Raw genomic sequence first — 253,940 nt, 5'->3', positions numbered from 1 at the left:
ATTCGGAAGTTCTTGGTCCTGGCTCCATTCTGGAGTTCCACAGGAGAATGGACAGCAGCCTATGGAAGGCCTCCCCTGGACCACAGGTAGAAAACAGATGGTGCCGTAGAGACAGGGAGACTCGGGAGGCAGGTGGACCCAGGCAGAAATGGAAACTGAGATGGAGAAATTAAATTACTTGCCCAGATCACACAACTCAGTCAGGGCAGAATGACAGCTCAGGCAGAACACAAGAGAATTATGCCTGGGGAGAAAGCAGTGAGTCTCAAAAGGCTGCACATCTCCTCATTCTATTTATGTGACCCTCCCCCTTGTTTGTTTTGAGGCCAGAGAGATAGTTCAGTGGTTAAGAACACTTAGCAGAGGACCCAGGTTTGATTCCCAGCACCTATATGGCAGCTGGAAGCCACTGGAAACCTTCTGTAACTTCAGTTCTAGCAAATCTAAAACTCCCTTCCGACCTCCTCAGGCAAAACACCTACATAAATAATACATTTTTTAAAAATTAAAGGTACACAGACAACAAAGGGAAGAACCTTAGTAGACATACTTTGATCTGAGTGCTATGATTTGGAAGTGTCTCCTAAAAATCTTGGGTTACACACTTAACATCTAGGTAGGGGCTTTTATGAAATAGTTAGGATTAGATGAGACCATGAGGTTAAGGCTCTTTGGCTTTCCTAAAAATAAAGAGTTTGCCTTCCTCTTACCATGGAAGCCCTTCTACTGTGTTACCATGTAGCGGGAAGCTCCCCATAAAGATATTGGCCACCAGGTGGATCTCTGTCTGGTCTACAGAGCGAGTTCCAGGACAACCTCCAAAATAATACAGAGAAACCCTGTCTCGAAAAAAAAATAAAAGAAAAAATATGTTGGCCACCATGTTGGATTTCCCAGCCTGTAGAATGCGAAAATGTGTTTTTGCTCATAAATTACTTTGTCCCAAGTATTCTGTTATAGCAACAGAAGACAAACTAAGAAACCAAGGGACAGTCCTCAGGAGGGTGGTACATGGGGGCCCTGGGATATCTGCAGTAGGAATTTCAGATATAAGTTCTCCCACTGGTCATATTCAGACTCATTTTCAATATCTATATCTCTTAACAAGACATTTCAAATGACTGGTTAAACTAGCTTGGGATGGAGTTTACAGTCAACCCACTAAGTCAGGGAAGAAAATGTCACCAAGAATAAGTGTTTGTATCTATGTGTAGGGTACCAGTGTTCTCATGAGAACTGCTCCTATACCAACATGCCCTGAGGTTGCCTGGACAAGTATTTCTATTAGGAACAGGCATGCAGAAGCTTGACTAAAAGGTGGCAGGCTTGGAAATCTGTGTGGAAGACTTACCATCTTCCAGGCAGGAAGAACAACCGTGCTAAGGCATCATGTCACATCTTAGGTTGCACTTATACTTCTGAATACCATGTAGGCACCATAAGTGACTTATACATACTGTGTTATGGCACAAAGAAACTTGGGAATCCTGCCAGGGTCACAGGATAAGTAGAGGAGCTGGTGCAGAGCTGGACCTAGGCCATATGAGCTACATGAGCAATCTTGCCCTGAGAAGGCTCCAGTCTCTTTGTTGGTGCTGCCAGGTTGGGTGAAAGCTGCTGGCTTCAAATGTTTGGCAAGTGCAGAAATTCCTTGGGTGAGCATTTCCCAGGGTTTGATGAGCTTTTAGGTTGGTCCCAGAGGTACCAAGAGTAGACCTTAAAAGGTCCCTTGTTATTCATCTGTAGACAAAGCAAACCTGAGGAAGATGGGGGTAAGGCAGCTGAGGGTATAATGTGGTATCTGTGTGTGTGTAATTCATACTTCATTATGGAAAATTCCATCATATCTAAAAATAGTGACACTAGCCTAAGGAGCAAACCTCTTTGCGCTGATTTCCCAGCTTTGATAATTGACTCACAGCCAATCTTTGGTCATCTGTAACCCTACTCACTATTTCTACTCTATGGATTATTTTAAAATTAATCTCATTACATCATTTCATTCATAACTATTGCAGTATGCATTTCTGAAAGGAACAGTCTCTTTTTAAATACCCATGGTGTTTAAAAAGCTAGCCATGGTGATGCATCTTATTATCGCAGAACTTCAAAAGCAGAGACAGTAGGATTGAGTTTGAGGCCAACCTGGGCTACAGAGTGAGTCCAGACTAACCTACTCTACATAATTAGATCTTGTCTCAAAAACAAGGGAACAAGTTCAGTCAGGGTAAGCAAGTATGGTGGGTGTGCTTGTAACCTTAGGATTCAGAAGGTAAGGAAGGAAGACTGTGAGTTCAAGACTGGACTGAGCACATAACAAGAACCCATCTTTTTAAGAAAGATTTCATTCAATATTCAAATATTCTTTTATTGCTTTTATTAAGGTGTAAACTCAAAAATTAAAAACTGACTTCTCTGCAACTCTTCTAAAAGCATTTCCAGAAGTTGGAGAGATGGCTCAGTGATTAGGAGCATGCACTCCTCTTGCAGAGGGCCCTCATTTGGCTCTTAGCACCCATGTCAGACAGCTCACAACTACTTGTAACTACCAGCTTGTAACTACCAGCTCCAAGGGATACAACACCCTTTTCTGGTGCATGTGTACATAACCCTCAACACATATCATTGAAAATGAAAGAAACCTTTTTATTTATTTTATTTTTTTTGAGACAGGGTTTCTCTGTATTGTTTTGGAGCCTGTCCTGGAACTCGCTCTGTAGACCAGGCTTGGTCTCAAACTCACAGAGATCTACCTGCCTCTGCCTCCCGAGTACTGGAATTAAAGGCATGCGCCACCACCACCACCCGGCAAAAGAAATCTTTTTTTTAAAGCATTCATAATAAAGTGTATCAAAGCATTAAATAATAAAATTGAAAGTTTATCCTTTACAATTCAGGGACTCCTGGAAAATAAAAAGTTTTCATTCCCCCATCCCTCCTTTAGACTGTCATTTCATTTCTTATTCCATACAGCCACTTTCCTCCCAAGAAAAGAAGTCAACACCTGTAACAGTCATTAGGACTATGTTCAAATAGTTCTCATCTTCTTTTTCCAATTGTGTGAGAGAACTGGATTTCACCAGTGTCTTGAGGTTAACTCTGATCATGTGACTTGTTCTGGAGGTTGAGTGAAAGTGGAATTAACGAGCTGTCAGTTCTTGTCAGAAATCTCAGCTGATGGCAGCACACTCCAGAACCCGTTCTTCTCTCTGTTGTGGTGATCTAGGCTATTCCACCAGTCAGGGGCCTGGATGAATATATTAGGAGAGGGAAACATTGAAATTGATAGCAGCAATACCCCACTCCTGGTACCAATTTCTGCCCTCGTGTGCTTTCTACTGCTGTGATAAAACACCAACTAAAAACAACTTGGGGGCCGGGCGGTGGTGGCGCACGCCTTTAATCCCAGCACTCGGGAGGCAGAGGCAAGCGGATCTCTGTGAGTTCGAGGCCAGGCTGGACCAACAGCCTCAAAAACAATACAGAGAAACCCTGTCTCGTAAAAACCAAAAAAAAACAAAAACAAAAATTTGGAGGCAAGAACTGAAGCAGAGACCATGGAGAATGATATTTACTGGTTTGCTCCCCATGGCTTCCTTCTTTTATATAACCTAGCACGGTTTGCCCAGGGGAGGCACCTCCCACAGTAGGCTGGGCTCTATTGTATCAATTATTAATCAAGAAAATGCCCTACAGACTTTCCTGCTGGCCAATCCATTGCAGGCAATTCTTCAACTGATGCTTCCTCTTCCAGGTAACTCTAGTTTATGTCATACTGACAAAAACTACTGAGTAGCTGGGCAGTAGTGGTGCACACCTTTAAACCCAGCACTTGGGAAGCAGAGGCAGGAGGATCCCTGTTAGTTCAAGACCAGCCTGGTCTACAAGAGCTAGTTCCAGGACAGGCTCAAAAGCTGTCTCGAAAAACCAACCAACCAAACACTAATGAGCAAAATCAGCCTCCCTTGACTCAAGCAAAGTACTTAGGCTGTAGTTGGTGATTTCAGAGACATCCAAGCTATAGCCAGGTGCATTTTAGTGAAAACCGTATTTATAGTCACCTAATTTTGTTGTTTTTAATGGTATTTTTATTTCATGTGCATTGGTGTTTTGCCTGCATGTAAGAGGGTGTCGGATCCCCTGGTACTGGAGTTATAGACAGTTGTGAACTGTCATATGGGGACTGGGAATTGAATCCTGGGTCCTGTGGAAGAGCGGCCAGTGCTCTTAACTGCTGAGACACCACTCTCCCCTTTCATTCACCTCTTGTGATATTCCTTAATTGATCTTTGCTGTCATTTCTGTAAAGCAGGAGAATTTTAATTCTTTCACCCTTAGTGATTATAAAAGTGCTTTGCCAAATGAAACCCCAAAGACACACAAAGCTTTCAATTAAACTGCCCTGACAATGGAACAAAAGACAAAACCCTGGCCCTGGAGTCATGTCTCTGCTCTGCCATTATCTTGAATGAATCCTAGAATTTCTGGGCCTGATTTCCCATTTTGGCAATAATCATTAACATTGACATTAATGAGCAACTATTTGCACCAGGTATGTCCTTGGAACTCAGTCCATCCGATCTTTACAACTCACCTAATCTATTCAGTGTGTTTTGTTTGCTTGTTTTGTTTCGTTTTACCAATGTTAAAAGTAGAAAAGTGTGGAGGCTGAATGTTGGTCATACCATGGCCACAAGTGAAAGGGATGCTTCCAAAGCCAGCCTCAAATACCATGGAAAGCGAGTTCATGACATTTTCTTTTTTCCAGTGCCGGAGATGGAACTCGGTGTGTAAGATATATTTCTTATACTAGAATCCCATGGGGCTTTGGGTTAATCATGGTATTGATGGTTACTCACAAGTAAAATTATATTGTCCAAACTGGTATTTTCTCCCAAAGACAAAGCAGTTCCTTTATGTGCAATAATATTTTCCACAGAGTGTCAGAACATATTTTATGGAGATCAGAGGCTGTCATAGTTCCCTACCTGTATTCTATTAAAGGTATTCAAATCTGTATAATATTAGATGGGAACTAGAGTTAATAATAAGTTACATGCTGAAACCTATAAAGGGAACAGTTTCAAGTGTTACTATCCCCCCTCCCCCTGCCAAAAAAAGATAAGCCTGTGAAGTAATGCAGGTGTCCCTTAGCTTTGTGAAGCCATTCCACAATGTATACAGTTACAATTTATCTTGCTATACAGAATAATGTATATGCATTTTATTTATTAATTTTAAATTATTAATTGTGATACCCCTTGTCACCTTCTATGTAAAATATAAATGAAAAAAATTAAAACATTCCCCTTAAGGACTCGCACATATCATTTGCTGATATTTTACCTTTTAAGATTATTTGTTTGTTTTTGGATTTTTGAAACAGAGTATTGCTATGTAGCCCTAATATAGAACTCACTAAGTAGACTACGATTGGTCTTGAATTTATGGCAATCCTCCTGCCTCTGCTTCCCCAGTGCCCTGCAACTCCACCTGGCTTTAAACTCTCTGGTCACTGATGAGACCTTAGTTCATGTCGATTTGTAAACTGGAAAGGAATTAGGCTTCAATGAGGAATATATAAATAAAGATCTTCAGCTAGGAGCCCAGCACGGTGGCTCCTGCCTATAATCCCAGAATTGGGAGGCTGAAGCAGAAAGATTGTCATGATTTTGAGGCCAACCTGGGCTTCTAAGCAAGACTCTGTCTCAAACAACAACAAAAACATTAACCAACATAGTTCAGATAGAAGGGCTCACCATTAACAAGATAGTAGGATGAAGTTCAGCCTACCACTGCAGAGGCTTCTACCTATTTGCCCTATTATGGCACTCCTAGGGTAATTTGCATAGTTGAATAGGCTCAAAATTTAGGCTTTATGAATTGGGATTTCTCTTGTTGAAAAGTGACACCAATGGAAGCCTTTGTGCCTTATTCTTTAGAAGGTGTCCTGTGTGCTGCTGTTACTCCCAGAAACCAACCAGCTCACCAAGTCTCAGTCTGAGTAGATGGCTCTGAAGACAGAATTAGAGACAACATGCTGCGTGTCTTCTTGTCCACTCAGTTGCCATGGGCTTTGTTCATACTATAGCACACATGAATGAGACAACTGAAAACAAGGGGAAAGTCAGTCTCGTGTTGGTGAGGAGGTGGAGGTGCTTCAGGTAGAGGGGAAACCTAGTGTAAGGACTCAGGCATTATGCTGGTCTGCCCCTGTGGCCCGGCAGAATGCACTCAGGCAGTACTCTGGTCAGCCCAAGGTTCCATGAGTACAGCTGCACACAGGTGTAAAAGACCCCTTTAAAAGAAAGATCCCGCTCTCTTACTGTTCTTTCTGCCTCTGTTTTTTTTTTTCTGCTCTCCTCTCTTTCTGCTCCTGTCTCCCTCTTCTCTTCTGTCCTCTCTCTGTCTCTTCGCCTCTTTGCTTTTCCCTCCCTCCCCTTTCTAATAAAACTTCTCATTCAAGCTCTGTCTGCCTGGCCTGTTTGGCCCCTGCCTCAGTCACCATCGCCTGCCATGGAATCTGCCATGGTTCCCCCACACAGGACCCCCTTCCAGCTTTATCTTAACATTGGTGCAAAAGAACAACACCTAGGAAGTAGGACCTGGAGCAACCAGCATGGCCAGAGACACTGAGATACACCGAGCCCGGAGGAGCACAATGGGAAAAGCCATCAAAGACCATGGTGAGTCAGAATGTGCAAAGTGATGGAAGCCATCACTTTTGAGTGCTTCGACCCTGATCTCTGCAGGAGTGTCAAGTATCAAACAAAGGCTAGCTGGGTGGTGGTGGCCCACGCCTTTAATTCCAGCAGAGACAGAGGCAGGCCGATCTCATCGGCTACAGAGTTCCAGGATAGCTTGAGTGAGCTATGACAAAGAGAAGAAACCCCATCTCAAATAAATAAATAAATAAATACATAAGTACATAAATAAAAATTTTTTAAAAAGAAAGAAAACAAAGACCATTAAAACCGAATGTATACATAAAAATCTAGGCTGAGTTTAACACACTTACTAGGGAAAACAGTTTGTGAATTGGGAAAAGTCAAGGTTTCCTTCAGCTCTAGAAAGAGGGAAGGTTGGGGGCGGGGTGGCGTTGGTCCCCAGTGGTTATGCTAATTGAGGACCAAAAAACTGCTTTCTGGGTAGGGCTGAATAACACTGGTAAACCCCATCATTCACAGCCCAGGAGGAAGTCTGCAGTTAGGTCACAAAAGGACCTACAGTGGGGTCGCTCAAAGTTCTCAGTCCTTCATCAGCTCCAGCTGGTCAGAAGCAGGAATTATAGCACCACATCCCATTTTGATGTCTTACACGCTGAGGCCATGAGTGGAAAGTCTCCTTTTCCGGGTGAAGTGGAGGTCTACCGGGAAGCAGAAATCCAGGGACATAACAGAAGCCACATCAGAACATGGCCGCAGAGGTCACGAGCAGTTTGGTTCAGGACACATCCGAGGATGAACCCAGAACAATGCCTAGGTTTTTTAAAACTGTACACCTTGGTAGCTGGAGTTATCCTGGAGAGAAGCACAGCTGTGGGTGGGGCAGGCTTGGGCAGGGGAAGGTTAGAGGTTCCCCCAGTTTAAGATGACTGTGAGACAGGTGAGTGGAAACTGCACAGTCAGAGTAAAGCTGGTGGTATAGAGTTGCACTTGGAGAAGATGTGGATAGTGATGAGTGGCAGGGAACCAGCTACATCTCTTGGGGAGACAGAGACACAGGACTCCAGGAACCTCAACAGTATCTTTCTTCCTGCTCCCATTCTAATTCATGTATGTGTGTGTACAAGAATATTCTCATTCATATGTATACAGACTCTATACACACACACACACACACACACACACACACACACATATATATACATATATGGCCATATACTATAGACAATATGAGTGAGACAACTGAAAACAAGGGGAAAAACAGTGACTGTTGGTTAGGAGGTGAAGGTGTTCCAGGTAGAGGGAGAGGAGAGCCTAGGAAGTAGGCCCTGGAACAACCAGCATGGCAGTGGCCAGAGACACTGAGACAGATACACCAAGCCTGGAGGAGCACAGTGGGAAAAGCCATCAAAGACCATGGTGAGCCAGAATGTGTGGAATGATAGGAGCCATCACGATGGCTGTGGCTTTAACCCTGATGTGGGGATTCTCCTTGTAGTGTCCTCAAATATTTTATGTAATGATATTGGGATATAAATTGATCAGTGATTTTTTTGGGTGTCTCATTCTTTAATATGTTTTTGAAAATTAGATATGCATTAATAATTAGTTTTGAGAGTCTTCCAGGAGCCAGACATTATTCTCTAAGTTTTAATATACCTTTTATTCTTGTTTAAAATACAAAAAAAAAACCTACCAAAACCTATGACCTGAGTTCAACCCCAGGACCCAAACTTTCCCAAGTTGTCCTCTCACACACACGTATGCTGTAGCCTGTGCATTTGAGTACATGCGCTCGCACGCGCGCGCACACACACACAGACACAAACAGATAGACAAAATAAAAAAATGCAATTAAAAAACCTTTAAAAAAACTGTAACTACTGACCTGTACAAACTGTACACATTAGTGTAATTTCTTGTAATATTTTCAGAGACATGCATTGGTTATGTTCACCCACTTTTCGGTCCTTCTTCCTACCTCTTCTGAAATCTAGTGGTCCTTTTTACAATATATCCTGTTTAATGTTTTTAAACTTATTAGGCAATTCATGATACCCAGTTTACAAATAAGTGAACAGAAGCCAGAAAAAATGAGTAACTTGCCCAGCAACAATACAGCTAATAGTGAATAAAGTTACACTAGGATGTAAACCAATGAATTGGATTCCCTTAGTACACTGGCAATTCACTAATTCTGGGTAGAGAGCAAAAAATGAACAACAGCAAAAAATTCGGAGTCTCCATAGCCATTAGTGGCTAGTGCTATGAAATCAAGAACAGTTTTCAGCTTGGAGCATGAATCAAAAGTCACCCAGAGAGTTAAAATGCAGATGACAGACCTCAGCCTCTGTTTAAAATGTCACAGACCTGAGGTGTAGTCAGATAATTTGTATTTGCAACAAGTTCCCAGCTGTGACTGAAGTTGGGGACGAGACCCAGAGGCTCAAAGGAGTTTCCCTGATTTTTACCAGTTAATAGTTAATAGCCTCCACCTGCCAAGTGTCTCGATCTTGCTAATGTTCAAAAGGTTACCAAGCTGTCCAGCAAGACATCTATGATGACTACTGCAATACCCTCCTAGTGATCTCATCATGAGCTCACCAGTGTTCATTGGGCACAGGGGAGGGTTTGAGTATGGTGAGTCCTAATAGAACCATCTTGGCAAAGATAATCTTAAGGAGAGATTCTGGTGCCCCACCCTTTGGCAATCAGGCTATTCAAACAATGGACCCCAAGGAATTGGAGTTTCCCCAGGAATCTCCCACTGGGGGAAAGTGAAAGGCTGAAGCCCTGGTGCCAGCCTCAGGAGGAACCTGTCTCCCAGGAAGAGATTTCCCACAATACCGACAGCTTCATGGACCACATTGCAAGGAGACTGTAGACAATAACACGAAGAGCCACCCCTTGATCAAGACGGCTTAGGTGGTATACACACCTTTAGCCCTCTATTTAAAGGTAAGCCTGTGTCACTCCGCTAAAATGGGCTTGGGGGAGACTGAACTTATTTTCCCTCTTCCCAGTGTGTCCACATTGAATAAATCTCCTTTCTCTGTTTTTCACCGACTTGTCTATTGGTGTTATTGAGGCCTGGAGGGCCTGAGACTACTTTGCCTTGTTAGGCCCCAAACACTGACTCTAGAGTCAGGTAAAAGCCTATTCAAGTATTGCAAAGACCCATTTAAAAATAAGAACACAGGCAGAAATGCAGTTACATATAGGAACTTGTGTAAGAAAGAGGGCCTTCTGTAGAGGCAGTAAGTTCATGAGAAACCGACTTCCATTGAACAAGCCCATGTATGTTCAAGCTTCAATGACAGACAGTTGTTTCCCATGGGGCTTTTGAGCCTGGGGCTATATGGGGATGTGGTTGATACCTGCTTTAGAGAACCTGAGCTTTTCACGGTTGGAGGGACTTGTTTGCCTTGAATCTGGCAGTGGAGGAAGGGCTATTGCCAGCAAGCACCCTGGAAGCTAAACTGGGACCCAGGGAAACACTTACTATCCTTGGGCTTAATTTCTTCCGGTGTTAAAAACCTTCCATAAATCTCTTGCCTTAGGCACATACCAAAAGGCAATCTAGAGATAATTATTACTATTTCATTACATCATGAGCAAAATTTAGGCCCTGGGTTGGACACTTAAATTTAGTACTAATATTCAAAAAAATTGTTTTGTTTTGTTTTAAATCATTATCACAGTCAGGGATGCCTCTAATCCCAGTATTCTGTGAACTTTTATGGGGATGCGATGAGTTCCAGTTCAGCCTGGGCTATATAGTGAGTTCTAGGCCAGTCTAGGCTACAAAATGAGACTCTGCCTTGGGAGGGTGGAGGTGGGCGAACACCAACAACAAAAACATCGGGTGAGGTCGCCTTCAAGATATATTGTTACACACTTACATGCTTGCTTCACAAACAGCGACTGCAGAGGAGAGCACTTTGAGTTCTGTTTTGAAATCCTATTTTTTTTTCATAGTTTGTTCTAAGACACTCACTAGGCAAATGTGGCCTTTTAAATAGATTGACTAACTCAACCAAAAGCTGAGAGAAGCAAAGACTCTGGGAGGATCTGGAGAAAGTGACAAGACTAGCAAACTGTGACAATAACTTTCCCCTTCCCAAAAGGGCTTACACACACACACACACACACACACACACACACACACACACACACACACACACACACAAGAGCTTTAGCCTGGGAGACAGGTGATGGCTTCTTACAGAAGACTATGTGGGCCATTGAAAGGAGTATGTGCACAGAAACATCTTAATCATTCCAAGGCTGAGAAAGTCCAGTCTGGCTTCTAAAGAGTCACTCCCCACCTTATGCCTCCCCCAAAACTGATGGTTTTTTTTTTTTGAGTAAACGGTATGTTTCAGAAAATAAACAAACAAATAACATAACATAAAATGAGCTTCCTGTGGCCAAGAGGTACCAGGCACCCTTTGGGTACGATGCTTCGGAAGACACAGACATAAACACAGCGGGTCCCCATTCTCAAGGAAGCACGGCCAGGAACTGAATCAGACCCTGAACACACCACGTCAAAGGCACCGAGGAGCAGAGGTGCGACCCGGAGGAGTCACCGGCAGGGATTGTCAGCTCTGGACTCCGGATGCGCATTCAGACCTCCGACTTTGCAGTACCGACCGGGTTTGTCCCAGCGTCGGAGGCGCGGCCGGCCCCGCCCACACGCCAATACAGCTGCGTAGCGTGGCCACCCCGTCACCCACGTGACTATCGTCACTGCCTCCGTGAAGCTGGGGCCGCCATCTTAACTCCTGGCCAGCCCGGGCCTGCCTCCCTCCTCCTCCCGGGCCGGGCAGCGGTGACAGGGTGCGGTTGGCCGCCCCGGCCCGACCCGTCAGTAAAACCCGTGGGATTCTGAGGGCAGGACGAGGAGTCGGAGTTCACGGACTCCGCGGCGAACACAAACCAGCGGGCCGCCCAGGTGTTGGCACGGAGGGGGCGGGACCCTGCGCCCCGCCCCGCCCCTTAGAGGCCAGCGCCGGGGCCCGCGGCCCTTGCCCGTTTCCAGTATGGCCGCCCGCCGTGCCTGACCCGCGGCCTCTCCGTTCCGGCTCTTCGTAGGCGATGCCGATGCCTAGGCTGTGACTGACACTCGCGCTCCCACGCACGCACCGACCCAGACCCACGCCGGGAGCCTGAGCCCTGGGCCCACAACCGCTCACTCATCCGCCACCTCGACCACAGCCCGGACCACGGCTCCCGCGCCGCTGCCGTCGCCTCGCGGAGAAGGGTCGCGCCGGACCTCGAGCTCGGCGGCCCCCGGCCGGCCAGGATGGGGAAGCGGGCGGGAGGAGGAGCAGCCGCCACCGCCACCGCCTCCGCGTCCTCCGGGGCCGGGCTGGAGCCCGCGGCCGGCCGCGGCGGGGGTCCTTGGAGCGCGGTCGCCGGCCTCCTGGGAGCGCTGCACCTGGTGATGACCCTCGTGGTGGCCGCGGCGCGGGCCGAGAAGGAAGGTGGGTGGCCGACGGCGGGCTGCGGGCGGGCGGGAGAGGGAGGCCCGCGGCGGGCGCCGGCGCGAAGTTGCTGGGTCGAGCCCTGTCCCGAGCCGGCGACTCGGTGTTCGGCAGCCAACTCGCCGCGTCGGCCGCGCGCCGCGGCTGTGTTGCTCCGTGATTCCGTCCCCTTGTCTCCTGTCAATGCCGTTTCAAAACTTCCTGAGTTCTCGTATGTTCTTGCCGCTTGCCCCGCTATGTGAAAAGGCACCCCGCTTTTTAGGCTTCTCGGTGATTTCTGCTGGCTAAATCGCGGGACACTTTTTCCTGTTTCCCCTTTGTTGGGTTTTAATTTGGGCATGCAGACGGCGTTCACTTTAAAATGCTGTGATTAAAAAAAAAAAAAGCGAGACTGGTGGCAAGGCTTCAATGCACAGCTTCTAAAATTTAAATTTGCTGGGACATTCCTCAAGAGTGGCTCTTGTTTCTTTAGTTTTCTTCTTCGCTATCCCTTTGCGGTATTGAGGACTGTTTGCTTCATTATTAGCCCTAAATGGGATCTTCTTTACTTAAACCGGTTTACATTTCTTGTTTAAGATTCTCACATAATTCAGTGACTTTCTCTTTGATGCGGGGGCCCATAGAAACAAACGGCAGGTTCCCAGTTTGCAAACCTTTCACCTGTAATTCATAGTTAAAGGATCACGCCTATTTAAAAAAACTTCGCTGATATTGTAAGGCTGTAAAACTGGTACTTTGACAGGGTCAGAAATTACTTTGCAATCTTGAAAACCAAAACTGTGATTTTTGTCTGGATTACCTGTTTCTGAACATGAGCCGGAGGGAATGTGAGCGGTCACAAAGCCTTCATGAATTAATTCGCAACAAATACTGCTTTTTAAAAAAAAAATTTAAGAGTAAGGAAACTAGTTAGATATCTTTCATTACACACTAGAGGAACTCTACCCAGAAAATAATTTCTTGCTGTGTAACTTGGAAGTTGTTTTCCTGTATGGCTATGAAATCACTTGGCTTTTACTGTTACCGACTGGCAGCTGCAAAGAGAGGTAAGCCAAATTGGCTTTAAAGTGCAACTATGTGTCAGTTTACTATCTATTTCCTTTTTTAAAAAAATGCATTCCCTCGTTAACTCTAAGCAGCCTCAGTCTGGTTAATTTACGAGCATTAATCAGAGTAACAAGGATTTGATAGAGGCAATAGTATTTTAAGCGTAAAAAATGCTGTTTTAAGATGGTCAGACCTGAGATTGTCATAATTCATATTATTTATGATCCCTGTTAGTTTAGTGTTATTATGACTGACCATGGCAGCCATCATTTGGACATGTGTGTTGAGCAAACCCTTTATAGTTATAATTTAATGGGCATGTCTTGTGTTTCTCGGAGACCTGGGGGACTCTTATTCTGCTTTTCCGTTGGTTGCCCTGCATAGTGCACACACAAAGAAGGCACCTAGCCTTTGAGTAAATGACTATCCTCATGGCCCGGTAGCACAAGGGACCGAAGCAGTGATTGAGTCTTAAGTTTGTGTTATCCTTCTAAAGCTGCTTATTTTTCCAATTGCTGTTCTATATGCTAATTTTGGGGGTACAGTTTACTAAATAACTGTTTACTTTATGGGGCCATGAACCTAAAATATATTTGCTCATTCTCCATTTGCATAGAAGTGTCCTTGCTGCCACGGTGTTAAGTATGAAAAGTGATCAAGCCACTGGGCTGGCTGAATCAGGCACCCTTTGTAGCTGTATCTGGGGGGAATAATTTGTATGGACAAAATAGTTATTTAAGATATTAAGACTAATTCGGATGATACCTTTAATCCCAGCACTCGGGAGGTAGAGGGAAGTGATTGATCTAATTTTGAGGCCAGACTGGTCTACAGTAGTTCTAGAACAGCCAGAGCTGCACAGAGAAACCCTGTCTTGAAAAACAAACAAACAAACAAACAAACAAGAGTAATTATATTAATATAGATCATAAGACATTGGTCCCTTATAAATAAATGGGTCTGGTTTTAATTAAGTGTTCCCAAAGGTTCTCCCAATAAATGTTGTACTCTCTAAATGTACTTCTAGATCAAATTCCAGGCTTTTTTTTTAAAGTAGGGGAAATGGAATCGATTTTCCCCCAGGGTTGTGACACAGTGTCTTTGGCCTCTAATGTGGCGCTAATATAACATTTGCCCCAGAAGAGCATTGTTGAGTTGTTGTTGTTGTTTTCCTCCAGCAAGTTTGGGCAAACTTGTAAAGATAACTTTCAGTTTATCTGTTTACACCCCAAGTCTCTTTGTGGTAAGTAGTGTAGTTTGAATCCCAAGAAGGGATTTACCAGCAATTTTAGTGGTGGTTCTCTGGGTATTTTGTATGTTTGTATATTTTTCCTGCATTGCAGTAGAATTTCACTAGAAAACCAAGACAAAGTAAAAGTCACTGTCTCCTAAAGAAAAGCTGCAGGCAAAACTGGATTGCCTAATGCAGTTCTTCATGTTTGAACTAGATGATCATTTTCTCGACAGAACATGAGCCATTCCTTGTCTTAACATCCTTACGTCTTAGGACTCATATCTTCACACTCATCTTAACTGATCTGTGAAGTGTGTTATCGCTGGTTCAGAGGAAAGGAACCTTTGACAGCATTTTGATTGTGCTTGAATGTTTGTAAAAACTGAGATAGTTGTCAGACATAAAGTTACTATAATTACTGCAGATAACCAGCTTATTCTGGTTAGTGTCAAGATTTTTCTTGAGAGTAAGATTTAGATACTGAAAACAGAACATCTCTTTTTGTCTCTTTCCGTCTGCCTCTCTGTAACAAAATAAATTACTAAACTACAAATAGTTAAAGTGTGTGTGTGTATGTGTATGTGTGTGGTATACTTAGACTTTTATGGAATCTTGAGTTGTACATCAGCATGGCAAGCAAAGAAGCCTTTTAAAATTTTATTTTTTGTATATAAGTGTTTTGCCTGCATTTAAGTGTGTTTGCAGCATGGCATGCCTGGTACATGCCAGAAGAAGGGCTCAGATTCCCTGGAGCAGGAGTTACAGATGGTGGTGAGCTGTCTGATAGGGGGGTTTGGACCTGAACTTGGGTCTTCTGCAAGAGCAGGAAGTGCTCTTTAACTGCTGAGCCACCTCTCCACCCCACTCACGCCAATATCTTTGTAGAACATCTTATGTATTCATTTCATTGTGAAGGGGCTTCTGGGAGGTGTGGTGCCTTTTAACTTAATCTAAATGAGTGCGAACCATTTACTTGTCTAGTAAATAAAACTTTGGGCTATTTCATTTCAGCCTGAAGGCCACCTGTATTTTCATTAATTGTCAATTAAAGTCATGATTATGTTTGTAGTGTTAATTAAGGCTTTTAATTTTTCTGCCCATATATAATGGTTTCATGCATAAGGTTTTTTTTTTTTTTTTTCAAGACAGGGTTTCTCTGTATTGTTTTGGAGTCTGTCCTGGAACTCACTCAGTAGACCAGGCTGGCCTCAAATTCACAGAGATCCGCCTGCCTCTGCCTCCCCAGTGCTGGGATTAAAGGCGTGCGCCACAAACACCCAGCCATGCGTAAGTTTTTATTTTAAGCTATATTTGTGTCATAAGTACAGAAAATGGTATTTCCTATACAAAGCATAAGAACCAAGTGCTTAGGACTAAAGGCCAGAGACAGGAGTAAAAGCCTGTTAGTGATTTGTCTTAGGGTCATAAATCTATTAGGAGTGATATATATTGTCTAATGTAAAGTTATATTTTTAAGTGAGTTTTGGTAGTGAGATGTTTTACCCTTTGGGTAGACTGGCTGCATTTTAATTTGAGAACACTTCACTGATGAGCTCAAGTGGCTTTTTCTAAAAGCTGTGTGCTAGTCAGAAACATTGGGCCTATAGTGGGAGGAAGTACCCCTTTGTTTTGCTGATAACCAGTTTCCTCCTTTTTCCAATATTTCCCCCTCTCTATAAATTCTTACTGTGAGTCTTGATAGGCACCACTGAAGAGATGAGCATTGGAGACCGATGTAAAACCATCTAATTTGTTATCTAGAGTCTTGATAAAACATGCTCCTTGTGGGGGCACAGTAATAAAAGCCTTTATTGGGTGCTCAATATCTTAGAAACACTCCTTGAGGCTTGATTTCCTTTGGTTTGCCAATTCAAGGGGGCTGAATTCTCCTTTTTGTCTGTTGAGAACAGCTTGGGCCTTATGTCACGAATGGACTTTGTGCTTCTTGGTCGTCATTGTGTCCTAGCCAGCTGTCACTACCCTGCATGTGCCAATTGAATGTCTGTTTTCATCTATGTGTCTGGCCAGCAGCATACACTAAAGCCCTGGGCAGGATTAGTTTATGCCACTTCCAATTTCCAAGTTGTTATTAGTGCTATGTTATTTCCCGGTCACACTGAACTCATTTTTGACCCTTTACCCCGTGGTGCCAATGCCTGTGACCACCTCCTTTGGCTAGCTCTTCCTACAACATTTGTCCAGCTTAGGGCACCCCAGTAAGCAGGTTCTTGCCTCCCAAGTTTCACTATGTCTGTGCAGTCCTGCTCCCTTTGAGCGTGAGGTGTCTTTGTGCATTACCCATTTTATTTCAAGTCATTGTATACTAATGCTTCGATAAGTTACTTAGCCATTCCATGGTCTCCTGCATCCAAACTCAAATGCGGATTTGCCTGGATGATATCACCCTCCCGTTTAGTAGATAAAAAAAGCTCAACCTAGGTGTTCTTGTCCTTAGGAAATCTGTTACAATAGGACATTGGGTTGACACCATCTTTCTCTTCCCACATAAAGCTTCAGCTTATAGCTAAAATGACTTGTGTATACTTATCTAAACCTTCACCCCTGGGGCTGGAGAGAGAGCTCAGCATTAATATACTGCTCTTTTAGACTCATTAGGTTTCTAACACTCGCAAGAGAGTCTTACAACTGCCTGTAACTCCTCCTCCTGGAGATCTGATGCCCTCTTCTGGACTCGTGAAGGTGCCTGCACTCACACGCACATCATCCCCTACAGATGCACAGCAAACACATAATTACAAGTAAATAAATCTAGCTGGGAGGTTGTGGCACACGTCTTTAGTCCCAGCACTTGTGAGGCAGGCAGGCGGATCTCTGTGAGTTCAAGGCCATCCTGTTCCAACACAGCCAAGGCTACAACAAAGAGACCTTGTCTCGAAAAACAAAACAAGAAAATTAATATTTTGTCGACTTGGTGATTATTAAAATGCTCATAGTCCATTCTGAATATTCAGAATTCTTATAAGGAAACTTTCTGATTGGTAGATAGTCAAGGGTATTGAATATTTGCTATTGATAGCTACTGATTGTTGTATTTGATGAGTTAGGAGCCTAGTTTTGTTGTTTAGGTTAAGCAGTATTGTAGTCTGTAAAGATTCCTTCGCTCTTGATTAGTGTGGCAGGTTGGTCTGGACCTGGGCAATATTCTCAAAAGTTGGTACTAAAGAGAATCCAGAGGGTGGGAGTAGAATTTGCTTTGTCTTTCATTGTTTTAGTTTGAGATACAGTCTTAACTATATTGCCCAAACTAGCCTCTAACTCCTTATTCTTCTGCTTCAGCCTCCTGAGTGCTGGGATTGCAGGCAGGCACCATCATGCCCAGGAAGATTTTGAATTCAAGGGTTTCAGAAGCAGCATGCTTTAGTTTTTCTTCCAAAGGCATTTGAGAAGCTTTGATTTGCTTCATTCTGCCTCATACGACACATAGGGCAAAGGTCTGAAAATGCCTGAGGTCTAAGAGGATCCTTGATATGTCTGTCATGATAAGAGTGTAAAACCTGCATTGTGTTTTTTTAAAACTGTGATAAAACCCACAAGTTTTACTATAGTAATTATTTTAGGTGTACAGTTAAGTCACATTAAGTGCATTCATGCTATGCAGTAGGTCTACAGAATGCTTTCATCATGCAGAATTGGAACCCCTGTGCCTATAAACAATTCCCATTTCTCTCCACTCCTCCCCGCCCCCAGCCATGGCATCTGAATTTGATGGTTGATGCTTAATACATAAATGGACTGCCCCAGCATTGTCTTTTGTTTGTTTGTTTCTTTTTTGTTGTTTTTTCCAGACTGTTTCTCTGTGTAGCTCTAGCTGTCCTGGAACTCTACTCTGTAGACCAGGCTGGCCTCAAACTCACAGAGATCTACCTCCTTCTGCCTCCCAAGTGCTGGAATTAAAGGTGTGCAACACTACCACCCAACTCAGCATTGCCTTTTTTGACCTGTTTTATTTTACTTGGCCTAACTTGGTAAAGCTTATGTTGCAGCATGTGTTAGAATTTCCATTTTCTCCTGGTATGGGCCAGGCTGGCCTCAAACTCAATTGCCTCCTTTATTCAGTTCTACAATGCTGGGCCCATAGACAGGCACTATCATAGTTTCTCCTTTCTTTCAATACTAGGGATTGAACCCAGGGCTGTGTGTATGCTGGTTAAGTGCTCTGTCACTGAGCTATATCCCTGGTTCTTTTTAACTTTTATTTTGACTATGGCATGGTCTTCCTGAGTTGCCTATGTTGATCTTGTGTTTGCTAGGTAGGTTAGATAAGCCTTGAACTTGGAACCTTACTGTCTCAGCATCCCAAATAGAGTAGCTAAGATTCTTAGCATGTGGCTTTTTTTTTTTCTTCTTACATTTAGAGACAGGATCTTTATAGCTCAGACTAGACTTGAACCCAACAATTGCCTTGCGTTATATTTGTGTTTGGCTGTGTTCAGCCTGGTTTCTTATTAGTCTTTAGTGTGCAGACTAATGGTTTTCATTATGACATTTCCACGCACAGATGCCATGGTACTTTGTTAATATTTGCTCCACAGCCTCCCTGATTCTCCTCCCATACTCCGTTTCCCTCTACTTCTGTGGCACATGCACACATTCAGTTCAGACTCCACAGATGCGAGAAAATACAGTATTTTCCCTTTCCGACCCTAACTATTACCCTCGCCAGCCTCTCTGTCTTTCTTTCTGTCTGTCTGCCTTCCTGCCTGCCTTTCTCTGTCTGTCTGTCTGTCTGTCTGTCTGTCTCTCTTTCTGTCTTTCCTTTTTCAAGACAGGGTTTCTCTGTCTAACATCTGTGGGTATCCTGGAACTAGCTCTGTAGACCAGGTAGGCCTCAAACTCAGAGAGATCCCCCTGCCTCTGCCTCCCAAGTGCTGGGATTAAAGTCGTGCCTCACCACTGCCCAGCCTATCAGCCTGTTTTTTAAACTATGTGTGTATGTGGGTGTAGGTGCATATGTATGTGTGCATTTGAAGTTAGGTGACAGTCTCACTATGGGCCTCTGGCTGTCCTGGAACTCAGTATGTACACCAGGTTGGCCTTATCTCACAGACATCTACCTGCTTCTGCCTCCTGAGTGCTGGGATCAAAGGTGTGCACTACTATGCTCAGTTCCCTAAACTTCATCATGTGGTAGTTTTATTTTAAATGTTTTCAGTGGAACACACTTTTTTTCCTTTCTGTAGTGGCCACACTACCAATGGTACACAAAGGTTCTAATTTCAACACAGTCATGCTAACACCTTCATTCACTTAGTCCATTCATTTTCGGTTAGTGGCCATCCTAGAAAGTGTGAGATATAGGCCATTGTAGTTTTGGTTTTCATTTCTCTGAAGATTAGAGATGTTGTGCATCTTTTTATGTGCCTGTTGGCCATTTATACATATTCTCTGGAGAAATGGCTAGTTTAGTCATTTGCCTGGGCTTTGACCAAGTTTTTTGTTGTTGTTGAGGTACAGTTTTTTATTATGAATATTAACTTTTTAATCTGACCAATGGCTTGCAAATATGGCTACCTTTTCATTCTGTTATTATTTTCTTTGATGAGCAACGATTTTGAGTTGGACATGGTGGTGTATACTATGTAAGCAGGAAGATTACCACAAGTCAAGCCCAGCCTGGTCTACATAGAGAGTTCTGGACCAACCAAGGCTACATAGTGAGACATTATCTAGCTGTCTCAAAAAAAACAAAACAAAACAGAAACAAAAACTGGGGAGAGACTATGGGAGTGAGAAAGAGATGAGGGTGAGGTGGGCAGGGGATGGGGGGCCCGGCAGGCAAGAGTGCCTGCTTGAGTTTTTGTGCACCAGGCGCATACAGATTCCTGAGATCAAAGGGTGTCCAATCCCCTGGGACTGGGATTACAGCTGTGAGCCACCTGATGTAGGAGCTAGGAACTAAACCTGGGTCATTTTGCAAAGCAGTAAGCACTCTTAACTGCTGAGTCATCTCTACAGGTATGTTCTTAAAAACTAATGTTTCTATATAGCTATAGTACTACATTTGTGTCAAAGAATGTTCTTGCTAAAATCTGTCTCTGCAGTAAAGTTTGGGAAGTTGTATAAGGTAACTACTGATTGGATAGTGTGAGCAGTTTGTCTGGAAGACCTAATAAGAGTCTGACCTGAGTTTTCCTTTTTGAAGAACGATTAAATAGGAAGCAGAAGTTTTTAGGGGGCAGTAAACCTTACCTGCATTGGTAGATAGTTTAGACATGTAGTTTGTCACTCCAGAAGTGATTTGGTACTGTGGAGTACTTCCAAGTAGCACTTGTAAAGCTGGACTGCTTTTTTAAATGCTGCTATGGATTAGATCATCCATGTTTCTCTGAAGTGCTGCCTTTTGGTTAGTAAGTGGGGAGTGAAGTAATGGTCAGCACCCCAGCAGGCCAGGACATGAGTGGTTATGTCCTAGATGTGGGAAGTTAGTTCTGTGAGTGGAATAGTGGTCATGGTTATGTTCTAGATGTGGGGAGTTAGTTCTGTGAGTTGGAATAGTGGTCATGGTTGCATTCTAGATGTGGGGAGTTACTTTGTATGAGTGGAGTTGTGGTCATGGTTACTGTCTAGATGTGGGGAGTTACTTTGTGTGAGTGGAGTTATGGTTAGTACTCCCAGCAGGCACTGGTGCTTATGTTCTAAATGTAGGGAGTTACTTCGTGTTTAGTAGTTCAGGGGCTTTGCCTGGGCTGTTGACTGGGCCTATGAGTAGGTTATTGAGAAAATCATGCCAGAGGAGATATAAGAAGGGAGATACAGGCTGGGAATCCAATCCAGTGTTGTTGGAATCCTAGAGATTCTTATATGGAACATTTTAAAAAAAAATATTGTTACTTCCTTTCTGACTGCATCTGGGTGAATTTATAGTTATAGAGTATCATGAGGTTAGGTCATGTTATCACTAGTCCTAGTAATTTAACAGGGTTCAACACAGCCAGATACGGTGGTGCATGTCTGTAATCCAAGCACTGAGGAAGCTGAGGGCTGAGGTTAGGAGGCTGACTAATTGGAAGCCAGCCTGAGTTGACATGGCAGGACAGTCGACTTGTGTCTGTGTGTAGGTGTTGAATTCTTCGTTGATGGATGTAAATTAGTGTAACAAATACTTTAGATAACCAGATTATAGAGAGGGAAGGTTTATTCTGGCTCACACTGGAGATGTTGGTCTGTTGCCGCTTAGACTCATTGCTTTTAGGTTTGTGGCAAAGCTTGTTGGGAGGCTGCGGCAAAGCAAAGTTGTTCAGGATGTGCAGGATGTAACAGGAATCTAGGTCCTGCCTCTTAGTTCTCTCCACCCCCCAGGAACACCACTTTGAGACCTGGGTACATCTGAATCTGAGCTAGCCATAGAAGTCACAAAACAGTGACATGTAATGGTGAACCAGAATGAAGAGAAAGTACTTCTGAAGTGATAACATTTGATTTTCAGTATTTAGGGGCTGTGTGTCAGTTGAACTTGCTCGTAATTGAAGACGATGCTGGTTGCCTGATACCCCTGCGTGGTAACTGCTCGTGTTTATTGAGTCCTTTCTTCCTGTCAGTCCGGCTGCTGGTTACATTGCAGGTCTCATCACATTTAATCCTCACATGAAGACAGTCTTCCATCTCTGTTCCATATTTGTTTAGCCTTGGCTGCCGTCTACCTGTGTCCTAAGTACTGCTGGAGTTTACTACTCAAGATTCTAGCCTCAGAAGGGCATTGATGGCACATGCCTTTAATCCCAGCACTCGGGAAGCAGAGGGGGAAGCAGAGGCAGGCAAATTTCTGTGAGTTTGAGGCTCCAAAGCTACACAGGGAAACCGTGTCTCCGAAAAAAACCAAACCAAACCAACCAACCAACCAAACAAACAAACAAAAAAACCCCCAACAACAACAAAGATTCTAGCCTCCCACAAGGAGAGGCAGTGGAGTATGTATGAGTGCTTACTATGCATACAACTTGTAGGTTGACTTTGAGGGTTTTTATTTTTTTTTTTAATTTTTGGTTTTTTGAGACAGGATTTCTCTGTGGCTTTGGAGGCTGCCCTGGAACTAGCTCTTGTAGACCATGCTGGTCTCGAACTCACAGAGATCCGCCCGCCTCTGCCTCCCAAGTGCTGGGATTAAAGGTGTGCTCCACCCCGCCCGTGAGGTTTTTTTTCTTTTAAAGATTCATTTATTTATTACATATACAGTGTTCTGCCTACATGCCAGAAGAGAGCACCGAATTGTAGATGGTTGTGAGCCACCATGTGGTTGCTGGGAATTGAACTCAGGACCCCTGGAAGAGCAGTTAGTGCTCTTAACCTCTGAGCCATCTCTCCAGCCCCCGTGAGGTTTTTTTTTTTTTTAACTAAACAAAAATTCATATTGCTGGAAGACTAAAAAACAAATCATCAAGTAAAATTTAATAGGTGATAAAAAACTGGTTTGTTTCCTTTTCATGAGCACCACACCCTACTCTCCCTTCCTCCCTCCCTCCTTTTTTTTTCCTTTTTTGATATATATATATATATATATATATATATATTTTTTTTTTTTTTTTTTTGGAGATAAGGTTTCTCTGTGTAACCACCCTGGCTGTCCATCAACTCACTTGGTAGATCAGACTAGTCTTGAACTCATAAAGATCCTCCTGTCTCTTCTTCCCGAGTACTGGCATTAAAGACATGTGCCACCACTGACTGGCTCTCCCTTTTTAACAATTTATTTTATGCGTGTGTTTTACCCAAATGTGTGTCTGTGTATCACTTGTGTGCCTGGTGTCCATGGCAGCTAGACTAGAGAGAGCATCAGATTGCCAGGAACTGACGATATAGATGGTTGTGAGCCATGGGTTCTGGAAATCAATTCAGGACTCTGGAAGAGCAAGCAGTGCTCTTAACCTCTGAGCTGTCTCTCCAGCCCCTCTGCTTCCCACTTTAAAAGTAGATATTGCCAGATTACCTATGAAGGAAACTATTGTTTCAACACACAGTGTGAGGACAGCCACTTCCACATATTGGCTGCTGCTGCTGCTGTTGTTGTTGTTTTTATAAGTTGCATTGTGAAACAGCCTTACTGTGGTAGGCTGGGTACTCGATACATTTGCTGACTATTTCTGTTTGATTGTGTCTTTTGTTATCTTCTCCATTGATGTTTGAGGCTTTCACTTTAACTTAATGCATAAGGACTGTTTTTTCAAACTTCTCTTTGTATTGTATTTTTTATTTTTCTGGTATTTTTAGTTTATCTGTCAAGTCTGTAACTCTTTGTTTTTCTAACCTTGTTATTCTTCAAAAGCCCTGTGTATAACAATTGTATATTCACTAATATTTCGTCTTTATGTTTCTGTATGTAGATAATATAAATGTATACGTGTATTAAGTTGTATTAAATAAAAGTGGCACTATTTCTGAGTACAACATGATTAAATAGCATTGTAGTTTCTCAGCTTGTATTTTTGTATGAATTACTGCATTGGCTAGAGTTGGAGAACAATGTTAGACATAAGCAATTGAAAAAGGCGTCTTATCGTGGTCATTAAGGTAGAGACACCTTAGATGTTTCACTGTGGGATATGTTAGAAGTATTTGATTGGCGTAGATGTTGTAGATGGGAGGAAAGGGAAGCGTTATCAGGAGTCGAGGTTGCATCTTATCTGTAAAATTGCTCGGGTATTTCGATAGTAGTCTGAAGGACAACAGCAGTCTCCCGACTCAGTGTCAGTTCCACCAGACTGTTTCCTCTAGAAAACCCTTCCTTTTTGTTTTCAGTTTGTGTGTTTTGTTTTGAGACAGTCACCCAGTATGCGTCTCAGGTCTGTGTCCCAGACTCATCTAGAGCATTTGTCACTTCTGCCCTGCCGTCTGGACTGCTCGGCCTGTATCTCATACTTTCCCAATGTTTTCCTCTGGTTGATGTACATCTTTGTATACTGTAGCTTTTTGAAAACTGCAACTTTTAAAAAAAAGTGTTTTAAAATAGTCCAAACACTGCAAAGAGCTATCTTTAGTAATAGCAACAACAACAAAAATGCTTGAAGAACAAACTTTTAAGAACTATGTAGACTCCCAGGAAAAGCGTTCTTGAGGTGACTCAAAGTGAAAGACACTTGTGCTTGGTAGGTAACACAGCTTAAAAATACCAGTTCTCTCTTACTTATCTTGATAAAAACAAAAATGGAAGCAGAACTTTTCATGGCATTAGGAAAGTTGATTAAAGTTACCATAGAAAACCAAATGTGGAAATGCTGGGGGATTCTGAGAAAAAGAAGTTGCAGAGGAGTGGTGCGGACATGCGGCTTCTAAGACAAGCTGTTAGGCTTCCACGGATACAGATATGGAAGATGATGAGTGGAGTGCGGTAGCATAGAGTAATGAGCCGAACTCCATGGGGTACATGCTAAGACTGCAGGGGATCTGGCTGAGGGCATCTATGTGATCAGCTCTAAATAAATACTTGAGTCTGCATAGGTGTCCAGTTGAAGCTTTACTAAGTTTCTTACAGAGCTGGAGTGGGTTAAAACAACACAAATTCTTTCTTTTGTAGTTCTGAAGGGCAGATGTTAAAGCATGGTGTTAGGCTGTCTATGTCTAGTGGCTGAGGCTGTGCCTCTGTCTTCTGGGTTGTAAAGGCTTCCCATAATCCATGGCTCATGGACCCCCTTTTTACATTACTCCCTCTTCATTCTGGCTTCTTGCTTCTGTTCTTTTCCTTTTAGTTATCTGTGGGATCATTACCCCTTTTCAGATTGAGGAAGTTCTTTTTTTGTGTTTGGCTTAGTGAGAGTTTTTCACTTTTGTGTGTTTTGAGATTTTGTCAGGGGCAGTTGATATGAATTATCAGTCTTGCAATTCTTGCTTGGTCATCATATATTAGCCTTTAAATGTATTGTTGGAATTGTTTGGCTGAAACTTGTTTAGAAGTTTGTATCTTTGGTCAGGAGGGTTACTACTGTTCTGTTTTTCCTCCAATGGTTTCGCTTTTGCCTCTGGAGACAGACTGGCCTCAGTAGTCCATATTGATAGTTGTTTTTCATTGTCAGTTCTAGAACAGTTTGTACGGAATTGTTACCATTGCAGTTATCTGGGCCAGGAGTTTTCTTTTCTTTTTGTAGAGGTTTTAAGATACAATGTAAACTTCTAGGGGGCCCTCTCTGATGAGCTTTGATTACTGCACCTTTAAAAGAATTTGGCTATTTCATTTAAGTTATCAAATTTATTCCTAATATCCTTACTGTCTTTTGAATACTTATAGTATCTGTGTTGGTGAGGCTTCTCTCCCTCTTGGTATTTATAACTTCTCTCGAGTTTTGTTGCCTAAGCTGTCCTTAAAGACCCACTGCCTCAACCTCCTAAGTGCTAGGCGTATTTCTGCTTGCGTTTTTATTATTACTTTTGCTTCTTTAGTGTAATTTGCTATTTGTGTTTTTGTCTTGTTTTTTAAAGGTGAAAAATGATTTGAGGCCCTTAGTTGACTATGGAGGATTTTCTTGGCTAATAGTTTTCATTCAGCTTAACACAAGTTTATGCCTTTACAGGCGCTTCTTATCCTGCCTTTCTCCATCCCATGCTAGAAGCTGAGAATAGTCATGTAGAAGACAGGATGAAGTTGACCTCTAATCTAGCTAATCTTTAGGATTTGGGGGGTTTATGTGTTGTATTTAAATAGGTTGTACTGGCATATTTTCTACTTGGTTGATCTTTGTTTTGTAGTGTCTAATCTGTTGTTACATCTGATATATTTCTCATCTCACATACTGGTTTTCACCTATAAAAACACAATTTTATTTTATTTTTCTGTATTTTATTTCTCTTTTCTGTGCTTCTTTTTGTGGTGCTGGGGCTCAAACTCAGGATCTTGGGCATGCTAGGCAAGCACTGCACCACTGAGCTATACTCTCAACCTCAGTTTTCTACTTAGGAAATTAGGTTTTTGGTACTAAAGACTGAGTCCAGGGTCTTTCATGTGCCTTTTTAGCTTTCCATTTTGAGATGGTATTTCAGTGAACTCCCAGGCTGATCTTGAACTCACTCTTGAGCTTAGGCAGTACTTGAACTTGTCATCTTCCTGCCTCAGCTTCTGGAGGAGCAGGTGCTGCAGACCTGTACCACTAAGCCGGTGGTCTCACTTTTCTTCTTGTTGAACACATAGAACACACTTACATCTGTCATATGTGTTGCATACCTGGGCCAGGTCTAGATGAGCTTTGGTTGACTGCCCTTCTTGTGTGTTTTTGTGTGCTTAGTAAGTAGCCTTGGTGAATGCTGAAAGTGGGGAATTTTACATTGGTAGATGACGTTATATATCTGTATTTCTGCAAATATTCTTGAGCTGTGTTGGAAGATGCAGTTCAGTGACTTGGAAAACTTTACGTTTCACAGAGGTCTTGCTCGTTCTTGTTCATCTGTGTTTGCTTGTCTTTGGTGATGCTGGAGATCAAAACCTTGGATAAGCAGGCTCTGTCCCTTGAGGTCTGGAGCAGGGCTCAGGCTTGGATTGTTCTCCAGAGCTGAGGCATAATCCTCCTGAGTGCACCCTCCAGTATTCTTTGAGCCATGTTTTGTTTTCTTCCAGTTTCATTGGTTGGAATAGGTGGTGTTCCTGATGCATGTGAATGCCAGATACCCATGCCACCAGTCCTTTTAATTAATTACTTCCCAAGCCCTAGTCACCTTGAGTACAAGTGTGATCAGCAGTTTTTTGTCTTGTTTGTTTTTTAAAAATAATTGTTACTTTTCCACGTTTGTTTTTTATTATTTTTAAGTGTGCTTACATACATATGAGTTCCCTTAGATATTAGAGGTGTCAATCCCCCCTGTAGCGGAGTTACAGATGGTTGTGAGCTATCATGTAGATGCTGGTCTTCTGGAAGAGCAGCCAGTGCTCTTAGCCACTGAACCATTTCTTTATTCCATAACAGTTCTCTTTCCTGGTTCTTTCTCAGGAACCCTCACTGCCTGGGTGTCCTTGCAGTATCAGCTTAGTCTCAGTGACTTGGAGAATTCACTGGGCCTACCAGTTTTCCCTTCCCACACTGGCCTAGGAGCTCTCGGAAGGCAGTAAGCTGGACTGTCATAGGACTTGCCTTCTTTTTTTCCCATCAGGAAGGTTTTATCCTTTGCGGATTGGTGCTTAGGGTTTGAAAATCAAATCATTATTTAACATATTTTGTCTGTTTAGGATTTTTTTGTTGTTGTTGCAGCTGATTGAGACTCCCCAAGCCTTACACTTCTTTTTCTAATAACCTATAAGAATTTATTTTCGTAAATAGAAGTTAGATGTTTTTTATTTGTCTTATTTTTCTTTCTAGATAGGATTTCTCTTCCACTCTGTAGACTAGGCTGGCCTCAGACTCAGAGATCTGCCTGCATCTGCCTCCCAAGCGCTGGGATTAATTTTTATGTGGAGATTTTCCTCAGGCTTTTGTGTTTGTTAATTTCCACAAACTTTTCAAGCTTATGAAGAGACTGCCACAAGTACAATTATAGGAAGTGTGTCAGTGGGTTTTTTCCTCTTAAAAATCACATAACGGTAATCACATCATTCCTCTTCTGTTTTTCACAGCTAACGTGTGTATTTGTTGCTGTTTGTCTCATAGAACAACCACTTCCTTGCCTGTGCTCCTTCCCTCTCAGGCCTTCAGTAGGACGCCACATGCCACTCTTTTCAGAGCTCTAGCAGATCTGGCATCGTAGGCCAGGATGGCATTCCTGGCCGCACATAGGCTCCTTAGTGCAGGTCTCTGCACACTTACTACTGACAGGATGGCTTATGTCTGCTGTGGTCTTTAATTCCACTTGTCACTCCACAGTCATTGCTACAGCTATCTTTGTGGACAGAATTTGACTTCTACGGTCATATGTTTAAATAACTGCCGATGAAACTCTTAAAGCAGAGGTCACTGTGCAAGGTGAGTCTTTAATACCAGTCACTCTCTGTATTCTTCTTTCTGCCAATTGGTCAGCTGCATTATACATGGAACAAGTCAAAGAGGGATTGTGGCTGAGTGGGTGGAGGGCCAGTTGAGAGCACACAGGTCAGTATGTGTTGATGTCACCTACTGTGACTTTTCTTTCTTCTGCTTTGCTGCTATTGGCATATCCCTGGGTGAAAATGAGCTAGATAGGTCCACTAGGGCAGACTATTGGAAGTTGGTCAAAATACTTGATGCTTTGTCTTTGTGGTAGCAGAAGTCAGTTTGAGTTGTCACTGTTTTTCTGCTGGTTAGTCAGTTAAGCATTTATCCTCTTACCTGCCTAGTGTCTGCCTAAAACTGATGGCCTGCTGAATAGGTCACATCAAGGCTTTGCAAATGAATGGCTCTTATATATTAGTTTGTTAATTACTGGCCATGTATTTCCTTGGGTGCAAATCCGTAATTGTGGACTTTTCCTTGACTCTAAAAATGGGCATGATGCTTCTTGCCCATTCATTCTCAGGTACTTTGGATAGGTTGAGTAATGTTTGTTTCTGGTAGCTTTTTATATAGGAGACAGTCTGCCTTTTGTTTTGTTTCTCTCTACTATTAAATTTGGCCTATATTTCTGTTTATATCTCTTCACCTTTTTATTCAGTAAAGCTGCATGAAGTTACTGTATCATTTATTAATACCTTTATTTTTCTTATTTAACAGTTGACAGGTTGATTGGAGCCTAAGGGCAGACCCCAGAGAAGTGATCGACACCGCTTTAAGGTGTTTTATTTTAACAGTGTATGGCAGCTCCCTTATATAATGCTCATTCCGCTCCCTTATATAATGTTCCAGAAGAAAAGCAAATTGTCCTAGTGTATACCCCTGGAGGATGAGTCTCTTGCTTTGTACTTCTAGCTCACAGCTGGAAACATTTCAATATTGGCCACAGCTGCACTAGTACAGTAACTCTCAGTCTGTAGGAGAAGAAATGAACCATTGCCAGGATCTTGGGTTGCAGAGGTAGACTGGCCTGGAGGCAGATGCCCAGGTCACTGCACAGTTCCACTCCAGGCAGGTTGCTTTGAGAGGTGATGAGTAGAATTTAGAGCAGTGAATAATTTACATCATATGATAACGTCATGTAGCTCCAGGGATGAATGAAGGGAAAATACATGATGGATTCCAGCTGCAGCTTGGGGCTTTCACTTTCTTCTGTTCCTGAAGAATCTTAAAGACTTACACAGCTTGTCTTCTGTGAACAGATCATCTGTAGAGCTGTGTGGAACAGCCTTCAGCAGATGGGTGTGGAGATAGGTTCTGACTCACTGCAGGAGTGCACTGAGACCTTGGAATAGCAGCCTAGCGAAAAGGCGTGTCAGCCCAGAGATGTGCATTGGAAGGTCGCAGAGAAGGCTTGAGAGGGTTAGTAGTGAGTGAGGATCTGTAAAGGAAGGGTTTGTAAGATAGGCATTGGAATGTCTGCCTTAAGAGAAGGGAGAGGTAACAGGCTAGCAGAAAGAAGTGTACGACAAAGGAAGTAGGTAGGTAGCAGGGCAGCCTGGCGGAGCCTGGAAGAGACTGGTGATAAAACAGCAGTGTTTATCTAAGCACACATACTCTGCCACTCCTGTCTTCAAGGGGCTGGCTCTGAGACACAGTCCATGTTCTTGCTTATATAGTTGAAGATAAAGGGGTTAACTTAGATATACTCAGTAGTTACAAACTGTTCTTTAGTGAGTGAGTTTATCAGCTAATTAACGTCAGTGTTGCCATATCCTGTTTATTGTTAATGGAAGGGATGTTCCTTAGAAAACTGGCTCGAGTGGTGATGGCATGTAATCCTCTGATAACAGTAGCCAGGAAGCTTACTATGGTCAGTATCTGTCTGCACCATATGGGGCAGGTAGAGGCTTGTTGAGAGTCACCCCTGCTTCCTGCACTTTCCTGCAAGCCAGCACTGCTCAGCACTTCCAAAGATTTCTGTTTCTGTCTAAGCAACTCCTCCGTAAGGGTGGAACTTACACTTGAGGCCTTATTGCAGGGAGAGATGAGGCCTGCTATTTTATCTGTGGTACACATAACCATGGCAAAGGCTCAGCAATCTTGACTTAACCAAAAGTGGGACTGTACTTAGGGTCTGGCTCATGTCTCTTTCATGTTCACCTAAGAAATTAACTCCAGTGTCTTAAAGTCTTAATACTTAAAATGCCACCTGAATTTTTAATTAATTGTGTGTGTGTGTGTGTGTGTGCCTGCGTGCGCACGTACACAAGCCATGGCACATGTGTGAAGGGAGGACAACTTGTGGGAGTTGGTTGTCTCCACCAGGTGAGTTCTGGGCTTAGAAATGGGGTAGTTAGGTTTGGCAGCAAGATCCTTTACCCGATATTTCATCCCACTGGAACCTTAAAATTTTTTTGTTTTGTTTTTATTAAACACAAATTCTCTGAGCCCCTATTTAGTAGTAACATACAATTTTTTGTTTGTTTTGATTTCTGCTATTTTTGTTTTTTAAGACAGGATTTCTCTGTGTAGCTTTGGCGTCCTGGAACTCACTCTGTAAGTCAGGCTGGCCTTGAACTCACAATGATCTGCATGCCTCTGCCTCCAGAGTTCTGGGACTAAAGGCACACACAACCACAGCCCAGCTTGTTTCAGTTTTTTAAGACAAGTCTCAGATAGCTCAGACTGGCCTCTGAAGACCCTATGTATTCAGAGATGACCTTGAACTCCCGACCCCCTAAATGCTGGGATTACAGGTGTATATCACCACACTGTTTATTTGGTGCTGATGTGGACTGGAGGGCAACACTGTACCAACTGATGTACGTCTCTACCTCCTCCCACCCCTCTTTTTATCTGGCACCAGGTTAGACTGGACAGTGGTGAGTTTAGTCATTAATTTTTTTTCAGTAGGTACCATGCCCTAGGCTGAACCTAGGAACAGTCTTCTGTATGGTGGGGTGAACAGCCTCTAGTCAGACATTTGACTTACCGGCAGTTGCTATGATGGAGGCAGGGCTGTCCAAGTGTTTTGGGAATGTTGGGAAGGTTCCACCTCAACAGGGAAACCTGTGCAGATACACTCAGTGTGCTTCAGTTTGTGTAACTCCTATCAGGGTTGTTTTCTCATAAGCCAAATGTTTAGCTTTCAGTAAAGCTTTTGGAATCCCTGAGTAAGCAAATGACTTTTAAACTGTCGCTCAGAATGAGTGACCCATTTGGGATCCTAGGCAATAAGATACTGTATCCTTGTTATAGTGCCTCTTTGTCTCTGCAGAGTCTTGGATTTCTTTTTCTGCTTTCTGCCTCCTACCTAAAAAGAACAAAAACAAGCAAGAAAAGATAAGCAACTGAAACAATGGTGTAGGGCAGTACTGCAGGATGTGTGAGACAACAGGTTAGGATTACAGAGATCATCATTGAGTGAGACCCCAGTACTGACTCTGACCTTGGACAAGTCACGATCCTCCATCTGTTTTTCCAAATGGGAAATAAATAACCTTTAGTTTAAAGATTTCATTGTCTATCCACCTTCACCTTGGTCTGAAGTATTTCATGTATTCAGTTCAGCAAACATTCATTGAAGGCCAGTATGCCAGACATTGGGTTGGTCATCAACACCTCAGCAATGAAAAGATCCTTGACCCTGAGGAGCATATATTTTATTTGTGTTGTCTTGTGTTTTCTGTTCTCCCTACTATCAACACTCTTGAAAAAGTTTCCCAATGCAAATTTTAATTAGTGAATGTACATTTGTACTGTGAGTCATTTACTTATTTAAATATCTCCCATTTAATCTTGTTACTTCCAAGTGTGCATGCGTGTGTCTCTGTGTGCCTCCACAGAGGCCAGAAAAGAGCATTGGATCCCTGGAAGAGGAGTTAGAAGCAGTTGTGAACTGCTCCACATGAGTGTTGGGAACCAAATTTAGCTCTTCCTGATGAGCAGCAAGTACTCTTAATGCTGAGCCATCTTAATACTTGTTTTTTGTTTGTTTGTTTGTTTGTTTTTGTTTTAATTCCCTCTTTTTTTCCTGGACTGGTATTGAAATAACTGAAACCTTCTCAGATAATTGATTTCATGGTCACATATGAATAGGTTTACCTACCATATTGTATAATGATCTTCATCAGTAAGCATCTTTCATACATTAGTGTTTTTTGAATGTGCTGTGTTGCTCTTAGGGAGAATGTAAGACATAGTCATTAGCTTCCAAGAATTTCTTGTTAGAGTCATGTTGACAAACAGATAATTATAGTGTAAGGTTAAAGATACCTGTCAAGGTGTGGGTATCATAGGAGGGATCCAAATTGACTATGTACATAAACCTACATATTGATCAACTTCAGATGGAGAGAGCAGTTCTGGCAAGGGCTAAATCAAGGTAATTCAGCTCCATAGCTCGCATCTGACTTACCCCCTTGCCATTATCTCTTAAGTGTGCTTTGTGTTCATTGCTGTTGGAGACTGTATCTCACTGTATAGGCCAGAATGATCTGGAACTCACCATCCTCCTACCTCAGTTTCCCTAATGCTGGGATTTCAGGTGTGTGCCACCATTTCCATCTGTAAGTGTGCCTTTTTGTTTGTTTGCTTGCTTTAGGTAGAGGGCTGTGAACAGGCTGAGAAAAGCTGTGTGAAAGCAAGCATACATCTTCCTGATGTGATCACCTTACCCTTGTATAGGAGGAGGCAGGCTGCCTATCTCTTGTAGAGACTGAGCATCCTTGAAAGATGGGCTTGCCTGTGACCTTGAGCAAGTGATGTAGCCCTCATGTCTCAGCTGCCTGCTCTGCTTGGATGGGTGTTAGAGGAGTGCTCACCCTCTGAGGTTTGTGTGAGTACTGAAAGAGAGCATGACTAGGACTTGGCATCAGTAGGAAGTACTGGACTAGCTCTTGTTGTTGTTACATATTCATAGCATGTTTCAGGATGGGGTACTTATGCAATACCAGGCAAGCCACATTGCAGTTTTTTTCAGCTGGACTAGACTAGTTCCTTGGTCTGAAGTATTTCATGTATTCAGTTCAGCAAACATTCATTGAAAGGCCAGTATGCCAGACATTGGGTTGGTCATCAACACCTCAGCAATGAAAAGATCCTTGACCCTGAGGAGCATATATTTTATTTGTGTTGTCTTTTGTCTTCCCAGAGTACTTTTCAAGATCAGGATAAAAGACTTCTATTTGAAAAGCAGGAGAAATTAAAAAAAAAAAAAAGACAGGGTGTTACGAGAAGCTTTTTCTTTGCTAGCCGCTTTGGTTTATCCCCTGCCAGTCACCTGGGCTCTGCAGCTTTGTAGTCCCCAAATAAACACACAAGACGCTGTATTAATTATGAAGCTGTTGGCCTTGCTTGTTTCTTACTGGCTAGCTCTGACTTAAATAATTACCCCATAATTGTTATTCTAAGTAGGTTTCTTACCGGAGAATAGTTCCAGGCTTCCTACCCCCATGGCGTTACATGTTGACTCTCTGTGTTTCTCCTTCCCAGAATCCTCCTAGACTCCTAGCCCCACCTATCTAGATTCCTATTGGCCAGCAGTAATTTATTGACATATACACAGGACTTCCCCAACAACAGGGAGATTTATTTATTTATTTATACTTTATGTACATTGGTGTTTTGCCTGCATGTATGTCTGTGTGACAGTGTTGGATCCCCTGGATTTATAGCTGTCGACTCCCTTGTGGGTATTGTGAGTAGAACCTGGGTCCTCTGGAACAGCAGCCAGAGCTCATACCCACTGAGCCATAGCTCCCTCCCCCCTTAAAAGATGACATATAAGTTAGATTAAGGTAAATTGTCCTTTCTCAGACCTTGTTATTACGACTCTGGGAAGGTTCAGTCTGAGTTGGATTCAAGACTCCTTGCTTGTTAATTACTGCTGAGTTGTGCTGCAGTGAGAATAGCCAACTTACTTTATAAGGTTAACATGTTAGTGGACATGTTGTCAGCTTCATTACTATGAAAAAATATTAAACTGTATCAAATCAATGTTAGCAAAAAAAAATAAGTCTGGTAACTTTACATTTAAACTTTTTCATTTTCAGATCAGGGTGTGGTAGTATGCCTATATTTCCAGAGTTCCAGAGATGGAAGGAGGAGGATTGTGCTTTCCTTTGGATGTTGGGCTACACAGTGAAGTTTATTTTTCCTTCTCTACAGGGTCTGGCAACAGCAGCCAGGCTGACCTTGATCTTGTTTTCCTCCGTCTTTCAGGTGTTGGGATCACAGGTGTGGTCCTACATGAGCAGTCTCTCTCTCTTAATTAAAAAGTGTGACTATGTATGCATGTGTGGGGCTTGTGCATGTGTCAGCGTAGGTGCTCTTGGAAGCCAGGTGAGGTGATGGATCCTCTGGAGCTGGAGTTACAGGTTGATGTGGGTGTTGGGAACTGAACTCAGGTCTTCTGTAAGAGCTCTTAACTGCCAGGCTGTCTCTCCAACCCCTGCTCATTCTTCCTAAACTGCGCTTGCATTGTCATTGCTTGTGTACTCATTAAAGTGTTTCTTTTTTAATTTTTTTCATTTTACATACCAACCCCAGTTCCCCCTCATCCTACTCCTCAGAGTGGTAAGTCCTCCCTTGGGGAGTTGAGGCAGGACCAAGCCCCTCCCTGCTGTATCCAGGTTGAGCAAGGTATCCCACCGTAGGAAATGGGCTCCAAAAAGTCAGTTCATGCACCTGGGATAGGTCCTGGTCCCACTGCTAGGTCCCCCCCCAACAGATCAAGCCACATAGCTGTCACCCACATTCAGAGGGTCTAGTTTAGTCCCATGCAAGTTCCCCAGCTGCCAGTCCAGAATCCAAGAGCTCCCACTAGCTCGGGCCAACTGTCTCTGATTTTTCCAATCATGATCTTAACCCCCCTCCCTTGTTCATATGATCTCTCCTCCTTGTTTTCAGCTGAGCTCCTGGAGCTCATCCCAGTGCTTGGTTCTTTAAGGTTTTAAGATCTGGCTAAAAGAGCCATACTAAGATCCTAGGATACTGCTATTTCTACCTCATCTAAATCCAGAATTATACTTAGATCATTTATTCATGGGCAGGTAGAAGAAAGAAAATATGACAGCATTTAGCCTACAAGTAAGCTATTTTACACACTGGAGAATTATTTCAGATATTTTAGAAGCCATTCTTAAACAATTTGAACAATCTGCTGTTTATGAGATTAATTTGTTGTTGTTGTTTAGACATGAACTCACTATATTAGTTGATCTGAACTATGTAGACTGGGTGGCGTCAAACTCACAGAGATCTTACTGCTTTTACTACCTGAGTGCTGGGATTAAAGGCATGTGCCACCATGCCTACCATAATTTGTACTGGTCTTGTCACAGTCATCAAGATTCATTATTCCTAGTATCCACTAAGTGCTTAGCAGAGGAATCCATGAGCATCCCCGATAGTAAGCACTTTGTAGGTTGTGGCTCTTCTGTCCAGATTCCTCATGCTGTGTCATGCAGCAGTTACCATAGCTTATGGATGTGGAATTAGGTCCGATCAAGAGTCAATGTTTTCCCTAGCTGTCTTTGGTAATAACTAATAGTAAAGTGTAAATTAATTATCAGTTAAGCACTCCAAACCAAAATTCTGAAATTCATAATGCTTCGAAGTTTCAGTCTTTTTGAGGGTTGATACGTTGTCTGCCACAAATGGAAATTTCTGTACCTGACTTCATCTGTGAGGTCACAGGCAAAGTATGGACACATGGCTAGAGTATGGCTCTGATAGAAAGCTTTGTAACTCATGAAGGAGAACTTGGGTTTGCTCCTCAGCACCATGACTTCCCTCATCAAATGCACTCACACTCAGAATATTGTCTAAAGTTTCCTTCAGGCCATGTGTTTATGTAAAACACAAATGGTTTTTTTTGTTTGTTTGTTTAGAGTTGGGTCTCATCCCTAAAAACATTCCAGAATCTGAAAAAAAAATCTGAAATCTAAAACATTTCTGTTTCTAAATGTTTCCAGTATGGAACACTCAATCTGTACTTGGTAGTTTATTCCTATTTTAGGAATTTCTACCCTTCTCTCTAGTAGATGAAGCTAATGCACACAGATTATCCAGAAGTACTCAGTTGCATGGAAAGAACATAGTAGGTACTGCTACACACTCTTGTTTTCATTTTAATGACTCCAGTTCTGAAGTGAGGGGGAATATAAGGAAAAGAATTGCAGTGAAGGACATGGTTCTAATGTGTATTTAAAAGCTTCATAGTATAAAAATAGATCTATTCTTAGCTGCGTGGAAGTTTTGTTTCCTTCAGTAACATTTATTTGACTATTTTAAGGAAATTATGGAAAATATTGACTTCCTTCCTAATGATATTCCCTTGAGGCTTGCGTACATTGCAACTGAGTTTACTCCAAATGAGAGGTATGTGACTTGGGACTAGCTTCAGTAATAGGAAATGACTTGAGCAAGGAAGTAGAGGTCAGAGATCAGCCTTGAGTAAATTCAGCAGAAGAGTAGAATGCCATAGCGATTTCCCACGTTCCACAGCTATTTTTTGAGCATTGAAGCTCTTCTCTTTGAGAAAGGAAAAGAGGCCTTTGACTGGCAGCAGGGATGATGGGTCTGTGTAGTAGAGGTATGGGAATCCTGCCATTCTACAGTGAAACACAGGGTTTGCAAGTTTTCTTGGAAGTAGATTAGACTACCAGAGCATTCATATACTCAGATTTCTTTCCCTGAGCCTATGGAGAAATGAATATGGTGAAACATTCTAATTAAAAAATTTTATTCTTTTAGATGCTAATCCACCCCATATGCAATTAGTTTGAACTTTTAAGGGAAATGTACCATATACACTTGTAGAGAGCTAGAGTTTGTAAGAATGTGTGACATAGCATCAGCATTACTTGTTATTTGTTTTTACTGTGTAGTCCCTGCTGGCCTTGAACATTAACTGCCTCAGTCTCACAGGTTCTGGGATTAGAGGCATGTACTGCCACTTCTACTTCATTTTCTGATTCCAAACTAATGCTCTAGTAATCACAGATTCTTTGTGTTTTCCTTCCTTTCTTCCTGGTGTGTGTGTGTGTGTGTGTGTGTGTGTGTGTGTGTGTGTGTGTGTGTGTGTGTGTTGGAAACTGAACCCTGGTTTTCATACATTCAACACATGTTCTACCACCGACCTATACCTATAGCCCCTCAGAAAACTAAAGCTGACTAGTTACTGGGATCTTAGGGAGGTAAAGCTATTGAAATACAGCACATAACAGATTGCAAACAGACAGAAGTAAGGGGACAACTGTGTCTGACTGGAGAGTATGAAGACTGTGGTGGGGTATTGAAAGCTCTCTTCTGAGGGACCTTAACACCATTTTATGCATGAGGCTAGAGAAAAATAACCCAGTATGGTGACAGAATTTTATAGATTGTGTCCCTCCCTCTCTCCTCTTTTTCTTTCTTTGCTTCATAGGTATAATTAATATGCAACAAGATTTGCATATTTAAGCATTCTTGGATTATCCTCATAAACATGCAGTCATGGAAACATCATTAGATGATGTCTCATCCATCATCTTGAAAGTTCCCTGGGCTCCTTCACAGCCAGTGTTGTCCCCTGTGGTTCAGGCAGCTGTTTTTCTGGTTCTGCCACTGCACTTGTTGCCTCGGCTAGACGTTCTGATTAGCAGAATCATTTAGTACAGCATCTGTGAGGTTTGACTTGGTTTACACCGGGTAGGCTTTTGAAACATTTGTGCTGCATCCTCGGGTTCCCCTGGTTTGTTGCTGAGTAGAGAAACACCCGCTGTGTGATAGATCGTATTTATTTACCTGCTAGTGAACTTTGGTTTGGTTGCGTTTCTCTCCCACTTTTGAGTCGTTATAAATACATTTTTTATGAATGTTCAAAATCCATTTTTAAAAAAGTATTTACCTTTCTTGTAAGCACCTAAAAAGATTGATATATTGTCTTATAAGATGATGTTTAATTTTAGTAAATCGGCAAACCATCCTCAGCAGTGTGAGAGTTACAGCTACTTTTAGCAGGATGTCTCTATACACATTTGGCAGTAGTCATTTAGTGTGTCTTTGTATTGGTGAAATGGCTAATGGTAGGCATGGGACATCTTTCCATGTGCTCTTTGGCCATTTATAGAACTTTTGTTTTCAGTCAAATCTCCTTCCCAAGTTTTATTGATTTGTTTTATTAATTTTTGAAAGTTCTTTATATCCCAGATGTGAATCATTAGATATATAGTTTATACTTCTCTAATATATGGTTAGTGTTTTCACTTTTTTCTTTATTTAAAAAAAATTGCAGCTGGATGGTGGTGGCGCACTCCTTTAATCCCAGCACTCAAGAGGCTAAGGCAGGTGAATCTCTTTGAGTTTGAGGCCAGTCTGGTCTACAGAGTGAGTTCCAGGACAGTCTCCAAAACAAAACAGAGAAACCCTGCCTCCAAAACAAACATTAGATCAGGAAGTGAGGCTAGAGTGATGACTCTGTGGTTAATAACACTGGCTGCTTTTCCAGAGGACCTGGGCTCAAATTTCAGCACCAATGTGGAGGCTTATAACTGTCTATAACTCCGGTTCCAGAGGACCTAATGCCCTCTTCTGGCCTCTGCAGGCAACACACACACACGGTACACAGACATACATGTGAGCAGAACACCCATACACATAAAAAAGTAATTAATTAAAAATATTAATTTTTGGTTGGTTGTTAAAGTGTCACTCTGGTCCTCACACTCTCAATTCCCTTGTCTCTATGACTACAGTCATATACCACATGCCTTGTGATAAACAATACCTTTTGAGAAAAAATGTTTTAAATTTTAATAAAGTCCAAATAATTTCCTTTTCAATTCTATGCTTTTGTGTCCTCTAAGTTTTTTCCCCAACTACAAGGTTACAAAGATTTACAAAGATTTGGGTGTTTTCTAGACTATTATAGGAGTAGATTGCTTCTATTGAGATCTGAAATGTATTCTACTCCAGTGTTCAGTAGACATCAGTATTAATTATTTATTTGCATATGGCTTCATCTGTTCTAGCACAATTAATGGAGACTTTTGCCCATCAAATTGCGGTGGCATCCTTTTTGAAGATACATAAACCATATATGTGTATGTCAGTGTTTTAGATTCTCAGCTCTACTCTTTTTGGGATGGAAGTCAAATACTATGCAAGTATTCTACTACTAAGTTACATCCTTAGCCTCCTTTAGTTCAGTTTTGTTGATTAGTAAATTTGTCATTTGATTATTGTAGCTTTTTTCTTTTCTTGTTTTTTTTTTTTTTTTTTTGCTTTGTTTATTGCATTGGGATCTTCTTGTGTCGCCAGAGGTGGCCTTGAACTCTTGATTCTTCCTGCTGTCTCAGCTTCCTGAGAGCTGCCTAGAATTGCAGGTGTAAATCATTTACCTTGCTGCAGCCTCTTCTGATTTCCCCAAATGTCCCTGAATTTTAAACCTATGAAGTTTAAGTTTATAATTGACTCACACATCAGTGAGATCATAAAATAGTCTTGTCCCTCCCTATCATTTGAGTTAGTTGATGCTTTCAGTTTATAGCTAGTACTAGACACCAAAATTGATATCACCAAGGTTTTAAAGCAGAATAGGGCAGACTAGAGGTCAGTTAGGATTTGTGGCTGGCTAGTAGAGGGTTAGACTACAATGATGCTTTTCTATACTCACAAAATCCAAAGTAAAGGATGATGAGATTTATAGAAACCCTAAAACTTATTTTTCAAAGAAACATTAAGTACTTGAGCATAATAATGGAACTTTTGGTTTGGGGTTTTAGATTTTATTTGAAACTACTAGGTTTGGAACCTACCAAACTTGGGTTTTTTTTTTTTTTTTTTACTTTTTTTGTCTTTGTAAAATCTCTCATATTTAACAATCCAGTTTTATTTTAAGATTCTGTTGAACAATTCTTCTACCTTAAAATTTGTCAGAGATGAGCTATTAAAAGACTTAACAGTGAATAAAATGATTTGGCCATGTATTTAACAAATATGTCTAATAGTATTAAAAGTTTATACTGTGTACTAAAAAATTATTCTGTAAATCATTTTCTAATTATAGCACTTTCTTGATTTAATATTAAACTTACATGATAAACCTAAATACAGCCCATGTTTTTTAAATTGCTTGCTTGGGGTCACTAGTTTCACTTAAAGCAGTTTTTTCTTTTTAAATGTCTGGTCATGCTTAATGCAAGTCTCTACTGTCAGTAGAATTATGCCATCTTTTTCTATCCTTTGCTTCTGTACATCCGGGTTTTCTTTTGAACTTTAAAGAGTGCAAGTCTGATAACTTTTAAACACATGATTAATGAGTTCTGAAGGAAACGAGTGTGCTTATTGGGTATATAGTTTCATTTGTTCCCCATCATGCTACTTTGGGCCATGAGCACATTTGTACATCAAAACTAAGCTTCACCTCCTTGATGCTAATTTCTTTAGTTTTTGATTGATTGTAGTAGGTTGATTGCTGAGCAGTTTTTATCCCATACTGGTAAGAAGCTTACTCGAATCTGAGCCTTTAAATTCATCTTGTATTTATGAGGTGCTCTTGATCTTAAACAAAAAAATCAAAACAATATTCCTTCTGAGTTGTGACAATAACTACTTTTGCAGTCTGTTTCTACCTGAAGGAAATCGCTCCAAAATAGCCCTCATTCTGATGCTTTTTACTGCAGTGGAATAGTGTTGGGGAAATGAAGGGGCATGCAGATGGTGCAGAAACTCCAGTTTGTGAAATACAGTATTACTACTCTCAAGTTTGACTAACATTTTATTTATTTGTTTATTTGTTTGTTTGTTTGTTTAATTTTTTTGAGACAAGGTTTCTCTGTGTGTTCCCTGGCTGTCCTGGAGTTTGCTCTGTAGACTTCTCTGATCTTGAACTCACAGAGATCCACCTGCCTCTACCTCCAAAGTGCTGGAATTAAAGGCCTGCAGACCATGCCCATCTTTGACTAACAATTAATGGAAGCACGAAGCATATTTGGTGCACATTTTAAACATATGGCTTTTGAACTTTATATGTGAAAATATTTTAATTTTTGAGATGTATTTTTAATGAGGATGGATGTTCCATTGATTGATGTTTTGCTTGCACATTTGTCTTTGTTACACATGCATATAGAGCCTGCAAAGGCCTGAAGAAGGTGTCTGATTCTCTGGAACTGGTGTTATAGTTTTGTGACACCATGTGAGTGCTGGGATTATGAACCTGGGACCTCTGGAAAAGCAGCCAGTGCTCTTAACCAGGAGCCATCTCCAGCCTTCCAAGTACAAATTTATAGACTATCCAGCTTTGCAATAGTTTTTCATTGGGAAATACTTTAGTCCTTTTACCACTTTTATCCGTGGTGTAAGTATTGACTTGGAAGTATGTGGGTATACACACACACACACACACACACACACACACACACACGTACGTACATACATATTTATTTTTCTGTTGCATCCTTCTACTGAAGTTTGAATATTCCACAAGGAAGATACTGCTTAACTTAGTGACTGGGGATGGATGCCATCATTATCAAATATGGCATAGTTATGGATTTCTGAAATGGAGAGTACTTCCAAATAATAAACCAGTCGGGTATGTGGACATTTGTGTATTTTGAGAAAAGTCTTCCTGTAGTTGGTTTGAGACAGTTATTTGGAATCTTCTATTGCATAAAACTAACTAAAGAAATCCTCTGAGGGAAGGGATATTGCCTTCATAAAAATAGATATATCAAAATACAATTAATGAGTGACAAATGAGGGACATTTAAAGTGTGCAGTTTTGAGCTGGCACATGTGAATACCCATGGAAACTCTTGCTACAATGAGATTAAGGAAATAAGCATTATCTCCAGGTTCTTTGTGATCTTTTGTTAGCAAGTCTTGACTTTCTCACATTATAGGTTACTTAGTATATTCCAAAATGTTTTAATCAGCATAGTAATTATTTTGTGGTTCATCTGTTAAATTATTTTGATCATTGGTTCTCTTACTGCTGCACAGTATTCTGATGTGGGATAGTTACCACATAGTTGTCAACCATTCACCCATGGACTAAAGCTGTTGCCTGTAAAGAAGCCACTCTACCTTGCAGAGATCATAGGAGTGGCATGTCAGCAAATAGACATACACTTAAGCTTTTCAAAAACTATAACTTGTTTTCCAGAGTGACTACACTCACTGGTTTGCATTTATTTACATACATTTACCCCTCAGACAGGTGTTAACATGCCAACACCCAGCCTGGCAGATTTGTACGCTCAGTCACCGTATTGTGTATGTAGTTTGCCTTCCCGTGTTTTACTAGTATGTAGTATCTCTAGTGACTGGGGATCTTCGTTTGTTTTTTGGGACAAAGTTTCACATAGTCCAACCCTGGACTGTCCTGCCTGGGCCCCAAGTACTGGGATAACAAGTGTGCCACTAATCCCAGCCTGGCTAGCAAAACATGAGCATCTTCTTATGTGGTTATTCCTGTGTGCCGTTCTGCATTTTAAATTGAGTTTTCTTAGTTGAAAGCTTTATTTACATATTATAGATCTTAGTTCTTGGTCAAATGAATGTTTTCTAAGTACAGTTTCTAGTCTGAGGTTTGCATTTTTACTATAGTTTTTAGAAGAGTGAAGTTTTTTGTTTTTGTTTTTTTTTTTTGGTTTTTCGAGACAGGGTTTCTCTGTGGCTTTGGAGGCTGTCCTGGAACTCGCTTGGTAGTCCAGGCTGGTCTCGAACTCACAGAGATTCGCCTGCCTCTGCCTCCCGAGTGCTGGGATTAAAGGCGTTTTTTTTATTTAATTATATTTGACTTTTTTCTTTCAGTTTATGGTTGTTTGTGCATTAAAACTTTAAAACTCAGGATCACTAACATTTCCTCTATGCTGATTTCTAGTTTTAGAATTTTAGCTCTCATTAAGTTTTAGTGTTTAAGTAGATGTTTATAAATGTTAAATTCTGTGAATTTTCTTGTCTATATGCTATCCATTTTTATCATTATGGTTTAGAAAAGATTATTTTGTTCTATTGAATTGCTACAACATCTTTGTCAAAAATCACTTGACCATGTGAGACAGGATTTTTTTTGTTTCCTGAAGTCTGTTAATTTTGTCTTTATGTCAGTATGAGACTTCTCATAATTACTATGGCTTTAAGTAGCAAGGTCAAGGTCAGACAATTAAGACATCCTCCCTTTTTTGTTTTTTTTCCAAATTCTTTTTACTGCTTTTAGGTCCTTTACTTTCCTACATGATAGAATCATCTTTTAAATTTCTACCAAAAAAAGATTTTGAATGTTTTTAAATTGTTTATGTATTATATATGTGCATATGTGGTGGAGGAATGCATGTGGTTTGTATGTGGAGGTCAGAGGAAACTTTGTGGACAGGTCGTCAGGCCTGCACCAGGCGCCCTTAACTACTGAAAAGGCTCATTGGTCCCTGAACCATTTTAAGTCAGCGCTGCATTTCTAGGTAAACATTTGATCATGATGTACTTACATATTGGTGGATCATATTTGATGATATTTTGATGAAAAGTTTTGTGTATATGATTGCACAGATATGGTTATGATCTCAGCTTTTCTTAATGTCTGGTTGTTTAAAGATCACTGATTCATGAAATCAGTTTAGAATTTTATTTTCTTATATAGTACATGTAGGGTTTTTTTGTTGTTGTTGTTTTCTTTGCCTTAAATATTTGAGAAAGAAGCTAGAGAGACAGTTTAACAGTACTTGTTGCTCTTGCAGAGGACCCTGGTTTGGTTCTAAGCATCCCCATGGTGGCTCTTAACCATTTGTAACTTAAGTTCCAGGGATCTGATTCCCTATTTTGACCTCCAAAGGTACCAGACATGTACCTAGTACACTTGAACACTAGAACTCGAACACACACACACACACACACACACACAGAGAGAGAGAGAGAGAGAGAGAGAGAGAGAGAGAGAGAGAGAGAGAGAGAGAGAGAGAGAGAGAGAGGCAAAACACTTAGACACATAAAATAAAAAATTGAAATCTTTAAAAAATCATATTTGGGAAAATTCTTCATGAGTCAGTAGTTAATGTAGGTCTGGAGGTATTTTGTTTGTTTTGTTTTTTAGGATGTAAATGGAGTTCTTAATTGGTTTAAATAATAAAAACCTGGAGTCAGATACAGAGGGAAATGCTGAGAGATCAGAGAGAAGGAGCAATCCACCACCACACCTTACCTCCTTTACATCTCAGCAGACAAGAGAGCGAGTTCCTGTTTCTCCCTGCTTATATCCTATTTCCACCCAGATATCTCACTTCCTGTCTCTCTGTACAGACCTCCAGACCTCTATGGTTAGCTGGTGGCAAGCTCCATTCTCTGACCTTCAGACAGGCTTTTTTTGTACAAACAAGATATCACCACATTGTGAGATGGCTTTTAACTACAAAATAAATGTCTTTGATATATATGGGGCTGTTCAAATTAACCTCAATGCCTTTGACATTTTATTTCTTTTAAGGAATTTGTCCATATGCTAATCTTAGCTATTGACTGTATTACTAGAATCATTGACACCGCTGACTGAACAGCCTTGTCAAGATTGTGGGAAGTATAGTTGATCCTGACTTTCCTTCTGAGGTTTAGACCACAAGTCTTCTCTTATTTTACTATCCAGTCAAGAAAGTTTTATCACTTTCTTGAAACAAAGAAACCATTTGTAATATTTGTTTTTTCTGCTGTTCTGCTGATTTTCTTTCTGTGGTGCTGAACACTGATCAGAGTCTTAGTTATGTTGGGTACGTGCTGTACAGCTGGCCTGTACCTCAACCCAATTTTTTATTATTATTTCTTCTACTTTAGCTGTAAGCTACTCTTCATTTCCAGTTCTTTAGTCTTTTCGGGGGGGAGGGGTTGAGGAGAAAATTATGAAAGATATAGGTAATTACTTACATTTAGAATGTAATCTTATATATTATATAGTGTAATATTATGTATTATATTATACACATGCCATACTATTTATTATTAGATGTTACATAGCACAATAAAAATCTCTCTTTAAAAGCTGAATTGACACAAGTGGACCATTTAACTGACACTTTCTGTTTTTTTGTTTTCTGAGACATGGTCTCTCTATGTAATCTTGACTGTCCTGAAGCTCACTGTGTAGTTCAGGCTAGCCTCAAACTCACAGAGATCCTCCTGCCTCTGCCTCCCCAAGTGCTAGGGTTAAAGGTATGTGCTTTAACTGACCTTTTAAAGGCAATTGTAACACCACTATTACAGATAAGTCAAAAGCTTATTATTATTGTCACAGTTAATTTGTAGTAGCAATAAGGACACCAGTCACCTTTGTTACCAGCATTGGTTACAAGTATCCCTCTTGGCATACTTAAATGAATTTACTGCATCTTGATATGCCTTGAAAAAATGCATCTCCCCATCCAGTGTTAGATTTTTTTTTTAATGTATGCATAAGTGCCCTTTCTCTTTTTTCTTCTCCTTCCTTCTCCTGTACCCCCTTTCTGTAGCACAGGCTGACCTTGAATTTGTAATCTTCTCCCTCAGCCTCCCAAGTTAGGAATTTTAGATGTATATATCACACCTGGTATAACCTTATTTGGAGTAATTTCAAACTTAAAAAAAAAACAAACTCTGTAAAGGTGAAGATGAAGTGTGAGGAAGAACATACCTTACAGGTAGATTGACCAGTTGTTGACAGTTTCCTGTAATTGCCGCCATCACTTGCTGTGTATTCCCTACCACACTTAGGCGAAGAACTAAAGAAGTTTCATGGTCGTGGAGTTGGTAAACTGCATGCCTTGCAAGCATGATGATTGAAGTCATTCTCTCCCCAGAACTCACATAAAAAAGCCAGGCACAATGGTACATGTTCACAGTCCCAGCCCCAGGGAAGCAGACAGGCTCACTATGCTGCCAGCCTGGCCTATTTGTTAGGCTCCAGGCCAGTGAGAGAACCTGTCTCAGAAACCCAGGTGGAAGCCGGGCGTTGGTGGCGCACGCCTTTAATCCCAGCACTTGGGAGGCAGAGGCAGGCAGATCACTGTGAGTTCGAGACCAGCCTGGTCTACCGAGCGAGTTCCAGGACAGCCTCCAAAGCCACAGGGAAACCCTGTCTCGAAAAACCAAAAAAAAAAAAAAAAAAAAAAAAAAAAAGAAACCCAGGTGGATAGCTCCTGAGAATGACAGGTGTCTCAGGTTATCTCTGGCCTGCATGAACATACATACTTGCTCATACGAAAAAGAATTTTCATACATAAAAGAACTGTTAAGTGTCAAGTTTTTCTGGGGCATAGATTATTTTCCCCCACGATCATATAGTATTTAAAGTGCAATTAAGGTGAATTTTATAAAAAGATTTAGGAAACAGCATAAAACTTTTGTGTATTGTCTTTTTGTTGTTGACTTAAAATCTTGAGAGGCTTGGTTCACAGCTCACTAGTAAAAAACTTGTCTAACACAAGCTTTTTGATCCCAACCACCATCCTCTCTCCACCTACTTCCCTTCAAAATACAGAAGCAAACAAAACACCAACTAAATATTGAGCAGAGCCTCCTGACACACACTTGTAATCCCAGCACTTGAGCAGTTGAGGCAGGAGGATCATAGTTTCAAATCCACTTTGGGCTGTAGAGTGTATTCAAGGTCAGCCTGATTTGCAAGATGAGATTTTTAAGAAAGCAAGACAACAAAACAAACAAACAAAAGAAGTGCCTGTGATGTACTTAAAAGCCGAAACGGAGCTGAACTGGTGCTGCCTGCTGGGTTCCAGTCACCCTTGTTCCCAGAAACCTCTTCCCTGACGAACAGTAGCCTGCCTCCGTGTCTTGGCCTGAGTGTAGGCTGTGCTTATGGGGGTTTGCTTCCTGCTCCTGGCCTCTTGCATGATCCTTACTGCCCTCTTTTCATACAGTTTTGGGATTTTTTGTGTTTTGATTTTGAGACATGGTCTGTAGACCTGGGTAATCCAGAACTCACCTTGTAGAGCAAGCTGGCCTCCAACTTGCAGCAACCTTCCTACCTCTTCCTCTGTCAGGGTGGAAGGTGTCTGCCACTATGTCCCACGACAGTGTGTTGTTAAGACTCCTATTTGTTCCAGAGGGAGGGTTCTAGTCCAGGCCTCGGTTGCATTGTTTCCACTCTAGTTTCCCACCCTTTGCCTCCTTTAGTACTTCTGTTGCTTTCCACTCCAGCTTTGGTCCTCTTGTCATTATAGTGGTTTCCAGAGGTTCTCTTTGCATAGCCAAATGTGAGCAAATTGGAAAGCTAAACTTGATTTCCTTAAAAGACAATGTTTATTCATGGCTTTTTGTTTTGTTTTGTTTTTAAAGTTCTAGAAGGCTTATGATGTCATGTTCAGAGTAGAATTACAACTAGGTGATGAGCATCAGCAAAGGCTCTGCTGTCTGAGGGACTCCTACACATCATTCCTGCTTCAAGCCTTGCTTCATAGTGTTCTACAGGGTCTGATTCGTTACTAACTAAATCAGAATATGCTAGTAGCTGTCATTGACATTCCAGCAGAGAAACTGATGGTCAGGGAGTTGTGTGCCGTGAGAATTAGTCCCAGGGCCAGTTAGTTGCTTTTGCAGGTAACAAGGATGAATGTGCAGATGAGCAGCATCCAGGCTCCCTCTGCTTCCTTTTTAGGGTTGTTTATTTAGGCTTATTGCTGCATTGAAATGCTTTACAATAGCAGAACAAGGGTCAGTACTTTAGTAAACATGTCAAAATAGTTTCCCCTAATAGCTAGATGCCCTTCAAGATGCAATGACTTTTAGATTAAAAACAGAACTGAAACATGTGAGTCTCTCTGACCAGTGTTCCTAAGGTTCAAACTTTTCTGCAGAGACAGCTCTGTGTCAGATCAAAGACAGCTGTCCAGGCGCATTGGGACTCAGCGTACAGGTCACATAGACAGTTCTCTGGAAATGAGCTTTTGAAGGCTTGCCAGTTCTGCTGTCTCCCGAGTGACTACTGCCAGACTGCTTCCTACCGTGCAGGTGACTGGTTAGAGTTGCCATACAGCCAGAAAGAAGAGAATGGGAGCAGGACCATGTAAATGCCACATATTTCACTGGGTCTTTTTGGTCTCTTAAAATCAGCACTCTCTAAATTGTTTGTCTTTTTTTTTTTTTTTGGAAGAAAGGATTTTCAAAGCCCTTCAGTTTTGCTATTTTCATAAATGTCATAAAATCTTTTGAAAGTCAAGATACTATCTCAGGTAGTTTGTGTTTACAAAAAGCTGTCTTGAGATTTTCATAGGATTTGTTTTAAACCCATGAGTCCTTTTGTCAAGATTTGACATGTTTACATTTCTCAGCCCATGGATATGGTATGTTTGCCCATTTAGACTTTAAGTATTTTCCATCTGAAAATGTTTTTTTTTAATTGTTTGATGATTTTGTACATGTAGATAACGCATTTGGGTTTTTTCAGCGCCCGTCGCTCTCTTTCAACACCTCCAGCTTCCGCTGAACTCTTCCCAACAAGTTCATATGCCGCCCTGCCCCCTCCCACAGCCCCATCACACCTTGTTGCTTTGTGACCTGATGAGTATAATTAGGCTGCTTTCAAGATGAATGGTCGGTGTTTACTGGAGTAGGGGGAAGCTTGCCAGTAGTTGCATCATTAATTATCTAGGCATTGTCATAATTTTGTAGATTTTAGTGTATATACACTATACAGCACCTAAGTATGTAATTTTATTTTGATAATTCCCAACATATTCATGCTGATATGTAGAAGTGTGATTCATTTTGGGGTTTTGAGTTTGTATTTGCAACTTTGCTAAATTTACTTATTCTAAGTAATTCTGTCCCTTTTTCTTCCCTTTGTTCTCCTTGGCATTATATATATACAGTTATCTAGTCTGCAAATGGAGATAGTTTTATTTCTTTGAAAAAAATGTTTTAACCTTCTTACTTAGGGTTTCTGTAGTATGTTGAATAGAAATGGTGTCTAGAGCCTTGACTGCCCCAAGCCCCAGGGAGTACACTTCAGCTTTGCTCAGTGAGAAGGGTGCTTGCCTGCAGCTGAGGTTGGGGCAGTCTGTTCTCCTTGCCTTGTAGACAGCTCCATCGTGAATGAGCATAGGGCTTGCAGACCGTGTCAGTTCTTCTAGCCCTTGAGGGTTACATATTACCATGGATGAGTTTGAAGTTTTGAGTCAGCTTGTATACCTTGAACAAAAACCTTGGTTATAGCATGGAATTTTTTTGCTTTGCTAGGTTCAGTTTGTTAAAAAAAAAAAAGTATGTTGAATACATTAAAATTAATTTGTTCCATGGATTTTTTTTTTTTTTGGTTTTTCGAGACAGGGTTTCTCTGTATTGTTTTGGAGGCTGTCCTGGAACTCACTCTGTAGACCAGGCTGGCTTTGAACTCATAGAGATCCTCATGCCTCTGCTGGGATTAAAGGCGTATGCCACCACCGCCCGGCTGTTCTATGGATTTTAAGCAACATGTAATCTAAATATTTTTAGTCATATAATCTGGTAACATTAGTTACATAGACAGTTGCTGAGCAACCATCATTTTCTACTAAAGGTTTCATCATCCCGAGACTAAATATCTGCTAAGCAATTAACCCCTCACCACTCGGTTTCCAATACTTTCTATGTCCATTAATTTGTCTACTTTACATACTTCATGTAAGTAAAATTAGAATATTTGAATTTCTGTGCCTAGCTTATGTCCCCTACATAACGTTTGTAGGGTTCATCCATGTTTTATGACTAAGTATATTTCATGATTATGTGTTGTGCTTTTGGTCCATCTGTTTGTGGTGGGCACTGATTGTTTCTGCTTGTTTGGAGACTTTGGGTATTACATTAGTCTTTTCTTTAGCAGGGGGTTAGCTTGCTTATCTCACAGGTCTGAATAAACTGCTGTTTGTGGGATCAATAAAATCATAGTTTTCAGAGCCATTGCAGTGTCCTTTGGTCTGCCTGGGAATTGAATCCAAAGCTTTGTACAGGCTAGCAAAGTGTCCTACTACTGAGCAACAGTCCCAGGTCTAAATGTCCTTTTTATTTACTGAGTGAAATAGAAAAACAAACACACTTGCTTCTTAGTTTCGTTTTGGGAAGTGAGTCATTAACAACTGGCACATGAGACTGCTACTCTTGGAAATGAAAGTGATGTGGGTGAATTTAAGGAGTTCAGAATAGAGCTCAGAGAGCACACCTCGTGCCTCACAGGTCTTTCCCTCACGTGTCAGAATGTCAGGCCTAGTTTTAAAAATTAGATTGCTCACAGGTGCTGTTTGCCATGAGGATTAATGTCACACTTACTTGAAAGTAGTAATGGATTCAGAAGTAGAGAGTATATGTATTCTGGAAGATGAGGCAGGATTGTGAGTTTGAGGCCAGCCTGTACAATATAACATAGCTAGTAACTGTCAGTACTTGAAAGGATTAAGTGTATGGCTAATGTCTTCCTGTCCTAGGTGTATAATTTAAAGTTGTTATTGGTCACCTAGAGCCAAATATCCTAATTTGTTTCATTAAATAATAAATTTTGTTTATTTCTGTATCTTTAAAGAAAGCTGATGATGTGTAATACCATGTTTTATGACTATCCTAGGGACTGCTATTAATTTTCCCAGTTGATAAAATTCATGCTATTCTTTTAAGTCTCCTAATTAAGAGTAGAGTGCACTCAGATTACTTACTGTTGCTGTGTTCAGCAGTTAGATGAAAGTATGACCCTGTTGAACAGCTAGCAACAGTTTCAGACAAAGACCCACCTCTTACTGGTTTCCTCTAAGGTAGGTGCAGAGCTTTTAAGTAAGCTCCTTTTGTACTTCGCACTGTGACCCTCTCCCTGCCCAAGCCATTCTTTCTAGCACAGAGTTCTTGTCAGTAAGCGTGTCTTCAGGGATGCAACAGAAATGTTTTCTGAATGGTCTGGAATTTAAGATTGTGTTAAAAGTTGAGAGACGTGAAGAATGGAGTGGGTAAGCTCGTCAGAGCCTGTTGGGTTTTTCTGAATGGTCTGTCACTTTATTCAAAGAGGTTCTTGTACAGAATGTATAGGTAGCAGCTTTGAGATCACATTATAAGCTAGAACTAGAGGGAACATAACCAGGAAAGGTCACCTGCTCTGGGACAAACTCTGGCACTGTCACGCAAGCAAAAAGATAAGTTTCATCTACATGTTCAGTGTTTACTGGATGTCATACATGTGCTAAAGACTGGAAGAGGTGAGCAGAAATGGAGCAGTTTGGCTCTGTGGTTGGAAAAAAAATGCAGATAATGAATGGAGTTTCCCAAAATAACATTGTTGAGATTACTGCATGAAGGGGTCTGGAATGCTCAGCGAGAAGGAAAACATCATCCAGTTAGGCAGTCTGACTAGTTCATTTCTTTCCACTGCTGGCTTCCTTTTTGTCCTATTATAAAAGCCAGGTATGTAAAATTGCATAGTGAGCTTCATCCCTGAATTCCACCACACTAGCAGATAGGAGCCAGTGAACTCCATATTCAGCCAAAAGATACATTATTGATTCACTTTCTTTTAAGCTTTTATGTTTTAGGACAATTTTAGATAGACTTGCAAAGATAGAATACCCATCTACCGTCTGGGAAACAGGAAAGAACCTGAGAGAGATATGCATGGTACCCCAGAGAAGAGGAATGAGGCAAGATCTTCTGAACAGATTAGGAACACGGCAAGGGGTCGGGGGTGGGGTGGGAGTGGGAGCTGGGAAGAAGAGAGGGGGAGAAGAAGAAGAGAGAGTAGGTCATGGGAGAACAGGAAGGTTGAGTGCGGGATAGAATAGGGGGGAGCGGGAATCATAGGTTAGAAGACAGATCAGGCACCATTGTGACCTCTAGTGATCTAAAGGGATGACACCAACTGGCAAGCTAAGCAATAGTAGAGAGACCACCTCGAATGCCCATTCCTGATAATGAACTTGATGTCTATAACCATCCTGGAGCCTTCATCCAGTGACTGATGGAAGCAGAGGCAAACACCCACAGTTAAATACTGAACTGAACCCATGGAACCCAGTGACAGAGAGAGAGGAGTGAAGAGCAAATTGGCAAAGAATGGGCTGGCAAAACCAGCAGAGACAGCTGATCTGAACAGGGAAGAGCTCTTGGACCCCAGACCGACAGCAGGGAGGCCAGCATGGGACTGATCCATACCCCCTGAATGTGAGAGTCAGTGAGGAAGCCTGGGCAACCTATGGGGCCCTGGGCAGTGGATCAGTGTTTATCCCTGGCATACAAACGGATTTCGTGTGCCTATAACACAAAGAGGGATGCTCTCTCAGCCTGGACTCTGAGGGGAGTGCCTGGACCCTGCCCTGAGCCAAATGACAGACTCTAGATATCCCCTTTGTGGAAGGAAGTGGCAATAGGGTAGGAGGCTGGAGGGGGGTGATGGGAGGGTGCCGGAGGAGGGGAGGGAGAGGCAACTGGGATTGACATGTGAAGCAAGCTATTTAAAATTAAAATAATTTAAAAAAGACAAAGAATACCCATCTACCCTACCCCTAGATTCCCGTTACTAACATTTTGCATTAGTGTTTTGCTTTTTAAAACAATTAGCAAACCAGTATCAAATCATTCTTACTAATGATATTCCATATTTTACTCAGATTTCTTTATTTCTAGTGCACTGCTTCCATTATGTTCTGGAATCCATTTAGGACTCCTTAGGCTTTCCTTGTCTGTTTTTGATGACCTTGGCAGTTTTGAAAATCACTGACTAATCAGATATTTTGTAGGTAACATCCCTTGGGATCTATCTAGGATTTTTCTTACGATTTAGACTGAAATAGTGTGTTTAGGGGAGGATTTTTCTTACATCAGATCAAGGGTCATATTATCAACACAGTTAGTGTCCATCTTGATCTAGCTGAGGTCTCTTCACCATAAAGTTACTCTCCCTTCCCAAACTGTATTCTTTAGAAGGAAGCCATATTGTGTTTAAACAGTAAGGGCAACACCGCTCCTCCTTTTCAGTCTTGTGTAGTGCAGGTTGGTCGTGAACTCACCATGTAACTGAGCTGGCCTTCGACTACTGACAGTCTGTCTCCACCTCCCCAGTGTGGAATCATACGTGTGTGCCACCATGTCTGTCTAGTAGAAGTTACCTTCTTGATAGCAGTTTCTATCTAAATTGTTTCTGTTTCTGCATGGAGGTTTGTCTTTTCTTCCCAAATTCAATAATTTGCTTATTTCAGTATGGACTCATACGTGTTCATTTTGTACTTTACGAAGAGTCATTTGGTTGCTCAGATTGTTCTAGCTTTGCTCATTGGGGAGCTCTTTCTGTTAACTTTCTTCTCTCATTAGTATGTTTTAAAATGCTTGGATTGTTTTCCTTTTAGTGCTGTCTGCTTTCTGATACTCTCTAAGGTCCTCTTGTCATTGTGTTTCTCTAGAGTAGAGTTTAGAGTAGACTTAGAACTCAGGCTCTGAGTGGTAGCTGTGGTCATTACTGCTGGAGTATCACTGACTGAGTAAGGAATTGTATGTCTGTATTCTAACATTTATATACACATCTGGCTTTATTGTTGTTGTTTTGAAGTTTGTTCATTTTTATCTTACATGTGAGTGTTTGACTACATGTTTGTCTGTGAACTATGTGCGTTCAGAGACCAGAAGAGGGCGTAGAACTGGAGTTACAGCTTCCACATTGGTGCTGGAAATCAAACCTTTGTTCTCTGGAAGAGCAGTCAGTGCTCTTAATGCTGATCTATTTCTTCAGCCCCCATACCTGCCTTTCTATATGTAGCAATCTGTATCTTCCAAACATGAGTTCGTGCTGAGATCACCAGATCTATTGTGTTTGCTACATAAATAATTCTAGCCTCTCCCACCCCTTGCTTCTGTGTAAACTCTTAGTCCAGCTACGAGGAACCATGTCTGTATTCAGTTCATTGGCATCCGAATTGCTAACTCTGTGAAAACAGCCTTTCTGGCTGCCATACAGTTCATGTTTAGTTTCTTTCGACTTTCGTCTTTTAGATTCTATTCATTTCCAGGTCCACTTGTCTCCCCCTACCCTGCATGCACACACCATCCTATTTCATGGAGGTTGATTCATACATTTGTAAATACAGTGTAGATGTTATGAATATAATACTGTAAGGAATCTCACACAGATTTACATGTGGACGCTTTCAGATGATTTGGGTACATGTTAAGCTCATCGTTGCCATATTGTACAAAACAGCTGCACTGGCTTTTACATATTTCGTCTTTGCCTTGTTTATTGTGCACTGTTTCTTGCAATGGATAAGGGTTTTTTTGTTTGTTTGTTTTGTTTTGCTATTTTTCCTATCCACTTACTCACCAAGTCCCCTCTAACTGCCCACCCCAAGGCATATTGTCATTGCAGTAGAGCAGATGGTACAGAATTCCATCCAGCTGATCAGTTTAGGTGAAATAAATGACTACATGCTTATGGTCTTCTGCAGCCAGTTGAGTCTGACGACTCTGCCTTTTCTTAAGCAGCAGGGCTAGATACTTTCAAGGCAGCTTGCACAGCTAGATTATTAAAACTGTCTTGCTACTAGTATTAATCACAATTACATGGTAAAACATTTAAAGTTGCTAAAGTTCTGAGGAGTTAATTGTATTTTCTTCATAACCATTGCTGTCAAACCAGCAGTTTGTTTGGATGCCACCATTGACCCTACGGCCCTTACACACACTAAGCAAATGCTCTACCATTGGCTACATTCCCTAGTAAGCAATATATTAAAATGTGCAATTGTATTTACTTTAAGGTAAACGTTTTGAAATTGGATTTCTGTACCTGTCAGTGATGTTTGTTTTTGTTTCCTTCACAGCATTCATTCAGTCAGAGAGCATAATAGAAGTACTGCGCTTTGACGATGGAGGGCTACTACAGGTAATTTTTTGGTTAAGTTTGGTAACTTTTTCTTTAAAAAAATGCAACTGGTACATTTTATGATCTCTAGACGGTCAATAGAGGCATTACATAAATCTCTTACTAGAACTGCCATTTAGAGTAAACATTTCTCTGAAAAGTGATTTCCTTGTAGTATGGAAGCTATAGGTAAGTAAACTATGACTAGTTTAGCCATTGAATGGAACACTGCATCCGTGTGGGACCTCAGCACTTACCCAGAAGAGAACGTCCACTGTTCAGAGTGAATGGTTTTTGTCTTTTGTCTGGATATTCCCCACTATATCTTTAACTATATTATGCATGGAATTAGAATGTGGAGCCTTCCTTCAAACCTAGCTCAGATACTATCTGAAAACCCATTCAGTCCTCTCAGCTGGAGGACAAGAACTGCAGAGCTGAAAAGGCGCCTTCATTAGCAGTCTGATTTGTTTTCTGTTTTGTTGAGAAGGCCCTCAAGCTTGAGATCCTCCTGCTTCAGCCTCCTGAGTGGTAGGATTACAGGCATATGTCACTATGTCCATTCCAACTCTCTGATTTTTTTTTGACATTTTCATACACGTAAACAATACATTCTTGTTACTCTCACCCCTACCATCTGTGTGCTTCCTTCTCAATACCACCCCTTCTCCTTATAGGTCCTTTTAAAAATATTCATGTGTTGTAAGACCCAGTGTGTTTAACCAGGGCCATATATGAGACTGTGGGTGTGGAAGTCTTCAGGGGAGCCGTATAGGGTTATACATTAGTGCTCTGGCGTTTATGGCTGCTTCCTCCCATTTCCTAAGATTTAACACACAAGATGTTTGTTATCACTTCCCTACCATAATGATGATAGGCACCACGTTGTCAGGTAGCATGCCTGGTAACATTTCACTCACTTTGTATTCAAGGGAAACCAAGATTTAAGTTAAGTGCTCATGATCCTTAATTTTGTGTTAACTTTGTAGACTGAGACTGACCTAGAACTCCTCCTGTCTTCTTACTCTCTGTTCAGTGTGAGCATCTGTCTGTATTGCATTATGGGTTTGTTTTCAGATAGGTCTCACTCACTGTAGAGCTCAGCCTGCACGTGCATTGTTACAGTGGCACATGTTACATTTTTACTTGTGTCTAACTAAATGACTTAAATCTTCAGAAACAGGACCGCACACTGTAGCCCGTGGTTGGCCTAGAACTTGCTTAAAGACTAGGCATGATGGTCAGATAGTAGTGGCGCATGCCTTTAATCCCTCACTTGGGAGGCAGAGGCAGGTAATCTCTCTGAGTTTGAAGCCAGCCTGGTTTACAGAGTGAGTTCCAGGACAGCTAAGACTGTTACACAGAGAAACCTTGTCTTCAAAAAGAAAAAAAAAAAAAAAGACTAAGCATGATGTGCTGATATTACAAGTGTGAACTATTATACCTGATTAATAATTCTGAAAAGGCATTCCTGTCGCTTACAATAAAAGCAAGAAAGTAAAAATTTAAATTAGGTCAAGACAATTTGGGGAAATAGGTCTACTAAAGTGGCATGTGTTGTTATCTCAGCCACAATAAAACCTTACCATGATTTGTGCTGAAAGCCTAATGTTGAATGCTGTGTACAGCAAGTTACACCTTCATGTTACCTTTGCATGACTTGGCTCATAGTAATTGTTAGTTTGGTAGTAAAATTTACCAAACTCAAAAACTGGTCAAAATCTTGCTTCCTTACTTTATAAAGCTAAGGAAGGCCAGGCATTGGTGGTGCACGCCTTCATTCCAGTACTTGGGAGGCAGAGGCAGGTGGATCTCTGTGAGTTCCAGACCAGCCTGATCTACAAGAGCTAGTGTCTCGAAAACAAAACAGACAAGCTAAGGAAAACAAAGTGCGAAAAAGGTAACTTGTTTAATATTCAGTTGCTAGAACAGGAACCCAGCCAGCCCACCTCCCCACCATACCTTTTCAGAATCTTTCCGTAGCACAAGACACGTGCAGTTTCTCAAGTGCATTCCTTGGAGTACCACTTACTGTAGTAGGACTAGAAATCATAATCCCCTTAGCCTGTGATTTCTGTAGTTGGCACTTTAGCCCTTGTCCCTCCCGTCTCTCCTGTTTAGCAAGGCTATTTGGATTTACTACACAGAGAACTTGAAGACCAAAGGATTCCTAAAATGGGCAGAAACCCAGAGGCATTTGCATCACAACAGGAAGTTTACATTAAGATTTAGCATGATAGGATGCAGTGGCTGCCATCTTATACAGCATTCCCTCCTAACTGATTAGAATGTCTCCTCACATCTCTGACAGATAAGATGAAGTAATAAAACATTGCCCATTTGTGATTATTAATCTCCTTTCCAACCTTATTCTCATGTAAGCAAATGAAGATAAAGCAAGGAAAAAGACACAGAAAGATGAATTAGCTCTGTATGTTTGTCACTACTCTATCAAATAATAAACAGAATTTTAAAATGTTAGAGTGTAAACCTGGTGTTGGTGATGCACACCTTTAATCCCAGCTCTTGAACTTTGAACTTTGAGTTCAAAGCCAGCCTGGTCCCCCAGAAACAGCTGACCTGACAAAGGTTAACTCTTGAATCCCAAGCATCAGCCTGGGAATCCAGCATGGGACTGATCAAGACCCCCTGAATGTGGGTGTCAGTGAGGAGGCCTAGGTAATCTATTGAGCCTTGGGCAGCAGATCAGTACCCATCCCGAGTATACACACGGACTTTGGACTCCCATAGAACAATGTGAGGTGCACTCTCACCCTGAACTCTTGGGGAAGGGTCTAGGCTCTGCCCTATATGAAATGACAGACTATGGACACCCCCATGGACGGCCTCACCCTCCCTGGGGAAGTGAGGGGATAATGGGGGGGGGGTTGGGGGGAGGGGAGAGGGACCTGGAACTGACTTGTGAAGCAACCTTGTTTCTTATCTAAATTTAAACTGAAAAATAAAAAACAAAACAAACAAACAAAAAACAAAGCCAGCCTGGTCTACAGAGTGAGTTCCAGGACAGCCAGGGCTACACAAAGAAACACTGTCTTGAAAAACCAAAAAAAAAAAAAGTTGGGAGTATGGTTCATGGGTGGCGCATATACAATTATACAATTTAATATTTTTTTAACTAGCCACTTAAGTTATTTTTGAAGGATCAGTTGTGAGCTATAATTCATAAATAGGTGCATAAAATGGCATAAAATGTCGTAGGGAGTTGTACAGCAAGTCAGCATGTCTGTACCGGCCAGCTTAAATGTTAAGAGCAGAAACTAGCCAGCACTGGTAGAAGTGCCCCTCAAGTTCTCTTGGAACCAGTGGTCTCAGAAGTCGGCAGTAATTTCATGGCAGTTCCCTTTTCCTACAGTTTTAACTATTTGAACCTTAAGCTGTAAGTACTGTAGTTTCACTTGTGGTTTCAGGTTCATGTTATTTGTTTTGTTTTTTTTCTCAGAATTATGTTTCTAAGGCTTTCTGTGTGAATAAAAATCTTGTTTTAATTGCAACTTCCACAATGTATGGATGTGCTTAATTTGAGTATCCTCTGTGATTATAGATATTTTACTTTTAGTTTTCAGCTACTAATTATGAATAATGCTTTCTCTTAGTAAATATGCTTCTCATAGAGTAAGGTACAGTTACTAGGTCATAGGTTATGTGTGTCCAGCGGGAGTTGTTTTTTCACGTTTTATTTTGTACATTTGTATGTGTGTGGGTGTCTATGAAATTCACAGGACAGCTAATGCTCTTTCTGCCATGTGGTTTCAGGCTGTCTGTCTTGATTGACAGTTGATGCCTTTACCTGCCAACCCATCTTGTGTCTTTGGTTTTAGTAACAGTGCCAATAGTTTTCTAAAGTTGTGGTTGCAGTCTACAATCCCATCATCAGGAATTCCTTGATTTACATTAAGTGAGTACATTTGTTTATTTTCATTCTCATGAATGCTTTGTCTTTCTTGTTACATTTCTGTGTTTTTCTATTGTTTAGTAGGAACTCCTTATAGATTTTTAGATACAAACTCTTTATTGGGCCCCTGATCCGTCGATTTCATTATCTAAACCTTTAGTGGTTATATGTATTAGAACTATCTACTCCTACTTGATGGTTGTTCTTTTGACTTATGTAATAGTGTCTTCAAAAAAACAGAAATTCTCTATTCATGAAGTTTAGTCTGCCAGTTTTGGTTACATTTAGTAAGTTTTGTGTCTTGCTGAAGAACTGGATTATGAATTTGGGAAGATAGCTCAGTTAGTAAAGTACGCCGTAGCAAGCAATAGAGCCTATTTTAGGTTCCCAGCACCCACATAAGAACTGGGCATGGCACCATGAACTTGTAATCCTAGCGCTAGAGGGTAGAGAAGAAGGATCCCTGGGGCTCATTGGCCAGCCAGCCTAGTCTAATCAGTGAGCGTCCCAGTAAGAGACTTTGTCTCATAAAACAAGGTGAATGACTTACTAGAGATAACACCCAAGGTTAACTCTTGGCCTCAGCATGCATGTGTGAGCTTGCACATGTATGTGCCTTGGTTGTCATAAAGTCCCTTGCCTTCCATGTGCACTTTTAAAGTTTGTGTACACTCTTAGGATTTTATTGTGATTACATTGGATTTGGAGATCAGTTTGGAGAGAATTAAAAATTGTGGTAGGAAACTAAATATGTTGTGCAGAACAGTAATAGTATCCTGACAAATGCAGTGTGGCAGAGTGCTCTGCTACTGCTAAGGGATCACAGGAGTCTCACATCTTCTTCCTTAGCTCTCCTTGAGTCCTACAGTGAATCATTCTCAGGGCAGTCAGTTACCATGATATGGTAAATCCTGTGCATAGAGAGGCCATCTGTAGACCTCCTGTCAGCAATCCCAGCTGAGCTAACAGCTCGCAGCCAGCATCAGCCATGTGAATGAACTTCTTGGACTAACACACATCTGCACCTTCCTATGAATGTGACTTGAATTTACAATTGACTGCAAGCACAGAGAAGACCTGAGTGAGAACCAGTGACTGACTCCATCAACCCCCAAATGGGGCAGATAATAATAAATGGCTTTAAGCACTAAACTCTAGAGAGGCTTATTTTGCAGCAGTAGGTCACCAGAACATTGGTGTGATCTGAAGCTAGGCTGTTTGCACTCATTTTTCTTCCATTGTTTCAGAAACTCCCTTTTGTGTATCTGTATAATGAGACCCCAATCAAAGCACTGCATACCAGAGCTTGGTGGAGAGCTTCATTCTTGGTAAACATACCCATGTGGCTGGAAAGTCAGGTGTCAGTGATGACAGGTCTGTTCAGGACACTTATCCTTGTAGAATGGAACTGAAACTGTTAAAGTGGAGAGGTGTTCTGAGTTCCATGAGCTGTCCCCGTGAATAGTCAACCGGAAGATCATGGACGACCTTGTATTTATAGCTGGTTTGTCAGAGGTACACCATCTTAGATTCTCATCTGACTCTGGCTACTTAGAATCAGGGTTGTATTTGAGTCCACGAGGAGTAGTATTTTCCATTGTTTCTCATGTAAAGATATGATACATCATGCTATCTATGAAGGATTTTCAAAAACAGGGATTTAGTGGTTTTGGAAAAGAGGTACTGTGATACTGCTTCTATTTACCTTCTAAGCAAGAGGTTGGCAGTCTTTCTGTAAGGATCAGACATTAACTGTCTGAGGGTTCAGGTGCTAGCTGTCTCCATTATAATGATTCAGCTTTTGTTACTGTGTACAAAAGAACCCATCTCCAGTACCTGGAAAGCAGATTTAAAACCAGTGGCAAAGTGCTTGACCTGTGGGTCGTAGATGAAGGAGTGGGGTCGACTTGTACACAGACTTAGAATACTTACCTTTTATTTTAATAAGCCCTGAGCCTTGAATTACAAGAGACATTTGTGAAAGTTTACAGAAAAGTAATACTTGCTGGGTATTGCCAAGTCCTAGGCATGCTCTATGTTGTTGTCATTCTGGGGGAGCCTTGAATTACAAGAGACATTTGTGAAAGTTTACAGAAAAGTAATACTTGCTGGGTATTGCCAAGTCCTAGGCATGCTCTATGTTGTTGTCATTCTGGGGGTTAGTTTTAGGGTCTGTATGTGCTAGAGAGCACTTTGTCACTGAGCTAAAGCCCTGATCTCTAAATCCTTTTTATTTTGTTTTACTTAATTATTTTAGGTATGTGCACACTGTCTTAATGTATGCCTGCATGCCAGAAGAGGGCATCAGATCCCAGTATAGATATTGTGAGCCACTATGTGGTTGCTGGGAACTGAACTCAGGACCTCTGGAAGAGCAGCCAGTGTTCCTGACTGTTGAGCCATCTCTCTAGTCCTCTGAATTCTTTTTTTTTTTTTTTTTTTTTTTTTTTGGTATTTCGAGACAGGGTTTCTCTGTATTGTTTTGGAGGCTGTCCTGGAACTCGCTCTGTAGACCAGGCTGGCCTCAAACTCACAGAGACCTGCCTCTGTCTCCCGAGTGCCGGGATTAAAGGCGTGTGCCACCACTGCCTGGCCAGCCTTCTGAATTCTTAAGTACATGTTAATTTTATGATAATTTTTAGGTGAGCAAATAAGTGACTAGTAAGTGATATCTAGGATTTAAAACCACACGGTTCCCTTGAAAGCCTACGTTCTTAGCCCACTGTCCTGTATGGCCGAACCAGGGAGAATTACTCTGTATCTCACTACCCAAATGTAATACAGATTAATGCTTGGGTTAATTTCCTATTGGTGCTTGTTCTCTGCAAGCATAGTTTGTTTCCTCACACTATATAGGTACTTTTCTAACCTAGCAACTAATTTTGTATCACAAATAGCCATTTTTCATTAAGCCAGAGACCACTGGAAATATCCACAATTGGTATGACAGTCATACACTTTGGTTATAATGCAAGCAGATGTTACTACAAATAAGAATAAAGAGAGCTGGAAGCTGGCTCTGTCAGTAAAGTGCTTGCTCCATCTTGAGGGCCTGAATTAGGATTCCAAAAGAAACTCAGGCATTGTGCGTGTTGGTAACCTGAGCCCTGGGGGTAGGTAGAAAATTATATTAGAATCCTTGGAGCTCTTTGGTCAGCTAGTCTAGCTAAATCCTTGACCTCCAGATTCATTGAGAAGAGACCCTTGTCTGTAGAAATAAGGTGCAGAACAATAGAGAAAAATTGACCTGTGCCATGCACACAGTTACACACCCAAATACAAATGAAAATTTTAATTAGTAACATATCATAAAGTTTAGGTTGTAGCATGGTTTTCAGGCTTGGTAACATTTACATTTTCAGCTAAGTAGTTGATTGTTTGGGAAGTTGAGGGGAGACTGCCCTGTGCATCTTAGAGTGGTTATTAAACCTCTGGTCTTCTCCCACTTGATGGAATTGCACATTATTTCTGACAATTAAAATGCTTCATCTTGGGCTGGAGAAATGGCATAGTGGTTAAGAGCACTGGCTGCTCTTCCAGAGGGCCTGGGTTCAATTCCCAACACCTATATGGCAGCTCACAACTATAACCCCCGTTGCAGTGAATCCAACACCCTCACACAGACATACATCCAGGCAAAACAGCAATGCATGTAAGATAAAAGTAAATACATTTTAAAGAATGTTTCTTCTTAAGGACTGGGAAAGTAGTTTAGTGGTGGTGATTGCCCAGCACGTTCAGGACCCTGAACTAATGGAGTCCATCTCTGCACTAACAACGTGAAAGCCCCTAGATCTTATTCTTAGCTCACGGATCCATCCCTATGACCTACCTAGCTATGGAAATAAGGTTATTGTATGTGTTGCTTTTATGATGAGAACTTGACAGTACTAAGAGCATGTTACATAAGTATGTGTGCAGAGGCCAAGTGTGTTTGATTGAAATAGTCTGGGTCCCAACCCCTCCCGCATGAATCCTATTTAGAGATGGGTAGCCAGCCATCTGAGAGGTTGTGTTGAAATTGGTCGGGAATTAGCAGCCCAGTGGTGAGCACTGCATGCATGCAGTATGATTTGCAGGTGGGAAGGAGTCTCTAATGGGCTCTTCTGGATAGGCAGGGTAGAAGAATAATTTGGATTAACTCTGAGATTAACATGTCGGGTTTCTCTGGTTCAGGGAACTTCCTGTTGAAACACTAGTCATTTATGATATATGACCATACATGATTCAGATGTTTTCTTGAGCCCAGGAGACTCTGTTAAACTCTGTCTTGGGGTGTGATAGGTCAAAGGTCCCTTCCCTTGGCTGGTAAAATCTGATTATCCTCGTAACCTTTTACTCTTTAGTAAAGCAATCATCTTTTTCAGATGGTCATGGATCATTTTTTTTCCTAGAACTTTTCCTCCACAAATGTGTATGTGCATCATTTGTGTGCCTAGTGCCACAGAGGTCACAGAGGACATCGGAACTCCTGGAACTGGAATTGAGGATGGTTGTGAACCATCATGTGGGTTCTGGGACTTGAACCTAAGTCCTCAGAAAAAACAACAGGGGTGTAACCAGCCTTTCTCCTTACTGCCAGCTCCCAAATAACAGCACAGAGGCTTATTATTAATTATGAAAGCTTGGACTTCGCTTAGATTTGTCCCATTATCTCTTGTGACTTAAATTAAGCCATTTATTTTTAATCTACATTAATACTGCCCATGCTGCTTCCTCTGTGTTTCTTCCCAGAGTTCTTCCTCTGCCCTGAAGTCCCACCTGTCTGTCCCCTGACCAGCTGCTGGCCTTCAGCTTTTTAATACACCAGTCACAACAATACGTTTTCCCCCAGAATACAAATATCCCACAACACAGAGCCTCTTAATCTCTGAGCTATTTCTCTAGCCTCTACTTTTCTGGAGTGAATTAAGATACACCTTAGCCGGGTGGTGGTGGCCTTTAATCCTAGCACTCAGGAGGCAGAGGCAAGTGGATCTCTGTGAGTTCAAGGCCAGGCTGAACCGACAGACTCCAAAATAATACAGAGAAACCCTGTCTCGTAAAACCAAAAAAAAAAAAAAAAAAAAAAAAAAAAGATACACCTTAAAGACAAGTTCAAGTTTTTATTTCTCAAATTACCTCAGATTAAAATGTCATTTTCTCCTTTCAACACAAGGCACGATGTTTACCTGTTGTGAGATTTTAATTATTGTAAGTAAATTATTGTTTTCCTGTTGTGTCTTTGGTTTATACTTCAGTAAGAAGCATTTAGTTTGTTTTTCTAATTTTATTTCTTATTGAATATCAGCTAATTTTTCATATGATTTCTTGGTTTGTAATTCCTTACCATGAGCAGTTTTGCTTTTTTGTTTCTTACCTTTTGCTTGATTGTCTTTGTGATGTTTTATTCCTCAAAGTACATAGGGCAATAGATTTCCTGAGTTTTGTTTCTGTTTACTCATGCTCAAATTCTTTGATCATCCCTTATTAATGTATGAACAGCATACATTTTGTACGTGTTTAAATTACACAAAGTGAAAGGTTGACATGCTATTTTACACCTAGGAAATGTAAACCTTGCCCAACAATTTACTGTACTCTTATTCTCTGTCTCTTGGCAAACTTTGTTCAGCTTTCTGTCACTGGATTCCAACACTCACCATAATAATTTCGATATTTGCTTATTGTATATATCAATAATTTGTCTTTTTATTGCTGAAAAATACTCAGTTGCCTGTTAGCAGAACTTTGAGTTGTTCTAGTATTGTTATCACAAGCTGTTGGGAACATTCATATAAAAGTCCTTGTATAGCTAAGTGCTTTTGTTTCTCTTAGACAGATAGATATCTAGGAGTTGAAGTGACTTGGTCAGATAGAAGGCACACATCTGTTATGTGAGAAGTTGTCATGTCTTTCTATAGTGTTCACTCTTCTCATTCCTATCAGCGCTGCATGTGCATTCCAGTCACCTATGTTCTTGCTAACCCGTGGCATTTCAATGTAAGTGTAGTATCTCCTTGTGGCTTTGACTTATGCCATATAATGGCTTCTGTGAAATACTCTATTATTTCTCAATATTTGTTCCTTGTATAGTTAGGGTAAAAGCCCTCTCCATAAAATACCTGCAAATATCTTCTCTTAATTTGTTGTTTCCTTTTTGTTTTCATTACAGCGTCTTTTGGGGAATGTATGTTTTGACATCTACTCTCTTTGTTTGGTTGGGTTTTTTTGGTTTTGATTTTGGTTTTTCGAGACAGGGTTTCTCTGTATAGCTTTGAAGCCTGTTCTGGAACTCGCTCTGTAGACCAGACTGGCTTTGAACTCACATAGATCTGTGTGTCTCTGCCTCCCGAGTGCTGGGATTAAAGGCATGGGTCACCAATGCCTGGCTGTGTGTGTGTGTGTGTGTGTGTGTGTGTGTGTGTGTGTGTGTGTGTGTGTGTGTGTAGTGGGTTTTGTTGTTGAAGTTTTTGTCTATTCCAGAATTGCAAAGATAGTTTGTTGTGTTTTGTTGCTGAAACTTTAGAATTCATTTTTTCCGTAGAGCTGTGATTTTTTTTAATGTTTTTTTTTTCTGAGATTCCTGAAGAGGTTCAGATCCAAAAGAGAATGTGTGGAGTCGGTGAGGGTGGGTGGATGAGTAACAGGGGAGATGGACACCATCTAAGGGGCTCCCAGCAGAGTTAATTGAAAAAAGAAGACTCTAGTTGCACATAGAATTAAATGGGAGAAAAGGGGGCATGTGAGCTGGGGTGTGGCTTGAGATCAGGGGTGGAGGAATCTAGCCTTGACCTTGACAATAGGCACCAGTACTATGTTAATCAAAGGACCCTAAGCCCCCAGGGAATAGAGACCCTTACCTAATTGCCTGACCTTGGAAGAAGGACTTCTGGGGATCAGACACTATACCAGTTTCTTAGTCTTACTGTATCTTACTATTTGGGTCTGTTCCCCTCACAACACTCCCAAAAAGGAAAGTCCTGATGTCTCACTCTTTTCTTATTATAGCGTGCCTTTCTGATTTCTCTGTATTTATTAGCTCAAGTCTTGCCCTTAATGGCCTCAGGTTCTGGATCTGAATTTTATCCTTGGGATCAGGTGTGTACCTGCCCCCCCCCCCCTTTGAGCCACCAAGCAGCTCCCAAATCATGACACAGAGACTTTTTATTAGTTTTGAATGCTCAGACTAGCTTAGGTTCATTTCTGGCTAGCTCTTTGAAATTAAATTGTTTCTCTTTGTCTATCTTTTGCCTCAGGGCTTATTACCTTTCTTACTTTCACTGCTTCTCCTGTTTGCTGCCTGGTGACTAACCTGACTGGTCTCTGGTGCTTTTCTCGTTCTTTCCCTCTTCTTATCTCATTCTCTCTTGAGCCTAGATTTCTCCTCTTGCCTATCCTTTCTCTACCTAGGTGCCTTAGGCAGGCAAGGCAAAATAGATATAACAAATGTTTACATAACTAAACACACACACCTTTACACAGCTAAAGTAATATTCCACAGCATAAACAAATGTAACACATCTTTGCCTAGTTAAAATAATATTCCACAACACAGGTATATCTAGTAAATCTCTAACTTTCCCATTCTTGGTATAATTAAGAGGGCACAATGGGAATCCTGGTTCCAAAGTGTCGGGATTCTTTTCTGAAGAACTGTTTTGTTTAGAGAGGCTACCATAGTACATACTTTCATTCTTTACTAAAGTGTGTTATGCAGGTGTACTCATACAGAATGTGTCTTTGTGAGTGGCTTATGTCACTTAGAGCATCATAGTTAGTTCTCAGGGTCTGTATGTTGTACTGTGCATCTTTCCCCTTCCTTCATAGAGCTGACTAGATGCAGTGTATGTTCAAATCTCCTTTGGTTGACCCATTCAGAGCACTTTCGTCGTTCTACCTTTTTGTTCTCAAAATGACTGCCTTGAACATGGGTTCATACACGGTCTGCTGAGTTTCATTTTCAGGATTGGTGGTTTATGGGATTTTTGTTTGTTTATTTTTTAGTATTGGTTTGGGAGTTTGGGGTATATATCCATAAGTGAGATTGTTGTACTGTGTAATAATTCTGTGTTTAGCTTTTTGGAGAATCAATATGTTAATTTTCATAGTAGCTTTGCTATTTTATATATCCCCAGTACCAGTTTTCCACATTCTCTCTCTCTCTCTCTCTCTCTCTCTCTCTCTCTCTCTCTCTCTCTCTCTCTCTCTCTCTCTCTCTCTCTCTCTCTCTCTCTGGGGGGGTAGTGGGTGGGAGTGGTGGTTTTGGTGTTTTTGTTTTTTGAGGTAGAAGTCTCGCTCTGTAGCCCAGGATGGCCTTGAACCTATGATAATCTTCCTTCAGTCTGGAAGTATAGATTGGAACTACGAGGCCTGCATTGTATATGTGCTCTCCTGCCCCCCCTTAAAAAAACAGAAAGAAATTACCATTTAACATGTAGGAAGTAGTGTTATGTATTCACTTTGCGTTTCTATAACGAATTACTGTTGTTGAGTATCTTTCCCTGTGTCTGCTGCCAGTGTGTGTGGCTCCTTTGGGGAGATGTCTTATCCGCTTCTTTGCCCCATCCTACATTTTTTTGTTTTGATGGGCATTGATCCCAGGGTCTTGTGTATGCTAGGCATACATTCTACCAACTGATCTATATCCAGAGCATAAACGTTAGATGTCCTTTATATGTTCTACATAATAATCTCTCAACAGTTACATGACTTAGAAATGTTTTCTTCCATTCTTGAGAGGGAGTGTGTGACTATAATAATTAAAACCAAAGAAAATTTTCTTTAAATATAGGAAGTTGAAGATTTTTCATATACGACTCAGATAGACCCAACAAATATTAACATTTTTCACTGTTTCTCTTATCTATACACACATATTCATACAAACTGTGTTATTAAAAAATATTAAAGAAAGTTACAACTCCTTTATACGTTACTTAGCACATTCAAAACTAAAAACATTTAATCACATCTGCCTTATCTTCCCCATACACATTTACCAGAATACCGTTTGAAAACAGTATTACTAATGGAGGAAGTATTGGCAGTTTTGCTTCCTAATTATTATAGTTCAGCACCTTGCCTTAGGGTGCATTCATCAGTGGTGCTCCTTGAAGTATTGGCATTTTTTTTCTTCATCATTGAGGTCATTATGTCCTTCATCATGAACTATAGTAACTGCTCCCAACTTCTTTCTTTCTTTCTGGGCCTCTAATTCATCCTACACACTCAACAGTATCTTAATACTAAGTCAGACCATGTCTATTGGTCTCTCACTGCATCCTATGCCTTGAATTGCCATGGCTTCTTAACAGGGTGGACATCTCTGACTCACCCCTTGCCTTGCAGCCTCGTTTTCTGATGCTTTACTCCTTCAAGTGCAGCCAAATAAACCTGCAGTCTGTTTTTAGAGGTCCCATGTTCTTTCCTCTTTTACTACATGTATGGCTTCCCTGTTCCTATCAGAGTTTACTGTAAACATCAGCTCTTCAGATGCACTTTCCTCATGTACATCACTTGTTTAGTCCCTTCCACAGCACCTTCCCAATACTTCTTTAGTCATTTCTCATAGTTTAGATATGTATTTATTACTTATGGTTTGCCCTTAGATTCTTCTGTGTCTTCAACTCCATAGTGGCAGCAGCCATTAGATACCAGCACCTCACTGGCAGTTGGGAGGAAGTGAACACTCTAGGTCTCATGACCTTACACGAGTGACTGTGAAGGAGACTTCCCTACGTGATTTGTACTGTTTGCCTAACATAAGGCTGTCAATAACATTAGTTTGTGGTATTCCATATATGCTTAAAATTGAACCAAATTAGTCTCATTTTAATTACATAGTGTGACCTATTATTTTGTGAGATTTGGGGGAAAAGGTTTAACCTGAAAATCAATTGGAATGGGATGAAAGTAAAAGATACAAAAAAATTTTTTTTGATATTTCTTCCATCTATAATATAAAACATTGGTTTTAGCATTTTCACCTTATTTTCTTCCTTTTACAGACTGAGACAACACTTGGCCTCAGTTCATATCAACAGAAAAGGTAAGTAGGACTTACATATGGCAACATGAAAACATGTTTCCTTTCCTCTATGGTTCCTGCACACTTCTCCCGCTCACTTTCCTGGGTCATTCTTTAGTAAACAGACAATACTATACTATAAAAATATTATGTTGTGTTGTGAGAGCCAAAGTTACATTTTCAGTTTTAATTACTGTGCCTGAGAGATCCATTAAGCAAAAATATCTCTGATCTGCAAGCCCCTTGCTCAAGGACAGATGGTTCCTGAAATGCTGGAGGCTATTGTTTAATGGGTGTTAACCAACCACATGTTTTCACTCCCCTAAACAAGTCTGTTTGACCCATCTGAACTGGATGTGCTTGATCACATGGGGGCAGGAGGTTCACAGGCAGGAAATACGTCAGGATATGCGTTTGCCCCCAACTGGACCTGATGGGAAATGCAATGAATTATGGATTTTCCTCCTTAAGCTGCAGCAAACTCTGATTCAGGGCCATTTCCTAGGAACCTGGCTATGAACCAGGCCAGACCCCATCCACCTGGCCAGTATTTAATTAAAGCTTGCTTCAAATTTGGCATTAAAATGTGGTGATGGTCTTATTCTCAGTAGGTAGGATTAGCAGTGTTTTTCTTTTCTGTTGTTTTGTTTGGGGCAGGATTTTACTATGTATTCCTAGCTTGCCTGGAACTGTTTGTTGACCAGGTTGGGCTCAGACTTGCAGAGATCTTGCCTCTGCCTCCCAAGTGCTGCATAAGGTGCGACCATGGCTTTAAAATTTCTAAATATTTTGTTTGGAAAACCCAGTTTAAATCTGAATTCTCACATGGCAGTTATATAGCATGCTATTCTGGAATGGTTTCCTTTGACTGTAACAAAGACCTGGAATAATCAACTGACAAAAAGAAAAGGTACTTTTTGACTCACAGTTTTGGAAATTTAAATCCCAGTACAGCATGGCAAAACCCAACTGCTCACCTCAAGACAGTCAAGAAATGGAGAAAGGGCTGAGGTCTCACAAGCTCCATGAAGGACATGCTCCCAATGACCTAACGACCTCCCATCAAGTCTAACCTATTACAGTGTCTGTCTGGGGACCAAGCCCCCAAACATGGGAACTTTTAGGAACATGTAGGGTTCAAGCTGTAGTTCAGCACTTGTCATATATAAAGCAAAAGTACCCTTGTCTTGTAAGAGTATCAGGTTTGTAAGACCTTAGTTAACTTTTCATGAGTTCTATGAACTCTAGAATTGACGCATCTATAACCAACATAGTAGAAAGGAAGGCACATCTTGATTCTGGGAGATTGAAAATTAGCCATGGGCCAGGCGGTAGTGGCGCACGCCTTTAATCCCAGCACTCGTGAGGCAGAGGCAGGCGGATCTCTGTGAGTTTGAGGCCAGCCTGGTCTACAGAGTGATTTCCAGGACAGCCAGGGCTATACAGAGAAACCCTATGTGGAAAAACAAAACCAAAAAAATGCTTTGTTTTAAAGTTATGCTTAATACTTTAGCTTTTACCAATTTTATTAATTCTTTAAGAATTTCGATGTATTTTGAACCTACTCACCTCCTCTCTACCCTCCCATTCCTTGCCACCCAACTTTGAGATGATTATTTCTTTCCTCTCTCCACTGAACCCAGTTTGTGTTGCTCAATTGGTCTTGGAAATGGCTCCTACCCTGGTGCATAGTAGACTGAATAGGGACCCCCCCCCCTCTCTCTCTCCCTCTCTCCCTCTCTCCCTCTCTCTCTCTCCCTCCCTCCCTCCCTCCCTCCCTCCCTCCCTCCCTCCCTCCCTCCCTCTCTCCCTCCCTCCCTCCCTCCCTCCCTCCTTCCCCTAGCAAATGTCAATAGCTTGTCGGGCAGTGGTAGCACACACCTTTAATCCCAGCACTTGGGTGGATCTCTGTGAGTTTGAGACCAGCCTGCTCTACAAGAGCTAGTACCAGGACAGCCTCCAAAGCTATATAGAAACCCTGTCTCAAAAGACAAAACAACAGGCCCCCTCTCGGATCCCCTGGCTTGGGGACCACAGCCAGGTCGACTCGCCCCCGGTCAGACAACCAAGCGACCAGGAGCCTGCAGAGAGAGCTGGTCCACTCCTGCCCGCACTCAGGGCAGAGGGCAGAAAGCAAAAAGCAAAGGCCAGATAGTATTGGATTTGCTTGCACCACCGAAAGTGAACCCTGGTTGCCTACTCACCAGGAGAGGAAGAGGCTCTTTCTACACCCACTGGAAGAAATGATGGGAAACAGGCAATATAAAAACACACTCAGCTATCGACAAGCAAATATGACACCACCAGAGTCTAGAGATTCTACACCAGCAAGACAACACCCCAATGCAGATGAAGCAGAAGGGAATAACCTTAAAAACACCTTCATGAAAATGATAGAGGCCCTCAAAGAGGATATGAGAAAATCCCTTAAAGAAATGGAAGAAAAAAAAACACCCAAAATCCAACAAATGCAAGAAATGGAGGAAAACCCAAAGAAAAAATTATAAGAGACAATTCAAACAATGCAAGGGTTGAAAGCTGACATGGAGACAGTAAAAAAACCACAGTTGGAAGGAATGGTGGAAATAGAAAAACTGGGGAAACGGTCAGGTACTACAGATGCAAGCATAACCAACAGAATGCAAGAGATGGAAGAGAGAATCTCAGGTGTTGAAAACACACTAGGAGAAATAGATTCATAGACCAAAGAAAATCTTATGTCCATCAAATCCTTAACACAAAATATCCAGGAAATGTGGGACACCGTGAAAAGACCAAACCTAAGAATAATAGGTATAGAAGAAGGTGAAGAAACCCTACTCAAGGAGGCAGAAAACATATTCAACAGAATCATAGAAGAAAACTTTCCCAACCTAATGAAAGATGTGCTAATTAAGGTACAAGAAGCTTACAGAACACCAAATAGAGTGAACCACAAAAAAAAAAGGCCCCTAGCCACATAATAATCAAGACCCCAAGCATACAGAATAAAGAAAGAATACTTAGAGCAGTTAAGGGAAAAGGTCAAATAACATATAAAGGCAAACCTATCAGAATTACACTTGGCTTCTCCATGGAAACTCTGAAAGACAGAAGGTCCTGGATAGATATTCTATCAAAACTAAGAGACCACGGATGCCAGCCCAGACTACTATACCCAGCAAAGCTTTCAATCAATATAGATGGAAAAAACAAGATATTCCATGACAAAACCAGATTTAAACAACATATACACTAATCCAGCCCTACAGAAAGTTCTAGAAGGAAAACTCCAATCCAAGGATGTTAACTACAACCAGACAAACACAGGTAATATATAATCCCACTTTACCAACAGCCAAAAGAGGAAAGGGGTGGAAATCCACATATGATTCCACCACCATTAACCATTCCAAAACAAACAAGAATGAGCAATCAAAGGTCATTAATATCCCTCAGTATTAATGGCCTTAACTCACCCATAAAAAGGCACAGGCTAACAGAATGGATTCAAAGACAGAATCCATCCTGCTGCTGCATACAAGAAACACACCTCAGCTTCAAAGACAGAGTTAAGGGTTGGGAAAAGATTTTCCAATCAAATTGACCCAAGAAACAAGCAGGGGTAGTAATCCTAATATCTAAAAAACTAGACTTTAAATTGAAATCAATCAAAAGAGATGAAGAAAGTCATTTCATATTCATCACAGGAGAAATCCACCAAGATGAACATCTATGCCCCAAACACAAAGGCATCCACATTTGTAAAAGAGACATTACTAAAATTCAAGCCATACATAAAACCTCACACACTTACAGTGGGAGACTTCAACACCCCACTCTCACCACTAGACAGGACTACCAGATAGAAACTTAACAAAGAAACAAAGGAACTAGTAGAAGTTATGACCCAATTGGGCTTAACAGACATCTATAGAACATTCCATCCAAACACAAAAGAATATACCTTCTTCTCAGCGCCACATACTTGGCAACATATAAAACCTCAACAGGTACAAAAAAAATTGGAATAACTCCATGTATCTTATCAGACCACCATGCTTTAAAGTTAGAATTCAACAACACAAATTGCAGAAACCCTGCAAACTCATGGAAATTGAATAATGTGCAATTGCACCACTCCTGGGTCACAGAAGAAATAAAAAAAGAGTCTAAGAGAGGAAACAATTAGAAGAGGTAAGTAGTTTGATAAGTAGTTGATAAGTGCTATGGATTTTTAAATCCATAGCAAAACTAAAATGTGTTTGATATGTATCTACTATACAGGGGAAGTCATGTTCATTTATCTTAAGTTTCTGCTCATCTGTCTCCAGTAAAAATCATGGGAAACTACTAAAGCAATGACTGTAATATTCTACTTACCCCTCCCCCATCTTTTTCTGTAATGATCCTTTGTGAATCAAATAGCAGTTGCCAAATGTTTGAGATTATGCTTTAAAATTCAGGCTTCTGATCTTTGTACTACATGTAATGAGTCAGATTCTGAAGATGGCCCTTGTAATTTGCCTTTCCAAGGAATGCTAGGTGTTTAGGTTCAGTTGGTTCACAGTTTTGTTTTTAAAGAAATACTGTGTACGGATATGATGGCCCTCCTCTTACCAGCTGTAATCTCAGCATACAGGAGATTGAGGCAGAAGAGCAGTGAATTCAGGGTCAGCCTGACTACAGAATAAGACCCTGTCATAAACCCTTCCCTATACTGGGTCTCAGAGTGTCTTTTGTTTAGTGAGTAATTGATCCTAGGTAGACATCTGTAGACTTCCTAACTTAACACCTCCTTCAACACCAAGAAAGTTCTGTAGGTTTCATTTGGAAGTCACCTGCAGTTAACTTTCACCCAGCAGTTAACCAAATAGTAGAGTTCATTTCCCCAGGATTCCATCCCTAGCTTGACATCAGAAAAAGTCTTCATCTCTGTATCTCCAAGTAATCTGGAGGGAGGGGTGTGTGTGTGTGTGTGTGTGTGTGTGTGTGTGTGTGTCTGTCTGTCTGTCTGTCTGTCTGTCTGTCTGTCTGTCTGTCTGTCTGTCAGAAGATAGCATCAAATGTTGCTCCTCAGGCACCGTCCACCTTTTATTTGTGTGACAGGGTCATTCATTGCCCTGCTATTAGCCAAGCAGCCTAGGCTGATGGAACAGCAAGCCCCAGGGATCTGTCCTCTCTCCATCTCTCCTGGGGTTGCGGTTACAAGTGCACTCACCATGCCTTACTTTTCATATGGGTTCTGGAGATCAAACTGAAGTCCTCATGTTTGCAAGGCAAGCATTTTACTAAGACAATTCCCCAGCCCTGAAAATAATTTTCATAAACCTTTAGAAAACAATTTTATTCATAATTCAGGACAAATAATTGCTAAAGAAAGCGTAAAAGCCATGATAACATCCCAGATTGGCTTGCATTGAAATTAACCAAGGGATATGTATCATTTTTCATATTCCCTATCTCAATTTATTTTTCAGCGTCACTTCCAAACATTTGTACTCTGTTAATAAGAGTATTAAATGGTGTCCTGCCATAGGGAAATAAACATGTTAGAATCATTTCATCAGCTCTAGATACACGACAGCTGTGGCACTTCATTTTTAGTTTTTAAAAGCAAGGGAGTATTTGTGCCTGTTTCTGTTGACCCATTTAAAATTATTCCTTAGATGTGGCTCTGACTGTTGTCTTTAAATACACATCTATGAAGGACTCAACTTTCACATTGTTTCCTCTTTACTCATGTAGTAAACATTCCGTGAATCTCACTAGCAGTTGCTGGTGCTGCTTCTGCAGAGTTTACAATAGACTTCAGCACAGCGTATAAAAAAACATACTCCTAAGGATGTCACAGGAAAGGAAGTAGAAGTGTTGCTTAAGAGACTCTAGACAAGGTACTAGGATTAATTCACCCAAAGCCACTGCAATAGGACCAAAACTTGGCAGCAAGTTTCTTTATATAAGCAGTCACCACATGTATTCAGCTACTACTTACTTTTAACTCCATCTAGATAAGGCACCTTATCAACACTCTGGAACATTTTCTCACACAGTCCTTCACAAATCACAAGTGTCATAAGTCATCCTCGATCGGCCTGTCTTACAGTCCCAAGTCAATATAACTGTTGTCTAAGTTCCAAACAGGCTCAGGAAGCAGCTGCTGCCTTGTCTGCGGGGCTGCTATAGCGCCAACCTGCTTCCTTCCACAGTGCCAAATCATAAGACTTCTTTATTTAAAACACTTTGTATTAGCTAACTTTTTTCACTGTTGCACAAAATGTCTGAAAAGTTTACAGTTGAGAAGGTACAGTCCTGTCATAGCAGGGAAACCATGGTAGGACTAACAGGCACCTGGTCACATTGCGTCAGTAGTCAGAGTGGAGAGTGAACAGGAAGTGGAGCCGGTTACAAAGCCTCAAGCGGCCCATTTCCTCCAGCATAGCTCTACTTCCTGAAAGTTCCACAACTGTGCCACTAACTGGGGATCAGGTGTTCAAACACATGAGCCTACAGGGGACATATCACATTCAAACCACCATAGCTGTCCAGGGTTTTCTTACTCTTAGAATAATATCCACATTTCTAATTTGACCTCCCACCATTTCCCTCTCTTCTCCTTCTCCTCACTCTGGTCGTTTATGCCTCTTGTTCTCCAGCTTGCCAAATGCATTCCTACCTTCTACTCTAGGTCCCCACCATCCAAGCTTTGGTGCATGTGTCTTTCCTCAGTCTCTCTGTTTTCACCAACTGTGCTGGATTTGTGTTCCTGTCACCTTTATGTTGAATGAATGGAATCGATCCTTTTTAGTCATACTACCACTTTAGAAGTATTCATTTGCATTCTTGGCCCCATGAGAGGGAAAACTGTATCTTTAGTCTCTTTTGTAACTCTAGCATTGAGCACAAATGTATGTATGTATGTGTATGTATGTATGTATGTATGTATGTATGTATGTATGTATGTGTGTATGTATGTATGTAAATTACTGACTCAGAATTTTCCTTAACTTGATGAGGTTTTAGACTAGCTTGAGTTAAACACTTAGAACACATGAACAAGGACAGGCCAAGTTCAGTTCCCAGCACCCACATGGAGTCTCACCACCAGGAATGCATGTGGTGCACAGACATACATGCAGGCAAAACACTCATAAAATCTTAAAAAGTTATTTTAAAAAACACATGATTTGAACATCTCTTATTTTAAAGGTGGCAAAGAATGGTGTTAATCTGTTATGTCTAAGAAGGACAGAAAGTAAGGTCTGAGTGTCTGCAGCTGTCTCTGGCTGCTGTCTTACAGAGAACTGTGCCTTCTCATCTGAGTATCTGTAGTTTTGTCTCTTAGCACAATATGGTCTTGAGATTCACTGCTTTCTTTCTTTTACGTTTTTGCCATTTGTGTTCAACATTCATATGCATAAAAAAAGGGATAATCAAACAGCACAAAGGGACACTCCAAATTGGCAGAGCGCAGACCTTCGAGTTGATTACTCAGCTCAGTAGCCCCCATTCCATTTTTATGTACTACTGTATTTCTGTATCTTCTGGATGAAATGACATCGTTTGGAAACTTGTACTCTTGTGAATTATGCACAGGATGGAAATACAGTAGTCGCTGATTGAGTGTGTCTTATTTCTTCAAACAAAAATATTAAAATCCATTTTGAAAGTTATTTTAGTAGCTGACTGCATTCTTTGTTTTGTTTTGTTTTTTAAGACATGGTTTCTCTATGTAGCTTTGGAGCCTGGCACTCACTCTGTAGACCAGGCTGGCCTTGAACTCATGGAGATCTTCCTGCTTCTGCCTCCTAAGTGCTGGTATTAAAGGTGTCTGCCACCACTGCCTGGCTGATGACTGAATTTCTAACTTCATGGTACATAAATATATGACTTTAGATATGTAAGCACCATATTTTCCCAAAGATCCTTGGTATCTAACATCAACTCAGAAATGGTACTTATATATTTAGACCAGAGCATCAAAGATCAGTGTGTTCCAAAGTCTTGATTCGGTGTTCGAATTCTTTGAAAGTTCTAGATCCAAATTCATTTTTGTTTAGTCTTTGCCACTCAGTTGGAATGTGATTGTAATTTTTATTACTGTATTGTATCAAGTTTGTAATTATACTAACAACTTATTTATCATTTTGTATCAAAAATCTAAGGAAACATGTTAAAGTATAATTTTACCAATTATATCAATCAAGTAAGTTCCATTATTCTGTCTACTGAGAAACTTTTATTTCCATATACCTTTCTGTAAAAAAAAAAAAGTATTCCATTTTTTCCTTTTCTTTCTTTCATGGTTTGTTTTGCTTCATTTTGTTTTGTTTGAAATAGGATTTTGCTAGATAACTAAGGCTGTATTTGAAGTCATAATCATTCTATCTCAAAATTCTAAATCTGAAATTACAGGCACTTACAATTATAGGCACCACTACATCCGGCTCAATTGTTACAGCTCATTCACTGCTTTTTTCTAGTGTAAAATAATGGTCTGCCCGTTCCCAGTAGAACATTATATTCCACTAATTTTTCTGTGTGTGTGCGTGTTTGTGTGTGCAGGTTACACTTGTACATTGAGGCCAGAGGACAACCTTAGCTCTCATTGGTCTGACACTCATCAAGTAGACTAGACTGTCTGCTAGAGAGCCTTGGGGATCTGCTGGCATCACTACCTCTGTGATTGCAACCATACTGAGATATTTTACATGGGTTTTACATCCATCTCATAGCCTCATGCTTGCAAGGAAGGCACTTTACCAACTGAGCTATCACCCATCCCAGATTCCAGTTCTCTTAAAATGCTTTCTTGTGATGGAAGTTAAGCATCTGACTATGATTTGCAAAGTGAAAGAGCTGCTTCTTACACTTTTTCTTTTTCTTTCCAGCATTTCTCTGTACCGGGGTAATTGCAGGCCCATACGATTCGAACCACCAATGCTGGATTTCCATGAACAGTAAGTAATTTGGAGTTATAAGACTACTTTATTTGCATTTCTCTTGTCCATTGCTTGTTGCTTGTGTTAGCTGTGTGAGAAGGTTACACGTTCAAGTCTTAAGAAAGCAAATGATGTTAAAGCCTTTGAAACTAGGAAGCAGTTCTGTTAGGAATCTGATACAACATAAACTTTGAAAGTGAAAAATGCTCACACACTCCAGTCTCTGGTTCAGAGGGTCTTAGCATGAACCTCTAAGCCTTTTCTGACAAGCACTTCATTTCTGGTGTTTACACTTTTTTGCTGACATTTTGAATGATAAGAATGCTTTTAAAGTACATGTGTCAGTACATCAACAAATACTATGATCTCCAACCCCAAATGGAAGATTAAAGCAAGTGCCCCAAGTATGTCTGAGCCCAGAACTGACTTGTTTTCTTAAACCACACGCTGGGTCACCTCCTTCATTAAGGACTCTTGTTTCACACAGCTCAGATACTCGAGGAGAAAAACGTGTGCCCCCAGTTTCAGGTGGCTGGGAGAGGGCCTCTTGCATTGTTACCTGTTATAGAAGAATTTTCTGAGAAGGGCAAGCTGTACATGTAGCACTGTGGATCAGAGTCTACAGTAGGAGAGCATGTAGTCTAGTGTCATGAACTTGAGGCAGCTGATGGGAATAGTAAAATCATTGTCAACTGGAAAAGAAGCAGATGGACTTTTTTATTGAGACTGATGCTGGTCATAGAGAAACTGAAAACTCATGGGCTAAGAGAAACTTTGTAAGCTTTCTGAAGAGCCGTGGGAAGACAGATGAACTTCAGCAAAGGGTGAACAAGACAAGTGACACCATTAGGAAGATCAGGAAAGAAAATGATCCCTACCAGCCATCTCTGGTGCTGCTCCAAAAGCAGAGAAGTGTTCACCACTACATGCTGAAATCTTATTGAGAATATGATGGCATGTGTGGTGATATATTGTTTATGATCTAATAAAGCTTGCCTGGATATCAGAATGCAAAGCTAGCCACCGCCATAGAGGCCATAGAGGCTCATGCCTTTAATCTCAGCACTAGAGAGAATATAAGGAGCTCAGTGCAGTCTCAGAGCAGTCTGGGTTTTGGTGGAGAGCACTGCAGTCAGTGAGTCTGAAGAGCAGTGCCGTCTGGAGATGCAGTCTGAGGACAGGATCGCCCATTTGATCTGAGCTCTGGTAGAGGTGAGAACAACTCATAGTGGCTGGCTGCTTTGCTTTTCTGATCTTCAGCTTGAACCACAATATCTGTCTCTGGGTTTTTATTATCCATACTGCAGGTATGGGAAAATAGACTCTTTGTAAAAGATGTAGCTGTTGGGGGGGAGGGGACAGAATCCTCACGAGCAGGATATTCTTATAGCTGCCCTGCCCTGTGTACCAGGTGAGTGTATAGCAAGGAGGCATCATCTGTGAACCACAGAGAAACCACCAGAACCAGAATGTGCTGGTGTTCTATGTTCAGATTTCCTGGCACTGAAACTCAGAGAGACATTCCCGGTGGTTACAATCCACCAAGTGAGTGTATGGCATTTTGTTACATTTTCTTAAATTAACTAAGACATTGTTTTACCATTATTTTAAACATTTCTGTGTGTAATCCAAGAACATTAAAGAAATGTGTTTTATTACACAAAGATAGAACTGGGGTTACATAAGGTATTTTGTGGACAGATGGGGAAACATACATAGTGGAGTTTGTTTGGAGAGTTAGAACCTGCTGGGGATCTTAAATGTGTGTGCTGAAGTGTATGTTTAGCAATGCCTGTGTGGGCATGTGGTAGGCTTGGCTCATATGGTTGTGGGAACTGGGTAAGCATTCATTGAAGAAATGGTGAGTAGCTGGAACTGTGAGGAACACTGCTGATCTTTTCCAGGCAGGCAGCAGGAAATCCTGAGCTAGAGAGAGCAATTGAAAGTCCAGTTGGTAGAGAAAAAGGCCTAAACTGTCCGTGTGATTAGCACACCCACCTAGGATGAACTCCCTTTGGACCTAAGTCAGTTGATCTGCAGAATGGCTCCCAGAAGCACCTGCATTGGTGTTTCAGTAGCTTGAGGAAGGCATGAATACTACAGAATAGTTGCTGGCTGTCTTGCTGTCTCCAGCTCACAGGAGAGATTCTCGGAGTGTCTGTAGTCTTCAGCTCTCAAATGAGAGATACACTGGAAAGGAGTTCCGGGGACTGTAATTTAGTCCAGCCTGGGTATTAGCACCCAGCCACTAGGGGTATAGACATCAAGATCCCTGAATTTAGCACTCTTGTATCTGAAAATGGATGGTCTCATGGTTGAAAAACTGTGTTTGGCAGTTTTAGAGACCAGGCTCTTTGAGACTCAAACATAGCTTCATGACAAGAAACTGAGGGTATGTTTTCACTACAGAAACTTACTACTAAGTGACTTCAGGAAGTAACCAGTTGCTAAAGGAAATCAAATGTGTGAGTTCACATCCTCTTTCAGAGTTACATGTTTTCCCCCACTTTTAGAAACATAAATCTTGTTAGTTAATGGAAATTCTTCCTGCATTAATCTATTTTCTTTCTGCCTCCAGACATTCCTGCTTTTCTTAATTGGGTACTAAGTGAGAAGTTTGAAATCAGAACACACTGTAGAATATCTCCCAGAACTTGGTCCTGTTGTCTGTAGACAGCTCCCCCAGCCCTCCCTCCCTTACTCTTCTGGTTTTATTAATATATGTCCAGTTTTTTTGTTTTTTCCAGTTGTTAAACCTTTGGAAAGTGACTGTGTCCTTGCCTCAGGAGCAAAGTCTATTCAAATTAGTTATAACATTCCCATTTTTTTTTGAGGGGCCTGTAATTGTCTCCCAAGCCCTGGGCTGGTCCTTGGGATCTCCCAGAGCCCACAGCCTATGCTATGAGCTGAAAGGGATTTGTGAGGAAGCAAAGCCTGAGTTGTTGTTACTTCACAGTTGTATGTTGTTGTGCTCATCTGAAGCACTTGGCTTGAGAAGCGCTTGTGTAGGCTACTCTGAAAAGCTGTACATCTTGCAAAACAGGCAGTTATAGGTGTAGCTGGCTACTTACATCGAGTCCTCTGAGTTCCCTTTTTAATTCTAACTTCTTGGGGACTAAAGGATAAAATTAATTAATCTCTATGGCCCCCCAGGACACTGGGAAAAACCCCTGTACATAGGGTGTTCTGAATCAATCCTTCTTGTAACATTCCGATTGTTGTTTGGGGTCAGTTCACAGGTAGACGTGACCCAGTGTAGCTAGGAGTGTGAGGACAGGTCTAAGGGAGTTCTGGGGAAGGAATTTCCCCCACTGTTAGACACAGGAAAGAAGCCCCCCTCTTTCATGCTAGATTCCATATTGGCACCACTCCACCCTGTCATTAGTGGGGAGTGCTAGTCAGAGGGTAAAGCCAGGGCACTTTGTCTAACAGCAGGAAAATGGCAAGGACCCATGCCCCTGGCAGCTCACTTGCGCCAACACTGCTCTGTTGGCCTTCAGTTAGCAGCACTAGTTTTGTCTTCTTGGAACATATGGCGCTTGTCCTCCTGCGCCTTCCTTTTCTGCCTGCAGGCTTTTGAGCACACAGCCTACACATTTATCGTATCTGAAACTGCTTGTAGCTCCCTTCCCTTCCCTTTCGTGCTGCAGGCACCAGCCTAGCCTGTGATTCCCTCTCTGGTGTCCCCACCTCCTCACTCACTGAGGCTTCTGGGTTGCACTCACATCCCTCCCATCATTACTAGAAGGGTTCTACCATAGCTGTGTGTGCTCTCGTAGAAGCCTCACTGCTTAGCTACCTGCTCTTGGCTCAGGCTATTGCTACCTGTGTAGCATTTTCTGATTCTTGATCCATGGTGTTATAACGTTAAATTTGATCATGAGGCCAGGGAGATGGCTCAGTGGGCAAAGGCACTTATTACCAAGCCTGATATTCTTGGAATTGGAATAGGCCCCTAAAAGTTGCCCCCCCACACACATAAGTGTAATTTTTTTTTTTTTTTTTTTGGTTTTTCAGGGTTTCTCTATGGTTTTGGAGGCTGTCCTGGAACTAGCTCTTATAGACCAGGCTGGTCTCGAACTCACAGAGATCCTCCTGCCTCTGCCTCCCGAGTGCTGGGATTAAAGGTGTGCGCCACCACCGCCTGGCGTATTTAAAATTTTTAAATTTGATCCTATTACCCCCCCCCCATGTCCTGGTGCTTTATATGCCTTACACCGTGTGTGTAGAAAGCTATGGACAATTTCCTGAAGTCAGTGTGGTCTTTCTAACTCTGGTCATGTTATACATGCCTTGAAACTCTTCCCCCTTTTGTGTTTTTAAGCATTTTTACTTTTAAGTGTGTGTGTGTCTGTCTATATGCACATGAGTGCAGGTGCCACGGAATTCAGAGACCTCAGATCCCTGGAGCTGGAGTTAACAGGTGGTTGTGAGCTGTCTGGCATTGGTTGCTAGAAACCAAACTCCAGTCCTCTGAAAGAAATAAATGTTCTTAACCATTGAGCCATCTCTCCAGCCATCCTAAAAACAGTTTCTCACAATCTATCAAAAGGTAGAACAAATGATAATTAGGTGCTAAACAGGGTTAGCAGTATTTAGGTCAGAGGACAACTTGTGAGGATTTGATTCTCTCCTTCCACAATGTGAGTGTGAGAGTTCTCTCTAGCTGCCATTTCCATGTATAAGGACACTACAAAACCAGCTTATCATTATTGATAGAAAAAGAAAATTAGTAGTAAGTACAGAATGCCTGTGTTTCAGTCGGTGCCATAATTGTTTGAGAAAACGCTAGTTGAAACTCCTTAAGGGAAAACTGAGACTGATTCAGTTGCCACCACAGACAGGCAGGTCCATATTAACTAATGGCTGCCAGGACTCCCGTGTCTCTCAGCTTTGCTCACTCTCTCATTCTCTCATTACCAAGACCTTTTCCCTGCAAGGATGAGATAAGTCCTGATGGCTGCTACCATCCTGTCTTCTGTAGCCTTCTTCCACTGGGAGACATTGGCTTCTGTTTCTCTCACCTAAACTATCTCAGGATAGAGTAGTGGTCACCCCAGCTAGATTCATTGTCCAGTCCCTGAAGCAGCCGTACAAGAGGCGTGTATCAATGTACATAATGCTAGGAGCCATTCTTAAGTTTGTCAGGGTTTCATCAAGAGAGGGAAGTCATACATTGGGCAGCTGTTCCTATTGAAGACCACCATAGATGCCTTGACTTCTTAGATCCCTGATGACCTGTTTAGTAGAGTTCAGCTCCACTGTGTAAAACAAGCCTTCACAGCTGCCATATACGGGAGAAACTGCCTTCTCTGTTTCCATGGTATCTTCCTGGACACACAGAAGTGGAATGGATTACCACCAAAAATTGGTTTGAATATCAAGACTGATGTTTTCACACGCATACATACCCCAAGAGGGTATGAAAAGTTCATCATGCAGATACTTGTTTGATTTAGGATGCGGTTTTTGGCTTTTTGGCTAAATGGAAAAAATAATTTATTTTTATATATTAAAAAGCAACATCATACAACTTTTTAGCCTTTAAAAGAGTTCTTTAAAATGGATATGGGCAACTAAGAAGGTGGTATTTAAATCATAAGAATTAGTTTTACTCAAAAAAAACCCCTCAAGAATACTGTTTAGTCTCAAAAAAAAATGGAAGCACTTGCATAAAAAGTGATAGTAATCAATTGTATTTAATCATAATGTAACCAAACTAGCATTTCACAATGAAATGGGAATGAGCTAAACATGCTAGTGAACAATTGATACATAATTACATGATTTTTTTTATTTTTTTTTACCTGTCCCAACAATTATGTATATAATGACTACTTTCATGACATTCAACTACGTGCTCAGACAGGAATGTACACCAACCTGTTAAAGTGGTCACAGGAAATATATCACAAGGAACGTTCACTTCTGTAAGCTGAAACTTTTCATGAGTGAGCACTGCATTTGGTATTTTTTTTCCACACAACATTCACCAAATTGTGGTTTATGTTGTAATCTTTTATGTATGGTTCTCTCTTAACCTAGTACAAGTTTTAAGCGTCATTGATTTGGAAATGTAATTGGTACTCTATGCTGGATAGTTTTATGTCAACTTAATCCAAGCTAACGTCATCTGAGAGAAGGGAACCTCAATAAAGAAAAGGCCTCCATGAGATCAGGCTACTGTAGGCAAGCCTATAAGGCATTCTCCTAATTAATAATTGATGGAGGAGGTCCAGTTCACTGTGGGTGGTGTCACTCCTAGGCTGGTGGTCCTGGCTTCTGTAAGAAAGCAGGCTGAACAAGCCATGAGGAACAAGCCTTACAGTAAGCAGCACCTCTCCATGGCCTCTGCATCAGCTCCTGCCTCCAGGTTCCTGCCCTGCTTGAGTTCCCGTCCTGACTTATTTTGATGAACTGTGATGGGGAAGTGTGAGCTGAATAATCTTTCCCTCCGCAGGTTGCTTTGGTCATAGTGTTTCATCACAGCAAAAGAAACCCAAAGTAAGACACATACTCAGAGTAACATATCCTCCCTTTGTCTTTTTCTGTATTCTGTGTATTGCTTTTTAGTCCCTTTGGGATTTGGGTTTGAAGCTGGAATTTTGCATACACTAAGCACATTCTCTACCACTGAATCATACCCTTGAACCAGCACTTCCTTAAATGTGCGTAGAACATTTAGATTGATTCACACTTAAGCAAAATTATCCAGCACAAAGTCTGTTTTGCAGTGTGCTGAATATCTGATGGAATCTGTTCCACTCCTCTATCCAGAAACACTGGCCACACAGCCCCCAGCATTCTGTGTTCAGCATTTTGACATTTGATGCAGCATTGCCACGTACAGAGTTCATGCTTAAGAACTGAATGAGCAGTTGAATTACCAAAAAAAAAAAAAAAAAAAAAAAAGCCTCAGAGAACCTCAGTGCTCTGAAGTAAGTTTATGTGCAGGGCACATTGATAGCTGTCCTCTCATGACTGGCTGACCACCATCCCGACAGGCTAAGCCTGCATAGCTGTAGCCCAGAAAGAGATCCAGGATCAGATTACAGTTTCTAGTGAATGCACATAACCTCTGCATCACTGTAAAGTTTAAAAGGGGAAAACATAATTCCAGCCATCACAAGTTAAGGGCCATCTATCTGTCTAACGTAATGAAGTTTCTGGAGAGTCCACAGCAGGCCCTCAAGCAACTCTAAGAAACCTTTGTTAGAGAGAGAAAAGATGGGAGAGCGGCTTGACTTTTATCGTATTGCAGTTTAGGTGGTAGAGGCAGCCATGGTGGTGTAGTGTGGATTCTTGATCTTCTCATTAACATGAGAGCGTGTAGGCTCATTTTTTGCCCCCTTGCTCAGATGTGATGCAGGAAGGAGGGGAGTGGGGGATCAGTGGGGCTTGAAAACAGCCAGCAATCTAATATTAGAAGTGGAGTTCCATTCGTGACTGCCCATGACATCTAGTGTCAGGCCCTTCATGAGGCTGTAGTGAGACCTTACCTTGCTGCTTCCTAGGAAACCTGGTACTAATGACTGGGATCATCTCTCCTATCCTCTAATATTCATTTCACAGAACATACATCAAATCGATGGTCTTAAAAAAAGGCAATGGTCCTTTTTTTAAGATTTACATTTATTAGTATTTTGCCTGCCTTTACATATATGAACCACATGTGTGTCCGGTACCTGAAGAAGTCAGAAGAAGGCACTGGATTCCCTGAAACTGGAGTCACAGACAGTTATGAGCCATGATTTAAGTGTTTAGGTGCTGAGAACTGAACCCAAGTCCTCTGAAAGACCAACAAGTACTCCTAACCATGCTTCCAGATCCCAATTAGCTTTTCTTGGCTTTCTTTTTTTTTAAATTAAATTTATCTTTGATGTTTAATTATACTCCTTCCTCTCTCCCTCTCCTTTCCAGTTTCCAAGTAATGCTCTACAGCAATCTGGGTACTGCTGACCTCACTGTCTCCCTCCTCACCCAAATTATTTATGCCAGTGTTTAAATATTTTCTGTTTCAATAATGACACCTTTCTTTTAAACATTTATTGCAAACACTAAAAGATATTTGGGGTACAAATTTGGTTCACTGAATTCTTTGGTTTATATAATTATTGGTACAGAAAAAAATGGCTTCAAATCTCCAGTTTAAAATTATTACTAACTGGCTTTAATGTGTACATTGAATACATTGTTGCCAGAAATAAATGTCTTGTCAAAATAAGTTTAATGTATGAAAGGTATTTCTCTCCATTACTTTTGGTATTTCAGGAAAATCAAGGAGCCTCCTTTTTCCAAGGGTTGTTTAGTGCCTTGTAGTTGTTTTTCTCTTCTAATTCGCACAAGGGTTTATGACATGTGTTTGTGAGAACTGTAGGATTTTGTGGTGATTGAGTATATGGAGTGCTGAGCTGATTTGGACCAGCTTCCTGCCTGTGGCTGTTGAACAGCATGCTGTATTATTACCATTCATCAGGCTTGTTGAGGGCGTTTGGGAAACCATCACTGCAGCTGTTTCCTGCCATTGAAGTGTCATCTTACTGTGACATAGGAAGTGTGCCACTGACCACAGAATTGCAGCTTACTTTCCAAGCTCCTTTCTGTTTCCTAGATGTTTCCTCCCAATTCTTTGGAGCCTTAGACTCCTCTAGACTTGACAATATAGAGTCTGGACAGTCGTTTGTTCTGGTCTTGAAGCACAGAGAACAAATGTCTGATGCCTCAGCTGTGTTCATCTATAAATATCTCCCAGTGTTCCCTTTGACTTCTCTGGAGCAGCCAATAATGGAAGCAAATAGGACCAGCATTGGCAAGGGGCTGGGCATCTGTTTAGTTTTATTTTTAAATTCAACTTGTCTAGCCAAGATCACACATGCTGCTTGTGGTAGACAGAACTGTAAAATGATAGGCAGAATTTCAGGCTTCTAATATACCTATATGCACCTCTTAACTTTACAGTCAAACACTCATCCAAGTATTGCTATAACTAAGGTTCTAAATCACATGGCCTTTAAAATGGAGAGATGTCTGGGTGGGCCAGACTTAGACCCAGAGCCTTCCAAGTCTAGCTTGAGAATCAGGAGCTGCTGGTTGAACATTTAAAGGAGGGGAACTTAGTACAAAGTTTCTTTTTGCTAGTTTTCAAGTAGAGGAGCTGGAAGGGGTGGTAGGAGCAGCATGAGCTGTGGACTTTGCATTCTGCCTGAGAACCCAGCCTGCTAATAATTTGCAGAAGTCTTGTGAAACCCTGAGTAGATAAACCAGCCCATCTTAGAAAGTAGTACAGTGGCTGTTGTCTTTAACCACTGAGCTTGGGGTAGTGATGTAGTATTCTGAAGGACTGTGCTGCCTGTTGACAAGCATTCACTTTTCATGGTCCAGAGTTCTCAGGACAGACTGGACAGGGAAGGCTCTTCCTGCATTGGTACCCTCTTTCTGCTTGTGGTGCGGGACTGCCTAGAGCTTGAGAAAGTCTGTCTTATGTGAACAAGCACAACCTACAGTAGCCAGCTGGTGCCCCTACCGCCATCTTCTCTCTGTCTTCATTACTCCTGATGCTCATAACCCTGCTCTCAGCAAGGGTTTATCTCTACTCATTGGCCCAGGACCTTTCCTCCTTGGTGCCTCAAGAAGAGGACAAAGCCAGGCGCAGCAAAGTTGTAAATCAAACCTTCTGATCTACCCCCTGCTCCCAGGCTCCTGGAACTGCCACACTTGTCTCCTTGAACCCTGCCATATAGCATGCTATCACAACCTTTAAGAAAGAGATCTTGCCGGAGGTGGTGGCACACACCTTTAATCCCAGCACTCGGGAGGCAGAGGCAGGCGGATCTCTGAGTTCGAGGCCGGGCTGGACCGACAGCCTCCAAAACAATACAGAGAAACCCTGTCTCGTAAAACCAAAAAAAAAAAAAAAAAAAAAAAAAAAAGAAAAGAAAAGAGAGATCTTGAAGTACTTGTCCATCTTTCACCCTGTCTTTTTATCTTAGATGAGATTGTTGTACTAAAGTTGGACAAGAACAAATTCAGGAGAAAATGACTAACAGCCTCTTAGCCTGCAGTCTGCTTGAATTGTAGAGTAACAACTGTTTTTTTTTAAGAAAAAGTACACATGGTGGTCTTTCAGGAGAATGTGTTTATTTCTCCACACTGTTCTACTAGCATGCCTGTAACACTGAGGAAAGACTTTTATACTGTACCACACTGCTCAGCTTCTCCTTGCTGTGTTATGACCATAGTTGGAAGTCTCGGGTGGGTCTGTTCCTGCTTTCTAATTGTTCACAATCCTGTGTCCCCATCGGGAGTCCATGACCCAGTTAATATAGAGTTCCAGTCTCTACCACAGGTGAGACGATTTCAGTGGGAAGGACACTCCTTGATTTGAGGAGTAAGGGCATCATATTTGGCTGTTCCAAACCATGTTGACGCAGTTAAGCCACTTCCTCCTGATGGCTGGGCTATAAGCTGTGAGATGATTTTACTTCCCTGTGTAAAGCAGAAGCACTTCATTTTTGTGGGTGTCTAGCTGCAAGGTATCAAACAGGGTCATCAGCCCTCAGTGAGAAACTTGGAGGGACTTTGTCTCTCATACATATGATACTGCTTTTACAAGGTGGTAGCTTCTGTCACTCTCAGAAAGCAGGGTTTGGGTTAGGCCTCAGGGTACCAGACTAGATCTGACCTCATCCACAGTAAAGCTCCACACCAGTGCCCTGAAGAAACTCTCAGATGCCAGCCAAACCATTGTCAGAACCTAAAAAGGCAACTGACTAAATGTTTATGAAAGCCAGTTAAGAGTTATTATTTATGTAAGAGAAAGTGTGTGCCTGTGTGCGTGCTTGTTTGGTAATATGCAAAGAACATGCTCTTACTCCATTCCAGAAATGACAGAAAATATTGAATTCAAAATTCAACTATAGATGAAGCTTCAAAAGGAACAAGTAAGAAGTCTTAAATTGGATTTTCATTTAGATAATATAGAATATGATTAATTGGAAATGATGAAATAAGTTGAGCACATGAAATTCTTACCACCAACTACTAAATTTGAAGGATGTTGCTTTAAAAAAAAAAAGAGTGATAGAGGAAGAAAAATCAGCAAGCCCTAATGAAAAAGTTAGCAAATAAGGAAACATTGTAGTTTCTACTTGGGCGATTAACTGTACTTTATCATAATGGTTAGCTAATGACGTCTCTGGTATTTTATTGTTAAATAACATTTATTAGCACACTTTTAAAATCAGATTAGTTATGGGGGCATTGCATCATAGTACAAAGGGATGGTTAGACAAGATTCAGTCAGAATGCCTTCATTACTTTAACACTATTTTACTTTTTGAATGAAGAGTATATATAGAAGGTACATGATATACACATATTTTGTATGTGTTACGCCACACAGCTTGCAACATAGGGTGCTAGTGGGCACTATATACCCTTTGTTCAATTCCATTGTCTCCCAGAAATAGCCACTCTCCTGAATTTGTATGATCAGTTCTAAATCTCTTTTTGGGGGGGGGGGATTTCGAGACAGGGTTTTTCTGAATTGTTTTGGAGGTTGTCCTCAAACTCCCTCTGTAGACCAGGCTGGCCTCGAACTCACAGAGATCTGCCTGCCTCTGCCTCCCAAGTGCTGGGATTAAAGGCCAGTTCTAAATCTCTTAATAAATAGTTACACTGTCCATGTATAGACCATTAAATAGGATCTTAGTTTCTCTGCTTCTGAACTTAATTGTTCAGGTTTTTTTTTTTTTAGAATTCAGGATACTTCAAATGTGTAAAAGAAAGTTGAAATAATATTCTAATATTCTTGTATGATTTGTTAGCTTTGTATACCAGTGTACTACATGCCACACAATATCTTTATCTGTATAGTTAGTCTAAGCCACATTTTTATCATCTGTTGTCTCCTAGATTCAGGCAAGATAGAAATGTGTCTCCAGTAGCCCCCTGGACAGTGGAAACTTTGTCCCTGAAGTCCAGTCTTCTCACTTCCTTCCTCATTTCTGGTTTCTACCAGAATCCGCTCATTGTGCTGCCCTGGCCAGAGGATAGTTAGTGGTCACAAATTTTCCTGCCAGCTTCAGTACGACTACTTTATGTTTTCCTAGGAAAGCCATATTAACTAGTTTCTGGATTTCTGTGTTCTGATGATGTGGTGCCCCCATGGACTACGGAGGCCTGAGTCTTTAGGGATTGCCATCTTGCTATGTGTCTCCCTGCTCCCACTGTTAGTTGTTTCTGTAGCCTCCCAAAAGCTGTTGAAACACAGCCGTATACCCATTCACTTATATTTAGCATATAGAAATAAGTAGAAAAAATGAATAGAATCAAAAGACAAAAAATTTGAATACATGTATGAAAAAAACAAGCAACTTGAGTCAGTCCAACAAAAACTTCCTAGAAAGCAAGCTGTGGCCCAGATGATAGAAGGCTGGAGCCTTTTTAATGTGGTCTGTTTCATTTATTGCCCAGATTCCAAACCAGATAGATACTGTTAGAAAACAAACACATAGTGTAAACAACCCATCCTTCTGAATATGGTTTCAGAAGTCCTCCATAAAGTGGTGACAAACAGAGCTCATTAATACGTAAGGACAATCATTCACTACCAGCAGTATATTCTAAGAGACTAGAGGAATACATTAGATCATATCAGTAATGTAGCTAAAGAAATACTCCCATAGTAGTCATTCCCAACAAGCCAAGAACAAAAGGAATGTTCCAACCCAACAAAGATGATCTGTGCAAGGTTGATGTCATGCAGAATGCTGAAAGTATGAAACTGTCCCCTGCTTCAAGAGCAAGACTAGATTCTTGTCACCTTTCTTCAACATGATACTCACTCTTATTAGGAGGGGATCAAATGGCACCCAGATGGGAAAAGAAACAAATACCTCTACTTGCAGGTATTCTGTATTCTATAGACTAGACATCCACTCCAAATATAATATATAAAAATAAACACTACAGAAGTAGTAAGTTTAATAGGTAATGAATGCAAGACTAAAATGCAAGAATGAACCATATTTTTGTTCAGTGACAGTGGAAAATTTTTGAAAAGAGAGAAAAACAAACTGGGCCAGATATAGTAGCATGTGCCTGTAATTGAGCACTCAGGTAGGGGAAGTATGAGTTCAAAGGCAGGTCAGATTAATAGAGACCCTGCATCAAAAGCTGGGGTGGGGGGGGTAGAGATTCCATTTATAACAGCACTGAAGGGAACAAAACTCTTAAATATAAATTTAACAGAAGCAGTAAGACTTTACAGAAAGCTAAAAATCATGATTAAGAGAAACAAGAGAACTAAATAAATAGTAAACCATCTCAGAGATGTCCATGGATTAGAATACACAAATTAAGACCATAGACCTCTAATTTAGTCTATAGATTTAATACAAACTTTATCAGAATTTCAACTGCCCCCCTTTTTTGTAGAAATTGATGATCTTGTCTTAAAATTCACAGACATATAAGGATCCAGAGCATTCTGATCCCAAATACCCTTAAAAGAAAACTGAAGTGGAAGGAAGGAAGGAAGGAAGGAAGGAAGGAAGAAGGAAAGAAGGAAGGAAGGAAGCACATTTTCCAATATCAAAAACTTGCTTTTAAATTCTATTTGTGTGGGGACACACATATGAAGATCAGAGGACCACTTGAATGTCTGGCTCTCCCATTCTACCATGTGGGTCCTGGGGATTGAAATCAAGGTGTCAGGCTTGGCCCCAGGTCCCATCACCAAATCTACATGTAAAATGTTGATGAAAGGGAAGTCTGTGTGTGTGTGTTGGGCTTTCCACCTTGGGATCATCTCCCTTCTTAATTGACAAAAAAGAAACATGGAGCAGGGCTTGCCATTCTGTCCCTAATACAGACTGTAAGACAGCAGCCATAAGCCTTTCTGCACTTGGTTAAGGCATTGCTCTTTGCTTCAGTCCAGACAACCTCCAGTGCCACATACTCTCTGATTGTCAGTTCTGGCTGCACTTTGTCCTTCACCCTTCCTATCTGCCAGTTCAGGCAGCCTTCTGTCCTCCCCAACCCCCCCACAAAGATTTCTTACCGGAATTTGTTTGTTTTTCAGTATTTCTTAGAATATTTTTAATTTTTAAAAATTTCATACATGAGTGCTGTATTTACATTATTTCCATCTTTCCATCTCTCCTTCCAACTCTTGCTGCTCCTCCTCTATGCCCTCTCAAATTCATGATGTCTTTCATGTTTATTGAGATACATATATCACATATGTGTAAATACAACCTGCAGAGTTCATTTAGTGTTGTGCATATGTGTATGTGCTTAGAATTGACCATTTGAAATTGGATAGTGATTCAAAGGGTTCAACCATGGAGAAGACTGATCTCCCTCTTGGCACCCATTAATTGCTGTAGCTCTTCTTCCAGGGGGTGGGATTTCCCCATCTATGTTGGCATGCCAATTAATACAGTCATTATGCTGGTTTTGTTTGGGCAGCCATATTATTGAGATTTCATCAGTGTAACATCCTTGTCATATGTATATAGAAGACAGTATCTCACAGCAGGTGTCCTGGACCTCTGGTCCTTATAATTTTCCCACCCACTCTTTTGCTAAATTCCTTGAACCTTTTTTGTAGGGGTTGTGTTTTCTAAATGTGTCCATTAGGGTTGGGCACTCCAAGGTCAGTTGTTCTCTACATTTTGACCCATTGTGGAATTACCTCTCTCTAGCTTATAAATTTTAACATTGTTTGGGGAGTATGAGTTGGGAGGAACAAGACTAGCCTGTGTGTTCTAATATAATTATCACCTTTAAAGGAACATAAAGCCCCTAATTCATTTTCTTGAACTAGTGAAAATTAGCAAACTATTCTTTGGTTTATAAATTTTCCCAAATAATAAATTAGAATTAGAGAACTGAATTGAAGAAAGGGTAGGGATAAATCTTCTATGATATACACTTGATGTAAGTGCAAAGCACATTTCTGCCTGTGTTTCAACTGCTTACGATTTGAGGTTTATACACAGACATTGAATTTGAATTGTAAAACAAGATTTCAAGAAGTGTGGCCTGGAAGAGAGTTACAGGGGAAAAGCATCTTGTAGATGAAAGTTAGGTCTGAATCAGAAAATGAGTTTGGCCTAGAGGACAGGGAAGCCTTCAAAAGAACTGTGGTCCTTCACAGCCTGACTCAAGTGGAAGTCTGGATTGTGGAAACCCTGTTAGTTTTTTCCTTGGGTTGAAACCATCAGATTTGAAGGGCATTTTAATACTGAAAGAAGGCGAGGAAACAAAGCCAGCAAGCATGTTCATGTGTGTGCCTATGCATGCCAACTACAGTACTGAAGGATATCGGCCATGTAGAGTAAGTACATGGAGTGTCTTCCATATTTGAAATGCTAATAATCTTGTCAGGGAAATAGGACCAGTGCCAATGAGATTATTAGAGAGTCCTGAAGAAAAGATTTCTGTGATGCTTTAGAAGCTAGGAGAATACACAGTGAGATTAGCTGAGAAGTACCAGTTAAACTCATAATAAGAGTTTGATTTTAAGGAACGTCAAGGGGAACATTAAAATGAGCCGTTGAGTATGTATTTCCTATTGTTCCCTTGAGAGGAGGCAGTTTGCTAGGGTTAGTTCATGGGCTAGATGCAAATTCAGGTTCAAAGAATGAATTTGAACAAATTACTGAAGCTGCCCCCCCCCCCATTCCAGTGTCCTCTGTTGAACAAGAATAGCAGAAGTCCCTGATTCATAAGATCTCTTCATAGAATCTTGCCACTAAGTTTGTTTGTGTCTCTGGAACTTGAGGAAAGTTCACAGTTAACAGAGAGGCAGGATGGTGTTGTAGAGAGGAAAGGGTCAGATCACATTCCCAGGCTGGCTTCCTCACCAGATTGTAGTCATCATTTGGCTCAAACTTGTTTCATTGAATTGTAGCACTGGACTCAGTGTGTAACACAGAATGACACTCAGATATTTTGTTGAGCGACTAAATGTATTTTACTATTTTACTGTATTTGCATATGAATTTACCTAATAATTTTTGTTTGACTTTTAAACAACTTCTGATTATCCTAAAAGCTATAGGTATATTTGAATTATTTCTGACATTTACTTTTTACTTTTGCAGGCCAGTTGGAATGCCAAAAATGGAAAAAGTCTATTTACATAATCCTAGTTCTGAAGAAACTATTACTTTAGTATCAATATCTGCGACAACATCACATTTCCATGCATCATTTTTTCAAAATAGGGTAAGTTTCTCCACAAAAATTATCTCTCATTTGAAATTGAAGTTCTGCATTTTATTAACTTTATTTTGCTATAGATAAAATCTGTTTCTAGTGTTTCCCTGCTTTCTCAGATGCCAGTTTGTCCCGTTTCATTAGAATTATAATCTCTATCTTTAAATGGGCATTGTTTTTCCTCAGCAAGTAACAGTAACTGCACTCTGAAAGCCCTAAGCACTCTGAAACTCAGCCTTCTCGTGGCCAGTTGTTAACAACAGCAGGTCCTCAGCCCTGAGTGAAGGTTCTGTTGCTGTTGGTGAGTCAGCCAAAGCTTGATGGCTTAAGCTAGTGCTCACTGAGGAGCAGTTTGATTGCTCAGTGTATTCTAAGAATTAAGCTGACCTGGACTCAGTCCTTCCTTGCCTGGAGCCTCTGCAAGGAAATGCACCTCTCTGTACTTATTCAAGTCTTCAGTGGAATTAACTCATTTTTGGTTGCAGAATGGAAGCCCCCATTTTCTTGTTGACCAGGCCCTCACCTAGCTTGCTGCCCTCATGGGTTCCTCTATTTTTGTAAGCCAGCAACAGTAATGTCATTCCCTCCTCGTGCTTCTTATTTCCCTGGCTGCTGCATCTGCCACTAGAGAAGTAAACTCATGACATTGGGTCAGGACCACCAAGATGGTCAGCTGACCTGAGTACACCGGCAAAGTCCCTTTTATAATAGACAGCCATGGTCACCATAGTCACCATCGTCTCAGTCGTGGTTGAGTTCTGTGTACCACTGCATCCTCCAAGTTTTTACTGATGATGTCAGTAGAAAGATGTGAAACTGTTATTCAAGGAAGACCCTTTCTGATCAAAATCACAGAAAATGGAACTGAAGTAAGTTTTGGTTTTTTTTTTCTTTAGTTAGAAGATACATTAAGTTTTAATGTGTAGGCTTCCAAAATAATGAATGGGAAATCCATGAAAATAAGGAGAAAGTAAATGAATAGATTCTAATTTCATCTTCACAGGGTTTTGTTAACTATTGAAGGGCTGTGACTAAGAAAATGAGCAACATGTTTTCTAACACATAAGATATATATAAACTACTGGTTAACTTCATATTAGTTGTTCAGGGTTTTACATTTCTCCTAAAATTCTGTTTCATTGTGTGTTTTTGTTAGCAGCTTCTAGGATTAAAAAATGGCTATGGTGTAGGTTTTTTTTTTCTTCCCCCCCATGTTTTGGAAGTATTTTCAAAATAAAGGTTTGAAAGTCAGCATATTGCTCTTGATAATAAAAGTTTAATTTCTTTGTAATACTCATGGAAAATATCCCCATTCTTAAAGTATTTCTTAAATTTCCCTTGAGTTATTCTTTGTTTATACCTAAAAGATATTTCACATTTTTTATTAATGTATCAGTGGTCTCAAGACAAATAACAAAATTCTAATACTGACGAAGATCCCTGTATATAAAGAGGTGTGTCTCAGAGGTTTTTGCCTTGGTTATGAGTAACTTACCAGAGCCTTCTATGACTCTGCCTAGTGATTTGCCTTACACTTGCCATAGCAAATGTTATACACATTACAACACCTCTCTCTCTCTCTCTCTCTCTCTCTCTCTCTCTCTCTCTCTCTCTCTCTCTCTCTCTCTCTCTCTCTCTCTCTCTCTCTCTCTCTCTCTCTCTTTTTCTCTCTCTCCTCTCCCCCCCCCAGTGTGCAGATTGGAAGGCAAGGAAAAATGGAAACAGCCCCAAACTAGTGGCTTGATTGTGCTATATATAAATAAATGAATAGTTTATAATTTGTTGACTCACTTTGCTAATTGATTCTTTGCTGTTTCTAAGTGTTTCAAGCTCACCTGGGCTGAGGGCACAGTTTTCATCCCTTTACATCATCCAATAGAGTCTAGACCAAGAGTTGTAACTGTTGTTGGATGAAGTAAACAGCCCAGCGGCAGGGGTGTTGGGAGCATGAAATCCATCTAACGAGAGCAGCTCCAGCATGGCTTTACTTGGCCAACTTGTGGGAGTTGGAGGCGCTGTGCAGTTCTGATTTTCAAGGCAAGTCAGAAATAGGAATCTTTATGTGTGTCCCAATTTTCCCACATTGGAAATGAGTTGAATTTTAGAAAGACAGGGTAGACTACACAGCATAAGCTTTACACTGCCAGTTTGACACTTCTGACCTAGACTCCCTCCCAGAGGATATTTCTGCTGAACTTTATGTAAAGAGAATATATTTTCTGTAAATTCTTGAAAAGATATTATGTATGCAGTCACAATCAATTCCAGGAAGTGGAACTGAGCAATGACTGTCATGGCATCTGTCACAGTCTAGCTGTAGACACCTTAGGTTTGGCTTTAAGAAAGTGGTCAAAATTGATGCGGTCTTTTCTTTCCTCTTGTCCTTTGAGCTTTTCCTTTTCTTCCCATTGTAAGACAAACTGCAGAGACTCAGGAGTGACGGGCGGGGAGAGACAGGTGGAGTGACCTCATTTCCCCACCTCCTCAGTTTTATACCTATAGTAAAGGCCACTGAGGGGAAATGAAACGTGTTTCATATACCCAGGAGAGCACACCCTTCTGGTATGGACACTGTCAGAATCCCCTAGCACATCTTATTTCTTTGGGTGGGAAAATGTTTCTTATAACTCATGAAGTTTTTTATTATGACCCACTACCATCTCTATATTAACCAACCAATAGGAACTAGAGAAAAAGAACAATTATTTAAAAGATTAAGTTCTATAGTTATATTTCAGTTAAATTTTCAGGCAAACAGAATTAATAAAAATAATGTTTCAGTCTATAGATAAAATATAAATATTTAAGCCAATTATTCTTTACAATAGCCTCATGTGTTCAAGTCTATTGTGAGCATTAATAATGATTTTTAATTAGGTATAGAAGCCTAAATATTTATTCCATTTTAGGTTATACTCTGATATCCACTCATACTGTTGGGAATTGGGCACATATGCTAGTGTGGGGTATTGTACAAATGAAGAATGAAGCCTGTGTCTGTTGCTAGGAAACAGTATACATAGTATGTTCCTCTGTAAGAAAAGCAGAGGATGCACCATTTTATGAAAAACAAAGGCCTCTGGGTTTTGGTATGTAAGTAAGAGCCAAAGTAAATTGTAGGTAGCTGTACTAGTGAAGAATGAGAGGGTGAGAACAGAGGAACTTTGACAGCACCAACCCTCTCTTCACACATCTTTGCTCTGTGTTTGTAAGCCCTTATTACTTTTGTAATTTACAACATGTAAAAAATATAAATTTAAAAACCAGCTTTGCCACCTATGTAGAAGTGACAAATTTATTAATTTAACAGATATTGTCAGGATTTATCACTGAACAAATGAGATCTCTGCTCATGGTGCTTAGCCCTAAAGGGGTTTGATGACTTCAGCAAATATAATAAATACATTTTATGAGGCCTTAGAAGACAGCATGTTCTAAGAAAAAGAAAAGCAGTGGAACAAGGGGTTTAGTGTTAAGGGTGATTGTGTTTTAAAAAGCAGGCAGTGTTTGACCAGAGGGTGGAAAATACTGAAGAGCAGTCCTGAAGGAGCAGGTAACGCAGAGACTCTGGTGTGAAAGCTAACCTGGGGGTATAGGGTTCTCAGGTTGTGTGAGGCCTTGACCTCTATCCTTTCTGGAATAGGAAAGCATTGGAAGAGCTTTTGCATAAGAAAATGGAATGTTAAATTTTATTTTAAAACAGTCACTGTTGATCAAAAATGGATGAGTAAGGGGAGAAATCAGATGTAGAGCTGAGCTGGTTATCTATGGTGTCTTAAGTGAGCTTTGCTGAATTTACCAGACTGTGAGTCTTTCCAGTTCTTCTAGGTGTCAAAAGTATTGGCATGGAGATTACTATAATGCCCCCTTTTGCAAGGGAGGAGTGGACATGATCATTTCTTTGTGACAATCTTACACATTTATAATTGACTTTATTCACATACAAGCAAAGATGTGATACTAGTCTGAGTCTGAGTTATTTCATTTGCCACAATGCTTCCCAGTTACATCCATTTTCCTGCAAATGTCATTAATTCATTTTCCTTTATTGTGTATATATACCACCTTTTCTTCATTCACTTCCTCCTTGGTGGACAGCCTTGCTGCTTTTCCAGAAGACCTGGTTTCAATTCCCAGCACACAAATGGCAGATTACAACTGTCTGTAACTCCAGTTCCAAAGGAGTTTCAGGCCTCCATGGGCTCTGCCCACACATAGTGCACAGACATATATGCAGGCGAAACACCTATTCACATTAAATAAATATATAAATAAGAAAGTGAGATTTGAAAGTTACCCCCTCTTTGTCTCAGGATATGATTGATCTTTTATGCCCACCGGTGTTTGTTTTATGAAACTGAGAGTCCCAAAGTATGGTATGTGGGTATTTATAATTATTATATCTTCTTGATTAATTATATCTTGTTTCTTTGTTTGGTTTTGGTTTTTTCAAGACAGGGTTACTCTGTACCCCAGCTGTCCTGGAACGCACTTTGTAGACCAGTTGGCTTTGAACTCTAAGAGATTTGCCTACCTCTGCCTCCCCAAGTTCTGGGGTTAAGAATTACACCTTTTATTAGTATATAATAGCTTTCTTTATCACTTTAGATTTTATTTTGAACTCTATCACATATCAAACTAGCTATACCACCTTCTGTTTGGTTAATAAATTTGCTTGTGAGTGTCTTTTCCAGTGAGGTATATTTCCTGTAGACAACATACAGTTGAATTTTTTCAATCCCGTTAACCCATCTGAGTCTTTTTACTGACGCATTGAGGCCATTAACATTTAAGGTTGTTATTAAGAGATACTTGGGGAGGGGGGCATTATTTGACTTTTCTGTTTCCTATTAGTATTAAGAGTTTCCTGGCTCAGTTAGGCTGGACATGATGGCGTCCTTCCTAGCTCTCTGGTTGGTGTTCATCTGTTCCTCTCATGGAGTTACAATGCTTTAGACTTTCTTTCCTCCCTCTCTCCATAGAGCTCTACCAGAGTAGTGCTAGCCTAGTGGTCATGAACTGCCTCAGTTTGTGCTTGTCTTGAAATGTCCTAATTTCTTTATCAGTTTTAAAAGAGAGCTCTGCTAAACATAGTCACAGGCTTGAAGTATTTGTCCCATGCTTTTTCCACTATAGGGCTGCTGAAGTTCTGAAACTTACTATGATGAGTTTCACTTTGTAAACGCACTGGGTTTTTTTTCCCCTGAAGCTCTACTGTGTCTTCTCTGCTTTATGCTTTTGACATCATGACTGTATGTTATGGAGCACTTTTTCTCTGATTGTGTCCACTTAGACCTTTAAGTGTCTCTTACATTTGGTTGTCCACTTCCTTTTCTAGACTTAAGAAGTTTTCTGGTATAATTTTATTAGGTAGCTTCTCTCTCAGTCTCCATAGTCTTTCAGCGTCATAGTGGTATTTTTGAGTTCATGGTCATTGCAGTCAAGCTTGTTTATTTCCTCAGGGATGTTTGAATGCGGCACTTCCTCATCCTTGTGTTCCACCCTGATACTCTAACTTCCGTTTGGACAAGTCTGTCAGGAACACTTTTTACTGTTTATTTGATTGATTCAGCTTTTCTTTTCCAATAACTGTATTTGGTTTTCAAAATCCCACTTTCCCTGCTGATTTTCACTTCCCTTTGCTAATTTTCTCTTTTCTGTTGCTGTTTTTCTCTCTGGGTCGAGAATTAACTTCCTTACTTCAGTCATCTGTATGATTGATCCTCTGGTGGGGGGGCTGCTTTTAAGATATCTATCAAATGTTTTAGCTTCTTCAGATCTGATTCTGACTGTTGAGAAATTGTGATCATTTGGAGGAGTTGTGTTTCTCTTTCTTGGTTCTGGTTCCACTGTGTTGCAGTTTGCACATCTGTTTGTGTTGCTGTCTTTTCCTATTTTGTTTGGTTATCGTTTTAGTGAACATCTTATCCCCGAGAGTTCAGTCTCAGTACCACTTAGAAAGGAAAAGGTGAGCTACTGTAGCAGCTCTAACACTAAATCGTGCAAGTTAAGAAGTAGAACTAAAGTAAAATAAAACCTACCGTGTATCACTATTTACCACTAAATTAAACTTGGCAAAACTAATGGAGAGTTAGCTTTGAAGTTAAAAATTAGTTCGAGTTGGGCTGGACAGATGGGCCAGTGATTTAGAGCATTTATTGCACTTTTGGAAGACCAGGGTTCAGTTCCCAGCACTCAAATGACAGCTCACAGCCATCTATAACTCCGGTTCCAGGGGCTTTGACACTTCTTCTGTCCTCGTTGGGCACCAGACACATGCAGGCAAAACACTCAATCACATCACATAAGAAGTCTTTAATTTTTTTAATTATTTAGGATAAATGTGAAAATAATAAATGGATGAGGTAAAGGAAGAGGCAGGGAAGGGGGAAATTGGAGCTAAGTTAGATAAACGAAAGAGAAAGGAATGGAGAAATGTGATGAAGGGAAGAGAAAGAAAAAAAAAACTCAGTAGGTAAAGCACTTGCTTATGAGGACCTGAGTTCAGTCCCCAGAACCCAAATAAAAACTAGTCACATAGTATGAGTCTAATTCTCGCACTCCTGCAAGGAGATGAGATAGAGAGATACAGGAATTCCTGGAAGTTCATAGGCCAGCTAGCCTGTGTGTGCATTGGGAAGTCAACAAAGAAACCCTGTCCTACAGAAGGAGGCAAGGGGTCATGTTTCCTTGCTTTTTCATTGTTCTTGTACCTCTCTGTTATACTGATATCTGTACATGCTTTGACACACATGCTCCACATTTACACGTACAAATGCATACATATTCACACATGTCATAAGCATCACCAAACTTAGATAAATAAAAGCAACAGAAAGTAAAATGTAAAAGCTCTTTAAAGAACAAATTAAGTAAAAAAAAAAAAAACTTAAAAAATACAGGCAGATGAGAGGGAGAAGCCAGAGCAAGCACAGAAAGGGGAAACATAAACAGCATTAGATGAGTGTATGGAGGGAACAAAAGATTAAAACCAAGAAGTGTTTATATGATAAGATAAGAATGCTCCTGACCATATGGAAAAGAGAAACTGGGTTAAGGGTGGGGGGCATGAGACCACACAGGACACAACAGGGACTTGAGGATTCTTGCATTTCCTGTGTCCTGTACAAGTGTCCAATGTCTCCAGGACTGTCTTCACTGTGGTAGCTTCTCTTTGCCTGCCTGGGGCCTCTGTTAGCCATCCTTGGTCTCCCATTCTCTTGAGCCCCACCCCATCCCCAGTTCCTACTTTGGCTAATAGTCTATCTGGGGCAGAAGGGCTGCCTCCTGAGTGTGTTGACAATGGGGGAAGCAACAGCAGCACTTTCCTCCTATTTCATCTATTGCCCAGCTGGAGGAGTGCGGCTGTGAGTGTTGGATAGTGTCCTGGTTGGACTCTACAGCAGTGAACCTCGCGGCAGATAGTTGGCTCTAGACTTCTGTCCACCTACTGCCCTGACAAGCATGTTGCCTGCACTTTTCAGTCTCCGGTGGCTGTCTCTCATGATGGATTCTGGCTGTCCAGGCCTCCAGGGAAGCTTGATTTTAAATAGTAGATTACTTCTACAGGTAGCTGCTGTGCCCAGCCCTGTGACCCAGGAGAACTCCTCACTGCTGACCCATCTTGTTAGAGAAGCCATTGTCTCAGGGAGACCCGTAATTAGATTGAGACTTGAGAGAGCTGTGGTCTTGTTCTGTGGGAGGACTGACAGTCCTTTTTCACCAAGGCCTCCTCGTTTACCTACCTTTCCATTGAGGCTTCTGTTACACTCCCCAACGAGAGAGAGCTGCCGCTGTGTCTACTGTGGCCTGCTTTTCCATGGTAATACTTCTATTCTCTGTACTTTCACCGTCTTGTCACTCCTTTGTGGGTGTCAGAAGGACTGTCCTTTCCATCTCTCTTTGGAACAGTCTACTTTTTAAAATAGTACTTTTATTAATTTTACACACACACACACATACACCCCTCCTCTTAGATCCACCCTCACCTCCTGACCCACCTAAGCGTGGTTGGTTGTTTTGTTTTCTGACTCTTCAAATCCAGTTTCTATTGCCCAACTATTTTTAGGAGTAAGGACTCCCTTAGAGGGTGGCTGACCTGCCAGGGGTCACACCATTAGAGGAAACTGACTCTTCCTCCCCCAGTAGCTATGAATTGCAGCAGCTCCTCAGCTCAGGGTAGGATTTTATGCCCTCTCCCCTCCCCTCCCTGCTCTCCGTCTTGGAATTTTGTCTGGCTCAAGTTTACATAGGCTTTGTGTTTGCTGTTAAAATCTCTTGAATTGCTATTTGTAGCTGTCTGGTTATGTCCAGAAAATGGTTTTCTTGAAATTATCTACCCCTTATCTCTTAAAATTTTTTCATCCCCTCTTCTAGAAGATCCCTGAGCCTTGGGATTTGTACAGCCCTAGTCTTATTAGCTGAAGCTTGACCAGGTGAAGGTCTGTGTTAATTGTCATCTACTGCAAGGAGACACTTGTCTGAAGAGGGTTGAGAGATGCAATTTACGTTCATACTGTGTCCACTTAATAGAGTAGGTTTTCCACCAGGGCCTATGACCTATCTAACCACAGGTTCTTGACTCCATTGAAATTGCCAGGTGTAGGTTCCATCTCATGGAGCAGGCCATAGATCCAAGCGTAAAGTAGTTAGCTATTCCCATAACATTCATGCCACTGGTGCACCGGTGAGCATATCTTGTCACACCTGTTGTTATTGTGGCTTGTAGGGTTCACAGCTGGATGGCATTAATGGTTACTTTTCTTCTCTGGTAGCATGCATAGCACCTTCCAACACTGTGAAAGCTAGCCAGTAGGCATGCAGCTTCCAGGTGAGTACCAGCTAGATTTTTCCATGTTCTATAACTCAAGTATGGGGTATCTTTAGCAATAGAGTCTTACCATCAAGCTCTGGTAATAGCTTGTAATGTTTGGGGCTTTATGGAACCCTGATGGCCAATAACTCAAAGAGGTAGCCCATATTTTTTGGTGCTAGGGTTTTTCATTTGCAGGCATTGGTGTCTAGTTAGAGTGCTGTCCCCATTATAGTGTAAACTCTTTTTATATGCATATATGTATTATCTTAAGAAGCGTCTACAGTAGTAGGTTTCCACATGGCTTTTTCAAAAGGCTTTCAGTGTTAGTTATCCCTCCCCATTTCTCCTCCTCTACCCTGCCCTCCTGCCTCCACTCCATTTAATCCTTGCTGCTCCATTTTTCCTGTCCCCTGTTTCTTTCCCTGATGTGTTCTATCCTCACAGGGTCCTTTGAAAGCTTCTCTCCTTCTGTGGCCTTTACTGGTTTCCTAACCTCTGTGGTATGGAATAGTCTTATTTTTTGTAGCCAGGTGTTTCTCCTTCCCCAGACTACACGGAGGTGGATACTACTTTACCATCTTTCTCAGAGGAGCCCTATGTTCCTTCAGCCCTTCATAGTTCCATAGTGTAGAGATGTGTGTATAGTGCATAGCATAGAACTAAGACATGTCGAATGCCATGCATGTTTTAGTTTCTCATGCATTCTCCTTCTCTCTTCACACATTCTGTATAGGAATTTCTAAAATCAGTTTTGTAACTCTGAAGTACCAGCTTTCATTTTACTTATTTTAGTGATGTTTTCTGCTTTCTAGTTCATTACATTTCACCTAGCTTTATTCTTTTTACTTGCCTTGGATTTCATTTACTCCATTTCTCAAAGCAGAAATAAAAGTTGTTGGTTTGAGACCTGTATGTTCAAAATAAATGTGTAATGTTTTAAATTTCCTCCTAAATATTACTTTTAACTGCTGCTTTTTATGTGTTAAAATGTTGTTTTTCCACTTCAAATCAATTCAAAGTATTTATATTATTGTGTGACTGTTTAAGTAGTCGGTGGGTTATTCAGAATTGTGTTATGGTAAATTCACCAGACCTAAGCTCATTCTTAAATTCAGGATCAGGTGGAATTCCTCTTCTGTTTATGCTTCTGGGTGTGCTGTACTACGCTTGAGCCCACATTCAGCCTTTAACAATGTGTGAAGATTTAAATAAACTCTTTTTGTCCTCTTGTATGAGAGCCCTGGTGTCTTCCCATTCTTTACTGTAGTGAGCCAAGGTTCACATTCCAACTCTATTTGGACATGTTCATCCTCCATACATTTTGTGTAACAGGTTAAAGAAAAGTGGGTTTTTTTGTTTTGTTTTGTTTTCTGGGTTTTGTTGCTGGTAATGCCAAAGGAGTCTTTTTAGCTTGTCCATCCTAGGATCCAGCCAGAGTCTCAGTGCCATATGCTTTGAGCTATAATTTAGGTAGCATTTTAGAGTTCTCACAGTAGAAGTGGAATAAGAGAGAATGATAGCTTTATATATCAAATGCTCCTTAAGGCTGCATTGCAAGCAAAACTGTACCTTCCGTCTTGAATTTCATGGAATATCCTCTATTAGCTTGTTGTAATAAAATTTTAGTTTACTGATTATGATGACATTCTTGGTTTGCAGGAAACAATAGGAATGAGTTCCTTCTTTCCTAATTTAAGTTCAGGGACATTTCATACCTCATATGGAGAAATGGCAGAGGTGGGGGATTGGGACCCAACCTTATTGTTTGTAGTAGTACAACAGTGCATCTATATAGCAAGCTCAGCTTCAGCCTGAGGCCTGTTTGATTATCTGATCTTAGAGCTAACAGTGTATAATTAGGTGCTTTATCCCAGTCTAGTGACCTTTGAATGAACAGAGCCCAAAGGAGTTATCTGTTGAACAGGGCTTTAGTCTGGTAAAGGATGAAGGTAGGTAATGAAGACATATTATTTTTCAGTATGTCTAACTTGATGGTGAAACATTTAAAGGAAACAGCCAATTTATGGAAGTGATTTGTTTGTTTTGTAGAACTTTAGCTGTCTGATATTGGTCAGTATACACTGATATTTTTCGATAATGAATTTAACTTGCTTTTCTTTTTCAGAAAATTCTTCCAGGAGGAAATACATCATTTGATGTAGTTTTTCTTGCAAGAGTAGTGGGAAATGTAGAAAATACTTTATTTATTAACACATCTAATCATGGGGTGTTCACTTACCAGGTAAGAACCAAAACTTATATTTCCTTTTCAGTACAGATAATAGCCAGCAAATTTAATAACCTTTAAGAGCTCACTTTATAAACTCAAGGAGAAGAGAAAAAACAGGATGTTAGACTTTGGGTACTTAGACTTACTGTGGATTATGGGGATTGCATTTTATTTATTTATTTTACATTTATTTGTTGCTTTTTGTTGTGGTTTGTTTGCTTGTAGTGCCAGGAAATGAACTGAGGCCCTGCTTATTTTAGGTATACACTCTGCCACCTAGCTATGTTTATTTTAGGTATACACTCTGCCACCTAGCTATGCCCCTGGCCATACCTGTTGACTTAGTGAGTAGACTATTGCAAGAACAAAGGGCATGACTCTCCAAGGGCATTAGCCGCAGACCCAGCTGGTCAGTCTGTGTTTTCTGTGGGTTATAGTCAGGTTGTTCTTGAAATGAGCCTCAGTGGCCTGCATATTCTAGTCCACCATCTATGCTTTCTCTGCCTGGTTTTACTCTTTGTCCTAAATATACTCAGGTCTGCCTGCTCCCCTCGCACTGCCCCTGCTCTTTCTCAAGCTAGTGTTATGTCTCTGGCTTACAGGGTACCTAACTACCTTTCTCTCTTCTCTAACTCCTTGTACAGTCTCTGACTTACTCTATAATCACAGCAAAATCTAAAAGAATCCATGTCTTTACATCTGCTCAGTACTAGAGTAAGAGCTATGAGCACAGCTGTGCTATTTAATATGTTCACTATTAAACTATATGTGCCTGTGCCTAGTTCATCGTCGACAATAACCATTTGTTATTTGAATAGCTCCCTCTCCCTGTTAGTCTACCTAGGTAAGGTGTTTTCGTGTGGCACTAACCTGAGCCTGGGCTGTATCTAAGCATTGTCTGCGTCACAGCACCATCTCTTAACAGAGTGGGGAATTTTCAGCTCCCTGTTTGCTTCTCTGTGTGTGCCTCATGGTCTAGTGAAGGGCTGTTTACATTTTAGTTTCCAGTGTATTACAGAAGTCATTCTAGATGGACATACAGAGTATAGCAGGAAGTCTGTGCCATCATCTCAAGAAGTTACAAGTATTTCTCATGTCAAAATTAGATTGACTGTTTTCCATAGATCAAGTAGAACTGTAGCTATGAAAATAATGGTTAAAAAGCAACTCAGAAACTTCTTATTTCCCTTTGAAACAGGTATTTGGTGTTGGGGTTCCAAATCCATATCGGTTGAGGCCATTTCTTGGGGCCAGAGTCCCTGTAAACAGCAGTTTTTCACCCATAATAAACATACACAACCCTCACAGTGAGCCATTACAGGTGAGTTTCTGGGGGGTAATTTTAGTTAATCCTCATTTTGGTGGGAATTAACACATGAGATCTCAGTCTATCACAGTCGCCAAAATGATGTAAAATAGTAAGATTTTTACAGATAGGCTGAAGATATTGGTCAGTCTATAGCTATTTAAATATTGCCTTTTTTTCAGTCTTTGTTGTTACCTAGTTATTCTCTGTTTAATTTAATTTCTCTACTCTTTTCCCAGTTAGTCCTTGTTTGTTGAAGGTAGGCGTTGATGCAGGCCTTGTACTTGCTAGGCAAACATTCTGCTCCTCAACTATGTCCAGTTATGCCAAATGCTAGGTCACAGTACGGAGGAAGACCTTAGTTCATGAGCCTGCAGAGTGTTTGACCTTCACAGCACACACAAAGAAAAGCAAGTAGAAAACCTTTTCAGCATATAATAGAATTTTCTAGTTTTATTGCTTTGTTCTTTTTATTCCTTTCTGGAAGACTTTTTGTGATAAAACAAGTAAAAGTTTTCTACTACTTTGCCCCAGATTTATTTAAGTTAATGAAATGTATTTGCTATAAGAGCAAGAGTTATCTCCCATTAAAGGAAAGTCTCCTACCGTCTTACCCATTCTTCCTTAATGTTTACCCCAAAGAAGGAAGGCAAGTGTTCATACCAAGTGTCTTCAGTCAGTAGCTATGGCAACTTTATGTCACCCAGCACTGTGGCCAGACACTGGTGATAACCTAGATGTCCATCAGTGTGTGAATTTGTAAGATGTTGGAAGACCAGGCACATTGGCATACACCTCCATTCTCAGTACTTAGAAAGGAGAAGCAGGATTGTGAGTTCACTCCACCTATAAGAACACCATCTCAAAATGAAAAAACAGAAAGCAAACTGATTCAACCATAAAGATAGAAAAGAAATGATCTATTGATATATCATGGTGAATCTCAAGTAGTTACATTGAAAGGGAAGAAAAAAAAACTAGGCCAGACATAAAAGTACGTACTATTATTCATTTATAGAAGAGGGGCTGGGGAGGTGACTCTGTGGATAACATGCTTGTTCTTTCAGCATGAGGACCTGAATTCTAATTCCAAGTACCCATTTAAAGACTTTAGCATGGCAGTACTTGCTTGTAACCCCAACACTGTGCTAAAGAACAGATTTGCCTGGGAAAAGGAAGCCACAAAGAGATAGAAATAAGTTCCAAAAGGCACAAGGAAATTTTTAGAGCAGTGACTGTATTTAATATCTAAATTGCAATGATGACCTCATACTTGTACACAAAGGTCAGTAACTCTCAAGATATACAGTATAAATATGTGTCATTTATTGGACACTAGTTAGTGGTATTTCAATAAAGCCATCTTTAAATCACTTTAGGCACAAGCCTTAGGATTCTGCTTGCCTTTACCATGATTGTACTGCCAATAGAAACCCAATTATTTTTGTATTTTTTGTTTTAATTGAAGCATAGTAGCTGCACATATTTATGGAACACATTGACATTTCACTACATGTAAACAATAGATAATGAAGATTCTGAGAAATATTCAGCATCCTCTGTATGATCTTTGAAATATGCATCTGTTGTCAACTGTAGTTATCCTGTATTCTGTAGACCATGAGAAGTTCCTCCTTTCCAGCTGTGCACAGTTGGTTATGCCCTCCTCAGAAACCTTTTTGTGTGTGTGGTACTGGGGTTCAAACTCAGGGCTTTGCACATGCTAGGTGTGTCTACTCTCAGCTCAGAACCCAAGTGTTTTGATCTTTATTAGAATTATTACACATATCTTAGCATGCTTATCTTTTCTTTATTTCACAGCTCTAGTGATTATTGGATCTACCACTAGATCTAGTTATATATAAAATTTACATGTATATATAAATTTTTTTGTTACTTTAGAGATGGTCTCATGTGCCCCAAGCTGGCCTTAGATTATACCTGAAGATCACCTTGAATTCAAGATTACCTCAATTTCCCAAGAGCTGAGATAATAAGCATGTGCCACCACACCTGGCCTTAAATTTTTATTTCCAACACTTCATAATTTACATGTATTTTTATTTGGAAATAAAAAGTGTTCTGTTGCTTCCTAAAATCTAATTTCTGAAGCTACATGACTTCCAAGTGTTCAAAGTTACCTTGATTTAATTTTAAAATGCTGTTGTTTATGCAGATGAGTGTTGGTAATGTGGTACTTGCTTACATTTTTCTACTTTTGTATCCTTCCAATAAGCAGTGAGGATGCTAACTTCTCCATTTCAGCAAACCACTTGTGATAAGAGTGATTGTAACCACGGTGTATGCTTTGTCCCAGGTTGTAGAAATGTACTCTAGTGGAGGAGACCTTCACCTAGAACTTCCAACAGGTCAGCAAGGAGGTACCAGAAAGCTGTGGGTGAGTGGAAGCCCAGCTTGCTCTTGTGTGTGCTCATGGGAAGTTGGTCCTTTTCTTTCTTTTTTAAATGGTTCATAGAAGGTTTATTCCTACTATTCATTACATACCATATGACAAAAGTTCTGGTGGTCTATGGCAAGAGGGCATTCAAACCAACACAATTGGTCTTTTGATATATAACATGAAGAATGGATTATGTACATAATAAAGTGAAAGAGTTTACAAAATGAAAAGAAACAAATTATTTATAGGTATATGGTATAATGATTCAACATAAAAGAAAAAATTGGCAAAATTATAAACTTGGTCTAATTTACAATTACTTTTCAGATATTCTTTCATATAGTATGTAAAAAAGATGGTATTTTTACATCAACGTTAATCTTGTTAATCTATGTCTTGTTTAAAATAAGACACTTTCAGGTAATGTGTCCAGAATTTTTGTTTAAAGAAAATATACATCAAAAAGATTTTCAGCCTGCAGGGCAGGAGGGAGGGGTGACTATAGGAATGACTCAGTAGTTAAGAACACTGACTCTCTAACCAGGATTCAGTTCCTACCACCTACATGGAGGCACTCAGCCATCCTTAACTCTAGTTCCAGGGGTTCCAGTGCCCTCCTCTGGCCTCCACATATACCAGGGAAGCATGCATGCAAGCAAAATGCCCATGCATATAAAATAAATAAATCTTTTTTCCTAAGTTAAAAAAAATTCAACCTGAAAAAAATACTGGTTTTAAAGAACACACATACACACAGCATAAAAATCTATCACATGATCCCAACAATAAGCAAGTCATTTCGAAATGACTTGCTAGCCACAATTACTTAAAGCTTATTATTAGTGTATTAGAAGATTTTGGTTTGCCTGTAGATTTAACAGGGCTTAAAATACAAGGAGAAAAGGTGTATTATATGATTTTAAAAGAGATAAAACACATTCTGTATACCTTTTCTAAAACAATCCTTTGAGAATCTTTCCATCTAGTATTTACTTTCAAGAGTGGAATTAGAAATATATAGCTCAGAAATCTAATCTAAGAGTGAACTACCGGGGCTAGAGAGATGGTTGGTCATTAAGAACATGTACTGCTCTTTCAGGGTACCCCAGTTCAGTTCTCAACACCCACATCTGGTGGCTCATAACCACCCACAACTTCAGCTCTAGGTAATCTGACCGTGCTGGCCTCAGTGGGTACCTGCACTTGTATGCATATACACACAAAACAGAATGAGGCAGTGATAAGCACAATATACTTTAGAACAGTCTCCATAACTACTGGTAGACTCTAAACAAGTCACTTTTTTATCAGGTATTTGATGTTTCTTACATTTATAGAATTCTACTACATGAGAAGTTTACACCCAACTTTGAAACTTTGACAGAACTACAGTTTTTTTTGTTCAATTTTCTATTTTACAGAGTATGGACCCACTCTATTTACACCTAGGGATGTGTGAATTTATATGTCTTGAATTAGTATTCCCCATCATAGTCTGTTTTTTCATACTTGTGAAGCTGATATGTGATGACTAGAAAATTTCTAAATGAATATAAAAGAATTTAGACTTCTGAGTAGCTAAGAACTATAATGAACCTGGCGGAAATTAGCATAACCTTTTAATGCCCCAAGTGACTGCAAAAACTAGTAACCAGTAATGATTCCTGTAAGTGAAAACAATCAATCTATGGTCCTTGTCCTGTCGTAGAAGAAGGTCTGAGACACTGGGAAGTTTACACAGAGGTTTGCTTAGCAAAGACAGATTGGAATGGGCTGTCCCCAAGTGGAGGTAGCAACCCAATTGATTCTGTGTTGTAGGTTCTAAGTAAGTTTTATGAATATTTATGATGTAATAGCATATTCATAAAATAAGACGATCTTTTCCCTCCCAAATCATAGCAGATTAGATTTCCCTGTACCATGGATATATAGAAAGGCCCTGAAAGGGGATGGGAGTCAAAACCACAAGGAAAATGATATTTTTGAGGATTTTTTTGTTTGTTTTTTGAGACAGGGTTTCTCTGTGTAGCTTTGTAGCCCAGGCTGGCCTTGAACTCACAGAGATCCGCCTGCCTCTGCCTCCCAAATGCTGGGATTAAAGATGTGCACCACCACATGCATCCAGATTTATTTATATAGCAAGGGCAGTCTATCTTCGCCTCAAAGAGGTTTAGTCACCAAGACTCATTCCAACCATTAGGAGATGGTTCACATAAAGGTTTTACCATGAATTAGGACTTTATGATAGGTTGCAGGCTGTATAAACGGGCAGAACTTAGGCTGTCTGTAAGTATCCTTTTGCCTGCCAGCTCCATCATTCCTGTCTGTCTTCTGCCTGATGTCACCCTTTCCCACTTCGCTATACATTAGAATGTCCCAGGGTTGAGTCAGCTTCCAAGAGTTGGAAAGCACATCTGAAGTCCATCCATCCCCGTCCCCAACCCCCAACCCCCCCAACTAACCAGAGGCTTCTAGTCACCTGTTTTCTAAATTGAGACTACAGAGTTAAGGAAGTAGGGGTAGGTGAGGACCAATAACTTCTTAAACACAAGGTTATCCTAGAATAAGCTAGAAGTGGTTTGCAGAAAAATTGAGCAATTTTCAGGCAGCCAAATAGTTCTAAAATCTGGAAAATAATTTATATGCCCCACCCCCCATTGTGTTCCAATGAGTCGTCCTTCTAATGTAGCACCTGTATGGGTGGGGTCATTTAGAAGACTGAAAGTTAATGCTGTGTGTATTCATGTGACTACGTCTGTGTGCATACATGCACACCAAGAGCTTTATTTGAGTGCACTTGGTGATGTGTTAGGTTTTAAATAAAAAGAAAGCAGAATCCAAGTCCTGGTTACCATCTGGAAAAATACTGCCCTCTCATGGGAGACATTTCCATTGGATAATTTCAGGACTGTATATACAACTGTGACATGTTAAAAAAAATAGCTGGTTTTCTAGACTGGTTATGCTTTTAAGAGGTTTTTGCAGCTTTTAGTTGTTTTCAGACCATTGGCTTGATTAACTTGTATTGACACAACATACATCACTGATTCTAGAAAACTCATTTTTTTATTGTAGCACTCTATAAAATTGGAGCTTTTATGTGTTACAACCAGTGAAGCATATGTTTTATTGGTAATGCACTATTTTTTCTCAGTAGATATATAAAATAATAGTGCACCTCCGGTCTGTGTTATCTAATTGAGTAAACACTGTAGTTGGGCAGCATTCCATATGCTATGCTGCATCATGTCTTGTAAATGGAGTTCTTAATTTGTCTAAGTAATAAAAACCCAGAGTCAGATATAGAGGAAAATGCTGAGAGATCAGAGAGATGGAGCATGCCACTGCCACCTTACCTTCTTAGCGTCTCAGCAGACCAGAGAGCAAGTTCCTGTCTCTCCCTGTTTATGTCCTGTTTCCACCCAGCTACCTCACTTCCTGTCTGTCTGTACAGACCTCCAGACCTCTATGGTTAACTAGTGGCTAGCTCCATTCTCTGACCTTCAGACAGGCTTTATTTGTACAAGCAAGATCTCACTGTAATGTCTGTTTACTCACAGGAAATCCCTCCCTATGAAACTAAGGGAGTGATGAGAGCCAGCTTTTCCTCCAGAGAAGCAGATAATCATACAGCCTTCATAAGAATAAAGACAAATGCATCAGACAGCACAGAGTTCATCATTCTCCCTGTTGAGGTTGAAGTTACGACAGGTCAGTGGAAAACTGAAGAAATGGAAGTTTGTTCTGTTCTCAGTGACTGAGTGAAACCTAATTGTTCACTGTTCTGTTTTCCCAGCTCCTGGAATTTATTCCTCAACTGAAATGTTAGATTTTGGAACACTTCGAACACAAGGTAAAATAGCAGAAGTCTTCATGGGTCTCTCTCAGTTAATTTTCTGTTGCTGTGAAGAGACACCATGTCAAAGGCAACTTATAAAAGGAAGCATTTACTGGAGTGCGGGTGTTGCTTAGAATTCCAGGGGGTTAATACTTGAACATCATGGAGGGGAGCGTGGCAGCAGGCAGACAGGCGTGGTGCTGGAGCAGGAGCTGAGAGCTCACATCTTATCTGCAAGTTGGAGACAGAGAGAAACTGGGCCTGGTGTGCGCTTTTGAAACCCCAAAGCCATCCCCTAGTGACATACCTCTCCCAACAAGGCCACACCTCCTAGTCCTTCTCAGAATAGTCTGCCTCTAGAGACCAAGCACCTATGGGTACTGTCCTCACTATCCTCATTCAAACCACAAAGTCTAAAAAAATCCAATTGGGATTCAGTTCTGATGGCTCTTCTCTGTAATTCATCTTTGAAAGTTATTCCTCAGTGGGTCATGTGACCTTTTAGAAATCTAAGGAACCTGCTTCCCAGGTGATAGAATAAGTAACTTGAAACTTCCAGGTAGAAAATAGTTTCTTAAACCAGTTCCTCACACATTCAATTGTGATGAATATTTTTTTTTCAGTAGTAAAATAAGGGAAGTCAAAGATTTACCTCTGGATTTTTTTAAAGACATGAATTATTCAGTTGCATTATAATTAATGATATTGTTTATCCTGAGTAGTCAAAGAAAGAATTCCAATTCTAAAGTCATAAACAACCAAGCTTAAGATTTTCTGTTAAAGAAAAAGCACAAATACTTGATTTGAGCCATTTATAAATAAGACTTGCCCAGGATTAAAGACCCTATTTGCTTTTTTCCCCCTTTAGTTTTTCGAGACAGAGTTTCTCTGTGTAGTCTTGGCTGTCTTAGAACTCACTCTGTAGACCAGGCTGACCATGAATTTACAGAGATCCACCTGCCTCTGCCTCCCAAGTGCTGGGATTAAAGATGTGCACCACCGCCAGTTTGCTTTGATTTGAATATGGTAATTTTGCATTGTAATTGCCTTGTTGGAAAACTAAGCAATGTGTGAGTTCACTAAGAGTTATTCTCTACATTTTTGTTTTATTTTGGTCTGATTATTTAAGCTGGGTGTGATTAGGGCAACTCTTGTACAACAAAGGAATATACTGATGATTAGTGACTCCTTAATGTTTCTTTTATTAACATGATTGTCATTATAGTTAACATTCTAGAATAATTTCAACTTAATATCTAATAAGGAAGGTAAAGATTCTACTATTCTATGAAGCACATCTTTTAAAGAAACACTTCTTTTCCTTCATTTTAACAGATCTACCAAAAGTTTTAAATCTTCATTTATTAAATTCAGGAACAAAGGATGTACCAATAACAGTAAGTTTTTTCTGCACTCTCCCCCTTCCCCCCCCCCGTGTGTGTGTGAGAGAGGGAGAGGGAGGGAGAGAGGGGGAAGAGAGAGACCTGGTCTTCATTCATCCCTTTACTCATTCTTCATTTAATAATTATTTAAACTATGTATTATACTATGTCTTAAAAGTGGAGCTATGAGTCAGACCGTCACAATCCCCTCCACAACTGAGAGCTCACTTTGAAACCAAGCTTCTTTGGGTTCAGGAAAGTGCAATAAGAAAAGAATGGGATCTTAATCAAGAGAGCAACTTGAGGAGACTTACATGCTGTAGGAGAACACTAGTGTAGATGATAAAAGAGACCAGCCAAAGTTGTCATGGTATTCAGTTGGGGAGGTCACAGTAGCTTAGATTTCTCTCCTACATGCGCTGCAAACTGAGTTTTCAGAGAACTTAAGTTTGTTTTATTGTCTGTTTACTTCAGCATTTCTTGCATATTATAATAAGATTAGAGGCTGGTATGTTTTTAGAAAAATTGTTATCCTCTACCATTTCCTATACATGTGCAATTTTAAGGCCGGACTAGACAGTGCTCGTTATTGAAGTTTTGTTTTGTTAATCCCTCTTCCTAGAACTGATCCTCTTTTTAAACACTATAGTCCTCCTCAATGCAAGATAACAATACTGGTAACTCTAAATGCGGCTCCTCACCTGGTAGGGACAGAACACCCACATTCATGCCCTCCTATCTTTCATGTAGCTTTGAGAAAATAGCCTTCCACATAAACACTAATGTGACTTAGATGTCTTCAAAGGAAGATCTGCATGAGGTTTTCATGCTAGCTGATGAATAGGAATCATTTAGTAACTTTACCAGTATCAGTTTGGTGTTTACTTTAGTGAATTTCTACACAAAATATCAAGGATCCAGTTGCTATGTACTAATGGGTTTCCCCTTGCTTGCTGACATGCTTCTTCTGTGGTTTCAATGTTAGGCCTTGAACTCAGGGATCCACCTGCCTCAGCCTCCCAAGTGGACTCTTGTTCTCACTTGAATTACTGAGTAATAGTAGTTTGATTTGAATATCACAAGAAAGGGCTAAAATTATATTATGAATGTATGCAAGCTGCCTTTCCTGGGAATCTTGCCATATTTCCCCACTTCTTAATTATCTTTGAATAAGCAATAGTTAGTAACTAATACTAAAATAATATAAATAAGTTTATTATAAGGTAATGATTTTATATTTTTCAGAGTGTCACCAGAATGAACTTTTTTTTTTATATTTTATTTTCCAGTTTAAATTTAGATAAGAAACGAGGTTGCTTCACAAGTCAGTTCCAGGTCCCTCTCCCATTCCCTCCCCTCCTCCCGTGCCTTCCCCCCACCCCCCCGTTATCCCCTCATTCCCCCAGGGAGGGTGACGCCCTCCATGGGGGTGTCCATAGTCTGTCATTTCATATAGGGCAGGGCCTAGACCCTTCCCCAAGAGTTCAGGGTGAGAGTGCACCTCACATTATTCTATGGGAGTCCAAAGTCTGTGTGTATACTTGGGATGGGTACTGATCTGCTGCCCAAGGCTCAATAGATTCCCTAGGCCTCCTCACTGACACCCAGATTCAGGGGGTCTTGATCAGTCCCATGCTGGATTACCAGGCTGATGCCTGGGATTCAAGAGTTAACCTTTGTCTGGTCAGCTGTTTCTGGGGGTTAAACCAGCCCAGTCTTAATCCCTTTGATCATCAGTCCTCCCTCTCTGTTACTGGCTTTCTTGAGTTCAGCTCAGTACTTAACCAAGGGAGTCTGCCTCTTCTTCGATCAGCCACTAAATGAAGTTTCTGTTTCCCAGACTCTCTGGCCATAGGATTGTAGGCTGGCACTCCCCAGATCTATGTCTAAAATCCATATATGAGAGAGTACATGCCATGTTTCTCTTTTTGTGACTGGATTACCTCACTCAGGATGGTTTCTTCTAGTGTCATCCATTTGCCTGCGAATCTCATGATTCCATTATTTTTTTCTGCTGAATAGTACTCCATTGTGTAGATGTACCACATTTTCTCTATCCACTCTTCAGGTGAGGGACATCTAGGTTGCTTCCAAGTTCTGGCTATTACAAATAAAGCTGCTATGAACATAGTGGAACAGACATCTTTGTTGTATGAATGGGCATCTTTTGGATATATGCCTAAGAGTGGAGTTGCTGGGTCTTGTGGTAGGTTTATTCCCATTTTTCTGAGGAATCTCCATACTGATTTCCAAAGTGGCTGAACCAGTTGGCACTGCCACCAGCAATGGAGGAGTGTCCCCCTTTCACCACATCCTCTCCAGCATAAATTGTCATTGGTGTTTTTGATTTTAGCCATTCTGACAGGAGTGAGATGGTATCTCCGAGTTGTTTTGATTTGCATATCCCGGATGGCTAAGGATGTTGAGCACTTTCTCAAGTGCCTCTCAGAATGAACTTTTAAGTATTTTGCTCTTTTTTTTTTTTTTGCTTTTCTTTGTTTTTATTTCCTTAGACAAATGGATTTTACCTGATAATTAAGGTTTATTTAAATGAGTGAACAGTTCAGATTGTTTCTATAAAGTGAGTCACAAATTGTATATGTGTTTACTGTTAGTGTAGTATAGTTTGAGGTAATAATTCTGAATGTAAATTTTTCCTCTGATTTGGAACAATCTTAAAGTATTGCATTTGAAGTAAGAGAATCATAGTATAGTTTGAGGTAATAATTCTGAATGTAAATTTTTCCTCTGATTTGGAACAGTCTTAAAGTATTGCATTTGAAGTAAGAGAATCATTTTTTTTTACCTCTATTTTAAGTTCTTTCTGCTTCCAGTAACTCTGTCTTAGCAAAAGCCATGACTTGTTCTTTCCTGAACGGCTTTGTACAAGCTGCTGCCACTCGGAGCACGCTGCAGAGGTCCCTGATGAACACCTAAGCATGTGAGCGTGCTGGGACGAGGCTGTGCTTCCATTGTTGCTGTCTCACACACAGTAGCCAGGAAAGGCGGTAGTTATGCCATGGGAGCCCTCTGAGACCTCAGCTTACAAGGCCAGCTCTCTAGCAAGCCCCAAGCTCAAGATCAAAGTAACAAGTAAATGGAATCACAGAACTTTGTAGGCAGATTAATACCGTAGAAAGTATCTACTCCAGTTTCCCGGGATGCTTTTACAGGTGGGAAAAATGAACCTGAGTACATGGCAGCTTGTTTAGGCTCCAACTGTATCACTACTAGGTTGGCATGTATGTATGCATGCATGTATATAAGTATATATTCTACTGCTTTCCCTGTCTTGGAACAATTGTTAGTGTGGTAAAATAGTATAATGAAAGCAAGTGAAACTATCTTCCATTTGTAGCTTAGCTAACAGTTCAAACAATTCTTTGTTTAGTCTCAAAAATACATGCATACTGTTTAGGGGATGTAGAGATATGTATTTCAGGTAAGCTTTATTGAAAAGTAAAATATTAAACAAATCATCCAGTTCCCAACCCCAGTCTGAGGTTGAAATGAGAAAACATTCTTCAAGAAAAAGTGAGTTAATTGAAAAAAATAAAATGCTGAGAGAGCGGGAAGCCAGAAGCCAAGGCTATTAAGAATTCCAGTACAAGCAACTGCAAGAGTCATGCTTAGGCCATCATCTAGGACCTGTAAGGACTTGCTAGCTGCCCAGGGCTAATGGCAGTACACGGGAAAGTGAGCTGCCCTGGCAGGCCCTAGAGTTATTATAATCGTCTTAGTTCCCTGGCATAGCAAACACCAAGCCACAGGCCAGTGTCTTTCTTCACATCCTCTCACACGCTGTTGTGCCTTCAGGGCATTCCGACTTGCTGTTCAGTCGGGATACAATTCCCCTTTGTCAGTGGACAGGAGTCCCTGAGAATGGGGAAGAACCCTAGTGACGTGCCCGCCCTGGGCGCAAGAGTACCTGAGCTTCACACGTGGAAGATTCTTTCCTATGGGAAGTAACAGGCTTTGCATCAAGTTCACACAGTCCTGATCATTTGATAAAGACTTTTGAATCAGGATTAGTGAAGACACTTTTGTGCAATGGACATCAGACAGTGACCCTATACCAAGTCAGGAAACCTAGCTTCAGTCCTCTTGGTGCCTGACTATGGAAACATCACTGTATAATGTGAGACTCTCTTTATCAGAACAATGGGGAAGGGGTTGGAATCTTTGAAGTCTCTTTTGGTTTAACTGATTTGTATCATTAAGGACAATAAGAAAATAACTAGACCTTAAAATGTGTTTATTTTTAAAATGTACACCAAACATACACCATTCACTGGGTTTTGTTGTTTTTGTTCTTTGGGTTTTGATTTTTTTAATTTTAGGTTTAGTTGTGTGAATAGACCTGATTTCCTAAATTGAAAGCATTCTAGCCTGTCTTTCAAGTACCTCTGTAGCTGGCCTCACTGCCCAGTGCACAGCTGGTGGTGTAGCTGCCCTTTGACAGAGGGCCTTGCTTACACTGGAGGACAGCTCCATAGCACCTTTGTATATGGATTTCTTCAAGACAGATGGGTCTCACGTTGTCTTCATGTCCCCTTTGCTCACACCAAGTATGCATTCATGTAGAAATTAAGACCTTTAAGTTTTCCCTTGTGTGACTTTGTCCTTAGATTCATCCTCACCAATCTTATACCTGGTTTCTTTGTCATCACTGTTTCATAAGGTATTCTAATGAAAGTAAGGTTTTGCACTTGTCCTATTTCATTTACGGCTACGACAGACATTAAGCCTTAATTTTGAGTGTGCTTTACTTTCTAGCTAAACTACTAGACTAAGATTTCGCTTTTTCTTTGCAGAGTGTTCGACCTACACCACAAAATGACGCTATAACGGTACATTTTAAACCAGTTACATTAAAAGCTTCTGAAAGTAAATATACCAAGGTTGCAAGTATTAGTTTTGATGGTAAATATTCTTTTTTTTTCTATCATAGAGTGGTATTATTTTGATAAACAAGAAAGCATCTGTGTTGATGGATTAATATAGAAATCCAAATTTAAAAGTACTGCCTCAATTGATTTTTTCCCCTATAAAAATCATAACTAACTTTTTTGTTGTTGTTCATTTTGTTTTGTCTTTAGAGACAAGGTTTCTCTATGTAACAGCCCTAACTGCCCTGGAACTCACTTTGTAGACTAGGCTGGCCTTGAACTCACAGATATCTACCTGCCTCTGCCTCCTAAGTGCTAGGATTAAAGGCATGAGTCACCATACCCAGCTTAACTTATTTCATTCATAAAGTATAACTTCATAAACCTAAATCAGTATTCACAATCTAAAAACATTAGCAAATACATTAGGGTTGGAATATTTCTGTAATCTGGGATAACCAGTCAAAAGTGTCATAATTTATCTTAATTATGAAGTCATTGGTTGCTTTAATTAATGTATTTAAAGTTCAGAAGCACATTTAGGTTTGTAGGCAAAAATATTCTTTGTAACATTTTTATATGTTGACTTTTTAAGCAGACAGTCCTGCCTAAGCATAAATAATAGCCTTTATGTTATAATTGTCCAATTAGCTATTATTTCAGATATGTATAATATGTGTCATTTGAAATGTTATCCCACATCTATAGCCATAGTGCCCTGAATGTACCCAGTCTCACCTGAAACATTAACTCAGACTTAAGCATTTTTATAGTCGGTCTTTATTCCATTTTCATTTGTTTTCAGACAAATTCTTTGAATTTGCTGTTGCACATTTTAAATAATGACTTAACAGTTGCTTAACTAGATATATGATAAAATAAGAGCTGAAACTCAGAATAGAGCTGGTGTCTTCTGCAGCCTCTAACCCTGAACATGCCTCTTTCATCTAATCTACCTGTCTCATCTAAGCAAGGAGTCATAAAGCTGAAACTGGCGTTCTGACCACCCCATCTGCCCAGAGTCCACATTTCACAGATGAGGGTAGTCAGTGGGCGTGGCAGCACCCTGCTAAGCTCTGTGTCTGTGAAGGAGTCTGTGTATTCCTTAGTTCTGGAGCACTGACACAGGCTGCTGGTGCCCCTGCGAGAACTCCCAGGGAGTGGAAATGAAATATGTGACTATTTGATGGCACGTATGTAGACTTAGAATTACAGGGGTCTTGCTATCACAGCTCCATACATACCTGAGGTTGTCAGTGTCTTCTGTGCTGCTGAGAGACCACATTGATGACCATCTAAGAAGAGAGTAGCCACCAGTCATTCTGAGCCCTCAAAACACTTAAGCTACCTTAGTTGTCAACCTGAGAGATGGGCAAGTCCACCTCAGCCATGGTCCTGTGACATACCACCCCTTTATCCCTGAGGATACAAGGCTCCTCCCCTCCAGCCCCCTAATCCCAGCAAAAGTCTCCTCAGTGCCATCTGTGTGGTTCTTCTGAGGTTACAGGCTATAAATTATCTATTTATTTAATTTTTTCTGGTGCCAAGTATCAAACCTTAGACCTCACATGAACATGCTAGGCAAACACTCTACAGCTGATCTGTATCCCCCACCCTATAATGGTGGTCCTTTAAAAAAAAAAAAAAGGTTTTTGGTTTTGGTTTTTTTCCAAACAACTGCTAAATTTCCTTAAAGTACTTTTTAATGCCATGAAGAAATACTTTGACCTTTCACCTACTCATAGTACTACTGATCTTCCAACAGAACATACGTCTCAAAGGTTGCTGTGAGGGATGGCTCAGCAGTTAAGAGCACTTGTTACCCTTCCAGAGGACCCTGGTTCAGTTCCTAGCACCCAGCATGGGTGGCTCACAGCAGCCTGTAACTCTAGCTCCAGGCAGGCACGCGAGACACACACACACACACACACACACACACACACACACACACACACACACACACACACACACAATTTTTCAAATAATAAATTATTTTAAAGGGGTCGCTGTGAAATCACTCGGGAAATTGTGTTTAACTTGGGTATTTTCAGCGTTCACTATACGTTAGTGCTGTGGGGTTCATGTTTCAGACATCCTTCTCCCCAAAAAGTACTCCATGTATTTAACTGAATATTCTTGAGATTTTTAAGTTACTAAGTTAATAATACTGTGAAATGCCTGAATTACAGCCCTGTAATCAGCCTGACATCAGAACACTGAGAAATTTAAAGTATCCAGAAATAGCTCAGTTGAGAAAAGATGATAAGAAGAAATTTAAATCTGGAGTGCCTAAGAGTACATGGTGGGACGCTAGTCATCCTACCATTTCCTTGTCCTCTGCTTGTCCTGAAGTTGGGTGTCATACATTCCCAAGTAGAGGTGTGCCTGCAGGACATCAAAGGCGAGAACACTGAACTGCTTCTCCGTTTTCTCTGGAAGCAGCATCTGTCTAATGCGCACCCAGACTAGATGCGTCAAATCAGTCTCTTTGACTCCAGGAATCTAGAGCTTGACTTCCTCGGGGAGAGCATGAAAAGACGGATAGGATATGACAGCAGGAGAAGTCTGCCTCAGCTCGTATGCACAGCTCTCGCTGGCGAGTGGCAGAAGTAGGAGCTCATTAGTCTTGCCTTTCCTCTGTGCCACACTGCCTTATTGATACTTGCAGCAAGACTGGGGCCATACCAGGAGGGTTGCTTCTTTCTCATACAGCCTTGAGCCACCAGTGCTCAGTAGGTGGCAGCAGTTTTGCCTCCCAGGGGACACTTGGCAGTTTTCTGGAGACATTTTTAGTTGTCACAGTTGGAGGGAAGCTCCTGACATTTAGCAAGAGGAACCCTTGGGTACCGTTGGGTATCCTACACAGTGCCTGCTGTGGGAGTTAACCTGGCCTCAAATGCTTACCATGCTGAGATTAAGGTTAAAGAACCTGCTGTCCTAAATGTGACACCAGTGCCTCAAGTGACTTGTGTTCACTTACTAATGACTAGTCTGTCTCACCACTGGATTTTTATATAAAATATGTACTGTGTATGCAAGTGTTCTGTTTGCCAGTATGGAACCTTTTATTTATTTATTTATTTATTAATTTATTTATTTATTTATTTATTTATTTTTAGATCCTCTCAGTTTACATAAAATCACTCAGACTCCTAAGCAGTGAAAAGTAACAGAGGGTGAACTGCATGGCTCAGCAGCGCAGGTCCTGGCTCACGACCAAGCCTGACAACCTGTGTGTAGTCCCTGAAAATGCACATGGTGGGAAGAGACGAGACTCCCAAAGTTGTCCTCAGACCTCCGTGTTACAGGCTCACCTGCACTCACACGCATCACACAGACACACAAAATGAATAAATGCAATTTTTTAAGTTTGAAAAATACCTTCCCCCACACACACACACATAAATAAACCTTTAAAAATTACTTTTTTTTTTTAATGCTTCCTTTCAGCTTCAAGAGCAAAAAAGCCATCTCAGTTTTCTGGGAAAATAACTGTTAAAGCAAAGGAAAAGAGTTATTCTAAACTCGAAATACCCTACCAAGCAGAAGTTCTAGATGGGTGAGTTCCACCTTCAAAGCAGCTTTTAATGTTATAACTTTTGCTGATAGAGTTCATCTAACCAAATGGGATCATTGTGAGCTGTAACAGAAATCTTTCTGTATCTTGTTTATTTCTGACTTTCTAAGATGAAAAGAGAAAGCCAGGTGGTGGCGGTATACGCCTTTAATCCCAGCACTCGGGAAGCAGAGGCAGGCGGATCTCTGTGAGTTCGAGACCAGCCTGGTTTACAGAGCAAGTTCCAGGACAGCCTCCAAAGCCACAGAGAAACCCTGTCTCGAAAAACCAAAAAAAAGGGGGGGGAGATAAAATGGAATAATATGATTTATGTTAGAAGATTTAATGATTCAGAAATTAATCTGTGTTTTTTTAAATATTCAAATCATTTGAACCATTTTCATTCTGTTACTCTTTTTGTCACGTGTCAGACTCTTGTCACTCCTCTGTGACTTGACTCTAAGTCCCTCAGTTGACCCTTGGCCTCTGAGATGTAACTTTCTCATTGTACTTTTAGCAGTGTTTTATCAACACAACCTGATAGGTCCTCACCATAACCATGCTTGTCATGTTAGCCGTCCTAGTGGTGCATTCTTCATTCCAGCAATTTGATTTTGTGTTGTGAGTAGGGAACCATCTTTCTATTGCATTTCGGTATTTTGTAAGCTAAATTTTTTTGTTTGTTTGTTTGTTTTTTGTTTTTCTAGACAGGGTTTCTCTGTATTGTTTTGGAGACTGTCCTGGAACTTGCTCTGTAGATCAGGCTGACCTCAAACTCATAGAGGTCCGCCTGCCTCTGTCTCCCGAGTGCTAAAATTAAAGGCGTGTGCCACCACCAATGTCTGGCATGTAAGCTAAATTTTAAGTCGTGTGATCAGTCATATAGTTGTAAAGATAAATACCAATTCTATTCTGCGGTCCTTTATGTTATGTACACTACTTCTCATAACAAAAGAGCTTGGGCCTTAAGTTAACACATGACAATAAGGAGGATTTTTCTTGTTTTGTTTTCTTCCAATAGTTATTTGGGTTTTGATCACGCCGCAACGCTGTTTCACATCCAGGACAGTCCTGCTGACCCAGTGGAGAGGCCAATTTACCTGACTAACACTTTCAGTTTTGCAATCCTCATTCATGATGTGTTGTTACCAGAAGAAGCCAGAGCCATGTTTCAGGTACGGTTGAGCCCCTCTTGCTTTCATCTGCTGCTATACCACTAGATGGCGCTAACCTTTACTTTCTTCTCCTTTCCCCAGGTTCACAACTTCAGCAAACCAGTTTTAATTCTTCCTAATGAGTCAGGGTACATTTTTACCCTGTTTTTTATGCCATCCACATCATCCATGCACATAGACAGCAACATTTTACTTGTTACCAATGCCTCTAAGTTTCATTTACCTGTGCGGGTATACACAGGGTTTTTAGATGTAAGTATGTTGTCATGGTCCCTGATCTGTGCTTCTGGGTATTGCCAGGCAATTGGGCTGCACTCCTGTGTTTTATCCTTCCCAGTCAGTGTTTTCAGGATACAGTAGTATACCACCACCACCTACAAAGGACTCCTCCCAGGATCCTCAGAGAATTCTAAACCTAGGGGTTGTTATTCTTCAGTGTCCAATGGGAATTGGTCTTAGAATCCAGTACAGTATAATGGGTATTCCAGTCCATTATAGAAAATGGTGTAGTATTTGTAGGCAAGCAATGAAGTCCATGGATGTGGAACCCACTGATATAGAAGGCTGACTGTCCATACTGTGTTTTCCTCTAATGTATACAACTGAGTTTAACTTAGAGGAAGTAGTAGTAAAATGGAACCCTTAGGATAATATGTGATACGGTGCTGTAATTAAACTATTACTTTCACTTCGCCTTAAGGAAAGCACTTTATGGCTTTTCTTTGGCATATATGAATCCCTGGAATCACTGCCCTTGCTTCGTAGGGCATTTATAAAGCCAAATAAGGGTTGCTTGAACACAGGTGCTGTGCTACCTTCTGAAACCTACATGGTTAATGAGTGGGTAGCATATGCAGCATGGATATACAGGAGGAAGGGATGATTCATGTCCCCGATGGGACACCAGGCTTCCTTGACTACTCGAAGTAACATTTGAAAACTTAAGAATTACTTATTCTCTGGGATTTTTCCCATAATCTATTTGACTCCTTTAATTCCAGTCTCTACCTAGAGCTTTTCTACAGTGTTTTCTCTTGGTTTACTTTTAAATTATAATGACAGAAAATCTAAGACAAAGATAAATGGAAGGAGAATAATAGGCAGGAACAACATTAGGAAGTAAAGTGCCAACCTTGATTGTTAAAGCTGGAAATACCAGGACAGAGCAAAGCGCTAGAGAGCGAAGAAGAAAACTGGGTAGTGAAGATACACGTGTGGGCAAGTAAGATAAATGTAACACAGCAGTAAGGCATAGAGGTCTTCACGGGGCAGAAAACAGGTCAGCAGGAAAATTCCAGACAAAGCTGTGGGGAATATGGCCACTGAAGGAAATTTGGATAAGTAATGAAACTGTCGGGAAAGAAAAAGGTGGGGCGTCAACTAGACTTGTAGAGCTAGGGGGCTCAGTATTACCCCACCCTGTCAGATGACTTATTTGTAATCATGCAGGGCCTGTTGAGACCACAAACTTTCTGCCTAATTGCCGAGGGCTCCCTAGCTTCTCCTTGTTCTTCTGGGAAGTGACTGCTCAAGAAATGGTCTCTTTCCATCCCTCCTTCCTCTGATTGTCTTGTTCAAAGTTCTCGCTCTATCATGTATCTGTATACACAGACGTAAGGTACAGAAACTGTAGTGTCTCCTAGAGGTCGCTTTCTTTGGTAACATTCTATTACCACATGTGATTTGGTGTTTAATACAGTCCTTTTCTTTCCCTCCAGTACTTTGTATTGCCCCCCAGAATAGAAGAACGCTTCATAGATTTTGGAGTACTGAGTGCTACAGAAGCAAGTAATATTTTGTTTGCAATTATAAACAGCAATCCAATTGAGGTAAAGAAATTATTTTTATTTTCAATCACACTGAGGATTTCATGTTTGTGTTGCAAGATTACTTTTGTGTTTTCTTTTTGAAGCTGGCTATAAAAAGTTGGCATATCATAGGAGATGGCTTATCAATAGAACTTGTAGCTACAGAGAGAGGCAACAGAACTACAGTGATTGCAAGCCTTCCAGAGCTGGAGAAGTCCTCATTGCCTGACCAATCCCCAGTAAGTGAACTGATACTGCTTCTTTGGGTTAGAGTGGGTGTTTAAGCCACAAGGAAAAGAGTACTGTTGTGTGTATCACTCAACTAGTATTTTGATGTGCTTCCTAATGATAATGACTGGTAGGCATTGGAAGGGCCTCATGGAGATCTTCTACTCCCCTAAATCCCTTTTATGATGAGGGAGGGCACTGAAGCCCAAAGACATTAAGCCTACCTTATTGTGAGTGGCAGAGCAAGAAAAATTGGAATGATCCAAGTGTCTTCAGTGAGTCTATAATCTACAGTACTCTGTGCATGAGATTTGGCAACTTGATAACCATACTGGTCTGTGTGGGTACAGCTTACCGCTAGGATGCTTCTTCCCACTTCAGTAGGAGACTTCATCTTGCATGGCTAGTGAATGATGCCATTTTTACTGTTTCAGGTAACACTGGCTTCAGGACACTTTGCAGTGTTCAGAGTCAAACTTACTGCCAAGAAACTAGAAGGGATTCATGATGGAGCCATACAGATCACAACAGACTATGAAGTAAGCAGAGTACTGGAGAATTCATGCCAATGAATTTTTCTGAAACTTTTGTTGTTATTAATCGTGCGTATTTATAGGGCTTTTTAGTTTTTGTAGAAGCAGAGACCTACATTTATTTAAAGTTAGTGTACCAGTTTCATGCCTTTAAAACTGACCTTTTAAGAACCACTTCAGAAGACTGGTTCATTGCCTCTAGTTTTCTGCTAACGCTCATACTTTCTAACTAAAACATGACTTTAGAAAAGCACGCTTAGCACATTTAAAATTACCCTATTAAAAAACCTGCCTACAAAAGTTGCCACATAACACAGGTCTGGCTGGATTTCTGAGCTGCATGTCTGACTCCGCAATCATTAGTGTCCTTTTTGCAAAATGTTATGTTCGTGTAGAGTTTATGTTGTATTCATTCAGTAAGATCCTGAATGCATGTATTTCTCAGTCTTATTTTATACTTTTGATTTTTTGATGAAGATACTAGAACTTACTGGGTAGCCTAAACCAACCTTGAACTAGCAGCCTTCCTACTTCCTCTTCTCAAGGACTGGGGTTATAGGTGTAGGATTGTTTGCCTGCCTCACACCTAAATATTTTTAACTGAATACTTAAAAGATCTTTGAATAGTTAAGTACTGCTGAATTCAGCAAGGTGATAGCTTTGTCCTCCTGAGTGTTTTTAGCACACACAAATCCACTGGCAAAATAAACAGAACTGGCTGTTCAATAATAAATGATTAGTATATCAAATTACCTCCAAACGTGAGGGATTCATGCTTAATGTTCATATAGAAGTGCCTTTCAGATCGAGACAAGTTTTGTTAAGTGGATGGAAATAACAATTAAACCCAAGGGGCCGGGAAGATGGCTCGGCAGTTAATAGCACTGGCTGCTCTTCTAGAGGACTCAGGTCCATTCCCAGCAGTACAGGGTAGCTCCTGTAGCTCCAATTCCAGGGGTTTCAGTGCCCTCTTCTGGTCTCTGCAGGCACCAGGCATACATGTGGTAGTTATGCAGGCAAAATACTTATACACATAAAAATTAATTACAAAAAATAAGATTGTAAAAGTTAAATACTCTCATACAGTGCATTCATAGCTCATTTGTGGTGCTAATTAGAAGTAAGCTGAAATTCTAACTCCAGAGTATTCAATTTGTCTTTGAAACTTGGGTTGAAATCTATTTTTGTCTACCATAAAAATACTGAGTTATTTAGCTGTAGAAATCCTGGATTTTTAGAGATGCTGTTTTAGGAGTACAGCTTTCCTTTTTAATCTCTAAAAGGACTTGCATTTTGAAAAATCTGTCTTTATTCCTTCCCTATGACTTGGTCTTAACTGTTTCAGCAGGTAAGTGAGTAGTCACTAGAAATGTATTGTTGTCATTTTATAGAGAACCTTGAGCACATTAAAAAGCTTCCAGGGTGGTTCAAAACTGATTTTGAGTTATTGCCAGCATATGACACAAAATGCTTTGTTTTTAACCCCTAAAACAAGGAAGTAATTGTCAGTACCAAACACCCCAGATTTCTCCCCTGACTTCATGATGGTCTGTCTTTTTCACTCCACAGATCCTAACCATTCCTGTGAAAGCTGTGATTGCAGTGGGCTCACTGACCTGCTTCCCAAAACACATGGTCCTTCCCCCTTCCTTCCCAGTAAGACAATTTGTACTTCTTCTTGCTGTTTTCCACTGCCTTTATCTCTGTGTTTATAGCTCAAACGGAGAAGTCATTTACTGTTTTCATCATTTACTGTAAGATGAAGCATTGTGCCAGATTCTTTAGAGGATACAAAGTAGGATAAGAAATAGACCCCTCCCTCAAAAAGACTTTCTATGAAGAATAGGCACTGGAGCCTCGCTTTATATAGAGAGTAGAGATTGCTCTAGGAAGAATAAAATAAAGGGGCTTAGGGAACAAGCACCCTGCAACCTAACTTAGGGCTTCTTCTGGCAGGGATAAAAAAGGGGGGAGATAATGACATCCAGGGCTAGGGGAGAACATCATCAGGAGGGGGGGGGTAAAGTCACAAGTGGTCCAGGTAGTGCTGAGTGATCCACCCTGGTCATCATTGAGTGCCCTGATGGGGTCAACAAATTGAGGCACCTGGGGGTAGGAGTAGACAGAGGACTCAACCATGCTTTAGAGTATGAGCCGTGAGAAAGGTGCTAGTTTTTTTGAGGAAGAGCCAGGATGCATTGGGCAAATGTAGAAATGTTTCTTCCTGGGATAGAGGTCTAGGGACAGGAGATATGAGTGCTATACTTAACAAAGCCTAAATTCGAGATTGTACCCTTTTTGATATAAAATTGATATAAAGTTGAACATATTTAAATTTTGGCTATAATTAAGCCCCCACCTTCCTGTGATTGTACTCTGTCTGGCTGTATATTAAATCCATGCCTTTATTATTAATCCATAAGAACCTTAGTTTTCTTTAGTCACCTTTTGGACCTTGATCTCCTTACCCTCTGCTGAGTCCTGAAAGGGACTTAGAGCTCTTGGAGGGAAACAATATGACAGAAAACATTTCAAAGAACTCAAGGATGAATATTTGAGTAGAGTTGTAAAAGGAATTGTATTTCTCTTTTGATCTCCACAAGGCCTAAGAGCTGAGGCTGGGAAGAAGTTATGATAGGTACAGAAACCTAGATGACTGCCAGGAAGGCCCCGCTACTCTCTTCCCTCCCAGCCGCATATCCCCCTAGGGGCTTGCCAGGGTGTTTCTTTTCACCAGGCTGTAAATAAGGACAGCATTTAACGCTTCTGGGCATCCTCTTCTTCTGTGTCTTTTAGTACCAAATATTAGAAAAGCAAGTTTGTCAAAATGTTCTAACTAGGTAGGAATCACATGTACAAAAAGTGTAATTCTGTATTCAACCAAAAGAAAGTGTAAGCTCATAGTATGCTTCTTGGGGATGATTCTAATCTTTTTCAAATTCATCTAGAAAAATGAAGTTAGCACCTGATAAGAACGGTCACTGATTAAGACTAATCTGTGGGGCTGGAGAGATGGCTCAACAGTTAAGAGGAGCTATGGCTCTTTTAGAGGGGATGGTTCAGTTCCCGGCACCCACATGGCCACTCGCTGTCATCTGTAACTCCAATTCCTGGGAATCTGACCTCTTCTGGCCTCTGAGGGTTTCACACATGCACATAGTGCATTTTACACATGTGCAGCCAAATCATTCATACATATGAAATAAAAATAAATAAATCTTTTTTAATTTATATACTGTTTTCCTAAGATTCTTACTAGTGTATGTTTTTACTTCTAATTACTGTTTTCTGAGACAAGGACTGTATGTAACTCAGTCCTCTGGCCTTAGTCACTCAAGTGCTGAAATCACAGGTGTGCCAGTTGATAGCTTATACTTTTTAAAGAGATCTAATTTTCTCTTTGGTGGTAAAAATTATGTTGTTTTTATAAAGAAAACCTTTTCTTTTGAAAAATATGTTTTATTGCTATTTGGTTAGGTCTTAGAATTAATTCATTTATTTCAGGGCCACCTTACCGTGGCATAAGCAGACTTGGTCTTACAAACCAGAAATGACCCTCTTTATTTGAAGCTCCCTTCTGTGTCTTCTTGGTGTACTCGATGTATCAACATAAAACCGAATTTTCCCTTAATTCATTACAATACTTCTGTAATATACCATAGCAGCAATAGCTGCTATGGATTCTGTTCTTCTGATTTGGTGTTTTTCTTTTGAATGAGGGGATGGATTTAGGGGTCAATTACAGATTTAAAGATTATCAACTGATGAAAATTTCAAATTTCAGAATGCTGTCACATTGACAGTGTTGCTAAGAAATTCATACACTCTTATTTCCTCTTTTCTCCAGTGCATGGTCATCTATAACTGAAGTTTTTGTTTTTCTTCCTTCAGGGGAAAATAGTTCATCAGAGCTTAAATATTATGAATTCCTTCTCACAGAAGGTGAAGATACAGCACATACGGTCTTTGTCAGAAGATGTACGGTTCTACTACAAACGATTACGGGGCAATAGGGAAGACTTGGAGCCAGGGAAAAAGTCAAAGGTTTGTTATGTTTGGGAAGTTCCAGCTGTCAGTACTTTGTGAATGGAACCGTTCGTGGATTCGGCATTCATGATTATTCTGTGCTTCTTTATAGATTGCAAACATTTATTTTGATCCTGGGCTGCAATGTGGGGATCACTGTTATATTGGCTTGCCTTTTCTATCCAAATGTAAGTCTTCTTGTTCCCTCTCATGCCTTTGCTCTCTCCACCAAAAAGTGATGCCAACTTTGAGAACTGTAGAATTCACTAGAAGGGGAATTGGCAAGTGAGTTAGATTGAGTTCTGACGTGTGCTTCCTCTTTTAGCTGAACCCAAGGTGCAGCCCGGGGTGGCCATGCAGGAGGACTTGTGGGATGCCGACTGGGACTCACATCAGAGTTTGTTCAAAGCTTGGATGGGAATAAAGGAGAACGCAGGTCATAGGTAGGAGTCTCTGCTTCATTGAAGGATTTATGTCACTGGGATTTCATATCATTTACTTTGCTTTACAGCTAAGATAATGGGCCTAGTTCAGAGTGTTGTGACATTGACAGTGTTGCTAGGAAATCCATACACTCCTATTTCCTCTTTTCTCCAGTGCATGAGGTCTGTCCTTAAAATCAAAGAAATTTGACATTGTCCTTATTTAGTGACCGCCACGTTCACCTTAGACACAGTGTTATGCGTGAGAAAAAAAGATTTGTTTGCCACTGACCTTCCCGAAAGGCAAGTTAGGCTCACTCCCTATAGGAGACCAAATTTATGTGCCCCTAGTAAACAAAGCTACCTCCTTCTTCAAGTGCTTCTCTGTCCAAATTGCAGATAGAAAATATGCTCATGGGAAACCATTATTACGCCTGGATTCAAATATTTCAGATGCAGTTTTTGTATTATAAAAGCCTGGCCCTTTCATACACGCAAGAAAGAATTTTTCCAGAAACATTGACAAGTAGACTAGATATATATTTGTCAGAATTAAAATAGTCTACCATAAGAGTGTGATGAAATTCTTAAATCATTAACTACTTTTTTTTATTAACTTTTTAGTTAGCACATAAAGAATGGTTATCACTGACATTTTCATGCATACATGACTATACTTACTATTCTTACTAGTACCCTTCTATCCCTTAGCTGGTTCCCTTCTTCCCCTTAGAGGGACCCCCCTACTTCTGTTCCATGACATATTTTCCATTACCTCCTCTTAGTGCTACTTTTTCCTTCCTTGAGGCCTTCCCTTCTCCTGGTTCCCTTTCTACTTGTGGCTATTTTAAATAGTGCAGTGAAAAATATGGCTTTTTGCAGGTATCTCTACAGTATGCTGACTTAGCAACCTTAGGGAATGTCCCCTGGAGAGTAGAGATATAATAGTTTTCAAGGAACCTCCGTACTAATTTTTATAATGGCTGTGCAAGTTTACATTCTCACCTGCAGCAAGCACACGATCACCCCACCCATCCTCACCAATGTTTGTTGTTGGCGGTTGGTTGGTGAGGGTGTGGGTGTGTGTGGGGGTGTGGGTGTGTGGGTGTGTGGGTGTGTGTGTGGGTGTGTGGGTGTGTGTATTTTTCAGTAATAGCTAGCCACCACTCTGAATCTCAAAGCAGATTCAGATGTGGGCTAAGGATTTGAGCACTTTTTCAAATGTTTTGGACATTTTTATTTCTTCCCTTGAGAACTGTCTGCTCAGCTCAGCTCATGAGTTCTTCTGTCCACTGGATGGTTCAAACCATTAACTGTTGAAACTGAGAGATTCTATATTGTAGAAAGGTTCTGTAAAGAAAGTTAATTTTTTTTTCATTAAAAATGGTTCCACTGAGTATGCAAAGACTTGTAATAAACTTGCAAAGACCTTAGTGATTAAAACTCTCCTTTGTTCCCAGTGTCTCCACAGTAGACCTTGTAAAGTATAGTCTCCAAGTGATAAAGTCCAAGTCTGAATGAATAACTCATTAGTGCTGCCTGGGTTCAGCAGCCGGGTAGCCTCTTCACCACCACATGTCTTCCTTCCAGTATACCTATCTAAGACCCTGGAATCCCATCTGCCTTCTGCCTCCCTTTCCTGCACAATGAGTAAAGCATTCTCCATGCATCTACATTTGTATTACCCTGTTGTTATACGTGTTTCAAGATATTTATGCCTCTTGTTTTATAATGCCTATATGTGTATGTTTTCCAATATCCCAGGTCATAATTCAGTTGTACAGGAATTGAGTATGCTTCAGGGGTTGTCCCAGTCCCTTAGCCCCATTTATAAATACATTCTGAGTCCTGAACTCGTGACTCTTAACAGTCATTAGTAGGGTCTATTGGCATGAGGTTCTGAGTTAAGACTGAAAACGCTCTATACTCTTGGTTTATTACCTCTTGTGACATCCTCATCATGTGCTGATCTTATCTTGTTTTATATCTAGAGGGAAAACAGTGTATCAAGCAGCACCACTTGTCATTAGTCCTATTGGAAATCTCCCAGCACCCTGATGGGTATCCACACCTTGCCATACATGCCATGGAAGAATCTTACAACCCTTGAATAATAGATACATATGTCCTAAATGGTGAATTTGTACTTTTAAAGTTTTTTGAGGACGAGGCTGCCGATGAAGTTCATTGGTCAGTGTTTGTCTAGCACACAGAAAGTGCTGGATTCTATCATCAGTACCACAAAGGAAAAAAATTTATTTGAAGACATATGTCCATTTCACCAATGCTACTAGAATTAAAACGTGTCGCCCTTCACATACTCAGTACAGAACTATAGCAGGAATTGTTATATTGACAGCCCTTTGTGCCAAAATAGAGACACATCATACATCATTGAAAGAGTAATAAAGTTGCATGCCCAGTAATAAAGGGGGCATCTCTATCACATCCTGTAAGACCCTGGAAATATCACCAAAGAGGAGAAGGAGCATACAGGCCAGGGGAAATGGAGGTGGTAGTGAGGAATGCCGACTTCTCGACATGACATAACTATTGCACCCTTGAACTCACAGCTGTGATCACCTGTGCAAGATCTCCACAAGACCAGACCTTTCAGCGCCCTAATGGGAAATGGGGTGAGGTTCCATGATAATTTAGGCAGATAGTGGTTGATGTGGGAGGGAAAGACATGTTTTCCAGTGGTATAACTGCTGGTAAGGTAAACAGACTCCCACTCCCACACTCCTGTAAACTACCCTAATGAAACTCATTGGGTCACCACCACCACCCCTGAAAAACTGAAAATGGCAGGGGCGACAAGACAGGGTAATGAGTATTGAAAGAAATATATCATGTATATGTGCAAAAGTAAAACTAATCTCATCGTACAATATTTAACATTTTAAAGCTTAAAAACTCTTTTTAAAATAGAATAAGCTTTTTTAAGAACCAGAATTAAAATCTTAAGTACAATTTCTTACATTCAGAAAACTCAAATGTTTTGCTTTTGTACACTGACGTAGAAATTGTCTTTCTAGGTTGAATGCTATGTTTGAAGTAAATACAGACCTTCAAAAAAATATAGTATCAAAAATCACTGCTGAGCTCTCCTGGCCTTCCATCCTTAGCTCTCCCCGACATGTGAAGTTCCCACTCACTAATACTAACTGCTCTTCAGTAAGTACTCAGTTGATGCGGATGTTCAGACATGGCTCCAGTTAGGAAGTAGCTCCTCTAGCTCTGTAGGATCTCCACTAACATATCTTGGCTTTGCTTTAAGGAAGAAGAGATTACCTTAGAGAATCCTGCAGACGTTCCTGTCTATGTCCAGTTCATTCCTCTGGCTTTGTATTCCAACCCTTCCATTTTTGTAGATAAGTTAATCTCAAGGTAAGCATTGCTTTAGATAGCCAAACCACAAACTTAGAGTCGGGCTCTGTAGTTGAAGTTCCCAGAAGTTTCCTGGGATTGGGTTGATCTTGAGCATCAAGAAAAGCTCAAAGGAACGTAAATATGGAGCTACCATTTATGATTTGTAAAGAGACAGTAGACAAAGCAATTCCAGTATTTTCCTTCTTAAAAAGTGAACAAGATATTAAACCTTTTAAATGTTCTTAATATGATATAATAATACTGGTCCTAAGGCCTGCCACAAGATAAATTTTTGAGTAAAGCTCGAGTTCGATAATCCTCCACAATCCCTAGTTGTGATGTTTATTAAGATGAATGCCCATTTTTTATTTTAGGTTTAACTTGAGTAAGGTGGCCAAGCTAGATCTGAGGACACTTGAATTCCAAGTCTTCAGAAACAGTGTAAGTACAAACTCCACACCACTTACATCTGCTGGGACCAGGGCCAATGGGAAGGGTACCTACAGCCCTTAAGCTGGGCGGAAGGCAGTTACTGCAGAAGTCAAAGCAGTTCAGGAATTGATTTAGGGGCAGAAGAAACCAGGAAGAGTGGGTAGATACATGGGCAGCATACTGAGAAGGCTCCTCTTTGTGGATGTTAATTTTACAGTCAGCCCACAACAACCTGTCATAATATAGACTAGAAATTCTGAGACCATACACGAGGTATACTAATGTGACATTTTATTTTTATTAAGCATTAAAAGATTCAGCTGAATCACTTAAACTTTCTTCCCATGTGCTTCCTAATACAATTGTAAAAACCCATGAATTTGAAACCTATAACTGACTGTGTTCATACCTGGCACAGCTGTGTGCGTTCAACTGAATAGATGATACTGATTTTAAAAACGAACAAGTAAGTTGATTTGTTCTGGGAATGAAAGTGTCCTCTATTATTCAAGTAAGTGGCCACTCATCATTGCATCAGACTTTGAAGGAAGGCAGCACTGAGAGTCAAATGCCTGCAGCCTGCCTGGGCTCTCTTGCTTCACTGCCTTTCTGCCCAGAGCCAGACTCAAGCCTCATTCAGATCCAGGACGTTTGTCCTTTCTGTAGGATCACCTAGTGCTGTGTAGAAAGTGTTCCCCTGCCATGCCCAACCAGCTGCCTTGTAGTAACTCAGCTCTGCCACTGCTCCAGTCAGAAGGCCTAGAACAGGAGATAGCGGTTTAGACGGTCCTGGGATTCAGTGTCTTTCTCATGGGATCTTGCTTTGCTTCTCCCATCCATTAAATGTCATTATAGCAAGCAGCACATTGGAAGTAAGTGAGAATGCTCATTGACTAGAACCTGGTGTCTTCTGCCTTTGTAGGGAAAATAAACAGAAGAAGGAGATGAGCTAACACTGTGTTCTTAAAAGTTGGTCTCATACAGCATTACCTGCAAGGCATGATGCACTAAACTAGACTCTAGATAATAATAATGAGTATTCTGGACCTTGGGAATGTTCTAAGGAAGAAATTCTAAGGGTGAAAGCATAATTGCTTCTCTTTCTGTCATGTACAGTGCCAGAGAGACATGAATAGCACATTGAAATTTAATAAACCATGTTTGTTTTTGTTTAAAGACTTTTTCATTACAAGTACAGACAGTAGCTACAAGGGAGATTTAACATCACTGTCTGAGTTCACACCTCAGAGTTGGCAGTGTTAGCCACCACTACTCTTCTGATCAATAGTACAAATGGCATCCTAAGAAAAGCAAGTAACATCTGTCTATATTGTTATGAGAAAGATTTCTGAGATACTTAGGGATCCCTTGGTCAGTCTGAGAGCCCACCACTCTACAACTATGGTGTCCTTAAGTACTGTTTCGGGGCATCATACCATCCTGAAGAGCTTTCCAGGCCATCAGAGTTTAGATAAGCTAGTATTTATTGGAATATATACAGTCTACCATTGTGTCAAAACACACATTCAATCCCAGCACTCAGGAGACAGAGGCAGATGGGTTTCTGAGCATGTGAAGCCATTCAAGGCTACATAGGGAGCCCTTGTCTCAAAAGGCAGCATGGCAAGGTCCATGTTACCAAGAATAGCTTATTTTAAAAGGAAGTTATTCACCAATCACTTTGGAACAGTCAGAGTATTCCATTATCCTAGATATTAATAGAGAACAGTGTTGGCTGTAAAAGAAAACATTTTACCTCATAAGCAAGAGCTGGTGATGTACTTTGTCAAGTACATTATGGTACATTATGTTTCACAAGTAGATGGATCTGTGTGTATTAACCCTAGCCGTACAAAGGAAAGTAGAGAATGCCACAGAACTCAATCTTTCTAGTATGTCATCAGAACCATGCCAACCCATTCCCAGAGTGTTTAGTCTTCTTTGAAAACCAGAATAATATATCTTTGTGTTGAAACTGTGTTTTTTTTTTCATTAAAAACAAAACAACTTTGAACCATATTTTTAACTGGTCATAAATTCTCATTTTAAATTTCAAACTAAGTTATGTCTTAAACTTCAATCAGGTGTCTGCAAAGCATTGGTTAGGTACCTAATTTTCAAATAAGATTAAAGATTGATCAGACTGTACCTATGTTGACAGCGCATTCACTCTGAATTTCATTTGGGGGCTTCTACACTTCCTGCACAGTCTGCTGTATCAGTAGGAACTTGGGTGCTAATTATTGGTCTACCTGTCTTCCAGTCATGAGTGTCGGCTTTGTATTAATGTATCAAGCAGTTGTCCTTTCCTGTATGTGAGTTGTACTGAAATTTAAAAACATACACGCGTTTTTAAAAATATATATGTATACAAATATAAAATGCATGACACAAACATGAGGACTTTAGTAACCTAAAAGAATAAATTCTGTTTTTCAGCTTAATGCAGAATATGAAGTCCCCTTAAACTGGCTACCCAGCTCTCAATGCCAGGGTCTACATCATGAAGGATAAATTTATCTATGTGGCCAGTTTGAGAGGCTGTGCTGGGATCTGGAGGGATAAGGGACAAATGGTTAGTCCAGAAACCATATTAATGATTCCTTTTGTTTATACAATGACTCAAGGCTCACCCCCTGCAGAGTCCAACAGGATTTACGGAGGGCCTCTCTCGACATTATATTTTAAACCTCATTTTAAAACCTGGAGAAAAGAAATCTGTCAAAGTAAAGTTTACTCCACTTCACAACAGAACTGTTTCTTCACTGATCATAGTCAGGTACGTTCTGTGATGCGCATGGATTCATTTTTCAGTACTTACCTTCAAATCCTTGTGTCACTCAAAACCATCAGCAGCATCTTCTCTACCATGTGTGACTTATAATGAAAAGTGTGTACTTTGTGAATTTTTTACATTTTCACCCTTAAATTTGACATGTTAATAATTTTTTGTGGTTGCTTACAAAAATGTTAGAACTTCTAAATCAAAAGATATGCAAAAATTAAATGGGGGAAAAGGTGTAATTCTTATTCTTTCATAGAAACAACCTGACTGTGATGGATGCTGTAATGGTCCAAGGTCAAGGGACAACCGAGAACTTGAGGGTGGCAGGCAAGCTTCCAGGTCCAGGAAGTTCCTTACGCTTCAAAATCACAGAAGCACTGCTGAAAGACTGCATAGACAGTGAGTATTCCTAACTGTGAAGGGCCCAGCTTCTGGCATTTGCTTTCAAGAATGTTTCCATATGTGCATACCTGCCTTCCAGTCATTAATGTTTATGATGCTTTGTCTTACATTCAGAGTTGTTTGATTTGGATCTCTGGCAGGTTTATTCTGAGTATGAAAAGTAAAACAAATCATTTTTACCATGGTGTATGAAAGTCTAGTAGGGTGATACATTCCTGTAAGCCTAGCACTTAGGTAGCTGGAGCAAAGGATTGTGAGTTCTAAGCCAGCCTAAATTACCTTGTGAGTACAAGCTGGATCAGGTGTACATACAGAGACTTTACTGCCAATGAATGAATGAATGAAATCTATTAATCAGGAATAAAATGATAGATCAAAATGGAGTGTTTCCAGATGAAACCTGAGAAATGCTGATCTCTTTGGCATGTGGGGTTGACTCATAATGTCCAGCAAACAGAAGCTTGCAACATATACCTCATACACCCTGGAAGTACATGATAGCAAGATTTATCCATACATCTGATTTTTCCCCCTTTAGGTTTGAAACTAAGAGAGCCAAATTTCACATTGAAAAGAACATTCAAAGTAGAGAATACCGGACAACTTGAAATCCATATAGAAACCATTGAAATCAGTGGGTATGCCTGTGAAGGCTATGGCTTTAAAGTGGTTAACTGTCAAGAGTTTGCACTGAGTGCCAACACCTCTAGAGACATAATCATACTGTAAGTATGTGCTTGTTCATACTGGCTTAATTCAGTGACTAACTTTCCACTACTAACACTACAGCCATTTCATCAAAGATATATTTCCATACTTAAAAATTAAAAGGTTTTTATCAGGGGCTACAGAGATGGCTCCTTGGTGGGTTTGATTCTCAACACGTGCATAATGGCCAACAACCTTCTGTAATTCCAGTCCTTGGAGGATCTGTTCTCTTCTGATCTCTGCAGGGTCTGCATGCATGTATTGCACAGACATACATGCAGGCAAAAAACCCATTCACATATGAAAATAAGTAAATGATTTTTTAAAAAAAGAAAAAGGTCTATCACAAATGGTTTTTTTTTCCAACTTCAGCTAATTGTATGTTTTTCTTTCCAACATTGTAAAACTTTCTCTGCCATTAAATTGGATCAGATAATCTTAGAAACTACTTTTTTAGAAACCAATTTCAATGTTATTTTTAATGTTGTTATAAAGCATAAGATGTTAGTGAGGCTCAGAGGTGTCTCAGCCACAGGACAGAGACCTGTACCCACTCCATTGCTTCTGTGTGGTCTAAGAATGTAAACTTACTCAGAAGACAGCCTTTAGGCCCTCAGTATTAGATGCAGTTATTTTAGTAATTGATAACTTACTACAAAGTAATAAATATGACCCCTGCCCTTGATTAGATAACATTTCTATGACCTGTGGCTGTTGAATCAGCACTTTCATGTATATTACCATATGCATGGCATACTGCTTGCCACCTGAATGTCCAGGGAGGAAGGAGGCACCTGCTCAAAGTGTGCACAGCTAATAAAAGGCAGCACAGGTGACAATAAGCAATAGGAAGGAAGTGACAAAACAACACTAGGAATGGGATTGGGTGTTTTCGTTTTGTTAACAAAGTCATTAGGAATAAAGCCTAGATTCAAAAACAAAACAAAGACAGGGACCAGAAAAGAACCACGTAAACCTGTTTCACACTGACCCTCACCACTGTCCTTGTCTTAGGTTTACTCCAGATTTCACAGCTTCCAGAGTTATTCGGGAACTGAAGTTTGTAACAACCAGCGGCTCTGAGTTTGTGTTTGTACTGAATGCCTCCCTTCCGTACCACATGTTAGCAGCCTGTGCAGAAGCTCTCCCCAGACCCAACTGGGAGCTAGCTCTGTACATCATCATCTCAGGAGTAATGAGGTACAGTGTGCTCCTTCAAGATTGGCTCTCACTCACTCGGTGCCCACTCTGCCTCACACTTTTCTCAGGGATGGGGTATCCCAGCAGACAAAGCAGACACCCCTGATTTGGTCAAGCTTGTTTGTATACTGGTGGAACAATTACAACTGAACCATTCTTGGGTGGCATATATAATAAAGAATTCCTTTTACCTTTAGTCTATGCTGATTTCATAAGGAAGAAGGCACAAAATACCAGGTAACATTGCCTTACTTGGGCATATGTAATTAATGTAATTATATGCCTAAGCAACATAAAACAGTAGAAATATTTTTGAAGACCTTTGCATCCTTATCTTTTTTCTGTTTTTTAATGAATTTTAGAGAATCAAGTATACTCACATGTATAATTTCTAGCTACCTTACACATCCTTAAGGGAAAGAGAGTTGGCCCTCCATCCATTCCCTCTTGTTAAGGAAAATCTAGGCTGCAGGTGTCTTCACACAAAACTTGTGGGTAAGGTCCTGACTTTTAAAGTTGGTGTGCAGAGGTTGGAGGGACAGCTTAGTGGTTAAAGAGCACTACTGTTCTTCCTCAGAACCTGGGTTCAGTTCCCAGCACCTACAGGGAAGCTCACATAAGTCTATAACTCCAGTTGCAGGAGATCTGATCCCTCTTCTGGCCTCCATTGGCACTACATGCACACAGAACACCAACATACAAGACACCACCTACACGCAAAATATAGAAGTAAATTTCAAAAGAATAAAGTTGGTGTACAAACTTTGATCTATAATGCTTTATTTTTGTCTTGTCTTTTAAAAATGTATTACAGGCATGTGTAGTTTTTTTTTTACATAATATTGTAGTTACGCCCAAAAATATGTAATAGCCAAATACATTAGTCTTGTCTTGGCAGAGAATACTGACTCCTCCCTCTGTGTTCCACAGCGCACTGTTTCTCCTAGTCATTGGAACAGCCTATTTGGAAGCTCAAGGAATTTGGGAGCCATTTCGAAGGCGACTGTCCTTTGAAGCCTCCAACCCACCCTTTGATGTGGGAAGGCCATTTGATCTCAGGAGGATCGCTGGTATTTCATCTGAAGGAAAGTATGTGCACGTGCTGGAAACCCACTCTCTAGTACACATAGACTTGGCTGATGTAATTACAAGAAACAGAGATATGTCTTCATTCATGGTTAAAATAATTTCCAATTCCCACCTTGTATCTGGCACTCAGTTACTGAGAACTCATACAAGATTTCTTATCAGGGACAAACTCTGCGTAGTTATTAGACCACTAACCTGATTTATAATTTCCAGAGGAAATGAGCTGTAGAAAACTGTGTGGCTGTTTTTTCCTAGTTTCTCTTTATGATGGATATACTGATGGAGTTTTTTTCTTAGCGTTTGATTGGAAGTTGCTGCTTACTGATTTTCAATTGGTCCATTTTTCAGCTTGAACACACTCGGCTGCGAACACAGTCATGGTAGGGGTTTCTATAGCAGCTCATCATCGTCCAGGCCTGGTACGGGGAGTCACAGACAGTGTGGTACATCAGTCCATCCACACAGCAGCCACAGCAGCAAAACCTCAGCTGACGTGGACAGTGTCAGAACCAAAAACAATTCAAGCATGTCAAACAGGACTTCTGCACAAGCAGCCACCTCACAGTCTACAAGCAAAACAAGTCCCCTAGTCTTAGAGGCAAATGCAGTGTCCCAGAGTCACACAGCCAGCAGAAAGTCCAAAGGGACGAAGCAAAGCCAGCACAGCAGCCAGCACCATGGCCACAGTCCGCTGGAGCAGCACTCACAGCCTCCACCACCACCAGTGCCTCAACACCAGGAGCCACCCCCTGAAAGGCTGTCTCCTGCCCCCCTCACACACTCTTCCCACCCAGAGCGAGCCAGCAACACACGGCACAGCTCAGAGGACTCCGACATCACTAGTCTCATAGAAGCCATGGACAAAGACTTCGACCATCATGACTCCCCACCCCTAGATGTGTTTACAGAGCAGCCTCCATCACCGTTGTCAAAAAGCAAAGGTAACCCTCCCTCCCCCTTCAAAAGAACAAGCGCATGAGGGGGTGGCATGATCAGGACAGTCAGGGTTGTGATCAGTATAAGCAGCCACTGTGGCATGCGTTTGGTAGCTCATACCCATTTCCTGCGTGAAGTAATGGGTTTTCTGTGTCACAGAGCCAACCGAAGCAACCAATTGTGCTGAAAGATAGAGCTGTATTCTCTTTGCTTCTCCAGATCAGAAAGCTGTTAGGTGGCATATCCTTTTGGCTGCCTGTGGTAACTGTGTAATGGTCATTGTTTTGAAAATTGGATTAAAACCAAAACCATATACCTTTTAACTCAAAAATAGGATTTTTAGTAGTGCATGGTGACACACATTTGTAATCCCAGTACTGGTGAGGCAGAGGTGGGAAGGTTGTCACAGGCTTGGGGCCAGCCAGACTACACACTTACAGCTCTTCTCTAAAGGAAAAGGGGGTGCAGAAGAAGCAGATGAGATAATAATTTGTGAAATCAAAGAAGCTGGTCCTGTAGGACAGACACAGCAAAAAGTGACAGCGGTGAAAACGTCATGGCCTGCTGGCAAAAGAGTAAAGGGATATGCTAGATAACGCAGAATTACTGGGTTAGGAAAGAGCTTTTGTCTGAAGGAACCTTACAAACAGGAAAAGTATGAACAAGGCCGGTTGTGGGGTAATGAGACAAATGCCAGAGCCAGGTCTAACACTGAGGCGTGAGTGTGAGGTTCCAGAGTACACGGCGTGGCCAGTATCGTGTCTTGGGTGCAGCCTTGGATGTAAAATACGAAGGGTAACAGGTAAGCTCATTGGCAGTGGCAAGTCCTCAGACCAGAGCAATCCGGAGCCACGGGAGTTTGGGAATTCAGACTTTGGAGAGAAATGTGACTTCTAGATGCCCATGACTAAAGCAGGCTTTCATAGTTCAGCTGAGGTGGCGCCACCAAAAGTCATCAGTCGTGGTACCTTTTATTTCAAGCAAGGGGACAACAGTTTTTGGTGGTGGTGGATTTCAGAGTTACAGATTAGCACATACAAGGTAGGAGACCAAGGGAAAAAAGATTCCCATGAATGTGGCTCCTTGAGGAAACTGGACAAGTGCATGGGCTGCAGCAGGACCAAGCCAGGAGTCTCAGATGCTTTTCTGTTGCTGTAACAAAACATAGCCGGGCAATGTTTATTAAAGAAAGCATTTGATTTGGGGGCTCATGGTTCCAGAGTGTAAGTCAGTGACTATCAAGTCAGGTCGCATGGCACTGGAACGGGCTGAGTGCTCACATCTTGAGGCAACAGTCATGAGCAGAAGGACATTGCTAACTGAGATTAACATGGATTTGTGAAACCTCCAAACCTACCCCCAGTGACACACCTAATCCTTCCCAAACAGCTCTACCAATTGGGGATCAAGTATTCAAATCTATGAGCCTATGAGGGCCATTCTTATTCAAACTACCACATTCCATTCCCTGGCCACATAGCTTCGAGGCCATATCACAGTGTGAGATGCATTTAGTCTAACCTCAAAAGTTCCCACAGTCTTTCAGTTTCAACACAATTCAAAAATCCATAGTTGTCTTACAAAGCTCAAGACAGTCTCTTAACTGTAACCCCCATAAAATAAAAAGCAAATCACATACTTAAACATACAATGCACAGAGTACACATTACCACCCCAAAAGAGAGGAAAGGGAGCATAGTGAGGAAATACTGGACCAAAGCAAGACCAGAAGCCAGCTGGGCAAGCTCGGTAGCTCTGTGCCCGTGTCATGCGTACATGGCTCTGCCTTCATGCTGCTGAGGACAACTCACTCCCCTGTGGCTCGCTTCCACTTCTTTCTGCCACTCTTTGGCAGGCGCCCTCCGCTGTCATCACAGCACATTAGGTGTCTAACTCGATCCAGCCTTTTACCCCTGTATCCTTCATGATTTTAAAGCCAAAACCACCTGGTTGAAGCAGCTCTGCTGCCTGTTTGGGAGGGATCCTGCCCCCTCTTTGCATTACATTTGCATGAGCTTTTGATTTGTTGTTGATTTGGGGGACCAGAAAAGATCTAACGTCTAAGGGACTTTTTCCTTGGACAGATTGCAGGATTAGCTGGGTGGGGTCTTACCCCAAGGGTATCACTTCCTTTATTCCATTTTGTACCAGGCCTTTAAATTTTTTATCTTTTTGAACACAGGACTTCACTCCAACATTAAGTTTACTGGTGCTCTGTTTTTCCTCAAGTTGTACATTTTGTTTTTCTTTTTGCCCTGCGTGCCCTTTTTCATTGTAGATCTATGAGTAACTATGAGAAAGAGTCCATATTAGGCTGTCTGGAAATCTCTGCCAACAAAATTAGTCCCAAACTCTTCAGTTCAGCCTCAGGCAGATTCTTGGGGCAAGGGCAAAAAACAGCCAGTTTTTATGTCAAAATATGGCAAGAATGGTCTTTCCCCCTGGAGCCTCCTGCGTTTGCTGTCAGTACTTCTGTCTTCCAAGCCCCAGCGAGGATGTCCCATTGAGCCACATCTGAGCACTCCGCTGCTGTCTTAGTCCAGAGCCCCACGGAAACAGCATGGTCAGGCCTGTCACACAATGTGCCTCATGAGCCCAGAAGAGTGAAATGCCAAAGGTGTGGTATCTGGTGCAGCATGGTTAGGAGGGAGGGCACACTCTTGCAGGATCCAGAAAGCGTGTTTTGAAGAGGAGCAAGACAGCGTTGGCTTTGAAGTGAGGGGATTGCCATCAATCTTACAAAACCATAAAGTCCTGAAGACAGAAGTTAAACGTAGAGGCCACATGAGGCTGGGGGTGTGGCTCAGTGGGGAAGTGCTTGTCAACATGTACAAGATTTCTTTGTTTTCCTAACCATTCAAAAGATAAGTTATTCTCCACTCTCAAGCCATATAAAACAAATATAATTCAGATTTAGCACACACATCTAATTTGCCAACCCCTGTTAAGATACCAAAAATTTCATCCCCGGGTAAGCAGAAGCCTTGTTTGAGATAACAGTGTGCAGTAACTGTTTTCACTATTGTGTTTAGAAATGATGTCTCATAGAGACTGCTTTAAAGTATGGCTCCCACAGCTCTAACTCGGTCTGTAGGCTCTGTCTGAGGTGCTAGAAGCTGGAGGTTTCTGTGTCTCTCTAGACTCCATGTGTCAACTCCATGAGACAAGGATCAACTTTTTCAGTATTGTATTTCTGGCACTTAGAACATTATGTTGCTTCTAGTAGCATCTAGATCACTTAAAATACTAAACTTTCTGTTTTATTCCACACATAGCTATTGTGACATTACATGATATTCCTATGCCACTGGTGTTGTGAGGCTTTTTGTGGTTCCTCACTATGGCTCTGCTGCCAGGGTGTTAGCATCTCCAGGTGATGCACCGCAAACTTCATCATGTGTTTTACCACTGAGACTCCATCTCCCAACACATTCCACAGGCCCTCTAGCTTTCACTTTGTTTTCAAAGATCCATCACTTCCTGGCATATATTTTCAGGCCAATTTCACAGATCTGCTGAGTCTATACATACTCCCAAACTATGCCTGTAAGATGAGTGGGTTCCAGTGCACGTCAGCTGTGTCTCAAGAAAATCGACTTTTTAAAACAACCTCCTCACAAAGCCAACCCTGATTTGGATAGCTTTAAGTAGAAACGTAGAAGAAGAATTCAGCTCCTCTCCCACACAAAATTTTACAAGTTTGGCTTTGAGTTTGAAGCTGTTTGGATCAAGCTTTGTTTTTACTCTGATTTTTCCATCCCAGGGAAAGGAAAATCTATTCAACAACGAAAGGCTAAGCCTCCGAAGAAGCAAGAGGAGAAGGAGAAGAGGGGAAAAGGAAAGCCCCAGGAGGATGAGCTAAAGGACACCCTGGCCGATGACGACAGCTCCTCCACCACCACAGAGACCTCCAACCCCGACACAGAACCACTCCTCAGGGAGGTACGTGGGGACCTCAGACCACCTAGCTCAGTACAGATTAATGTCTCCGTGTGCATCCTCCCACTTCTACGGAGCATACGTCCTAAGTGGTTTCAAGCCTACACCCTTCTCCCTGCAGAAACACCCCAGCCTGAGAGCTAAGGACTGCATATCTCCAGGGAAAGCACATTCCAAAATATTAGCTAGAAACTGTCACACTGCTAAGGAATTAGGGCAGTCAGGAAAGTAATCACACTACTTCATGAAATCTGTTCCTGGCTTTAAGCATCGCAGAGAGGAAAGAACCGAACCCTGAACGTTATATAGTCATGCTGGAAACAGCTCACTCTCCAGGCAGGGGCAGAGAAAAAATAGGGTCCAGATACCATTAGTGGTTACCTGGAGCCAGAACCCAGCCTAGGACACGTCAGCACATGAGGAACGTGTCCCACCCATCCTTTGAGTCAGCAGCTGAGGTGATTGAACATTTAGAAAAACACCGCTGACCACTTGGCACGTCACAGCTGTGCACATGTCCAGCAGTGTTCGTTGTAAATGCTGTGCGGAAAGGCAGGCTCCGACTCTACTTTGGTATTTTCCATTTTAGGTGGGTGTTTTTTGACTTTCAATGATCTGTGCAACACTTAATGCTGTGGACCAGAATCTGACTTCTGGTTTCCATCTGGTGTTCTAAGGAATCCATTCATAAGCAGGCCCAGCTATGTCCACTGGGCAATTTAAGTTTTACATCAGACATACAAGTAATGTCCCACATATGTCCTCCTGTCCCCTTTGCATTCCTTGCAGTTGGCCTGGTGCTCTGTCTACTTCCATGTAATTGCCGGAGAAGCAGGGTCCTTGCTGCTAGCCTTGAGTGGAGTCCCAGCAACGTCAGCATTTGAAAAGCATTTTCATCCCAGGACTTCCTGGCCACTACCATTCTCTAACCCACTAGCGTCTTTCCCACCTCACCTGTCCATGCCTTCTGTTCCCACATCTTCTGTACTGTTTGCTTCCTCAGTGGCAAGGCTTGCAGCTCACCCTCCCAAGTCCCACGCCACTAGTCCTCCCTTAGATGGACTTCATTCCTACTCTCCAGCACTGTTTCTTAACTACTGGCCGGTGTGAGTGGGCTGTCCATCTCACGGCATCCCTGTTGCATCCAATGTGTATTGAGCACCTAAGTGCCAGGCTCTTGGGTGGCAATGCTGGACAGGTCTTGCTCTTTTCTTAGGGAGCTGTTGGGCTAGAGAGAGGTGTCTCTGCTGTTAAAGGATACAGCTCACAACCACCCTTCAGGAGAGTTCTTGCTCTGGGCCTACAACTAATCATGGATTCAGGAAGTACTTGAATGATTCTAAATAGTCCCTGAAGGCATAGGATAGAGAGGAGGGTGGCCTGAGTGACCACCACTTCTTGTTTATTTACTTTCAACAGTTAAGTAAACTGTCCTGCTAAGTTTAGGCTGCCTGTTAGCCACACTGAGGCAGGACAAGTGGTAGGTTGTTTTTCTCAAGCTTGACCCCCACACCCATGGCTGACCACTTTGCTGAGTGTGCCTTGCCCATCAGCCCGGGTGCTCTGAGTCCGTGTGATGAAGAACCAGGTTGTTTTTGGTACACCGCCCACTTTGTGCGTAGCTCCCCAGGCAGCATCAGCAGTCCTTGAGTGGATTCACAGCCTGGTCACGAGACAGCTCCTCTGAGCTCATATGTGGATATGTTAACATGTCACATCACTCTAAAATTGCTCATTGTATGTTTTCTTATCTGGCGAAGGGCCAAAAGCAGCAATGGTGGCCAGTTTTGTAGCCTGGGCTTTACAGTACAGCTTAGATTGCCTGCCCGGGCAAGGCTGCCCAGTCAAGCCAGGCATAACAAGTCCTCTGGGCTCCGCAATGGTCAAGGGACATTTTCACAGTGCAGGCAACACTGCTGCCATATGTGTCTCCCTCCCTCTAGGCTTGATAAACCTAGGGAAGAGACTTTGTCCCCCTGGTAACTCCACTGCCTGGCAATAAGGTGATAGCCAGTAAATGTGAGCTGAATATGTGAATGGATATCCATGCTCCACCTCCTGGTGGGGAGGGGAGGGAGATGTACAAACACCACAGCACTGAACGACTAGGTGTGAGTGTGCCAAGTGCCTCCCTGATGCTCTCTTGTCTGAGCTATGTACTAAGGATAACACATGCTGCTGCAAGTATTTGGCTTTGTAAAATAGTCTTTGCTGGATCTTTCTTATAGAGACATGGTTTTACTCCCAGTACTTGTTGGGACATGCATGTAAAACTAACTGATCTTTATAATTCAGACTCATCAGAATGAGATTATACTAAGTTAAAAACACCTGGGAAATTGACAGCTACAACAGATTTCAAGAAAGGCGTTTAGGTGGACAGGTGTGGTGTGCACACCTTTAATCCCAGCACACAGGAAGCCCAGCAGATGAATGTGGAGCTCAAGGCCAAGCCTGGTCTACATAAGATGTTCCAGGCCAACAAGCAGCTGCACAGTGCACCTCTGTCTGAAAAGGGGGGGTATTATCTCTACATATTTGACATGTATAGCTGTTACCTTAGAATTTGTGTCTTCATCTCAAACAAAAAACATTTGCAATCATTTTATTAATCCTTTTGAGCATCTTTTACAGGACACAGAAAAGCAAAAGGGAAAACAAGCCATGCCAGAAAAACATGAAAGCGAAATGTCTCAAGTGAAACAAAAAAGCAAAAAGCTTTTAAATGTTAAGAAAGAAATCCCAACAGATGTGAAAGGCAGGTGAGTACAGACAGAACGCAGTGAGTGTCACGGGGTTGCTGCTGGGGGCCAGGCATCACTTCTAGTCACTTCCTAAGGGGTTTGGGTCACAAAAGCCAAGGACTGCCTCATATTCCTTGGGTTCAGATGTCTAGCTTTACTGTCGCTGCTTAGGGACATCCACCTGCTTCTGACGCCAGGTGTGTAAAGAGCAGGATTAGCGATCTGTACTGAGAGTTTGATTTAGTTTATTCCCAGGCTAAGAGCCATTTCAATGTGCACAGAGGTAACCTTGGTGGTTCAGCCACAAGTAGGAGTCTATAACAGAGCCTGCCATGTCACTAACCTGGGGATACAGTTGGGATCTAGAACTCTGCTGTAACCCTTGAAAGGGCTTATTCTTACCTAAAACATCCAGGGATAGTGTCAGCTTATTCTTACCTAAAACATCCAGGGATAGTGTCAGCTGTAGGGATGAGCCAACGCAACCATGAAAGAACTCCAGTACCCACAGGGCAGGATTCAGGCAGGCCTTGTAGGGAGGCTTTCTGTAGACTGTTCCCCAAGAAAATGAATGTGTGAGCTGCTGGGATGTTGACTCCGATTTATTCATATTTTCATTAAACTGGGTTAGCATCTTCCTGATAAACTGGTTTCGGCGTTACCACGGTGGGATCTGACAGACGGCAGCAGGTGGAGAGTGTGAGGAGGAAGAGTACAGGAGGGAGGGCGAAGGTGTCTTGTCATGGTTAGCCTGAGCTTAGAGTTATGAGGGATACTTCAAATATTATCCTAGTGCTACTGCTGTCTTGATGGCTGTCACCAGCTCTGTTCTGATGCCTGAACTACACTAACTGCTGTTTTATACTGATTTTTTTTTCAAACAAGTTGACCGTTATCACGTTTGATCTTGAAAACTGTTTCTCTCTGGCCCTTATAGATGGAATCACTTCAAGTCAGATGGCTGTTGTCCGTTTTATTTAAAAATCTTAAACTTTTTTTTTCTAGAAACCATCTGGTTAATTTAGGAATGTTGAATTAGCAAAAAAAAAAAGTTTGGCACCTTTTTCTTCCAAAAGCCAATTAATTTTACAGTGGCAGAGTTAAGCTTTGTGAAATAGACACCCCCGCAGTTATAGATGGCTTGCCCAAATATAAGCCACCAGCCTCCACCAGGGGCTGGGTGTCTATGCCGTTGGAGTCTTCTGCCATTTTTAGAATGTGAAATTTTAAAATAACCATGTCAGCCTGAAATAGAAGGGCGGAAGATTGTGTAGCACTCTGGTGTTTGTAGTCTTGCCCATAAATGGTAGTGGTGAAGTTTTTGTTTTTGTTCCAGTTTGTTATATTACTTAAAATTTATGTGGGCTAACAGAGACCGTCTGGTTTGTTTGGTTATCTCTTTAACTAATTTCAGAAATATTTACGGAGTCTGGCATGGTGCCACATTCCTTTAAACCCAGTGCTTGGGAGACAGAGGTAGAGTTGAAGGACAGCCAGGGCTACATAGAAAGACCATCTCGAAAATGAAGATTTGTGAAATGCGCAAAAACAAATGTTCTTTGAACCCAACCCCTCATTCTTTAAAATGTGTGTGCTCTTGTGTGAAGTCAAACTTTGCCTTCTTTATTTCCTTGGTTTGCCAGGGAGTAGGAGAGCTATGAGTATTTGGAGGCCACAGTTCTAACCTTAGAACTGTGCTGTGAATCAGTACAGTGCTTTCTTTTGTACCTAAAACCTAACAACAATTGTCAGCGTCCTAGAAATGAGAAATGGGGTGAGAGTGGCACCAGATGATGGGCTATAAAGCACTTGAAGACCAGAGGAGCAGGGTTGGAGTCTAAGGGATGTGCTGAGGTTGCAGACACACAAGGGTTGGGGACAGGAAGCATACTCAGTGTGAGAGGCACAGCTCCTCTAAACATACCTGGGCACAGCCCAGTGTGGATGTGCTTTGGTAATTGTAGCTACTCAAAGGATGAGGAGGATCGGAGCTCAAGGGCTAACCCGAGCTACACAGCGATCTCACAGCCAGCTTGGATGCCGAAGACACAGCCAGCTGAAGACTGGCGTACACAAAGCCCTAGACTTAGTACTCAGCACTGGAAAAGGACAAAATAAAATAAAATGTGCACAGGCAAACCAGGCGGTGGTTTAATCCCAGCACTCGGGAGGCAGAGGCAGGCAGATCTCTGTGAGTTCAAGGCCAGCCTGATCTACAAAGCTACACAGAGAAACCCCGTCTCAAAAAAAAAAAACAAAAAAGAAAAGAAATGTGCACAGGCTTTGCATATCTGTGCCCAAAAGCAATCAGTCGGCTTTTCTGCCGTTAACAGCCAACCTGGTACTTCTCTCCCAGGGGCCACTGCCTAGCTGTGTCCAGCCTCCCAAGTTCAAAGCCTCACCAAAACATTTTTGTAAAGAACACCTGTCACCCAGCAGTCTCAGAATGTTTAGAGCAGAGTCCCAAGTGTAGAAGTAGGCAGGTGACGCCTCAGGAAGCCCTGTCAGTAAGGCATGCAGTTGAATTATGCTCCTAATGACATTCCCTTGCTCCAAACAACAGGATAAATTGGTGTCTGCATCCTTGTTTGTCTTTCAGTTCCTTCGAACTACCATATACTCCCTCACTGGAAAGTAAACAGCGTAGAAATCTCCCAACCAAGATTCCTCTTCCAGCTACACTAACAAGTGGATCCAAATCACGAAATTCCCAGAAAACAAAAGGTATTGTCATGATTTGTTGTTTTCATGACTGTCGAGTGGCCGGTACTCAGTCAGTAGCTGCTAAGTATGAATGAAGCCAAGGCCATGTTGAGGGCTCTTGAAGCAGACTTAGGAGAGAAAAGCCCTCCCCGCTAACTTTCCTTTCTAATTGTGTGCAGGTACAAATAAGTTAGTGGACAACAGGCCAGTTGCCCTCTCGAAATTCCTTCCCAGCAGTCAGGAACTAGGGAACACCAGCAGCTCGGAGGGTGAAAAGGACTCTCCTCCACCAGAGTGGGATGCTGTGCCAGTCCACAAGCCCAGCAGCTGTAAGTACAGGTTTAGAAGCCACTGTTGTTTCCAGAAGAGGGCTTCTATAACCAACCTCACCTAGCCAGCAAGAGCCCAGAGTACATCTACACTCAAAACAGCAGGGGCCAGAACGCTGTTAGAAATTGGAGATTTACACACACCAGAGGAGGTATCAGAGGACTCAGTAGGGCTCTTTGCTGGTGTCACCAGGCCCTTCCCTGACTAGAGAGTGAACATCCAAAGGTGCTGTGCTTTCTCGGAGCATTGCCTAGGTCCTTCAGGGTGACTCCCACTTAGTGCAATTCACCCAGCTTCTTTGCATGGCCTGTGGCAGTTTCTCACCCCCTTCCTGGCTTTGCCTGTCCACACAGCTTCCCCAGAGCAGTGGTCAGGAGAAACAAGCCAGCAGAGGGCACTAGTCAGCTCGTTGCGCTGTCACTAAACCCTGCCCTGAACCCAGCGGGAAGCTGTGTGGCCTGACTGCAACGGTCCGCCCACTGCCTCCCAGCTCCTTGCTCTTAGGTCGGTGGCAAAGCAGAAGCCGTGATGGAAGGGCGTGGCAGAGCAAAGCTGCTCAACTCCTGGCAGCTTGGAAGCAGAGAGAAGGTGGTCCAGGAAGAAGTGTTAGACCAAGCCTCCAACTCATGAACTTTGGGGTAGATTTTCTACCCAAGGCGTGCCAGAGCATGGCCTGCTCCAGTGTTGGCCTTTGACCAGGGAAAGGTCAGAGAAGGTGCCACAAGTGAACAGGGAAGATGTGTGCATCCATACAGTCCCCTTCAACAGAGTGTGGTGGATGAGCATACTGGACTCTGAACAACTCAGGCAACAAGTTTCACACACACAGCGTTTGTGCTGGGCATGGGCAACAGCAGAGCCACTACAGAGAGGCCGGCCGCCACCTTTGTGGTCAGGAGTGAGGGTGGGCAGGCTGCAGGCTTAAGGAATGAGAAAGGTGTCAGTGCCACTGATGTGGACTTAGCACAGAGCAGACTGTAGTTGAGCAAGGAGTCTAATTTGCCAAAGTTTATTTAGGACTGTGTTTAGAAACGAATCATATCAGGGCATTCATTGAAACAGATCTTTAGGGGCTACTGTAACCACACAGACTAGAGCTGGGCGGGCAGACCAGGGGGCGCTAGAGGCTGAGGTGTGGGGCTCAGAGCCGTGTGGCATGAGAGATTTTCTGTTTATTATTACCCCTTTTTCTAGTTGGGTGCAGACATGACATCAAAATATTTTTCTAAAGTTTGAGAACAGCTGTATAGATGTTTAAGGTCCAGGAATACACTGAGAGCTCACTCACTCACAGCCTTGTAACCAGGACCACAGCTGCACCTTTTAGCACAGGCTGAGATAAGGAACCCTGCTGTGAGTTTAACCCTGGAACAAGGCACAGCCACCCTTGGGTCCCCAGGCAATGGCTTTAGCTGCTCATGGGGGCGGCAGTGAGGGCGGCGACCACCCTGTCCTGCATTCATGGAGCACATGCTTGCAGTCCCTGAAAGCCCAAGGACACAGAGAGATTCGAATTTCTTTTTCTTTAAAACCTTTAAATGGAATGTGTAAAGGTCTGAATTTGCTTTCTTCATAGAAGCACTTGAATTTTCACATTTTTAGAAATCCAAAATAGAGTCCAGATCAAAATGTCACATTCATGGGATCTTCTGTTCATTTCCAGCTACTGACAGTCTTTATAAACTGTCTCTGCAAACCCTGAATGCAGACATTTTCTTAAAACAACGCCAGACCTCACCAACACCGGCCTCTCCATCTCCGCCCACCGCTCCTTGCCCATTCACATCCCGTGGCAGCTACAGCAGTATTGTCAACAGCTCCAGCAGGTAGGCCCACTGGTCGCACCTGACATCACCTGGTTGTCGGAGTTGACACTCAGCAGCCACACGCAGTCCGTTGTACCTGACAGCCCCGCTTTTCCATCAGTAGGTCCTTTTCCTGGGGTCAGCTGTGCCTGCTCCAGGTGTCTGACCCCGCAGTGCTCTGACCCCGTCATTGGACAAGTCTGCTAAGTATTCTAGGACTGTGTTCTCATCCGAGAGCCTGGCAGGCATCCCAGCGACTAAATGCTTTCCTCTAAGGACAGAGCATGAGAACATCGTTTATGAGTACTTAGGCTTGGTAGCTAGAAGGGTCTGTCTCAGTACCACAGGCTCATTTCCTGCTGCCAGGCTCCTTCTGTAGTTGTCAGCGGAGGCCATGGCCAGTGGCACAATGGGACCTGCTGGGGCCTGAGGAGAACGGACCCGTCCTGCCTGTCAGCACCACAGTCGGCTGGTATTCTGAGAGGTGTCTTTCCTAAGTGGTCTCCTTCAGATTCTTCAAGATGTAATGTGATCTCCGCCTTTTCCGAGTCCCTAAATTGTGATGCCTGCCTTGGTCTCTTTCCTAGCTTTCTTAGAAACCCCCCATTTTCTGTGTGATTAAGCTGTCTTGGACTTCAGAACACTTTCACAGGGCTTAGCTATGCTCTGAGCCATCCTGGGCTGTCATCCCTGGGTCTGGTGCTCCTGCGCTGTAGGCACCAGCAGTGAGGTAGTGCTCTTTCCTTCTTGCTCAAGTGACACAAAAGCAAAGCAACCCAATGGAAGCAAAAGCAAGTTGACAAAGGCAGCCTCTCTCCCAGGCAAGAATGGCAACCCCACCTTCGCCGCAGTCACCGCAGGCTATGACAAGAGCCCAGGTGAGTGGCCTGCTCCCACAGCCTGCCACACCTGAAAGGTGGACGTGACAGGTGGGCTTTGTCCAGCTTTGCCTTACGCTGATGCAGAACCCTTGTTGCAGGAGGGAATGGCTTTGCTAAAATTTCTTCAAACAAATCAGATTTTTCCAGCAGCCTTGGCATTTCACACATTCCTGTTGACAGCGATGGCTCAGACAGGTATGTGGCTCGCCCTTCATCCAAAAGAGTTGAGATTTCCTGGTGGGACCTTTCCTAATCGTATACAGCACCCGCTTTGTAGGTCTCCCTTTGTCCTTGCTTACAGCAGAGCCCTCAATTGTAGCAGCTCTCCTTGGGAAGCTGTGTGGTGGGCCCGTCTCACTAACCGTCACCCATTCTGGGTTTTTTCCCCTTATGACATTCAGCTCGGGTTTGTGGAGTCCTATCAGCAATCCAAGCAGCCCCGACTTCACCCCCCTCAATTCGTTCTCGGCCTTTGGAAATTCTTTTAATCTAACAGGTGGTAAGTATTTAACCCCCAATCCTGTAAGTAGGAAGCTTAGACATGACGCTGCTGCTAAGTTACGTGCAGGTCTCAGGGGTGCAGGCTGGACTTGGCGTCACGGAGGGCTCTGGGGACCCAGCACACAACACAGCGGCCATGTGGACGGGTCCTCCCTGATGACCCTGCTCAGAGCATAGCAGGACATGGTGCCCAAGTCGGCTTGTGCTCCACAGCACACGCCTACGAGCGTCTGAGGTCAACCCTACATCTGTCCACCAGGCACAGTGTGAGTTTGCATTAGCCACAGGTCAGTGTTGGACAGTTGCATACTGGGATCTAGTGATGAGTTACATGTTCAGATGGTGTGCCATGCGCCCGACTTCTTGGGAACATCCCAGACCACCACAAAATGTATGTGGCCGCTTAGAGTGCATGGCACTGAAGTGTGTTGGCACTGAGTGACTCTCATCTCACCCATCCCAGAGATGATAGGGGACTTGACCCACGATCTCATATTTTAACAGTTTTCAGCAAACTCGGGCTGCCGAGATCCTGCAGTCAGTCATCCCAGAGAAGTTGGAATGAGTTCAGCAGCGGCCCCTCCTACCTTTGGGACTCTCCAGCAACAGACCCCAGCCCTTCCTGGCCAGCCAGTTCCAGCTCCCCAACCCACACAGCCACTGTGAGTGTTGAAGCCCCATCCCTCCCATCATTGCCATCACTTGAACTGTACTTCGAAACGGCCGAGAGCCCCGTGATAGGAAAGGCCGTGTCTCGGGGTTCTACTCTTTTGTCTCATCTCTGTCCGTGCCCACCGTGCCCTTCACAACCGTTAATTAAGATGCTGAGAGAAAACAGGGCAGCTGGGCTCGGGCCCTGGCTTCCCTCCCACAGATTATTGTTCAGCCCATCCTCCCGGCTAGCTAGAGACCAGGTGTGACTGCCATCCAAGGCGCAAGTGGCATGGCCCCACTCCTCACGGCCAGCTGGGAAGTGGCTCACACTTGGTTTTTTGAGATGCACTTGGCTTTCAGGTTCTCTCTACATTTACTTATAAGCTGAATTTTTTGCAAAGATTATGCTCCCAAAAAGTCCTCTTGCCAAGAAAATAACAATTCATCCTTCACAAAAACGATGGCAGGAAAACATAATGAACTGCAACTTTGCCTCAGAAAACCCTAAATCCACATGCATGGTAGAGGGGAAGTGCATTGGCTTTGTAAGTTTGGCCATCAAAGGGCCCAAAGCCTGTCTTCCTCGGTAATAATTCTGGTGTCAGTCTCCACAATGCCTTAAAAGAAGGGCCAGCGGCTTGTCTGCACACACCAGGTGGTAGTCTGTTCCTGGGGCTTTGCAAACCACTTTTCCACACCACTTTTTAGCTTTGCGCCTTGATACAAATCAAGACCCGCACAAGCACCTGTGCCCCAGGGATGCCTGTGCATAAAAATCAGGCTGGCTGTGCTGGGTCTACCACTGTCATCAAATGTCACAGCATCACAGCTGGGCATTGGTGGCACACACCTTTAATCCCAATACTTGGGAGGCAGAGGCAGGCAGATCTCTGAGTTCGAGGCCAGCCTGGTCTACAGAGCGAGTTCCGGGACAGCCTCCAAAGCAATACAGAGAAACCCTGTCTGGGGGGAAAAAAGTCACAACAGATTCCACTGAGGCTAACTATTAACTATATGGAGTACTTTAAAATAAATAAAAATGAGAGAAGTCTGTGGGCCATTTATGTATATCTTCACGTGTGATCCTAACCACTTCCCCTGCCTTCTGGCCCCTCGTGCTCACTGTTGGATGTTTGTTTTGTCACAGTCTGTCCTTGGCAATACCAGTGGCCTGTGGTCCACCACTCCGTTCAGCAGCTCCATCTGGTCCAGCAACCTCAACAGTGCCCTTCCGTTCACCACTCCAACAAATACACTGTCAAGCATCGGCCTCATGGGCACGGAAAACACCACTGCCCATGCTCCTTCCACCCCTGGCCCAGCTGACGACTTGGGACAGACCTACAACCCCTGGCGGATATGGAGTCCCACCATCGGAAGAAGAAGCTCTGATCCGTGGTCTAATTCGCACTTCCCTCATGAAAATTAAAATTAAGCAAAAAACAAAACGCGGGGCCCCTCATCTAGATCATGATATGCCAGTCTCTGAGACATCTTCTGAAGGCCCTTACTGCTGTCGCTTTCCTCTCCCCCTCCTCTTTGCAGGGCAGGCTTGTTCCACTCGCTTCTTTCAGACCTTTCTTGCAATTATGATACTCTGAGATTTGCTGTTGTGCTTGTAGACAAAAGTCTGGACTCGGCCACAAACTACTACAACCTGTCCATCTGAAATTTTGACTCACCCATTTCCCCCTTCCCCCCCTTGTCTCTCCCCCCTGCTTTATCTGTAAGAACACAAATTTGGCATTACAGTTAAGGGAGTAATTTGAGTTGATTGACAAGTCCTGGCATGTGACAATTTTACTAAATTACCAAGTTTGGTTTTTAATAATTTCACAATATTATGCGCCAAGATCTAATTTTAAAAATGTATGAGGACTTTGTGCTGAAAATACAGAGTATTTTTTTAAAGTAAGGCTATCTTGGTTTAAAAGCAGATTACAGAGACGTAAGCCAGCCTGAGAACAGTGGCTGAATGTGAAGCAGCCAGTGGAGACCACACACATTTTCTGTGCTGTTTGTACTTGAGGTATGAACCATTTGTATACCTGAATTTATTTTAAAGATGAACCGAAATGCACACAGCCAAGTCTTGACATTACAAGATTGTGTATTTCTTAAATACAACTTTGTGTTGTACTTTGAAATAAATGATGCTTTTTTTCAAAAGCCTCGAATTGTTTTGTTCAATTTTTTAACACACAAGATGCATTTCACACCATGATGGGCCATGGTGTGATTGCGTGACACTCTGGAGTTGATAGGTTAAAAGCACTATCTGTTTTCTCATGGCTACAGACAGCTGTGGTCTCCCAAAATACACACACACACACAACCTCCACCACCACCACCAATGCCACCGAGGAACCCTGATAGAGGCTTTTCCTCCTCCACATCCAACTGAAACAGAACAGCCTAAAGAAAAAGTAGCTGAAACCCTTGACTCTTCTTGGGTCAGCTGCCTTCTGAAGCCTTGGGGGTCTCCATTTTGCACTTAGCCTCTTCCTCGCCAAGTGACCAGTGATCAGATCCTTTCGAGTCACCCTTCTCAAAAAGGGCCTCGTGCCGGCTCGCCACTGCACGCTGTGACAGGAGTTTGAAGACAGGAAATCCTGTGGCTACAGAAACAAAGATAGAAGCTGGGACTGGGGGTGACTGAGGAGACAGATCAGTGCAGCTGAGTCCAGGTCCCCAGGATCTCCATAGCCCACATAAACGTAGGTGTGGTAGCCACCTGGCATCCCGGCTGGGGGAGGGGGGGGCAGACACTGAGCCCCCGGGACCAGCTGCACTAGTCACTGAATGAGTTCCGGTTGGTGAGAAACCTGCCTTAGCAAACCAAGTGGACTGTGCAGAAGCATGCCTGACAGACCTCGAACACATGCACACGTGTGCTGTACATACACACTTAGACCACACATGCACGGGTATACCACAAGAGAAGCAGGCAGAAGGGAGATGTTGATCACAGGAAGTGCTTGAGACCACCTGCAGGAATGCCCAGGGTTGCACTGTCCTGCGGAGAAGGGGAGGGACCAGTCAGAAGGAGCCATTTACCCACCAAGAGAAAACCTTCAGCATGGTAGCCACAAAACCCGGCTGGCTGGAAGGCAGCACCATGTAGGAATGCCAGCACGTGCCATCTGCCAACAGGCCCAGGACCAACTAGAAAAGACTGGCAGAGGCTAGAAGGCATAAAAGAAAGGTTTGTGCGCACCTAAGACATTTTTCTTTTTAACAAATGGCTGACCCTTTTCCAGCATTAACTCTTTCTCCAGGAAGAACAAGTGGCAGCCCATCAGTCTAATCTGGCTTCTAATGTCCCTGGAGGCCCTCCCTGCGTCTGCAAGCTTTTCTTGTCGGGATTTCTGGGATTTTTTTTTTTTTTTTTTTTTTGGCTTTTACGAGACAGGGTTTCTCTGTATTGTTTTGGAGGTTGTCGGTCCAGGCTGGCCTCGAACTCACAGAGATCCGCCTGCCTCTGCCTCCCGAGTGCTGGGATTAAAGGCGTGCACCACCACCGCCTGGCGATTTCTGGGATCTTACAAACAACTTTTGCTAGGTAACAGCTGCTGAACAAATGTTTGTTCTGAGGCCAGTTGCATGGTCGAGATCAAGCAGCCTTCGATGGGCAGTGCTGTGCAGCTGAGCCACCCTATAGCGTGGTTTGGAATCTAGCCTTCCCTGATTTTCATCAAAGTTCACCAGAAACAGCCAAACCATTGTGAGTTACCACATAGGGATGGCGGGCTTACTGTAGTCTTGGTTGTTGACAAGGTATCTTGTGCACTCGCAAAGTGAGGATGAACTTAAAGCATACAATCTTTACACCAGGAAAGACCAGAGTTCTCTGCACAGGTTAAGCAAGCTTCACACGAACTGAAGGGCTAGAGGGACAGCTCAGCAGTAAGACTACTTGCCACTCTTTCAACCACATGGAACTCCAGCTCCAAAGATCCAAACTCTTGGCCTCTGCAGCCATATACACATGCACATACAACCATGCACACCCACACAGCCACACGCTCATACAATCACATGCACATACAATCACACAAGCACATAAACCACACATGCGTACAACTACACACACACACAATCACATGTGCCTACAATCACACATACAACCACACATGCCCATACAATCACACACGCACATACAACCACATGCACATACAATCACACACAACCACATGTGCATACAATCACATGCACATGCAATCATACACATGAACACATAAGTAAAAACAAAAAGTAATCATATATATATGTACACAAATGTTAACCACAAAGATTGTTTAGGGTACAATGGGGATCCTGAGGAATCGGGTGATGGTGACGCATGCTTTTAATACCAGTACTCAGGAGGCAGAGGCAGGTAGATCTCTGTAAGTTCAAGGCCAGCCTGGTCTACAGTGTGAGTTCCAGAACAGCTAAGGCTTGAAAAAAAAAAAAAAGAATACCTTGAGGTTGCCAGCTATTCCGGGTTTTTTTTGTTGTTGTTGTTTGTTTGTTTGTTTGTTTTGGTTTTGGAGACAGGGTTTCTCAGTATTGTTTTAGAGGCTGTCCTGAAACTCAATAGGTAGACCAAGCTGGCCTCGAACTCACAGAGATCCACCTGTCTCTGCCTCCCAAGTGCCAGATCAGCTATTCCCTTTTTAAAGTTCCCTTTTCACCCCATGAGATGACCCTTGGCCGACTTGAGGAGTATCATACACTTGTAAAAAGGAAAAGCCAGGTGCTCCAGCTGTTCGATGAGAGCTAGATTCTGAGGTGGAAAAACAATAAAAATCAGGCAGAGAGAGAGACACCTAAAATGACAGTCTAGTAAGAGGCGAAATACCCTGGCATTTGCCACCCAGCCCCACAGCCAGGGAAGGAGGGTGTCTCCTGGGACGCTGCACTGACCCGGTGGGCAGCTGTCCTTAAAACCCAGCATGGAGCTGCAGAGCACTGTGAACCACGCCCATGAGTGTCCCACACTGCAATGGATGGGGGGACACAGAAGGAACTGCCCTCAAAACCAGAAGAAGGTATGGGGCTCCCCTCTGAGGCCCGCAGCACCCTGTGATCCCAGGCAGCACTGCAGGCACCCCTCCCCCAGGCCACGCTAACACCTGTTCCTGGCAGGGTAGAGAGAACACACTGCTGCCCTGTCACAGGGATGTCCTGAGTGTCCTTGAGCAACTCCACACACAGGCTCACACGGGGTGCCAAGGGCTAACACACTCATTCACACACTCGTTCACACACTGACAGACATGCAGAAACAGACATACACACACGCTCAGACACACATGCTAACACACTCACACACTGACAGACATGCAGAAACAGACATACACACACATGCTCAGACACACATGCTAACACACTCATTCACACACTGACATCAGAAACAGACATACACACACATGCTCAGACACACATGCTAACACACACACTGACAGACATGCAGAAACAGACATACACACATGCTCAGACACACATGCTAACACACTCACACACTGACAGACATGCAGAAACAGACATACACACACATGCTCAGACACACATGCTAACACGCTCATTCACACACTGACATCAGAAACAGACATACACACACATGCTCAGACACACATGCTAACACGCTCATTCACACACTGACATCAGAAACAGACATACACACACATGCTCAGACACATATGCTAACACACTCACACACTGACAGACATGCAGAAACAGACACACACATGCTCAGACACACATGCTAACACACTCACACACTGACAGACATGCAGAAACAGACATACACACACGCTCAGACACACATGCTAACACACTCATTCACACACTGACATGCAGAAACAGACATACACACACATGCTCAGACACACATGCTAACACACTCATTCACACACTGACATCAGAAACAGACATACACACACATGCTCAGACACACATGCTAACACACTCACACACTGACAGAAATGCAGAAACAGACATACACACACGCTCAGACACACATGCTAACACACTCATTCACACACTGACATGCAGAAACAGACATACACACACATGCTCAGACACACATGCTAACACACTCACACAGACAGAAATGCAGAAACAGACATACACACATGCTCAGACACACATGCTAACACACTCATTCACACACTGACACGCAGAAACAGACATACACACACATGCTCAGACACATGCTAACACACTCATGTTCACACATACACACACACAGACACATACAATTGTTGCCCTAATCAGTTCAGCTGCACTGGGAATTCTGTTCCCTTAGGCACGAATTCTGTTCCCTCAGGCATAGACTCCATCATGATTGCAAAAGGGAACTTTATCTAGATCTCTATCCCTTCAGAGGCTGAGGCGGAAATTCTGCCCACTCACTCACAGAGGCTGAATAGCAAGTAGCTAACCTTCCTTCCTAACTCCCCAGAAACCGGGTGTCCTTCAGCTCAGCCCCCACTTAAGAACCCGAGCTACACATGGTTCCTCCCTACCACTTCCTGTCAGCTTGTTGCTGACTCAGCCTCCTGACCCCAGGTTATTTTATTTGATCAAACAAATGTAACACATCTTTGCATGGTTAAATAAATATTCCACAGTATAAACAAATGTAACACATCTTTGCATCATTAAATAAATATTCCACAGCATAAACAAATGTAACACATCTTTGCCTCATTAAATAAATATTCCACAGCATAAACAAGTGTAGCACATCTTAAGCTAATGTTCCACAACATGTGGTGTGGGTGTGGGTGAGAGAGAGAGAGAGAGACAGAGAGGACAGAGAGAGAGAGGAGAGAGAGAGAGGAGAGAGGAGAGAGGAGAGAGAGAGAGAGAGAGAGAGAGAGAGAGAGAGAGAGAGAGAGAGAGAGAGAGAGAGAGAGAGAGAGAGAGAGAGAGAGAGAGAGAGAGAGAGAGAGAGAGAGAGAGAGAGAGAGAGAGAGAGAGAGAGAGAGAGAGAGAGAGAGAGAGAGAGAGAGAGAGAGAGAGAGAGAGAAAGTTCTGCTGCACGGGAACTAACAGCATTGTCACAGCATCCATTCCTGGTTCGACACTACTCACACGTCATCAAGGCTCAGGAACTCTCAGTCCCACACAATTCCACAGGCTTTCCAGAGTGCCTGGCTTGCCACCACAAATAAAAACGAAGTTTACTTTCCCAGAATCCCCAGCAAATCTCCTCCTCACCTCTCATTGGCTCTGGGTGTGATATACCCCTGCCCAAAAAAGTTATGCTGGCCAAGGGAAGGGGGAATTGGTTAGCCACTGAGGGAGGAGCCAGTCCCACCGAGAGCACAGGTGAACCTAGAATTCTGGCTCCATCCACCTCACCTGTTGGGTTATGCTTGCGTGAGGAAACAGAGGCAGGAAGACTTGGGGAGTTCTGAGTGGGGCTGAAATGACACTCAGGATACCAAGTGATAAATTGGCCCCCTGATGTGACAATCAGTACCGGGGGTTGTGTGGTAACAACTGAGTCAGGACTGGGCGTGAGGGCTGCCCAAAGGCGAGAAAACCTGTTCCGGCTGACTGGGGAGGGGGTGGGGCATCTGTAAAGACCTCTCCAGGTGATCCTGGTGTGCAGCTGTAACGCGCATGTCCGTGGTGGACAATGCACCCAGAGATGCTGAGGCCGACACACACACAGCCCTCAGACCCACCTTGGCCTCCATTTCCCAGTTTACCCTGGCACCTCGTTCACCTGAACATAATCCTACAGTAGAGGAGACAGAGCTCCGCCTGTCTTCCGTGGGGTCCCTCTGGGGCTGGGCCTACACAGGAGGTCACTGAGTTCTTTCTTGCCAGCTCCTTTTAGTACCCACCCCTTCCCAAGCCCCCGGCCTTGTCCCAGAACAGATTAGAGGACACTCAAGGGAAGGAGAAGAGGCGTTTATTCCAGTGACGGACAGTGAGGCTGGAGGACTCCACACAGAAACAGGAAGCCAGCCTTGGGAGCACCGCCCTCTCGGCCCATTGCCTCAGCGAGGCTTACCAGCGCCTCACCTCCAGCCCAAGATGGAAGGAGGATCACATAGAACACTGGAGAGGGCTGTGGGCTTGAGGTCTCAGTTGCTCCTGAACACAGGCCACCCCGGGCCGAGGATGAGATCAGAGAAGACAGGCTGGGTGTGGGGAGACCCGGGGCTCAGCCACAGGCAGCCTCAGCCACCTGCCCACTCTGTGGGGATCCCTCCGCCTTGCTGGCCAGGCTGTAGTAATAGTTCCGCATGCGTTGTTCCACGGTCAGGAAGTCAGGGCGGTCCTCCCACCTGTCGGGGTGGGGAGACCCACAACCCAGTGTGAACCAGGGAGAGGCAGGAAGGCATTAAGGGGTGAGAAGTTGGGGGTAGATTTTTCAGGGTTCAGAGGAGCAGGGGGACTGTTGGATGATGTCTCCTTGGTGTGAAAGTCATGGAATTCTGGGGGGGTCTGCCCCAAAACAAGAAGAGCTGTCGGCTTACACAACACAGATGGTAATCGTATAGCATTGAGGTCTGTCCAGGAGGGTACAGAAACTGCATTGAAGGTCAGAGTGAAAACTACTGGATGCAGCCACGTTGGGTATGCGAGCCAGTCACAAGCTTACATGGGGGGGAGATAATGTGACTTGGAATGGAAGTTGTCGCCCGGTGAGCAGCTGGACCAAGGGAAGTTGTTTGTGTTACTGGGGTGGGATTTGCTGGGTGCTAGCCTCTGGCTTGGATGTCCTGGGTGTTTTCTGAAGGAGCCTGAATTAGCATGAGTTTAAATAGGATGAATGAACCCATCCCTGTAAGCTAGAGTGTTTTAAAGTCAATGTTGTGTCGTTTTGTGGAGCATCAAACCAAGTGCTGGAACATCATGTTTCATAATCGCTGTAAGGTGACATTTGTTTGGGTGTGTTGCTCATCGTCCGCTCTGGGTGGGGTTGGGTGATGGGAGTTGAATGTGCTAAGTGTCTGGGTCCTGCGTAAATGGCTTCCTCGAGACATTGGCCATTGAGTGTCATCTTGTAGGGGCTGAGAGGTAAGTACTACAAGTCCATCCCAGTCGTGGGATGCAGGCTGGGTGACAGTGCAGCTGTGGTGGTCTACCACTGTTGGATCTGTGTGCTACTGGTGACAGGGCCCAATGCACGGCCGGTGTCTCTAAGTACGGAGGGGATGGATTAAAGGTGGGACACAGGAAGACTGACACACAGGTGTTGTGCGGACCTTTGAGGGAGTCCTAGATAGAGCTAAGGTGATGCTGACTGGGCACGAGGACTTCTTCTCCAGTCCCAGGACTGAGACACCAGACCCCCTCCCACCTGGAACTCACTTGTAGGTCCAGCAGTCACTCATAAGTGAATACATTTCGGGCGGACACTCTGGCGGGCACTCCATCCTCTTCCCCTGCTTGATGAAGTCCAGGACCTCGGGGCCCTTCATTTTCTGCTCAGGCCAGGGACAAAGGTAAGTGTGAGGATCCCGGGTCCCTCACATTGGTCCCCCTCCACAGCCCACCACTGCCAAACTCTGCCCAGCCTACTTTGTATGGCTTCTGGCCGTAGGAGAAAGCCTCCCACATGGTGACCCCGTAGCTCCAGACGTCGCTGCGGCTGGAGAACTTTCGGAAGTTGATGCATTCTGGTGCATACCATTTCAGGGGCCACTTCCCAGCAGAACGGGCCTGAGAGAGGGAGGTGCTGCTGGGACAGGACTCTGGGACCTCTGGCCCCCCAGCCACCTCTGCCTAGACACTACTGAGGTAGCACTCACCGTGTAATAGCTGTCATCAGCACCTAGTGCCTTAGACAGGCCAAAGTCACTGATCTTGGCGTAGTGCCGATTGACCAGTAGAACATTCCGGGCTGCCAGGTCACGGTGCACAAAGTTCTTCTCCTCCAGATACTTCATGCCCATGGCTACCTGGTGCAGCAGTTCAGCCACGTTGCTGACGGGGATCTCCTCCCTGGGGTAGAGGGTAAGGTGGAGTCAGCCTCGTTTCCCATGGGGCATGGGTGCAGCACAGAAAATCTGGGCAGCGGTGAGGGGCTGGCATCTAGAAAGCTCTCGACAGTAGTGCCAGATGCCAAGTGCTCCATAAGCATCAGCTTGTTCGGCGTCCACGGGAGCCCTGGGCTCGGACCCTGCTATCACCACGGTGCATGTGGAGAAACAGTCAGGAGTCCTACTGCGTGTGTGTGTGTGTGTGCTCTGTGTGTGTGTATGTGCGCGTGCGCACTCTGCCCTCCCAGCTCCATCCCCCCACCTGTGAGCAGCCATCCACCCAGACTCACTTCTTTCCGATCAGGAACTTGTGCAGGGGACCGCCGCCTGCCATCTCCATGACCAGCATGAGCGCCTCCGCCTGGCACACGCCGATGAGCCGCACGATGTAGGGGTTGTCAAGCTGGTGCATGATCTGGGCCTCTCGCATCATCTCGTCCTTGTCAGCCTTCTCCGTACTGTGTTTCAGCACCTTGATGGCCACGTCGATCTGCTTCCTGCCCAGGCGCACACGTAGTGCCGGAGTGAACCGGGCAAGCACACACCCCACCGGCCTCTCCTGTCCCCGGAGTTCTACGGTACACCCTCTGGCTCGATGCCAGGGCATCCATCCATTCCCCAAGATGCCTAGGACTACCTCAGCCTGTGACACCTCCCCAGGGAGTCCCTACATGTATGTCACAGCCTGTCAACACAGGGGCCAGGAGTACCCCTCTGCGATAACCTCAGCTTAGCCAAGCCCTCCCTAGCATAGGGCAGTGCCTCCCTCTCAGGTGTCCCCAAGCTTTCCCCGTAACGGTCCAGCATGTCACATCCCACCCCAGAGTCTGCTTCTCAGGCAAGCTGCCATGAGAGAGATACCCCAGCTCCTGACTCAGATGACCCCACCCTGGCAGAAGTGGTCCATCATACTTGCGCATCCGGTAGACCCCCTGGCGCACTGAGCCAAAGTTGCCACAGCCAAGTTCAATATCAGCCACAAGGAGGTTCTCACGCTTCAGGAAGAGCTTCTTGTCCTTGAGCTCCTCGGGGTCACTGTAGGGACTCTCATATACGCTAGTGTCCATGGGCATCGGCCGTGGCTTGTCGGAGGATGCTGGGCGCGCTGGGCATACACACAGTCATGCACTCCCACGTCAGAAAAAGGAGACGGGGAGGAGATGCAGAGGACAAGGGAAACTCAGCCACACCAGACACATGGCCATGGTTTACCCACCCCCATGCGTCAGCATGCACCAGATATGTAGACATACAGGCAGGCTGTTTGGTATGGGCATGACTGAGCTTGGGACAGGCACCTGTCAATGGCTCTAGCCTTGTCATCTCTTGCTAAGTCCCACACCCCGGCCAGTTGGGCATCAGCCAACCCACACCTCCACATCCGCCAGCTCACCTGGTTCAGGGGTATATCCATCCGAGTTCAGGGTGTCAACTCGTCTCTGAGGGTAAAGGTCACAGGGTCAGCAGCAGTCAGCCAGACCCACCCCTCTTATGGGACCCATGCCTGCTGAGGACACCCCAGGGACCGTCACCTCCATAGCGATCTTTCCTCCTCGCCAACCTCCCTGAAGTCACCCACCCAGTGTCCGAGTCTCAGCTCTAAGGGAACACTGGCTCACCTGGGTAAGTGTAGATGGGTGAGCTGGGAGTGTGGGGGCCGCAGCTGTGGGGGAACAGAAGGGACAGTGGGTACGGGCGATGGCCTCCTACAGGCATATCCATCTCCCGCCTCTGCCCCCTCACCTTCCGTGCTGGCGCTGCTGTTGGGGCACGGCTCCTTCAAGCAGTAAATAAGCCCATCCGCCTTCAGTTTCAGGTACTCCACCAGCTGTGGAAGCCGGTGTCAGCTGGGACCCTCGCAGCCCCTCCCAGGAGCTGAGCACCTCACAGGGCTCTCCTTGGAACACGGCGGACCTACCTGCCAGAGCGTGTCAAACTTGGTGCCTTCGGGAATGTAGAACTTGCCAGCCTTGTCCTGGCTGATGAGATAGTGATACACAGTTTTCCCATAGATCAGGGACAGCGCGTATGTTCCCTGCTCCTTCCGGGGCCTCAGCCTGAAGGGGGAGGAAGGGTGTCATCCCTATAGCAATGGGGAGGGGGTTCCTGTTTCTCAGTTCCCTCTACTAACACACGTGCTATGGTCTCCACACCCAGAACCTCATGAAGCAGCAGCAGAGAATGGGAAAGCCATGGGTGGGTGCCACCAAACCTCTGCACTTTTATGGTGGCCATGGGGGGGGAGAGGGCAATGCGGAGTGTACAGGAAACAAGGATAATCCAGAGGCAGACTTGAATCCCTTCACACAGTGGGTATGGAGCAGGGGGTGGGTCGTCCGTACACAGGAGCCACCTGTTCTTCCAGGGGTGGCATGCTTGCTACCCACTGGGAGACAGTCATCCTCAGGGGACCCAGTCACCAGGGGTGTCTGGATGCCTGAGTGACTTTGGCTGATGTCCGGATAACATCTACACACACACACACACACACACACACACACACACACCCCAAAAGAAAAAACGCACACTCAAGCAAGAAAGCCGCACCTGGCAGGGTTTTCAGACGCTTCAGAGGGTCTCCAACCGTAACACACTCACAAGCAGCCACATGACCCCAGCCATGGCTCAGACACACACAGACACACAGTCACACGGGAACAAGAGCTGACTTTAATGCCATCTCGCTCATGGTACTGCTTTACATGTATCAACTCATGTGATCCTTTACACAGGCCCCAGGCAGGTACTGTCATAGGGCAGGTTGAAGTGACTGCTTCGACATCTCCCACAGGGACTCTACCTCTCTCACTATAAAAGCCAAGGCCAGCCGGGAGGTAGTGGTGCACAACTTTAATCCTAGCACTAGGAGGCCAAGACAGGCGGATCTCTGTGAGTTCAAGGCCAGCCTGATCTACAGAGTAAGTTCCAGGACAGCCTCCAAAGCTACAGAGAAACCCTGCCTCAAAAACAAAACAAAACACAAACCAAAAGAAAAAAAGCCAAGGTCACCCCCCTCTGTAATGGCACACTGGCCTCCGTGGTTCTCCAACATGCCAAATTATTTCCTGCCTCAGGACCTTTGTACCAGGTTTGTTAGAAGCACCCTGCACCTCAAAACATCTTTTCTACATTGTTTAGTTTGGCTTTTCTGGTGTGGGAGGGAGTTGAACCCAGGTCCTCTTGCATGCTAAGCAACTGCTCCATCATGAGCTAACTCCAACAGTCCTTCTGAAGCCCCTCTCCAGCCTTCTCCTCTTCTGAGGCTGTCTTCAGGAAGCCTCCTTCAGCCAGCGTTGTAGCCTCTTCCCGCACAGCACTCACCACCATCTGACAAGGGTTCTGTTAGGTCTCCTTGGCACAGTCACCTTGTCTAGTCATATCATTGCCTGCTGCCCAGCCCAGGCCTCACAGCCAGCAGATGGCAAAAGCTGGGCTCAACACAGATGCACCAACTGTGAGCCTCTCCAGGTCACTGTGAAGACATTACCGTACCGAAGTACCTCTGCGCATGTCTGCATAGACGCACTCACTCTCCAGGCCCGCGTGCACACTCGGGTCTGCCCGCCTGGCCCCCAGGGTCTCAGCCAACAAGTCCCCGGCCCCTCATCACCTGGATCCCCGTGCCCCACATACAGGAACTTGCCGTCTGTCTGCTGGCCGGAATAGAGTTTGCGTTCGGCCTCCTCGCGAGTCAGGCTGCTGTGGTACCAGGGCATCCGCTCGTGGGCTGTGGTGGCAATGAGCTTCTCCACCTGTGGTGCCTGGCTGATGATGGCCTGCTCTAGTGCGTCACCCTGAGAAGGAGAGGAAAGAGAGGAACGTTGTGCGCATGGCCAAGTGGACAGACAGCCACCAGAACCTGTTTGCATGGTCTAGACTCGCCAGAAACGACCCCACTCTAGCACAACTAGAGTGCATCTGCAAATTGTAGAGAGTAACCTCCAGCAGCTCCAAGGTCTCTCTCCTAATTCAACCAGGGAGGCACCGTAGCCAGGCCTCACCTCCTAGCCAGCTTGGAGCTCATCAGCTTCAAAATTCTACACAATTCTTCGCTCAGGCATAGCACGTACTGTGAACTACAGCCCATAGACCCTGTCATCCTACTATAGGGCACAGGCCCACCCCTCATGGTCCTCTCTGTCATCTTCAAGCCCTGGAGGCACCTCCCCACCTTTCAGCCAATCATAGATAGTCAAGCACCCCGGCATCACTCAGACTGCGCAAGACGAACTTCCACCATTGCCTCCAAGCCCGAACCTACATGTGCCCCTTCCAGGTCACAGGCTCAATCAACCAAGTCCTCGGTACACTTGCTACCAAATCCCAGACCTTGAAGCATCTTGCAAACCAGTGAGGACACTGCATGCCTCTCCAACCGTCAGGCCCCGCCTATACCCCGGCGCCGCCCCTGGCCACGCCCTCACCTCCAGTTTCCAGGTCTGGCGCACGTAGTCGCGCACCATGGCATCGCGCAGGCAGTCGAAGACCCCGGGCTGCGGCTCGAGACCCGGTGGCCGGTTGCACGGCTTGCGAAGGTTGCAGGGCAGCCCGTCGGGGTCTTGCGAGTAAAACTGGCACAGCTCGGCAGGGCCGCAGTGCGCCTTCCCGCCCGCTATGGCGTAGGTGCCGTTGAGTTGGCGCTCGACGGGAAAGTGGTGGAAGCGCACGTCGTGCACCAGAGACAGCACATAGCCGCCCAGCGAGCGCAGGCACTGGCGCAACAGGAACAGCCCGTCAGCCATGCCTGCCAGCTTCAGGTGCTCCTCGGCCTCAGCGCGCGAGATGCTGCCATAGAAGAAGGGCAGGTGCGCCGCGGGGTCGGGCATCGCCGGGCCCTGTGGGTGCAGAAAGCGTGGCACAACCTTCAGGACCCGCAGCCCTTCCCGAACCCCGACCGTCAGGGTCCCAGAGAGAGATGAGCATCTACAGGGTATAGCCAGAGGCGCACCGAAGTCAGTTCCAGAGAGGAGTGGCCGTGTCCTGGGCATCCATCCGAGTCTGAAACCCAAGTCCGACTTTTCAGAACCTGCGGCGCACAGAGCATCCAGACACCCTGAACCGTCACTTCATTTCCCAAACACGTTGCTTTTTTTTTTTTTTTTTTTTTACATTTCAAGCTAGGTGCTGAGGATATTACATATAAAATATTGTCATTCCCTGCCCTCTTGAAAGCCACACAAGCTGAGGAGGCGGTGGTCAGCAATGTGACAGACAGGGATGACAATTACCGTTGCAGCTTGAGGTCAGGATTTCTAAGAGTGATGTTAGAGAGGAAAGAGGTTGTCATAGCTGGACCGGCCACCTCCTTTGAGCCCAGAGCAGAAGGATGAGGTGGAGTCACCTCCTCAAAAACCACGAGGGAACTGGGCGTTGGTGGCACACGCCTTTAATCCCAGCACTCACAGAAGCAGGCGGATCTCTGTGAATTCGAGGCCAGCGTGGTCTACAAAGCTACACAGAGAAACCCTGTCTCGAAAAAAATCAAACGCCCTCCTTCCCCCCTTAAAAAAACATGACAAGAGAGTCAGGCAGAGCAAGGCTAATGAGCAGCTCATCTGGGCCCAGCCTTCTCCACATCACAGTGGGTGCCTCTGTAATTCCCCTTGCCGTACCCCTCAGCCTTGCTGAACCAGTTTCAGAAAGCATGTCAGGATTTAACTCTAATAGTTCTGACGCAGTCTTTAAACAAAATGAGGTGTGTGGTTGGGGGAGAAGAGAAAGGGGAGAGATGGAAGGAGGGAGGGGCTCCTATCTGTAATCCAGACAGTGTTAGGGAGGCTGAGGCAGGAGGGGCAGTGAATTCAAGCCTGGGATGGATGGATGATGGATGGATGATGGATGGTTGGATGATGGATGGATGGACGGACGGATGGATGATGGGTGATGGACGGATGGACAGACGGGAGGATAGATGAGTGGATCAATGAATGGATAGATAGATAAATAGATGATAGATATAATCTGATAGGCAAATGGTTTACAACTGTCTACCCTGTAGTGCCTGTAGTGATGCTAGTGTCCTGTGTCTGGTTAGGGCCTGGGGTACACCAGTGTCTGAATTAATCAAAACACAGTGTGCACTTAGGATTCACTGTGTTTGACCACTCAGGACGGAGCCCCAGCTACAGATCTGTATGCAGAGTGTTCGGGCTGTGATGGGTGCTGTGACTGTAGTGTTGGGAACATCTACAGTATGGACAATGGGTGGAGAGGGATGGGTAAGAAGACTGTCAACTCTTGTCATGCACAGTGGTTCTAGAAAACCTCTGCAAACACTGAATTAGTGACAACTGATGAGTGAATGCAGGCATCGGTTCCCGAGCCATGTGACCAATATGTAATTATTGGGGAGGGGAGTTAAGGTAGGGTTCCATATAGCCGAGGGTGGCCTTGAACTCATTATATTGCTGAGACTGAATTCCTGATCCTCCTGCCTCCACCTCCCATGTACTGGGATTATAACCTGTGCCAACACCAGGATTAAAGGTACAGCCTAGGGCCGGGTGATGGTGGATCACACTTTTAATCCCAGCACTCGGAGGTATAGGCAGGCAGATCTCTGTGAGTTCGAGGCCAGCCTGGTTTACAGAGTAAGTTCCAGGACAACCTCCAAAACAATACATAGAAACCCTGTCTCAAAAAACCAAAAACCAAAAAAAAAAAAAAAAAAAAAAAAAGGCACAGCCTAGGTTGGCCTTGAACTTGCGATCCTACTGTCTCATCTCTTCAGCATTTGCAGGTTCCCATCACAGCTGGCTGTACTGTGCACGTGTGTGTGTGTGTGTGTGTGTGTGTGTGTGTGTGTGTGTGTGTGTGTGTGTGAGTGTGTGTGTATGTGGGTGTGTGTATGTGTGTGTGTGTGTGTGTGTGCTCGTGTTCCAAATGCCTTACTGAATACACGTTGTTGGGCTAAAGCTGGACCTCTGTGGTATAACATCTGCCTGGCATGGGAAGGCCCAAGAAATGTGCTGCCCCCATAAAAACAAGAAGCAGAACCCCATATTGCTCATGCTCAGTGGTGACATGGTCGTCAGAGACTCAACATTCTTTCCTTTCTGTGTCTATCTGCAAATCGTGGGAAAACACCAGATTATTTTGAGGATTGCAAAGTTCAGCCAGCAGGTGAATTCTCAGACATGGAATCTGTGAATAATGAGGGTCAATCTCTGTGTTAAGTGGAGCAAAGTGTGAACTGTAGAACCCAGGAGGTGACTAGGAGACAATTCATTCTTTCCATTCTCTGTGTTCTTGTTTTTATGCAATGTTGTGGGGAAAAAAGTGAGTTCATCATAACAATTACTTGTTATCTGCTTAGCTGACCCAGGCAGGCCTCCTGGGTAAGGAAAGGACTCGGTGTCCTTCTACAAACAAGGGCAGGGGTAGAAGGGCAGGCTTGATAGCTGAGGAAAGCTGCATCTGCCCTGAGTGTCCAGGGTTGGGCAGGGATGGAGACTGATGTTGAGAAAGATATTTGGATGCTATCAAGCCAAGGCCACAGTCTGGGCATCTGGGGGCCGCTGGTCACACAGAACAAATACAGGACAGGAAGCCAGGTTGGAAAGACCTCTGGATGCCCGCCCCCAACAGTCAGTGGCTGTCTGTTTCTACCTGGAGAGGGGTGATATCCAAATTTCCATGATGACACACACCTGTGAGCCCTACACTTGGAAAGCTGAGGCAGGAGGATTGAGTTCCAGGCCAGCCTGGGTAGAATACAGAGTTAAGGCCAGGCGAGATAGTGAGACCCTATATCAGAAAACCAAAAAATGGGAGAATGGCAAAAGGGAGGAACCTTTAAATTTTAAAATCACTTTATACATATGAATGTTTTTGTGTGCATGTATGTCTGTGTACCATGCCTGGTGGCCATAGAGATCAGAAGAGGGCTGGAGTTTATAGACAGTTATGAGCCCCCATGTGGATGCTGGGACTTGAACCTGGGTCCTTTAGAAAAGTAACCAGTGCTCTTAATCACTGAGCCATCTCTCCAGTCCCAAGAGAACCTTTTTTAAAAGTCTTTTAAGAGAGTATGCCATGAGACTATTTGAAACAAGTCATAGGCTCCTTTGGATAAAATAAAATAAAAAAGGAGCTTGACAGAAAAACCTCCATGAGTGCTACAGCAATTTTATTCAAAACTACCCAAAGCTGAAAGTGATGTATTTCTCCACAGGTAAAGAGAAGCGGGTGCCCACAGAGCAGACGACCCAGCAGCATGCAGAGTGGGCTCCAGTCAGAACTGCGGTGTGGAAACCGTGTCAGTGGCATTAGGTGGGGTGACTATAGGGGCCTGAAGGAATTGGGGACTAGTCCACAGTGTGACAGAAGTAGTCTCGCGATTGCACACATCCATCAGCTCAGAGTTCTTCCACAGGGTGGTCTGCAGACCACTGTATGTGGGCTGGGAAGGCAGCTGGGAAGCTTAGGCATGTTGGCACATCAGCACTTATGGAAGCAGGAAAACACGGGCTGGAATGGCGCCACCCCTGTCTCCACCTCTCATCCAGCCTGGTGTCCTGCTCCACCCCTGGCTACTCCAGCACTGACATCATCAACCGGGTGTGGCGCAAGGCAGGCATCTGAAGCCCCTGCTCCTCCCTGCTGCCAGGTCCTCTGAGTGATGGGTCCCCTCCCTCCTGTTTGCTCTCACATCTCTCTGGTCCTTACGAACTCCCTGGCTCAGCCCCTTTGGCCCTGACACTTCCTAAGTGCTTGTTTTTGTCCCTTTCTCTCCCTCCATCTCCTCTGCCCCCTCTTCTCCCCTCTGTCCTTCCCCAAGTCTTGTCCCCTTACTTGGTCATCCTGTCGGTAACTCACAGGCTGTACACCCACCCCACCCCCAAGTCAGATCTCTAGCCTGATGCTCATTTGTGTCACCATCACCTCCTTTGATCTCTACCAACTGTTTCTATTAATACAGATCTCACTCACAGAGTGCCTGTGGTTAGCTGAGCCCCCACAGTCTCTTTCCACTCAAGCTCAGCTCTGGGATCAGTCTGCAAGCTGCCCCCAGGTGGCTCTTCAACGCAGCCTCTGTTGCTCGAGAACCTACGATGGCTCCCTCGTTGGATCGAAACTCCTCCACCCTCTGCCCCAGTCAGGCTGCCTTACTTGCTTCCTTGGGACTCTTCCAGATGTTCATCCGTGCAGCACTCCACTGAATGTGCCCTCCCTGTCCCCTTCTATCTGCCCAAACCCAGCTGGCCCCTCCTGGGCGACTACGAAAGCTGCTTTACAGAGTGTAGGGCTGCAGGATTAAGGGGGGGGCTTGCCTTGTGGGGGGTCTGTAACAAGGCTGGTCTCTGGAGCAGGAAACTGTGGCAGGAAGCTGTCAGTCACGTGGTTTGAGCATCTCGGCTCCACAGGACCACAGGTGCAGCCTGGGTAGTCAGAAGTTGGTTATAGAAGAGGATCTGGGGAAGATTGGTTCTCAGGGTCTAGTCCAAGGCTACAAGCCAAGACTGGTATCTAAGACCAAGGTGACCCAGAGCCAGGAGTTTACCCTGTTTCTATTCCACCCACCATCACACTACAGGTGACGCTATTATGACAATCATGCCCTGCTTCCGGGTAGCAGGGGGCCTTGGCATCCCTGTGTTGGCATCTACCTCCCTGGCCTTTCTGGTCTATCCTCATCCTATTCATGCAACATGGTGACCAAGTCTCTTTTTTTTGGGGGGTGTGGTTGAGACAGAGTTTCTCTGTGTAGCTTTGGAGCCCATCCTGGAACTCACTCTGTAGACCAGGCTGGCTTCGAACTCACAGAGATATGCTTGCCTCAGCTTCCCGAGTGCTGGGATTAAAGGCGTGAGCCACCAACACCCAGCAGAGACCAAGTCTTTAGAGACATTGTAGCCAGAGATGCTGAGGCCATCGGAGGAGGACAGAGGCAGAAGATGAAGGGTTAGGAGCAAGACACTGACGCGGGTCCTTATGTTGTCTCCCATCTGCAGGCCAGGCCAGTGTGGCACGGCTGCCCCCAAGAGCCGGTTCACCTACACCCTCCTAGTGTGAAAGGAGACTCAGGGCCAGTTCATCACACCTAGCTGTGTGTCCTTAGTTGTGTCCTTCAAACCCATCGGGACCCTGGGCCAAGCCTGGGCTGACCTAAGGACCTAGCCAGGGGAGGAGATCAGGCAGAGCTTGGGTTAAGAAGCCCACTATGGTCTTTGTGCACACTAAGGTCTTTGTCCCTTCCCATTCCAGGGTTATAGCCACATATTCTCATGCAGTGCCCTGAGACACATCAGAGTAAATGCGAATGGCCAGATTGTGTAATAGTCACCAGGCTGCCTTCCACTCTGCCAAGTGGATACTGTTGTCATCAATGATTCCTTCATTAACCTCACTACATGATCTACATGTTCCAGTATGACTCTACCCATGGCAAGTTCCATGGCACAGTCAAGGCTGGGAGCAGGAACTCACCAACAGAGAGATCATCTCCATCTTCCAAAGTGAGAGCTCACCAACATCAAACATGGTGACTCTGGTGCCGGTTCTAACAGGGTTCTACTGGTGTCTTCAGCACCATGGAAAAGGCCAGAGCACACTTGGAGGGTAGAGCCAAGAGGGTCCTCATTCCCCGCCCCTTAAGCTGATGCCCTTTGTTTACAGTGGGCTTGAACCACAAGAAGGGACTCATTGAAGATTGTCAGCAGTGCATCCCACACCAACTGCTCAACACCCCTGATCAATGTCATCCATGACCACTTTGATATTATTCAGGGACTCATGGACACACCCCATGCCATCACCACCACCCAGAAGGCTATGGGTGATCCCTCTGGGAAACTGTGGTGTGAGGTCCTGAGGATGCCCAGAACACCGTCTCTGCATCCACTGGTACTGTGAAGGCTGTAAATCATCCCAGCACTGAGCAGGAAGCTCGCTGACTTTCCATATGCCTACCCACAATGTGTTTGTTGTGAATCTGACCCGACACCTGGAGAAAATTGCCAAATCGAGACAGGGTTTCTTGACTGTCCTGGAACTTGTTCTGTGACCAGATTGGCCTGAACTCAGAGATCCACCTGCTCTGCCCCCTCAGTGCTGGGATCAAGGGCATGCGCCATCAGCACCTCCCTTACACATTATTTTTTTGAAACAAGGCCTTGCTGTATTCCAGGCTGACCTTGGATTCACAGTCTTCCTGCCTCTGCCCCCAAATGCTCAGGTTACAGGCATGTGTCATCACACTGTCTCACACACTTCCTCTTACTTGTCCACAGTCACCACCATGACTCTCTTCTAGGCCCTGATGCTCCTCCCACCCTCTCCCTCTGACCCCCCAGGCTTCACCCAGAGTCTCCCTCATGCCATGTTTGCCGCAGTGAGCTCCCACAATAGACACAGCACAGGTATTATCACTCAGTACACTGCTGATTTGATTACATCATAAGTACCAGTGACCTCAATTAGTTGTACTGAATATGCCATGAGGGTGACTCTCAGATGGATGGAGGCAGACAGCTGAGCTCCCCACTGCCTGAGACTAGACCAGGGACTAGACCAGCTGCAGACTCCAGGTACCAAGCTCAGGGCCTGGTTCCTTCCTGTGTGAGCACACCTTCTCTCCAGCCATGGGAACCTCCTTACTCAAATCCCTTTATGGGGCTGTAGCAATCACTGTCCCAGCTCAGGGCCTCTGCATTGCTATGCCCTCTCCCTCCCCTTCATTCAGATCTGTTCACTGACCTCCGTCTAGACCTCCATCCCAAGCCCAGCTCATTGTCCTTCAACACTAAATACGGTACACACAGTACACATGCATTAATACATTGACGTCTTTATCCCCCGCAAGTACAGAATGTTTGCATTTTCACTGGCTATGAATACCAGGGAGCCAAGAAGAATTCCAATCGGCTGTGTCAGACAGAGGGACCCCTTCAAGAGCCTGACAAGCATGAGGGTTACAGGAAGGTCTGGGTGTAGGCATGGAGCGTCACCCACTAGCGCACAGGGCAGGGTAGACTTGCTCAGGGGCCACCCATGCCCTTGTCCTGGACACATATTTCAGGTTTTCAGTTACTGCTCCTTGCTAGAATTCATGGTTCCCAGGTTCCCACCATCCTCCTCAGGCTGCATCGGAAACCTGGGAGGGGGAGCCTTCCATGGCCCCCACCTTCTGCATCCTAGCCCTGATGGCCACCATGGTCACTGTCAGCTCTTCTGCTCCTGTCTGAGCCTGGCTCCTCGAGACACACAGCTTTTTTTTTTTTTTTTTTCCGAGACAGGGTTTCTCTGTGGCTTTGGAGGTTGTCCTGGAACTCGCTTGGTAGTCCAGGCTGGTCTCAAACTCACAGAGATCCTCCTGCCTCTGCCTCCCAAGTGCTGGGATTAAAGGCGTGCGCCACCAACGCCCGGCTCTGACACACAGCTTTCTATTATAACCCCCACTCGCTGCCACATTGAGAACAATGTCAGCTGTTCCCTTATGGGGCTGTGTGACATCCTTTGGGAGTTATTCTGCTTATCCTGCTCCATGACACAATTGCTACGTGGGAACCATTACTCCTATCCCTCAGCTGGGGAAACTGAGGCTCGGAAAGGCTGATGTCATGCTCCCAATATGACCCCCATTCCCTCAGACCCAGTAGAAACAGACACTAATGTCTCCATTATCATCCACATGGAACAGAATCCAGAGTTGAACTAAGTCCCTGGAGACTCTGTGTCCCGGAGGACCCCAACGCTGCAGTTGAATTACTTGAACTATCAAGGCCTAGAGAGCTGGGCTGCTGGAGGCCAGAGATCAGACTCCAAATCCAGCACTCTGAGCATCTGTTAATTGATGGGACAATGTCCCTCCACCCCCTGCAGTAAGGTGAGTCCCCCAACCCCAGCCCAGGTGCTAGGAACTGTGTGGCCCATAAGCAAGGCAGTTTCTTCTCTCTGCTCTTAAGAGATGGGACAGTAAAAGGACACAGGACAGGGCCCTGCAGAATCGAGGGACTGACGAGGAAAGGGCTGCGCTGTGTGGCAGGGTGACTGACAGCATCCTTGGCATCTCCAGACACTAGCAGCTGGCCCTGGAGGCAGGGGGTGTCAACTGTATCTACATCAGCATCAGCCCCCTTCCTATCTTCCTCAGGCCTGAGTAGGGGTGGTCAGTATGGGGTGGGCCAGATGCTGCAGCCCCCCTGGAAGTTTCCAGAATCTGCGGAGATCACAGCCTGAGACCATCAAGAGCTAGTGATAACTTAGCACCGTAACAACCAATTATATGGCAGCTACTATGTCCCTGAACGCTGGTTTGTCAGGGGGACCTCAGCAGGTGGTACCTAAAATCTCCATCCGAGGGGATAGTGGCCCTAATCTTTCAGCAAAGCCTTAGTAAGCACCTACTGTGTACTTGATGCCCCAGCTAAGACAAGAGCAATGAACGGCACTGTGACCTGTTCACCACACAGACCCGTTATTTCCTGCCAAGACCCTGCCTCCCCCAGCCTCTTACTCAACAAACAAACCAAGGCTTCACAGGCAGCCACATTTGTATCTGCTTTTAACGTGCACACAAAGCAAGTGAAGCTCAGAGAGGCCAAGAAACTTGTCAAGGACACACAGCCATCAAGCAGAACTCGAGTGTTTGGCTCCTTTGCCTCTGGCTCTGCCTACAAGAGGAGCCTGATGTGAGCTCCTCCCTCACCAGAGCCTCTGGCATTTTTGTTCAAGCTCAGGGTCCTATTGTGCTGGCCTGCTTTTCGCTGCTTCTCACAGCCAACAAGCTGTTCCGGCAGGAATCCAGGGACCCAGAAAACATCTTTTATCCAAACACGCTACAGTGCTGGCACCCCACAGACCAGCTTCCCCAGGGGTGCCCATTAGCTCCGTCTCCAGATGGACACCACCCAGCTCGGTCCCTTAAATCCTCCTCATCCCACCTAGTGGTCTCCTGGCTCACAGCCATCACTCTGTCCTTGGCCACCAGAAACGGGCCACTTTCAGGATTGGCTAGGCACCGCTGCATCCCAGCTGCCTTACCGCATGTGGTCAAAGCCAAGAGGCCACCCGTAGAGCTGTCCCCATCACCAGGGGCTCCCCAAGCCCAGCCTCAGCCCCTGCAGCCCCCACCCTCCTCACACAGAGCCGAAGGTAAGGGAGTGACGCCCACCAGCTGGAACCCACTCGCACCCCCTCCGGTCACATTGGATGCTCACGGTGACAAGGCACGGGACAAAGGCCAGAAGACGGCCACTCACCTGGACACCCCCCGACAGTACCGCAGCTCACAGGGCACGGCAGGGCCTAGCCGGAAGGCCTGGTGTCCCCGGAGCTCTTTCTCTCACCAACAGGTTTCTCTGCAGCTCAACCTATTTCCTTGATACGAAGACAGGAAAGAGGGCTCTGTTTGAAGTTGACGTCAAAGCAACAAAATGCTGTGTTCAAGGAAAATCACGGGCCACATGCCCCTAGTGGGGCAGAGCGCATTTCCGGGGCCATGCAGTGTCAGCCGCAAGGGGTTGGAAACAGAAGGGGAAGGCGAGGAGGGGGCAGCCAGGACTCCCAGGCGCCCGGGCACAGGCTGCTGCCCACAGTGAGCCCCAACCTGAGGGACAGAAGTGACCTGGAGTGCTGGGAGAGGGATAAGTTCTCAAAAGGAGGGGTCCCCAGAATGTGCCTGTCCTACTTAGGGTTACCCAAAGCAACTTGGGAGGGAAGGGTTGATTCAACTTACACTTTCACAGTTCATCACTGACAGACAGGAACCTGGAGGCAGGAGCTGATGCAGAGGCCATGGAGGAACTCTGATTACTGGCTTGTTCAGTCATGGCTTGTTCAGCCCGCTTTCTAGAACCCAGGACCACTAACCCTGGCATGGCACCACCCACAGTAGGCCGGACCTCTCCCCATCAATCACTGATTAGGAAAACGCCCTACAGGCCTGCCACAGCCCAGTCTGTGAAGGTGTTCTCTCAGTGTTTCCTCCTCTCAGGTGACAATAGTTCCTGTCAAGTTGACAGAAACCTTGTCAGCACAGCGCCCAACTTTGCTCTCCCAAGGGGAAGCACACAGGAGCTGGCCCCTGGCGGAACCCTAGAGGAGTGACGTACTTATTCCACAGGCAGCTAAAGCTGGATGGGGACCTCTCTCAGGCAGTGCCCTAAAGCTGGGGTTGGCGAGCCCACTGGAACACCAGAGCTAAGCTGATGTTCACTGGAGTGCTCTGGAAAGAACTGGCTATGGAGTTGGGACATGTAGACAGAGGTCCCCCAGCACCCACAAACTCCAGTCCGGCCCCACACAGGTCTCCCATCTTAGCAACGTCTTCTCCACCCTAACTTCTCTCGTACTCACCCAGCCCGGTTACGGCACCCTCCCACCCTGAGGCCAGGAGCCACTACCCATACCCACTCCATAGCAGTAGCCGGCAGTACCCACTCCAGTGCCCCACGGCCTCTGGGAGCCTCTTTCCCCCTGCCACTTGGACAGACACTCAGCCCAGCTAGCTGGATAGCCTTAGGGGCCCTCCCCACAAAGAGCCTCTCTCACTTGGGCAGTAGGCTGTGCTAACCCAGATCTCCCTTCTCAGCGACTCCACAGGGGATCTACTGTGACCAGATTCCTATGACCTCTGCCCAGTCAGGAGGAGGCTCCTGGCCAGGGTCCTTCTATTTTACTTTAATCCCTCTCGGCTTTCCCTTTCTCCAGAGATAAAGTAAAATCCAAGGGTGTGGAAGGTCTCTGTATGCTCGCACTCTGTTCCTGCAGTAAGAGAAGACTGAGAAGAGATCTCACAGTGTCAGAATCACACAGAGCAAGAAAGAAACAGCCAATGTTGCAAGTACTTTACGGTTATAGGTGCCTTTTAATCCATTTTCTGATGAAGGAGGTTAAAAAAAAAGAGTCAGATAGCAGATTTAGTCAGTGGCTCATGCCACTAATCTCAGCACTTGGCAGGTGGAAGGAGAAGGAAGACCTTTGCATAAGTTCGAGAACAGCCTGAATTAGTGGGAGACCCTGTCTTAGAAAACAGAGAAGGCCAGATGTGGTGACACACTGCTTTAATGCCAACACGTAGGAGGCAGAGGCAGGTGGATCCCTGTGTGTTTGAGGTCAGCCTGGTCTACACAGAGTTCCAGGACAGTCAGGGCTAACCAATGAGACCTTTTTTGGCAAAAAGAAAAAAAGAAAAGTGTGGGAACACCAGACCTTGAGCAGAGACCCACTTCCCCTTCTGCCTGGAAGTAGGCAGCTGTAAGACATGTTTACTAAAAACAATACAATGCCTGGGGGCATTAAGTTCCTGGAAAAGGCCTGCCCAAAGAAACCACCCTGACCTCGACCTTGTCCAAAGACTAACCACCTCTTCTGCCATGCCCAGATCAGTTTTTGGTGAGAGCAGAACCAGCCAGGGGAGAGGAGAGAGCAGAAGCTTCTCTGGTGGGAGCCTTTCTTAGGAAGTTTTCTTGAACCTTTTTGGGGCCTGCTTAAAGTTTTCTTTACATCGTTGAACAAGTCTCTGTGTTGTCAATCCCCGACACCCTCCGCACGTTCTCGGACACAGGCCGCGCAGCAGACGGGACAGAAAAGAAAAGAAAAACAGAGGGAGCATAGCAAGGTGACACAGAGAGTAAAAGTGTCTGCTGCCAAGCTTGACCTGAGTTCGATCCCCATGAGCCACATGGTGGAAGGAGAGGAATCTTCTTCAGCAAGTTGTTGTGTGACCCCCATACATGTACCGTGGTATGCACACACTTGACATGTATATATATATATATATATATATATATATATATAATTTTAAAATGTAAGTAAAACAAAACAGAGTGTTCTGGCAAGATGGCCCAGTGGGTAAAGATGCTTGAAGGCCAAACCTAGTGACTTGAGCTCCATCCCCAGAACCCACATAAAGGTAGAGGAAGAGAACCAGCTCCACAAGATGTCTGAGCTCCACAATAGGGCCATGACCCAAATGCCCCCTACACATCTCGTGGCACACACACACACACACACACACACACACACACACACACACACACACGCATACAAACGTGTGTGCGCGCACACACACAAAAACACTAAACATGCTAAACAAATAACAGAGTGAGAGAATATAAATCAGTAAGAGTAGCATAGCCAGGTAGGTGGTTTGTCCCCATGACTCGCACATTGATAGACACAGGACACAGGAGGAGAAAACTTCGCAGATTATCTTGGAGGAACAGGGCAGCCTCCCAGGCAGCTGGGGAACTGCAAGGCTATGTGAAAGGCAGCAGGCTGAGGCTCCCTGGCTGGGTGGGTGGAACTCCCTGGCTGGGTATAATCTCCAGTGCCCCAGAGAAGGTGACTCCAGGCCTCTGCAAGCCACAAGCCCAGCAACTCCATGCCCCTTCCTGTCCCAGAGACCTGTGACTGGAAACTGTGTGGTGGCAGCAGCCCCTGTGTCCCCACCTCTGAGAAGAGACTGCAGATCACCGCAGATAAGAATGGTGTTCCGTGAGGGAGGGTGGCAAGAAGGAGGCGTGTCCTTTGTCCTTTGAACTTCAGAGGGAAGAGCTGATGAGTGCTTGGGAACCAGGCCTGGAAAGTTGTGTGCTGAATGTCTAGAGGGTTCCAGTAAACACTCATAGTGAACCCAGAGCCTGGGAAGAAACTGATCGCATGCTGTCATACCCCCAGGTTAGCGAGGCAACGTGGTTGCCTCCAGGAAACTTCCCTCAGCCTCACATTGACTGAGAGGGGCCTGTGTGTGCAGGTAGCTGAAGCTGGGCTGGCCAGGATTAGCTCCACAGCTAAGGGAACACGCAGCCTCAGCAGGGAAACATTGGTAGGTGCCCTGGGAGACGAGAGGGTAAAGGCTCAGCCTTCCAGAGAGGCCACACTTAACTCCAGCCCCCAGCCCCCAGCCTTCCTCCACCAGGGCCCCTCCTGGATTGCCTCCCCACACTATGACTCAACTACCTTCTGTCCTTCATTCTTTTCTACCTCTGGAGCTGTTGTGACTAGTAAAACAGGCCAGAAGACAAATGCTGCCCGAGATGGCTATTCTTCATTGACAACGCGACCATATCCAGATGAACTACAGTCCAGAAATAGAAGGTACACTTGTGAGGTGTTTTCTTACTTGGACCCACTTCTAGTCTGACCTTTGAGGTGGGAAGACACACACACTTCCAGAACTTGAGGAGGAAAGGCAGGCATTTAGGATGAGACATGCCTTCTGCTGGAAGCCTATGTAAGGACATGGAAAAAGGAAGCTTCTGCTCTTTGCCGGCTTGCCCTCACCTTGCCAGCAAGTCCATTCCTTCACTGGCATTGGGGTCCACTTCTTCAGGATTCCAGCAGATACAGAAGGCCAGCTGAGACACGCAGCCTTGTGAACTGAGAAGCTACTAGATTCTTGGGCTTTCTGTCCACAGCCAGCCATTATCGGATTAGCTGGACTGTAGCATGTAAGTCAGTCCAATAAATCGTGTGTGTGTGTGCGTGTGTGTGTGCATGTGTGTGTGCGTGTGTGTGCATGTGTGTGTGCGTGTGTGTGTGTGCGTGTGTGTGTGTGTGTGCGTGTGTGTGTGTGTGTGAGAGAGAGAGAGAGAGAGAGAGAGAGAGATTCATTCTATAAATCCTGTTACTCAAGTACCCTGACTAATACATTGCCCGTTGTTGCCATCCTCAACATCACCATCCATGCAGCCTCGGCGTTCCCTTGCGCCCCCTGGGGGCATCTCTGGGGTACTGAAAGCTGCCAAGCACCGTGTGGGAGGAGGTTTTAAAGACCACAAGTGACCATCATCCATCCTCTGGCAAATGAACCCAAGCTAACAAGTCCTTCTGAAGCCTTCACGCCATCACGACAGTTTCCAGTGCCTCAGAGTCCACTTACAATCAGCCTATCCCTGTCCGAGGTACAAGGGCCTGCTGAGGCCACCGCAAGTGCAGACCTCTTCCCTGTGGAGATGACTGTCTAATGGAGACAGAGACTAGCAAAGTGATGAAGCGTTCCACGGAGGAAGAAAACGCTAGGAAATAGACCTCTTGGTGTGTCATTTGGAACATGGGTCAGGGCAGGACTCACAGAGGCGGCATCTAGAGCCAAGAGGGTCCAGGAGACAATCAGAAAGGTGTGGGGAAGAGGGAACAGCCAATGGGACAGCCCGAAGCAGGGATGTGTTGTGAGGTGGGGTCTCTGGCCCTAGTAACTGAGGGGTTGAGGGGGTGGGGGTGTTGATTCAGTTGGTAGTGTGTTTGCTTAGCACGCACAAGGCCCAGGGTTCCATCGTAACACCACACAGTGTACACGCCCGTAGTCCCAGTACCTAGGAGTACAGACCAGAAGTTCCAAGTGTGGGCTGTAGAGACAGCTGAGGGCAGGCTGCTCTGGCAGAGGAACTTAAGGCAGCTCACAAGCTCCTAGAACTGCAGTTCCACGGTATCCAACGCCCTCTTCTAGCCTCTGGGGCACTTATATTCTAATGCACACACCCGCACACAGTCACACACACACATCTAAGGGAAAAAATAATCTTAGGTGTTCAAATAATCCTTGACCACACAGGGAGTCTGCGGTCAGCTTGGGATACACGAGACTCTCAAGAACCAAACCAAACAAAAATGTGTTCGATAATTATTGTATGAATAGCTGAAAATTCCAGGGATGGGCTTCAGGGCAACCTGCTTTGGGCTCCAATGATGGCTGCAGGACTGTCGCCTCCTGCCTGTTGGCTTCTCTCTCTGTTGCATTTTCTTCCTGGACTTCGAGATAGGGAGTTATTTCAAGACCTGTGCAAAGAGCAAGACATATTCCTCAGTATTCCCAGAGAATGCCCCCAACACAGCTCACGGATTGAGTGGGCCCCATCTCTATCTCTGAACAGTGATTCCCTAACCAGCCTCTGAAGCCAATGGATGAGTGTGGGAGTGGCCAGGTCAGGCATGCATGGTTGGAATGAATGCAGAGAATGCTGGGAAGACACAGAACCAATATCTTGCAGAATGATCATAACAGCTTTTTTCTTGTTTTTTATTTTTTGTTTGTTTGTTTGTTGGGGTTTTGTTGTTGTTTTTGTTTTTGTTTTTCTGAGACAGAGTTTTTCTGTGGCTTTGGGGACTATCCTGAAACTAGCTCTTGTAGACCAGGCTGGTCTTGAACTCACAGAAATCCTCCTGCCTCTGCCTCCCTAGTGCTGGGATTAAAGGTGTGCGCCACCACTGCCCGGCTCATGACAGTTTTTTAAAAGGTCTTCTCTTCTACTGAGAAGTCCTAGCTGAGGGTTCGTGTCACACAACAGCCCCACAAAGGATGCTAGCCCATGTTCTAGAGAGAAACAGGCCAAGAGTAAGCAGACAGGAGACCTTCCAAGGACATGGTGGAAAACAGAGAGAACTCCACCTGGCTGGACTCTAAAACCCAATGCCATCCTTTGGCTCACCCTAATGGGGACAAGAGGGCTGGATTCCCACCAAGTGTGTGGGGGAACAAGGTGAAGAGGATCCCTTGGTATAGGTGATAATCAAGTAGACAGCTGTGGGATGGCTCCCATAGGCCCACGGGCAAGGAGTGCTCACCTTCAGAAGGCAACACCTGGAAAAGGGACAGGAGAGCTGGGGGGGGGGGCTGCCGCTCAGACTTGAAGCAGGATGAGGGGGCACATAACCGGATTGGTACATCTCATCCGAGCTCAAAGGGGTCCTAGTCCCTGCTTTCTATAGTGTCCCCAAACCAGCAGTGTCTGGCGTACATCAGATGCTCAATTATTTCCTCTACTGTCAGAATGAGGAATCTGAGGCTCCGAGCAGGCCTGGGCAGGACCAGTACCAGAACCCAGCTGGACCCAGAAACACCTAGGCCCAAGAAACACCTAGGACTGTGAGGTCTCAGACAGGCCATCCCTGTGAGGCTGGCCACGGTACAGTTGTCACCTACTCTCTTTGGTCCTGTGATGGCCAACCTCGAGAGGCACAGTACGGCAGCAGAGACAGGATAAAAGGGTCGGCTGTCGTGGCCTCTCTGGCTTGACTGTGAAATGGGGGAGGATCGTGTTCACCTCATCGAAGGCCAAGGCCAGGCCCACACAGGTCAGCCATTAGGGGAGACTGCCACAGGGAGGGTCACTGGCCACCGTGTCTAGCACAGACAGGTATTCATTAGATGCTTGGCCGAGTGGGGACCAGTCCCATAAATATCAGCTGCTGATGCTGGTGGGGAGTGAACCCTGCCTCCTCTCCAAGTTCACCCACTCACCAATCCGATTTCCTTTCCCTACATGCCACGCTCTAAATTTCCTATCTTCCATTCTCCCCTCCTAGTCTCCCACTCCCGCCCTATACCTCATGCCTGAGCCCCTGGGAGATCAGCAAGGTGAGAATATGCAGGATGTCCTATGGACGGGGACTCAGATCCGAGGTCCCAATGCCTCTAGTCTCCCAGGGTATCCAAACTCATATGCACACACCCATCCACACACATAAAATCACACAACAAATCTTTCCAGATAAACACATACATAAAACCTCTCAGCTTGCACCCAGTGGTCCACACCGCCCACTACAGCGTTTCCTCTCAAAGGCGCCCTCTTCTAAGGACCTAGAAGACTGTCAACTGCACTGGATACTCTATCACCACAAGCATCCAGAGGTCCAGCCAAGATAGGCAGGTACAGGAAACACTTTTGCAGAATACACCTCACAGCCCTAACTCCAATTGCCTCTCCAGGACTACATCAAGACTTTCCTTGCTTGGTGATCCCAGGTCCCCTTGAGACTGAGAAGAGGAGCTCACCCCTCCCCGGGTACTGGGCAGGTGGAAAGCACAGTTAAAATCTGTTAAAGTCACCGGCACTGTTAACGCTGGGTTCTATGCATCTGTATTTAAGCACGCCTTCCGGAGTTCATTTTCCTGCAGCCAGCTAGGCACTGGGATCAATTTGAACCCCTAGTCAGCATCTCTGGCATCTTCTCTTGCCTCAGTGGCTATGAACAAAATGACTGTCTATCTTTTTGTTGTTTTGCTTTGCTTTTTGTTTTTTGTTTGTTTGTTTGGTTGGTTTTTTGGAGACAGGATTTCTCTGTAGCTTTGGAGTCTGTCTTGGAACTTGTTTAGTAGACCAGGCTGGCCTCGAATTCACAGAGATCCTCCTGTCTCTGCCTCCCCAGTGCTGGGATTAAAAGCCTGTGCCACCACCGCCCGGCATAGGACTGTCAATCTTAACAGCCAGCTGAACTACCCTGCTAGCACCAGCCATCTTAACTACCCAGCGTATGCCTGGAGCCGACTCTGCAGAACACCGCAGCTGGTCACCTAGGCTTGTTGACGACCCAGCCCTAGACAGAGCTGTTTGAAATGGCTGGTGCCATACTGTCTGCAGTCACAGCCTCAGTGAACCAGTTCCACTTTGGCCAATCAGAGAGCCCTTCCGCTGGCAGAGCGACGACTGTGGCCTCTGGCAAGCCTGTGATTGGCCCAGAACACAAGCCGGGGAACTGGATTGGTCCAAACAAATGACTGTGATTGGTCTTAACAGCTCTTCTAGGTTATTTAAGCAGGCAGCTTTGCTCACTCCGAGCAGGTTTCCAAACAGCCCAATGTACAGTATACATTCCCAAGACGGGGGCCCCAGCTTCAGAGCTCAAAGTACCTATAACTACTGGTCAACAGTTGAAGCGATCCAAGGCGTTCTCAGAGCGGTCCCAGTCAGTGTCTGGCGCCAGGCCCACCCCCACTCTCAAATACCTTGCTGGTGACTGGTACCCTCACCACTGATCCACGAAGATGTGGCATTGTTGAAGCCCCGGTGTCGGTGTGCCATGCAACAGCTAAAGTTAGCTGCCCACCCACCCACTGAGGCCTCAGGCCCACGCGCCAGCAGGCTGCGAGCCAATCCAGCTCTACAAGCATGGCACTGCTGCGCTGAACTAGGCAAGGGTCCAGGCTAGGAATCCCACCATCCCACCAGGATCCTGCCCCTAGTGGGGAAAGATGCCCGAGCTTAAGATGCCAGCCCGTTCCCAGCACCCAGTTTCTAAATGGCCCTCCTGCATCCCCAGCTCCCAAAGGCTGCCCCAACGGAGGCAGGCACACGATCCCCCACCCCCCAAGTCATCCTGGCCGCAGCACCAACAACTAAGGGAGCAGGTGAAGCGTTCCCCAGTGGCACAGCAGGAAGACGGGATGTGGACGTGGGTGTGACGCTGTCGTCCTTAGGGCCTAGGGTCTCAAACCCTAGCCTGACAACCGTAGCTCTGGTAGCGGCCAAGAGCCACCAGCGGGGCCTGCGTGAGACTGTACCACTAGGGGGCGCCACCTGCCACCCCTTCCATCCACCTACACCAGAGACCCGCGTGTTAAGAGCTTGCCTACCCTCCATTTCTGTCCAGGCAGCACAAAAGAACCCTCCGACATGGCTTGGTGACGGTTTGCTGCCTCCTCCACCAGCTTAGACGCAGGACTTGCACCTCAGGGTTTTCTGCTTCCCTGTGAATTTTCTGAGGAGCCTTTCCTCGGGCTTTTGCCACCAACCCTTCCCGTTCATTATAAAAATATTGTACGTCGTGTTCGCTGGCGGATACCTAAAATGAAGAAGAAAAACCACACACAGCTCACTAAACACACAGGAAGCCCCACTGTCTGCCCGGCGGATGGAGAGGGCGGCTGCAGTTTCTGAGGGGTCCGAATTCTGTTTCCTCGGGGCCGCAAAGCGCCTCTGGGAAACTCCTCCATCCACAGACCCTGCTCGTCTGTTTGGCATGGAGCCAGCCATCCTAACCAGTTCTTTTCGAGAGAAAATGACTGGTCCAAGGATGAGCCCTGGCAGGGTAATAAAGTAGGTCAAGATTATTTTCAGAAGCCCTTAGATCCGAGTTCCCGCAAGCCTGTCTCGGAAGAGTTAAACCGGATGTGGAGTGGCTGTCAGCTTGCCTAGTTTTAGGCTTTGCTCCATCCACAAGGCCTTGGCACTTAGAGAAGGCAGTGACACTCTCTCATGGGGAAATTTAACTGCTACAGTCTCAGATGCAAAGGAAAGGGACACCGTGAGTGCTGGAGCCTAAGTGGTCAGTGGGGGCTGCTTTTCCTCAGCCATTAGGAATGTGGTACCTCCAAGGATGCAGAGGGGGCTCCTAATTCTGAAAGTGACCATGCACACGAAGCTCTTTCAAGTTATTTGCTTCTGGTGTCCGCTCAAGGTTCCGTCTGCGCCTGAATTCTTTCTCTCCTTGCTCCTCCAAGGCCAGGCATTAACCCATCCCTTAGTGGACCATGGAAGATTCTAGGAAGTGGCGATTTAGCAGCTAGCAGGACCACACTTCCAGAGTCTAATCCACACAGCTGAACCAGTGTAAACAGACAGAATTCAGCCTTGTTTTCTTCTCCTCGACCTCATCCCTTCACACCTTCTTTTCTGCACCCAAAGCCCTAGTTCCCAGGCATGGTAGCACATGCCTTTGATCCCAGCACTCAGGAGGCAAAAGCAGGTGGATCTCTGAGTTCAAGGCCAGCCTGGTCTATAGAGCAAATTCCAGGACAGCCAGGGCTACACAGAGAAGACCTGATGAGTGGGTGGGGGGCAGGGAATAGAGCCCTAGCTTCCATTCTGCAAACCAGAGGCTCTGTCATTTCCCCTTCAGTTTCCTCTCAGACTTGCATGGCCTTGAGAAGCAAGCATAGCCCAAGTCAGGGTCTCCAAAGCCTCTGCTGGGAAATGCTGAAGCACAGCAGAAAGCCATCCCTGCCTTCCTCCTATATCTGGGATTTGCAAAAGCAACTGTTTCAAACTCCCCAAGTTGTTTGTTTAAAAAAAAAAAGCAAAAACAAAAACACTTTCATTTTCCCTTATACATGCGGTTGTCTTGCCAGCATGTACCACAAACTTACAGTGCTCTGGGAGGCCAGAGTGTGGGTTGGATCTCTTGAAACTGGTGGTGCAGATGGCTATGAACCACCCTGTGCTGGGAACAGAATCCAAGGCACCCCTCCACCACCAGAGTTCTTGAAAGGAAGATGGATGCCGAGAGCCACTCACCTTGGCTGTTTCCGCCTTAGGCACGTGACCAGTACAAATGCCACAAACGCTGTGACCAGGAGGATTGAAGCCACAGCAGTGGCAGCAATAATGATGTTCTTCTGAAGGAAGCTCAGCATCTGTCTGCAAGGCAGACCCTCAGTGTGAGCATCTAAACGGGAAGACACAGGATCGGTGTGAGCATCTAAACGGGAAGACACAAGATCAGTGTGAGCATCTACAAGGATCAGTGTGAGCATCTACAAGGATCAGTGTGAGCATCTACAAGGATCAGTGTGAGCATCCAAACGGGAAGATACAAGGCGAGTAGCTATAGGCAGCCTGCACCATCCCTGCCAGGTGACCCACAACCAGGTCCCCAAACAAGGACAAGCTGGTGGCCTGGCTCAGAGCAGAAGTGAATACACTAGCATGTCAGCCACCAGCCTCAGAAGCCCATCTGGGGAAGCAGCTGGCCTTGTCACCAGTGACAAGTTGAGATGCTGAGGGTATGGGCTGGCAAGCAGCAGCACATCCATGGAGATGGCTCAACAAACCAGAGAGTGTGGGAATCAGGAAGACAGAGGTGAGGTCCGTGGGTAGGCGAACAAAGGAGGCAGGAACATCCTACTTCACAGGCTTTGAGAGTGCAGAGGTGGGGCTGAGGGTGTAGTTCAGGGGTAGCATACTCGTTTCGCATGCAGGAGACACTGGGTTAAATCTCCAGCACGGGGAACTGGACAACAGTGTCTCAAATATTTGAGTGAAAGCTTCTCACTGGGCAGTGGCAAAAACATTTTCTGCTGCCCCCTCCTCCCTGTCCCACCAGCGTCTATAAACTCTACTACATATGCGGTCTGTTTTGTGGGTGTAAGTATGGTTATAGGTCTTCACCGTGATCTTGATTTGAGTAAGAGACACACAAGGGGTTAGAATGAGAGAGAGAGAGAGAGAGAGAGAGAGAGAGAGAGAGAGAGAGAGAGAGAGAGAGAGAGAGTATGGCCAGGCATTGGTGGCACACGCCTTTAATCCCAGCACTCGGAGGCAGAGGCAGGTGGATCTCTGTGAGTTCGGAGCCAGCCTGGTCTACAGAGCGAGTTCAAGGACAGCCTCCAAAACAATACAGAGAAACCCTGTCTTGAAAAACCAAAGAAAAAAAAAGTTTGTGTGTGTGTGTGTGTGTGTGTGTGTGTGTGTGTGTCTGTGTCTGTGTGTGTGTGTGTGCGCGTGTGAGGGTATTTCCAGAAATGGCTGATATGTGAGACAGTGACAGAAGTGAGATCACCCCTGGATTTGGGGGTACCATCCAATAGGCTGAGTGCCCAGACAGAATACAGAGGGGGAAAAGACAAGTCAGCCAATGAGGGAAGGTATTTTCCCCACTTCCTGGCCAGCATGCAGCCAGTGATTTCTCTCCACCATTCCTTTCTGCCAGGGTGCTCTGCCTCACCAGAGCCTCAAAAGAAGGGGACCAGGAGACCACGGACCAGCACCTCTGAAGCCCAGAGTTGAAATAAACCCTTTCTCCTTGAATGTGTTCCTCTCAGGTATTTGCTACAGTGATGATTACTGACCAGGACTGTAGTTTGAGAGATTTGTGACTGCCGCCCTGCAGTGATGTCAGAGACGGCCCTGACTTCTAACAGCCCTCTGGGGACTTGGAGAAATCATGAGTGTGGCTTTGGAGTGCCACCGAGTACGGGTGTGAAATACAAAAGCTCATGGTTAGATCACAAAGGAAGGAGCTGACATTTGGGAACTCAGGAGCGTCTGTGATTCCATTTGTAATGGAGCCAAGGGGAGAGGGAGAATGGGGCAGAGGGAGGAAGGAAACGGTGGCGGGAATGAGCCAGTTCAGTGAGGAGAAACACTGAAGAAAGGGTGATGCAGGAGGATGCCACCCAAGGGTCTGCTTGAGTTATGGGGAAAAGTTGGAGGCCAACCCTTCATCCCAGCTACAGCAGCAGCATCAGGTAAGTCTCTCTCAGAGCTCTGCTGGAATAATTCGGCACCAGAAAGTTTAAAATTACATTTTATTTTGAGCGTGCATGTGTGTGTGCATACACACCATGCACGTGTGTGGTCAATTTACAGGTGTCAGTTCTCTCTTTCTACCATGTGGGTCGGAGGACTGAACTCCAGTTGTCAGGGTTGGTGTTTAATTTCTGACGGTGAGGAGTCATTTTTGATGCAGTGCTGTATGGAGAGTGTCCTGGGCTTAGTCCAGCATGGGGTCAGTCGCTACCCAATACCCTGAGCTCAGTTAACCCAACAAGAAGGAAGAAGCCAGAACCTCAGAAGACTAGGCTAACCTTTGACCTTGAATCCCTCTTGTATGTTAGATAGCCTCGGAGCCCATAGGTAGCAAGGGCTCAGAAGAGGATACCATGTTCCAAATGACTCTGGCTATTTAGAAAACCCATGAAAATCCTTATAGAAATGTGATCAAAGATTTAAAGTGTGTGAGTGTGTGTGTGTGTGTGTGTGTGTGTTTAGACAGTTTTACCATGTAGCCCAGGCTGGTCTCAAACTCATGATCCTCCTGCCTCAGTCTGTTGAGTGTTGGGATTACAGGCATGTGACCCTGCCCTAGCTTACCACAAACTTTTGCAGGTGAACTAAAGGTTCACTGACTCTATTCAGCTACAATACAATGACATCAAAAGACACATTCTTGAACCTTCCATACTCAAAACTCTTACTTAGGTTATGCTTTAAGAACAGAGGCTCACCCTGTCTTAAGAGTAGATGGGGGTGAGGTGAGGGAAGGGGGAGCGAGAGGAAGAGACGGAGAAAGGAACTGGGTTTGGTATGTAAAATAAGATTGTTTTAAAATTTTTAAATGAGAGGCAGGTGGAGCTCTGTGAGTTCAAGACCAGCCTAGTCTACAGAGGGAGTTCCAGGAAAGCCTCCAAAACAATACAGAGAAACCTTGCCTCGAAAAACCAAAAAACTAAAACTTTTTAAAATGTGAATTAGATAAAATATACATTTAAAAAAGGATGATTACCATGAGTAGTTAACTTTTGGGTTGTTTCTTTGGCAGCAGTAGTTAATTGATGGCTTACATCCCTGTTGAATAGAGATGATTCCTTATTTGTCTTCTCAGCCATATAATCTACAAAAGACAAAAGAGAAGTCTAGACCCTGAATGACCCCAAAGTCTACATATAAAAGGCTCAGTCTACAAGTGGTACTCTTAGAAGGCACTGGAACCTTTAGTGGGTGGGGCCTGTGGGAGGCGTTTAGCTCATTAGGGCTGTGCCCTCAGAGAGGATTGTGGGATCCTAGCTACCCTCTCTCTTCTCCTCTCCCCTCTCTCCCCTTTCCATTCACCCCGTCCTTCTGCTGTCCCTTCTCCCCTCTCCTCTCTCTCTCTCTCTCTCTCTCTCTCCCTCTCTCTCTCTCTCTCTCTCCCTCTCCCTTCTCTCTCTCTCTCTCTCTCTCTCTCTCTCTCTCTCTCTCTCTCTCTCTCTTCTTAGACATGGAACGAGCCTATTTGCTGTCTCTCACACACTTGTACCACATTGCTCTACTTCTCCACAGGACCGCCCCCCCAAACAACATGGGCAGCATGAACTAGAATTTCTAAAGGTGTGAGCCAATGTCTTATAAGCTGATCATCTCAGGTATTTCATTATGGGGATGGGAAGCTAACATTAACAGCTTTACCTACAGCCATTGCCTGAGCCTAATTCTGTTTCTATGATAAAGTAGCTGTGTGTATGACGTGCTACTTTAGAAAGGTGGTGTACTTTGTCATTCCGGTGTTCTGGAAAGACAGAGATAGGTGGATCCCTGGGGCTTGCAGATAACCAGCATAGCCTGCTTGCTGAGTTCCAGGAAGCTAGTGAAATACTCATCTTGGGGGCTGGAGAGATGGCTCAGAGGTTATAAGAGCACTGACTGCTCTTCCAGAGGTCACAACCATTTATAATGAGATCTGTTCCCTTTTCTGACTTGCAGACAGACATGGAGGCAGGATGTTGTGTTCATAATAAATAAATAAATAAATAATATTTTTAAAAAAGACTCATCTCAAAACAACAAGGTGAAGCCAGTGGGATGGTTCAGTGGATGAAGGTGCCTGCGGCCAAGCCCAATGACCCGAGTTCAAACTCCAGTATCCACATGATACAAGGAAAGAGCAGACTCCTGAGAGTTGACCTCTGACTTCCACGTGTGTGGATGTGTACATGCCCGCCCCCCACACACAAAATACATACGAAACTTAATTTTTTACTTTTTGAGTGTTGGGACTGGAGAGATGGCTCAACAGTTAAAAACACTTGGTGTGCTTTCCAAGGACCTACATGGTTTCCAGCACCTATATGGCTGCTCATAGCCATCTATTACTCCAGTTCTAGGGGGCCTGACACCCTCTTTTGGCCTCCATGGATACCAGAAATGTGTGTGGTGCACAGACATGCATGCAGACAAAACACCCGTATACATAAAATACAAATTAATTTAAAATAAAAACAACCTCCAAAGGTGTCAGGGTAGAGAGATGGCTCAGTGGCTAAGAGCACTGGCTGCTCTTCCAGAGGATCCGGGTTCCTTTTTTAGTAATTTCTTTGTGTTATGTACATGGATGTTTTGCCTACAAGTATGTCTGTGCATCACATGAGTGCCCGGTACCCGCAGAGACCAGAAGAGAGCATTGGATCCCTTGGAACTGTAGTTTCAGATGGCCGTGAGCCACTATGTGGGTTCTGTGAGTCAAACCTGGGTCAGCCAGTGCTCACAGCTGCCAATCCACCTCTCTACCCTACCACCAGAGACATGCTCTTTGGGCTGTGTGATCATTTGAGCACCCTTACAATAAGGCAGCCACCTTTGAGTGGAGTGAGAGAACCACCGACTAGCTTATTAGTTGTAAGTAAGATCTTGGAGAACAAGAATGTCTCATTTAGCTCTTCAGCCTCTAGCACAGAGCCCACGACAAGGCTGGGAGAAAAAAAAAAAACCAGTTGCTAGGTTTTAAATAAGAGAATCAATCTTGAAGGATTTTGACTACAACTTATGAGGAACTCTGATCCAAAACCACCCAAGTAAACCATCTTGAACATCCTTACTGGGTGTAGACAAGAGGGTTTCCTCCCCACCCCAGCCATTCTCATTGGGACTGTCTGAGCATGCTCAGTACATGGCAGGCAACTTTCAGCAGAGTGAAGGAACCAAGAGACATCCAGGTAGAAACGCCACACCTTAGGTGACCTGATCTACAAACTGCTCATTGTTGCTTCTGCCACTCATAAGGAGCAAGTCACGAAATCCAGTCCACACACACAGAGCTTCATCTCTTGGAGGGAGAGGTGGAAAAGCATTTGTGGACATATTTTAAAGCCATGCAGGAATAGGTCCCCAAGGAACACAGCCGAGTGAAGGAAGTTTGCGTCTGTTCATATAAACCGATTATTTTTAACCCGATGCTTCAAGCTCTTATTTCTAAGTTAGGGGTTCCTAGAAATTCAACATTGTTAACTTAAAAAAATCAATTTGTGTGTTCTCATTCATGTAGGTGCATGGTTGTATACATACATGTAAGCATATGTGTATACATGACGTGTGTGTGTGTGTGTGTGTGTGTGTTGGAAATCAAACTCAGATTCTCTGCAAGAGCAGTATGCATTCCTAATTCCCAAGCCATCTCTCCAGATCTCCACATTATTTTTTGAGGCAGGGTCTCTCACTGAAGTTCACCAAGACTGGCCAGCCGGGAGATCTCAAGGACCCGCATCCATGCCTCCCTAGCACTGGACTGCAGGTGTGTGCCATGGTGCCCAGGTTCTTACATGGCTACTAGGGATCCGAACTCAGATCCTTCTCTTGTGCAGCAAGAACTTTACCAACTCAGCCAGCACCATAAATAATCAGTTTAGAATGTGATAACCAGTTTGGTGATAATCAAGTTTATAGTGGGATTCCTCCCTTACAAAAACAAATATCATGGAATTGTCTCCAAACCTAGTGTAAGTAGTCCACTGCATACCTTGAGTTCTGGGGAAATAGAGGAAGGGAGGGAAGCCAGTTTGTTCTTAAAAAGTTGTCATGTACTGAGTTAAGCATCTACATGAGTAAAAAAATATCAATAAAGCTTTTTACAGCTTTTAAAGAGGTAATGTCTTCTTTGCTACTGTGCAAACATTCTAGAAAAAAGCAATCTATCAAGATAACAGGTTAGGACCTACCTTAAGGTTTGAGATATGATATCAAGCTTGCTTCAGGGATGCTGAGCCCAACAGAGCACCCAGTCCCTTCTAGTGTAACAATAAGGGGCAAGAAGCTCCCATATTTAAAAATTATGTCTTCGTTGTTGTTCAATGACCATCATAATGAATACATCGTTGGTCCATTCAGCCAAAGGCAACATAACTGGAGATAGAGGATCCCAACCCCTGGACACTGGGGTGCCTGCCTAAAGATAGCACATGGGAATGTTGCTCTGGATGATGTCTGGAGAATAAAGCGCTGTGGACATAACTGGTTGTCCTCGGTTTATGGACCAGCACTGCCCCCTGCTGGATACTTGGCCTGTAGCAGGTTATTTACCCTGAGCATCCCCCAGAAAACCCATGCACAGTAACTATGCTGCCACACCAGACTGCTATGGAGATGAAATGAGCAAATGTAGAAGAAAGCTCCAACAGCTGAGTGACAGTGCTCACTCTGTTGGCCCTGTCGTCATAGTAGAGGTTAATATTGTACCAGTCACCCACGTATTATCCAGCACTTTTCTACGCCGCTGATGCCTCTCTGGGGCAGAGTCTAGTCAGCACTGAATAGTGCTATGATCTGTTTTATTGTCATTTCAAAGTGTATACTACGAGAATGATGACCAGTAGGATTGGCAAGATGGTACACAGCAGGTACTTAACATATATATATATATATATATATATATATATATATATATCAAACCTACCACAGCAAATAGAAATCGAGGAATTCATTGTCAGTATGTAAATATGTGTGTGTGTGTGTGTGTGTGTGTGTCTGTCTGTCTGTCTGTCTGTCTGTCTGGAAAGAGAGGGAGATAGATTGACAATGGATGGATGGATGGATGGATGGATATTCTATTTCTTATATTCATCCCATAACCATTATCTTAATCAGGAAACATTAGAAGTATCTCCCCCTGAGAGAGGCACAAGCCAGTATATTTCCACTACTCATAAGGATTGTCTTGGAGATAGCAATGATGTAATTAAATAGGACCCACATGTGGGTGAGAGATACAGTAATTTGTAAAGAAGTAAAACTGTATCTCTCTGCAGATGCTGTGTTATATATACACATATATCTATATTAGATATACTAGAATCCAGTAAGGTCCTGTCTTAGTTTGCTTCTCTGTTGCTGTAAGAAGCATCATGATCAAGAGCCACTTGGAGACCAAAGGGGCTTCTGTGGCTTTCAGGTTACAGTTCATGAAGGGAGCCAAGGCAGAAGCCTGGAGGCGGGAACTGAAACAGAGACCACAGAGACACGCTGCTTACTGGCTTGCCTTTTCATACACTCCAGGACCGCCTGCCCAGGGCTGACCATCTGCGTCACTTATCAAGAAAACGTCCCAGCAGACATGCCCGCGAGCCAGTCTGGTGGAGGCAACTCCTCAGCTGAAGTTCCCTCTTCCCAAGTGTCTCAGGCTTGTATCAAGTTAACAATGCAGCCAGTACAGGTACTAAGGCTATGAAATGATCGTGCGCAGATTAATTTACCTTCTACCAAAACTTTAACTCAGTGGTGTATAGGATAATAGAGAAATCTCCACCAAACAACACAGCAAAGCAATAAATTAGCAATATATGCATATGTACATACACATGTAGATAGATACAGATATGGAGCCCACTGAAAAAGCCCAAGACAAGCTTAAAGTTTTGTCAAGATATCCCCATGTCTAACCTAGGGTAATAACAGTTTTTCCAAAATGACTGAGAAAGTATAAACAGGTTTTTAATAAAGTTAGACAGGCTGATAGTAAAGCTCACATGGAAAAAACTATCATTAAAATGGCCAGAAAATCAGCTGGGCGGTGGTGGTGGTGGTGGTGCACACCTTTAATCCCAGCACTCGGGAGGCAGAGGCAGGTGGATCTCTGTGAGTTCTAGACCAGCCTGGACTACCAAGCGAGTTCCAGGACAGCCTCCAAAGCCACAGAGAAACCCTGTCTCGAAAAGAAAAAACTGTTTCGGCCTCTAGCTAAAACTGTGTGCTGATGCTGCAGGCGATGAGCAGGAAGCCTAGGCAGAGCCTCGAGGGTAGGGGAGTTACCCCATGACAAAGGAGGCGCCTCAGACCACCACAGCCAAGACAGACTTTCTAATAAATGGCAATTGGCAGCCACATTGTGGGAAAATGGACTGGCTATTCCTAAACATTTTTAGTGAAAAGCTTCACGTGCCAGATTTGGTCATCTTTCCTTGGATGTGGCATTGCAGACACAGGCAGCAAGAGTTGACATTCTAACCCACACCTGGCCCTTAGTGGGCCCTCGTCCCCACGCCTCTCTCAAGGTAAGCTATGTCCAGTTACCAAAGAGGTCCCATTGGCATATACTTGCTTTCATTCGAGTCTTTCCACGTTGCTAGCTCATCGGCGGCCCTTGCGCCTTCTTTGGATAAATATTGTGGGTCGTTAGAAAAGACCTGCAGCAGGATCTCATCTGCAAGAAGCAAGGCACAACACATTAACACCAGCAACGCACACGGGGTATCTGGCTCTGCACATGCGCAGCGTGTCCACGGAGGAGTGAATGACTCAGACTCAGTGGGTACAGGATGCTCCGCTCTGCGATGATTTGCACCAGACATCCCAGGCAGAGACGTCTATAAACTCTGTCCCATGCCTCGTATGTGGAAATACATCTTCCCTTCTCATTCCTGGTGTCATTTGTATACCCCAAAAGACACCGCCCCCCCAGGATGACACATAAAAACAGGGAGAAGGCTACAAGTCAGAAATGAGGCAAAACATGTTAAAAGGTCATGAAGAGCTTTATTTATAAAGTGCTCAATAGGGATGGAGATGGCTCAGTGGTTATGTTCACTGGCCACTCTTCTGGAGGACCTAGGTTAGATTCCCAGCATATACATGACGGTTCACAACCTGTTATTAACACCAGTTTAGAAACGCCGGATGCCCTCTTATGGCCTCTTTGGGTACTGCATGCACGTGGTACACTGGTAGAAATTATTTTAAGGTGTGTGGCTTTTGTTTATGTTGCATTTGCCTAAACTCTGTGAAGCTGTGTTACTGTGCCTGTCTAAAACACCTGGTGGTCCTAGTAAAGAGCCGAACGGCCAATAGCAAGGCAGGAGAAAGGATAGGTGGGGCTGGCAGGCAGAGAGGATAAACAGAAGGAGAAATGAGGAGCAGCAAGAAAATGGGGAGGAGGACATCAGGGGCCAGGCACCCACTTACACAGCAGTCCACAGAGCAGGAGTGAGACTTACAAAAGGAAGAGAACAGGAAAACCCCAGAGGCAAAAAGTAGACGGGATAATATAAGCTAAGGAAAGGAAGCAAGAAGCCAGCCAAGTTAAGGCTGGGCACCCACTACTAAGAATAAGCCTCCGTGTGTGATTTACTTGGGAGCTGAGTGGCAGGTCCCTCAATAAGGCAAAAGAGTAAAAAACATCAGGCCCTCCAAAAGAGAGAAAATATCATTACAGTACACAGATAACCATACAAGCAAATACTTACCCACAGGAGATAAAAATAAATCTTTAAAAACTGCTACTAATGTTTTGGGGTTAGCGAGATTTTTTTCAATGTTTAAAGTCTCCTTCCCTTCTGACACTTGGAGGTGTCTGTCTCCCTGGAATGTGACCATCGCACCCTTTTCCTAGGCTTTGTTCACAGAAAACCATCAAAAAATCCCATTTACACCCCACATACTCTGAGACCATTCCCAAGGGATAGTGTGTGTGTGTGTGTGTGTGTGTGTGTGTATTTACTATTTCCTCAGTCACACACCACCTCTGACTCTTACAATCTGTCCACCTCCTCTTCTGCACAGATCCCCGAGTGCTCCAAAGTCTCTCACTCTGCACATTGTCCTGTTGTGGGTCTCTGTCAATCACCATCTACTGCAAGAAGCTTCTCCGATGAGGTTTAAGTGACATTCAGCTCAATGGGTCAGCAATGTCATTAGGAATCATGTTATTGCAATGCTCCTCTAGCGGAGTAATAGTGGTAGGCTGGTTACTCCTGTGACATTTGCGCCACTATTATACCTCTGTATCTTGCAGGCAGGTATCTGTTGTAGGTCACAGAGTTTGTATCTGGGCAAAAATGAGGATTCCTTTTCTCCTTTGGCAGCATAAAAAGCACTTTTCAGCCCCACGAACACTAGTCAGTAGGGGTAAAACTTCTACTTAGGCAGTTTCTCTGTGTCTGATGACATAAGTTGTATCTTCAGCAAAGGGCCTTACCATCAGGTTACAGCCTTAGAAATAACCTGCAATGTTCTGATGGTTGGGGGGGTCATCTATGGGGCCCCTTTGGCCAGTAATTCAAAGATATGTAACCCACTTCCAACACTGGAAGTTTTACTTGGTGACATGTCTAGTTTGAGGCCTGTCTCCTCTTTGCATGTTGTCCCATTTAAATTCCTTTTGTACGCGTATGTGTTTTTAAAAGCTTCTACAGTAGTAGGTTTCCATGTGGCTTTACGAAACCTTTAGCGTTAGTTGTCCCTTCTCATTTTTCCCCCTTCACCTCCCCTCCCCTCTGTTTAAGCCTCCTACTCTAGCTTCCCCTTCATCTCTCCATAATACCATATTTCCCTTCCTTGGAAGATCTACCCCCACCCCACCCCTTACTAGGTACATAACCTCTGTGGCTACTTGAACTGAAACACGCATTTCTAAAGCTTAAAAGCTAACACCCACATATAAGAGTAAGCACGCAGTATCTGTCCTGGTGTCATCTCTTGATGGCAAAGGAGCTCACGATGAACACCAGTGATGAGCTATCAGATTCACCAGGACATCAGCAAGTCCTCACCATACCCTTTTAGAAGCACCCAGAGTCCCTTAGATATTCTTCAGAATGCTGGGTGTGATGGTGTCCTTAGTCCCAGTCCTTGAAAATCAGACATTAGGGGCATATCCATGAATCTGAGGTCATCGCGGTCTACACAGTGAGTTCCGGGCCAGCTAGGGCTACATAGTGAGACTCTGTCTCCAAACAAACGAACAAACAACAAACATATGCTGCTTGTAGAGGAACTGCAAGTCAGACGTTGCCCACCACTGTCAAGGCCAGATGTCTGGGGGAGTGGTGTCTTCCCTGCCTAGAGACAGATGCTCTTCTTCACGCGTCCTCACTAGCCTCTTACGCACAGGTGTGGCTTGCCGCGGGGACACTGGAACTACCGAGTGGGAGAGCTAGCGATGCCTACCCATCCATTTGGTCACAGCCACCTGCCAGTTAGTCATCAACTTCAGTCAGGGGGAGGGGCCAGTATATCTGGACTGAAGTTTCTGACAGAACATGTATGAGGGAAGCCAATTCACAGATCCTCACAAAGGACAGCTCCTGGAACAAAGGGTTGTCATGTCACAAGATACCCTGGCCCCTGCAAGCAGGCACTGCTCCAGAATCAGAATATCTCTGTCTTGCAGCCCTCAGCAGAGGGACACCAGAGCTTGCTCTCCCAGGAGGCTTTTCTTTTCATAAGCTGATCTTAATATTATTGTTGTTGTTATTACTGTTGTTATATGCTGTGCACCTGCCTGAATTTATGTGCATCACATGTGTGCAGGAGCCCTCAAAGACCAGAAGAGGGCGCCAGAGCCCTTGGAGCTGGAGTTGCAGACAGTTGTGAGTGGTCATGCAGGTGCTGAGCCCTGAACCCCAGTCCTCTGCAAGACGAGTAAGCACTCTTAACCACTGAGCTATTTCAGCATCTCCTGGGAGTTTCCTCTATTCCAAGGGCATCTTTGGAGAGGCAAATGGACCACAGTGCATTTCAACATGGGTCTCCTTCATTTTCTCCTGCCTGGCACCTGCTCAGTCATTCTTCGGGTCTTTCATCAAATTTGGGCAGTTCAGCAAGAGCACTTGTCTCTGCCTTCTGAGTACAAGGATCAAAGACACGCGCCACCGTACCCAGCTGCCCTCTCTCTCTCTCCCTGGGATCTGCTTTGTAACTCAGTACCCTTGATTGTATCCCATCATGTCCTTATGTTGCATTTTCTTATCATTGTTTGTCTTTCTACTCTTCAGATCCGATAATTTTAGTGTCTTACCTTCACGTTTGTTGACCCAATTTCTGTCTATTCAGAACTGCTGGCAAACCCTTCTAGAGAGTAACTTCACAACTTCCCTAAGGCTCCTTTCTCTTTCTCTCTGCTTCCCTCCCTCCCTCCCCCATCCACTTTTTTTTTGAGACAGGGCCTTATTTTATGGTCTAAGGCTGGACTGTTCACTCACACACACACACACACACACACACACACACCCTGTGTCCCACCCCATCCACTAACCCCAGTCTCGGCTCCCAAGACAGGGCTACAGGCATGAAGCGGTGGTTTACATTCCCTCTTTATTGATATTCTCATTCTGTTCATGCATTGCTTTTCTAGTTTTCTTCTCTCTGGGTGGTTTCCTTTATTCATTCAATCTACTGAAGCTACCTGTAAGTTAACAACTCTAATGGTCTCAGTGTGCCTCCTCAGGGAGTGGGCATGTCTAATTCCCTTTCTCTGTGAAAGAACATGCAGGCCTGTTTCTTTGTACGCTTCATAATCCGATGTTTGAGGTGAACATCTGAGGAACCATAACTCTTGAAATCTAATCCTCCTACTCCGCAGGAACTGCTGGTCCCTGCTTGCTTATTAAGGGGTAGGACCACCCATCTGCAATTTTATCAAACTATTTGTATTGTGTATTCCTAAGTGTGGGCAATGGGCCCTGTCCCTGTTTTACAATCTCCGAGATCAGCCAGTGCCTGACCAAGATGTCCATAAGTTTTCATCGCCCAAAAGAAGAGAAAAAAGTCTTATTTATTATCTATGTGTATGTGAGTGCAGGCACGCCTGTAGATAGCACAGGTGTGGAGGGCAGAGGATAACTCTGTGGAGTCAGATCTACTATTAAAAGGTTTCTGGGACTGAAAAACAGTTGCAGCACTTGCGTTGCATGCATTTTTAACTGCTGAGCCATTATGCCTACCCTATGCTGTCTACTGCGCTTTCTTTAAGATTTGTGGTGTGTGTGTGTGTGCATGTGTGTGTATGCATGTGTGTGTGCACGCGCACATATGGTGCACAAACAAGTGCATGCATGCACGCGTGCATGCGTGCTTGTGTGCATGTGAGTGCAGGTGCCCACAGAGGCCTGCAGACCCGGATCCTCCTGGAGCTGGAGTTACAGATGGTCAGGATCGCCTGATACGGATAATGGGAATCCAACTCAGGTCCTCTGAAAGAGCAGTACCTACTCTTAATTGCTGAGCCATCCATCTCTCCTGCCTCACCTCTGTAAACTCCTCAGCAGAGTAGTTTGGAAGCCTCTGCAGCCTGGAGAGATTCACAGTACAGTACTCGTGCTGTCCCAGCCCTCCAATGATCTAAAGCAACAACCAAACCAAAGCATAACCCCAAATCGTGCCCACCTCCTCTTCAAGCTCTATAGGAATTTGACAAGTCTCCTCCCACACAGCTACTTAGAACGTTTCTCTCCATTATAAGGTAAGTCCATACCATCTAGTGAGGGTGACAATACTCCAAATACAAATGATATGCTACCAGGTAAAACCTTCAGTACAGGAATGAGTTACATCTTTTGACTTGTTGGCCTATAGCCTTCCCCAAACATTACAGGCCATTGGCAATGCTGTTGGTTACCCTCCTCAGCCTGGTGGTACAACCATATTACTAAAGACACCACATCCAGCTATTGCTCAACTAGAAGCTTCACCCCTACTAGCTGACATTCATAGTGTTGGAAGGTGTTATACACCCTACCAGAGCAGTAAACTAATCATTAAGCTCACCCATATCCTGCGAGCTACAATAATGACCTGCCTGAGAGTTATACCTCTGGTGCAATATTGGCACAAATGTTATGGGAGTAACCAACCACTTTTTAGTGGGTTTAAGACCCACTCCATAAGATGAGATTCATATTTGACACTGCAAATGAATCCAAGAACCTGAGACCAAATAGCTCATGCCCTAGAGCAGTGGTTTTCAACCTGTGGGCCACAATCCCTGAAGTCTGAACAAGTCTTTCACAGGGGTTGCTTAAGACCATCAGAAACGGGCTGGAGAGAAGGCTCAGAGGTTAAGAGCACTGGCTGCTCTTCCAGAGGTCCTGAGTTCAATTCCCAGCAACTACATGATGGATCATGACCATCTGTAATGAGATCTGGTGCCCTCTTCTGGACCGCAGGGGTACATGCAGGCAGAACACAGTATTTATAATAAACAAATAAAGAAGTCCATCAGAAAACACAGATATTTACATTATGATTCATAACAGTTACAAAATTATAGTTATGAAGTAGCAACAAAAGTAATTTTATGGTTGGGGGGTCACCATACCATGAGGAACTGAATTAAAAGGTTAGGAATGTTGCATTAGGAAGGTTGAGAACCACTACTCTTAGAGGAAAACGTACTACTATACTTCTGCTAAATGAACATAGCAATAAAATGGCTACTAGTGCCATATTGCTATACACATAGACCAGTCCATCACTCAACCCTCACCAGGGAAGCAGCTTCTTTTTTTAATTTCAAGGATTCACATATTTTTGATTTATGTGTATGAGTGTTTTGCTTGCTTGAATGTCTGTGCACCTGGTGCAGTCCTGGTACCCGCAGAGGCCAGAAAAGAGTGCTGGATACTCTGGGACTGGAGTTGGACGTCTGGGAGCCACCATGCAGCCTGAAATCAAACCGAGGTCCTCTGCAAGAGCACCCACTGCTCTCAGTTGCGGAGCCACCTCTCGGGCCCAGGAAGCTGCTTCTTGCAATAGATGACAACAAACACGGAGACCTACAACTGGACAGCGAAAGACTCTGGAGCACTCACGCGTAAATGGATGTCTTTATGAAGCCCTTCCCCCCAAACCTCAGGGATCTATGCAGAAGGGGAGAGGGAAAGATTGTAAGAGCCAGAGGTGGTGCATGACTCCAAGAAAAGATTGGTTTTTATACACAACAGGTATGATTGATGCACTTGTGAACTCAGACTGTGATCAGACACTCAAGACATTTACAAGTTCAAACTGGACAAAAATCCAAGCACGGAGAAATGGAAATCTACGTAAAGCCCCACCCCTAACTAAGAAGCTATTTGCAACTGGTAGCTACTCAAGAGAGGAAAATCAGTTTTCTTTAATAGAGTGCCACTGGGTGTACCAACCACACTACAGAGCAGACTCCATGCTCAGGGTTAGTTGGCCAACATGAAATGGGCTAAAGTTTATTAATTGTGTGTATTTGTGTGTGTGTGTGTGAGAGAGAGAAAGAGTGTGTGTGTGTGTATGTGTGTGTGAGTGAGTAAGAGAGAGTGTGTGTGTGAGAGTGTGTGTGTATATGTGTGTGAGTGAGTGAGAGAGTGTGTGTGTAAGAGAGTGTGTGTGTGAGAGAGAGTGTGTGTGTGAGAGAGTGTGTGTGTGAGAGAGAGAGTGTGTGTGTGTGAGAGAGAGAGAGTGTGTGTGTGAGAGAGAGAGAGAGAGTGTGTGTGTGTGTGTGTGTGTTTAAGAGAAAGAAAGAACAGTTGGGTGGATAGGAAGGAGGGATCTAGGAGGAATTTGGAAAGGGGAAAGAATAGGATCAAAATATATTGTATGAAGAATTTAAAAATTAAAAATAACATCTACATTATAACATTGTTAGTATACTAGTTAATATAAATGCTAAAGATTAAATAGTTTTGTATAATTGAAGTGAGATTTTATTTTTATATGTCAAACTTTATGCCTTTCAGAGAAAATACTTACTTACAATGATGAAATAAATAAGACCTAGCCTGGCAGTGATGTTACACACTTTTAGTCCCAGCACTTGAGAGGCAGAGACAGGCTGATCTATGTGAGTTCCAGACCAGCCTGGCCTACAGAGCTAGTTCTAGGACAGCTGAGGCCACACAGAGAAACCTGGTCACAAAACAAAACAAGAGAAAAGAAAAAGAGAAAAGAAGAAAGACCATTCTTGCCAGCTCTGCTTCTGTGTGGGTAAGATGCCTGTTGAGTTCCATCTGGATTTTCCCTCTCTCTCAATTCAGAGTCTCAGAGTAGAAGGATGAGGCGGCACTTCCAAACTAATGTGAAGGTCTTCCCACACACCCAAGTGTAAGCACTTAGGCAGGTAGGCCTGCCACAATCTCCCAGGCCACCCTCACACGCTCTGCTGCCACCATCTGGCACCCTCTGAGGAGCAGGGTCTTTTCTCAGTGTTTGCATCCTGCTTTCTGTTGGTTTTCTTGGGACTGTGACAGAGGAACTGATTTTAACCACAAGGCCACAAGCACGCTTACCTTCCCTTGAAGCAGCAGGAATGCATTACCTAAGAGACAGCCAAGGACAAGCAGGAGACTTCTTCAAATACGACCTAAGGTTTTCACGGGAGGAGGTGACTTACCAAATATCTTAGCCAAATGTTCCTCTTGCTTGTGTGAACTTGATGCAAATTCAGAATTGTTGAAGCTGTTCGGGCTGTGATGAGCTGTGGGGAAACAAACTTTAGCTGTGCTGAAATCTTCCCTCCAATCTACACCAAGTCTCTCCGAAGTCCCACTCCTCTACAAGGTATTTCGAGAGGAACAGTTGTGGAACTGGTGTCTTGGTCACTTTCTCGCTGCTGTGGAAAAATGACTTTGACCAAAGCAACTTAAGGGAGAAAGGATTAGTATTGGCTTGTACCTCTAAAGGGATACAGTCTGTTACAGCGCAGGAGACCCGAGGCAGGAGCAGGGTGCCGGCTCCTCACACTTAGACGCTCTGTTACAAAAGAGACGCTTTGTATTGCTCAACTAGCTCTCTCTACCTTACACAGTCCAGCATCCCCAGCCCAGGGAATGGTCCCACCCGCATCAATTAGTATATTCAAGATAATCCGGCACAGGCATGCCCAGAGGCCCATCTCTTAGATGGTTCTAGATTCTGCTGAGTTGAGAAGCAACCATCCCAGTTACCCTGTGCTCTCCTCGTCTAAGTGGCACAGGACATCTATGAAGTATCTGCAAGTATCTAAGCTTTGAGCCTAAAATATGGTTCGGCAGGTCAAGGCATTGTTGGGCAATCCCCGGGACCCACACGGAAGGAGGGGACCAACTCCTGAAAGTTGTCCTCTGAATTCCACACGCACACCATAGCCAATTCATACACACCATGCATGTGCACGCACGCACGCGCGCACACACACACACGCACACCAAACAAATAAATGTGTGTAGAAGCATTTTTAAACAGGGGGTCTGAAGCTCACCACAGAGCCTAGCGGAGGTCATTTCCCGGTTTCCTGACAGACCATATGCACAGCCACTGAGTGATCTGTGTGCACACACTGGCTCTACTGGCTCTAACTATGGAAGAAACCCGGAAGAAGAGCCTGGGTGGTAGGTACCAGATGACGCCAAGCAGGGCTGTTTGAGCCAATAAATGACAAAGGCACGGTTCTCTCTATTAGTGAGACCTGGGAGAGTCCTTAGGACCAAGTACATTTAATCCTTAAGCATTTTGCTGAAAACATGTCGTATTGTACTAAGGGAACATAATAAAACCTGCTGCAGGGCAAGCTGGCAGGACTGTGCAGAAAAAGTACTCACGAGTGGCCCTTATTGAGTGGCCATTGAGAAATTCATTGGCGGGATCATTAGCTACAAAATGGCTTTACTTATATAAGTGTAGTTTCAACACATGTTTCTGGCTTTATTTTGATAAGTAATGACCCATTTTTCAATCTCCCTCTTAATGGGGGAGGGCCTTCTCTATTATTCTTATGATTTAGGGCTAATGTGCACGGGGTTTTTTTTTTTAATATGGCTTTGTTCTGTATACGTGGCCAGCTGTTTTCTCTTAGCTTTAGCATTTGGGCGCGAGTGTCAATGGAGAAATCAGCTGTGCTGCTCTGGGCAAATAGTTTGCAAAGGCTACGGCAGGGATGAAGTGATGAGGGAGTGTGTGAGAAGGCTTTGTACCCCAGACCAGTGGCTTGGGCATTCCTGGGCAGTAAGCTATAAAGTGTGGACAAGAAGACAGTTGTAACACTACGCCTAGCTTGTGTTACCAGGAACAGGAGCCCCGCTGAAAATTAGATTCCATTCTTTGCACAACATCCACAGTGACAGGGCCTGAATGACTCTGCACAACAGGGATAACGGGAACCACAGGAGGAGGAGGGGGGAGAGGAGGAGGAGGGGAGAGGAGGAGGAGGGGGAGAGGAGGAAGGAAAGGAGGAGGAGGAGGCAGCAGCACAGGCAGGCACACTTTACAGCACACACCCCATAGGTAATGAAAGCCACAGTGAGGGTTTCTGACTTCTCTTTCTTCACATCTCAGCTTGGCAGTGCCCCCGCCAATGGCTGGGTTCTGGGATGCTCAAGCCACAGCACATCCAATACAGCACAGCCTGAGAAAACACATGCACTTTGAGACCGTTGACAGATACTTGCTTTCATTCACGTCACTCCAGGTGATCAGTCTGCCAGCTGTTCTTGCATCTTTTGTTATGTCATCCAGATTGTTGGGAAACACCTGCAGCAGGATCTCATCTGAAGAGAAGCAAGCAGAACCAACAGTCAGCCCCAGCAATACACCAGGTATATCCTGCTCTGTACCTACCTAGTGTGTCCATGGATGCGCGAACGGATGACTCCAACTCAGTGGGCACAGGATGCTCAGCTAAGATGCCGCCACAACTGCAAAACCAGGGTTGCACCAGATATCCCAGGCAGAGAGCACCACCCACCAAGCACCAAGTTTCTAGATGGCTAGAAACTCTGCCCCACGTCAAAGTTTTCCTCCTAGTTTCTGGTGTTGTGCTGACCTACCTCTGAGACTGTTCCCACGCTGCTCTGTGTACAAACAAAGATGCTTTCTTATCTCTACAAGACGCACATCATTTCTTCATTTGAGACCTTATTGCCTCTCCAGGTGTTAGGTCAAGGGCCTAACATCCTAGCTTGTTAAAGATGCTAGCTACTATAAGAGGCCAGATTCTCACAACCTGAAGAAAAGTCCACCCCTTGCCAACCCCCTCAACCCTCACCCTTCCTAGAGCTATCCTGGGATGTAAAGTTAAGAAGCTATCCTGTCCCATGCTATGCTGTGGTTTTTACAGCTCCTAATGAATGGTTCAACCCAGTACCTAGCTCCTCCACGCTCCCTGTCATGTAGGCTACACCAAGACTAAATCGCATGGGTAGAACTTCCTACTACACGTGCACATATTCTGAAACATGTATAAAAGCGAGATTTCCTTACTGAAGGGATTTCTCTCAAGACTCTTCTCTGGGCCTCCCCATCATCCTGTCATGATGACTTCCTTACTCTTATTTCAAGCTATTCCCCTGCTGTGGTTTCAGTGAGCAATGCCTCCCACAGGCTTGTGTGTTTGATGGTCTCAATTAGCGGTGCTGTTTGGGGAGATTACAGAAACAGCGACTCTCAACCTTCCTAACGCTGCGACCCTTTCATACAGTTCTTCATGCTGTGGTGACCCCAACCATAAAATGATGTTCACTGCTGCCGGGCGTTGGTGGCGTTCACCTTTAACCCAAGCACTCGGGAGGCAGAGGCAGGCGGATCTCTGGTCTACAGAGCGAGTTCTGGGACTGCCTCCAAAAAAATACAGAGAAAACCCTGTCTTGAAAAACAAAAAAACAAACAAAAAAAGATGTTCACCGCTACTTCATAACTGCCCTTTTATTATGAGTCATAATGTAAATATTTTTGAGAACTGCTGCTTTAAGAGGTAGAACCTAGCTAAAGGAAGTACATGATTGGGGGCAGGTTTTGAGGGTTTATAACTTCACCCCACTTTCTAGTCAATCGTGTGTGTGTGTGGTATGTGTGTATGTGTGTGTGTTGTATGTATGTGTGAGTGTGTATGTGGTATGTGTGTGTGTGTGTGTGTGTGTGTGTGTGTGTGTGTGTGTGTGTGTGTGTGTGGTCAGCCAGCTTCCTGCTCCTACTGCCATGTCATGCCATTTCTGCCATTATTGACTCTATCCCTCAGGAGCCATAAGCCAAAACAAAGCCCTTTCTTCCCTTAGTAGCTTTTGATCACCATTTTTTATACCAACTTTTTTTCTAAGACTTTTTAATGTAGTGTTCTATCTGTATTTATCCTGCACACCAGAAGAGGGCATCAGATCTCATTACAGATGGCTGTGAGCCACCATGTGGTTGCTGGGATTTGAACTAGGACATCTGGAAGAGCAGCCAGTGCTCTTAACCCTCTCTCCAGCCTTGCCTAAGGCCCAATATGCTGGATTTAACCTGCTGCATGGTCCCTTTCTAATGCTCTCCTGCGGCTAGGTTCTATATGGTCTGGAGGCCCTATCTCCCAATGAGCCTCATTCCTGAGAGCAATTCCATGCCAGCTCTTTTCATGAACCAACAACCTATGCCATTCTCCTTTTCCTTTATTTAACACTATGAAGCTCACCATAATTTTGGAGCCAATAGGCGCAGACCTAAATCCCAGTGTGATGCCTGCCAGAACATGATCTTGGGCAAATAACTTCAACTCTTAGGCCTTTGGTGCTCACAGCAGCGGGATGGGAGGGTTTAACTCAGAGAACTTTTGTGGAAATTGATGTCTCTGTAAGGCACTGGACACAGGGTCTGGGGTCAAATACCTCGCCACTAACCCCGGAGCAGCTGGGAACGCGGTCTGTGTTCTGCCCTGTGGAATATGTGGATAAAAACGGGACAAAGGCGAGACACCCAGGAAACGTGCCATTCACACAGGACAGAAGAATGAGCTCTCTGCCACAGTCTATGCTTTTCCATCTGAGATACTCTCACCTCCTCCTGCATCTCGTCTGCGGTTGAAGCCTCGAAGTCCACACCCCAGAGAAACTTCCTTTCCCACCCTCCCTGGCAGATAGGTCAAGGCCATGCAACACACAGACGTCCTCAAAAGACAACTGAGACCCAGGAAGAGTATTGCTTCTCTAGATAGAGAATTTTATTTATTTACTTTGGAGGGTGGCTGAGATGGGGTCTCCCTATATACCCTTGGTTGTCCTAGAACTCACTATGGAGACCGGACTGGCCTCAGACTCACAGAGGTCAGCTTGCTTCTGCTTCCCGAGTGCTGAGTTTAAAGGTGTGGACCACCATGCCCAGTTTAGACAGAATATTTTAAAATGCTGAGCTTGCACTCCCTATCTCTTCTTCCTCAGGCCTGGAAAGGAGGGGGTCTGCAAGTGATGTCTGCAATGGCAGACACCATCCTGCTGCCAAGAGACACAATCACCAGGGAAGGTTCAGATAGATGATCTCAAAGCAACTGGCTGTGGCCTGAGCTTCTTTGACAGAGGGTAACGGAAGCACTCTTGGTTTGTGTCACTGGGCCATCTAGACATGTACGAGGGTATACCAGACATGACCAGACATGCTGACATATTAACCAAGAGCAGCAAAGCCAGAATTGGGCTGAGGGGTGAAGAAAAATGCTGGGCCCAAGCAGGCAGAATGCCAGCCCAAGGCTGAGAGGACCTCAGGAGGAAGAAGAGGGCCCTGCCAGGAAGGGCTAAGAACCTCCACTCTGCAGAAGGTGGGTATCTCTGTCACCCCTCTGCAGACCACTGTAGTTCAGAACTGTTCCCTGAACCTCTGCTCCCCCAGCAGTTCTCAGCCTGGAGTCTCCCAGAAGGCTTTAGCACTTGACTGACTGGGCCTGCTGGTCCACGTCTTTAGTCCCAGCAACTGGGGGCAGAGGCAGACGGAGCTCTGAGTCGGAGGTCAGCCAGAGCTACACAGTGAAACCCTGTCTCAAAACAACAGCAAACATGTAGTTGGTTGTTTACTCTTTACTCTTAGGCTCTTTTGGAGGGTCCGCCACCCAGCAGGCAAATAAATCACATACAGAGAGACTAATTCTTACTTATAGACGCCTGGCCTTAGCTTGGCTTGCTTCTAGCCAGCTTTTCTCAAATTATCCCATCTACCTTTTGCCTCGGGGCTTTTTCCTTTTCTTCTGTAAATCTTACTTTCACTGGCTGGCTGGGTGGCTAGCCCCTGAAATCCTCCTATCCTCGCTCTCTCGTTCCTTTTTCCTCTCTCCTTCCAGATTTCTCTTTCTGATTATTCTCTCCGCCTGCCAGCCCCGCCCATCCTTGCTCTTGCCTCGCTATTGGCCATTCAGCTCTTTATTAGACCATCAGGTGTTTTAGACAGACACAGTAACACAGCTTCACAGAGTTAGACAAATGCAACACATCTTTACGTGGCTAGATAAATGTTCCACAGCATAAACCTTAAAACGATATTCTACAGCACAAACAGCTAAACTTCACAAGACTCAGCGGTAGGGTGCTTGCCTAGCAAGCATGAGGCTCTGGGTTTGACTCCTAGCACCGTAAAAATATCCCTCCGCTGAGTCTACCACCGAGGACATCGACAAGTGTCCTTTAACGTCCCTCTGGGGGTTCCCAGCTCAGTCTGGGGCCTCATACTCTCTGCTAAGCAGAAATCATCCTGGCAGGCGTGATGTGGAGAGCCGAGGTGGGTCACTGCCACAGTGACCTTCCAGACGGCGCGGCTGACTCCACCACCGGCCCCGATTGGAAAAGCAGAGGCCTTACCATGGTTTGCTTTATCACACCGTTTGCTTAACTTTTTTAGCACCTAGGCACTTAGAGGAACCGATTCTTAGCCACAGGGCAGAACACTCGCCTTCCCTCCTGCCCAAACCAGCAGGAACGAGTCACCTGAGACAAGCACGTGACTTCTAGGAACCCAGCCTCGGGTTCCGCAGGACGACTTACCAAATAATTTAGCCAGATCTTCATCGAGATGCTTTGAACTTGAGGAAAGGCTGTTCTTCGCACCTGTGTAAGAAACAAGATTGGCCATGGCCAGTTTGAACAACACCATCCTGTCTCAAAAACAAATAACTTCCATCCATATGTCTCACCCCACCATGCAGGATTCAATCCAAGACTCCAATGGCTACCTGAAGCTGTGGACAGAACCAAAGCTTTTTTTCTCACATGTACACATGCTGTCTTTTCCATTTTATTTTTTATTTTTTAGTTTTTCGAGACGGAGTTTCTCTGTGGCTTTGGAGGCTGTCCTGGAACTAGCTCTTGTAGACCAGGCTGGTCTGGAATTCACAGAGATCCGCCTGCCTCTGCCTCCCGAGTGCTGGGATTAAAGGAGTGAGCCACCAACACCCGGTTTGTCTTTTCCATTTTAACTGTTACTTATAATATAAGGTGGCCGTAACTCTTGCCATCTGTGGTATAATACCAAACAGGCACGGATTTTGTTTGCCTTCCTCACAATTGCATGGATAGAAGATTGACTGGGGGGGGGGGGACGGGGGGAGGGGTGGGGGAGGGGAGAGGGGCAGGGGGAGGGGTGGCAGAGCACAGCGCCCGAGTTCAGTTCATCCCAACTGTGCATCACACCAACCTCAACATTAATTCTTTTCTTCCTATAGTCAAGAACATTTGTCTTAGCACTTACAAAAAGTGCTTCGTGTCTTTTCTCTGGCGTATTTAAGCTGACTGCAACACTACACAGGCTTTAGAGCCAGTATTAAAAGAACAGGCAGACCCTGCCCCCCAAAGATGTCATGTCACTATTATAATATTAGAATTGTCAGGATCATTGACAGCCAGTGTGTGCACATTGGGAAAGACAGCTGGAAGAAATTCTTTGCCTACTATGCATATGGTACAGGATTAATACATAGAATATAAAAAGAACCCAAAAAAAACTAAACAAAAAGAAGGAACAACCCAATCCAAAATTTGGCTGTGTTGGCTGGGCATGGTGGCACATACCTTTAGGACCAGCACTCAGGAGGCAGAGGCAGGTGGATCTCTGAGTTTGAGGCCAACCTGATTGACATAGCAAGTTCTAGGACAGCCAGGGCCACATAGGGAGACCTTGTCTCAAAAAATTAAGAAGGAGAAAGAGGAGGAGAACAACGGCCCGATAAATATTTTTTTCAGGTGTTTAACATCCTTATCCATCAAGGAAATACAGACCATAACTACTTTGAGATCCTGTGTCATCCTCATCCCAGCTAGAAAGCAAATTCTGGTAAGGATGTGGAGAAAGGGAATGTATCAGTGCGAGTGTAAATTGGTGCAGCCTCTATGGAAGTCAGGTGGAGGTTCTGCATAAATAAATAAATTAAATGAGACTTACAATGGCACAGCTACAGCATCCTTACTTGCTCATCTGTGTTGATGGCTGCTTTATTTACACTAGCAAGAAAATGGATCTGCCTAGACGTCCACCAATAGATGAATGGATAATGAAAATATGGCCATGCACACAGTGGAATTTTATTCAGCCATAAGGACAAATGAAATTACGATCTTGGCAGGAAAATGAATGGAACTGAGAAATATATTAAGTAACCAGGTCCAGAAAGACAAAACACCGCACATTATCTCTCACATGAGGACTCTATTTTTCTGATCTTCACGTGTGTACATTTATGTGGGAGTCTGTGTTTATGGAGCATAGGAAACTAGAAAGGGGCTCACGAGATGGAAGCAAAGAGTCTGCTTTTCCTGAGGGTTTGAGTTCTCTTCACACACCCACACCAGGTGGCTCACAACAGCCTGCCAGTAACTCCAACTCCAGTGGAGCTGATGCCCACTTCTGGGCTCCACAGTCTCCTGCACCCATGTGCACATACCAACATCCACCACCACCACCACCACCCCACATACAATTTTTTTAATAAAATAAATACCTTTTTTTTAAGAATAGGAAGGAAGAGCCGGGCATTGGTGGTGCACGCCTTTAATCCCAGCACTCGGGAGGCAGAGGCAGGCGGATCTCTGTAAGTTCGAGACCAGCCTGGACCACCAAGCGAGTTCCAGGACAGCCTCCAAAGCCACAGAGAAACCCTGTCTCGAAAAAAAAAAAAAAAAAAAAAAAACAACAAAAAAAAGAATAGGAAGGAAGATCTGGGCATGGAGGCGCACATCTTTAATTCCAGCGCTTGGGAGGCAGAGGCAGGTGGATCTCTTGTGAGTTCAAGTCATGCTTGTCTACATATCGAGTTTTAGGATAGCCAGAGCTATATAGTTAGGCCGTGTCTCAGAAATAAAGTAGGAGGAGGATAGAATTCACTGATTTAAAAAAAAGTAGAGCTGGGTGTTGGTGGCACACACCTTTGATCCCATCACTCAGGAGGCAGAAGCAGGTGGATCTCTTTGAGTCTGAGGCCAGCCTGGTCTACAGAGCAAGATCCAGGACAGCCTCCAAAGCAGTACAGAGAAACCCCCTCTCGGGAAAAAAAAAACTACATAAATAAATAAATAATTTAAAATATTTTAAAGAGTAGAAGGGGAAGGCTGGGCATGGGAACAATAAGGTGATGAGGAAGAGGCTGGGAAAGAGGGAAAGTCAACCAAACTAACAATGTGTGAAAGCCCTAACGAAACATGACATTTGTTATTTTTAAAATGTGCGTATGTATGCATGTATATGTCATGATGTGCGCGTGGAGAGGTCAGAGGACAATTTGCAGGAGTCATTTCTCTCCTTCTACCATGTGCGTCCTGGGGATCAAACGTATATCACCAAGCTCGTTGGCAAACACCCTAACGCACTGCGCCATCCTGCTGGCCTTTGGTAAGCTAATTTTGAAAATAAGAATTTGAAAACAGTCTGAATAGAGTTATTCCAGAAGCCATGGCCTATTAAATGAAAGTCTCGGAGTCAGGAGTGGGCTGCCTCTATACTATTTGTTTGGAAAGTCTTCTGAGGTACCCACAGAACTACAGAAAATTGTCATTACTGTTGGTTGCTGGACAGTAATGGTAAGATCCCATTGCTGACCATATCACATGTTCTGGTAGCAAGACAGAGAAATGAAGCTGGGCAAGACTTGAAGTGTCTCTCGGCCATGGCCCTCAAAGTGTTGGAAGGCACCATTCAGGCTGCTGGGGAGAAATTGTCATTGTCATTTTCTCTTTATTTTATGTGTATGAATTTTCCCTGCACGTATGTAAGTATAACATGTGCATGTGTCAGATCCCCTGGAGTGAAGTTATGGATTATTTATGAGCTACCATGTGGGTGGTGGCAATCAAACCTGGATTCTCTGCAAGAGCACAAGTCCTCTTAGTCAGTGAGACATCTCTACAGCCCCTGCCATCAAGTCTCATTCAGGTGGATCCTGCATGCTACATTTCCAGTTAGCCATTCAAAATATACTCGCTGGTACAAGAGTGGCAAGTCAGTTATGGGGACAACCAACGAGATTCTAATAGATTTGAGGCCTGCTCTAGGGGAGAGAATTCATGTCTGGTACCTTAAGCCTGCTCAAAAGCCCATGCATGGCTGGGGAGGTCATGGGCTCTGGTGTGGAAGCTACTGTTATCGCCCTGCTCAACAGTCAGGATGGGCCTGTCAAGTAACTGTGTTTACGTCTACAGAACATGCTGTTCTCAATCAGAGGATCTTCCTTTTTGCAGTGAGCAGGGGTGACTACAGAGATTCATCATTGGTCAAAGTGATGAGAACAGTGAGTTTTGAATTCTCATCCATACATGGGACATCTACATCATCCCTTCCAAGCCTCGGGGAACTCTGCAGAAGGGAAGAAAAAGGTGTAAGCGCTGGAGGAAGGTGGAGAATGTGTGGGACACTGACTCCCAGGCATGATGTGGCCATCACACCCTTGAACACATAGCAGTCGTGGTTATCAGCACAAAATCTCCACATTAGGCCGGCCAACATCCTGTCATGGAGGGGGAATAAATTCACAAAGTCTCATCCTTCCCTGAAGATTTATAAGCAGTTAATGACAGTGGGGAGGGGGGGACATTTTCTTCAGTGTCTATGCCCCTAGTCAGGAGCTTCTGTAGACAGCTCCTCACCCATCCTCCTGAAAGCAGCCTAATGAAACTCACTGGGATATTTTTTTAAAAAAGAGAAGAAATTACAAGAGGGACTAATTAGAATGAGGAAGAGAACTTGTGAGAGCAGTTTGGGAACAAGAGAATGTAATGGATGAATATAAATACATACAAGTACAAAAACTCCATAATGAGCCTGTTTGCATAATTAATACATACTAAATTTTTGTTTGATTTTTTTTGTTTTTTATTTTTCAAGACAGGGTTTCTCTGTGTAGTTTTGGAGCTTTTTCTAGAACTCTGTAGACCTCCCTCTGTAGACCAGGCCAGTCTCGAACTCATAGAGATCTGCCTGCTTCTGTCTCCCCAGTCTTGGGATTAAAGGCATGCACCACCACACCCAGCTTAGTATATACTAGTTTTTAAAATACGTATGTGTGAACAAGATTGGGATGATTTGTACATAGCTATTCTTTCTATTGGTCTTTCTACTTCTGAGATGTTTGAAAATATTTTATAATGAAGAGTTGACATTTCTACGTATGAATCATTTTCTGAAGCTCTAGAATTTGAGGATACAACACATGTAGAAAAACTCAGTGGGCCAGAAAAAGAAAACAAGAAAGGAAAACTTCCCTTAAGATAGCCCCTTCTCCCAAGGAACCCAGCCTCATGGTGAACTTGGAAAGCAGAGGAAGTAGGAGAGGAGGAGGGCTCACCGTCCCAGCCTCTGCAGGAGGTGCCCACCAGCCGGTCTGCCTGGGGCTCCCTGTGAGTCTTCCATCCCTCCAGTTGCCATGACAATATACTTGTGATGGTACCTTCAGTCACAGGAATAGAGTGGGGCTCGATGCCCCACTGGCTGCCCAGGAAGAGAACAAAGGAGAAGAACACAGTGTCCCTCATCTCTGCCACAGCCAGCACACCATCAGGGGGGAGACATCCGCCTGGGTTGCTTGAAGACGCAACATCCTTGAGTTCTAGGATGCTGTGGAATCTGTGCTCTGTGAGGTCATACTGGGAAAGGAATGTGTCTGTAGTCAGGGACCCAGTGGGATGTTGGGGACTTTCAAACAGTCTCTCTGTTCATTTTCTTAGTTCTTTGAGGCCTCCCTCAATCCTGCATGCCCTTCAATTTGAAGATGGACATGTATCAATAGGACCCTGAAGATACACAGGACAAAACTCAACTGTGGCCTCTTAAACCAACTGGAAGCAGCTAGAGCCACCAGGAATACTGTATTGATAATATATCACATTAATAGGCAGGATGTAGCTTGGTGGTAAAGGGCTTGCTTGACATATATGAGGCCCTGAGTTGAACCCTCAGCACCAAGAAAATAGAAAGGTATCACATTAATGAAGTGTAGTCACTATAGATTGAACCTGGAAGGGCCACATTTTAAAGATCTGGTGATGCCCATGGTATCACTGGAGATGATCGAACCTTTAGGAGACAGGTCTTAGCTGGAAGATCACCTGAGGTGGGCTCTTACAGGGATGGGGTATTCGTATATTTGAATGCTTCATCATCCGGGAGTGGCACTACTTGAGAAGGATTAGGAGGTGTGGCCTTATTGAAGAAAGTGTGTCACTGTGGCTTTGAGATTTCAAAAGGCCAGGCCAGGCCTAGTGTCTCTCTCTCCCTGCTGCCTGTGGATCTGGATGTAGAACCCTCCGCTACTTCTCCAGCACCATGTCTGCCTGTGTGGCACCACGCTCCACACCATCATGATAATGCACTGAACCTCTGAAACTGTAAGCCAGCCCTAATTAAATGTTTTCATCTATAAGAACCGCCATTGTCATGGTGCCTCTTCACAGCAATAGAATGGTGACTAAGAGAAAGGGATATTGGAACACCGTCCCACGTTGCTTCTTGGCCACCATAAGGGGAGCATCTTGCTCTGTCAAGTACTCCTACTCTCCACCAGGATGTTCTGTCTCACCACAGGCCTAAAGGCATTGGGTCCATAGACTGGAGACTATATATGCAAAACCAGGAGTCACAGTGATAACTGGCCTACCCAGCACTACAAAAGCACAGCACCAAAAAAGAGTATAAATGTGCCAGGTATGGTGGCACACGCCTTTAATCCCAGCTCTTGGGAGGCAGAGTCAGGCAGATCTCTGTGAGTTCAAATCCATCCTGGTCTAGAGTGAATTCCAGAACAGCCTGGGTTACATAGAGAAACCCTGTCACAAAACAAAACAAAACAAAAAAAAATGAGCATAAATGTTTTGATGCAGTCATGTCATTTTTCATAGGCCACTATGTCCTCTATTAAGTTTTAGAAGCATTGGACTGTTTTAAGAGATTATTTAAATATATTTAACTATACATTTTCTAGTATTTTTCCTTTAGTGTTAGTCTCACAAATTATATAGCCAGCCCTATATGTGCAGTGGTCATGGCCAGGGATAAGCAGCATGAAGGGGCTAGGATGAAGGAGATGTTCTGAAGACAAAAGACAGAGAGAGAGCTCTGTGTGTGTGTGTGTGTGTGTGTGTGTGTGTGTGTGTGTGTGTGTGTATATATATAGAGAGAGAGAGAGTTAGACAGCTTTGTGGGTGGGGCTGGAGACATGATTTAACAGTTAAGAGCACTCGTTTTTTGCAAGCTTATGCATCCTTATGGATTGGAGTTCAGATCCTCGAATCCACAAAAAAAAAAAAAAAAAAAAAAAAAAAAACACGATCCTGAACACACCTGTAACCATAGCACTAAGATAGGCAGAGACAGGATTGCTGGGGCTTGTGACCAAAACCTAAGTGAAAACTGAGAGCTCCAGGTTCAGTGAGAGACCCTGCCTCAAAGGAACAAGGAGAGAGCCATAGACACATGGGCACACATCACATGCATACATGATTTACAGGAGACAGGACTCTTGCTAAACCTGCTGCATTAGCTTGATACGGCCACGATAGCAAAGTACCACAAAATAAGTGATGTAAACAATCAATTCATTCCCTCACTGCTCTGGAGGCCAGAAGCCTGAGATCAAGATGCTGGAAACACTGGGACTTTCTGCAAGACAAGAGGAGATCTCTGCCAGGACTTGACCTGAAGGCAGCCGTCTGCCTTGTACCTGCAACATTGCTTTCCTCCATACGCATCTGGACCCAATGGCCTTACAAGGACATCTTCTGCCACACTGGATTAGAGTCCACTCTTGAAGCCTCGCTTTGACTTCCTTCCCTCTGTAAAGACTCTAAATCCAATTACACTCATATTCTACGGCCTCAAGGTTAGGATTTCAGCACCTAAATGTGGACGCAAATCAACCCATCACATCAGGGATAGCTTATTTCTCTAAAATAGCATCAAGGAACCAAAAACTAGAATACACACACACACACACACACACACACACACACACACCTCACACCCTTAGAAAAGATAGAAAACAGAAAATACCCAACTTCAAATGAGTAAAAGGGAAAATAACTGCTAACTTGGGCGATATCTCTCACTTCTGATGCTGGCCTCTACAAAGTAAAACACAGCAGCCCAAGATGGTCTAAATATCCACCTCATTAGTTTGTGTTTTACTTTATACTTAACACTTCATAATATGTAAAATATCATTATAAAAACACAGCACATTTTGTATGTATTATACAGGTAGAGTATCATTATTTGCATGAAAAATAAACTCAAAAAAGTCGTTTATGGTACTTGGGAGGTAGAAGCAAGCAGATCTCTGTGAGTTTGAGGACAGCCTGGTCTACATAGCAAGTCCCAGGATTACATAGACTCTGTCTCAAAAAAAAAAAAAAAGCAGTTTAGGGGACAGCAAGATGACTCCTCAAGTGAGAACATTTGCCACCAAGCCTGATGACCTGAGTTAAATTCATGGGACCTACACAGTGGATAAGAGGACCTCAGGTTGTCTCTGACCTCCACATGCACAATAGGACACACGTGCACACACATACAAGGACACACACACACACACACACCATGCACATACAGAATAATTTTTTTTTTGGTTTTTCGAGACAGGGTTTCTCTGTATTGTTTTGGAGGCTGTCCTGGAACTCACTTTGTAGACCAGGCTGGCCTCGAACTCAAAGAGATCCGCCTGCCTCTGCCTCCCAAGTGCTGGGATTAAAGCCGTGTGCCACCAACGCCCGGCCAGAATAATTTTTAATACAAGCAATATTTACAATAATAATCTTTGTCTATATGAGGCCTCATTACAGAACAATGGTTTGTGGTTTAAATTAGAAATTCGTGTTTAACAAGACCTACCCTAGAAAAGCTACAGGCAATTAATGGTTACTAGGAGAAAGAGAATCAATCTTCTCCAGAGTCAAGCCCCTGATAGGTTACCCAATCCCAAGAGGTCAGCCCTAAACGTATACGGGCAACACTAAATTATCTCAGCAGGTTGTACTTATAAACTTACACACACACATGCCAATTATAATTAAATAATAAGAGGCCACACATGTCAGGAGTGGGAGGAAAATGGCAGGAGTTGAAGGAGAGGGAAGCAGGAATGATGTAAATGTAATATTCACATGTGAAATTCTCAAAATATAAACATTTTGAAAGAAATTACTGTTTAAAAATCTATTCCCATGCCAGGCATGGGAAAGCATGCCTTTAATCCCAGCACAAGGGAGGCAAAGACACTTGGACCTTTGTGAGTTGGAGGCTAGCCTGGTCTGCAAAGCAAGTTCCAGGACAGCCAGGAAAACCCTGTCTCAAAAAAAAAAAAGGGAAAAACTACCTATTTCTAATATGTGTATGAAGTTTTTAAATACTCAACATTTAAATGTAAAAAAAATTTAATACAAAATTTTTAATTTTAAATAATATGCATGCTAAATAATTTTAATATGCATATTAAAGAAGCAACACATTACACAACCATTTACTAGTTTTTCTCTAATAGTTTTTTTTTAGCATGTGAAGTAATTTTTTAAAAATGTATTCTTCTCTCATATCTCACACTCCAACAGAAGCTTCCCCTTCCTCCACTCCCCTCAGCACCTCATACCACCTCTCCTCTCTGCCAAACTCACTCTCCCATTTCTCTTCAGAAAATAGCAAACCCTCCAGGGGGGATGCCAGCAGAACACAACACAAGCTACAATAAAACTAGGCACAAACCCTCATCTCATGGCTGCACAAATCAGCTCAGTAGGAGGAAAGGGTCCCAAGAGCAGACAAGAGAGTCAAAGACAACCGTAAGGAGTCCCACAAGAAGACCAAGCTAAGCAACCATAGCATATACGCAGAGGACCTTGGCCAAACCCATACAGGCTCCCTGGTTGTCATTTCAGTCTCTGTGAAACCCCATGAGCCCTGTTTAGTTGATTCTGTGGGCCATGTTCTCATTGTGTCCTCAAGCCCTGTTGCACCTACAGTCCTCCCTCCTCCCCTTCTGTGGGGTTCCCCGAGCTCTGCCTAATGTTTGGCTCTGGGTCTCGCATTTGCTCCTGTCAGTTGCCGGATGAGGCCTCTCTGATGACAACTGGGCCACACACCCACCAATATGAGTAGAGCAGAATGTCATTAGGAGTAATTCTACTCATTTTTTTTTTTTTTGTCAGTCATGCAGGTTCTATCCTAGTGGGCTATCCAGGCTCTGGTTCCTGGCCTTCCAGGAAGTGACAGGGGAGTGCTGATGCTGCCTACAAGTAGTTTTTTGTTGTTGTTTTTTTTTTGGTTGTTTGTGTTTTTTAGTGTGTATCTACGTAAGTGAAAGCCAAGTTTATGTGGATGCCCTTGGAGACCAGAAGATGTGGGATCCCTTGAAGCTGAAGTTACAAATGGTTATGCAGTTAAGTGCTCATCATATCTCCAGACTTCATAGGAAGTAAAATGTTTAAATGTATTTGTGTTTTAGTTCATTGGTGTTTTGCCCACATGTGTGTCTGTGTGAGGGTGTTGGATTCCCTGGAACAGGAGCAACAGACAGTTGTGAGCTGCCATGTGGGTCCTCTGGAAGAGTAGCCAGTGCTCTTAACCGCTGAGCCATCTCTCCAGGTCCTGAAGTAAATTTTTATAAAATACAGACTACCTTGATTTTTTGTTTTGTTTTTTTTCAAGGCAGGGTTTGTTTACCACTCTAATTAAACGGGTGGTGTGAGTCTGCCTAAAAATGAGGCAGACTACAGCTCATGCAATAGCCAACTTTGTTCAGAACATCAGACAATTTATACTCTGACGGTTAAGAAGAGTCACGTGAGTAAAGTGTCCAGTCACAAGGGCGAGCTGTACATGGCAAAAACATGTTTTTCCATAGAGGCATTTAAATAAATGACAATGCCACTTTTAATGAATAATCTGAAGTAAACTCACTTCTATTCGCCACATCTGGGAGGGCATGAAAACACAATCCAAGAACAATTCTGTTTTTTAAAGAAACTGAGGCCTTAGTCTTACTTTCTTGGAATTCTCTCACAAGCACTCAGAATTCCCCTTGCATGACTCCCTCCTGAGACCCAGTTTGGACAGGGTTTCTCTGTGTAGCCCTGGATGTCCCAGATTTTACTCTGTAAATCAGGCTGGCCTCTACCTCAGAGATCCACCTGCCTCTGTCTCCTGAGCGTGGGATCAAAGGTGTGTGCCACCATGCATAGATGACTGATTTTTTATTTTTTTGGTTTTTCGAGACAGGGTTTCTCTGTGGCTTTGGAGGCTGTCCTGGAACTAGACCAGGCTGGTTTCAAACTCACAGAGATCTGCCTGCCTCTGCCTCCCGAGTGCTGGGACTAAAGGCGTGCACCACCAAGGAATACATGTTCTATTTCATTGCTTCTGTTGAAGTCTGCATTAGGTGGTCTTACATTTTGAATAGTTTCAGTAATTATTTAAGAATAATTCAATTGGTGATTTTAAAGTTAAAAATTATTATAAATGTTGGGAACTGTGTGTGTGGTGCATATTGTATGTGGGAACAACAGACCTTGGCCAGAGGCCCACTTCCCCATCAGCCTGGGAGCAGGCAGCTGTAAGACAATGTTTACTAAAAACAAAACAGTGCCTGGAGCATTAAGTTCCTGATAAGGGCTGGTCCACAGAAACGCCCTGACCTTGAACTTTCCAAAGACTAACCGCCTCTTTCTGACCCACCCACCACTGCCTCTGGTGTCAGGGTATATATAATCAGCCAGAGTAGGAATAAAGGAGAGCCTTCTTGAGGAACCTTCTGGAAGCCACCGACTGGTCTCTGTGTCGTCAATCCTGACACCCTCCGAGACATTCTAGGATACAGGCTGTGCAGCAGGTGCAGCAATTGTATGCATGCTCACATGCGTGGGTGAATTTGTGAACATCATGGGTGTGGAAACCCAAAATTGATGCTGAATGTCTTTGATCATTCTTCATTTTATTTATAGAAATGAGATCTCTTACTGAATCTAGAACTGGTAGATTCTGGCTAATCTTGCTAGCCAGCTTGCCTTAGGGATCTCCTGCTCTGCCTCCTAATTGTAAGCTAGGACTACAGTGTGCCTGTTGGGCTTTTACATGGGTTCTAAGGGATCAGAACTCTGATCCTCAATCTTATATAGCAAACACTTCACCCACTTTATCCAGTGTGGATAAGTTTTAAAAAAACAATTTTTTTTACCCTACATTAGAGATGCTGAAAATGGCTGGGCAGTGGTGGTACATGCCTTTAATCCTAGCACTTGGGAGGCAGAGACAGGCGAATCTCTGAGTTAGAGGTCAACCTGGTCTACAGAGCGAGTGCCAGGACAGGCTCCACAGAGAAACCCCATCTAGAAAAACTAACAAACAAAGAAGATACTGAAAATGGGTCCAAGTACGCAGAACAAACACTTCTGAGTGGGAAAGACCTGGGAATGAATTTGGATGGGACTGCATCCAGCCAGGGACTGAGCACGGCTGAGACAGAGTCATTTGCCTTAAGATTTCATACAATCCTGTGCTGTGATTTGTTTATATTTATTTGTTTATTTGGGGAGTGTTGTGTTCCATGTTGCATATGTGGAGGCCAGAGGCCAACTTGCAGGAGCCATTTCTCACCCCCACCATGTAGAGAGTCCAGGGATAGAACTCTGGCTTGGCAGCAAGCACCATTACATACTGAGACATCTTGCTGGCTCAACTCTATGGCCTGTTAGAAACCAAAACAAGAGAAAGTGGGCTGGTTGAAAAGTCTAGATACATAGCTCCCAAACCCCCAACTGCAGTCTTGGACCACCACTCATTTCTGCAACTTTCTCCTGTTTTCCCTATCTGAAGCAAATCTATCCTTCCTGTTTTGATCACACTGTGAACCCCAAGATGGTGTTGTTTACTGGAAAAACCTGCTTCTAGGTGTGGTGTGGCTCAACTCTAGCACACAACTTTAATGCAAGAGCTTTCTGCTTGAATATTGTAAGCAGGACTCCATGTGATCAACCATAGGTCGAGACACAGAGCAAGCAACCAGTTGACAGGAAAAAGCCATGGAGAGTAGTCAGGAGGACCAAGAGAGAGACTCACAGGAAGTAGAAGGGGGCATGGGGTCGGAGTTTTTGTTTGAGACAGTGTAGGAGAAACTGCTCTTTCTGGGATGACACTGGAGGAGGAGGCAGCTGAGTGCTTTCTCTGCCTCTCTGCGCTAGCAGGTCTTCACCCCAGCATCTGGCTCCCTAGTCTTTGATAAACTAGAACCATGGAGCCTTAGTTAAAAACAACCCCCTTGCTCTGGCTAACATCCAAGAGTTCATCCTACATGCCTCTCTTTCTATCTCACTCCATCCCTAACCCAAGCCAAGCTCTAAGAAAGTCTTCTCGGCTACATTTTCACACACATCTTAAAACCTGACATCATCCCCAGAATCCCCAGTACAAACCAGGCCTGCATAACTTCATCTTCCTGCTGGGGACATGTGAAACCACTGAATTTCACTAATGTTTGGCTACTATGGAGTCCCAACAAGTCCTATTCCCAACACCTTCCCCATCACCCCCTCCTCCACTCTCTCTCATCTCCTGTATCACCTACGGAAGAGAATGGGGGCTGTTGGGTTGCTGGAAATGAGTGCTTGTGTAATTTTCCGGTTAGCTTTGTGTTCTCCTCAATCTGCTACCTGACTTATCTCATTTCCAGGCAGATTTGCCTGGGAGCTAAGCACCAGAAGGAAACATCTACTTTTTCTCCTGGATGTATGTGGGTTTGACTTGGTTTAGTTTGAGACAGGGTCTTGTTTCGCTGTCCAGGCTGACCACAAACTCCTGGGCTCAAGTGATTCTGTTGCCTCAGCTCCCTCAGCCCCTGAGTCTACAGGCAAACAGCATTGCACCTAGGTTAAAAAAACAAGCAAACAAACAACTACTCTTACACAAGTCACCTACGCATAAAGTGGAAGCCATCAAACTGTTTATAGCATATTCTTCCTTGTAGTCAATGCTACAGTCCATTAAAAGTGCAAACACCCTTGGGAAAAAAAACTTGTCAATGAAATCCAAAGCTGATGTTTTGAGGAAAAAAATCATTACAATCGTAAAGTCTCAATCCAGTGATTCTCCACCTTCCGAACGTTGTAACCCTTTACTTTAATACAGTTCCTCATGCTGTGGTGACCCCCAACCAGAAAATTATTTTTGTTGCTACTTCATAACTATAATTTTGCTGTTGTTATGAATCTTAATGTCAAATGTTTTCTGACGGTCTTAGGTGACCCCTGTGAAAGGGTTGTTTGGCCCCAACAGGGTCATTTGAGAAACACTGCGTTACCCAGACTGATCAGGGAGAAAGACAAAAGCATGCATCGTGGGTGTCAAGAATGAGAGAGGAAACATCTCTACAGACACTGAAGGAAAAACATGGGTACGTTATGGACAACTTTCTGCCAGTTGAATCTATAGAAAGTGAACACATTCTACCACAGATACAACGTAACAGAGTCAAGGAGATATAGCAAGACTGTAAGAGTGCCTCAGTGGTAGAGAACTTGCCTAGCTGCAGGTTCCATGTGCAGCACCCAGAGACAAGAAGGAAGTGGAGGACGGGAGGAGGAGCCTCCACCACTGGAACCATTCTGCCTCTCTTTAAAGAAATTTAATCTGTGAGTCATAATCCTCCCACAAAGAAAACCCAAAGTCTAGGTAACATCATCTCATCAATGAACTCTATCAACACAAGAGATATTGGCATTTTATTTTATTTTATTTATTGGTTTTTCGAGACAGGGTTTCTCTGTATTGTTTTGGAGCCTATCCTGGAACTCGATCTGTAGACCAGGTTGGCTTGGAACTCACAGAGATCTGCCTGCCTCTGCCTCCCAAGTGCTGGGATTAAAGGTGTGCGCCTCCAACACCTGGCACCTGGCAGACATGGCCTCTCTTATGATGATTTTCTCAGATGTTCTTCCAGCAACAAAACACTGACACCACAAGACTCTGCGTTATTGACTGATGGATCAATGAAACAGAAGGTCCGCAGAAACTATCGATTATTGACAAAGGCACCAATTCAATGAGAATGACATATATTATAAATTAATATTAATACAAATATATTGATATACAATATAAGTTATATGTTAATACAAATATATTAATATACAATATAAATTATATATAATTTTTTGAGCCAGGATCTCACTGTGAAGCCTCTGCTGGCCTCTAGAACTCAGAGATTAGCTGCCTCTGCCTCCCTATTGTTAGGATTAGAGACATGTGCCACCACACCTAGCTTCTCTCTTCCTTTTTTTTTTTTGGTTTTTCAAGACAGGGTTTCTCTGTATTGTTTTGGAAGTTGTCCTGGAACTCGCTCTGTAGACCAGGCTGGCCTTGAACTCAGAGATCCACCTGCCTCTGCCTCCCGAGTGCTGGGATTAAAGGCGTGCGCCACCAACACCCAGCTTCTTCCTATTTTTTTTAACATTTATTTTGCTTGAATGTGCCTGTGGTTGTACATATTCCATGGTACATTTGTAGCAATCAGAGAACAACTTGTGGAAAGCTGGTTCTCTCCTTCCACCATTTGGGTCTCTGAGATCAAACCCCAGGTAGTCAGTCTTAGTGCTAAGTACCTTTACCTGCTGAGTCATCTCTTCTCATAACCAGGGAACACGTTAATTTCAACAATAATACTGGAATAATTTGATGTCTGGTGCAAAAATATGAGCCCCAGTGCTTACCTGATACATGTACAAAAAGTAAATCAAAATTAAGCACAGGCCTAAGTATAAATTAAATCTATAATACTTCTAGAATAAAATACAATCGAAATTATCATTCACCTAAGATTTAAATTTTATTAAATTCAAAACTATTTGTTGCTAAGCAAGGCAGAACATGCCCGTAATTCCAGCACTGATGAGGCTGGAGGAACCTAAGTGCGAGGCCAGCCTATCTCTAAAAATCAAAAAATGAATAAATTCAACTAATTTGACTCTCACGTTGAAATAGTCAAGGCTGTCTTCCTACGAGGAGTGTTCACGAATGTCGCTTTAAAGACGTGTTTCCCGTAGGTGAAACTCCCCAATTGCAACGTCTCCTTTTCAAGTTCTGGGTCCCCTTTAAGCACCCAGCCATGACATCACCGCACGGACGCCGCGCAGCCTACCTTGGCAACGCCCGGCTGTCCTTCCGGACCGCTTCAATTGGCTGGCTGGCTCCAAGATGCCCCGCCCCCGTCCCCCAGCAGTCTGCCCCGGCGCCTGCTATCAATCAGGCCAGTTGGCAGCTGTGATTGGCCACGGGATCGGGTTCGCGTAGGCATCGCACTGGGGGAGGGGCGCGGCGCCCCATCCAGAGTCGCGGCCGTCCAGGTCCTCCCGCGCGCCTCGTAGCCCGCGGGTCCTCCTGCAGCCCGCCTGCTGGGCAGGGCCGGCTCGGCCCGGCCATGGAGTCCTACGACATCATCGCCAACCAGCCCGTAGTCATCGACAATGTGAGTCTGGACGGCGAGGGGTGGGTGGGGGGGAGGGCTGTGTCCCGCCCAGGGGTCGCACGCGGCGCCACGCAGTGGCCCGCGCTGGTGGGGCCAGGCGTGGGCCTCGGGACCGCTTCTCTCGGAGCCCAGGATGTGCGGGACAACCGGACACAGCCAAGCCGTCCTTCTAGGCAGGTGGACGCGTCTGTCTTGGGTGGAAGTGCTGGGCAAGTTTCGATCCCCCACTCTTTGCTTGGTGGTCAGCCTGATGTAGGTTGGCTGACATTTCACCTTTTGCGCACTGCTGGCCTCATCATTTGGAGGACCTGGTGATCTTCACAACACCTCCTAAGGGGCTGCACCTAGAGGCAAACACTGCTTGTTAATTTCTACCAGCCAAGTACCCACCACCACTTGGTGCCCTCTTTGCCACTTTAACCCCCCTCTCTAAAATGATCCCTTTGGAAGGTGCTGGGCCACTTTTACCAGGATGGAGCAGCAGCAGTTGGGGTAGTTGTTTCCAAGCCTGAAAGGAAAGAGGCCCTTCTTCCCGAGGCTTTGTCTTCCAGCGCCTGGATTCTGCTTACCTTCTGCTACCCTGGGAGATGTCTAGCCTCGGAATCCTTGGCATGGCTGGAGTTTTCCATGGCTATGCCTAGATGATGCCTCTGGTGTGTAGGCCATGGAGTTTTTGACAGTGACACACTTGTGCTTTCTGGGAGCTGACTCCTTCCCACGTGACCCCCGGATGGTCCCTTTGTGGCTGCCTTTTTTTGGAGCACCCATGTGGACTCCCTTAAATCATAACAAGATGTTTATCATAGAGGCTCGTCCTGGACTCGGCGATGTGCTTGTCCGACCAGCTCTGGCAAGCTACACTGTACATCAGGCCACTTCCCTTCTTGGTGGCCAACAAGCTTATGACCTCAGAGGCACCTGCTTGGCTCCTTTTGGGCTTGGGGGCCCTCTCCTATAACTTAGACATGCTTGTTTCTGTTTTGCACGCCCAGAGGGTTATGGTGGCGATTGGGGGGCAAAGGATAGGAGAAGGTGATTCCTTTACTGAGGAGGTTTGCCAGCTTCTTGTTGAGATCCTAAGTCCAGCGTGCAGGCTGGAGCAGGGACAGGGCCAGTCTCCCCTCCTCCCCAGGGAAGGTACATGGGAAAGGTACCAATCTTTCCACATGCCGAGTGGTCTCCCTGGTGGGCCAGTATGTGATAAAGAAAGGGACTCTTGAATAGGATGACACTGAAGGGTAGGTAGCATCTAGCTATCTTTGGAGTATAGCTGTATTCCTCCTCCCACAGGAACTGGCCATAGCATTCCCAGAGGAGGATGTGTGTAATGGTTTCTCTCTCCTCGCTGATACCCTTCTGGTGCCGGTGATTGTTGGTGATGGGGAGAACCTGGGCACGGTAGAATATTGGGCAGCAACCCTGACCACCACCCACTAGATGGCCTCTAAAAGCGTATCATCTCCCCCTTGAATCTCCAGACCCAGCCAAATAAACATCTCCAGGACAGGAAATGCAGCACCACTTCCAGTTTTGAGCTACTAGTGCTTGTCCTCTAGGTGGGGGGTCTCTGGCTTCTTCCCTACGCAGCCTTGGTAGGACTGCCCAGTGCTGTCCACTTGGGGACACTGACTGGAGTCGATGACAGATACTAAACATTGCTTTTCCTTGCAGGGTTCAGGGGTGATCAAGGCTGGTTTTGCAGGAGACCAGATTCCTAAGTACTGTTTCCCAAACTAGTAAGTGTTACTGGGGCAACAGCCTCCCCCAAACCTCCCTTATTTCCTTTGGAAGAACACGGGTGCTGTGGTCACAGCTCCCCGTCCACCTGTAAGAGGAAACACCGGATTGGTGGGGTTAACCTGAGCTCTGGGAGACTTAAAGTGCCGGGTTTCCTCTTCAGAGCCTCTTACCTTTGTTTTGGCTGAGCCTGAGAGGAGGAGAAACAGCCAGCATTACCCTGGGGATGGGGTGTGGTGATGGCTGTAGCAGGAATAAAAGGGACCTCTCTCCAGGGAAAGAGCTACACTCCACAGAGAGTTGGGGGAGGGTACACAGCCACCCCAGCCTCCCTGGAAAGGTTTTTCTGATTTCTGTGGAGTTTGGGTGCAGGGCTTGAACCCGTAGTCTCCTGAAAGCTAAGCGAACGTTCTGAGCTGTAACCCCCACCCCCAGAACTGTTTTCGTCAGGGCTCCTTTATGTTTAGCATCTAGGCAATGTTCCTGCCTAGCCCTCTCCACACACCCCAGGTGGTGCTAGCAGTAGCAGGAATCCCTGGGTATTAGCATCCTAGAGATCCTGGAGTACCTGGGCTCTGCCTTCCCCACCGGGAAGTTTCTCTCTGGAGCCTCTCAGAGCCCGAAGGATCTGCCCGTGGCCTACAGATCCGAGCTGGACCCTGAAGTCCTCTGTCTGGGGACAAGGCCAGCTTGAGGGTGCACCCTGAGGGTGCACTGAAAGGCTTCAGCTTTCCATGCAGAACTCTGGTGGGTGTCAGGGAAGGCTGTTGGTGGTATGTGGGGAATGTGGGTCACGATTTGGAATGGATGCTCATCAGATACGTGCTTGCCAAGAACTGACTCTCTATTCTGGAAGCTGTGGCAGTGGGGAGGGACAGTGGCCCCTGTGACAGGGATGCATGCAGAAGCCACCACACAGTTCTAGGGCTGCCCTCCACCTGTCCGCAGACAAGAGGGTGGGCTGAGTCAGTGTGGCTACAGAAGGCTCATTCCTGCTAGAGCCAGACCATGAAGGGACCCGGCCATTCACACTCAGCCCTCCCTGGAGAGAGACCCATTCCTTCAGACCCACACACTGTTTGTGCTTCTAAGGCCATGCTGCCCTTCCACGTTCCATAAGTCTAGGCTCTGACCTTTGCCCTGCGGCTCTCCCCAGTGCTGAGACTGGCCGCCCTCTAGAGCTCTGTGGTTGGGCTACAGTCCTCCTGGACACGGGTTCGGCCACGCACCTGACCAACTCACTGACCTTCTGTGTCCTTGCAGTGTCGGACGGCCCAAGCACATGCGAGTTATGGCTGGAGCCCTGGAGGGGGACCTCTTCATTGGACCGAAAGCAGAGGTAACTGGCCTTATGTTGAGCTCCTCAGTCACAGGGGAGAGCTGGCTGTTTGGAAACTACTGGAGAAAGAGCCGATTAAGATCACAAGCCTGTGATCGCAGCACTTGGGAGGGGTGGACGCAGGAGAACTGGAAGTTCAGAGTCATCCTCAGCTACCCCCAAAGTGACCGATGGACCTGATACCTGCTCTGAGGGCTGGGGCCATTTCTTATTCTGGCCAGGCTGGGAACTACACAGCCAAATCAGACTCTGAGGGAGCCAGTATGGGCTTTGAGAGAAGAGCCAGGCCAGCATGGGCAGGAGCCAGGGAGGCACCTGGGGAATAAGGCACGGTCTGGGCCTGACAGGGAGAGGGACTAGAAGGGCAGGTGAGCGGCTCCTGCCAGTGAGGACCAGCCGCTGTTGTAAGAGAAGCATGTGTCCACTAGAGGGGTGTCTGAGGGCAGGTGGAGACAGATAAGAGAGCCTCAGCCCTGGCTGTACTCTGGAAGAGTGATGGCCTCAGGTGGCCCAGGAGGGACTGTGCTGACACTGGCAGCTGAAGGTGGGTGCTGATCAGGGGACACTGGAGAGAGTCTAGGCAGTGAGTAAGAACGCACATTTCTGGGGTCAGAGGGGGGATTGTGGGGTGGGGCATATTTCCAAATTCTTTCCCTGCGTAGATGTAAACAGTGGCTCTTTCTAAGGCCCCAGTGAGAAACCGAAGTTCACCCTGGGGAACCAGAGACTTTATTGATAGGGTGTGAGATGCTAGTGTGGGAGCGAGGGAAACCCACAGCGACCTTCACTCTTCAGTTAACCTTCCCCAGCCTGTACACTCCACCTCTCAGGGCCCCGAGGCCATGTGCAATCAGAGCAGAGCTGCCTATGGACAGCTGGGAGGTGCAGGAGGGAAAGATCTCAGGTGAGGGTCCAGTGCCCCCACCCCCTCCTCTAAGGGAACCTCAGCAGGCCTGCTCAAGAGGTTTCTTACAAGCATATGACCCCTCTTCTGCTTGGAGTATTTGTTGTGTTCTGTAACCTTCTGCTCCTTCCTTCAGCCCTTAGACACGTGCACGCACATGCTGTGACAAAACATCACAACCAAAAAGCAGGTTGGGAGGAAACAGTTTATTTGACTTACGCTTCCATATCACTGTTCATCATCAAAGGAAGTCAGAACGGGAACTCAAACAGGGCAGGAACCTGGAGGCAGGAGCTGATGCAGAGGCCATGGAGGGATGCTGCTTACCGGCTTGCTCCCCATGGCTTGCTCAGCCTGTTTTCTTATAGAACCCAGGACCACCAGCCCGGGGATGGAACCACCCACCATGTGCTGGGCCCTCCCCCATCAATCACTAAGAAAATGCCTGGATCTTATAGAGTTATTAGCTCAGTTGAGGTTCCCTCCTTTCAGATAACTCTAATCTTGCGTCAAGCTGACATGAGACCAGCCAACACAGTGGGTATCATCCATGCTTCACCCAACCATAAAGCCCCCAAGAATTTCATAGTTGTGCTGGTTCTTGTGACCCGATTTCTTTCCCATTCCTGCTCCTTTAGGTGCACTGTTAAGTTTTCAGGTGGGTTTCCAACCCTTCAAAGCACTTGGGCTAGCATTATGTCCTCTATAGAACTAAACCTTTTTACCAAGGATGCTCAGGATGACAAAGCAAGGTCCTAGGTCACCATCCCATGACAAATAGTAGGGTTGTAAAGATAACCTTGACATACTTTGAAAGTCCATTCCAGGCAAGGATCAGTTTTCAGAAGTCCAAAGCTGAGGAGGTACTGAAGTAAAACATTAAGTTCAGTACACCATCCAAAGATTCCATCCCTTTGTATCTGTTAATATGGCTTCCTCATCCAGGGCACTTTCATGGGTCCTTGGTGTATTTTCTTCCTTTCCTTCCTTCCTTTCCCTCCTTTCCTTCCTTCCTTCCTCTCTCTCTCTCTTTTTTTTTTAAGACAGTGGGGGTTGTTTTTTATTTTAATTTTATGTGCATTTTTGGTGTCTTGCCTGCATGTATGTCTGTGTGAGGTTATCAGATCTCCTGGAACTGGAGTTACAGACAGTTGTAAGCTGCCATATGAGTGCTGGGACTTGAACTCAGGTCTTTTGGAAGAACAGTCAGTGCTCTTGACCGCTGAGCTATCTCTAGCCCCAGCATTTTTCTAGTCTTGATGAACTCAGTAGGGCTCAGGTGGCTCAGCTGATCAGCCCTAAGGCCAAGGGGAACAGTATTTTACACCTCCCACCCCCCACTGTCGGCTGCACCTTCTTGGCTTGAGACTGGTGTCCTTGGTTGCCGTTCCAGTACCGATACAGCCAGATGGTACCTCTCCATTTGCCACACCTGGCTGCTAAAAGGACTTCTGTTTGGGTGACTAATCTGTACTCCCCTCTCCCAAGAGAAAAATATACACTGAATATTCAGGTGAAGAAGCTGCCCAACTCTGATCAGACTTAATCCTTTTCACTTGTACTGCTGAGGAACATTTCCATCGCCCTGTCTGTGATGTTCTTGGGTGCTACCAGGAGCTAAGGAACACCTACTTCCAGCACCCACCCAAGCCCAAATGATTTGGGGCGGTGGTGAAACAAGGTCTCCCTGTAACCCTGGCTGCCCTGGAACTGACTTTGTAAACCAGGGTGACCTTAAACACACACAGATCCACCTGAGTGATGGAATTAAAGATGCGTGCCAGCACATCTGGTTCACATAGTTGGCGAGTCAATAAATTCATACTTGAGCATGGGCTTCCAGTCACCCTGTGCGTGGTCCTATGTGCGGGTGTCCCTGGCTACCTCATTAGGGAAGTGGCTCTTGTGATCTCTATCCCTGAAAAGCTTCCTCTGCCAGCAACTCATAGTGGGGCCCCATCCCTATCCCAAGATCCCTGCTAAATCAACCTCCTTCTGTACTCCAGTTAACACCTTCCTGTCTTGCCTAGTGATTGGAGTGCCATATGCCACCTCTGAGCTCTTTAACTCTTACCCAGTGCTTCCTACAGGTTCCAAGTCCTTGGATCTCAGGAAGGACTCTACAACATAGATCTGAGTTGTGTGCTCTTTGGTCCCCACCTGTAAGAAGAAGCAAGCCAATGCCACTGTCTCTTTTTCCACCTCTCTTTCTAAATCCAAGGCTAACGTGGAGGGTGCTAGTCGTGCGTCCCTTGCACTGCAGTTCCTCCACATGAGCAAGTTCCCTCTGGGCTTCAGTTGCACATGGTATTACCCGGGACAGGGACATTGCAGCTGTTGGTACAAGGCTGGATGCTCCAACACACCACATGGGAAAACGAATGCCCCACATTCAGTGAGGCTTCAGCTGCCTGCCTCAGCATCTGGAGGAAGCAGTGCTGTTGCTTTTCCCAAACCCATCTTTGTAGATGGTTGAGGCTTTTTGTTTTGTTGTTGTTGTTGTTATTGTTTGTTTTCTTACTCTTTGTTCTTTTGGGGGCCCACCACCCAGCTCCCAAATAAACACACAGTCTTATTTCTAGCCATCGTTCCTTAACTTAAATGATCCCATCTACCTCTGGCCTCTGGGCTTTTTCCTTTTCTTCTGTAGTCTTGCTTTCACTCTTACTTTACTCCGTGGCTGGCTGTGTAACTGGGTGGCTGACCCCTAGTGTCCTCCTCTCCTTCTTCTCTTGCTTCTTGGTCTTTTTTTCTCTCCTATTCATTCTCTGTGCCTGCCAGCCCCACCTATCCTTTCTCCTGCCTTGCTGTTGACCATTCAGTTCTTTATTAGACCAATCAGGTTTTTTAGACAGACAAAGAACAGCTTCACAGAGTTAAAGAAATGCTACATAAAGAATATAACACATCTGTGCATCTTTAAAACAAATATCCCACAGCATAAACAAATGTAACACGTCTTAAAATAATATTCTACAACACATCTTTGGTTTTGTCCTATCCGGCTGACTGCCAGACATGTTGGAAGAATCCTTACCAAGGAGACATCTTTCTCCTCCTCCTATAGAAGGAGAAAGGTTCCTGCCATAAACCAAACAAAATACAGACTCCATCAGAGTTTACCCTGGGAAAACTGATGTTTATTGGGCTTACCTACAGAGTGTGGATGAGGGGCTACTTAGAGGCAGACGAGGAACCCCCAAAGCACCTAGAAAGTTTTCACCCATCATGATGGGTTCTCTCTTCAGTTAGCCTTCCCCAGCTTATGTACTTTGGCACCCCTCAAGATCCTTAGGCCACATACAGTTAGGACAGAGTGCATAGAAATGACGGGTGAGGATCCAGTGACCCCACCCTCAGCAGGACTGTTTGTGATGGTTTCTTGCCGGCTGGCACCACTGATCTGATGAAAATGGCTGCTGTTTACTCAGAAGATTGTATTCGATAAGGCATGTTGCCATTTTCTCTGGTCCTCAGCCATTTGAGGCCAGCTGAGCTCTGGGAGCCTGCATGCAGAGCAGCGTGCAGAGCAGGGAGATGCCCAGCAGGCAGAGGCAGGAGACAACTTCACAGTGTGCAGCAGTTGCTTCATGGGGGCCAGGTTCTACGTCTGCCTTTCTCCCTGTCCTCCAGGAGCACCGGGGGCTGCTGACCATCCGCTACCCCATGGAGCATGGCGTGGTACGAGACTGGAATGACATGGAGCGCATCTGGCAGTACGTCTACTCTAAGGACCAGCTGCAGACCTTCTCCGAGGAGGTGTGGTAGCACCCTTGCCTGCACCCTCCCAGCTCTCCGGATTGTTCCTTCCCACTCCCTGTCTGCATGTTGGTAGGGCTTTCCCTGCTCCTTCTGTGTGTGTATGTACACGACCAGCGACAGCCAGGCACAGTTTCAGGGTCTGGTCTTTGGAGTTGATTCAGGATGGAGTCCTCAGGAGGGACAAGCAGCTAGCTGTTCCGTGGTGCTGTTAGCTCAGGAAAGCTGTTAGGACCTAGCTTGTCTTTGTGTGTGTGTGACTCCCTCATCTCTCTTAGCACCCTGTTCTTCTAACGGAGGCCCCACTGAACCCCAGTAAGAACCGGGAGAAGGCGGCAGAGGTGTTCTTTGAGACCTTCAATGTTCCTGCACTGTTTATCTCCATGCAGGCCGTGCTCAGCCTGTGAGTGTCCCAAGTCCCGATGTCCCTGGAGGCGCAGCCTCTCGATCCCCTCCATGCCTGTTTCTTTAGTATAAATAATATCCCAGGGTCCCTTGCGGGGTTGAGGAGGTCTCCTCTCCTCAGTGGCTGAAGTAAAAGAATGCTGACCTGGTGGCAGGTACGCAACGGGACGCACAACAGGAGTGGTTTTAGACTCAGGGGATGGGGTCACTCACGCTGTCCCCATCTATGAGGGCTTTGCCATGCCACACTCCATCATGCGGGTAGACATTGCGGGCCGTGACGTCTCTCGGTATTTGAGGCTGCTGCTGCGCAAGGAAGGTGCTGACTTCCACACCTCGGCTGAGTTTGAGGTTGTCCGGACCATCAAAGAGGTGAGAAAGGGCCCGGGGGTGTGGACATGGCTGGGGCTGGGGAGGCCAAGACGTGAGAGCGAGCAAGCCCTGGCTGCAAGTGTCCCTGCTAAATTCTACTTACGAGTTGCCCTGCCCATACAGCGAGCCTGCTACCTGTCCATCAATCCCCAAAAGGACGAGGCTCTAGAGACTGAGAAGGTGCAGTACACCCTTCCAGACGGCAGCACACTTGATGTAAGTGGCCGGGCCTGGTTCTAGGGTGCTAATGCTGACCCGGGGGGAAAGGACTGGGCTCCCCTGGAGAACCTGTGCTTCCGTCATCTTCTCCACAGGTGGGGCCTGCACGCTTCAGGGCCCCTGAGCTGCTGTTCCAGCCAGACCTGGTGGGGGATGAGAGTGAGGGGCTCCATGAAGTGCTGGCCTTTGCCATCCACAAGTCCGACATGGACCTTCGCCGGACACTCTTCTCCAATATTGTGCTCTCGGGGGGTTCAACGCTCTTTAAAGGTACGGCTGGAGAGACGGTGGCAGGGCCAAAGGCCCAGCGTAGCTAGCACCTCAGACCACTCGCAATGAATTAAAGTATGCCAGGCATGGGGGCATACACTTGCCATTTCAGTGTTCAGGAGGTTTTGAGGTAGGAAGATCATGAGTTCAGTGCCAAGCCTGGATTACAGAGGATGAGACACTCTTTAAAAAATAAACCAAACACTAAAGTGAGTTTTCCTTGGCTGATGACTGGACGGTGATGTGCAGTGGAGCACTCAGTTGAGGCGTCTTCAGGGAGGACCTAGGGTCAGGTGGCACTGCATGGCTTTAGGTGACATCTCATGTCACTCTCCCAGCAAGCTGTACCACAGCCAGGGTGCTGGAAGAGGGACGGCAGCACCTAGGGGTCTAAAGGCCACCATGGCAAGGATGCTGGCTGTGGTCCAGGCTTGGCCATCCTTGTATCCACAGGCTTTGGAGACAGGTTACTAAGTGAGGTAAAGAAGCTCGCCCCAAAGGACGTTAAAATCAAGGTGAGACTGGAAACCTCTGGGGAGAGGGTGCTGGGTGGTGCTGGCCTTCAGGAACCCTCTGAGCCTATCTCCCATTCCCCAGCCCGCCCTGCCACTCATGGCCTCGCTGCCTTGGGTTTGAGGGTGGTAGCCGTGTAGGGACAAGTGGTTATGTAACCGTTTGTTCTTTCTAGATCTCAGCCCCTCAGGAACGGCTATACTCCACATGGATCGGGTAAGACGGGGCTCAAGCCAAAGGACTGGGGAGGGAGGGACTCCTCCCGGGCTTCCCACAGGACATGGAGAATGGAGGGATTTCTTTCCCAAGTAAAAGTCTGGCAGTTCTGACAACCCGGGCATGGCAGCTGGCCCAGCCCACCAGTACCAAGAATATTGTCTCTCCATCCTTACAGCGGCTCCATCCTCGCCTCCCTGGACACTTTCAAGAAGATGTGGGTATCCAAAAAGGAATATGAAGAAGATGGCTCCCGTGCGATTCATCGCAAAACCTTCTGATGCCCAAGGAGGGTGGACATATTGGGAGAGAGGGAGGAGAGGGGAGCCACGAGCCCTCGACCCCTTTTGGTCTGGGTTCATGTTCTAGGCCTAGGGTCCCCTGCATGCACTGACCCTGGAGCAGGTGGTGCAGTCATGCTCGCCTGTAGCCCTCCCCTCCCCCTGTGCTCAACATACACAGACACAGAGATTAAGGTTTAGCTGCATGGATGGCAGCCCCAAGCTGGACGTTGAGTTGGTGTGGGCGACCCTCTGAGCAGGGCCACTTTGGCCTGTGGTTCCTTGCTCTAATCTTGAAGCTCCGAGACCAGACACTCCCGTGCTCCCACTGGAGCTAGAGTCCCTGGGCCGCTGAGTGGGCTGAGGGGGCAGCCAAGAGCTCCCACTGGGATGGTGAGGCACATTGGTGTGTTCCATGCCAGTTTCCTCTCCCTGGCCTGACAGGGACCTGGACCTTTGCACATCCAGTTTTGCTGGGCAGATGTCCTAGATAGGGCTGACGAGGGAACAGTCGTCCATCCCCAAGGAGGGAATGTGGCCACGGGTCAGAGCATCAGAGCCATGGGCAGCCATGCTCGTGCTGTGCCTACTCTCTTTCAAGGCACTACACTGATTTGCTCCCCCAGCCCCCTTTCCCTCCATGCCCTGGACAGGAAGGGATTATAGTCCTTATTTGCTGAGAGAAAGCCATTTAATCAGGTGTCAGAGCCAAATGCAGGCACGTCCTCACATCCCTCAAGAAAGGTCTTCACCGTGGCCAGGGCCCCACCTCCCTCTCCAGAGCTGAACGATAATTTAACACAGTTGCCTGAAAAATAATTCTTTTTTATAAATCATTATAGTAATAATTATGGACAAAGCCCAATGTGTGGCTCTGATTCTTGTGGCTTTATGTGCTCTTGTTTGCTCACTCATCCCTGGGGATGTTGAGAGAAAGGACCAGAGGGAACTCAGCACGACTCTGGCATAGCTCAGGAGCTTGAGGCCTTCAGTGGTTGGCAGGGCGACAGGACATGTGAGGCCAACCTCATTACCTTCTTGCCGTGACCTGCTAGGGGAGGCAGAGCCAGGCTGCCTTGCGTGTGTGCCTCACATGTCACACAGGCCTGCAGAGACACTGGGGTGCCGCAGTGATGCAGACTTACCAGCCTGGGGCAGGATGAGAAGGGCAGCCTAGGAATGGTCCAGGCTCCACAGGAAGAAGCAGAACACAGGAAGTCCTGCAGGCAGTGAGAGCTCAACACATAGGCAAGTCTGCGTGTTAGCATGTCAGCACCTATCACACGAAACGGCTTTGAGGCTGGTGGAGCACAAGAGGGCTTTGCCCCAAATAGCACTCTACTCAAAGGAGAAAGATACCAGTCACTTTGGAACAGCGTTGGGCCTCATTCAACAGTGAGGCGTGCTGGCTTGTAAGAGCTTGGGTCAGTCCGTGGTTAGGGAGAGTCCTTTGACAGTTGTTGGCAAGGATGGATAAACTGGTCTGTAGCACTGTGACAAACCAAAGAGGTCCGTTGGCCTAGCATGTTGAGGGTCTGCAGAAGGTAGTTTAGCTGCGGACTAGGTGACAGTGTTCACTATGGAAGAGAGTGACCAAGTGTTGAAAGCTATAGGCCAAAGTGCTGATCAGGTGAGTGCAGGGGCTTCTGTGTGGCCAGATGGTCAAAGCATAGGGACCCTGCAGACCAGCTCTTGTGCTGCCACCGCTGGCTCCTAGCCACCTGAGTTTGGAGCCTTACTGCTGAGTTCCTCCCTCCTCACATGCCCCATACTTTGTCAATCACCAAGCCTGTGTCTCCTGCAGTCCCTTTGCTACCATCCTTTCCCATTAGGGCCACCCCAGCCTAGCTCATGACCTGCTCCGTTCTGCCCACCCAGTGTGTCTGCTCCCATAATCTACTACGCGGGTAACCACTTCAAATCTGTAATGAGTTCTAAGCCATACAATAAAATACTCATGAGTCCTTACTGTAACGAGCAAATATAGCCATGGGGGAGGAAGAAACAGCAGCTCTACAGTAGAATTCCAGTTAATGTGAAATTCCACTTCCTGGGAAAATAAAACAGCTGGAGTGATGCTGGCGAAATCACCTCTGGGAACTGCGCACTGCTACATTTGAGGTCTTTTCCATTCCTACCTTAAGAGAATCCATCTTGTGTCGTTTTGCTTGCTAGCTCCGCTCCTGTACTCCACCCCCTTATACGTGTCAAAGTAGCAGTCGTGTTCTTTAAAACAAAGGCCTCCATTGCCCCCATACACCTCTGGCAGGGATGGCCTGGTAAGAGCTAGCCTGCTATAATGGAAAAGAGCTACAGCTGAGGGAAGCAGCTAGACTAAGCCTTGAGTTGTACAGGTATGAACTCCTGGTTTTATTCTACTGATGCTGAAATACCTGTGTGCAAGCAAGCACCAGGTTAGAATATATAGATGTGTTTCCTACCTCTGTTTGCAGGGCCTAGAATTAGTGGTACCCCAGAAACCATCAGCAGAGTTCAGGTCTATCCTTCAGTTGCCTAAAGGAAAATATAAGATATACCTATGTATTATGGCACTGGAAATTAAGAACTCAAGTGACTTATCTAAGTAACATGTGAACCAACTTGAAGCAGCCCCCAATGCTCCAATCTCTAGTGTATTATAAACCACACAATAAAATACTTGTGAGTCCTTAGTGATGTGTGACTAAATAGGGGCTGGGAGATGGCTCAGTTGACAAAGTGCTTGCCATGCACTTGAAGGCCTGAGTTCGTGTGTAGGACACCTCCTCTTGAATTGTTGAGGTGTCCTTATTGTCCCAAAACAATGGCAATACAGGCTATTGCTTACTTTTGGCTGTCCCCAGTACTTGATAAGATCTTATTGCTGAGGATGCTCACACATTGGTCACAGGACACGGAAAAAATCAAACTGTAACTAGCTGGTTCTCAGCATTGAAAGGTGCTATGGAGGCTGCTGGGGGAAAGAGTTAAGTCTTACCCAGCTGTGAACTGGAATGACTGGCTTGGCAAGAGATGCCCATGGGCGCAATAGTGACACCAATGTCTGGGGAGTAACCAACCACTTTTCTAATTGAATGAAGAAATGCGAGCCTGGGTGCTGCAAATCTCCCAATAACACATTGCTGGGGAAGCTCACTAGCCCCAGGGGTGAACCTACTGCTACTACTTTGCTAAAAGGACAGTATCAAACTCTCCTCTCTGTACCCAAAGATAGCTCTCAGACCTCAACAGACAAGTACAGTACAATGGATGATGGTTAAGACAAACTCACAGCTGGTCAAAGTGCGAAGACTAAGTGACTATAGAGTGCTCAGCCACAAATGACATCTATGTTTATTACTCCCCTTCCCCAAGACTCAAGAGACTATGACAGGAAGAGGGGCAGGAAGTGTAAAAACCAGAAGTTTGGAAGGACAACGGAAATTGTCTTCCAGCTGTGACAGGACCAGTGCCCTCAGAACTCCAGCAGCTCTGACTGCCTGCACAAGATCAAGCCAGTCAACATTCTAGCGTGATACGGAAACTGGTTCAAGAACCTACCCAATCAGGGACTATGGATAGTTGATTGTCTCTAGGGGAAGAGTATGTTCTTTAAGTTACTGAAAGGTTGGTTGACTGTGTTCCAATACATTCCCAGAAGTATATGGACAGCACAAATTGGAGTCAAGTTGGTTATTAAAATTTAAAAACCACTGACAAGATCAAAAGACTGTGTAAGACTGGAACTGCCTCAGACATCACAATGGAAGATAATGACTCTGAACTGAACCCTCATGATGGAAAGACATTGAACAGCTGGGTATGATGACACATACCTGCAATTCCAGCAATAAGGAGGCCGACACAGAAGGATCTTGAGTTTGAGGCCAGTCTGGACTATATAGCAATCAACATCTCTCAATCAACATCCCTCCCTCTCTCTCTCTCCCTCTCTCTCTGTGTGTGTGTGTGTGTGTGTGTGTGTGTGTGTGTGTGTGTGCACGCGCGCGTCTGTCTTTCCTCTGTCTCACATATACACAAAAACAAAAAAAGCCCCAAAATGTAATAAACATTTAGGAAAACTTGATGTCTAAGGATTAGGTGATTGAAATATCTAAACTACCTTCCTGATTTTTGACAGTCCTATTGTAGGGATTAAGTAAAGACTGTAAAGTAGGACAAAGGGGGCTAGAGATATGGCCCAGCGGGTAAAGGTACACTCAGTGGGTAAAGACACTTACTACACAAGCTTGATGTTCTGAGTTAATCTCCCAAATCTATACAAAGGTGGAAGGACAGAACCAACTTCACAAAGTTATCCTCTGACTTCTATGTGTGTGCTGTGCCCACAAACACTGTACATGCATGCATACACAGAATAAAATTAAAACATACATGCCAGGTATGATAGCACATGTTTAATCCTAGCACTCAGTAGAGGTAGGTGGATTTCTTAAGTTTGAGCCAGCCTGATCTACCTGGAGTTCCAGACCAATCTGACATATACGGTGAGACCCTGTCTCAAAACAAAAATAAAAAGCCATACACACATGTATGATAGAGCATCAGATTGGCAATTTACAAGGGTCCTGGAAATGTTTATTCCTGAACTCGCAGGCAATTTAATGAAGTCTATATTTTTCCTTGGTTTCAGGAGACAAAACCAAAGGTTCAGATGAAACCCTCTTGGTCAGAACACTGCATTTCCTTTTTATCCCAAATGGTCCAAGGAGGTACAGGAGCTACTCAAGTCCATGTGACCAGCCAAGTGGAGTTCTCAGCCAAAGCTGCAGACTAGAAACACCTGGGGAACTCTGAGACACTGCTACCCAAGTCCCACCCCCAGGGACTGTTTAGTGGTCTAGTATGGCCTGGGTCCTAACATTTGTAGATCTTCAGATGAGTCCAAAGTGCAGCTAAATCAAAGACCTATGGACTGAGGAATTTGCTAGTCTGTTTTAGTATCTTATTGCTGCTATAAAAAGTTAACCACAAATGTAGTGACTTAGAATGTAAACTTATTATTTTACATACCAGCTCAGTATGGGTCTCACTGGGCTAAAATTAAAGCATCTACAGGCCTTCCTACCTGGAATCTAGATAATCACTCTCTTCCTTCCAGAGACCACTTGCATTTCCTGGCTCAAGGCCTCTTTCCTGTGTTGAGTCAGCATCATTAGGGCTCCCTTTTTCTTCCACCTGGATAACCCAACGGTCTCTCTGGTTTTAAAATAGTTTAGATGTGGAGAGGGCAGAGAACAACCAACGGGAGCTGGTTCCCTCCTTCTGTCATGTGGGTCTCAGGGACTCAACTCAGGTCATCAGGCTGCGCAGCTGGAACCCTTACCTGCTGAGACAGACAGGCGGCCAGACAGACAGCTGTCCCTAGTTCTAAGGTCAGCAACCTCAATTTCACCTACAATCTTAATTCATTTGCCGTGTGGCCTAAGGTTTGCACAGGCTTTGGGGTTTAAGACACAGACATCTTGAGAGGATTATGGTTCTGCCTACCAGGGCCTGGAGAGTTTTCTTTCTGTCCTGGTTACACTCCTTAAAAGAAAAACAGCAAGGAGGACCTGGCAATGAGAAGCCAGGGAGCAAAGACTGACTTAATGATCCCGCTCATTCCATGCACTCTGAAGGAATGGAAACAGTGCAGTACAAGAGGCTGCAGAAGGAGAGCTTCCCAGTAGCTCCTGGAGCTTTCAGGGCACAGATAATGGGAAACAGCATTTAAAGTGGGATTGTCGGCTAGGCGGTGGTGGCGCACGCCTTTAATCCCAGCACTCGGGAGGCAGAGGCAGGCGGATCTCTGTGAGTTCGAGGCCGGGCTGGACCGACAGCCTCCAAAACAATACAGAGAAACCCTGTCTCGTAAAAACCAAAAATAAAAAATAAATAAAGTGGGATTGTCAGAGTAAGATCTAATATCGTGTGGGATCCCGTTCCCACAGGAAAGGCCTCAAGTGTCCAATCAATGCCTGAGCACCTGGACGCAGAGATGGCCACTTACAGCAAAGAGTGGAAGCAATACCTTACACTGCACCCTCCAAACATGTCAGTAAGACAGGGGAAGGGCCTTTCCTTAAGGCTTTCCATCCCTGAATTCAAACACAAAGATTTCAACACAGAATGAAGATATTGCCATGTTACAGAAATCTGTTTTGAGAATTTCACCAATGTATCATGAACATGATGGCTGGGGTGAGCTGTTGCCCTCCTCCCCAGTTTATATTTTCATGGATACTTCTGAAGAAAGACTCACACATAAAAATTTACTAAAAACCTGAAAGTCAATATTGAGTTCAAATTATCATTCTGTTGCCCAGGCAAACTCTCAAGTAACTGGGACTATAAATGACACCGCTGTGTCCAGCTTAGTGTCTCTCCTTTAAACTTGGTAGGCAGACTTTACTTAAAGGGAACCACAGATGGGTACAGAGATCACAGCGACAGTCCCCAATGGGGACAGAATGGACTACAATGTCCTTCCCCTAATTCTAGACTCAGGGTTGAAGGTGGCTCAGTAGCACGTGGCCCAGTTACATGATCATTAGCGCTGCAAAAACAGAAACATCAAGATCCAAGCAAGGTCCAAATATTGTCATTGCCTTCAACCTTTAAAATCTATCCTTATATAAAACTTAACGTTTAAAAATTTTTTGAAATAAAAATGTAACAGCTTTATACCGGTTTTACATTCTCAGTAGATGTCAAGCCAGTATTAAGAGATAACTGACCTCAACATAAAATATTATCTATAGAAGCCAGGCAGAGGTAGTGGCAGCAGCAACGGTGGTGGAGCACACCTTTGATCACAGCACTGGGGAGGCAGAGACTGTCAGATCTCTGTGAGTTCAAGGTCAGCCTGATCCACAGATCGAGTTCCAGGACAGCCAGGGCTACACAGAGAAAGTCTCGAAACAAAACCTACAGAAATAAGACTAGCCACCTATGGGAGGAGCCAATACAATGGCTAGTCTTTATTAGAGATAAACTTTCCATCACATTCCAAAAGTTAACGCAGGGGCTCAGTGGGCCAGCTGGTGGGGCACCAGCTTATAATGGGTTCCACAGCTGGGGCATCGCTGGGTCTCGCCTTTGTGCAGCCAAAACCAGATGACAGTGCAGTTGTCCTCTTCACCTGAAAGGGAAAAGGCAGCTCACAACATCCATCTCTTCCCTACAGACACTTCAGAGACAAAAGACCAAAAAACTGCCGTTGACTCTAAGAGATCCCTTCAAACAAGCTCTGCTCTTTCAAGTGGAAATGGGGCTGAGTTTACCTGTGAGTAAATAATCTGGTATCTGTAGGTTCTAACAATTCCATTCCCTATGCAGAATCCCTAGAGTCTAAAACAGTGCCTGGCATACAAACATATATATATGTGTGTGTGTGTGTGTGTGTGTATATATATAATACATATATATTATACACACACATACATAGACATACAGATTTTATATATATATATAAATAATCTGGGCTGAAAAGATGGTTCAGCATGGATTAAGACCATGTACTGCTCTTCCAGAGAACCTGAGTTCAATTCCCAGTATCCCTATCAGGTGACTCACAACCTTATTTGTAACTACAGCTCCAGAGGCTTCTGACTCTGGTGACTCTCATGCATATTGAGGCTTCAGCAATTTACACCAGTATTTTTTATGCACATATAGCCAGTCACATGCACAGATCTGAAGGAATCTGCAGAGATTCTGTGTAGCAGGTCATAAGCCAATGGACAGAAAATAAAGGCATGGTACTTACAGATGCAGCCCACTATCCGCTTGTTGGTGATGGAAGGGACTAAATTAGGGTCTTCCTTGGTGCCTGAAGCTGCCTTTGGAGGTAGCATATTATATGGATCCTGAAAAAGGCAAGAATTGACCAGCTGTGACAGACATTCCCTGTAACCACACTGCAGAGGGGCTGTTCCTACAAGCTGGGTTTCCAGGACCAAATGCTGGCTGACACGGGACTCCTCCGATCCCAGCCAAGCCCAAGGGCTCCAGAGGACACAGGGAGTTTTCCCTCACCAGTCCCTTCTCTGCGGCTATCATGATCTCCCTCTCCAGCCCTGTAGCCTGCTCCTCATCAGTAGGAACACCACCTAAAAGAAGAAAAATGAATTATGCCAACTGATGGGTCCAGGATGAATACACGCTACAATGATCAACACGAGAAAGGTGACGTTGTAAGCTCCTTTGGTGGGCTCTCAAGTTACCCATTCCCTAAGCCCACCGAGTCATGACTCCCAAGCCTTAGGGGAAGTTTCCCCCTCCAACCGCCGAAGCTTGCTTTTCGACTTTTTCTAAAATCAAGTCAATGAGAGTGTACTGGCTGGAGGCGGGCAGGGAATCTCAAAGTCGGTCCAGGCTTTTCCCACCCCTCCAACAGTCACTGTCTCCCAAGGTCACCCGGCACCTTCCAGCCAGGGCACTTTAGAAGCGAGGGTCAATCGGGGCGGGGGCCGGCCGAAATTACAGGCAGACCGCTCGGAGCGCAGGCTCCCGGAGCGTGAGGTGGTCAACAGGGCCCGAAGGAGCTCAATGGCCGACCCCGCTCGCCGCGCCATCACCAACCACCCCCGAGGCCACGGACACCGGCCTGGCGCGCCCGGCTGGCCACGTACCTCCAGAAGCAAGCGAGCGTGTGGCAACCGCGCCATAGGGCCCACGAGCCCTCAGGGCCTGCGCCGCCAGAGCGCCCACTCCGCGAAGTAACCTTGAAGCCATCTCGCCGGAGACAAGCCGATGCACTTCCGGGAACAGGCTCGGCAAGATGGGCGGGACTTCCGGCGATGGGCGTCTGTCAACGTCCAGTCAACCTTCCGTTTCCTCCCCCCAGCCTGCCCCAACCGCTAAGGTAGATGCTGCGCATGAGCAGCTCTGCCTCTTCTCCCGCCGCGCAGACTCCGTCAGCCTCGGAGGCGTGGCGTCAGTCAGCGTGACAGCTAGCGGCTTTCGGTTTTGCGGCTGTTCCGCTTGCGTGCTCGCGCCTCTGTGTCCCAGCCACATTGACGCCCCTGGGGTGGAGGTGCTGTTGGAAGCTTAAGCCCCCCTCAGTCGGGGGCTTGCTGCACCACAAATGGTACAAATGGGCCTGAGCTCGGAAAGACACTTGTTTGACGTGCCCGTTAGTCGCCGGTTCGGGTCTTCAGGCAGAGCATTAGCCATCACCAATTTGTTGCATTGTCCCACCCTGTCAGAATTTGGCAGGACCTCCCCACAGTCTTGGCCTCAATTTCTTTCGTCCTTCCTTCCTTCCTTCCTTCCTTCCTTCCTTCCTTCCTTCCTTCCTTCCTTCCTCCCTTCCTTCCTCCCTTCCTTCTTTCCTTCGTTTTTAGGCAGGGTGTCACTATGTACAGTCAGCCCCGACTGATGCGGAACTCGCTTGTTGATCAGACTGGTCTCGAGCTCACAGAGAGTCTGGCTACCCCTGCTGGGATTAAAGGCTTGCAACACCTCAATTTCCTCCTTTAATAGTGTTTTGGGAGATTACGGTGTTGGCCCCAGGGACGGGGATGGACGCAGGGCACCTCCTGGTGACCACTCTGTGAGGCTGTGGACCGCTTGGAAGGAAGGAAGGAAGGGAGGAGGGAAGGAGGGAGGGAGGAAGGAAGTTAATAACGGGAGTGGAAATCACAATAGGTACAGAGGTCTCTAAACGGAAAACACACTCCATTCCCCCACTTGACAAGACACCTAAGTGTGAAAACTCGTGGCAGGACGACTAGACAACCTTCAAGCACAGCTGTGCTTCCCTAATTGTGCTCCAATACCTTGTCCTGGCCTGGCATATAATAATATCAAATAACTTCTGGTAAGTCCGGCCACTTAGACCGGACTTACCAAATATAAAGCGTACAGTTCAATTTGAGGACAACTACAAAGGACTAAGTTCCCAAGTAGATTATTTTCAACATTTTTATAAGCTGCACTGGTCACAGTCTGATCACAGTGATAAAAAGGTATCTAATGCATACATGTTTCTCACTCTCATAGGCTTCCTTAAAAATAGGAGAATTTTGTCCGGATTTGTCCAGCTCAAGAAAATCTGCCCCTCCTTCTGGTCACCAAGATCGGATGTGTAAAGACTGAGAAATGGCTCAGTCCATAAAATGTAACCATGGGGCCCTGAGTTTGAGCTCCAGTGCCCACATAAAGCTGGGTTCTGCAGCCCATACCTGTAATACCAACATCTGGAAACAGAGGCATCAAGATCCTGGTGTCTGGCTGAACAGCCAGTCTTGCCAAAATGGTGAGCTCCATGTTCAGTGAGACACTCCGTCGGAAGCAAATAACAGAGCAATCAAGGGCATCGTGATGTCATACATGCCTCCACATGCATGTGCATACGATGCACACACATGAACACACACAAGATTGTGCACATAAACACCAGCTTCAGGGCCAGGCTGCAGGGTGTGGCCATCCCCCCATCCACCCACCACTGCCATCTTTGCCCCTTGGGGGACAATCTGCAACTCCTGTTCCATCACTGTCCTGGTCAAAACAGTCGACTTTTATTGAACTGTACTTCTTACCTTACGAGGTGATGTTTAGTTGTCTTAGTGTTCTATTTCTGCGAAGAGACCCCATGACCATGGCAACCCTTGTAAAAGAAAGCATTTCATTGGCCCTTGCTTACAGTTTCACAGGGTTGGTCCATTGTCATAACGGCAAAGAGCGGGGTGGCGTGAAGTCAGACGTGGTGCTGGGGAAGCAGCTTCAGAGTTTCACCTCTGGATCCACAGGCTTGGGCTCTTACAACCGCAAAGTCCACCCCAGTATCACACTTCCTCCAGTAAGGCCACAGCTGCTCCAACAAGGCCTCCTAATCCCTGTCAAATAGTGCCACCCCCTAATGACCAAACCTTCAAAGATATGAGCCTATAGGGGCCATTCTAATTCACACCACCACAGTTTTCAAAATAAAAGCACATTGTAATAATTCGCATAACACAAATATGGAAGGAAAAGGCTAGTAATTTGGGGTTTATTCTTTCAGCCTTTCTTTCCAAACCAAACTTTCCCAACCTCAGCACAATTAGCATTTTGAGTCTGGAAATGATTCCAGGCAGGGGGAGGTGAGGCTGTCCTTTGTATATTGTGGGATTTGGAGGCTCTGCCTCCTAGAATCCTCCAGAGTGACAACAAAAGTGTCTTCAGGCAGTGCCTGAAGTGTTATATCCCCTAGAGATCAAAATCACCTCTGGCTAAAAGTCACTGGTTCCAATCTTAGAGAAATACATTCAAAGGATCAGTATGAAGAAGTGCATATACATAGAATGTATTTGCTTGTGAGATAAAAATATAAATGATTAACAAATTGCTTTTCTAATTTAAAGAATATTTTGTGGACATACCTCCAGATAAAACCATATCTAACATATAATTGCTGCATAATATCTTTATAGATGTACTGGAATGGTTCCAATTATCCCCCTGGTGAGTATTCACATTTCTGGTGTTTTGTTTTTAAGGATTCTTTTTATTTTTCAAAAGATTCAAAGCAGGATCAGCCGGAAGCACAGTAGAGAAAACGTGGTTGAACTATACTAGTAAAGGGTCTCCCAGACCACGCGCCCGTGCTAGGCGGCATTTTACAACCACACCGCATCCATCCCTTTCTGTCTTAGACCAGTGTTCTCAACCTGTGGGTTGTAACCCCTTTGGGCGCCAAACATCAGATATCCTGCATATCAGATATTTACATTACAATTCATAACAGTAGCAAAACTACAGTCATGAAGTAGCAAGAAAATAATTTTATGGTTTGGAGTCACCACAACATGAGGAACCGTGGTGAAGGGTTGAAGCATTAGGAAGGTTGAGAATCGCACTTCTGGGCAGTCTCACTCTGTACCACAGGCTAGTCTTGAACTCTTAACTCTTCTACTTTCCACTTCTGAGTGCTGGGAATTGAGCAGTGTGCCACAATACCAAGCCAAATTGCTACTTTGTTTTGTTTTTTGTTTTTGTTTTTGTTTTGCTTGTTTGTTTGCCTCCCCGACAAGCAGCAATGCATCATGTATCTGGGATCAATAGTGTGTGTGTGAAACATTTTAATACTTTCTGTGCAGTTGTTTGCCCAAAACTCTGAACTAATTCCTGACCCCCACCAGTAGGGCCTCTGCAGTTTGCCTCTGGCTGAATGGACAGTACAGAACTGTTCCTGCCGCACTGATCCTTTGCATTTTCTGTGAGCTACTACTCTGGCAAACCACCTTACACTAACTCAGTGCCTTAGTGCTACTTTTGTTTTTTTTGTTTTTTGTTTTTTTTGGTTTTTACGAGACAGGGTTTCTCTGTATTGTTTCGGAGGCTATCGGTCCAGCCTGGCCTCGAACTCACAGAGATTCCCCCTGCCTCTGCCTCCCGAGTGCTGGGATTAAAGGCGTACGCCACCACCGCCCGGCTAGTTCTACTTTTTTATATGATGATGTATTAAGGAAAGGTGGCTTATGCCTTTAATCCCAGACCCCTGGAGTCAGATGTAAGCAGATCTCTGTGAGTTTGAGGTCATCCTGGTCTACATGGTGAGTTCTCAGGCAGTTAGGGCTATACAGTGAGGCCTTGTCTTAGAAAGAAAGGAAGAGAGGCTCCGAGGGAAGGCGAGAGAGAAGAAGGAAGGAAGGAAGGAAGGAAGGAAGGAAGGAAGGAAGGAAGGAAAGAAGGAAAGAAGGAAAGAAGGAAAGAAGGAAAAGAAAAAGGAGAGAGAGAGAGATGTATTAATTGTGTGGGGACACCAGACCTTGAGCAGAAACCCACTTCCCCTTTGGCCTGGGAGCAGGCATCTATGTATTGTTTACTGAAAACAATTTAGTGCTTTAAAGCTTGATAGGGCTCAGATAGGGCTGGCTCACTGAAATACCATGCCTTCCACACCTCCTATGGCTAGATGCCTCTTCCTGCCCCCTGTGGTGTCTCCCCGATTCTGGGGCCGGAGATTAAACCACCAGCCAGGAGGGTGAGAAGTGGAAAGAATGGTATGTAAATGGATGGCAAAAGTCCTTAAAAAGGGAAGCTCCTTTTTCTTAGAGAGACTTCTCCTGAGATTTCTTCTGAGAGCTCTCTCCTAAGCTGACTTGGGAAGATAAAGTTTTCTTAAAGCAACTGACCGGTCTCTGTGTCATCTATCCCGACCACCTCGCTACATTCTCGGATGCAGGCCGCACAGCAGGTGCGACAAATTGTACATGCTAATGGGGTTCCCTGCGGTGTAATATTCCCACACATGTATACAGTAGACACTTATTGAATCCAGCCTCCCTATATCTCCCTTCCCTCTCCATCCTTCCCAACTTCTGCAAACTCTATTTTACAGCCAGGGTAACCTTCCTTAGCTCAACATGTGAGAAGCCTGCCTGTGGTGCTCATCTCTCTGTGCTCAGCTTCCCTCACTTGGCATAGCGTCCTTTACTTCCACCTATTTTGCTGCAGATGGCAGAACAAGCGCCTAGAACACAGCAAATGTAAGCGCAGCAAATGTCAGCTTGAAAGTGTTCTATTTAGTGTGCTTCTTTTTACAAAGAGGAATGATGGGGACCAGGAAGATGGCTCAGTAAGGATGCTTGCTGCTCAGCTTGGCAGCCTGAGTTTTATCCTTGAAACCCACAGGGAAGGAGAGAACTGACTCCCACAAGTTGTCATCTGACCTCCATCAAGATATCTTCTGACCTCCACATTTTAACCATGTCATATATGTGCCCATAGAGGACAGTTTTTTTTTTTTTTAAAAGAAATTCTGGCTGGGAGTTGGTGGTGAATTCCTTTAATCCTGGCACTCAGGAGCCAGAGGCAGGTGGAACTCTGAGTTTGCAAAAAGCCAGCTTGGTCTACAGAGTCAGTTCCAGGACAGCCAGGGATCCAAACAGAAACCCTGTCTTAGGGGAAAAGGGGTGGGGGATTCTGGATGTGGAAAAATGAGTACAATCTGTTACCCCTGTGAGCACAAGGTTGAGGGGTAGACATGGGGATTGTGAAGGGGAGCAGGGGTACAAAGAAGACATTTCAGTTCAGATTGTCAGTGTTGTTGGTTTTTTTTTTTTTTTTGTATCTCTGTGACTGTGTTACCTATTCAGAAATTATAAGTATCTTTTTAAAGTCAGCTACTGATATCCTTATTTGGAGGAATTGTTTTACTGATTCTTACTGAATATTAAGGCAATTATATTAAGTCTTTTCCATGGACCAAAGCCACAACTGGTTATTAAGTCAAATATGATTTCTGCCTTGAATCAATTGGTGTGTGTCTGTCTGTTTGTCTATCCTTGGTATAGTCAGAATCAACAAAACGAAGTGATAGGGTCAAAAGGCTCTTCAGGTTCATGATGCCTATGATGTAACTCTTGATGTAGCCCCAGAGTCCCTGGGCCCCATGGAAAGTATGTGCTGAGCAAGTTTTTAGTTATAGCAGGGGTAAGAGGGTAAATGCTCCACAGGCCTATGAGGCCTACCCCTAGGAAGCCTCTGGAGGCCTGAAGAGGATGAGACCCCAGGCTGAATCTTTGGTCAATGTGAAATGTTTTTATGCAGACACTACACATCCAAACTGGGTCCTGTGCAATTGTTGTTAGCACTGGGCCTCGCTGTCACAGGGCTAGGGGGCAGGTGAAGACGCTTACTTAACGCATCTTTCATTTTATGGAACGAAAGGGGTCTAGTGTGACAGCTGGGCAGCCTGAGTCAGCCCCTGCCTCACCGTTAGGTGCCTCACTGAGTCCTCCATGAGACCCACTGGACACAGTGGGATTGTCACCTGGTGAGGGTTGTGACAAAGCAGCGACGG

The 253,940-nt window shown here is 44.3% G+C and overlaps 5 protein-coding genes across 9 annotated transcripts; 2 read left to right on the top strand and 3 right to left on the bottom strand.

The window, feature by feature from the left end:
• The first annotated feature begins 11,681 nt into the window (after positions 1 to 11,681).
• On the top strand, positions 11,682 to 157,489 carry Tmem131 (transmembrane protein 131). Its single transcript, XM_040729655.1, has 41 exons — positions 11,682 to 12,154; positions 55,120 to 55,181; positions 69,063 to 69,103; positions 77,953 to 78,021; positions 94,116 to 94,239; positions 105,171 to 105,287; positions 106,474 to 106,596; positions 108,899 to 108,979; positions 112,543 to 112,693; positions 112,779 to 112,835; positions 114,156 to 114,217; positions 119,017 to 119,125; positions 122,542 to 122,650; positions 123,669 to 123,822; positions 123,904 to 124,074; positions 125,541 to 125,651; positions 125,735 to 125,869; positions 126,293 to 126,397; positions 127,961 to 128,047; positions 130,283 to 130,435; positions 130,530 to 130,605; positions 130,743 to 130,860; positions 133,878 to 134,016; positions 134,120 to 134,229; positions 134,586 to 134,652; positions 137,271 to 137,422; positions 137,685 to 137,827; positions 138,369 to 138,555; positions 139,553 to 139,738; positions 140,669 to 140,827; positions 141,176 to 141,768; positions 145,527 to 145,705; positions 148,337 to 148,464; positions 151,046 to 151,170; positions 151,329 to 151,478; positions 153,143 to 153,305; positions 154,041 to 154,162; positions 154,264 to 154,360; positions 154,567 to 154,664; positions 155,171 to 155,328; positions 156,468 to 157,489. The coding sequence occupies exons 1-41, from the start codon at positions 11,974 to 11,976 to the stop codon at positions 156,747 to 156,749; spliced, it is 5,634 nt and encodes a 1,877-aa protein (XP_040585589.1). The 5' UTR covers positions 11,682 to 11,973; the 3' UTR covers positions 156,750 to 157,489.
• Positions 157,490 to 163,216: 5,727 nt separating this feature from the next.
• Positions 163,217 to 179,663, bottom strand: LOC101833852 (tyrosine-protein kinase ZAP-70). 2 transcript variants are annotated; one of them, XM_021230306.2, is made up of 13 exons: positions 179,514 to 179,663; positions 169,737 to 170,147; positions 168,946 to 169,106; positions 167,231 to 167,369; positions 167,056 to 167,140; positions 166,932 to 166,975; positions 166,706 to 166,751; positions 166,225 to 166,417; positions 165,603 to 165,809; positions 165,082 to 165,274; positions 164,852 to 164,992; positions 164,642 to 164,754; positions 163,217 to 163,611 (listed from the first exon to the last, which is right to left on the bottom strand). In XM_021230306.2, the coding sequence occupies exons 2-13, from the start codon at positions 170,136 to 170,138 to the stop codon at positions 163,488 to 163,490; spliced, it is 1,848 nt and encodes a 615-aa protein (XP_021085965.1). In that variant the 5' UTR covers positions 170,139 to 170,147; positions 179,514 to 179,663; the 3' UTR covers positions 163,217 to 163,487. The 2 variants fall into 2 exon arrangements, with proteins under 2 accessions (XP_021085965.1, XP_040585407.1); XM_040729473.1 differs by lacking the exons at positions 169,737 to 170,147; positions 179,514 to 179,663 and adding an exon at positions 169,574 to 169,591.
• Positions 179,664 to 184,869: 5,206 nt separating this feature from the next.
• Positions 184,870 to 218,273, bottom strand: CUNH2orf92 (chromosome unknown C2orf92 homolog). Of its 4 annotated transcripts, none has more exons than XM_040729638.1 (9): positions 217,999 to 218,273; positions 213,215 to 213,277; positions 208,889 to 208,987; positions 206,857 to 206,940; positions 198,820 to 198,921; positions 193,261 to 193,368; positions 190,272 to 190,455; positions 188,612 to 188,820; positions 184,870 to 185,034 (listed from the first exon to the last, which is right to left on the bottom strand). In XM_040729638.1, the coding sequence occupies exons 1-8, from the start codon at positions 218,183 to 218,185 to the stop codon at positions 188,688 to 188,690; spliced, it is 960 nt and encodes a 319-aa protein (XP_040585572.1). In that variant the 5' UTR covers positions 218,186 to 218,273; the 3' UTR covers positions 184,870 to 185,034; positions 188,612 to 188,687. The 4 variants fall into 4 exon arrangements, with proteins under 4 accessions (XP_040585572.1, XP_040585573.1, XP_040585574.1 ...); XM_040729639.1 differs by having other exon boundaries at positions 190,272 to 190,422; XM_040729640.1 differs by having other exon boundaries at positions 218,101 to 218,273.
• Positions 218,274 to 228,973: 10,700 nt separating this feature from the next.
• Actr1b (actin related protein 1B) lies at positions 228,974 to 241,132 on the top strand. The gene is made up of 11 exons (XM_005075400.4): positions 228,974 to 229,149; positions 230,821 to 230,885; positions 232,150 to 232,225; positions 236,763 to 236,888; positions 237,167 to 237,291; positions 237,449 to 237,665; positions 237,789 to 237,881; positions 237,980 to 238,154; positions 238,608 to 238,669; positions 238,843 to 238,883; positions 239,062 to 241,132. Exons 1-11 carry the CDS (start codon positions 229,102 to 229,104, stop codon positions 239,162 to 239,164), a joined length of 1,131 nt encoding a protein of 376 aa, XP_005075457.1. The 5' UTR covers positions 228,974 to 229,101; the 3' UTR covers positions 239,165 to 241,132.
• Positions 241,133 to 246,098: 4,966 nt separating this feature from the next.
• Positions 246,099 to 247,937, bottom strand: LOC101834557 (cytochrome c oxidase subunit 5B, mitochondrial). Its single transcript, XM_005075401.3, has 4 exons — positions 247,780 to 247,937; positions 247,184 to 247,257; positions 246,915 to 247,014; positions 246,099 to 246,287 (listed from the first exon to the last, which is right to left on the bottom strand). Exons 1-4 carry the CDS (start codon positions 247,880 to 247,882, stop codon positions 246,175 to 246,177), a joined length of 390 nt encoding a protein of 129 aa, XP_005075458.1. The 5' UTR covers positions 247,883 to 247,937; the 3' UTR covers positions 246,099 to 246,174.
• Positions 247,938 to 253,940: the final 6,003 nt, after the last annotated feature.

Source organism: Mesocricetus auratus, unplaced genomic scaffold (assembly GCF_017639785.1).
Source record: "Mesocricetus auratus isolate SY011 unplaced genomic scaffold, BCM_Maur_2.0 Super-Scaffold_100021, whole genome shotgun sequence".
Lineage (NCBI taxonomy): Eukaryota > Metazoa > Chordata > Mammalia > Rodentia > Cricetidae > Mesocricetus > Mesocricetus auratus.
Note: the sequence above shows the minus strand (reverse complement) of the source record. Positions and strands in the feature narration are given on the sequence as shown.

Coding starts and splice junctions, on each gene's coding strand:
- Tmem131 (XM_040729655.1), top strand. CDS start 11,974: ATGGGGAAGCGGGCGGGAGGAGGAGCAGCCGCCACCGCCACCGCCTCC. Junction 94,240..105,170: donor CATCATTTTTTCAAAATAGG/GTAAGTTTCTCC, acceptor TTTCTTTTTCAG/AAAATTCTTCCAGGAGGAAA. Junction 141,769..145,526: donor ACCGTTGTCAAAAAGCAAAG/GTAACCCTCCCT, acceptor TTTCCATCCCAG/GGAAAGGAAAATCTATTCAA.
- LOC101833852 (XM_021230306.2), bottom strand. CDS start 170,138: ATGCCCGACCCCGCGGCGCACCTGCCCTTCTTCTATGGCAGCATCTCG. Junction 166,752..166,931: donor ACCCATCTACACTTACCCAG/GTGAGCCAGTGT, acceptor CTTTACCCTCAG/AGACGAGTTGACACCCTGAA. Junction 164,755..164,851: donor ACGGCCAGAAGCCATACAAA/GTAGGCTGGGCA, acceptor TGGCCTGAGCAG/AAAATGAAGGGCCCCGAGGT.
- CUNH2orf92 (XM_040729638.1), bottom strand. CDS start 218,185: ATGAGGGACACTGTGTTCTTCTCCTTTGTTCTCTTCCTGGGCAGCCAG. Junction 206,941..208,888: donor CTGGAGTGACGTGAATGAAA/GCAAGTATCTGT, acceptor GTTTCCCCACAG/CTCATCACAGCCCGAACAGC. Junction 198,922..206,856: donor ACATTTGGCTAAGATATTTG/GTAAGTCACCTC, acceptor TGCTTCTTGCAG/ATGAGATCCTGCTGCAGGTC.
- Actr1b (XM_005075400.4), top strand. CDS start 229,102: ATGGAGTCCTACGACATCATCGCCAACCAGCCCGTAGTCATCGACAAT. Junction 236,889..237,166: donor TGCAGACCTTCTCCGAGGAG/GTGTGGTAGCAC, acceptor CATCTCTCTTAG/CACCCTGTTCTTCTAACGGA. Junction 238,155..238,607: donor GGGTTCAACGCTCTTTAAAG/GTACGGCTGGAG, acceptor TTGTATCCACAG/GCTTTGGAGACAGGTTACTA.
- LOC101834557 (XM_005075401.3), bottom strand. CDS start 247,882: ATGGCTTCAAGGTTACTTCGCGGAGTGGGCGCTCTGGCGGCGCAGGCC. Junction 247,258..247,779: donor ACGCTCGCTTGCTTCTGGAG/GTACGTGGCCAG, acceptor TTCTTCTTTTAG/GTGGTGTTCCTACTGATGAG. Junction 246,288..246,914: donor GCGGATAGTGGGCTGCATCT/GTAAGTACCATG, acceptor TTTCCCTTTCAG/GTGAAGAGGACAACTGCACT.